The 253,174-nt window shown below is 37.6% G+C and overlaps 1 protein-coding gene across 16 annotated transcripts; it reads left to right on the top strand.

The window, feature by feature from the left end:
- The first annotated feature begins 25,895 nt into the window (after positions 1–25,895).
- TAFA2 (TAFA chemokine like family member 2) lies at positions 25,896–211,717 on the top strand. Of its 16 annotated transcripts, none has more exons than XR_015803950.1 (8): positions 25,908–26,764; positions 162,317–162,423; positions 188,025–188,177; positions 189,150–189,274; positions 202,435–202,504; positions 202,816–203,064; positions 205,412–205,485; positions 209,615–211,717. XR_015803950.1 is itself a non-coding variant. In XM_088165610.1 (6 exons), the coding sequence occupies exons 1-6, from the start codon at positions 26,715–26,717 to the stop codon at positions 209,656–209,658; spliced, it is 549 nt and encodes a 182-aa protein (XP_088021736.1). In that variant the 5' UTR covers positions 25,896–26,714; the 3' UTR covers positions 209,659–211,717. The 16 variants fall into 16 exon arrangements, 3 of the variants coding, with proteins under 3 accessions (XP_088021736.1, XP_088021737.1, XP_014746387.1); XR_015803951.1 differs by lacking the exon at positions 205,412–205,485 and adding an exon at positions 49,128–49,201 and having other exon boundaries at positions 26,714–26,764; XR_015803958.1 differs by lacking the exons at positions 205,412–205,485; positions 209,615–211,717 and adding an exon at positions 201,673–201,775 and having other exon boundaries at positions 25,896–26,764; positions 202,816–202,883.
- Positions 211,718–253,174: the final 41,457 nt, after the last annotated feature.

Genomic DNA, 253,174 nt, shown 5'->3' with positions numbered 1-253,174 from the left:
AATCCAGTCAGTGGTTCAAAGAATGCAAGTTGCTACAATACCAATAGACCCTGAGAAGGCAACAAAATTAAATGCAGTAAATGTATTAAACCTAGTACAAGAGGTACTGACAAAATTTGAAACCAGAACACAAATCAATGGGATAAAAAAAGAGAAGTGAGGAAATTGTGACAATTGATAAAAGATTCGTGTTAATCACAAAAGCATTGGGGTTTGCATAAACCAGAATACTAAGCTCTGAAGTGAAGCATGGACACTAGATAAAGGAAATTATATGATTAAATAATTCTGTTTAAAATCACCTTGTTCTATTATGTTACATTATAATATGTTATGTTTTTCAAATAAGTTGTATCAGCTACCAGCTTGCAAAATCGGACTTCCCAAAAAGCCCTTCCTGCCTTTGTCTAATCAGTACTGCCTATCCCAAAAACCAGACCTCCAGAACTTCCCTGGTGGTCATCTACAAGGACCGGATGGCTATCTGTGACTGATTATCACCCAAAGGCTTTGTGAATTTGTGTACAATGAGAAACCACAGTATAAGAAGAGGCTGCAAACCAAGGTTTGGTGGAGTGTGGAGTGGGAGGTGACCCCTCACGTTCCCCAGCGCGCTGCTTGCTCCTTCTATATCAAATAAAGCAATCTAAATTTTGCTGAATATCGGGACTTTTGTCTCTCATTTATAACATGCAGAAATTATAATTTCATTCAATTTTTTTTTGGAAAATACTTCTCAATCCATTGTGCTGGAAAAAAGTTTCATTGTTCTTCAGGCTGTAGCAGGACCATCAACAGCTTACTTTGCCAGAAGGATCACTTGGAGCCACTCATGTCTCTATGCTTTGTGTTGTATAACTAAAGTTACTCAATGAAAGCTCTATTCCTGAGTTCAGTCTATTTGTGGTACAGAAACAGACACTAGACAGATATTAGGTGCTACAAATAGAGACAGCAAAGCACACAATCTGCCGTTTGAAGCAGAGCTAAGAATTGCCAAGGAGAGACAAGAGTAAGACTCTCTCTGGGGCTACCAGTGCTTCACATGAAACAACTGTTTTTCAAAATGGAACTGTATCCTAAACTTAATTCGCATTCATGGAAAATACATTTTAGTGTTAAATCTGGGTGTTTTTTGAAGCTTTATCAGTGGGCAAGGGATTATTTCCAAATAACTCTGTCCTAGACAGTGCCTGAGGATCTTTAAATTTTAAACCACCTGTGTCTCGGTTTGAAAGACAGGTATTTTGCTAAGGAAAGGCAAGAACCCCTTTCCTGAGATGCAGAGTGCAACCCCCTCCCTTCTAATTATTATAGTTTCAAATCAGAGGCTTTCAGGCAGAAGATATGGGGATAGGAATAACAGTTCTTTAATGATATCTAACAAGGCAAAATAGTAGAAACAACAACAGCTGTGTGATAATTGATAAAAGATTCGTGTTAATCACAAAAGCATTGGGGTTTGCATAAACCAGAATACTAAGCTCTGAAGTGAAGCATGGACACTAGATAAAGGAAATTATATGATTAAATAATTTTGTTTAAAATCACCTTGTTATATTATGTTGTATTATGTTACATTACGTTATATTATGTTTTTCAAGTAAGTTGTATCGGCTACCAGCTTACGAAATCAGACTTCCCAAAAAGCCCTTCCTACCTTTGTCTAATCAATACTGCTTATCTCAAGGACCAGACTTCCAGAACTTCTCTGGTGGTTATCTACAAGGACCAGATGGCTATCTGTGACTGATTATCGCCCGGAGGCTTTGTGAATTTGTGTAAGGATGTTTATTCGACCACCACTGCTTACCTGGCAAAATATGACAGCAAAAAAACCCCAAAATTATTGATTACAACAAGAAACCACACTATAAGAAGAGGCTGCAAACCAAGGTTCGGTGGAGCGTGGAGTGGGCGGTGACCCCTCGCGTTCCCCAGCGCGCTGCTTGCTCTTTCTATATCAAATAAAGCAATCCAAAGTTCTGCTGAGTATCGAGACTTTTGTCTCTCATTTATAACAGCTGTAAAAATTGGCAATGAAACAGAACAGTATAGCTCAGTTCCAGTCCCTTTTGGCCACAGGCTCCCTCTCCCTGCGCTCAGTTCCCGGTGCTGTGGGCAGGGCAGGTCCCGCGCAGTCGAAGAGGGCTGGAGTGATGGCGGCAGCGGCCCAGGGGTGAGAGGGATGGAGGCGCCACTCCCCGCTCACGGTGTCGGTCGTGCTGCTCGGCAGAGTGCCCGGAGGTAGTAGGATGAAGTGGGAGAGCAGCAGAGCAGTGTTCGGAGGCAGGGAGCGTGGCTCCCGGTGCTGGGGTGGCGGGGAAGATGCTGGATCGGAGCACGGGCCGTCCTCCTTTCACTCCACGAACCGAGCGAGAGCCCGTCCCAGATCCCTGTCCCACCTTTCCTTTTCCGGTCTCCCCCTATCCCCCACCCTCTTCGAGAGAAAAGTATTGCTACTAAGATGTAGCCACAAATACTTAGCATAACAATGGGAAAAATTCCACAGAAAGAAAAGGGAGCAATTCAACCCCAACAACCTGGTAAACAGAAACAGCACTGAAGATAGAGATGAATGACCTACCTTATCTAATAAAACCCATGCATTTGTATAAAGATTTATAACTTACTGCTTGTGATAAAAGTTAATGTAGGATATTGTAAAGCCAGCTGAGGTGGCAGGCCTTCCAGCTATCACTGGACCTTCATCCTTGCCTAACTTAATTCCTAATAGATGAATTTTGTAAACATGTTTTTTGTGGTTCTAAACCTTAATCTTAAAAAAGGATGCAATTAATACAGTGTCTAGCAGCACAGACATTCAGCAAGTGGGCTGCAGATAAACTGTGTAAACTGATGATTCTACTGATTCCCAATACAACAAAAAGTTTAAGCTCTCAGTTCTTGTTTTCAAGCCAATTAGTAGACTTGGCTAACAAAGCTTAAAATATTGCTTGCCTTTTGGGGATATGAGAGACTCTGCATCTCAGTAGTAGAAACTTCTGTGCGCAGTTAATTCTGTAAAAATAACTGACAACTGCAAGTCTCACAGGTAATACAGAATAATTAATCGATTCACAACTTTTTGTTTTCTTTCAAGGCCACTGCCGTGCTTTAAGAGTGGTACTTCTAAATTTAGTGCTCTCACTGAGACTCCAAACCACATCCTGCTCGCTTGCTCTCCCTTCCACTCCCCCATCTCTCCTGCAGCATGGCTGGAGAGAAGAACTGGAAGCCCAAAAGGTGAAGATCATAGTTGATATAAGAACAATTTATTGGAAACAGCAATTGAGCTAAGAAAATGGACAGTAACGGCAACAATGTTAATAACAAAAGTGTTCAAAAGAGAAAGAGTGATTCACATCTAAAACTGCTCACTGAAGAGCTGGACCTGACCACAGCCGCATCACCCTAACCAGTCCCTCCAGCCAAGAACCAGCAGCACACCACCGCTCCCTCTGCCTCTCTTAGCTGGCCAGAAGGTACACCTTGTCCCAGGAAGAGGTTCCCTTTCCCCCACCACTGATAAGAATGTGAGGTGGCACAGGGTAAGCCCTGGGTCTTGGCCATGCCTCCTCCCAGCCACTGTAAGAGGAACCCAGTCCTGGTCGGAACTGGGACAACCACATACAGCACATTTATGAATTTGTGGAGGGGGAAAGGAGGGCTTCAGATGCCCCTCCCCAGTGGTCTATGGTGAGCTTACAGCCACTGGTGGCTGTATGAATTTCCTTTTCAGTTTGAACCTACATCCAACACAGAGTTTGACATATTAGAATAGATACGATGAGTGTATTTTCTATGTAGTGTTCAGACATACAGCGAGGAAAACAAATAATTTCACTTTTGGTTGAGGAAGCTGATGGAAACCCTTGTAGAACTATTTTTATTAGCTGAATATGTTTTTGTGAATTCAAATTGGAGCAAAAAGTCAATTACTACTGCCACTACTGCTGGTTTTGTTCCCTATCCTTTTTTTTTACTGTATGGAAGTTGGTAATTTTTAAATAGTCATGGAATTGCAAGCCTCTTTTAAACAGTTCACTTAAAAACCCGAGAAAGAAAAATAACTGTAGACTAAAGTTGACCAAGACAAAGCAGGGCTTCTGTAAGGTAAACATGAAGGGAAGATACAGGAACAGAAATTCAGTATGTAACAAAACTGGGGGAACACAAGAAAGTAGGAGTTGAATGATGGACAGAAACAGATAAGCATATACATTTTTTTTAAAGAGAGAAAATAAATGCAGGTTAAATTTGACAGGCTGAGAGATGGAGAAATAGCATGTAATTAAGATACTAATTTCTGTCCAAGACATAAAAGTATGACTGCACTGTAGGTTTGAATCCTATTCCTAATCCAGTCTGTGCATCATCTACATCATTCACTGAGGCTGAACATAGCCATGTTAAACTCTTGTTTCAGCTAGATGGAATTGAAATAACTAGCTATTATTGCAATAGCACACTTTTGTTGGGATAAGAAAAAAGAAATTTCAAAATGTGTTGGTTTTCTATTCAGCTGATTCAATCAGACTGTTACATTTTTCTACATCTTTAGTAATTAGTATTACCAAAATTATCTTTCATATGAGAGAAAAAGACTCTTGAAAAAGGAATAGATAATTTTTAAATGTGTATAAAGCTACATGCATAGTTTTTCTTTTACCTTCTTGCCTTCATGTACTAAGTCTAGGATCAGGCATCCTGGACAGATTAAGTCAGAAAGATCATAGATGTATATATAGAGGAATGATGATCGAACAAGTTCAGTAAGATTAACAAAGGGTGTCCCAAGAATATTTCTAATTTAATGACAATGGAAGAAAAGCCAGTGTCTTCCATTTTCTCCAATTTTGAATTTTTTAAATATTAGAGACCATTCCTTTTTAATTTTCTGAGAAATGACTTCTAATAACACTATGAAGAGAATGAAAAAAAAAATATTTTAAATATGGTATATAGAAATATTAAAATTATGTTTTACATTAACAAATGTAGTTAATAAATTGTATTCCTATTGATTTATCATGTGTTTAACATACACTTAAATATATGTTAAATTCTAATGGCCTAGGACTTGAAATAAGAATGTCTGAAAAATAAGCTTTTAATGATCTGATCAGATATTAATGTTAACAATAATTATCCATTTTCCACAAGATAAAATTACTTTCCATTTCCTTAATTCAATGTTTTTTCTACACAAAACCATGTCTTATTTTAGATTGCTATGGATTAGTTAGCATTTGTATGTCTTCAAAAATGTTTTTCCTTTAGGAATTTTAAGCATAGAAACTAATTTCAAAGGTATGATGGTTTTAGCTATGATTGTCTATATGTCAAAACTGTTATTAATTCCTGTATTTGATTTGCACATCAGAATGAATCCAAATTTTCTCCTATGTGGTTGCTAAATGAACTGTTTGGTTTTGAAGGCAAAAGATAAAACTAAATGCATTAATTGTGCACAAAGCTTGTTGACATTATAATTCAAGAGCCATGGTTTTAAAACGATGATTCATAATGTAGGCTTTAAGCACTAGGTGTTGGAGATACATGAAATCTAAATACAATGTAGAAGTTAGGTTTTGTAAGATTTGCACAGTGCATGCTAAAAATAGACTGTTATTCAAGAAAAATAATTGGTGCTTAAGTGGAAGGAGATAATGAGATTTATTGCAGGACCTAATGCAGCCAACAGAGAAGTTACAGAACTAAATGTTTTTGGCACAAATAAAATCGTTTCAGCATATTTTTGCTGTTTGGCTATCTAAAGTATGAATAAATTGACATTCAATTCATTAACTAAGTATCACTGAAATCTAGCAGAAAATGCAGCAATATACCAAACGCATAAGAACAACTTCACATTTTACATGCACAAATATGTATGTGTATGAATGACAAACGTTAGGGAAATATCTCATTGAAGGCATATTTTTTTTATACATGGCACATAAAATTACATAAATATATATATTAATATTGTACATTTTAGATATGTGGTTTCTTCTTTCGTTTTCTAAACCTCTTTTATAATAAAACATTACTGTTTCTGTCGAGTTTGGCTAGACTTATTGTAACCTGATATTATAGGAACATGATCTTGTAAAGCAAAGAACTTTCAAAGTAGAGTGTCAGTGCATTTGTAAAAGGAAAAAAATAAAACATTTTGACTGAGAAATAAATATTTTGATAAAAATATCTCAGACACAGAAAAGTTTTAGAAGTTGAAAAATTCTAGAGTTGCTGCTCTGGCATTCCAGAAGAAACTGCAGGAGTTTTTGGTGATTGGAGAATTTTTCACAGAGTAAATGAAAAAGTACATTTGTTTTTATGAATGTCAGTGTTGTCCCTTGCTGTGTGTATGAAGGAGTATAGTGAGGGGAAACAATGGCAAATTGTGGTACCTACATACAGTCCAGTCATCCTGGAACCTGTTGCACAGAAAGCTTCTTTTACCTTCTGCAATGGGATCAAACTGCCTCTGGTAATAGTACATGGGAATGTGATTTCCACTTAAGTACTTCAGGGGATGGCCAGTCAATATAGGTCAGACTCATGCCTTGTTCAGATATTGACAAAATTATTTTACTGTTGACATTTGGAATGACCTTCAACCTATAATGTAATAAAAAAAATCACTGATTGACAGTCAATCCTGTAAAATTTATTTCCTTTTGAATTTGCAAAGATCTCCAAACAAATACATAAAACATCTTGTAATTTTTTTCCTTTTTCTCTTTTTTTCTGTGGTGATGATGAAGCAGAAGTGGTTTCAAAGACCTCTAGGTCAGAGCTGCCACATCCCCCAGGCTCTGGTGTTGTCCCTATCTACCCCACGTCTCCTTGTCTTTCTCACTCCATTTCTCTGCATCTAAATACAAGTGTGCTGGAGCAGGACAGTTGGTGGAGAGGCCTGGCCTTTGCACCAACAGTAGGACCTGTTTTTTTGAAGTGGATGAAAGTCAGAGTCACAACACACTGTTATCACTGTCTTGCAGCTTTTGTGCTCATACTTACGTTTTTTATTTTACATTTAATATTTGCATATGAAGGGACACAGTTTTCTACATTTTAGAGAACTTCCCTTGATTGTATTGCAGTGCAAGAGAGTACTTTGGCTGAAGGGGTTGGCTGTGCACAAGGAGAATGTGCTGGTTTTGCAGGCCACAGGACCCACCAGGGAGATATGAGAGAGAACACTACAGGGAAGTTTTGCTGGATACATTTTTATCTCTAGAAATGTCATTTTCAGTGCATAACCTTGTAGGCCTCACAAAATTCTCACCCTTTTTATGTGGGGTGGTCTGTGTGAATATATTAGGAATATATCTGGTTTAAAAAGGTGCTTGAGGCTAGAAGCAATAAAAGTGAGGATGAGGCTGAGGTTTCTTTAAACTAAATGTGTGTTCAACGTTTTGTCATCCACACTTCTGCATCCTGGTCCTTTCGGTAGGATCCTGTATGGCATTATTTTTTTCTGAGAAAATGGTTAATTTCCATCTCCCCAGCTATGTCTACCTTTTATTGATTCAAGCAGAAATACTGGATCCTCCATGATCTGCCCAGGACACACAGACAGACTTCAATTAGATTTACCTGGATCCAGCAGCCTACAGAATTCCAGTCATTTGCTTGGCATAACTCAGTGTTGTTTATATTAAAGAAAACATCTGAAGGTCTGGATTTCCATACACTAGAAAACCACTGTAACTTGTGTGCTTTCAGTTTGGACTAGATGAGATAGCTTGACTTTTTACATTCCTAGAAGCAGAACCATTTTTCTTGACCGTTTGTTCTTCCCTCCTGACCTGTGACAGCCCAAGAGTCTATAGTTTCAGTTTGTGCTGGAAAGCCTTTCCATCATTTCTTGTCCACCAGTTTCTCTCTTTGAGGGCCTCTTTGAGGGCAAGTGGAAAAGCTGCTTTTACACTCCAGAGACAATTCAAGTAAGCTGGTTTGACTTTTCTTTATAATAAGCAGGATGTGCATTTGAGGACTAGTGCAAATACTTTAAAAATATTGTCTCATGATAAAACTATGACATTAAAATTTCATATATTCTATCAGTGGTTCTCTTGATTCAGATGTCTCCATAAATGGACTCATTGGCCTAAAAAGGTGTAATGAGAGTTTGTGTTGCCCTTGATAATACAAGAGAGGAGTAAAAATGAAGAACAAGCTTGCCATCACAGACAGAACTTGCATTGTGACAGGGATGTCAGAGTGGAGGTGAGCTGAGTAAGCAGAAGCCGTGATAGCGTGCAGAGGGGTGAAGAGAAGACTTTTATTGGCTTGTGTTGATATCACATTATTTTAAAAAGTCACCAAAATCCATAACCCATAACCAACACACCCAAAACTAACTCCAGAAAATTAATGAGGTGTATGGACTTTGGTTTTGAGCAATTGTCATCATCATTCTCAAAGTTGTTTACACTAAGAGTAAATTGGTTTGCACTTACCTGTATGTGCAATTTCCAGGTATCATTAAGATAATTTGCTTGCTATGACTATGACAATTGCATTAGTAATTGTACAGTTGTGTTGCCAGACACTGAAATGGCTCTTAATCTATCTGCTGAGGATGATATTTTAAATGTGAAAGTGATAAAATTTAACGTTTCACTCTTGTCAAAGTTTAGTTTCTTGTTTAGCTACATCCTAAATTTCCACAGAACTGAACCATCTCTGTAAAAATAGCTCAAAAGACATTATTATAGATGAACATAGATGAGTCCACATGACTATTGCTCATGCTTCATAAAAATTCTATTTAATTTTTAAAATCTATTGCTATATGTTTATAATGCAATATAATCTCAGTTCAGAAAAGATAAGTAACCATTATAATGCAACAAGAAACAGCTTCACAATATAAAAGTAGTAACTTAAGGGTCTTAATTTAAACAATACCTAATAAAAACAAACTAATTTTATGTACATATTAAGAGCTAGACTAATCAAAGCTTAAAAATATGATAGATTAATAAAACAAGGCCCATTAATTTGGCTTAGTAAAATATAATATATATAATAAATATAAATGACTATAAAATATAAATAAATATAAATATATAATCAAAAGAACTGGAATAAGCACAAGCTTACACTAAGAGAAAAGTGCTAGGTGTTTAGTCTTATTCTTGCTGAGATCATTGTAGAAATTCAGAGTAACTTCAGCTGGAAGTCACAAGACACCAGCAGAAGGCAAATCTGCTTTCTCTCACTATTATCAATGATGCCTGCTTGGATGTGCTGGAGGGATATGGAAATGATATACAGGATGGCATTTCATGCTACCTACTCCCTGTTCTGGAAAGAAGGGAAAAACAAGGGAGAAGAAGTAACTACTAACATGTGGTCACAGGAACAGGGTTTTAAAGCAAAGATGGATGGTCAATCAGACACATTTATGTATATTCCATAAATTCATAATATGGCAGGAAAATGAGGAATCATCAGAATACTTAATGGAACATTTAAATTGCCAGTAAAATTTCAGGTGTTTAAGTAATTCTAGCAGAGTTATACTATGAAATAAATGACCTCATTAATCTGAGTCTATAGTAGATTAAGCTGTCCTTGCATTTTCTTTTGCTAGGTTTTTCATAGATGAAAGCCTTGTGCATTTTGGAGCCCCATGCGATTTCAACAGAATTTGAGAGATCGGTAGTAGTCTTAAATTTATGCAATTCCATTAAGGATGGATGCTTGGGAAGAAAAGAAAAAAAGCCACAGAAAGATGTTTCAGCATCTCTCTGCAAATCTGTCTCTTGGGATCACCATTACACAAAAAAGCAAAGATTTGAAGTTTCACAGCATAGGAAAAGCTTCAATAAACTATGAGATAAAATCCATAAAAAACCGAGACTTCATTAGTTCCAGAGCTCACAGAACTTGTTATCATTCAGCTTTTTTAGCAACTTCAAATTTTGGATTACTTTTTTTCTTGCATATATGATGTGAAGCTTAACAGGGTATTGGATCTTCTGTATCTGTGTAAGGCTCCAATGTAAACAAAAAAATCCCAAGCCAGTGTTCCCTTAATGATTTTCTTTCTGTATGGTTATGCACATATGTGCCAGGAGAGAAGGAGTGGAGAAGGCAGACAGGGGAAGCATGTAAGGACCAAAATATAATTTTTAGGATTTGGTGAGGTGGTGTGCTATCTGCGTTCTGCCTTCTGACATCTGCTGGCAAAACCTCTCCATTGCAATGCTTGCTCGGAATTTTTCGGAAATCCCTCCCCCAGAACTCTATGGCCTTCTCTGACATTTATGGATGTTTGATGGCAGTGAAAACCAGGGTGCTTGTGGATAAGGAGGTAATTCTGGTGGCTGTCAGGAGCAACAGATATGCCATGAAGCTTAAAGTGGGAGGAAATCAAAGAACATTTATATCATAGGTTTATCACGTTAGCAGCAGCATCTCTCTGCATCTCGGGCTGTGCCTTCTGTGTACAGCAGAGACATCTGAAATACCTCTGAACTGCTTGGAAAAGCAAATGTTTCCACACCAAGCTCTAAGCACTGAACTTGCTTCCAGCATGCCTGCCTGACACTGCAGCTACTATGGACATGTGTCTCCCAACCACAAGTAAAAACGCTAATTTTGCTCATTGTGAATACTGAATTTCAGGACCACAGTGCAAACAGAAAGGACTGGTCTGAAAATTTATTTTTAGAAGAAAACTATACATGATTAATCATTGGTCAGAACGAAAATGTCAAAGTTATTCTCATGACCATACAAGATATTTGCCCAAGGATCTAGAACTCCTTCACTGCTTATCATCCTTAAATTATATTTGGGCTGTGTTTCAGAAAATGAGAATTACACACATCCAAGATCAATCCAAGGTGCTTATGCTATGTTTACCATGCCCTGTGGGTGAGAAAGAAATGGAAATTTGAACTGACTTGCTGTGTGAGACAATCTGGCAGGTGGTGGAGTTCTGCAACTTGGCCAGAAGTGAGGCACTAAGTCTCTCAGGGTAAATGTTTTGGCAGGATGATGAATGCCAGGCAGGGCATGCATGTGCAGGAGTCAAGTGGTGTCATTTATGTCCATCCACAAGTGACTGTTTAGCATGAGTAACAAGAAACTTATTTTGGTCAGGTGAGGGTGGACTTACTTCTAACATTGGAGAGAGGAACACATGAAGACTTCTGAGCACCACCACAGGATCATAGTGCTCTGCCCTCATGCAGTGCAAACACTGAAGGGGCTGTCTACTGCTACCTTCAAAGGAATCTGTCAATGAGAGCCATAAAAGCAGAAAAATTCAAAGGCATACATATTTTAGTTTTCCTGCCATGTGTGTGATGAAGGAGGAAAGGCTTGAGCCAGAAGGCAAAGCTCAGTCTGACTTCCTAGCCTTGTACATAATAAGATCTAAAGAGCTGTAATTCTCTCTAGGTTTATATAATTTTCTGCTGTATTTACACAAGAGAAATTACTTATATTCGGACTATTAACTATGTAATCCATTAGCTCCACATTTGTAATCTTATTGAAAGGTATAGCAACTCTCAATAGATAATGTAATCCTTTATATAATATATATGGACTGGGTTTTTCTGGATTCTGCATTAATCAGAGGCATTTTTTTTGTGCTGAATTGATAGCTGATTTTCTTCAGCTGAGCTTAAATGTTCTTTAGTTCTCTTGTCTGAAAAAAAGAACGGTATTTCCTTTTGGTCATGCATTTGAAAATATCTTGAAATCTGCAATTCACAACATTTAAAAATTATTATATTCTATTCATATTTTGGTCCCATCCTGTTCTCCACTGTCCACTTCCCTCCCTCAGATTAAGTATATTTTGGAATAAATATGGTAATATTCTACATAATACTACTTCTTTTGCTCTTGACTCTTGAAAAGCTCTACTTTGCCCATACTCAGTACACAGAAAGATGATACAAAAATACATCTTGCCTTACTATTAAAACATCATAAAATGCAAAGACTTCAACAACCTTTAGGCCACCTTGTAATGTTTTTTAATGCACATACACAAGCTTGAATGCAATTTTTTTTCCCTTCCTTTATTAAAACAGATGGTTAAAACTTAGAGGAAGAAAGATTTAAAATCAGAGAGAAATACTGGGGAACAGAACAACTTATTCCAATTTAATTATTTAATACACTTTACCTTTCACTAAGCTTACTTTCTGAAATTTGGATGATACTGTTAAAAAGTGATTTGCAACTATTAAATAGAGGAAAAATAACCCTTTATTTATGACCCTTTATTTTTCAGCAAAAAACATATCTGACAATGCCTTAGTTTCTCTCCAGCCTGGATAGAACTGAGTTACTGGGCTAGTTAAGTTTTGACACCTTTTTTTACCAGAAAGTGCAACGCTTGTTTTTAAAACAACACTGCACAGATTAGAAAATGCTGCATCATGAGATAATTAAGGCACCATGAATGTCTGCACTGAAGTCTAATCCTTTTTGTAGATGAGTTCACAAGTCTGTCAACACATGTTGCCCTTGGTAAAGAGGTTTCAGACAAAAATAAGTATGATTTGTTTTGTTAAATCACATTGATCATATTTACCTACTTAACTACTACTGGTCTGCCTAGCCTCCTGTTTTCACAAGGTCTCCTTTTATATAATTTAATTATGTAAACATAACTAATGAAAATAATTCAATAAATTTTTTTGAAAATAATTGTATTTATTTTAAAATTGAATTTAAAATTTCATTAGGTAAGAAGGTCTGCTTTGTTTCCTGTGTTGTCTATAATGTAATCTTTAATGTAAAATTGTAACAAAAATGCTTATAACCAAGGATAAAACATTGTTTCATTTTGGATTTCTTTGTAGCATAACTGCAAGAGTTGGTGCTTTTTGATACACAGGAAAATAGGAACTATCATATAGTATCAGATTAAGAAAAATGCATGTACTAATGACCTCTGAAATATGGTAATCCAAATTTAGGCCAGATGTTTGCAAACACTTTTGATTTTATTTGTTTGCTTGTTTTCCTTTCTCTGGATTCCTGCTTTAGTAGTTGTTTCTATTTCCTGTTTCAAGTCCCACAGATGCAGGTGGAGGGATGTTTTAGAAGAAAACTTGTTGGTTTTTTACAAAGGAAAAAGAAGGGAAAATGGCTGATATTTCCCTCTGGAATATTTCGAGTCTTTTCCCAAACACGTGAATAATACTTACTCTATCTCAAATAAGAAGATGGTGCTACACTTAATATTCTTTTCATTTCCAAATATGCTGTGCAATAAAGCCCCGTAGGGACCCCCAAATATTTGGCCCATGGACTCTTCCTTTTCGTATAAAAAAGCTCAGACCTGTTACTTATGAAATACGTAATATAGGTGAGTCAATAATTGGTTAAAAAGAAATTTTAAGACTAAATGCAAAAGGTGCAAATATTGTTCTAGTTTTGATCTGAATTCTTCTGGTGTTTGTTTTTTTTCCTGCTTTTCACAGGGATTACAGTCTAGATTCAAAAAGAAATGTAGAAGGCATAAAATAAAATAATGCAACTCCTAACATTTTTGTACGTGCTTCACCCAGAGCAAGATTCAGAAGCTATGCCTGGCAGTGTAGGGTCTCAAATGCATAGAGAAAGTAAGGTGCCTTATGATGACACATAAAAGATCTAAAAAGTTCAGTAGTGACTTGTCAGAAGGTAGCAAATGAGAAATGAGGAGTGCAGGTTTTTGAATATTTCCCCTTTAGGGAGCTTAGGTGCTTTACAGAGTATAAGGAAGAAACGTCTTTATATTTCAAAACAGCTACAGTTCTCACAGTCTGGGGGATTTTTACTCTTTTTGATGAAATAGCATAAGACCTGATCATATGCTATTTCATTGAGTAAATCAGACAAACAGTATTCATCTGAGGGTTTCTTTGTAAGTTTGGGGGAGTGAAGTATCACCCCTGCTAGGAGACAATCAATAGGAACCATCTAAGCAAAGTGGACATACAATAGTCTGTGGGACCAGGTGCATCCAAATGCCCTGAGGGAGTGGGCTAATAACATCATTATGAGACCACTCTCTAACATCTGCAAATGATCACGGTGACAGATGAAGGTCCCAAATAATTTTAAAATTGTAAATATGTTCAATTTCAATGAGTCAAGAAGGAGGATGTGGGGAACTACAGGTCATTTTGCAGGAAGATTATGGAGAAAGTTCTCCTAGAAGTCATTTCCACACTCATGTAGGGCAAGGAGGTGATTTGGAATAGCCAATATGGATTTAGTGGAGGCAAATTCTACCTGACCAACATAATTGCCTTCTACAATGAAATGGCTGTCTGTCTGGGGAAGAGCAGGAGGTGTTTATCTTGACTAGTTAGGCTTTTGACAAGGTGTACTGCAACATCCTTATAGTCAAACTGAGCAGACCTGGGCTGGATGGGTAGTTTAAAAAATGGGTGCAGATTTATTGAACTGCAAGGCTGGAAGAGTAGTGGCTGGTCACTAGTGGCATTTCCCCATGTTCAGTACTGGAGCTGAGCTGCTGACAGTTCTCACCAACAACCTGGATGACAGTGGCAAACTCTCCCAGCAGGTGATACCAAAATGCCAGGAGCTGCCAATACACTGGAGGGAGAGGCTGCTGCTCAGAAGGCTGAAAACAGGCTGGAGAATTGAGTTCACAGAAATCTCATGCTCAAAGACAAAATGCAAGTGCAGCACCTGGGACAGAATAACCCCATGCAACACTACTAGCTATCTAGCAAACATTCTTGCAGAAAAATGCCTGGAGATGCTGGTGAACAAGTCTAACAGGAGTCAACCATGTGTCCTAGCATTGGTGAAGGCATGACATATGAGAAAAGTGATAGCTGTGTTTGTTTAGGCTCTTTAAAGAAGAGAAAGGAGACAAATTACTGATGTACGTAACTGCAAATGGATGCTTACACGGAAAATGGAGCCAGAGGCTTCTTGGAAGTACATAGCAAAGAGTTGAGGCAACTGACACAAAAGGCAGAAAAAGAAATTCAGAGAAATTTATTTGAATGTAAGGAAGGAAAATCTTTCCAGTGAGGGAAAGGCTAGAAAAGGGACAAAAAGAGCGGTAAGCACAATCTTTGTCCTTGGAGGTTTCTGAAATCAGTGGCCACAGCTCTAAGCAACTTTGATTTAACTTTGAAGTCAGCCCATGCATGACTGAGATTGGGATCTTCAGCCCAACCAGACTTCCAGAAATCCCTTTCAACCCATTTTCTCCCTGTTTCACATCCTTCTGTCCTCTTGAATGAATGCAATAAAAATCTTGCTCCCCAAATTACCTTGAATATACATGTTTCTGTAGGTTGTTTTTTTTCCTTTTTCTTTGTTTTTGTTGTTATTGTTTTTGTTTTTCCCCATCCTGGAAGATGTCATTACCCTCTAAACAGGATTTATGTTAGCATGCATAAGCATACATATGATTTATGTCTTAGGAGAATGGTTTAAAATTGTAAAAAACCCCTAAATCATAGTGTTAATCTGTATAACTTGCATCTTGTAGAAAAGAAAGATTGGTTATTTCTGTTATTGCTTTGCAGTCAGTTCTTCCATTTTATGTGGAAGCTTTGAAAGATCAATGATGATTCCAGCAGGCTAGTTAAAAACCTTTTTTCCTTCAAAATGCAATAACCAGCATGATGTTAGTAAATGCCTGTGGGAGACTTATTAAGGAACCCCGGAATAACTTTGCTCCATGACATTTTTATTTCCATCAGCTTTTCAGGAGTCAATTACTTTTATTTTGTTATGTGAACATCTGGAATGTAGCAGAGCTTTTAAAGATCTTAAATTTGGGCCAGATTGTCACCTGTAATAAAAACATGATTGTGTTTATGTATCTGTACACACACTGTAAAGGGGACTTGTAGGCACTGTTGGACTGCCTCAGCTCACATAGTGTCAGGATGATAACCACAAATACTTTACAGCAGCTGACATTTGAGATCCTTGCTTCTTCTTCCCCAGTTTTATGGGATGGCAATAAAGGAATGCTGTAGGATGCTGGTGTACATCAGGCTCTACGTCACTATGTATCTCTTTACACTGACATATTCCTGGTGAGCGCTGTGGTCTGAGCTGCTGCTTATTTTAGTATGTGAAGCTCAATATTAATATAGTTGGAAAACCTAACCAAAATCCTAATCTTTAGGTACAAAATGAAAAACCAAGAGCCTAACTCCTAAAATGAAAAGCAGTGCCAAAACTTTCAGCTAGTTTAGATTAGTAGCATGGTGAGTGGTGGGAGGGGAGGAGTCTCTTCCAAAAGATAAAGGAGCAAAACTGTTGGTAGGTGTTAATGAACAGTACTGACATTGGTATCAATTCTTAGAGACGAAATCTATGTGTGGCTATCAAAATATAAATGTTCCTTTTTTCTGTTTAGCAGCTCAGAACATGCATGCTTCTGACTAAAATTAGTGTTTAAAAGATAGACACACCAGATCCAGACATAACTAATCATAAACAAGTTTTCACTTTCCTGATTTTTATGCTGTGCTATTCACCTTGAATTGGAAATGCTGTTGTTCCAAATACTACACCTGTTGCAAATGCTAATGTCCATTTTCATGTTTCGTGCTTGTCTTTTAGCATGTGGAAGAGACCTACAAAGTGATGAAAAGTAAGAAATAGTGACACTAACTCAAAAATGAAACCAGCTGAAGGAATAAATAGAGAACATTCATGTAATAATTGTGGTTCATAACTGCATTGTTTTATAAGGCCACAGTATTCAGCTGGGGATTTTCCAGCCAGAAAGATATAAATACAGGCTGCATAAGACAAAGACTGCCAATCTGATGTTCCCAGAAAATGGTACATTTACCATATTGTACATGTGTAGCATATACAAAGGCACCTTTGGAGATGAGTCAGACTTGCTAAGTAAGCATCTGTACAACCAACTGCACACTATAGGTGCAACAGATCATTTCATTTCTTCCCAGGAGTGTTGACCATACTGTGAAAACAAGCAGAGAAGCTTTCATATGCATGGTGTCACACAAGCTGTGTGTGAATACTGCAGATTTGTTCAGATTTTCAGATGTTGTACAAAGAGATTTGGAACTGCTCATGTGCAGCAGCATCATGACATAAACAGAGACTATATTTTTCAATATTTTCACTGATAAAATTCTTAGGTTTCAAAACATGTCAGCTTACTACTTTGTCTACTACTTTTTCTTTGGTTGTTTGCATAGGACTTGTTTGTTTCAACATGGTAATAAGAGTTCTGTCTCTTCAGATGTGTTTACCAGATTTCTGACACAGCAGGACACCAACATGAAATTACCAAGTATCCTCCGGTCTTACAACATGCAGTCAACTTGAGTGTAATGGTACATACAGGTAAAATAGACATCTGTGCTCCTATAGTAACAAGGTGTTTGCCACATCTAAAGTGCAACAGCCACTGTAGTTGCATTTAACTGCTCTAGTTGTATTTTGGTGTGCTTTCACTGCTTTTAATAGAGTGGCAATACCTGTGGTCCTACACTGAAGCAGGGAGCTGGAAAGATTACCCTTTCCACTATGTATTCAGGACCCCATGTGTCCTAGGGTGATGTTATGGTGTTTCTATCTCCAATCGTGTGTCCTGATTATGTTTGGTATTATGTCCTGTGCTTCCAGGACTGAGTCTGAGAGTGAAGCTTTGTTTTGTCTTGTTATCAGCCGGCTCACCTCCCCCATGGTCTATGTTTAGGAGAGGTTTTAGCTCGGCTTGCTTGCTTGCTTGCTTGCTTGCTTGCTTGCTTGCTTGCTTGCCTGCTTGCTTGCCTGCTTGCTCGCTTCTGCCTTTTTCTTTCCTTCGCTTTGCCCTTGCTTTCTGCTTATTAGTTAGTTCAGCTAGGCAGTCCAACTTTTTCCCTGGACTGTTTTCTCTTCCACCCCGTCCCCTCCCTCTCCTGGATACCATCTGAACGGACGGGGACCTGGGAACCCCAAGAAACACCGGGAGGCTACACTTTGTCACCTGCAGCAGTCATCCCCAGCGCCAGAGACTGATAACTGAGCGACCACTCGCCAGAGAGACTGAGTTTGTCATCCCTTCAGAACGGTGAAAGAGTTTTTTTGTCAGCTGGTGTTGTCTTTTTTCCCTGTGCTGGGGAGTGTCTTGCTTGTTAAATAAACAGGTTTTTTCTCCCACTCTTCTCCAAGGAAATTCTTCCCGAACCCGGTGGGGTGGGGGGGGAGGAGTCGTGGGGTTTGCTGTCTGGGGGCTCCTTCTGGAGGTTTTCCCCCAAATTTGCCCAAAACCAGGACAAATAAATTGGCGCCCAACTCGAGGCTCGAGAAAGTGGGAAAAAACCCTGTTCTAATAATAATAATTTGGTTCAAATTCTTTTGTGTTGGTATAGAGCAGTTATTGGCTATGTTGTTGGAATTCATGTCTTTTGGGGTGGAGGCTTGCATGGGATTTTGGTCCCTAGGGTTTTTTGAAGTCTTAATACCTTTGTGGTCCCTGGGTTTATTTGCTTATCCAGAAATAGCTCCGGTATTGTCCCTAATGCGTAGTTTCTGTAGCAGAGGGGCATTGACCAAAATATCCATCGGGCTGGGCTTGGTTTTAATGGCCTGCAGGAGATTTATAAAGGTGCTGGAATCTGTTCCAGGAATGTATGGTTCTTGGCTGTGGTTGTGCACTCAGTTTGTTAGAGGAGAAGCAGGGGATGAGGCTTTTCAGCCTTTGTTCTCCTTCTTCTCCTCTGAATTTGTTACATCCTTATTAGAGAATGTTCAGTTCCCCCTGAGTGTTAAAGAGACCATCTTTCTGGTGTTTAATATAGTAAGCTTTCTCTATACAGTCTGCAGTTTCTCTAGAATGAGAGCTGAGATTTCTAGAGGGGCTGAGACCCTTGACCCCAGAGTAGAGCCAGGCGTGAGGAATCCTGAATGGTGTGGGAAATGGGAGGATATGGGCCAAATCTTAAAGGAATTTTCTGACCCTACATCCTGGGATTTTCCATGTGAACAAATTCAGAACCCAGCTGAGGTAGCAAAGTACCTGAAAGAGAAGTGCCATGGTAATTCTAAGGAGAAGAAGATCATTGCAGTGAGCTGGGCCCTGGCATATGCTTACCGTACCCTGTTAGATACTGTAGGGCAGCAGACAGAGGAAGGGGGACAGGCAGATAAATCAGCCACTATCCCAGTCACTCAGGCTGCAGCCAACACCCCAGGCTCGAGGCCAACAACTACACCAGACAGTGAGCCTAAGCCAGCAGCTAAACCTGTCAGTAAGCCTCAACCAATGGCTGTTGCTACCAGCACGAGAAGTGGAAAGTGCACAGACAAGACTGATCGACCAGTGGATGATGATGATGATGATGCAGGAGAAGGACCCTCGACGCCTCCTGACATAAAACCAGGAGTCAAAGCAACTGGTAAAAGATCAGAGGCCAATATTGAGTCTTTTTCCCTAAAGGACCTCCGTGGCCTAAGAAAGGATTACACCCGACGACCTGATGAGTCTATAATTAGTTGGTTGGTCCGTCTTTGGGATGCTGCAGGCGAGGCTACAATTCTGGATGGCACTGAAGCCAGGCATTTGGGATCCCTGTCACATGATCCTGTCATCGACCAAGGAATGATGAGAGGGCCTAACCCTCACAGCCTCTGGGCACGGGTCCTGGACAGTGTAGCACAAAGATACCTGTGTGCAGATGATCTTTATATGCAGCAGACCCACTGGAAGACGATAGAACAAGGGATCCAACGCCTGAGAGAAATGGCAGTGGCAGAGATTATCTTCTCAGATGACATAACAACTAGGAATCCGGACTTGGTACCATGTACATCTGTGATGTGGCGAAAACTTGTACGACTTGGGCCCCATGAATATGCTTCTGCTTTAGCAATAATGAAGCGGGACGAGAGGGATGAGACCGTGCTTGATATGGCAAAGAAGCTCCGAGCATATGCAGATGCTGTGCATGGCCCAACACATGCCAGAATTGCAGCTGTGGAAACACGTCTGCAGAAATTAGAAGACAAGATAGAGGAGAATCATAAAAGACTCAGGGAGGAGATTAAAGAGGACCTTCTCCAAATCTCAGCAGTACAAATTAGAGGCCCTGGTATCCAACGCAGACGTTCCCCTGATGGGGAGAGGAGGTACACCCCACGAGCTGAGCTGTGGTTCTTCCTACGTGATTGCGGAGAAAACATGAGGAGATGGGATGGAAAATCTACTGCTGCTCTGGCACAACGGGTGCGTGAATTGAAGGAAGGCAAGACCCAAAGAGGAAGTTCCACCAAAAGGAGAGCAGCTCCAGTTGCCCGTAGCCAAGCTGCCAAGTATGATGATGATGATATATCTGATCCCCTTGAAGGAACCTCTAAGACATATGCCCAAGGAAAGAAGGATAAACAGGCTTAGAGGGGCCCTGCCTCTAGCCAGGGAGAGGCGAGGGAAAATCGTGTCTTCTGGACTGTGTGGATTCGTTGGCCTGGCACATCGGAACCACAAAAGTATAAAGCTTTGGTTGATACTGGTGCCCAATGCACATTAGTCCCATCAAGATATGTGGGGGCAGAATCTGTCTCTATTGCTGGTGTGACAGGTGGATCACAGGACTTTACCTTGGTGGAAGCTGATGTGAGCTTGACTGGACATGAATGGAAAAAACATCCTATTGTGACTGGCCCAGAGGCCCCATGCATTTTGGGCATAGATTACCTCCGAAGGGGGTATTTTAAAGATCCAAAAGGATTCAGGTGGGCATTTGGGATAGCAACTGTGGTGACAGAGGGCATCCAGCAATTGAACACCTTGTCTGGACTGTCTGAGAATCCAAGTACTGTAGGACTTCTGAAAGGAGAAGAGCAAAAGGTACCAATTGCCACTTCCATAGTGCATCGCCGACAATACAGAACAACTCGAGATGCCGTGGTTCCCATCCATAAAATGATCCGTGAGCTGGAGAGCCAAGGGGTGGTCAGCAAAACCCACTCACCCTTCAACAGCCCCATCTGGCCTGTACGTAAATCTGAAGGAGAATGGAGACTGACCGTAGACTATCGTGCATTGAATGAGGTGACTCCACCACTGAGCGCTGCCGTGCCGGACATGTTGGAACTGCAGTACGAGCTGGAGTCCAAGGCAGCAAAGTGGTACGCCACTATCGATATCGCCAATGCATTCTTCTCCATTCCTCTGGCAGCAGAGTGCAGGCCTCAGTTCGCTTTCACATGGAGGGGAGTGCAGTACACCTGGAATCGACTGCCCCAGGGGTGGAAGTACAGTCCTACTATCTGCCATGGACTGATCCAGACTACACTAGAAAAAGGTGAGGCTCCAGAACATTTACAATATATTGATGATATCATTGTGTGGGGGAACACAGCAGCAGAAGTGTTCAAGAAAGGAGAGAGAATCATCCAAATCCTCCTGGAAGCCGGCTTCGCCATCAAGAAGAGTAAAGTTAAGGGACCTGCTCGAGAGATCCAGTTCCTGGGAGTGAAGTGGCAAGATGGACGGCGTCAGATTCCTACTGATGTCATCAACAAAATCACAGCTATGTCCCCACCAACCAACAAGAAGGAGACACAAGCTTTCTTAGGCGCCATAGGTTTTTGGAGGATGCACATTCCTGAGTATAGTCAGATTGTGAGCCCTCTTTACCTGGTCACCCGCAAGAAGAACGATTTCCATTGGGGCCCTGAGCAGCAACAAGCTTTTGCCCAGATAAAGCAGGAAATTGCTCATGCAGTAGCCCTTGGCCCAGTCAGGACGGAACCAGATGTGAAGAACGTGCTCTACTCTGCAGCCGGGAACCATGGTCTGTCCTGGAGCCTGTGGCAGAAGGTGCCTGGTGAGACTCGAGGCCGACCATTAGGATTTTGGAGTCGGAGCTACAGAGGGTCTGAAGCTAACTACACCCCAACAGAGAAGGAGATCTTGGCTGCCTACGAAGGGGTCCAAGCAGCCTCAGAGGTGGTTGGCACAGAAGCACAACTCCTCCTGGCACCCCGACTGCCAGTGCTGGGGTGGATGTTCAGAGGAAAGGTTCCCTCAACCCACCATGCCACCAGTGCTACATGGAGCAAGTGGATTGCCCTCATTACACAGCGCACCCGGATTGGAAAACTGAATCGCCCTGGGATTTTGGAAGTAATTACAAATTGGCCTGAAGGTGAAAGTTTTGGTGTCACAGATGAGGAACAAGAACCAGTGACACGGGCTGAAGAAGCTCCACCATATAACCAACTGCCAGCAGAGGAAACACGCTATGCTCTATTCACCGACGGTTCCTGTCGCATTGTGGGGATGAATCGGAGGTGGAAAGCAGCCGTATGGAGCCCCACGCGACGGGTAGCAGAGGCCACTGAAGGAGAGGGTGGATCCAGTCAACTTGCTGAACTCAAAGCGGTTCAACTGGCCTTAGACATTGCTGAAAGAGAGAAGTGGCCAAAGCTTTACCTTTATACCGATTCATGGATGGTAGCCAATGCTCTGTGGGGATGGTTGGAGAGATGGAAAGAGGCTAACTGGCAGCGTAGAGGAAAACCAATTTGGGCTGCCGAAGAGTGGAAAGATATCGCTACCCGGTTAGAGAAATTACCTGTGAAGGTTCGCCATGTAGATGCCCATGTTCCCAGAAGTAGGGCTAATGAAGAGCAGAAAAACAATCAGCAGGTAGATCAGGCTGCAAAGATAGGGGTGTCGAAGATAGACCTTGATTGGGAACACAAAGGAGAGTTGTTCCTGGCTCGATGGGCCCATGATGCCTCAGGTCATCAGGGCAGAGATGCCACATATAAGTGGGCACGAGACCGAGGGGTGGATCTAACCATGGACAGTATTTCTCAAGTTATCCATGACTGTGAGACGTGCGCTGCCATCAAGCAAGCCAAGCGGGTGAAGCCCCTCTGGTATGGGGGGCGGTGGTCCAAGTACAAGTATGGAGAGGCCTGGCAGATTGACTACATCACACTGCCTCAAACCCGCCAGGGCAAGCGCTATGTACTGACCATGGTGGAAGCCACCACTGGATGGTTGGAGACCTACCCTGTGTCTCACGCTACAGCCCGTAACACCATCCTGGGCCTGGAAAAGCAGGTCCTTTGGAGGCATGGCACCCCTGAGAGGATTGAGTCAGACAATGGGACTCATTTCAAGAATAGCCTTATCAACACTTGGGCTAGGGAACATGGCATTGAGTGGGTGTACCATATCCCCTACCATGCACCAGCTGCAGGGAAGGTGGAAAGGTACAATGGACTGTTAAAAACCACCTTGAGAGCATTGGGTGGGGGATCATTCAAAAACTGGGAGCAGCATTTAGCAAAGGCCACTTGGTTAGTTAACACCCGGGGTTCCACCAACCGAGCGGGCCCTGCCCAGTCTAAGTCCCTGAATATAGTAGATGGAGACAAAGTCCCAGTGGCACATATCAGAGGTTTGTTGGGGAAGGCAGTTTGGATCAATTCTGCCCCGAGTACAGACAAACCCATTCGTGGGATTGTCTTTGCTCAAGGACCAGGTTGTACATGGTGGGTAATGCAGAGAGATGGAACAACACGATGTGTGCCTCAGGGAGATCTGATTGTGGGGTGAGGCAGCATGAGACAGAAGGAAATGTGTCCGAATAAGTGAAAGATGGAAATTTCTACTTGCTGAAGTTTTTACATGCTGTTTAGTATGTTCACGATATGGAGATAAGGGGTGGAATGTCCTAGGGTGATGTTATGGTGTTTCTATCTCCAATCGTGTGTCCTGATTATGTTTGGTATTATGTCCTGTGCTTCCAGGACTGAGTCTGAGAGTGAAGCTTTGTTTTGTCTTGTTATCAGCCGGCTCACCTCCCCCATGGTCTATGTTTAGGAGAGGTTTTAGCTCGGCTTGCTTGCTTGCTTGCTTGCTTGCTTGCTTGCTTGCTTGCCTGCTTGCTTGCCTGCTTGCTCGCTTCTGCCTTTTTCTTTCCTTCGCTTTGCCCTTGCTTTCTGCTTATTAGTTAGTTCAGCTAGGCAGTCCAACTTTTTCCCTGGACTGTTTTCTCTTCCACCCCGTCCCCTCCCTCTCCTGGATACCATCTGAACGGACGGGGACCTGGGAACCCCAAGAAACACCGGGAGGCTACACTTTGTCACCTGCAGCAGTCATCCCCAGCGCCAGAGACTGATAACTGAGCGACCACTCGCCAGAGAGACTGAGTTTGTCATCCCTTCAGAACGGTGAAAGAGTTTTTTTGTCAGCTGGTGTTGTCTTTTTTCCCTGTGCTGGGGAGTGTCTTGCTTGTTAAATAAACAGGTTTTTTCTCCCACTCTTCTCCAAGGAAATTCTTCCCGAACCCGGTGGGGTGGGGGGGGAGGAGTCGTGGGGTTTGCTGTCTGGGGGCTCCTTCTGGAGGTTTTCCCCCAAATTTGCCCAAAACCAGGACACCATGTCATTTGGAATTGGTGGGGCAGGAGTATTCAATCCCTGTGGATTCACTTTAGCCTGGATCTATCTTTTTCCCTGAAATTGTGGTGCCGATAGCAACACAATCTTGGCTTTTTCCAGTTCCCTCTAAATTATTTTTTAGCTGTCTGCAAATCAAGAAACATGGCTACTGAATAGGGAAATCCTGAAGTTATTATATCAGCTTCCAATGAATGAGACAAGACCATATTTGTCTTTACAAAGAGCAGCCTTTTAATTTAGCTGCAGTCAGCATCTGGCATGTATGTGTATTGCAGTGCTTTCTGCAACCGTGCTTGTGACAGTCACATACCAGGCAGGCTACTTTTAAAGTGCCCTTTCAATACCAACCTCTTTGTATTTCATCCTACAGCTGCATCACTGCATGCAGAGCAGTCAATATTAAGCCTTCATTTAACCTTTTTTTTTTTTTTTTGACTGCATGGATCTCTAGGTCTGCTTTGAGAAAAAAAAAATTCAAACATTCTACAGATGCTTAGTTGCATGGAAGAACTCTAGCACGAACAATAACAAGAAGTGAACTGTTTCATTTCCCTCTTCTGTTTCTGACAGAGTTGATTATGAGCATCATGTAAGATATGCTAACAGTTGATGACTGAGAAAAAGGTTCTTTTCTTAAAACTGGCCATTATACTAGCTTGTAGAATTGAATAAAACCCCAACAGATGATCAGGTATATCAGAACTTTTCAATGTTGCATGCATTCATCCCCATTTAATCTAGGAGTGGACCAGAATTACAGGACAAAAGTGAGAACTTCGCTCTGATATCATTGTAACAAACAAGGTTTCTTCTCACCTTTTTGAGTTCTCTCCCGTCACTTCTCTGCACCACCTTTTGAACAGCACAGAACACAGCAAAATAAATTACAAAACTCTGCTTTTAATTTCCTCACTCAGCAACATTTCCTCTTATTAATCAATAGTCATGGCAGACGACCGCAACTCGCCACCCGTCTTTAAAGCTGTCTTATGACAAACAGGAGGCCTTCAGGACCTGACCCGTACTACCTCTCCTCACTGCCTCTCGAGCGCAGGTACATGGACCAAGCTCGCCACCCTACCGCCTAGGGAAGAAGGGCCTGGCCGCCGGAGTTGCCGTGCGTGACTCTCTTCTCCCTCTGGAGGGAGACACAGTCCAGTGTTTGGCTGCCACCGGCGTCGCCGCGGCCCTCCTGCCCCTGCTCCGGCAGCCGCGGCCCTCCTTCCCTGGGGCAGCTGCCTTGCCCTGCCCTTCCCGGCCGATTCCTCCCCGCCCGGCGCCCCAGCCTCCCGCCTCAGCAGCACAGGGGTCCCAGGGGAGCGGCGGTGGGGCCGCCGGGGGTACGCGGGGATCTCCTCGGGCACATGCGCCTGTGCGTAAACTTCGCACCCCCGCCCCGCTGCTCGGAGAAGAGAAGGGAGTGCTGCGCTGCGGAGCGGGAGGCGGAGGGAGGCGGTCCAAGCCCCAGTGTGCGCTGCTGGCTGAGCCCCGCTCCTCCGTCAGACAGAACGGCGGCCGCTGGGACCTGCTCTCTCTTAAGGGCTGGGGAGGAGAGCCGCGAGTGACTGGATAAACACAGGGGAGAAGGGGGTCTCTCCCTCTCTCCACCTCCCTCCACCTCCTCCCTCCCCTGTGCCGCGGAGGACACGCTTGGAACTGCCTCTGGCTGCCCGGGCGCCCGGGGCGTCTTCGCTCCCTTCCGCGGTGCGGTGCGCGCAGGCTGGGCGCGGGAGGCTGCTGGTGCTGAAGGTGAAGCTCTCGCTCTCCAATTACTTTTCCCAAGAGAGCGAAGAAGGCAGCAGGAGGGGGAAGTCGTGCTGTGTGTGGAAGGCACACCAATCAGAGATGCTCTAACGGAGGGACTGCTTGCTGCAGGACACGCTGGATTCTCCTCCTTCCTCTGCCGGCGGCGCTGAATCGCGACTACGCGCAGCTGGCATAGGGGCCGGAACCGTACAAGGCTGCAGGACTTCCTCATCTCCGCTTTTCCAATAGCTCCTTTATCCTCTTTATTATTTTTTTTTAATACTCTGAAATCCTGCACAAGAAACACTTCAAGTCTTCCCTTTATTCGCAGTTACTTCACTCTTTCTTCTAGCATCTCTTAGCTGAATTCCTGGTGTATTCGCAGAGGCCGGGGGAGAGAGCCGGGCCCCGAGGACGGCTGCTGCCCCAACCCGGCCGAGCCGAGGGGAGCCGAGAGGAGCACGGCACGGCGCCGCTCCATGCCCCCGAGCGCTGGCGGGGCGCGGGGCGTGTGCCGGCGATGCCCGGGCGGTAAGGCTGGAGCTCCCCCCGGATGGGAGACGGCCGATCGCTAGGCATTTCTAGCAAGAATCGTGACTGCAGGTAGGTGAGCGGAGCGCTCCAGGGTCTTGTGTCTGTCTGTGCGTCTGTCCGGGCTCTGGTCGGGCCGCTGGGAGATACCCTTCGCGGTTGGCGGAGACCCTGCGGGCGGCGGGCGCAAGCGGCCGCGGCGGGGCCAGGTGTGACATGTGCGGAGCGGTTGCCGCGGGCTGAGCCCTCCTGTTGCCGTAGAGCTGGACGAAGCCGGATGTGAAGAAGAGCTGCTTTGCCGTCCTTCTGCTGGGCACCTGGAGCAGCCGGCTACAGCCTTTCGCCGGGCGATCCTCAAGGCTTTTGTTTTCCCTTTTAATTTTCTTTGATTTTACTTAAAAGAATAGTTCAACAAAGCCAAGAGGGAGGCGGGGGGGAGCAGGGGAACCCATCCCGTTTTCAACTTCTATGGAAAGGGTGGCCGCTAACTCTCAGGACCTTCGGGCACTTGGGGGTTACTCTGCCCGGACGCTTTATCGGCCGTCTTCAAGAGGACAGCTGAAAGAGCGGGTAGTCGTTTTATGCGTCCTCTAAAAACAACACAAAACAAAAACCGATAAAGGGAAGATTCACGGCTTCGTTTCTTTCTATGTGTAGTTCTCTCTAAGTTGCGGATATATAGTATGAAACATACCTTGTCTATCCACATTGCTTACTTGGCATCTCAGTGAGCTTATTTACCTGCTAAATATATTGCAGTTTCTGTATGCCACAGTGAGAGGACTTTTCCCTTATTCCATCCCATGGATAGTTTAGCAAGAGAAAGTTTTAAAATAACCTGCTTTATTCCTGTGGAGCTGTGGGATCGGACACCAGGTTATCAATGCAAACAATAAATAGCAAGAGCTTGTGCTGCCCTGTTAGGAGTTGCCGCGCATGGTTCTTCATTCCTACGGAAGTTAAAATCATTGCTTAAAGCATTTTAAATTATATGTGTAGTTACAGTTCTCTCTTTCCAGCTTTTGCTTAGAGCTTCACAGTATTTTTTTTAAAGTACCTCAGTTCTACCACCCTACCCTCAGTAGACACTGGCTCAGTATTTAAAGAGCCGTGCTTTGACTCCTGCAGAACTGTCAATTTAAATAATAAACATACTCAACTCCTATCTCTGAAAAAGCCATAAAGGATTCCAGGTTGTAGGGTCTTTGCACCGTAGTGGATACATTTAAATTACTATTGACTAAATGATGATTGTTATCCGGTTTCTCTGTCTTACCAACTAGTTTCAGACTTCAGCATTCAGTCTGTTTAATGCTTTAAAGATACTTTATGGGCTAATTTAAGTCAAATTTAGAAATTAAGATTCTTTCTTGTAGTGTTGGGTACCTACTCGAAACACAATAGTTCAGTCATACTAGGAGGATAGCTTAGCTGAAGTTGGGAAAGAGCATACTAAGATATTTTTATCAGAGTGGTAAAGGTTACAAGTTTCATTATACTTTTCCACAGTCATGGGCTGTCGTCTCATACTGATGCCTAAATTGTTTTGTGAGTATATAATTAACAGTATTAAAATAATTACTGTAAATTTCATTACTAATATTTCATTTCACAGATCTGGTGCTGTTCAAGCAGTATTGAAAACCGTGTGGGTTTTGTTTCATATAGTCCAAATTTCCAGTAGTTATTCTTATAAATGTAAACTACCTAAATACCATAATTTCAGTGGAAAGCTTTGCTCAGTTGATATAGCAAATCAGATTTACTACTCAGTGGTTCTGCATATTTTTTCATAGAAGGTCCTTAAAAAATATGGTATTAATTTCAGATACACTGATGGTATTGGGTGACTGAGATAAAATCTTGATTCTGTCTTGCTGTTTTAATCAGAGAATGATGACTAACTTGCCAGTATCTTTAATCTTACTGGACTTGCAGGGCAACTTACCCGTCTCTTGTGGTCTGAGGGATCTCAGCTTTATGTGTAGATGCCTCTAGTGCACTTGATTTTTCTGGTGGGGAATACATGAAAAACTTCTTCCGAATGAAAGTAAATAGATGTGTGTACAGATGGATATTGGAGATTGTTTTACTGGCAGGTTGCAAATGATTCATTGAGCCCTATCTAGATTTACGTAAAGCAAATAATATTTTGCTTTACATTGAATTGTTGTGGCAGAGAAAAATATAGCAGCAAAGAAGTTTCATTATTTCATCACAGGTGATGACAGACTTGATAAGGGACATCTTTACAAATACAGGCAGTATGTTTTTGGTAAAAAAAATATAACCATGAAATTTTTCCACATCTGAGCATCTTCACATCAAAATTTATTGCTGTCTGTGTTGCTACTTACCAACTAGTGTAAAGCCTAAATAATGTACTAGGAAGATGTTGCATTTATTATGTTGTATGTTTTGCTTACTATAAATAAATAATGCAACAGTGCTAACTAGTTATCTCGCTGAAGGAAATCACTGACTTGGAAGACAGAAAATCACAATACCTAATACTCATCTACACAGAAATGTGATCACCATCTTGAAAAATTATTCTGAATGATACAACTATCAGTGAGCAAGAAGTTATATGCCTCTGTTTTATCTTCTGCAGGATTTTATTAGAAATGCTTCATTAAGTCACATTATTCTGCAGCTGTTTGCTCACTGAAAATTAAATAAAAATCAGGAAATTTTTCCAGCAAAGCAGTAATATTTCCTTTGTTAAGTATTGAAAGTTCAAATAAAACAAAATCCTTTAGCAACTGTGTGCCAGAAGCACTGAGTACAACCTATTTTTGTGATGTATGAATGACATTTACAGACGCAATTAATCAATGTATTTATTAGTCAAATCCCATCAAACAAAGAAGATAAATGGCAGTAAACAAAGACTGCATGGTAATACAGAAGCTAAAGCAACAGAAGACCCTACAATCTAATTAATTAATGTTCGGTTTCATATTTCCAGTCTGTATTTAAACATCTCATTTAAATGTCTTTCATCATTTTTCTATTGCATGTCCAAGTAACTCAGGTAGCAATAGCTTTTTATTGGAAAATACATTTTTCATTTACCTTTAGAAATGGTGAATTTTGAAGGGACTGAGGCAAAAGTTTTGTAAGGATAAATATAACAGGAGGGTTCTATACCAGCAGAACTGAATACTGACCTGTCCCTATTCAAGATCATTTTTCTGTTGAGGGATATTCCCAACTGATATATACTTTCATTCCTCCCTAGGCGTAGTTGCATCTCTGACATTTTAAACCAGCTGGAGTATTTGCTCCACTCTCCTTGGATCACTAAATTTAAGAGTGTACTTAAAAGGATTTTTGCTTGTGCTTTTTTTTTTTTTTTTTAAAGCATGAGAAAACAATTGCATAGTATACTCAGCTTCACAGAGTCCATTGTAAGCACGCACTTTCACATTTGAAATATTTTTTAAAAACACAAGTTCACTCTTAGGGCTATTTCAATAGGAAATTTGGCTCAGTGATTTGGTTTTATAAACTGTTAATTTTATTTTGAAACACTTCTCCTCATGACTAAGTTCAGATATATAACATTTATCAGACGTAGAAATGAATGTGGAAACATCAACAGTAATGTTATTCACTTTTCCTGGTGACAGCTACAGAGCTATCTCTTTTTGCTCTTAGTAGAACTTGGGAAGATAGTGGGGTTTACGCTTTCTTTCTTTATATACCCAAGCCAGCCACTCGTTTGCCATATGTAGTGAGTTTTTAATCAAAAGAGATAACAAAATAATAATGGCTACCTAACGTACCTACTAGTGCAGAACAGTCACATTTTTAAGATAAACAATTCAAGGCATCTTCATATAGCTTCTTTCATGTCATGTGTTTTGAAAAACACTTTGGAGATAGAAAAGAGAAAGCAAAGACCTTATGCTTTACTAGTTATAGTAGTTAGCATAGCTACCAGGTATGACATGACACTACATAGTTAGATCAGATGGGATGAAGTCCTGAAAAAAGTTTTTTAGCTTTTTCTTCTGTCTGAATACATCAGTACAGTGATTTGTAGAATGCAATGCAGCTGTAGCTGTTGCTTGAAGTAGCACTGGAAAATGCTTTGTATGGATTTGATCCTTAGTCCTTTAGCAAACACTTATAGGAGAAACTCCTATATGTTTTGTGGTATGGAAGAATTGTTTATATAACTGCATGTGTAAAAAGTTAGAATTTTTTTCCTCATTTTTGAAACTTATCAAACCTCCTAATCTGTACTATGTTCATAGCTTGCATCTTCTAGTTGCCTCATTTCACATCTTGCTGATCTTGTAACATGAAACTTGAACAGAGGTCTCTTGGCACCAGGACAGTGTCATATGCAGCCGCCTCAGCTGTGACCATCTCTTTAACAACGCCAAGGGGAAAGCCACGGTACAGGGTAGCACTCAGGTGAAAGCACACATAGTTGTTTTTGGCTTCTGACGATTTGGTGATCTTCTATGCCTATATCACAAATCAAAGCTAATGCTGCAGAAGGTGCTTTACATTGGCAAACTTCACAAGTAAATAATGAACAATCACAGTTCAACAAACCTATCTGGTTGTACAAATAGCAAAATACTAATAAATTAGTCAGTAAATAACAAACACTTTTAAAATAGATACATTTTAAGTCTTGGCTGTATGCTGGCCTCTCTGTCTGTGGAATATTTCTTGCTTTCTTTGTTACTATATTAAGGTCCAGTATTTGAAGATGAGGTACCAGACTAGACAGACCACTGTCTTCATCCAATAAAGAAAATTCTTTCTTAAAATGCAAGGACGCAGTATTGCAGTACTGCATATTTAACCAAACTGCAATTGCTTAATGTACTGCTTTTGCTTCATTTTTAAAACACTTTTTAAAGCAGGATATAAAAACATTTCTAAAATAAATCTGTCAGTAACATGTAGTCTCACACCAGCTCTTTTAGAGACAGGAGCACAGACCTGACTAGTCTCTCACATTTGCAGTGATACTTTCATATTGGATTTCTTCTACTCCCTCACTGCATTTTTTGCATCACATATTGGTAAGGCAGAGCTGTGGCCTCTGATCCATCTTGCCACAAAGCAGTCAGTTATGTAGCAGGTATTCTCCCTCATATCTGTCTGACAGGTTCTGTTATGGACGGGGTGGAGGGTGTGGCTCAGCCCTTGGGTCATTCAGTGGATTTTCATGCTCAACTGAGCATCTTTATACAGAACAGTCTTCCTGGTTACAGGTTGTCTCTGTCTTCCCCCTCACCATGTGAAACTGTGTGTGAGAGAACCTGTACCAAAGCCTTTGATGTGTAGTCATGCAATCTTAGGATACGTGCTGCCTTTGGCCTTGTGACTGTGCATTTGGGAGAACTCTGAGCAATGCATCCAAACTATGTACTCAAGATCCCCTTTCAGTTGAGACATTCAGTGTTTGTTCCCACTTAAGATATCTATTTGGCCTTTTGAGTTCTAGGCTCAACCATGATTTGTCACTGGCTACTGCAAAGTCACACAGAATGGCTGGATGTCTCTGAGGAAAGTCAATGTGTTTCTGTGCTATTTGTATGTTATAAACAGTTTGAAATGTAGATATTTTCCAGTAAGAGATGAAAATGGGTACGATCTCAAGCTTGTCTCATGGTTTATCTAAGATGAATTAGTAGTCTTAGTTCAGTTTGAACTGTAGAAGTGTCCAAGTCACAAAAAATCATCACTGGGAAAAAATAGGATATGTGCCTGCTGTGTGCAGAGAGGCAAATCTTGAGATCTGATCATGTGAGACATTTCAGCTGGTGTGGCTTCAATGGGACCAATCAAATTTATTATGTGATTCAAGTATTTTCTGAAGTGAGCCTGAATAAACATTGCTAACTGCTTAGAGTGATCTGTGCTGAAGGCATGTTGATGGAGTGCTGTTTTGGCAACTATGTTTGTGTCTGTATTCTGGATATGAATTTAAGACTTTATTTCAGTGGTTTGTGACTTCTACACCTTTTATGAAGCTTCAATCCCATTATATTTAGAAGAGAGACTATATAACAGCAAGCAAATTTCAGAAACATTCTACAGGTATATAGGTACTCCTTATTATAGAGTTAGGGGCTACCTTTACAATAATGTAAATTTTCAAATATGGTGTTGTTGGTGTGGGACCAAAGTAAAATATCACTTCCTGGCTAAGTATATCAGGCTCTGGCATTTGTGCAGAAAATTAGGTCATGTTTAGAGCCTAATTGCAGAAAAAAAATCTGTTTCAGAGCCACTGCAATAGCAGAATTCCCTCTCTAGTGTACATCCTCTCTTCAGACTCTGTTACTTGTGTGAATTTAGTGTAAAAAAAATTCAGTCTATGCATTGCAACAAATAGGCTATTATTAAACAAGATGGGAAGTTTTATCTTACGATCTGGTAACAGCAGCAAATAGAGAGAGATAAGTTCAGTTCTATGGGCTTACTGGAATCAAGACACAAGAAATATTGTATTTATATGTTAACATAACATGCCATAAATTTAGATATGGTATTATCAGCCAGTACACTGACATTTCTCATTATTATGATCCTGCTTTTTTCTGTTCAATCTAGATTCACGAGGGATAAACCTTGTGTTGGAATTAAGGTAATATTTAAAATGCATTACTTCCAAAGTGTCCAAACCTTCATAAGGAAGACATTACGTTGGTATTTGTGCAATGGATGTTCAAATAAAGAAGTGGCCATAAATCCTGGGCGAGCTTCTGATTTAGGAAGTGTTGGAGTTTTTCCCTAATGCAGATTAATTTTTCCTTTATGACAATGAGATTTTATTATTCTGTTTATGGCCATTGTCATTGTAATTGTTCTGGTTTAACCCCAGTAGGCAGCTCAGTCCACTGAACCACTTACTCCCTCCCTCACAGTGAGATGGGGAAGAGAATCGGAGCAGTAGCACTGAGAAAACTTGTGGATTAAGACAGTTTAATAGGTAAGGCAAAAGCTGCACACACAAGCAAAGCAAAACAAGGAATTCATTCAGCACTTCGCATTGGCAGCAGGGGTGCAGCCATCTCCAGAAAAGCGGGGCTACATCACACGTAGCTGTGACTTGTGAAACGTATGCCAATTCCTGCTTCTTCCCTGTAGCTTTATATGCTGAGCATGACTCATGTGATATGAAATATCTCTTTGGCTATTTGGGGTCAGCAGTCCTGCATCTCCAATCTTTTAACTGGTGGAGCAATGTGAAGAACAGTAAAAAGGCCTTGATGCTGTTTAATGCTGTTTGATGCTGATGCTGTTTATTCAGCAGTAACTAAACACATCTCTGTTATCAACATTGTTTTGGTCACAAATGTAAAACACAGCAACTTAGAAGCTACTATGAAGAGTATTAACTCTATTTCACCCAAACCCAGTAAAATCTCTACCACTTATTCTTACAATTTGCCTCACACATATTGTTCATACAGACATTGGACACATGTTGTCCATAACATTAACCTCTCATTAACCACCCCTTTTCCCTTCTCACTCTCTAATATATGCAAGTATCATTCCTTTAGTCTATGGCCAGTGTATAATGTTCATAAAATGCCAATTGAGTTCATCTAGTCCTTGACTTGGATTCTGTTTGTTATGGTGGTCACTCAGGAGAGGAGAGGTGGTTGTTGTGTGGAGTTACTGGGCACAAAAGCCAGCTCAGTGCTGCATTTGCACTAGTAGTTGTAAGGCTTGTCCTGAACTGGTATGGGTGGTTCTTGTTGTAGTGCTTACTGTAACATGTAACTCAAATTATGGGTTATGGCAATTAAATCTATTGCAATCTCCATCCCTGGTCCCTTTTGACCAGGCCATAGAGTTTTACATTGCAGCAAACTTCTTTGCTTGCTGCTGCTCCAGTATGGGTCTATTCATAGACCACAGCCTCTTCAGGGATATATCTGCTGCAGTGTGGATTAATGCACAGTTGTGATCACTCTGAAGTGTGCTCCACTGCTCTGGTGTGGTCTTATCCTTGGACCACAGCCCTTTCAGGGGTGTACCTGCTGTGTTGTGGCCTTATCAATGGCCCCTGTCTCTTCAGGGTCAAAAACGTGAAACACAATGAGCTACTATTAAGAAAGGTAACTCTATTCCAGCTAAAGCCAGTACATTGATAGAAGCATTTTTGGTGACTGTATTCCAGATTTTGTTTTACCGCATAGATCAGCTTGTGACCAAAGCCTAACAACATAAGAGAATGTAACTCTGGGTAAATTTCTTTCCCTTGTATGCTGCTTTTGCATCAGATGTGGTTCTGAGCCCACAGCTTGCAGCTCTTTACACTACCTTTGGCCTTTAGATGACTCTGTGAGGTTTTAGACAGCTTGAGCCCTCCTGTTTGTGCAGGCTGATGTGGTATGCACCTGTTTGTGTACATGCAATGCATAGCTGCTTTCTCCCATTCTGATCATGTCTGTGCCCCCTTGGGTAACTGTTGGCGCCACTGCTTATGGAAAATGTACTAGAAGAAAGTGTAAGCCTAAATCAGTCATTCTGAGCTTCTTTCCCTTTGAGGCTGTGGTATAATGTTTTAGGTTTGAGGATTTTTTAACAGCTTAATTATTTTTAAGTATTTCAAATAGTCTTTGGACTTCCTTTGTTTTGTTGCATTATTACAAAGCTATATTTGACACTGAGTAAATACACGCTTACTATGTCTTTTCATTGGAAGAGAAATTTAAAAATTGCTAATATTCATCAAATGAACCCTTCATAAAAACCCCTCTGTGAGAAAAATGTTGACCCAGCTATTGCTATAGCTGCTTGAATACTCCAGGTCTCTTTAATATGACACCTTGTTCCCATTTCCACTTTAAAAATTGAACACCCCAATAATGACATTCATATTCTCTCTTTCCTCATCATGCCTCAGGTGCTCATAACCTAACTTTTTCTCCTCTGGTTCTCCTTGCCCTTCCTTTTCTCTTTACTCTTCACCTCATCTGCATTGGTGTCATATGATCTTTCTGAATGTCAAGTAAATGCAGACTGCAGTCAGCATTACTAAATTGCTTTCCTGCCAGAAAAGTCTCTTTTCATGTGCATGACCCATCATCTCAAAGTTAGCTGCAAGTCATTCTGATTCTCAAATTTACAATGTATTTTCTATTTAATGAGCTATTGGACATTATGCACTTTTAAACTTAATTTTTTCTCACTAACTGAATTCCTCCTGATAATTATAGCTTTAGAAAGAAACAATTAATTTGAAACCAATTCTGCAACAGAAGTGGCATTATTTAGATAGCATTCCTCCATCTCCATGCACTAAAGATTATCTCATTAGGATTAATTTATATTTGGAAACTCCTGGAGACCACTATATCAGTCCAATATTCACCATGGTGTCATCAATAACATAGACAAGTCTACTGCATATGCTATTTAAAAAAACACAACATGAAAGTAGATACATGGCTGGTTGAATAGTTAGTTTTTGCTTTGTCTAAATGAAAAAAAAATTATATATTTTCTTCACCCAGGAGAATGCTTTGAGTAAACCTGAGCACAAACAAATAATATTCCATATGTATTGCAAAGATTTGTATATTTTTGAATTGGTATGTTATTCTCATATATTCTTTTACTAATGATAACATTGTTAGGATAATTCTTCAAATTAAGTGGTTGTCTAATAATAAGCTGATAAAAATTGCAGCTGACTCAGTTACAATGAAGGAGTGAGTTCAACACTTGTGGCTCACAGGTTCCCTTACATCCGTGTATTTATTAAATCTAATGATATGTACTAATGCAGGCTATAAAATCCTGTTTTTGCTATTGTGGTTAATTATATCTAGTTAATAGATACAAACTAAATGTATATGCAACCTGCCAAAGGATCACCTTGTGGTAAATCTTAACAATCTTTACATGAATTCTAATGCTTTCGTTTTTTTGCTACTTAGAGTTCCACTTAAGCAAAATATGGAAATGATTAATGGAAGGAAAACTTATCCATGACTCTGCCATGGAAGTTGGTAGAAATGTCCCAGATGCTGTAAAACTAAGTCCCTGATAGACTCCCTTCCTTGGCTGCATATCGGAGCTCATAGCTCATTCTCAGAATTACTTTGTGGGAACAATGTTGGAAATGCTCCTGTGAGAAAATTTCCTTTCTCTGAATCCATAGATTCAGAGCAGATCCAAAATGAATACAAGATATATATGATTGAAAAATATGCTGAGAAGTTTGGTATTATGTAGAATCCTTGTTGCTTTCGTAGCTGAAGGCCATGTTGTGTATTCCCTTCTGTCTTGGATACTGTAGGATCACAATTTACCTGTGCCTTATACACCTTTGCACCCATGTTTAAGAAAATAGCTAAGTATTAGAGTAATTAGTCAAGCAGTAGCTTTACTTCTCCCCTCATTTCTCTGGAACTTTTTGGTTCAGCACTGCCTCAGTTCAGTTGCAATCTTTTCAGGTTTCTTATCATAGTAACATGACAGGCCTAGTTCTGTCAGCTGAAATAATAAAATATTTCTCACTAGTGAATGATTCAGATGATTCAAAGCCAGATTTTTAAAGCAAAATATTTTTTAGTCTCCCAAACTTCCTACCCATTAAACAAAGAGATAAAATAGTCCGCATTTACCAAATCCTTCCTAAGGTTTACTCGTTTACTGGAAAAAGTAAGAAGCTATGATTTCATGCTTTGTCCGCAGCTATTCTATGAGCTGCACATTTCAGTCTCTGTGTCTTTTTAGTATCCTCAGCAATTGTTGGTAATTCATGGCCTCCTTCCTAGAGAGACAATTTGTAGTTGTCTGGTTCTTCTAATTTCTCTGTGCATTTTGGTCTTGACCAGAATATTGTATAACTTGTATAACTTTTATCTAACACCTGAAAAGAACATTTTTCCATTTACTGACCAAGCCATTATAACTTAAAATTACTCTCCCTCCTTAGATACAATTATTCTTTTTATTTACAGCTAGTATTTACCTTTGCATGTAAAATACATTTACATCTCTGTAAGTATAACAATCATTAAAACATTACGTACTGACTGTATGAATAGCTATGTGACAGTCAACATTATAAACTGAAACCATGACATAAACATACATAGTTTGCTGTATATAGAATATATTCCTAGATCAGCAGTGGGCTGTGGAGTTCAGACCCACAGTGATGATCATAATAGCAATGAGACATTAGAAAGATTTCAAGGTACATCTTTCTCTGTTCTTCTACTTTTGGGGTTGTTATTTGTTGGCCAATTAACATTTTTAAAATTCTGCTTTGCCAAAGAGTGAATCAGATGTACTGTAATGTTTTTAGGTATTGGACTAAAAGTAGTTTTGGAGGTAGAGGGAAATAGATGATGGAAGTCTCTATATAATGATAAGTTAGTTCCCACAATATGATTGTTTCTGGTAGAAGTTTTACCAGAAAGTGGTAGTGATTGTTTGAAAATCATTGTTTGCTTTAGTTTCTCCTTTCCCCTAAGATCAGGAGAATTCTTGAATTTAAGTCATTGTCATGAAAGAAGTGATTGGCGTCCACTGGAAAATGAAATAGTATAGTGGACAAAAGGTTTCTCTGTTTTGTTTTTATCAGCTGTTGCTGAGGTTCTCCAGTGAGTCTGATCTTAGTAAAGACATTCAGTTTTTATCCATTAGAACTTTTTTGTGAAGCAGAGAAGTTTCTCTCTTCAGGTACTTCAGTAATGGCCAGAGTTGGAGAACAAGTGGGATTACAATCCAACAAAAGAAGGAACTGAGAATGTAAGAAAAGTACTTCTTTGTACTTTGATGAATGCCTTGTTGTATTTTTTCTGCTGGTTAGTGGCAGACACTGTTTCACATAACACTGTTACAGGACAAATGCAAATTTGTCCAGGAGCTGAGTAGTTGTCTCCACTTTGGAAGAAAGAAACTGTACCTGGCCTCCGCCTTTTCTTCTATTTTTATTTTATGCTCTTTTCATATTTTCGGAAGACATTCCCTTAATGTTTCCCAGAAATGTCTAATCATGCATTGTAGAAAAACCTGTCTCCCTATGACTTCCTATGGAAGCCTGTTTTTTAAGGTGTTTTTAACTATTATAAATGCTTTCTAGCATTGAAGAAAACAAATCTATAAGTGGGGAACAGGAGAATATCCATGTCCTTCCTTTTTTTAACTTAAACAATCTTTAACTTAGGTTTCTGCCCAAGAAACACTTCCTTTGAAAAATGAAACCGAATCTATTATTCTGCTAGATTTTTTGGTAGGTTTTATTTTTTTTTTCTAAGAATTGTTATTGAATCAAATAGGAACTTCTCTGTAGCTATAAATACATTCTTCTACAAAAATTCAATCTCTAAATTAAATACCCCTCACTCCAATGAATGAATGCCAATTACATTAAGTAGTGGTGGAATAAAGGAGCACAACTCGCTCATTTTCTTTTTATCAGCATAATAAGTTATAGTAGTAATTTTCTGTGAGAATTTTAATTTTCCAGTATAATATCCAGTTAACTTGTAATGGTTCATGATCTAGGTCTAATTTTTTTTCCCCTTTCTTTGCAATTTGAGGACACTTCCTCATACCTGTGAGCACTTTCAAGCCTCTAGTCCTTTATCTGTCTTTGAGCATAACTAAAACTTTGCCATTCCGCTGACTTTCAACACCAGGCTTCCTTGGTGAGTCTAACTGATTAGTGGTCAGGGTTGAATAAAACAGACAGAAACAGTTTAAATCCAAAGTTATTTTTAATATTAAGAATCAAACATAAAATTGGTTTTAAAATACTGCTCTTTCTGTTTTATGCTTCAGCTTACCTCTTCCGTTTGGTACCCTATGTTTGACTTCTGTAGTTGCTCAAAGATCTGTGTTACATAGTAGCTTTTTCAGAAAAAGCTAGAAGACTTCAGCAACAGACACTACAATCATTAAAACTGTTTTTTCAAACAGCATCGTATTTCTTCATGTTTAGTTTCATGTGTTCAGTTTCTCTTCTAGCATACAATACTATAAAGCTTTCAAACTGAGTACTTCATACCTCCTGTTAAATTTCAGTCTCAGAGGTGATGAAGGAGGTTTAAAACCTGCTCAGATGGCCTAGATCTGTCAGAGAAAAGAGAGTCGAGCCCTTCACATAACCATTGCAGGTACTCTGAAATTCACTCTGAGAATATCATATAATAAAAGCTCTTTGGGTGGCTGATTTTGACTGAAAGGGTAAAGATAGAGCCACTTCTCAGCATTTTCAGCACTCATGGTTGGAATTTACCTTTTCACTGATATTATCATATCTCAAAACTGGATAACAGCTACAATTGTGTTTTACCACCCCCTTGTGTTAGTTGATTGGCCTGAATATCTTTTTCCAGCAATTAAATTTTGTGATTTGGAATGATACAGCTAGATGTAGCAGTCTCAGAGGTCTCACAGTATTATGCTTCCTTGCCTGTTCAAACATATGGTAGTAATTTTATACTGTGAAGTTATTCCTTTTAATCTTGAAGCCTCTGGTCAAAAACCTCCTTATATTTGGAGAAGAGTAATAATAATGGTGCATCATCAGATAAAATTCCTAAGCCAGCATACAGGACCTGAAAAGAGCACCTTTTTAGACATCTCCATCTCTTTTTCAATGACCTCCAAAAACCACAAGCTACACAAGATTAAAAGTAAATATACTTTAAATTGTGATTTATTTTGTTTTCGGACAATGAACCTTTGCAATACTACATTTGAAATGACAGTATCTTATTTTAATGGTAAAAGAAACTCCTTTAGAGACTTCAGTGTTCTGCAAAAAGGTAAAACACTTTATACGACACCTTGTTACTGCTTTGTGAAGTATAAAGAAGAGTCCAGTACTGCTTGGCTTTAGATGTTGGAAAATTGGTCATAACCTACCAAAAAGGGCATTAAAGTCAGGATTCAGCCTAAGATTGAAACATAAAATAGGTGTCCAATTGCAATTGGAGGTAGGTGCTTTAGCTTCACAGTCAAGTGAGATCCAGGATAGGATTCAGATGTACAACATAATTTAAAGCTCTCTAAAGCATCTTCTCTGGCCTCCAAGTGCTACTTCAGATGGTTGTAGAACCCTATCCGAATCAGATACATCACATCTGCTTGCATCACATCTGCTGATCCCTTCTCCTGGGCATTTCAGATGGCTCTGGGTGGTTGTGTTTGGGCACTTGAATCCTGTTGCTTATCAATAGACCTAGACAGTGATTCTTCTTGCTTTAAAATGCCTATCTACTTTGGATCAACTAAATTGTACTTCAAATCACAGCAAATCGGTTAAGTTGAAAAACTTGCCGTAAAGGTAGCATTTTAACTATTTGTAGCAAATATTTTAAATGTGGAGAATATTTAAGATATCTGGATGGATTTATAGCAATGTAGTGTCGCAGTGGGCCCTGGGGTGGTGGTGGAGTGCTGTGACTTCTGGAGAAGCGTGCTGGGGAGGACGTCCTCCAGGCACAGGCACATCCTCCGTGCTCGCTCCTGGGCAGAGAGTGGTTTCAGCTCCTTTAGGAGCTCTCCGCTTCGGCCTATGCAGGAGGAAGAGATGGGAGCTGCATGTGGTGGTCCAAGGCGAAGCTTTGTTCTTCTTCCTTGAAGGGGTCCAGGGATGAACAGGCTTGAGGAGGTTCTGAGGGAGCAGGGTTGATATAGGAAAGCCAGGGTGTGGGGTAGAGCATCTAACGAATCATCTGAGGGCACAGGGGTGGTACAAGGGGGGAAGGGCCAATAAGATGTAAACAATTTACATGAAACAGGGAGGCATGCTGGGAGAAACTTTTTTGTAACCATTATGAGCAGGGAGTGCCTAAGAGCATTACCTCTAGGAGAGACAGGCACATTTTTATGGTGAAAGGCTTTCAGCCTCCACAACTCCCCTTTCTTTATTTATTAAAAAAGCTTTTCCGACAGCCTGTTTTAAAACAACGTATAAAACAAGAAAATATAAGCAACACAACAAAAACAATAACAAAAATCCAAAGAATGCCTTTAACTAAGGAAAGCCCTCATCCCTTGAGTCTTAATTGTCCAAGAAAATTGTTAAAGCCATCTGTGAATATTCCACACAGTCACAAAAACGGCAACGAGGTAGGTGGTCTTCACAGTTGGATTGGGATGGAGCTTTGAGGTAGATGTTGCCAGCAGAATCACTTTATGCAGGGGGGACGCCCGATCTACTGGATTGTATAGTCATGTCTAGTTTTGTGTCTTTTGCCTGGGATCTTGTGGTGGGGCAATTTGGTTGCTGCTGGTTTGTTGTTCTGCAGCGTCTTCTCCTCCAAGCAGCCCACTTTTGGTCTTGTAGTCCTGCTTTGTTAGACCAAGACCACCATCTGGAAGGGCAGGCTTGGTTTGAAGCAATGCGCTTGTTGCGAAGATAGGGCTTCCTGGACTTTCTTGATGGACTTTTGGGTTTCGGATGACGGTCCTGAATGGTCGCTCTTTCAGGACAGTCTTTTAAAAGACAGTAAAAACATTTTTGATTGTCCTTTGTGGTGACCACTACAAAAACTCCTGCCACTCCATCTGCAATTCCCTTTGCTACTGCCTGTGCCACGGTGTTTTCAGTGGAGGCATGTTTTGTGCAGGCTTCAACCACCTGTTTGATGGTGGGCTCTGAGTTTAGGGGTAGAGACCTTAAGATTGCTCTGCACTCGGGGTTGGTGTTTACCATGGCAATTTTGTTTAACACTTCTTTTTGTCCCTCTGAACTCTTGATTTGTTTTTGAGTGCAATTTTCAATCTATCAACAAATTCTGTGAAAGACTCTTTTGCCCCTTGCTTAATATTAGCAAAGTTTTGTGTAGGGAGGGAATTGTCAAGGGTGAGGAGTTAGACTGTTTTTGCCTCAGTGGCAATAACTTGTGGTGTCGTTTCAGGTAGTAACTGAGCTTGGTCAGTGGGCTTTTAGAAGTTCCCCTCTCTGGCTAGTTGTTCTACAGAGAAATTTGGCCTATTGGCATGTTTAGAATATGTGTCAGATAATGTTATTACATGTTTTTTCCAGTGCCTGTCCCATAACATGTACTCAGCCAATGTAAGGAGACAGTGCACTATATTTTTTATGTTGTGTGGAACAAGAATGTGAACCGAGAAGGTGGCTTCCAAAAGGTTTTTAAAGTAATATGAGCTCCGGCCATGCTCCTTGACCACCTTACAGAGATCTTTAAGCTCCCTGTAGGGGAGAGGCTCCTACAGGGCCTATGATGTTGCCCTTCTCCCCTTCTTGCAGATGACTGGGAAGGCTGTGATCTTATCAGCCAGTTCCCAGTCTCCCTCCCGGGTGGCTTTCTTTTGGGTCTTTGCCCAGCAATCCTTCACCTCAGGGTGTGAGTCTGAATTGGAGGAATTGCTACTTTCATCCTCTGAAGAGGATGGAGGACGCTGAATGGTGGGGTGAGACCTTTTTGGGCGTACCGAAGATGCCAGGTGGTGGGTGGCAGTGGAGGCCAAGATGGCTTCCTTCCAGTCCCCATCAGAGGGCGGGATAGAGCATCTAACGAATCATCTAAGGGCACAGGGGTGTTACGAAGGGGGAAGGACCAATAGGATGTAAACAATTTACATGAAACAGGGAGGCATGCCAGGAGAAACTTTTTTGTAACCTTTATGAGCAGGGAGTGCCTAAGGGCATTGCCTCCAGGGGAGAGAGGCAGACTCATTTGCTGAAAGGCTTTTGGCCTCCACAATATAGCAGATCAATAACATGTCAAACATCATGTTTCCCTCTGTACTCACTACTGGTGAAGCTACACCTTGAGGACTGTGTTCAGTTCTGGGTCCCTCACAACAAGAATTATATAGTGTGATGGGCAATGAAACTGGTGCAGGTCTGGAGCACAGGTCATATAAGGAGTAGCTGAGGGAGCTTGAGGTGTTTAACCTGGAGATGAGGAGGTTCAGGGGAGACCTTAGAACTCTTTACAACTGCCTGACAGGAGCCTGTACCTTGGTGGGGTACAGGTGGGCAGGCAACTTGTGACAGGATGAGAAGACAGAGCCTCAAGCTGTGCCAGGGGAGGTTCAGCTTGGAAATTGGGAAAAAATTGTTTATAGAAAGGGTGGTTAAGCATATGGATGGTCTGCCCAGTAAAGTGGTGGAATCAGCATCTCTGGAGGTGTTCAAGAAATGACTGGACGTGACAGTGCTGTGATTTAGTGGACAAAGTGGTGATCAGGCAAAGGTTGGACTTGATCTTGGAGGTCTTTTCAAACCTATGATTTAGTTAACTGAACTGAGTACTTGTATTTCAATCCCTAAATGTAGGTGCCATAATCCTGAACATATTGGTACCTATGTTACCGATAGATAGCAGAAAGAATAGTAGCATCATATACAACAATAATGAAACTAATTAACATTGGAGGCAATTTCTGCTAAAACTTTTATTTTCATTTCATTTTCATCTGTTGTTTAATGATGTAGTCTAATACAAAATCCTAATGTGTGAAAAAACCCTCCACTACCCTTTGGAAGTCTGGATATTAAGCTGAGATCTGAAATATCTCAGAAGTTATGAACCTGTTAGTCAAACTCTTTAAGCTAGATTTAATGTTTCTGATAATTCTAAGATAAATAAATAACAGAGGAATTAAATAATAAATTAATGTTATAATATAATGTAATATTATACATCTAATATATGTATTAATAAGAAAGAAATAATCAGCTTTTAAAAGTAGGTCTGGAAAGGGTGATTCCAGCTTTCCTTCTGGTTTACAAGGAGCATGACATCAACTAAATTTTATTTCTCAGATTAGGTTTTGTTGCTGAGACCATCATCCAGAAGGATAGTTAATTTCAGAACAAGCATTTATTGGACTGTGATGTAACAGGGAAATGAGAGAAGAAGTTTCCACAAGAATGAATTACCGTATACTGAATGTGGTAGAAATCTACTTACAAAGTTTCAGAACAATAACCAGATGCAAAGTCATGAAAAAGGCATATTCTGTATTAAGTATTTTTGTGACACTGACACTTAGCATGACCTTTCAGGACTGAGGTGCTGAACAATGATAAAATATTTTTCTGTCTTTTACTTTGGTTCACTTCCAAGATTGATGCCTGTAAGAAAATCTTTCAATCCTCAGTCCTCACTGCATCTGCCTGTCATTAAGTGTACAGCTAATATAAGCCAAATATTGTTGTAGTGAGGCAGTGGTCCATGTGTCTTGGCCTGTGAAGAGTGGGAAATATATAATTTCTGACATCTTCTAGTGTTTTATCAAGCTACTGTGAATGTTACAAGCTTTTCTTCCAGAGTTTTGATTTTCTAATGAGTAACTTGACTGTGATTCATTAAGCTCCTCTAGTTTTGGCTCTTTGTAGAATATAGGTCTACTGGCATCAGTCCCCAAACTCCCACATTGGATAGTATCAATCTATGGAACTGGAAAAAGCGATCAATGTAAAACAAAGCAACTCTCCTTCCTTTGTCTAATGGGAGTGAGTAATATAAGAAATACACCTGCTTTGCTACTTCTTAGATTCTTAAACTTTTTACTACAGAATTACAGACAATTTTATATAGAAGAAATGCTTTTGTTTATCATTTGTGTGGTGAAGTGATTCTTAGTGTACACAGCAACATTTAAATTCACTTAGTAAATAAATGCTTGGGCCCCAATTCTGACATGATTAGGCAATGTACCCTTTCTCCCCATATTGCCCTTTTGTTTGTCTTCCTCAGAACTACTCTTTTCTCAGTAAATGCAAAGTAATTTTTGACTGCATTTTTATTTGCTGAGATTCTTCAAGGCTCTTATGAAGAACCTGCCTTGATTCCTCCAATAGTTGTATTTGTGAAGTATTTTTTTGCAGGACATTTCTATTAGCAGAACATCAATATCTGATTAATTAGAGACTAAATGCCCAAGCAGTATTTATTAATGCAGTTTTTGAACTTCCTAATTGCAAAACAGGAGAAAATGTTAATTATGGTTGGAAAGACCCTAAATACCATTTTACCATTTTTTATCATTTAATTGCAAGAAATTATGCAAATAACCAAATATATAACATTAAAAAAAAAGTTTCTCATGCTACTTGTAATACAGGCATAAAATGTTTAATAGTAGGTAAAATTGTATGCTCCTGCAGGAATTTGAGGATTAGAATTCTCTCAGTGAATAAACATTATCTTTCTTATGTACTCAGCTGTCCTCCTTTATAAATGTCTCCTTCAAAAATAAAAAGTTTTTTAACATTATTCTTTAGAATGCTTATACAAATTAAAAAATTGTGGTGCATTATTTGTGGTATCCTATGACAACTGTAATTCCAAGCTTCAAACCCAATGACTTAATCTGTCTTAAAACGTTAGAGTGGATAGATATACATATATTGATGGATGCAGTTTAAAACTCTAGGGCCTGTCTATAATAGAAAGAATTAACATCAGCATTTTGTACAGCTGAACTGATGGTGAGTGCTATGTAGGTAAAAATGAGAGAGGGATGAACTTTGTTCGGCCCTGGTTCAAAGCACCATTACATATTGGACCAGGTTTTGACTGAGCCATGAACCTGCATATGGCTAGAATTCCCAAGAGCTGTGTGAGAACAGCTTTGAAACAAGATATCTGATGGTTAGCCTATTCTTAGGCTATTTGTGTGGTGGCTTTTGTAGGAGCCATCTTAATCAGGATACATATATGTTGTGTTTGTAGTGAATATCTGTCAAGAGTCAGTAAGTTCTTTCTCCATAATAAGTAGATTGCATTATTAAGTTGGGGTCATTATTTACATTAAATTATAATACTTACCATTGTTAGCTTTGGGCAGGTTTTTTTTTGATTGTTATATAGGTGTATTTATAGTCAGTCTCCATTCCTATAATAAAATAGGAGGGAGATAACAGAACTTTGCAAGTTCTTCTGAATACTTTCACCTTTCATTTCTTCACAAGTCTCCCCAAATGAGTACAGCAGCATCACTTCCCAGAAGAAATTCTGCTACTCTTACTTAATTCTACATACACTTTTATTTCCTTTTCACAGCAGCACAGAAGAGAGCATCAGAAAAACTCACTAAAATCTTGACTTTCATCCTACTTTTATGCTAAATGTGGACCAGGAGGTCTGCTTTCTGGGGAACTCGCTTTTTTCTTTTTTGTAGTGCCCATCTGACATGCTGGGCTGCCTCAGCAGCACTGCTTAGAGTTCATGGGAATAAAACTTCAACATGAGGAGATAGCAGATTTTACCTTGAGTGATGCAGATGTCTTTCTCAGAGCTAATAAGCCAAATCATTCCCAGTCAAAGCACTTTCTGGACAGCAGGTCCAGCTTTTTCAGCTTATGCCTGTCCATGGTATTTTATGTTAGGGATATAAAGTTCTTAGAGCTTCCCTTGACCTCAGTTATGATTTGCAGTTCTGCAGCCCTATGTGGGAGCTTTCTGTGAACACAAATTAAGATCACATGTGCAAATTGTGAGACAGCCTGCATAACTTACTGTCATTTGCTCATATAAAAAGATTATGTGCATACAATTCAGCCAATATGCTGAAAAAACAACACTGTATTTTAATCAAGTTCCTTAGTTAAATCAAATTTAAACTACTTGCTGATCTATCTGCCCAGAAGAGTCCTGTCTCAGATCTGTATGAAATTCTTCTCTACACTAAGCTGGTGAAAGTTTCGAAAGTTTTCTGGCCATGCAGCTTACTTAAAAGGCTGTCATGAAATCTTGGAAAAAGGAGATGAACATTAGTAAGTTTTATAATCAAGCAGTCTACTCAGAGAAGCTAATTGCCATCTTCAAACAATTTTTGCCTAAATAAAATTTTTGTATGCCTTTACTGTAATGATACCTGAAGTGGGCTTTTTTTCCAAAGACTTGTGCAAAACATTCCCAAGAGAGAAATGTGCTGTTTGCAAGTAGTGTGTTGAATTTCTTTTTTTCCCATTTCATTTAATTGAAATATTTGGCTTCTAGCCAAATGTGATTTAAAACACTTTTAGGCCTCGACCACTAAACAAATTGTTATAAGAACTGCATCCTCATTGCATAGAAGATGGCATTCCTAGTTCAGCTTATTTAGTTCAGTGACTGTAGCTGTTATGTAGTACAGGTGACAAGGTCCTTTGCCTTTGTGCATTAGAAAGCTTAGTTAGCCAGGGGATGCTGTTGTGTCAGCTACAAGGTTAGATTCACTGTGGACTTCTGATGCTTAAGAGAGCTGTTACAGCCTTGAGATAAAAAAATGTGGCTCTTAACTGTAAGGACTGAAATTCAAAGCATTTTGAGTTGTGACATTCACTGTTTCAATCCCTAGTGAAACAACCTTGAAGCAATATTCACTTTTGCTAATCCAAACAGAGTCTGAATCACTTTTCCTGGTCAAGGGAGACAAGGCTATCAGGATAGCTGCATGTTACCCTGAGGACAAAATTTGAGTTTTCTGCAGGTGTTTTTTTTGGTCCATAAATGTATCTGAACTTGGGCTGCAAACAGGAAAAAAATCAGCTGATCGAAGTTCTCAACTTAGTAGTGGTACTCCCCAGTTTAGTGCTCCCACTGGGACTCTCCAAACCATGTGCTGCTCATTTGCTTCTCTCTCCTGCTCCAGTGGTGGGATGGAGAGAAGAATTGGAGGCACAAAAGGTGAAGATTACAGGTTGAGCTAAGACCATTTACTGGAAACAGCAGTGAGATAAAACAAGCAGCAACAGCAACAATGTTAATAGAAGGGGGGGATGGGGTGGTACAAGTAATGAATGATTCACGTAGAAACCCCCTGACAATAAGCAATACCTGGCTACTCCCTTTGCCAAGCTGTGCCAACCCTGAAGATAGTACTTCCCTGCCCCTTCCTCCCACTCCTTCCCAAGAGTGATGTGAGGTAGTATGAAATAATCTCTGGGTCCTAGCTACGCCCCTTCCTGGCTATAGCAAAAATTTGCCCAGTCCTGGAACCAGGTCATCAAACTTTGGGATTTTTCTGTGGTTCAGGACTGAGTGATTTTGATCCTTCATATGTGTTGAATTTTAAAAAATTCTGCAGAGGAATGCTTTTGTGACTTTGCTTGTAATTATTGAAAATGCTATATTTTGACATCATAGTTTGGAGAGCAATTTTCAAAGTTATGGAAAATGAGAACTTGCATACCAGCACAGTTATCTATGGTGACCTGGACAATTTGTATTGACCTGTTTTAATTTTAAAGGAAAAAGTATATCCTTTTATAAATCTTTTCTGTACCTGAATCTGTACCTTTTACACATTCTGTTTGATCTCATGACATTGCTGTATTGTTGATGCCTCTGTATATTGGAAATTTGCAGTATCCCTCTTTTGGGGATATATACTGTGTTTCTCAAAGCAGGTGCACTAGAGCATTATTGAGTGCCAGTGATGACTTATGCAAATTGGAACCCCTCATCTTGTAGGCAGATGATTTACAAGTCAGGTTTTGTATTTTTTTTAGGTCTGGACTGAAGGTACTGATTTTCAACCCTTCAGTTTGGAGCACTGGAATTTCTCCAGAAACAGAGAAGTTGGGTATGAAATGTGTTCTTTGACATGGTTGCTAATTAAGGCTGAAAAGAAACATACTCCATGGGAGATAACATCCCCCATTTGGATGGGGATGCTTGGGGGTAGCCAACTCTTGGAAAAAGCCTTTGAAGTCTTAGTAAACACCTAACACTGATGAGTAGTCCAGCACAGTGTGCAGTTCTTGTGCTCTGCTTGAAGCCGAGTAAATGCTTTCAGAATCTTTATGTAGTCAATTAAATTACCCACTTCAGTTATGATGTGACTTTCGAAGGGCTTAGGAAAGGATGGTGTTCGTGAGATGGCAGTTCTGTGGAGAAAGGTCATCCCCATATTATCAGAAAGTGTTTTATAGTAAACACAGGGGCCAAGCAACTGAACTTGTGCCTCTTTGAAGGGTGCCAGATAGAGGAATGTGACAACATTTAAAAATCGTACAAACAAACATAGTGAACCCACATTGTTTTGCAGTAAAGAGCTCAAGATTTATTTTTAGAAAAAAATCTGCCCTCAATTGTTAACTTGAAAAACAAAACAAAGTCCTGATAACTACAGGCCAGTTAGCCTGACCTCAGTACCTGGTAAGGTAATGGAACAGTTTATACTGAGTATTATCATGCAGCACTTACAGGGTGGCTGGGGGATCAGACCCAGCCAGCATGTGTTTAGGAGGGGTAGGTTGTGTTTGACCAACGTGGTCTCCTTTTATGACCAGGTGACCTGCCTGGTGGATGTGGGAAAGACTGTGGATGTTGTCTATTTGGACTTCAGCAAGGCCTTTGACAGTGCCTCCCACAGCACACTCCTGGAAAAGCTGGCAGTCCATGGCTTCGACAGGAGCACTCTTTCCTGGGTTAAGAACTGGCTGGATGGCCGGGCTCAGAGAGTGGTGGTGAGCGGTGCTGCGTCCAGTGGGGATCAGTCACCAGCGGTGTCCCTCAGGGGCCTGTGCTGGGGCCAGTCCTGTTCAATATTTTATTGATGACATGGATGAGGGTATTGAGTCCTACATTAGTAAATTTGCAGATGACACTAAGCTGGGAGGGTGTGTCAACCTGTTGGAAGGTAGGAGGGCTCTGCAGAGAGACCTGGACCAGTTGGATGGATGGGCAGAGTCCAGTAGGATGAAGTTTAATAAGTCCAAGTGCCAAGTCCTGTATTTTGGCCACAATAAACCCCTGCATTGCTCTAGGCTGGGGATGTGTGGCTGGACAGTGTCCAGGCAGAAAGGGACCTGGGGGTACTGATTGACAGCTGACAGAACATGAGCCAGCAGTGTGCCCTGGTGGCCAAGAGGGCCAATGGCCCCTGGCCTGTATCAGGAATAATGTGGCCAGCAGGAGCAGGGAGGTCATTCTTCCCCTGTACTTGGCACTGGTGAGGTCACACCTTGAGTGCTGTGTCCAGTTCTGGGCCCCTCAGTTTAGGAAGGACCTTGAGACACTTGAGGGTGTCCAGAGGAGGCAATGAGGCTGGTGAGGGGCTTGGAACACAAGCCCTGTGAGGAATGGTTGAGGGAGCTGGGGAAAACTATTTATGGAAAGAGTGATCAAGTACTGGAATGGTCTGCCTGGGGAAGTGGTAGAGTTTAAAAAAAGACTGGATGTGGCACTTGGTGCCATGGTTTAGTTGAGGTGTTAGGGCATGGGTTTGACTCTATGATCTTGAAGGTCTCGTCCAGCCTTGTGATTCTGTGAAAATGTTAAGGATGTTTAAAAAATGTTTCATTTTTTGACCTTTCCCACTTCTCAGCATAACGTTGTTTACAATGTAAATGTGTTTAAGTATTTTAGGAAAAAGAAGCAAGGCTTCATCTTCTGGAAAGAGCAGAAAAATAATGTGAAAGTTATGGCTGGCCTTCAAAAACTTTAAATCCACAAAATCTTAGATCAATGAGCTTACCTCATCCAGACTTCTGAGAGGAAGTGGTATATGTATGGATCTGTGGCCTAAGCATGGATGTTTTCTGAACCATGCCTGTGCAAAATGTATCAAGTACTAGATTTCATAATCTGCTCTTCTTTCATTGTCTGGCGTAGAAGACTGTTCATTAAAGAAACCTTTTTAAAAATTTTTAAAACCTTTTTTTAAAAAAAAAAAATTTCAAAATAAATGGGCTGTGATTACTAGGGAGATTATTGGAATTGAGATGTTTTTGGTAATGTCCTTTAAGAGGAAGTAAGATATTGTGGGGTGGTATTTTTTTTCTTTTTTTGGGGCTATTTTGAGGACTTTTAAATGTAACTATCAAAATAAAAGTAGCGTGCTAATATGAATGATCAATACTAAGCTAATGTTGATTAGATTTTTTTCTTGCTTATTACTGTGGCTCACCTGCTTTAATGTTATGGAAGGGGAAAAAAACTCAGCATCTCTTTTGAGTGTTCTTGGGATATTTATTTACAATTCAGTCTCTATCCAAAATTGCAATTTTAAGGTGTGGGAAAAGTGATTTCTGAAGTGATGGATGGCATTTGTACGCAAAGCCAAACAGATGATGAAGTCCTTTTCATTGCCACATTGAGAACTCAGTGAGAGCTGTTGCAAGGGCAGTATGACAGAAGCAGCTCTGGCACAGTAAGGGCTGCTGGCTGTGTCTAAATTCAGCTGCTGCTACCTGGGATGCCCAGGACTAATGGTTTGTGTAAGTAGTGCCAGCAGCTGGAAGGAACACAAACATTTTCAAAAGAGGGAACCAGAAGGCTACAGGTGGGGTCCAGCAAATCAGTAGTTTTTGCTTGGAAATGTGTTTCAAAGACAATAAAATTTACTAATAAATTGGCCAGAAAAGGGTGGCAGATGACCCAACTTCTGTTATCAGTGATTTTGATCCCAAACATATAAATATGCAAAGCTTTTACTGATATATAGAAAGAAAATAGTCTGAAGTAATAACTGGCTGTACAATTTGGTGCGAATTAGATGTGTGGAGGCAGAGGTGTCTGTGCCTGTTCCTTTTTCCCTCCTATAGACCACTCACGTCAGTGTTATCTGCTTTGCTTGCTCCTCACACAGAGCTGACCTTGTTCTGGCTGGCCTTGTACTTTCTCATTTCTTTGTCTGTGTTAGAGCCAGCTGGTTCTCTCTATGGAAATTCACAGCCAGGACCCTTTTAGCAGATGTCTACATGGATTCTGCAGCTCTTCTCCTCTGCCCTTCTATGGTTTTATTAGACTTATACCCTCACATTACAAAGTGAAAGCTGGGTTACTCAACTTTATTGAAGTGTGTAGCAATTTGAAGGCTATTTATAGTTGAACTTCAGAGCATATGGAGTGAGCATAGCCAGAATATTTATGACCTACCAGAATGCTGCCCTTTCTTCACTCAACCCCCAGATTTACGCAAGACATTGTAGCCTTTTATTTTTGAACCAGAATCTGTCCTGCTGCATTCTACAAGAAGGTTTTCTCCTGAAAACTAGATAAGTTAGGCTGCTTTCCAGCAGCATAACTTTATAGTTTTCACACGGTTTATAACAAGATTATAACTGTGAGAAGGATAATGTTTGTTCAATGTGTAAGGGAGACAGAAGTAAGGTTTGGGAGATGGTATCACTCACAAGACATGTTGAGAAGTCAAATAATAGCATGGTCAAAGGGGTGCAGCAAACAATGTCTTTATCTCTACCAGCTTTGGTATAAATATTTAAGAATATATACTTGCTACACTTGCTATTGCATGAGAATTCTTGCTGCTTTAGCTGAAGGTGGGCTCAATTTGCACCAAACCAGGTGCTGAGACCTCTTTTAGGACAGTGGCTTGTGTCGGTGAGTGAGCAGAAATAAACATGGCTGTTCAGCCTCTGAAAAAGGCTGGTAAACACCTTGTGATGTCTCAGGGAAAACAGTAATATCTGCAGAGATTAATATTTTTCACAGCTCAGATTTTAAAACTGCTTTCTGGAAACTTGCGACATTCTAAAAGACCTCAGACCTATGTTTGAATACTCAGGGCTCAAAGCCTCCATAAAAGTTTTTCTAAATGTGCTGCTTGCAGAAGTGACAAAACTTGGAGAGCTTTGTGCAAATACAAAGCTGAGCCAATGTTTTTTATACCTGTTTTTATTTTCAAATAAAAATTTTGCTTAATATTTTTAAAGTTAGCAAAGATCTTGAAAAAACCTCACGTGAATGTCTTTCTCTGAGTACTTGCATTATTCTGAGGAAAAAATATTTTTAAAAGGACAGTAGAGCTAACTGTTTTTTTTTTTTTTGAATGAGCATTTGATTTTGATGGGCATTTTGTGTGTCTCATTCAGTGTATACCAGAAGATATCTGGGTGAAGGAATTACCTGTTCTCAGGCTTCTAATCCAATCTTGTTTTTCCTGTATAGCAACACATTCTTGAGAGTATTTTTCAAACAGAAAAAGACAAATTGTCCATTGTAATTAGGAGGCATTCCTCTGTAATATAAATTGACTAAGTTTCCCAATGAAAGTTGAAAGAAGAAAAAATAAATTAACCACTACCAGAGAGTATCAACTCTACTTCATTTTCATGCTTTTGGAAAATGTTATTATTCTGATAGGGAACTGAATAGAAACCTTTTCCTTTAAGTTTTCGTCCAAAGACAGAAATCTGTTTTGGAGTTCAACCTGAGGTTTTTGAGAGAAGAGGTATGGTGACTAAGACAGCCTTTTGGTTGTGGAAAGTACTTAATTTTGAGTTCAGTGTATACAGTTACACTGGAATGGGAGGCTGTATAATATTGTCAAAAAGGCCTTGTAGGAGAACTTCTATATTCCCTGGCTAGCTCCTTACCATCTGTCTGCAGTGTTGTGACCATCTCTAGTTAATTATTCCTTCAGGCTCTCAACAGATCGTGTGCCTTCCAAGGTGATGTCCTATGGAGGTTATGGTTTTCTTCAGGCACTTGGCAGAGCATGTTTTCTTAGCTGGGGATCTCACTCAAACTCTGATAATTGAAAATTATATCATGACTCCTAGGTGTTTGTCTTACACACATAGCAATGTGGGTTGAAGGGAATATATTACAACATGCTTCCAGGATTCTTTAGATCTTTTTCAGTGTAATTGATAACAGATTTTTATTCAAGATGGTGCTGTTTATCTTTGTTTATCTGAGCTTGTATCTTAGCTATCTAGGAAACCAGTAAGATGACAAGTGCACCAGGCTGTAAATATTTTTTACCATCCAAATCAGGGGTGGTACTGTGACCTAGTGTTTCCTCACATAACAAAACTAGACAACAAGAATATTAATTACAAAGATGGAGGTCTCTCTTGGGAAGAGCCCTGAAATTTTCTTGATCTCAAGATGAGTATGATAGGCAAGCGGCTTATGTAATTTTGGAGGGTTCAGGCTTTGTAGTAGATCTTCCATGCAGGAGTGATCAGCTGGGAATCAGGAAATTTTGAAGTGCCCTAAGTTGGACAGAGTGATGGAAGAATATGAAAGAAATCCCAGAGTATGTATGCTGGAGGAGAAAGAGGAGAACAATGATGGGTCTTGTAGAGAGGCAGAGGGTATTCTTAGCATGGTTTGTGGTGAAGGCACAGAACTGCTTGCTGCAGGTTGCTGTGGGCTCTAAAAGTGTACTTGGCTCCAGGAATGGTCACTCCCATGAAGAAAATTCCACAAAGTTCTTACAAAAAATAAAAAAATGCCATCTCTGACTCAAGAATTGAGATGCAAATTGTTAGAAGTTGTGAACATGGGGAAATGACCACTGCATGTTTACCCTCTTACAAGCTCTGTATAAACTTTTTACAAGGCTCGTGCTTTTGATGACTGTTAGAAACTATTTAAGGGAGGAGACGTACTTTCAGTCTCATCCTGTACAGCTGTTCTCATGAGCAGGCAGACGGGATTTCGAGAGTGAGGCACCTGTGAAGAGCAGACTGCCCCCTCTGGTAGGGAGACGGACTCTCTTGTGTCTGCTTTCTGTGGATCATGAAGTAAAGTAAAAGTCCTCAGAAAAGATTTGAATTCTGTAGTAGCTCTTCTTAAAGGAGTTGTAAGCTTGCTATTTGGAAAAATACTAGGATAAAAAGAGTTATACTGCTGTACTGGTTTTTCAGTTGATGATTTTCTCTTCTACTAGAAGTTAATCTTGAATTATTTTAAAAGAAACATAACAAATGTTTCTATAAAATGCTGAATTTTAATCACAGTTTAAGATGCTCATTTAGACTGAAAAAACCTTGCTGTTTCTTAACTGTAAATGTGATTGATGTTATTTAGAAATTTTTCAAGTCTTTGCATTGATCCATTTTTCATGGCTTTGTAACTGAGATGAAAACCAACTGAAATGAAAAAGCATCAGTGACAATGGTGGGAAAATCTCACACTCTAGACAGAAGTCCTACTTGAAAATACAAGAAAAAACAATTTTCAACAGATTGATAACTTTTTATTATCTATTCTATCTCAAAAACGGCCTCACAAGCTTACACTGAAGCTTCTGTTCTGCTCAGTCAAACATTGATTGGACAAATTTTCAAAACGCTTACTCTTACTAAGTAAAACTTTGGGTTAAGTTTTGTTCTTTTTTTTTCATTGTGTGAAAAGCTCTTACTTTTGCATTGCATATAGTTTGTCTAAGTACAGATCTAAGATTTCATTATACTTAATAAGATTCAAAAGTAAGCAGTTTTTAAATACTTTGAAAGGATGCATGAGATTTTTATTGCTGTCTCTGTGATTTAACCATACAGCTCTTATGAAAATCTTCCAAGGGACTTTGGAAATCAATACCTCAAGAATGACCAGAGCACGAATGTGTACCTATATGCATTTTTTTATTTATGCATATTATGACAGTCTTACTGGGGTGGAACAACTTTTTCCCATCTCAGTAGGCCAACTGTGAGTTCCCTTCAGAGCTGCATTAGGCTGAGAGTTCTGTCCAGTCCTCTAATATCTTCTCTCGTAAGATTACCAGTGAGGTTCCTCTATAGATGTCATCACAAGAGTTCTACTTACATGAGAGCATTTTGCTAATCTTTTATTGATCATTACACTTGTTTTGACTTTCTCTCTGTAAAATTATTGCAAAAGAGAAAAATACTATTGAGTGTAGGGTTTACATCACTTCTTCCACAGCCTTTACACACAGTCCTTTGGAAAGGGAATGATAGAAAAGGTCACTGAACAACAGTATGAAATAATGCAGCATCAACATTTGGAGATTGTAATTTACACAGGATAACCTTTTTATTTTATATATTCTGAGATACATTTTTACTTGATTTACAGGTTCAGTGATGTGGTACGGAGAGATGAAATGTGAAATGGGTTGTAGTCTGGGAAACAGATTTGGTTGGGAATAAAAAGGGATTTTTTGAAAATACAAAAATATTCTTAGGATTTAAGGGAAATAACCATGTATTCAAGCCTACACAATGTTCTAATGTTTTCATAGAAATGAAATTACTTGAATTTTACTTTGAAATGGCATTTTTCTTTTGAAGTGACCTGTTCTAAAGTGATTGAAAAGCGTGACACCAAAACCATAAAAAATACCCTTTTGAGTCAGACAAAACTTAAAAGTTTAAATAGAATTGTAATTCTTGTTTGCTGAAGAGAAACCCTTTATTTGTTTTATTCTACTTTTTCCTCTCTTTATTGCCTCAGCTACAAACTCCAATGTTTGTACAGATCTGCTGAAGGTAAATTATGTGGGGCTTGGAGTTTTTATAGTAATTTAATCGAATACAATCGGGTTCTTTTTCTGCATGTGTGAAAATAGTGAAAAAATTATTTTTTTGTACTTGTTGGTAGTGATACAGTTGCTTGGAATCTAGCTTATATACTCTGGTGTTGCTTTCTATATGAATTCTCTTCCCAAAGAACTGAGGGGTGAAAAAAGAGGTTTGGGGAACTTCTCTCCTTGCTCCTTTTCATTCATTCTGCAGATGGGTTTGTAACATGTAGTACCTTACAATGCACAGTACAGCATTTCCATCAATGTCCCATTCAACGGTTATTAAAAGTAAATATGTCATAACACTGTACCATGCTGCACAACTATGATCAATCAATCAATCAATCAATCAATCATCTTACCTTCTAAATTCTGTAAAGTTTCTCATACTGTAAGAGTAATGTGAATAGTTGAACCCTGATACACAGAGTTCTGTTAAAAATGCCCCTAATTCAAGTAAGCCAGATTCACCAAATCAAGTCACTTTGTAGAATCTAGATTTTTCTTAACATTGTTTTGGATTAAGAAATGCTCTGAAAATCTTATGAAAAATAATTTTATATAGTAATATTTTTTCTGTGATCAGTGCTATCTGTGATTCCATTAGAAACAGCACCACCAGAATTATTTTAAAAATCATTTAAGAGGTGCTAAACTGATTTTGTCTAATGTATTTTCATTAGTGTTTCAGACAATGCTTCATGTAAGGCCTCACAGATCATGTTGAGTTGGAAGGGACCCATCAGGATGATCAAGTCCAACTTCTGGCTTTGTGAAGGACACCCCAAGAATCACACCATGTGCTTGAGGGCATTGTGGAAACACTTACTGAGCTCAGACAGGTTCAGTGCAGATAGATGTTGGATGTGTAACTTACTTATAGGGTGCTACATCACCTGAATTTGAATCCAGCTTCTGAGAATATATGTCAAATCTAGAAGAAATTTAGTATTATTTAATAGATTGAAACTAATAAAATCTACTTATCAACTGTAAACTTGGTCAAATATCTCTAAATCACTTCCAAGCAGACACACCTTACCATGGAAGCTTATGAGTCCTGTAGATATCATGTACTTTATACAGAATAATGGAGAGATTACAGATCTTTTACTCTTCTATGTGCATTGCTTCAGCCCAACTCATTCCAGCTTAATATGAAATGGCATAATGTACTAAAAAACCGTCATTATTTTTGGTGAGTGGCATGCTAATTTTAAACATGGCTGTAGGCGGGAGTATTTCATATGGTGTGCATTGGCCAACCTGTGTTGCATGTTGCTGTCATCTGCCTGTTTTAGCAAGTGTCTCACCTAAGATTGCTTTGAGCCTGGAAAATTTTATGTCACACTTCTAATTTTCTTAGTATATTGACATCCCCTGACTTTAAACTGAGCTTGCACTAATTATGGTTTGCTCTTGTATTCTGTTTACAGAGAAGATGATCAGGGAACACTTATAAATTATACCTCTTTTAAAGTAAGTATTTAAGTCACCTCAGTGCTTAGAGATTCCTGTGCATTTATTTTCTGACATACTCATGAGTGTATTTGTGAATAGATTTAGAAAAGGCTTCCGCTTGGATACTTATATATACTGAATGACAGAATGAGATGGCCCAGTAGATGAGAGGGGAAACCAGATGTATTCCTCTGCAAATTATTCAAGCTGACAGAACGGTCACTGAAGAGAAAAAACTTATCGCATCCTGTATGATTTAGACTGATATCTATTTGACCCATCTGCACTCATATCTGTATTAAATGATTCATAATACATATAGGCATTCTGTTTCTAACTAATCTGTCTTCAAAGCTTTCTAGTTCCTTGTTACCTAAACTTGAGAAATTCTCTGAATTTTCCTGACATAATCCTAGGCATTTGGAAGAGTCTAAAGCTGTTCATTACCGAAGCTGTATTCCACTGCTCCTTTTGTCTACCTTCATGTTGAGGCATTGCTGCCAAACCCTGAATAAATGTGTTTGTAGTTCAGTACAATAGATGAAAACTATCTGTAGACTAATGTTTTTCTATGACAGTTCTGATATTGTGTTGACTGCTAGGGGGTCCATGGAGATCCAATGCTCCAGACCTAGAAAGGCACCAACCTTCCCAGAGAGAGGGTCCTGCTGAGAAACTGCCTTTTAGGGGGTCTTCGACTGGTGTCCTAGACGCTGGATAAACCTCAGAAAACGTGGCCTGTGGCCACAAGTGATCAGCTTTGATCAGTGATTTCAGCTCAGCAATTCCAGTTCTTCTTGCAAGGCTATCCCAGGCTGACTCAGGGACAGAGAAACAGGAGTATTGTATGGTGATTCCACAGAGATTCCTTTATTATTCAGCAGCTCTGTGAAGGGAGCCAGGAACGACAGCTTCCCTAAAGAATTGGGTGAAAAAGTGGGGTTTTTATGGGAGAAAGCAAGGGTGGTACCAAGGGGGAAAGACCAATGGGTTATAAAGGATTAACATGGGTACTAGGGCATGATGAAATCACTGAAGTCTTTGGGGATAGCTCACCATGATAAGAGAAGATGTGCCAACCTAAGGAGCATCCTTCCAGGAGGGTTGAGATAAATCACAGCCCATTCAAGGGACATCCCTCCAGGGCAAGGCCATGGGCAGGGCCATGGCAGACCCATGGGCCTCCACAATATTGCTGTGTCAGCATTTCTATTCTAGCATGAAAGATAATCTCATTTTTCCTGAAACTTCTCATGTATTAATGAAAGCAAATCAAGACAAAGGAAAATTTATTTACCCTTCAAAAGGCTCTCTCTATCTTATAAGTTCAGTTAAATTTATGAGACAATTTACAAATAAAATAAAATACACATCTGTATAGGCCAGTCAAAGTGTTTCAAATAGTGTTCTTATTTAAAATAGGTCTGCATAGTCTGTGTTCCATTGTTAATGTAACCTGATTGTAGTTTTCCATGAGGGGCACAGTGATTGTTAAAAACTCTTAACATCTGAGGTTGAATTTTGTTATTTAGGGTATGTGTTTAAGATTATTATTTTTTCTCTGTCAGGTTGTTTTTTCACCTTTCTCTCCTTAATTTTTCTGGTTTAGAATGTGGATTTACTGCATAATCTCATGTTTCACAAGAGTATGGAAAGCAATTAAGAATGTTTTTGAACTGGTTTGGGTCAGAAAAGCCTTCCCCTGAGATAATTTCATGCTGAAAGTAAACTCTGATTCTTGGCAGCAGAAAGAATTGAACCTTTTAAAAAGCGGACTCCCAGTAAGCACAATTAAGCTATTCGACCAAGTGAAGGTTGTATTTAGCCTCTCAAATAAACAACTCTGCCAGCTACATCAGTACTGCACTAGTCCCAGATTCCCACATCTTTGATCTGGCATGGCAAATTCATGAAGAGGGAAAGGTGAGATTCTGCATTTATTTAATAGCCTGTCAGATGGAGTACAAGCTGAGGCCCACCTCCACAGTTCTCTGTAGTGTCAGGGGGACTCATGTGGAGGTCATGGAGAGAATAAAGAATTTGTCCCTAAATTTATTTGTATGTATTGTCACCTGGACTCTCTACATCTTGCCAGTCTTCCCGACTTTCGCTTGCTTTGCACTAAGACTCCCATTTTGCACACCTTTGGTGTTGCTTCTACAACCTTTTTCTGGATTAGCTTGTGAAAGTATTACAGGCTGTGCCTGTGTGACACTTCAGAACGAGCAGTGAAATGAGTCACTGAGTCATGGTTTCAGCTTGTGTGCAGACTTAGGAAGCCCAAGCTGACACGATATACATGCTTCTGCTGGTGTTTATTTAGGTTCAGAGGAACAGGAACCTGTGTGACAGTGTCCCTCAGTGCACTCTGAAGCACCAAAAGCAGGCAGAAAAGATGCACTGCTGTGTTGAACTTTCTCATTCTGAATTTTATGGCTTCTAATACTGTGATCAGTCTTTGTGTGGTATTAATAGAAAAAGAATAGTTATGAATGAAATAAGCAGTTTGTGCATTTAGTATTTCTCCTGGCAATTCTCACTAAATAGTCTTCACTCATAATATTGTGTCCAAGTGCCAAAGAATTAAGCAATTCTGAGGCCTGCAAGGCTGCAGAGGAGAGTCTTGGTTCTTTCTTGGTTCCTTTCCTCCTCCATGAGCAGCACTCATTTTGGGCAAGAAACCTCATTTTAATTTCAGCTAAACTAGGAAAAGAAGATATAGAGGGTAGCTAAGAAGATGAGGAAAAGAAATCTTTATTCTGAAATATAATCTTAATAACATTTAGTTACTTTAGTGATTTTATGATTTGGTTCCATGCATGTTTCCCAGAAAAGCTGCCCATTTTTCTTAGGCACAGTGTAATGACAAAGGTCTGAGTGAGCTTTCCACAGAGGGTATGGCAGGTCTAAGCTCCTGTGTACTGAAACACGTCATATATGTTGTGCTTCTAAAATGCTCCTTGAGAGGAACAGAAATTCAGTGGTGTATCGAAGTTACTCAGAACCACAGTGAGAAAGTATGTCAGTGCAGCAGACGACAAATTATTACTGACTACTTCAGAAATCCAAAAATCATTATTTTCTTTAAAAATTTTGATACTATTCCTTTGCTCTGGACACCTATCATAGTCCTCCCATGACTTTTCCTATGTCAATAAGGACCAGCAGACACATCCAGAGGATGTGCAGTTCAGAGCATCCACCTTAGGCACTTTGAGATATCCTGCAGATGATCTGTACCTTTAGCCTTGTTAGTCTTCAAAAGCAAATCTTTCCATTAAAGGGTTCTGCTGAGAATGTCTTAAGTTTTGAAGAGGACTTTTTGTGTCAGCTTTGTGCCACTCTACCATAAAGATTATTTCTCTCTCTCTATGGGGTATGCTCCGTGTTTCATTTTTCTTTTGCACATGTAAGAGGAAACCTGAACCAAATAGTCCAACTTCTGCAGAACAACTCTAAACAATATAACTGTGGATTCAGTGTTTTTCTGTAATTCTATTTTAGAATCAATCCAACTTTGCGTTAAACAATAAAATAAGCTTTGTATCTTTTTGAGCTTTGTGGTTAAGGTTTTAAAAATACATCCAATTAAAACATCTCCCTTTGCATCCTTGTAAGATGCACCAAGTTGCAAGCAGAAAATAGAGGTTATGGTGGCAACTTCATATTTCAGATCTTTCTTGTTAGAACCTGTTATTACACCAGGCCTCTGGGGCTTGTTTTTGTTTTAGTTTGTTTTGTTTTGCTTTGGTTTTGTCTTTTTTTACACTTCCTACCTAGATCAGAAAATGCAACGATAAAAATTTTGGAATTTTTTATTTAAATTTGTAAAAGCAGAAGTTTGTCACATGTAGTAATTTGTAAGTTTTATTTCAAGTATTCTGTGGATGTTTTGTGCAGGATGGAATACAGCAGGCCATCTTCTTCTGATGGGACATGGAAATTCATATTTAGTGGCCTTAACAGAGCCACTGATATTTCCATTTGATTTCTGCAGCCCATAAAAAGAAGCTGACCTCATTCCCTGTTTATCTTCACGGCAGTTTCTTTCTTACGCTCTGAACTGCTGAAATGACTGTTACAGGGATGCTTCAAGGGCACAGGGTAAAACAAGGGAGAGAGATTGGATACTTTTCCACTAAGGACTAGGATTAGGTGAGAGTTTCAGCAAAAGTAGAATTGAAGTAGAAGATCTCTCAGATCCTATGATTAGGTTAATGGACCTCGCTAGCAACTTAAGAAGGACTAAGAGAAATATTATAAATAATCACTTTTTCGTATGGCACCTCTTCATGGCAGCATCAGAGCAGTCCTGTGTACTTGATTTGAAGCATTGACTTGCACATATCGCCTGTTCAGGAATGTGAGAGGATCTCACGTTTAAACAGTGTACCATGATGAGAGAAATGGAAAAAGGTGAGGTTTGAACTCTATTCCCAGAATATATATGGTCCACGTAAAAGTACTTCAAATTGGATTATGTTTGTACTTATATCTTTTGTGTCCAAACATAATTTTATTCTTTGCATTTGTCATGGCTATAAATGATATACATAGAGAAAAGTATCTTCAGTCTACTGGCTTAGACACAGGTTGCAAAGGTAACAGAGCAAGTGTGCTGTAATGTTGGGTGGCCTGTGTTAAAAAGTCAGAATGTTCCAGAGAGTGAGAATAAGATTTGAAGCTTCCAGGATGAGTGAATTGTTTTCTCTCCAGGAATTAGTGAAGATTGTCATAAAGCTTACTGCAGTTTATGTAGAACTAGTTTCTTAATTGCCCATATATGAGATATGTAGTGGGGCATATAATACTAACGTGTTCCAAGAATTCTTGAAAGTTTAGGTTGCTAATAAAATGTCATAGTGAGAAAAACCCCAAGATGATTAATGAAGTAAAATCTGTGGTGACTAATCTTTATGTAAATAATTAAAGAGTAGTTTTGGTCTGATCTTGGAGCAGAATAGATGTGCACCTTGGTAGTACGAGTCTGCATGTGTATTCTTCCTCTTCTCTTAGCTGAGAAGATAACTAATGTCAGCAGAAAAGGACATCAGTTTGTTTGTGGTAAATGAATCGTCAAACTCTGAAATATCCAGATGGTTTTGAGGGTTGTTATTACTGTGTAGCTGAAAAGAGCAATCCATTACCTGCAAGATTGTTTTCAAAACAGCAGCAAAACTTCATTAGGAATATTTGGCAATGCATAAAATGCCAAAATGGAAGTATTTGAACATTGACAGTAAAACCTTATTTGTATTTATTAATGCTAATTTCAACATGGGTAGACATAATTCTCTTTTTAAACTAATTGAAGCTATTTGCTTATAGTTAATTTACCAGCATATATGCTGCATCCTATAGAAAGATAAAAAGAGATAGGATGTCACTTAATCTTAGGGCCATGAGATCACAGGATAATTCAGGGATCTCAAAGTGATGAGAGACCTCAAAGTCCATTTCTGCTCAAAACATGGTCAGATCTGAAGTCAGACTGAATTGTACAGAGCTTTATCTAGTCTCGTCTTGAAAACATCCAAGAGGAAGGGCTGCACAGCCTCTCTGAGCAACCTGGACTCCTGCCTGATGGCCCTTAAGGGTGACATTTTTATCCTTAAATCTATTCTGAACCTTTTGTTTCAGGTTACATCCACTGTCTCTTGTCTTCATCCCATTAAGGTCTTGGCTCCATCTTCTTGTTAACCACCCTGTAGGCTGCTGTTAAATACCCCCAAAGTTTTTTAGGTTAAGCAAGCCCTGATTCTTTCAGTCTTTCATTGTAGGGAAAATGCTTTAGCCTTAGGCATTGCGGGGGCTCTCTGCTGAGCTGCCTCCAGTTTGTTCATGTCTTTCTAGTATTGGACACAGTTCTGGCCCATGCTCAGCTGCCCACCAGGGCAGTTTTTGCAGGACTTCTTCCCAGCCTATCCCTTCCCATCCTGGGCTGCAGCAAGGGGGATCCCTTTTGTAGGGCAGCACTTGGCTTTTCTCCTCGCTGCATTTCTCACAGTTCTTTTCAGCACATTTCTCTAGCCTGCCTTCACCTCTGAAAGATAGCTCTGCCTTCTAGTATATCAATCTCTGTTAGGTGTTAGTCTGCAAACTAGAAGAACTTGCACTCCACCATCTCCTCCAAGCTAGTGATAACAACATTAAGCAGGACAGGTTCCAGGCTAGAATTCTGCAGTACTCTATTTCTTACTTGCTGGAATCTTGCGCCCCACTATGGCATGGTCAGCACAGCCATGGCTGCCACTCACTATCCCATCCCAGGTATCCCCACCCTGTCAGTGAACTGCAGATGCTGGCAAGCATCGCCCTGCCTGGCCCACCCAGTACCTCTAGCACAAAGTTGTCCCTAACACCTCCAGTAATCTCAACTGCTCACAAGCAGTCCTGTTATGATGCCCTTTCAGCAGACATCAGGGAATCTTGGAAATTGTGTAGTGAAAGTTTTCAATCATATCTCTTGAACTACTAAAACATTTTAGGAAGTTTATTTGTCAGTTTTTAAGACAGGAAAATATTAAGAAATGTTATTTATAATTCTGCAATAAATATATGCAGATATTAATATTTTCCTGTTCAATATTTGCTTTTATATGCTGTATAATTATCAACCCCTTGAAATTTTTGCATTAAGAATCATGAAGATGGGAATGATGGAAAACTACTTTCCATGATTGAATGTTATTACTAGTGCTTCTACAGTATGCAAGAAGTTTTTTATATGATTATAGCAATTATGACAGTCTGATGCTCTGTGTAAAGAAATTTATTTCATGAGGTATTCATTTAAATGCCAGTAATAGCAAGGAATAGCAAATAATTTATAAATATAACTTTTCTATGAAAATGAAAAATGAAAAGGAGTTTCATTCAGTGGTATGGTTTAGATCTAAAGCGCTGCTTTTAGAATTTTATTTAATTGAAAGAAATTTTATTAGTTCACAGTCATTACTGACAGGCTGAAATTCTGTAGAGAGCTGGGTATGGATTTTTGGTATGAGAAGCAGAGTGAAGGTGGACTGAGCAGGTGGACTGAGCAGAGCAGGTATGGTGTTTCAGAAATCTTGTTCCAGCAAGTATTGTAGCTTGAGATCGTAATTCACTCCATTTTTGAAACCTTGAGGAATAGAATACATCAATTCCCGCCTCCAATTTAGCAGTGAAGCTAATGTTTATGCTACGTAAACAGTCTTGATAAATTACAGACACCAACAAAATATTGATTCTGTAAGGAATGAATTTCAAATTAATTTTAGTTGTCCTTAAAAAGATGTTTATAGAAGGATTTAAAAATCCAAAATATATTAGGGCTGATAACTAACATCTAAAATAACTAATTGAAGCTTGTGATAATGTAATTGTACATTTGAAGATGCCAGTAATATACATTGGAGAGAAATTGTATGATTCCAATGACATTTCTGCTCAGAATCTCTTAAAACATAGTATTACCCATCATTTGTTATTTGTAAGAGGTTGTCACTATATTCCCCTGTTAACATCTTAACTCTTAATAACCTTTTGAATAACTGTTGGATTCATTGCTATTGCTAATTTTAATAGGAAGTTGTTATTGCTGGCTAGAAAATGTTTGATATTTGGAAATCTGCTTTTTCTGCTATCTTTTCATTAAGTGAAAGGCTGTTTAAAGGAGGTTCTGAAGAGCAGTTTTTCATGGGATGATAGTTACAATATTAGTCTTCCTGAATTAGATAATTAAGGGGACAAGCATTTAACTAGTTTTCAGGATTCTTGGGTGAATATGTATATTGCAGAAAAACAACAGCTGCAGTTAAAGGCAGTAGAAAAATGTTTAGACCATCACATTTTGTGAAAGCAATTGACTTGATTTTGAAGCAACATATTTCAAACAATTAAGTGATTTTTGTAATATCTTCTTTTTCAGTATAAGCAGACTTTTGTAGCTTGACAGAAATTAATCTCTATGTAAGTTGATAGGGTGCAAATTTAATGTTTGTTTTTTTCCTGGGTATGAGGGTGCTTCAGCTTTTGGGCTTTTGTTATTTTTTGAGAGAGAAACATTCAAGACGTCAAGCTGATTACAAGCCAGACTTGTGCATGACACTGTTTTATGTGCTAAATTGTTCCTACAGGTTGAATATTGACTAAATTTGCCCTTCACAAATATGCACTCTGAAGTAGAACAAATTGTCCCATTGCATTAGCACAGGATTCTGTCTTTGAATAAATTCATTTCATGTCAAATAGCTCTTTAGCTCTACAGCAGCAATATAACTAGTATTTATTGTTTAGTAAAACGAGTTGTTGCTGTTTCCCATTAGTCATCTTTCTGCCTTGAGGACTCACTCCAGCTTTTTTTCTGCTTTCCCAAACCATTCACATTCTCCTAAAGATTTTGCAACTAAACGTAACAATTTGCCTTTATGTTCAGTTTTTACTCTTTTTTAGCTATCATGGGTAAGTGGAGTCATACAGGGGAAGCTGGTTCAGGATGTCAGCTGAATACAATTTCTGTCTTTATGTGGACAGGAGCAAGCACTTTTTTTTCTCCATTTACTCTGCTTAGAACAGGAGAAATTTCCTTTTATTGTATTGTTACATGTCATAGAGGAGCTGTGGACACACATATGTTGTTTGTTGTTCCACATGTGTGGCTAGCACACTTGTAGTGCTGTGCCTTGCAATGGCTTCTGGCCTGGTTTGGTGTCTTTACTCCTTAGGTGATGGTTTATGGCATTGATAAATTAATATCCTTTGGAGTAGTACAAGCTTATTTGCTCTACGTAGAGCAATGTGCTTAAAGCTAAGAATATGTTTAGATGAAATGAATAGTTATGAATTTGTTTTGATGCTGGGCAGAGGAATTTGTGTACAGAGACGTTTTCTGCTCTTGTGTCTGTCTGGGGGTGCTGTAAGAAAATATGAGATTCCCGGTGTAATGAATATATTTTACCACTAGATGGCATTGTTATATGAGATTAAGTATCTGCTTTGTACCAGGGGATGCTGAAGGCAATGGGGCTTTTAATGGCTGCTAGTCATGTGGGAGGGTGCCAATGGTGGCTTCTGAGTGAAGGGCAGATGGTCCCAGGAATATGGCTTAGCAGTTAATTAAACTATAATTTAGGATTTTTTTTCACCCTGTAGCTTGTAGGCTTGTTTGAATAATGCAAGTCTTCGTAAGTGAGTAAGCTCAACATGTATTCTGACAGAACACTGGAAATTGGAGAATGTCTTCAGTTGCTGTCATAGTTTTCCATTAAATTTTACATCTTTTCTCCACTAAGGATTTGATTTTCATTAAACATATATCAGGAAATATGGAAAAGGAAGGGGAAGATAGCTGTATGATCGGGAACATAAGAAGACACAACTTTTAGCCTGAGTGAGGCAGTAATACTCATTAAAAACCCACAGAGGAAGTAATGTGAGATGTATTCAACCATTTAGCCAAATTATTATGCATCCCATTACTTAAAGAAAAAGATAACAAGAATTAGAAGCTGTTAATTGTTTGTGTTCTTAGGATGCTTTTTTCTTTGAAGTACCAAGAAAGTCTGCATGAACTGTTTTATTTTGCTGTTGTGTGAAAGGATTATTCACTTAACTCGGGATAGGGAAGCAGATCTGAACACAGCAAAGCAGGCTGCTGCTTTCATTTGAAAAACTCTACATAAAATAAAAACGGAGAAACATTTTGTATTTTTTTATAATGACTTTGACACTTCCTTAAAGCTTTGTTTTCTTAAAGTTTTTGGGAGAAAGAATTTTATAATTCAGCTGATTTGGATTTTAAATTGCTTTTTCATGGCAGGCTTTGTTTGAGAATCTGCTGATTTCCTGTTTGAATCACAGGCAGATGTATTGCAGGATCTCAGTGCTGTGACTGACATTTACCCTGTTCTCATGTTGTTGCTGTGGCAGTGCTACACTGCTGCAGTCTTAGACCAACCCCTATTTACTTGGGAATTGTATGAATCCACAACAAAATAAGGTACCTGCTCCGAAGTTCAACTGCATATTTTTCAGTCATGCTGAGCTTTCACAGAGTCCTCCCCAGACACCAGTAGTTCACGCCACTCTTCGGGGAGACACAAGCACAGAAATCAGTGCTGTATGGGTAAGGTGGAGCTCCTAATGCTTGTTTCTCACTGACACTCTCCGTTCTTATTAGACTTGAAGGTGTAGCATGTTTATAGTGTATGCAAAACTAAAGCCTGCCTTTTCTAAGTGCCTCCCTGGGTGGATGGCAGCAGGCTTGGGAGCAGCCATCTGCAGCATGCAGTTGATCTTTCTCCCTTTCTGGCATATGGTACTGCCTTGAAGATTCTCTCTGCAGCAAGCATCTGCCACTGGGTCAGGCAGGCAAGCCCCTGGCACTTGGCCATGTCACGCCAGCTCTGCTGATGGGACGCTGTAGGCTTCCTCTAATAACAGCCAGGTCTGGTCTCGAGAAGGGCCTCCAGGATGCTCAGGGAAACAAAATCACCTCCTGTTACAAGCAAAGTAAGCAATGATTTAAATGACCGGGTTCCCAGCAAGTATACATCACTCCAGCTCTTATCCCAGTGGACGGCCTGGCAGAAGAAATTTGATATCAAACTCAGAGTGAAGTTGTCAAAGATACCAAACTAGGCTAAGAGGGCCTGCAGACAGCAAAGTCCAAAACAGAAATATTGCATCATGCAATGTTACCAACCAACCTTTAACAGAGAAATGTATTTCATATTAAGAGTCATCAATATTTTAAAAGAACGTGAAAGCTGCTGGGCTTTTAAACTGTAATCATGCTAATTTCCTTTATTAATTTCTTCTTGCATTTTCTTCTTTGTGCATTCTTCCATTGAATGGGTGTTGCTGCTTCTTTTTCCCTGGATTTCATTTTCCTTCTTGTTTCAGTTATCTTCATGATGTTGTTTAAAAACATTTGAGAGGAAAAATGAAATCTGCATTCTTTTTTATTTCTTCTGGTTTTTTGCCAACTTCTGAAATTAGTTGCTGTGTGTGTTCTGTTACAGTTTCCTTGTATGAGCCTTTGGAAACTGGTGAAGAAATTTCTTTTCAGTGAGGGAATTCCACTATTAGAGATTTTCTTCTACTGATGGTGTCAGAGGTAGATTGTATTTGGGGAGGAATGCTTGATCAGAGCCTGTAGCTTTTTATGAATATGTATTTGTTTAAATTTCTTTAAATGAATGACTTTTGGATTGAATTAAAAAAATAATGTGTCTCTGACAAGAAACATAAACAGGTAAATTTTAATCAGAATAATGGCAATATAGTAAGTAGTCTCACTTGTGATAAATATGTTACTATTCAGTTCTATGAAATGACTTTCAGGAATACAGTTATTTTCATTGTATTGTCAAAAGACCCAAACCAAAACACAACAACAACAAAAAACTGCTCAGACACATCTTTCTTTTTCTTTTCAAAATTAAGTTAGTGTCCTGGTTTTGGCCAAGGACAGGGTTAATTTTTTGAGGGCATGTGAGGGATCCTGAAGCCATATGAGTGTGGCCAAGACCCTATTAATGTTATTCAATACCATCTCACTTGTGTAATTGCCAGGGAAAGAGACTCTCTCACTTATGAGGAGGGGATTCCATTGCTGTTTCCAGTAAATTAGGCAACAGGGTAACTCACATATCAGCAATATTATTTTTAAGATATATATTCCAGTCATATACAGCCCTGGTAGTAATTAATTAGACCTTCAGTGACCTGCAGGGGGTTTAACAAAGGCAATAAGAGAAAACCCAGCAATTTCAGTGACTTTCTGTTACCCATACTAGATAAGGGTGGAAAGCACATTGTGACTGAAGAGAAGGTATGCACCTCTTCCTTATTTTTCAATACTTGCTGGCAAATGATGGAGAAAAATATCAAGAAGGACAGAAATTGTTACAAAAGATACCATTTTGTGGAAGGGAAAGTTCACTTATAGCCCGTCAGTCCTGCAGAAGCAGTTATACTCTCATAGAGAGTTCTGGGTATTCTCAATATCAGATTTCTGATTTATCACTCTCTGATGGTGGTAAGGTGTGCATCTACTAAATTTAAATTAAAACTGTTAATAATGATTGAAATAATCTGTCATCTAAAAAATCAGATTGACAGATAGAAGGACCACAGATACTTCCTCTGACTACTACCTTGATTCAAACCTTGCATTTAATGCTAGTATTTCACAGCTCTTTTGCTCAGCCTGCCAAAAAGAAGGTTGCATTTTCCTTTAGTGCATGTACACTGAAAGTGTAGTATTTCCTCTGCAAGCTTAGTTACTGTGTGATACAGTGATGTCAACAGCCTTGATTTATATTCCTTTAGCAATACTACCTAACTTCTTGTTTAGTTTCGTTACTACAACTGGATACTTGGCTAAAGGCTTTAAAGGATTTTTCTGTAATAACTTCCAATCTCTTTTTATGCTGCAGAATCTTTAAGCTGATAGTCTGCCAGTTTGGTTCTTTGTTTCAGGGCTTGTCAGTCCGCATTCATCTACATTTGCTGTTAGCAAGACCAGGGGTCTTTAATAATTGAAATCTTTTCCTCTTCAATTGCTGTTTCCATATGATATTTTGTGGCTTCTCATATAATAACACTTACAAACTTTGAAATCTTCCCCTTTAACACTGTTGTTTGGGTCTTTTAGCAGGAGAAAAAGACAAAGAAATTATAGGCAGAAGAGAATAAGTCATTCAAGGACACATCACTGCCTTTTGCAGCATATTTTTGCTATATTCTTGTTAACCTGTTTATGCCCAAACTTTGACCAAAAACCTTAAAATTAATAGAACCTTATGGATGAAAATGTGAACTTTGTCCAGTAGATTATCCAAGTCTTGTCTTGAGGAAAGCATATCTCTGGTTTAAGTCTTTGGTCCTAATTCAGCATAAGGCGTAAGTCCCTTCCTAAAGGAATAAAATGCTGAAAAAATGTTTAACATTTCTTCAATTATGAGGAGTGAATGGACTTAGTACAAAGCCTGAACATTTGCCAGAGTGTTCCTTTTGATACATCATTTGAAGCGTGTTTAGTTTCCTGGCAGAGAGATGCTGTGACTGCTCCAACTGTGAGGCACTGGATTCTCTGGTCCTTGCAAAATCCTCACAAGGACAGCACCTATGTCCCTGTGCTATGCCCTGGATCTCTCCCACTTGTGGGGACACCTGGCCCACACTGGAGCAGAGGTCTTTGGCTCCACCAGCCTTGGCACCATTCCTCTTCTGTCAAATAGTGAGATTTTGGGGGTATTATAGCACAGTAGGAGGCAGAAGCCAATAGATTAGGGAGCTAAACACCTCTGATTGTCTGAGGAGATATCAGTGCTTGCTAAGGTTCCCAAAACTTGCTTTGGGGATGCAGCTTTTACTGTCAGAGCCAGGCTAAACAGAAATGCAAAAAATGCAGGTTAATTTCTCACTGTTTGGAAGTGTTATCTTTCTTAACATAAGGCTAAAAATGTTTATGGAGTGACATGTCCAGCATTAAGGGTGACACAATAATTAACTCTAGTTTCTGGAAAGGTATTTTAAACACTCAAGAAAAAGAATGGATAGAAACTGTGAAAGATCTCTTGCTAAAAGATATTTCCACTTGAGTCTTTTACAGCCCTTCTGATTTCTGCGCTTTGGCCTCCTTCCAGTTCAGTGCATCTCCTAGTCCAGTACCAGAGAAAGCTTCACACTGTTCCATCAAACTTTTGTCAAATGATTCTCCAGATAAAATGTAACTGACATTTTTTTCTCAGCCTCTTTTTTCACCCTGTCAGAACAGTGATCAAACCATCAAGCCAGTGGTGTGGAAACACGCCATGCTGGTATTTTTGTCATGGCCTAGAACATCCTTTTCTAGGCAGACACATGGAAGAGTGTAGTGAGTTGACCCTGGCTGGATGCCAGACCAAAGACCAAAGCCTCTCTTTACTCCCCTCTGCAGCTGGACTGGGGAGAGAAAATATAATGAAGGGTTCATGGGTAGAAATAAGGATCACTCACCAAATACAGTCACAGGCAAAACAGGCTAAAATTGGAGATGTTAATTGAATTTATTACTAACAATATCAGAGCAGGATAGTGAGAAGTAAAATGAGACCTTAAAAACATCTTCTCTCCACCCTTCCTTCCTTCTCAGCTCCAGCAGCATAGGGAGACAGGGAATGAGGTTTATGGGGTTTATGGTCAGTTGTTTCTCCTATTGCTCAGGGAGAGGAGTAATTCCCCTGCTCCACTGTGGTGTCCCTACCACGGGAAACAGTTTTCCATGATGTACTTCGATCTGAGTCTATCCAGTTGGCTACAGTTCTCCACAGATTGCTCCAATAAGGGTCACTTTTTCATGGGGTGTAGTCCTTCAGGCACAACTTGTTCCAGCATGGGTCCCCTACAGGGTCACAAGTCCTACCAGGAAATCTGCTCCAGGGTGGGCTCTTCTCTCCATGGGTCTGCAAGTCCCTGGCAGGAGCCTGCTCCAGTGTGGGCCTCCCATGGGGTCACAGCCTCCTCTGAGGAATCCACCTGCTCTGGTGTGGGGCTCCTCCATGGGCTGCAAGTGGATCTCTGCATCCCCATGGTCTGATATGCGCTGCAGGGGCACAGCTGCTTCACCATGGTCTGTACCATGGGCTGCTGGGGAATCTCAGCTCTGATTCCTGGAACACCTCCTGCCCCTCCTTCTTCACTGACCTTGGTGTCTGCAGTGTTGTTAATCTCATGTATTCTCACCCCACTCTTCTCTGACTGCAAGTGTATGTGCAATAACCTTTTTTCAAAGTTCTTAGATCTGTTATCACAGAGGCATTTCCAATATTTCTAAATGGTCTAGCCTTGGCCAGCAGCATATCCATCTTGGAGCTGCCTGAGATTGCCTCTGATGGACATGGAAGAAACTTCTGGCAACTTCTAACAGAATCCACCCATCTATCCCATCCACTACCAAAACCTGACCATGGAAACCTGACACAAAGGTAGAGAATCCTTCACATCCCTTCCCAGGGAGATGGGAAGGACATTGAAGGGAGCTGCCTGCAAATTGGATCTCATGTTTCTAGCATGGCCATTGAGTCAGCATGGAAGACCAGACACAGGCTGAACCCCTTCACCAAGTTCATCTTCTCCCACGAGGGACTTCATTGTTCACTTTAGACCATCTGTCAGATCACCTCTTGGGAACAGCTGTTTTCATCAATCCTCAGTGGGAGTGTTAAGCAGAGTGTGGGCAATACCTAATGCCACATTACTATAATTTAGTTTTTCCAGCTCGTGCTGGGCATCAGATAGACATTGTCCATTCTGTTTATTGTTCCACTGCCCAGTTTAATCTCCTGTGTGTCACTCTCTGGTGTCATAGGACCACATGGACAGGACTCCAGAGACTGTGGAAGTGGACATGCCAACAAATCTATGATGAATTCTGTTTTTTTGTCTCATGTTTAGCATTGGCATATTTTCCACTGGATGACTTTCCTTTGTCATAAAAAGATGCCTGCTTCGACTCTCTCTTGCACTTCCAGAGCATAAACTTTATTTTTAAACTAGATTTGAAGATACTGTGCTAAATGGTGGAAAGGCAAGGGGAGAAGGCAGTTAATAACATTTTAACAAACAAGAGAATCAGATAGAGAGGTTTTCTCAAGGTCTCTTGAATCATGTTATCTATCCTGGCCCAAGACAGGATTAACTGAACCTAAAGAATCCTGGATTGTGTTCGTACATGGTCCTCTTTGTTCACAAAAAAACTTGCAGTATTTGGGTTGGGCATCTTAGGTTTTCACTAACCTTTATTATAGAAAATGTTCCTCATGACAACAAAGAGGGGAAGGCAAACAGCAGGGTGACTTTGGGTAGTTTAGACTGGAATCTGAAACTTTCAGGCATGAAGTTAGTATTGAGTTAATTGTTTGATTGAAAAATTATCCCATTATGAATAGAAGCCCAGAGGAGCCCTGGTTGTGGCTGTAGTTCAATCAGCATGAGAATATCTGAGTTGTGGCAGTTGGAAAAATGGTGGGATTCCCCTGATGCCTGCATGCCATGGCCCTGCAAGGCACACTGGGAATGAAGCACCATAGTGTGGTCCCTGACATCTAACATGTTACTGCTACCACTCCAGCCCCTTCAGGTGGTGGTGTGGAGCTTGCTCTTTCTCTTTGGACCTGCCCTTTCCCACCAGCCCCAATTTTAGAAAATTAAAATGGTATAGCTGTGTTATACCGCCTTCCTCTTCCCCCTCTATCTGCTCTGCTTTTCTAGGTGTCTTAGGGGAGGGGTCCTCTAGTGAGCACAGCAAGGGAGAGATTGCCCACCTTGGTGAGGGTGTCACAGTGGTGTCTTGTGTGTGTGTGTTCACAGTGGTGTCTGTGTCTCCAAAGTTGATAGCTGGATGGAAAAGTCCCAGAAAGTGTTACACAGATTTATGCAGCACCAAACTTCTGAATTTTTCAGGAAGGCAGGATAAGGGTAAACAAGCTCTTCTCTTGTAGTCTGTGTTGTCAGTAATTTTTTTATAAAGTTGAGATTTATTCTAGTGTCAGCCTTGGGTGGTTCTGTATAGTGGGAGCAAGATGGAATAGCCTGTTTAAATAAAACTTTTGGCAGCGTTTAAAGCCACCCTTCTTTTTTTAATCCTTAACGATTGTTTTGTCACTTTGTACTGCTCTTTCACTGTTAGCCCCTTTCATGCTGTTCTATCATCAGAGCAATGCTGTGCATGTTAGTTTTTCATAGAGGGAGAGAGTGGGAGACAAATATTTAGTCAGAACTCCCTTTGTTTGGCAATGTACAGAACCAACGTGTCAGTTAAGAGAGAGAAACATTTTAACTACCAGTTCCTTGATAGTTTTTTTTTGTGTGTTTTTGTTTTGTTTTGGTTTGGTTTGGGGTTTTTTTAGGGTATGGTCTTTGCTAGCAGATTGATTTTTTTTTTCCTCAGAAGGCAGCTAGAGAGAAAAGCCCACCCAGCCATTAGGGTGCTCGACATATTCCTTGGCACATGTGGTGGCACCTTCCCCCTCCATCTGACAGCCTGGACTGGAGGCAGCATCAGGCACTGCTGGGGAGGCAGGCAAAGCAAAATGTTAATGTGACATCCCCTGGCCACCAAACAGCAGTGTGTGGCTCCTTATCACTGACAACATGAGGCTGTGCAGGGAGGTTCTGCAAACTGGCAATTATAGAAGTGATTTCTAATGGCGTGCAGCCCTTCTGCTGGTGTACAAGACAGGCTGAGTAAAAACAAGATGCTTAAGAATTACGGCAAGCCACAGTGCAGCACAGAGCTTTCCTTAGTACTTGAAATAATACAAATAAGACAAAATAATACAATAAGACAATAAATAATACAATAAGATGAAAATAACACAATAAGACAAAATGCAAAAAGCAGCCGGAACTGTCCAACTGTAGAATCTTCAAACAAGGAGGGATGTTTGTACATAGTGAAGTCAATCTGCAGTGTCGAATGCAACCAGAGATTTTGAAATGTGTTGCAATGTACTAAGTAAAAATCTGAGATTTTGAAATATTTTCAGTCTAAAGTAGGACTGCTTAAGAGTAGACATACTTTGTTTCTCAGGAGAATTGAAAATTATAGCATTTCTTTATGTTTATTTCAGATTCTCTGCAGAGAACTGCTGTGACAGAAGATAATACATAGTCAACTGAAAGTGGAATTCAGTAAGAAAAATAAAAAACATTGAAAGTAGAAGGGCTTGGTATTTTAGTAAGAAAATCTAAGTACAATACTACCAGAGGCAGATTTTTAAAAGATCTTTAAAAAGAAGAATTTTTCTAAAAAAAGAATTTAAAAGATTTTTTTTAATGCAAAAGAGAAAATAACTCTTTTATTTGATTATTTATTTAACTCTTTTATTTATTTTATTTACATTAAAATCAGTATTGTGCAAGGCAGAATTTCAAGCAAAAAACTGAGGGAAAATACCCTGATCTGTTGAAATCTAAAGGGAAAATCATTAGCATAACTGGCATTACAGTGATCTTTTAAATTATCCATAGGCTTCCATAAACTGAGTTATCAGACATGATGTTAATAAGAAAAAATGGCAAGCTCTGATTAAACTGTGTTGGTGCTTTCTCTCAGCCCTACCACCAGAAAATAATCTAATGGTAGTGTTAGAAGGTATCCTCAGCAAATGTAACCAATTTGTTTCCTTGGTTTTTTTTAATCAGAGGATAAGATCTCATATTATGTGTGTATGCAGTTTGTGTGCTTATATAAAATAACCATTCCTTTTATGTAATATTTTTTTTCTCACACTTTTATAATGTTCACAGCTTTTAGCCCTGGCAAAAATCAGTCTGCCTTGCAGAGTCAGACAGAATAACTGTGTCAAATAAGATTTATTTCAAAGAATATAAATGCAACTGCCTTTGCTCACACAAAAGTAAAGGCTTAAAAAAAAAATAGAAAAGAAGTTTTTGCGAACTCCTTGTGCTTGCTTTCTCACTTGACCAGCTCCAAGCCAGTGAAAGACTCTCAGTGATTGAAGTAGCTACAGAGGCTAAATGAAGTTTTTAGGTGAACGCTTTAAATTGAAGCTGGCTAGGAGGTTCATGAAGTAATTTGAACTGTCAGTGTGTGCATGTGTAGAACAGAGGTAATAGTATTTTCCCCATTATCAGCCAGAGTCTGTCTATGAACAAGGGTCTGTCCACAGCCACAACCACTTTGAGGTGCATCTTGTTCCAGTGTGGCCTTGTATATGGGCTGCAATCCCTTCAGAAATAATAAACCTGCTCCAACATGACTGACCCACAACTGGAGTCCCTCCAGGGGTGTGCCTACTCTGTCATGGGCTTATCTATAGCCATACACTTTGATGAGCTCCAGCATGTCCTTATGCACAGCCACAGGTGATTCAAGGTGTACGTTCTCCAACATGGACTTCCCCTTGGACCAGAGTTCCTTCGGAGGTACATATGCTGTTGCACAGACACAACCATGGGCACAGACCCTTCAAGAAGCACCTTGTCTGGTGTGGACTTGTCTGCAGCCAGACTCTTTGAGAATTCTGCTTCCATGTGGGCTTAGCCGTAGGTCACAGTCCCTCTAGCTCAAGTCCCTCCAGCTCCCTCCTCCTTTCACTGGAATTTCAGCCTGTCCAGTACAGCAGTACAGAAACAGCAATGATGCCTTCCTGGTCTGTCAGTGCATGGGCACTGCTGGGGCAAGAATGTTGTGAGGCACTGTACAGTAAAGTCATAAGCAGTATAGCACTACAAAGAAAGCAGCCACTTACAAGCACTAGACTCTAATTTACAGAGAAGCAAGCAAGCCCCATTGCAAGCACAGGAATCTGCCAATTAATAGATAAGCATCAATAATAGCTATAAATCCAATCTGGCACATTTCAATCGAATCTGTTGTTATATTGAACCTTCTGAGCCCTATTTTGGGTGCCAAAAAGGACTGTTGCGGTGTAACCCCAGCTGGCAGCTCAGCACTACCCAGATGCTTGCTCCATTCCACTATGGGATAGAGGAGAGAATCAAAAAGTTAGAAAAGTTGTGGGTTAAGGTAAAGACAGTTTAATAGGTAAAGAAAAAACCATGTAGGCAAGCAAAGCAAAACAAGGAATTAATCCACCATTTCCCGTGGGCAGATAGGTGTTCAGCCATCTTCAGGAGTGCAGGGCTTTATCAAGCATTACAGTTACTTGGAATGACAAATGCCATGACTCCAAATGTCCTCCAACTTCATCCTTCTTGCCCCAGCTTTTATTGCTGAACAGGACACCATATGGTATGCAATATCCCTTGCGTAATTTAAGTCAGGTGTCCCAGCTGTGTCCCCTAACAACAGCTTGTGCACCCCCAGCCACCTTGCTGACAGGGCAGCGGGAGAGGCCCAAAGATTTGATGCTGTGTCAGCGCTGTTCAGCAGCACCTAAAACATTTCCATGTAACAACACCGTTTTCAGCACAAATCCAAAACATAGATCTATACCAGCTACTGTGGAGAAAAATAACTCTATCCCAGCCAAATCCAGCATATGCGTATTCCTGGATTTTCTCAGCTGTATTCTCTAGATATCTTGGCACATTTTGAATACTTTATTAATGTGCCTCGGATTTAGGGATACCTGGTAACCATAGTCCAGATGCCCCTGCTCCACCTGCTGCACATCAGCATTTCATAGTAGTCTCATCTGAGACTCTGGACATAGGAATGATCTTACTTGAAGCCTCTGAATATGTGTGGTGTGTTGTAGAGCCCTGCATTATAAGTTTTACACTTCTGAAAGGTCTTCCACGTCTCTACTATCCATGATATTTATGTGTGTACAAGGGTTCTGATCACTCTGTGAAGCCAAAAGCATGTGCTTTGCAGTGCACACACATTTCAGCCAGGTAGGTTCTGTACATTTAGGTTGATTTGGTTCCCATGGAGACCTCAGACTTTGTTGTCAAGTTTGAAGGTCATATTCAAGTGTTGTTTTAAACAATACTTGTTTAAAGTTTCAATTACTTTTCAGGAATAAAAATGTGATTTTTTTCAACTTTGTCTTTAATTTAGCGGGGCTTAGCAATCCTGTTAGCTGAACACTCTGGTTAACAGTGGAGTTTTCAAATAAATTGTGTGCAACATAGCTTATACCTTTATGTCTGTAACTGAATCTTCTTTCTGATCAGCCTCTTTCAGACACTTGATCCCTTGTCCTAACATAATACTGACCTTTCTTTTATGGTAATAAAAAGCATTATCTTTCCCCTTCTTAGCCTGCCCTAAGTAACCTGTGATTTTCTTGACCTCGAAAGAAAATACTGAAATAAATATATAATTTAACTATGAGTTAATGTGCTGTAGATTCACTACTATTTTTGCAGAAGCTATTCTCATTTCATTAGCTTGCTCTCCCCTTACACCCATTTTTATAAGAATTACTATGAAGCCAGAATTTGATTAGTCTTACCTTTTTCAATTCAAGTTATTAATGATTAGTTCATTCTCTCAAGAAATCTATTTTTACTGTGTCAGTATTCATTTTAAGCCATTGAATCTCATGTCTAAACATTTTAGTACATACTTTTCAATTATGTAGTTACAGTAGAGTAAAAAAAATATTGAATACTTCCTTAAAGGTGACTTGTGAAGCAGGAATGATTTATGTCTGATTTTCACAGCTCTAAAAATAGTGCATAATGTTACACAGTGTATATGATGCAACTTGCGAGCAAAACTATTCTTATATTCTAGTCTTAGCTTTGAATGTCACTTCTGTAGAGGAACAGAAACAAGTGACATCTTACTTAAAAAGAAGCTAATTATTTCTTCACTAGTGAAGGATGTGCAAAGCTATTAAGGTGATTTTCTTGTTGATAATCTAAGTCTTGTCAACATTTTCTCACCTCTTCATAGTGTTTGAAGAGACCTTTTCCTTCCAAAATTAGCAGATAAGAGTACCAATTGTATGTCTAGAATGACCTGACCTGGTACATAAAAATAAATGTTCTATTCTAAAAATGATTGGAAATATAAATATAAAGCCATGGGTACATGATGTAGGACAAAGAAAATGGGACAATTGCTGGTTGGGTTGTCTTTTTCTTGCATCTTTTTGGAACTACAGTAAGTAAGAATAAACAAGTAGTGTGTGCTTTTTGGAAGTTTTAGACTGCCCTATTTGCACTTTTTATACTCTGTGTAGATGTTGGGAAGAGAGAAAAATAGAGTTTCCTACAGAATGTGCATGAGGATACGCATCAGGTCTCCAGGGAGTGTTTGTATGGCCATACAAACAAACTGCGTGTTCTGCAGAGGGGCTGTGACTCATGTCTGAGGGGAACATTTTCTTACTAAGCCTTTTCAGTGCAGCACAGAAATTGCAGGAGTGTCTCATGAGGATACTGTGCAGATGAGAGCAGTTGGAAGTGCCTGTGCTCGCCGCATTAGGGCAGCCACCTGCCAGCCCTTTGAGAGAAGGTACAGTTGCATGGGAAGTATAATGAGGTCTGTGAAAGTCTGCAGAAGACCCACTACCTCTTAGACAGCCCAATTGAGTAAAAGATGTGGAGACAGAGCTCATGATGCCCCTAAAGCACCATCCTCTGCCGTTTCTCTGATGGCTTTGAAATCTCACCAGAGCTGAAAGCTCCAACTAGGACTCTAGAGACATTGTTTAAGAACGCACAGCTCTTGAGCTCCCTCAGTTGGCTCCGTGCCTTTTTAAAAAAAATCTCACACAAACAAATTAAATAAGTAATTAAGTGCATATTTTTAGTTGCTGACTTGCAGGATCAGATCATGAAAGGCTGCATGTTGTTTTAGGAGATTGTCTGATTGCTGGTATTGTTAAAAATACTTGTTTTCCACAAGTTTTCCAGGGCTTCTCACATCCATTCCAGCAGTTGTATGCTCACAATTCCACCTCATAATTTTACATGAATTAAGATTATAGATTATTAAGATTATTATACTCAAGATGATATTGCTGAGAAGATTTGCTGGTCTGGTGAGGAGTGAATTTGTAAGTGCTCTCCAGACACAGAGAGTATCAGTACTCCACGGGCTCAGAGGCTGGTAGTATTTCCACTGCTTGTGGACTTTGATGTCAGATTTTTGTAGCTAAATTAACACATTTCCCTTCTTGCCACAGTCGTACTCCGAATTCTTATCTAATTTTCTGCACTGAGTTTTTTGCATGTTTTTTGCTATTGTACTGGTTTGAAAGCAAAGCCAGTGAGAGTCTCTGAGTCAGTAATACAATTTAATAGGAAAAAAAGTGAAAAAAATAAAATACATGCAATAATACAAAAGAAAACCACTGACAGAGTCAGAAAACAACCTGACACCCTGTCAGTCAGGGTGTTGGTAGCAGTCCCATTAAATGGTGGCTGCAGTCGTCCTGGATGACAGATGTGGTTCAGGTGAAGCAGTGCTCCTGTAGAAGGTGCAGTTTTCCTCTGAAGGTTCAGCGATGATGTGGAAAAGGTCCGACTTTCCTCTGGGATCCAGTGGAAAGGGTTGCCTTGCCGTCCCAAACCCCAGTTTTTTATCTAGGTAGGAAAGGCTTGGCTCCTGCCCCTGGCTGGAGCATCTCCCAATGGGATGATGTAATCTTATCAGTCACACAATAGGACTTAATGGCCCATTGACAGAATATATCTTCTGGAGGAAGGATGGGTTGTGAAAAGATAACGATGATCATCCCCCTGATTTTATCAGATGGCACATCAGCAGAGGATATCTCCCACAGAGATAAAGATCACCACCCCTCCCACATTTCAACAGATGGTGATAGAATACACATTTTTGCATTGTACCCCAGGACAGCTATTCACATGCAGTGTATCTAGTATGACATTTCTTTCATTTTGTTATATTAAACACTAGTTTGTTAGCCTGCTAGATTTCCTGTACAAGTAGTACTTTTGGTGGAATATTTGTTATAGGATAGTGGTGAGATATTTTTAAATTTTGGTGTTTCTTTTTTAAATCCATTAACTACATCTAGGCAAACGTACATTGTGTTGTCACTTTTTGACAGCATGGTGCTAAAACCACTGAAGGTGGATTGATTGTTTTTGAAGAGTGGCTCCATTATTTAACTGGGCTCTGGAGATTAGATACACTGAATGGCATTTTTGTTCTTAATTAATTTCTGTTTCATAGTTAAATAGACTATGTGCTATTGAATGAATTCAGATTTTCTAAATATTCACAATATGCTTTTTATCAATAGCTATGTTCTATAAAGTTATCACTGCTTTTTAACTGCTTCATCACTTTCTTCCTGGTTATTAGTTTGGATAAAGTGGTTCCATATTCAGGATTTTTCTTGATTCTGTCTCCTTTGTTTTTCCTCTAATCATATATTTAAAAAAAATTTCTTCTTCCCCTTTCTTAAGGATTAACTAATTTGATTTTAGTTCTCTCAGTTCATTTCTCTTGTGGTTATTTCACAACTGTGCAAATCATTGTATATAAATCACCAGTTCTTATTTTTAGCAAAGTTTCTTTTTATCTACAAACCTCCAATCAATCCCTCTGAAACTGAACTGGCTTTCTTGTTGAGCTCTTATAAAATAAAATCCTGCCTCAATTGAATTCAATGGGAGTTTTGTCATTCATGTTGATGACTTCAATGCTTCACTCACAGTTAACATACATTAGGTTTTAATTATAATGCTTTTTAGGCACCTCCAGCCTTCTTCCTGCTTTATGGCTTTCAATTAGTTCCCAATGAGCACACTATTTACTCCTCCTAATTCCAGTCAGCTTGCTTTTTCTTTTTCGAAGCTTTTGTTTTTCCTCGTTGCTTGTCAATACATGGGAGAAGGATGACACCTTAGGAAAATAAAAATATAGGCAAAAAGGAATTAAAGTAAATGTTAAGTATTAATCATTCTTTAAAGGCAAAATAGTTTATGGGCTTCATTGTAAGCATGGACTTCTGCATGCCATCCAGTGAAGGAGACTCACAGTATATGATTATCACATCTCAAGCACAAAGTGGTAATGTGTTTAAGAGTAAAGGAAGGAAAAAAACCTAATTGTCTGTGACACACTTTGTTGTCCTCTGATAAGGAATTTGTAAGATTTTTTTCCCTAGAGATTGCATTAAAAAATTATTGACAGTGATTACATATCAGAGTAAGACGTATTGAATTTATGGTCTTCTGCTTATCTGTTTATCTATTTGTTGATAACAATATCATGTATGCTGAAGTACTATGGCTTTCTAGTCCTTAGTGGCTTGCTTCTTTTTAACATTTTGAATACTGGGTAGGAATTTTGCTAAGTGCATTTGTATAAAAGTGTCCCATGTCCAAAGAATTAATGATCACATAAACTCAATGAAATAAACATGAATCACTCTGTTCTTTGTGAATTTTTCTCATAGCTGGTCTACAGATCTGATGTTGCAGATTTATTAAGTTACTAAAATAAACAAAGATGATTTTCCATGTTTACCTGTGCATCTCTTGATCATATACAGCTTTTTTCTTACAAGGGACGGTATCTATTATTTGCTTCAGGTTTGTGTAACACAACTGGTTTCTGTATGCTCTGACCTTCAAAGCTCCTCCCTCTTTACATGAGCCAGTACTCTGTTGGGTCATGAAAAGGACAGTAGTAATGGTGCTAAATTTCTTTGGGCAAGATATTCTACAAATAAATGGAACTACTGGAAAGCGCAACTCAGTACCATTACTTACAGCTTTTTGATATGTCTTGGAAAATACAACTGGTAAGTAGTATCTGGGGAGAAGCTCTACGTGCACCTGCAGGCTGCTGAAGGGGAGATAATTTTACTGGTCTACATAAGTGCATGAGTTTCATGTTGGAAGCACATGAAATGAAATACCACATCATCGATCAAGTATTGAATATGTAAGTCCTAAAGTGCCAGAGTATTTCTCCAGGAATAGCATTAAATAAATCTCCTAAGAGCAGAAGAGGAGAATATATTGCCTTTAAATGTCTAAGCAGGAGTAAATGGAATTGTCTTATAGTCAGATAATAGGTATAATAGTCCAGTGTGGTGATGTTCTTGTTAGAGAACTGATCAGTTTCAAAAGGTTTTGTCAGGATCAATCCCAAAGAAATTAGGTGCTATCTAAAACAAGCATGTATTTTTCAGACTTCTGAATACAGCAAAGTAATTCTTGAAAAAAGGATTCTTGTGTAATGGTGAAAGAAACTATCGTCCTTTAGAATTATTTTTTCTCTCTGAAGTATTGCTGATTACTAGAATCCCACAGTATGCAGCCATTCCATTGTCACGCCTATCCTGTCACTGTCCTGGCTGCACAGTGGAAATAGAGAAGAAATTACTCTGATCATTCAGTCTAAAAATAGTTTTGACACCAAAGAGGTGAAGACAGCTAGCTTAGTAGTGGGCAGGGCAAGAGTGCATTCTCGTTTGTTTCTTACCGAGGCTGATACTCCCATGGCAATTCATTTTTTTAACAAAACAAATCCCCCTTTTGTTTACAGAATTTTGATTTTGACAGTCTTGAGCCATCCATCAATCACTTTGCCTCTTAAGTATTAAAACATCAATATCGATATTCTGAACATTCTGCTTTCTCTTTGATGTCTTTTCTGATTGGTAACACTGTCTGAGTCCTCTCAGTTGAATAGAATTAGGTCATTGAAGAATTTGTAGATGGTGTTACTTTTCTGACAATTAAATAACATTATGTATTTTTTTACCATAATATTGGTAACAGCAACTCAACCTTGTCATCCTTCTTTTCAAAACCTAGGAAAGACAACCGTAGTTTGCTTGAGGTCTGTTTCCTGGTACTGACACCCTTGCAAAGAAGTTTGAGCAAAATATAGTAACAAGGAGAATAATCATGGGAATAGATAATGGGAATTGATGCTGCTCTTTGAAAGAGGTCCAAACCTTTTCTGATGACAGAACAGGCTGCTACTAGCACTGGCTCTTTCATAAGAGTTGTAGTGACACTGGAGGTGGACAGACATTCTTAAAGTAGACGCTTTTGGTAATGGTAAGAGCATTTCATTGAGCAGTTGCCATATCCCTGCCTCTTACATTCTGTCTGGACTTTTTGCCATCCACACCAGAAGAGTCAAGAGAAGCTTTGACTGTGCTGCTGTGACCAGAACTTACTGCTGCTCTCTGTTTTTTTGTGGAAAGGACGCTCTTTTCCATCATGATGCCAGCATGGAGAATGGGACAAACTCATAAAAGTCTTGTTTGCTTTGAATCTGTTGTTTTTTTCTGAAGTGTTTCTCATGCACCTTCTCTCTAATGGGCAAAAATATCTTGTAAAGTAAAGAATCCCCCCCCAAAATAGCCACTAACTCAGCCAAACTCTATCCTGGCAGAAAATAGTAATGTACTTCCTATGTACTTAGCTAGAGCTAGTGCTGACTACTTTGGGAAACCAATTCTGTAGCTTTCAAATTCCTGTGTTTGCTTCGGTGATCTTTCAGTTATCTGCCATTGCTGTGTGTGGTAAGGCAAGCTGCAGATGTACTGTCCTGAAAAGATGTGTTAGGGCTTAGGAGAAATAGGAGAAAACTTAGAGCCTTTGGATGTTGTTCTTTGCTTTAAAGAAATCATCTCGTCCTCCATCACCAGGTGGTAGGGACTGTGTTTGCATAGGGGTAGCAAGGGGGAGATTCTAGAGTGGTAACTTGTTATTCACAGGTTTTGTATGTACTTTCTAGCGTTGAGGCTAACTGATTTCTTTATTTCTTTCTCAGACCTGAGGATTTCAGAATACTTTATAATTAATGAATTGGCTAGAAATAGTTTTTAAGAATGGGGAAAAAGTATTTATCAGTTGCAAAGAAGGAATTTTTTACACAGACGTGAGATAGGGCAGGTATAAAAACTAACTCTGTCATTAAGTCTAAACCCCTGTAATCACTGTGAATTATTACAATTATTACAACAGATGTCTTGTTCAGGGGTTCACATGAGAGCTGTCTCATAGAATCTGATGTTTAGAGAACATCTGCTGCATAGATAGTCACATATCATCCATTACAAAGTCATTCCTACTGCTCCGTGACAAATGCTAAGACAAGACAAAAGTAGTGAAAGGGGAAAACACACAATGTCACAGTAAAGTAAATAAGAGAGATTGAGAGACATGTGCATGTTTTATTTATCCAGCTACTCCTGAATAATCTCAACCAGCAATCAAAAGTCTTCATTGAGTCTTCTGAAAGAGAAATTGAAATTCATTCTGATGTGAAACTGGAGAGTCATTTGAAGTTCCAGTGGAACAGTAGCATCCATGGTACTGGATCTTCTCTTTCTTGCTTTACCAGTGGGGGCAAATTCAAATGCTTTAGAGAAAAAAAACCCTGTGTAAATTAAGCTGTCTGTTAAAATGAGTTTGAAGCCTTAGTCACACAAGAGAAGGACCCTTCATATGCAGAGTTTTAACTTACCACCATATCTCTGCTAATATAGCATCCATCTTCATTAGTGTGAGCTATCCGTGGTTGAAAGCTGTCAGAGTAACCTAGCAGCAGAATTTCACTTGAGATATTGTAGGTGTAGAGGAAGGGATTACAGGTGACCTTGCCCCTGATAAGTCACAGTTGTACTAATTACTAAAGAAGAGGAATTGCCTTGCCCTTAATGGGTTGCAGCTGTGACTCATAAACATAAGTGTGATAAAAGGAGTGGGTTGGCTGGTCAGGGGTTCTTGAAGGAAGAGGACCTTGAGGAGGTAAAGGAGGCCTGAGGATGAAAGAATGATCTAGAGAAAGAAAAATGAAACAAGGAAGAGAGTTGCTGCAGTAAAAGATCTGCTATGTGGTCAGTCTGCATCTGATGGAGTTGGAACCTGCAGTTGTAGCTGAGCTGGATGAAAGCTGTGTTCGCAGTCTGCAAACCAATACTTGCAATCATAGTCCAGCAGGAAATAGCCAGTAGACAGAGTCTGTAGTTGGACCTTACAGTAGGAGCTTGCTGTAGTCAGATTCAGGATGGCAGAGCTGTAAAGAATAAACCAGGACCCTTTTCATGTTGTTGAATGAGAGTCTGTGTCTTGGCTCATTTCTACCCCTAATAAGAGGTGTGCTATCACAAGAAATTACTAGTATCAACTCTTTATACTATTGTTCCAAGTCTACATCTTTGTTAATGAAAGGAGAAAATTGTTGGTAAGGTCAGTACTTCAATTTGCTTATAACTTGTTTGCATTTTTTCCTGAAGTTTGTGAAGCTATGTGCACCAAATTCTGCTTGTAGTAATGTATTTTCAAAAAATGACCCAGAAGAGTATTTTGAGGGAAAGAGTCCAATCTACCCTTATTTCTTGGCCTGATGAGATGGGACACTATTGCCTACATATAAGTCTAAGTATTACACTCCATTTAACGTAATTCTTGGTTCAGTATCCAGGTTTTCTTTTGCATAGTGTCACAGTTTAGCAATGCTGTTCCCACTGAGGTTCTCCACAACACGTGCCTCCTGCTCGCTCTCCCTTTCCCTTCTCCTGTTGGGCTGGAGAGGAGAGTTGGAGGCACTAAAGGCGAAGATCAGGTGTTGGGGTAAGAACAACTTACTGGAAACAGTAATGAGGTAAAAAACCAAACAGCAATTCCAACAATACTAATGGCAAAGGGTGCAAGAAAGAGCTGAACAACTCACACAGAAATTCTTATAGGAACAGACAATACCTGACTGTGCCCTCTGCCATGTTATGTGGACCTGAAAGAGCCCTTCTCCATGGAAGACACTCCCTTCCTCCTACCATTGTCAATAGCATAGTAGTCTAGAATAACATCTGGGTCCTAGCCATACCCTCTCTGGGCTACTGTGAAAGTTAACTGATTCCTCACCAGAACTAATGTACCTGGAGACAAAATAATATATTAAAAGACATTGGTCCTATTTTATCCATTAAGATCCTGAAAAATTAAATGCATTGGGAATGATTTCTTGTAAATCATATACTGGGGAGCGTATTTAAAATTAAAATAGGCAGTTTTATGGCCAGATGCAGACCTCTGTACAATTCTGTTTCCTTTATAAAAACTAATAAATCCTAAACATGTGTTCAGAATCTAGGATTTATTTCTGTTTGTGAAATTAGCAAAATAAAGTTTCCATGTTGATTGCAAATCATAGAACCATAGAATAGAATCATTAAGATTGGAAAATTCTAGCATTGAGTCCTGCTTTTGACCAATTAGAACCTTGTCAAATAGATCATAGCACTAAGTGCCATGTCCAGTCATGTCTTGAACACTACCAGGGATGATGAGTCCAGCACCTCCTGGTGCTCAACAATCTTTTCCTTGAAGAAATTCTTCCTGATGTCCAATCTGAGCCTCCCCTGTGGCCATTTCCTCCTATCCCATCACTAGTTGTCTGGAAGAAGAGGTCAAGCCCCACCTCACTACAGGTTCCTTTCAGGTAGTTGTTAAGAGTAATATGGTCTCCCCTGACCCTCCCTTTTCCAAAGATAAACAATCCCAGCCATTTGTCATAGGACTCACTCTCTAGACCCTTCACCAGCCTTGCTGCCCTTCTTTGAACATGCTCCAGCACCTCATTGTCTTTCTTGAGATGAGGAGTGCAGAAGTGGATGCAGCACTTGAGGTGCAGCCTCACCAGTGCCAGTGAGGTGGGATCATGCTGTAGTGAGGTGGTAACTTCTTCCTATGCTGTACTTAGAAATGACAGCTGAGATGATTAAAAATTGAAGGCAAGTGTTTGTTCAGGTCCTCAGATGATGCTCTGGTATAGGAATAGGAGTTGCACTGATGTAAGGTCTCTTATAAGACCTAGGAATAGCTATAATTAGTAAGACTAATTAATTATCTGGTTCCTTTTTCAGTAATGGGAGTTAATCAGGTGTTTTGTGTGTGTTTTTTAATATTTGTGATCTTGTTTCTTGTCATATTAATGCCACTCTCCAGTAGGAAGCAAACATTAATTAGTGCATAACTTATAGGAGGCAAAGCAGAGGCTTGGGTTGTTAATTTTAGCAGAGGATTTTATCTAGAGCTGTTTGTGGGATTTCCCATTAAAGAATCTCTGTTTACTCTCAGCTGATGCTATATTAAAAGTGTCCATGAAGAATTATTCTGATGCATTTAGAGGTCTGACCCAAGGAGCATGGGAGTGCACAGAAGCTTTAAGAACAGTTAATGCCAAATTTACAGAGACCTTACTATTGTCCAGCTCCAGATGAATAAGTTATACACCTCAGTGATTTTATGTTCCCCAAAGAAATGATGTTGCCTAGCATACTAAAAAATTACTTAGGAAAATGTTTTGTTTCAGATTTTTAGGAAGTACCTGGGATTTTCTTTGTTTTTCCCTCTTAAAGCATGATTCTATAACTAGCCCATCAGTCATACTGACAAGGCTGTTGCAGGAAAGATGGTCCCAGGTGCCACTGTTTCATCTATGAACATGAGTGAGAAGTGCTCCGGGTTCCTGTCTGTGTGATGAGTTGTACAACCTGGGGCTGTGGTGGGCAAGTAGGAATGGACCAGCCATGTGCCTTGGCAGCAGGGACAGCTAGGAGCCTCCTGGACTGTGTAAGCAGGGGTACACACAGCAGGTTAAGGGAAGGGGTTATCTGATTCTTTTCAGCACTGCATCTAGATACTGCATCCAGTTTTGGGCCATCCAGTGGGAGAAGACACTGATGAATTGCAGTGAGATCAGTGGAGTTCCAGGAAGCTAATCAGGGCCTAGGGCATTTTTCCTGTGAGAAGATTGGGAGCTGGGGCTGTTCAGCCTGGAAAAAAGATGATTTCAAGGGGACTTCACAGAAGTCCTCCTCACCACACACCTACGACGATGTCAACTGGAGACAGGCATTTTGCAGTGTTGCATGGTGGGAGGAAAAGTAAATGCTTGGCATAAGTTACACCATGAAGTGTTGAGACTGGATTTGAGGAAAGGCTGTTCCTGAGAAAACCATCAGGCAGGTTGCCTGGACAGGCTGTGCAGTCTCCATACTTCTTTACTCTCAGTGAAGTCACTGAAAGGCAATCTGTGGTTTGTTTTTTCACCTGTTGAACACTGCCCGTGGCTTTGCTCCCTGAGAAATCTGTAGGGCTGTTTCTTTTGCTTGGGGAACAGAATGTCACCATTTAAAGAGAAGTGAAAGGTGGAAATGGTTTCATTAAAGGGTGTTAAATTTTATAGTTCCTTCATCACATGTGTCAGATTAATAGGGAGAAAGTGTTTTAAATGGTTGACTTTAATCAGAAGAATGGAGAAGTCTGCCAACAATAATCCATTTTTGGTGACCAGGTGTTTAAATCATTTAGAAGCTATTCCATTTATTGTTAATTATGTTCTCATTTATAGAAGTGTAGTCTATTTGGAAAAATACCAGTGCTAATGCTATACAGAGTACAAATTATCGTGAATAATATTAAAAAAATAATTTTTTTCCTCTAGTTTTTCCCTTTTGCTATTACATTCTGTAATGCTTTTAGCATCATTAGATACACCTGGTCATAAAGTGTCACATTGCTCTTAGTTTTACCATTTGGTGAGTATTTACGTCTGTTACAAAGGCTCCTTTTTACAATCTTGATATCATTGCTGAGCTGAGACCTTCATCAGCATAAAGCTACAGAAATGCCAATTAATGCTTTTTTTATCTCAAGGGCTGATTACTGTAATTCACTCTTTTAGGGACTTTCAGCCCATACTGTTAGGAAATTGCAGCTGACTCATTATGCTGCCATGAGGATTCTCTTCAAAATGAGATTATATGAATGTATTATTAAATTTAAAAAATACAGTTTTTAGAAAAATTCATATTATTATATTACATTGGAACAGGCTGCCCAAGGAAGTGTGTGAATCACCATTCCTGGAGACATTTAAAAGATGTAAATGTGGCACTTAGGGATGCAGTTTAGTGGTGGAGTTGGCAATATTGGTTAATGGTTGGATATAATGATCTTAAAGGTCTTTTCCAATACAAATGAGTCTATGATTCTATGTATTTGGGAGATCTTAGACCATTACTATTATAAGCCTGTCATGTGAGTAATCATTTTATAGTTTCTCTATATCACCCAATTTACTGAGCTGTCTTGTGGAAGTCTATTAAGATTTGTACATCATCAAGACAGTAAATTATTCATGGATATTCTCCAAGCTGAATTTGTGTTGCTTTTCAATCAACATGGAAATGTTTTGTATTTACTTGAATATCTGAATTGCAGGTTTTTCTACTCCTGTTTTTAATTGGCAAGTATAAAACATGAGCTTGGATGAGTCTTCTAGAAAGCTAATTAATCACAGATATTGAAATTGACCAAATGACAGTCCAGATTTCATGATAGTTTTGAATATTAGCGCATAGGATGTAAAAAGTGTTTTAACAATTTTTCTCAGCTATTTTAAATTTTGACAGAAAAAAGAGAAATAATTCTCTTTCTATTAAGTGATTCTATTTTTCAGTATTATAAAGGTGACAAAAAGATGGTTTTTAACTTTCTTAAGCAGCATAATCAGAGTGATTTTATCAGTATGGGTAATAGTGCTAATCTGTTTATGCATGCCAGTCAGTTCTGTCTCATTAGCAACCTTATGTTAGTAAAGTCATTTTCCCTCTAAGAGAAAGCCTGAACCTCTAAAAAGTAATTTTGAAAGGTTTGTTTCAAAAGAAAAGCAGCTTATGCCTTATATTACAAAGCTGAAATGAAAGCTTTCCATTCTAATAGACTCTTGGGTACCTATTTTTCGGTCTATACCAACACACAGACTTTGGAAAAGCTAAAAATTTCACTCCAGCGAGTCCATGACATCAAATGTATTTCTGAGAGTTCAGATTTTAGACTGGGATATAGTATTTAATTTCAGTCTACTATGCATATTGGAAAGCATCTTTCCAATGCATTATTTTCCTATTTGAAACATATGATACTCTTGAACAAAAAGAAGAATGCACAGGCAGATGGTCTCCAGAATATAGGAGCTGAGACTTGGTTTGTGTTGAATAACTGTTATCTAGCCTTTTGTTCACCAGCCCCAGACTGTATAAAATGAGGAACTAATAGAAAATGTTAGCTGTTTATCAAGTCTGTTGTCTGCTGGAGAGAGAATAGTGTAGGAGCATGTCAGGTCAGTGTGCTGTACAGCCTGCTCTCTGAGTTAAAGCTCTGGGACAAGCTAAAGGATTTTCTACATGAGATGCCAAAGTAGTCAAGAAGGACTCTAGAATATTTCCTTTTAGCAGTTTGATTTCTAACCTTGTAATGTATTGCCTTGCTAAAATAAACATGTTCTATTTTGCAAAGCATTAAGAGTCTTTTTTAGTCTGGTGAGATGGGATATATTCTTTCTCTGGGAGTAATTACTTTAGGTAAGCAGAATATATCGGCTTTTTCATATATATGGATGTATGCTGCAGGGAGTTTGCATCCCCTTGCTGAGCACCATGAGGCTGGGGCATCTGAGCCTGACTGCAGGGCAGAGCCAGGTCTATTACTGTTTGTCCTGCGAGAAGCTGGCAGCAGAGACAAACCCTGAAACACCACTGTGAGAAAGTCAAAATAACTTACTTTTAACTGGATAATCCTCCCAACATAACAGAAGGATTTTCTTCTTTTTCTATAAGATTTAAAACTTACTGCAGAAAGCAAAAAGGCTTCTTGGGGGGCCCTTTGCCTGCGTGATTGGTACTCAGTGATAGCCTGCATTTATGTTTTTGGGCTGTAAATTCTTTAGGGTGGAGATCATATGACTTACATTTAGTTGAGTGCTGTGTGCTTTTCCTGCAGTTTAATCATATTCGCAAGAAATCATCTCTTCACTAGGGAAACAATCTATTTTTCAGCCAAGTTAATGTGGAGTTTGGCCTATATAAGAGCAGTGGGATTTGAGCTGAGGACATCATATTTTAGTGAATGTCAAGATTTGTTATCATGGATTTATAATATGCAATATTGATTTCAGATCCACATTTGTCATTACCTCTTTTGGGAGGTTAGTGCTTTTTAATATGCTTGGTTTATATTTTCTCATTTAATAGTATTAGAAATCACAAGAGTAGAAGTAAACAAGTTCCTACATGCCAACATTTTGGAAACCCTGCCTCTTTTTTCCATTTAAACAACCGTTATAAAGGGCAGATTTGAAATGAAAGGAGTTTCTGCACTATAAAGTTATTTTGCTTTACATTATAAGCTTGGAAAGAAACAGCCTCAAGTCCTCAGTAAACCTGTCAGTTTTTAAAGCATTTATATTGCTGAAATCTGTTAATGCTCTTTGAAAATTTTGGAAAAATTGATATGATTCTAAATATCTGACATAATTTTTATTACTAAATATATCTTATTTTTCTTCCTTTATTCTATAAATGTAAGAAAAGTAACTTTTTAGCTGAAGTTCTGTGGTAATTCTTTTTGAGAAGGTTTGGGGAATTTTCCCCACATGAAAAGTTTAAACACTTTAGAATAAAGAATTACTGTATGTATATATACAAGACAATAATTGTGGAACTAGTTGAAACTTGTCTCCTTAAACAGACAATTTGAAGGTCTGTTTAAATAAAATCTTCTTTCAAGTCATTCTTTGCTCTGCTGGCTGACTTGCTAAGCTTCTTAAGCTCTGCTTCAGTTCATTAGGCAGCAATGTGTGTTTGCAGTGACAAAAGCTGTAGGCTTGACTCCTGCTGTCAGTGGTGGGGTACCAGGATGTGCCATTGCTGCTGCTTACGTAAGCAAGGCAGCCACAGAGGATTGTGGCCATTAACCATTCTTTAGCATATCTAACTGTATACTGTTTAGTCTTGGTAGAGCTCTGGAGGTGGGACCTTGCTTTGATATGCTGAATCTCACTCTAAATATTGGAAAAAATACATAAGGAATTACAGTGACAAAACATGTATGCTTGCAGCTGCGTAACTTCAGTAAAATTCCTCTTCTTCAGTTTACACAGCATCTGTGGTGCTGACAAAGTTTTGTACTAAAAAAGATGATGTTTCCCAGTGGGAAAAAGGTAGTGTAGTAGATAATGTGCGACTGCCCCTTGTTGTGGAGATCCCCATTGACGAGGGGTGGTTCTCTAAACTGAGGGACCAAATGTGGCCTATTTTCTTTTCCACAGTCCTCTGTTTCACTAAGAGATTGTTCTTTCATTCTCTTGATACAGAATAATTTTTGTGTAGTCGTGGGTGCCTTTGTAGATCTGATAGGAGTCTGTCGTGGCAGGCCCTGGGGCGGTGGTAGAGTGCTGCAACCTTCCAGAGAAGCGTCCTTGGAGGACCACTCTGGGGCACTGCCACGTCCTCCGGCTTGCTCCTGGGCTGTGAGTGATTTAGCTCTTTTGTAAGCGCTCTGCTTCGGCCAGCACAGGAGAGAAGAGACAGGAGCTGTGTGTGGGGTTCCAAGGCAAAGATTTCTTTTTCTATCCTCGAAGGGGTCCAGGGTCAACTGGCTCCCAGGGTAGGAGTGAGCAGGGTGGATATAGGATAGCCAGAGGGGTGGGGTAGAGCAACAGTGAATGGTCTGAGGGCTCAGGGGTGGTACAAAAGGGGAAGGGCCAATGGGGTACAACAAATTAACATGTAACAGAAAGGCATGCTGGGATCAAAACTATAGTTCACATAAAAAAGAGGGAGTGCCTAAGGGCATAACCATCTAGGGGAGAGAAGCAGATTATTTTGCTGAGAGGCTTTCAGCCTCCACAGGAGTCTGTTGTGTTTTACTCAGTGTTGAGATTAATTTAGAATATATTCAGACATGTAGAAAGGTGTAGCATGCAGCTACTTAAAGAGAGGCATTTCTAGCATATATTATATGAGACTGTTTGATGATATTCAGCTATTAGGTCTCTGTGTGACACAGCATTTTATTTTAAATAATTGGTTTTTTAATCCTTGTAAAATAGTAGGTCACCTATTAGGGACTGGCAAAAGGAGACAAGCTGGATATCTCCTTGTTCCAGTGTTGGAATACCATTCTTTAAGAAAGGGCTCTGACCTTTTCCACTTGAAGCTGTTGAGTTTTGGGGTATGCAGGGTAGTATAGCTGCTTTTGCAGGTATATTAAGGGCAGAACGTGACAGGAACAGTCCATGTTTCTGTGATAGCATGATTTATTATATTTATTTTGGCTTGGATTTGGGCGAATAGTGCTGTACTATTCTGTTTATTGCAATGTTATATTCTAATTGATATAAAGCACCTTTTAATAGTAAATAGTTACTGTTTCTCTAATGCTCTCCAAATATTGCTGTATCAAGCCTATACAGCTTTGTGATAGCTTCAAATTTAAACATAACATTTCATTGCTATTGAAGTATGAAATAAAAGCTACTAAAGTGTATAAAAACTTAAAAAAAATCACACAAAAAAACTCTACTGAACTGTCATTTTTACATCAAAAAAATCCATGCAAAAAAACTCTACCGAACTGTCGTTTTTACATTAAAAAAATGTAAAAAAGCTCCACCGAACTGTCATTTTTGCATATAAAAAAAAAAAACCACAAAAAAACTCTACCGAACTGTCGTTTTTACATCAAAAAACCCGACATGAACAAACTCTACTGAACTGTCGTTTTTGCATCAAAAAAAACCGCACGAACAAACTCTACCCAACTGTCATTTTTGCATCAAAGAAACTGCACAAAAAAAACCTCTACCGAACTATCATTTTTGCGTCAAAAAAAAGACACGTACAAACTCTACCGAACTGTCATTTTTACATCCAAAAAAACCCACAAAAAAACTCTACCGAACTGTCTTTTTTACATCAAAAAAAAAGACAAGAACAAACTCTACCGAACTGTCATTTTTACATCAAAAAAAACCAACACAAAAACTCTACCAAACTGTCGTTTTTACATCAAAAAAGACACATGAACAAACTTTACTGAACTGTCATTTTTACATCAAAAAACCCACAAAAAAACCCCCTCTACTGAACTGTCGTTTTTCCATCAAAAAAACTGACACGAACAAACTCTACTGAACTGTCATTTTTGCATCAAAAAAAAAAACCAGCACAAAAAACCCCTCTACCGAACTGTCATTTTTACATAAAAAAACCCACAAAAAACCTCTCCCTAACTGTCATTTTTGCATCAAAAAAAAAACCAAACCCACAAAAAAGACTCTACCGAGCTATCATTTTTACATCAAAAAAACCACCACACAGATAAACTCTACCGAACTATCATTTTTACATCAATCAAAGCAATGCATTTTTGCATCCATCTGTTATAAATTAGGATCTGCAGTTGAACCATGGTAGCCTGAGGGCTATGATGTTGTTGGGCATTATACATGAGGCAATGAGGGTAGGCAGCCTGGAACTTTATCGAGGTTTTAAAATTTTTTTTAGTATAAAGAAAAACCCCTTTGCTATGTAAGAATAGGATTATGATGAAGAGCTAATAATGAAAATTAACATAAAACATTCCTATGCTAAAGTCCCAGTGGTACAGGGACGTGGCTGTATCATGGCTCTTTTTCTAGGACCAGAGCTTCAGAAATTTCTCACATGCCTTTTCTAAGATGATCCTAGTACTATCAGATGTCTTTATTTATCTATTTTAAAAGTTTATTTTAGAAGATGTAGACAGGAGTATCTCTGAGAGTGTTCTTGGAGGAAATGATAAACTAATAAGCTAGTTATAAGCTAATAATTATCAGCTAATTATAAGCTAATATTTTGGGGTGTAGATCAGACATAATGTCAGAACCTCCTGTTAGGTTTTCTTTCTATAAAAGACTTTGAATACTTGTGTCTCAGTTCATTTATCTATAAGAAAGCATTTTGGAACACAGGAGGGTTAATACTTCTATCGGTTTTCTTGGATTCACTAGCACTCTGCTTTTTAAAATAAGTGCTTATAAAAAGTGACTTGTACATCATCTATTCTAACTGTTCAGTAATGCATTGATTAGTCATATGACAGCTGTCAAACTGGAATGTGCAAAATATTGGGAGGTCAAAGAGTTTGAGTTTTGTCCATTATTAGCAGTTGTACTAGTTGTACATTCATGATGATGTTTCTATAAATACCTTAAAAATGGATGAAGGGAATTGAAACAGGTTTTAAACAGAGCAACATAGCATACTGCTGCTTGAACAGAGGAAAAAATTCCAAGACAAGGAAGACAGATAAGCCTTACCACTAATTTAATAAGACTTTGGATCATATCCAATGAGAGTTCTGAAACTGTTTCTGTAGAAATCACTCTAAATCATATTGCGGATGTGAAATCACTCCCAGCTTTTCATTTGGACTGGCAGCATCCAGGGACTTAATTTTGTTGGAAATATGCTTGGGATTGCAGCTATAACTTGTGTATAGTTGTTAAATCTTATGTCATTAAATATTTGATGCCCCATGGAAGTCTAGAGATCTAATGATTAGAAAAGTTCTGCTATTAAAAAAAAAAAAACTGTTCAAAATATTTGTTGGAAAGAATCCATGAAAATTATCTTCTAAGTACTTAGCACTTTGTGAAGCAAATAACTGTAATCAAACAGATAAATTAAATTTTCCAAGTGGGTACTAAAATATGCATGGAATATGCACAATATGAGAAAATTTCAGGATTGCATTATTTGTTTGTGATTTTATTTTCTAAGGGAGTCATGTACTACTCATTTGGCAATCTGAATTCTATGTTTGGAGTCATATCTTTGTAACCCCTGAAATCCTTCATTTGCCGTATCTTTCTGTGTGAGTGTGAGGCTCATGAGGAAGAATTTCTAACTTATTAGCAAAGTTGTCATCTGAGCAGAAGTTATAGAAGTGGTCACAGTGTGTTGGTGGTATTTACTAAGTGGCTAGCTTATATGTAGCTTTCTCGTATAGAATAATAATTGTGTTCCAAATACAGTTCTGACTGACCTTTAGCAATTTAGAATTCTTAGCACTTGTCTTGGCACACTTAAATATTTGGCTAAATATATCTGTGGAATTGGGTCATCTTAAGGGGAATGCCTGATTTCCCTGTTCTTTGACTAGTCAGCTGTAAAACAGGAACATTCTCCTTCTTTACCAGAAGAAGGGATGTGAGAGCACACCATTATTAATTACAGCATAATGCTTAACAAAAAAAGTGATGGAATCAGACTAATCAGCAAATTAGTAAGACCTGTCCATTAAAGCTAAGTTCAAACATTTCAAACACACAATCCCATGTGTGACTGTCACAGCTCTGCTCTCTGTGCCTTGTACTGAGCTATGGGATTTGGGTGGTCATTTTAAATTCATCCGTAGTGCTGCTTTATATGAGATCAGTTGCACTGGTCAGTTCAGCCTGGGCTTCCTTGGTAAATGGAAATCTGTGGAACTGCAGGAAACAGGACAGATTTTCAGACGCCCTGCCTGCTTGGTATCACCCCTTCAGCTCTGTGCATTTGGGAACTTTTAGAATCAGAGGTTGCATCTTTGTGTGGGATAGACAGTGATGGTTTCCTTGCATGAGCTCATCTAATTGAACCCATATAAACTTTAGATACTAATGTATCCTGTGACAGTGATTGCTATGTTATCTGTCCAAACATTTATATTTGTTTTTAACTTTGATTTCATCTCATACTTATTAAGTAGCATTCATTATTTATTATGAAAAACCTATGGAAAATAATTTCCTCTTCACTTTTCCATGCTACTGCAAGCCCATCATTCTTATATTCTTTTGGTTATTTTTCATTAAATAATACATTTAATTCCAACTTTCCATTTCTCTGGAGAGAACAAAATGTGCAGGAACTATAGAATACTGTCCTGTTAAGCTGCACAACTTTTTTGACAGAACAGAGGAAAACGTAATTTTAATATTTCAGTAGCTGAAAGGAGATAGTTCAAAGAGAGTAGGCAAACAATGATGAGAATGTGTTGACAGTGCATGAAATCTTTGATGTGGATTCTTTTATAAAATAAAATTACTTTCTGGGGCTGCAAAGATGGCTGTTAAAAACTCCAGTTATAGGCCCTCATGAGAAAGTAAGGGAGTCTTTTTGGTTTTAACATTGCTCCTCAGCTGAAAGAATGAGTGATGATTTTTAAAGAACATCTTGTAGTGCAAAGGACCATAACAGAGACTATCTCAATGCTGGTAATCAGTACTGTGTTTTTCTGTTTATTCACTCTTTGTAGGAAATTAAAATAGATTAATGGAAGGGTTTTTTGTTTTTAGAAGGGAGTAGAATTCAGCAAACAGAACTGTCAAAACTGATATTTGCATGACATGGTTGTGTAATGTTTGTCAAAGAAGAAGAGTATTACAACCTTTTTCTGTGCCCCACTAAAGAATGTTTATCTGTATAGTGCAAGCAATGGACTTCTTATTTGTTACACACACCTGAGGCACAAAGAAGGAATGAAAGCATTCAGTTTGATTCCATCTTAATGACACAGTTCTGCTCAGGCTCAATTGTTCTATGTGCTGTAAGAACACAAGAAAATACTCTGCCTTGAAAAAGTTGAGGCTAAGTATTCTGCAATTCATGAGAGAGGAACAGAGGCACTGAAATCTGCCTGCTGCTCACTGAAGCCCTGGATGAGGTGTTCCTCTCTCATGTGGAGATCATGGCCTGTGTAGAACTTTCCTAGTAGGCTTTGAAGGGACAGTTAAGTGACTTCCTGTCTTCCTAGATACTCATGCTGAGAAGACATGCTTTATTCGGATGAGCAAATGTTTTCTGTAAATAATCTTAAAAATCCTCTTGTCATTTGGCTGGGGGTCATGGTAAAGAGAGAATCAAGTAAATCTCCATCCCAATTAGATTATTTCTGGCACTTAAGAATTGATGGACATTTGTGCTTTCTTTCACAGACAGTGAAGTGCTCAAATAATGAGCTCTTCTTTACTAAAATAAATAGGCCAGATACTTGAAAGTTCTTTTATGAAAAAGAAATATTTTTTATTAAAATAGCTGGTAGATGATTGCAGTCTTTGACTTGAGATTATATTTACATTTATTCTCTAGATGGAGAACTATGCTTAATGACTTTCTAATCCTCTGGGAACATCTCTGTAGAAACAAAAGCAAGATGTGGGGGTGGACAGATCTGTGTAAAGGATCTGATATTCTGGATGGAACTTGTGAGAAGCCTCCTTGAAATATGGTCACACACAGGACTTCACAGTGTAGCAGCCAACAAAATCATGTCTCACCACTTCCAATTCCAAACAGGAAATAACTGCCTGAGAAATAATCACGACTGTTAAGAAAGTGCTCTTGGGAAAAATAGCACCAGTTTCATTTTGCTTAAAGGTAGGTACCCACCAGGAGTGTGTAAGAATGGTACTACATGCGTTAGTTTGATATTTGAGTGGTAGTCTCTTTTAAATAGTAGAAGGACTTGGTCCCCAAAAATTAACTTAAAATCTTTGGAATTTAACTAAGATGATTTTACATAATCATCATTTTTTTGGCACCTACTTGGTTTTTGCCTCTGAATATTACTTAACATCTCTAGGATATGGCTGATGAAAATGATGAGAAATTTTTGTACAGTGTCAAGCATAGACGAGCTCTGAGCAAGGTACTGCCCAGTATGCTGTCCTTGTTTGCTTGAGTTCTTTAGACAATGTTAGGCCTTCAGCAAATATCTCAGAACAAACACAAGTACTGCAGGGAACCTAGCTTCTGATATTTCTAATGTTAAATACAAGCACATATACCATTTTTATGGCATGGCAATCTACTTTGTAGCAGACTTAATTTCCCTCTATAAATGAGTTTGATTTTCTTTTCTTGGTTTCTTAATAAATTTACAGTGCATCACATTTGTATCATAACACAGTTGGAAGATTATGTATTGATGGTAGGTATGTGATCCACCTTTGTTAACATCATATTTGAGTGTTTAAAAATTTTACTTTATACTGTAAGGTGATTACTTGTCTTACTATGCCTTCCAGTTTTATGCATGCAGTCTCTGTATACAACTGACTGGGTTCCCTACGGTCCTGTAGGCAACCTGTAGAAGTTTAGAGAAAGGAGGCAGGCACTTCTAAATTTGGAGCTGTTGGCCCAATCACTGGACTCCCATTTCTTACTGTCTGATTTCTTCGATGCTTTAGACAAAGGAAACATAGCTGTTCCAGACTACTCTGCTTGCTGTACTGAAATTAACTTACAGGGAAGGGTTCATAATATATAATACAAATGATTTCTGTATCTCTTGTTCACAAGGATGCAAATATTTTTGCTTTTGATAAAAAACTTCAGAGACACAAATACAGAACTATTTCTTTTGAAGCATGCAAACAAATATTAGGTATCCAGTACTTCTGAAAATACTTATAAAGTGAATTATCTGAAGGAGAAGAACATTTCAGAAGCTGACAATCCAAGTAGCTGGAACTGGATCTCAGAAATCTCTTGCTGAAGAGGTACTGAGCAATCCTTGGATAGAGGAAATGGAAATTCTTTGCAAGATCTGTATTTCTGTGAAAACTAGTGATTAGAAGGAGGTAGTGCCCTTCATATAATGCTTTCACTGCAAAGATGGAGAGTCTGGGAAAAGTGTGTATGCAGTAAAGTGTGACAGAGAGAGACAGATTGTTACGTGTAGCAGTACACTAAAATAAAACATCACAGCTGTTCTGTAAGATATGACTAAATTATATAATACCTATTTAGAAGAAAGTTTATGGCTCTTAAGATCATAGAGTCACAGGTAATTCAGGTTGGAGGAGTCCTTAGGTGATCAGCTTCCCCAGCCTGGGTGGCTGCAAGGATTCTTCTTTCCCAGAAAAAGTGCTTTGATTTCTCCTCATTGAATATGAAGAAGATCCTTGGAACTCCTGTCAGCCAATTTCTCCAGCCCACCTGGGTCTCACTGAATGGCAGGCCTACCCTCAGCACGTCAGCTGACCCTGCACCTTGGTGTCATCTGTAGACTTAAAGAGAGTCCATGTCAGTACCTTCTTCAAGTCCCTGATAAAGGTACTCAGCAGGACAAGTCCAAGGAGCCTCCTGCAACCTCACTTCTTACTGGCCTGCAAAGTATGACCCACTCACTATTGCTCTGAGGCTGATCATCTCAGCAATCTTTTACACCTCTGGCTGTCCACCCCTCCAGAGTGTAATGTACTAATATTTATAAAGGAACACTGTGGAAAACAGTGTTGAAGGCCTTCCTAACTAAGGTTGACGTAAATGACATCCACTGCTCTCCCAGCAGATATTTTTCTTTAGTTGTATTTTCTTCATTCTCAATGGAACTGTAATTGGAAAATAAAACTATGATGGAGTTAACATGCACAGCTGGACAGAGAGAGGCCAGAAGCAGAGAGAACACAGTGAAGGGCAGCTCCTTTTGCCAACAGTCCAGTGAGTTCTGTTGCCTGGCTGCTTCAGTTCAGCTGCAGAAACAATGTGGGGGTAACAGCACTTCCATATGTAGTTAACTGTTGTGCAGCATTAAAAAGATAAGCTTAAGGGTTGTGCAAATATTGACTCATTCTACTCAGTCTTGTTAGCCTTTTGAAGCCAATATTAATGTTAGGAATGGCCAAAGAATAATGTTTAGTGTGTGTATGTACATAAGATCCAGTAGTAACACTGCAACTTTTAAAAGCTGTGAATCACATTGTAACACTACCAAAGTGGGTAGAATAGAGAGAACACACATTTAGGAGACTGATTTGCTACAAGAGTACAGGTATCATCATAAAATAGATATAACCTACAGCTGAGGAATTGATTAACTTGTCTGTAGCTGGTTTGATCTTTTAGTAGCAATTGATATCAAGTCAATTCTCCTGGCATATGCTTGAGGAGACAACTTGCAAGAGTAATCCTAACTTTAAAAAAAAGTTATTATATTAAAACCAAGCAAAATAATATTTTTCCTGGATTATTGCACTGCTATAAAATAATATAGAAAAAATTTAACTAGAACAGGGATTTATTTTAAATAAAAAAGTAGTCATTGTATAGCATTGTCTGTGACACAGTATATTGGGATTTCAAAGATGACTTTTGTTCTGTACCAAGAATTTTCTTACCAGAAAAAGTGAACCCTTGAACACTTCCTTAAAACATTAAATCCTTCCAAAACAAGATCTATTCAAAATGCATTCATCTGACTCCAAATGATATAATTTTTAAACTATGCAGATTCTTAAAAATAACATGAAAGGGAAACTAATGGAAAGAATTGTGGCTGATATCACCTAGGTTTGACTGAAAGAAGTAAGGAATGACTTCTCTTTTTGCCCTTCTATTTGAGGAATGAAAATGGATGATGCTTACAAGAATTGGAACAGGTTAAGAAGAGAAAAGTGACTTGTTGAAAGGGGTCTGGTTTATAGCATTGTAACTGGGAGACCTCTGCTTAGTGACCAGCAGTGCTGCCTTCGTGTCATCATCACTTCATGCTACCTAGGGAAAATTTTTGAGATTTCCTCAAAATTGTGTGCATTCCTCTATTATTAGCCATCATTTTTATTTTTCTCTGTACTGTTTTTGTCACATGATGCTGATTTCCTGGCTTAAGATTCAAAAGATCAGTTTTGTTATATATAAATGCTCTCCCTAAGTGCTGTCAGGTAATTGTTAAAAAGCAGTAGCTCTGGTTGGAGAACATGGTCTTTGCCACACTTTGCTAAATACTTGATTCTTGTGTTACTTTTCAGAGGTGACTGTGCATTGTTACGTGTAATGATACCTTCATTTTATCACAGGTAATGTGATTTGAAAGGGAAAATGAAACAAAAAATTATATTCCTGCTTAGTTAACCCGCTGTAAAATTCTGGCCCGCTGATACGGAGACATATTAAGCGTGGGATTAAAATGTATATCCTCTGAGTAATGTGTGATGGTGGCATTTGGAAACTCGTATGCTAGAAGGGTTAATGCTTACTAAATGGAAATGTTCTGTATGTCCTGCTGAAAGTGAAAATACTGAAGTAGTGAGTAGGTTTCTTTTCATTGTGACTAAAATAAAGAACGTTAAGAAAAAAAATAATGCAGTTTAATGTACGTGTAGAAAACATCATTAATTGTCTTGGTAGCGTGCAGGCAGTACTTTACAGTAATTGTAGTACAACTAGTATTACAACTAATTATTAGTATTGCAACTAGTTGTAATTACAACTAGTATTGCTAGTATTACAACTAATATTAATGCATGCTGCTTTCACTTGGTATCAGTCATTGTGATTTAAATATAGTTTGCATAATACTTTGCATATCAGTAACATACTACTCATTAGATTTTATACTGCTAGGATGGTGGATTAACAAAACGATTGTAGCAGCATTACTCCAATGAAAGGGATCAACTTCTGTGTTTCTCATTTTTCTTGCTATTTTCCAAATAGTTTATAACAATGTTTTTATAATATTAATATTATTTTTATTGGGATTAGTAATAAATCTTGTGTGGACCATGTTAATACTAGCTATCAGTTCCGTGTTATCATCTCATTTGTGTTTATTTTTCTTTATTTAAACTTCTCATGACAGTTTTATTTGTAATAAAAGCTGTGTGCTTTCACTATTACTTTTAAAATGTTTAGCATATTTAACTGTGACATCAGAGAGCTTAAATACAGTAGTTGAAACCTAAAGCTAGACATAAAAACTATTGATTTGATATAAATAGTTAAAAGTATTTGAAAAATATTGCAGTACAGATGTATTAAAAAATGTTATGAAAACTTGTGACTTGGTTGGTTGCCATCATCGCTATCAGAGGAGGCTTCCAGGATAAAACGATTGTCCAGTGAGTGTCTACAGTGATTCAAAATGTGTAGGATTTGGATCAGAGGCAAAAACAAACAGAGAACTTGTCAAATAAGGTGAGTTATTTTTGACCAGCAAGAAAACTTGCTGTCTGTATGCATTTCCCAGACAACTTATTGCAGTTCCAGTGCACTATTGGAACATGAGTTCATTTGGTGTGTAGTACTCTGATTTGACCACATGCATTTACATCTTTTACATTGGAGGTAGACACTGTATAAAAATCCAGAATGGCTACTAATCTCTTTCACCTTCGGTGTGAGGTAAAAGTATCACTACCAGAGTTTCTTCCTAACTGCAAATGAATTTAATGTACAATAAATGTGAATTCCACTGGCCCATAGTAAAATTCCTGGTTCTGCTAGGAAACTATCAAGTTCATAGAACATATATGCTCTATGTTCTGAAATATTAATTTCTTTTTAGTTGAAAAGTTACATACATTTGCATTGATATGGCATGGTTTCAGTTAATGTAAGTGCCGCTGTAATGTCAGTAATCCTTTTTTTCTCTATTTATTTATAGATTGCAAAGGAACTTTTACAATTCTCCGTAGAGCTGTCTCCTAGAGTTCCATTGACATGCAAACAGTTTGTTGTTAATCAATCTCACTCACAGCCAACCTGTGACATCACGAGAATTCCCAAAGAGCCTTTTTGCTTTCAATGGAAGATGCACATTTATTTTTCAAACATTGACTTTTTAAATCAAAATTTTCATTGTTGTTTAAAGAAATAATTTTTCACATATACCAAAAGATTTCTCCTCAGACAATATCTCTTTGTACTTCTTTGGACTCTTGAAAGAGATCTGTAACATTGAACTTGCTTTGCATTACTTAATAATAGGCATTTTACAGTGTAGCCAGTTATTTTTTGTGCCTGGTAATAAAGGTTCTGTTAGTAGGCCCCTTGTGCTACTGTTGCCTTTATCTTAACTGCTCTCAGTTATTTGAGGACTTGTCAGCCTCTCACTTGTTTCACAATTTCCATAACTATTACTGACATTAAAAAATTCTGTGGGGAAAAGAAGTAGATAGAATCCCTGTGTATATGTATGAAATACATTAGAATTGTACATAGAATTATATGAATTCAAATAGCCACTGTCTAAGCAGAACTTGCATGAGTATTGAATGGTAAAATGTTTCCTAGATGGATTTAATTTAGATTGCAAGTCTCCAATAAAGTTATGTTACGTATTTGTATAAAACTGTCTGATCTTTGAATGATGGTTCATCTCAGAACCATTAGTATAATTAAGGACTTATATATGTAAATCACAGAAATTAAAGATTGAATTTCAGTGTGAATTCTAAAATTCTGAGAATTTTAAGGGAAAATCTATCTTAGATCTCGGTTAATATACCTCCCCATATAGTTATAACACATGCGTGAAAATTAGTTCAAAATAAGTATCTTTCACCTCTTTCAAACCTCTGGAAAGGATGTACTCTGGGTACTATAATTTTCAGATGTGTATGCAAGGGGTGGATGTAAAAATACTTCTCACCGCCTGTTTAGCCCTTCCAGATACCAACTTCCATTTCTGGTGTTGCAGCTGTTACTTTTAGGGAGTTAAGGGCTTCTATGAAGGGAATGAGATCTGGTGCACACAGTGGATGTGACACTTGTGCATTCAGAAAATACTAAAATAGTATTTCTTAGTATTAAACAAAAAATTCTGTGTCTTACAAGATAACTGAACAAAAGTCTTCAGTCTGCTCCTAAAGGATTCATTCCTAAACCTTAGCAATTTTTTGTCCTATTTTGAAATATTAGAAATACTACAAGACTTTTGCTTTAGAAGTTCAGAAGAACGATAAATATAAGAAAAATGACATAGTATGTGATTTTAGATGTAAACATGCTTTTTAAAATAAAAAATTTAAAACGAATCAGTCTATATTTGTGTAAAGATGCATTTTTTAATTCAAACACTGATAAATGGTTTTAAAATAGAATTCTGAATACTGTCGTTGTAGAGATTAGGGGAATATAAAATTACAATTTTTAATGTAACATTTCACAGAATTCATACAATGTATTTGCAGAGCTCTACTTTATTGACATACTTAGCTGTAATTCAGAGTCAGTATTAACCTGAACCAAAAGTTATTAACAGCACTTTAGAACATGAATGCTATTTTAATAACGAATGACAAATTCATTTAACTCAGCATGGTCATCCTCTTTGCTGAATTTTATCATTTGCTTTCAGTGTGTAGAGTCTCATGGCACAAATCAGGAATAGGTCATGCACGGTTGCTTAGTGGTTTCTTAATTAGTATTATAACCCATTTGCTTTGTTAATAGCTTTGCATTTGCAAATATCATAGCTCATTTTTGCTGAGGAATCATCACTGCACCTAGTCTAGAGTAGGCCTGTTAAGGAAGCAGTAGAAATCAAATCCTGTATAATCCTGCAAAACATGTTTGTCATGTTCTGTGATGCAAGTGACTGTTCTTTGTTGTAGCTTTCTTTTATATGGTTTTGTGAAAACCTGGGATGACATGTGACCTGACTGCAAGACTATGGCTTTAAGGGTGGTCCTATCATTCACTGTGATTTTAGCTAAACATGTTAAATGCAAAACTTTATGATACATGTAGGCCAAATTTGTAATCTCTGCCTTTTTTCTTTTCTCTCTCATTTCTACTAAAAAGGGAAACCGTGTTATCAGAAAGCAAACGTCTGTAGAGTGGAGATGTTGCTGCATTGCTTTAAAAGCTTTCTTAAAATTTTGCATTGAATTGCTGAGAAGTGCAGCTGTTGATCTAGATCTTGTTTGCTAATGACAAGCTAGAAGCTGCAATGCGCTAATTTGTGGACAAATGTTTGCTGTGGCTTCATGATGTGCAATGGGGCTGGAAAAATGGGGTGAGAGGAACTGCAGAGCTGAGCTTGGTGTCAAGGAAAGAAAGTTCTGAGTGTCCCTTTGCCTGCTACTCCTGAGCACTGGATACTGGGTACTATGAAGAAAATCAACTCTACTGCAGGAAAAACCCAGCACAATGGTGACAACTATCTGCTGCTGAAAATGACAGCAAACTACACAGAGGACACAGTGACAAGGGCTTTAGTGTGTTTAGGATGAAATCTTATTTTTACATTAAAAAATACCAGTATTTTTAAATAGAAAAAAAATTAATTTCTTCTTTTCTTACAACAGAGAAATGGTCATATTCTATGATTTGACCTAATGTTGGTCTTGTTTAATAATTATTCAGTAGCTCATGAAAGAGGCTACAGAGTATAACAAAGCCAGAAAAAGTTCGCTCAGCACATTGTTGGAGGTTTATTTTCAGTTCATTCTGCACAGATGGGTAATAGTTCGAAAGTGCAGACAGAATTTAAGGAACAGCAAGTTCAGTGGAGAAACTGCTGTATTGAAAAGAGGGAGAGAACTCAACGAATGAACAGCTTGAGAGAAAAATATTGAGAGCGATCCAGCTGGTTATTGCACAAATTTTTTCAGCCTCTCCTAATGTATAAACTGTGAGGACAAACAGCAAATATTTTATGGGAATTGACTGTTTCCTCATTATTCTCTTAGACAAGAAGTACCTCTCAAACCTAATTAAAATAGAAGTTTTTTTTTTGTTTTGCATTGAATGATGGTGTATTGTGAGTTAGTAAAGGAAAGAGGCAATGGTCTATCTAAACAGTAATACAAAGCTAGAGAAAACGAATAGAGCAAAGTGACTGGAGATTTTAACCCCAGGATTTGTTAATCCAAAGAGAGGCATAAAAATCCAGTTTGGTAAGATGGACAACCTGCCAAGTCTGCAAGTCCTGCTAGTGTTGAGTGCCTGCTTCTTGGCAGACTATGTTTCTAAGTCCTTCAACAGCATTTTCCTTGTGCACCCTCTTCAGAAAGGCAGGGCACAGAGAAAGCCTTGCTACTCTGTTCTGGAAAGAGTAAAGGGATGAATACTCCCAGCAAGGTTTCACCCACCTGCTTCTTGCCCTGAACTATGTCCACTTGTCACACCTTTTGTATTTACCTACTTCCCACCAATGCCACAATTAGGTTGTGTTTGCAGAGATTTGATCTAATAACCAGTGTGTTGTAGACTTCAGCTTTTGAATTTTTTTTTTTAATCTGGGGATCTGTTTACTCGAAATTTTTCAGTTCTAGGTCAATTGAGTCTTTCATCATAATAAAGTAATTGGGCTACTCTATAATTTCAGATTTTCACATCAGATTTTTTGGAAAAGTTTCATTCAATAAGTAAGATCTGATAAGAAAAAATGTAAAATATTATGAAAACTCATTTTTACAGAACATTTACATATTTTATATTATTCTCTCCATTACCCAATTTTCTAATATTTCAATAATAAGTATAAGGAAGATATTTTTAGCTAAGTTATAAAGCAAATAAAATTATTTTTAAGTACTAAATTACGTATATATGTAATTCTGAGAAAAATGCGAAATCATTCATTCAGAACAGGAAAAGAAGCTTTGGCAATAAATTCATTCCTTCAAGCACTTATATAAAAAGAGAGAGAAAGAGAAGAATAAAATTATATAATCAGATGAGTTAAGACTACAATTTACTGCTGTGCTCTGATTTATCTCCTGCTGCTAGAGATTGTCTCATAAGTGAAGCCAGTATGGCTGAGCATTTAAATTCAATTTTTTTTGGACCTGACTGGTTTTTTTAATCAAAGTTGCATGTTTCCATATATTTAAATTCTAGCTTATTTAAAAACTCAACCTAACCCTGACAATTTGCAAGGTTATTTGCTGTGTATAACTAATTTTTTAAAAAGAGATACATAAGAATTGTAAAAGCCCCAAAGAAATAATTCTGGATCATAGTGTGGTATTTATTTAAAATAAACCATCCTCATGACAGTGTTTCTGTGGAATTCTTCTGTAGGAGTTGAGAGTCTTTCATCATAAGTAAGAGGAAAATATCTAGGAAATTATTAATGTTTTTTGTTCTGTTATTCGATTAAATACTCAGGAAAAAAATACACTTCTTTTTTCTCTTTTTCCATGAACTGGGCTGTTTCTTCCAGAAGCATATTGAGATTTACTCTTCTAGCTTGTCATTCTTCTGTTTCTTGAATTTTATCAACAATGTTTGTTGTTTTTTTTCCAATATTGAAGTCATACCACTTTGTAGGTTCTCTCTTTTAGTAACATCAGTGTCTTAATTGATCTTTGATTAAAAAAACCCCAAATTTTTAACACTTTTGAAAAGGAGCCTTTCTTTCTTTTTCTGGTCTGTGGAGAATTTTTTTCATGGAGCTTCTACTTCCTGTCAGACAATAAAGAAAGTGAAGGTCTTGTTTTTGGAGGAAGCATTGATGCAACAGGAATAGAGACGTTTCTTTTTGAAGGAATCACAGCATGGGATTGTATCTTCCAGGTAAGAGTTTATGATTGAAAATAATTGGAGAGGACCTTGTAAGGTCATCTTGAAGGATTTAGTAGGGGAAGATCCAAGCATTTATATAGAGGATCTGTTGATTCATTTTCTGGACATAAGATAAATAGCAGTGTTTTCAACCCTCACAGATGAGGAGTCTTCTGAAATTCTAGCAGGAGTCTGAAAATGAGAATAAAGTGCTAGTGCTGTTCAGAGAAAGAATATTAATTCTCCAAGCTAGCAAGTTTTAAAGTCATGTCTGTCTATAAAGCAGTGATCACCATGTGATCACAGCAAACATACAGCCCATCCAACCATCTTTACTGAGAAGTTGGGTATAACTACTCACGGAGTACTCATGCCAAAGGAATTATGTCCCTTCTAGTAACTAGGCTAGTTTTGTCCACACTAATCTGAGCATCTCTGTGTGGAACTGCTCACATCTGTACAGACATATGTTTGATTAGTAGAGATGGCTTTATTGGATGCAGAGAAACATTAGAGCTGTCTGGAGCTAAACCTGGACAGCACTAAACCCCACTGCCTTCTACTCCCTCTAAGTGTGTCTGTGGAAAACTTCCTTCTAGTAATGGTCCAAGCTGGACTCACTGGATTTTCAGTAGTTTTGGTTGTACTTCAAAAGAAAACAGATGCTGGATTGTAGTATGAGGATTCTGATGACTCAAAGGAAAAGTGATTTTGTGAAAAACATCACTCCTTGCAGAGTATGTACGGAGGTACCACAGCATGAAATTACATCAGCCTGGCTGTTAGAGAACAGAGACACAAATAGCAGAAATTCTTTAGCAGAAATTGACAGACATATTCTCATTACTGTCAATAGGTAGTATCTCCATTTATCAATTATCATTTATCTATTTCAGTCATTGGTTTATAAGGAAATACAAAGAAATTTCTGACTATGAGACAGTGACTGACGTTGTGCTTTGACAATGACTGGATCAGAAGCTTTATAGAGTAACTAGTCTACTAGTCTCCATAGCCCTCTGCTATATCCTGCAGATATAGCCTTTGTACCTGACTTTGCAAAGGAGATTGGGTTGAATGAAGTTAAAACTGAATGCAAGTATGTTGCTGTGCTTTTGACACGTCCAGCTCCATGTATAGCAGGTGAGCAGAGCAGTTTATGAAGTGAGTGGAAAGCACTGATGGTCAGAGTCATCAGCCTTCATTCCTTGATGCCAAGGACTACAAAGAGCCAACCATTGCTTTTGATCACGAAACTCTGTTAAGGAGCACAGGAACCTGATACTGGATGGCATGGATGGACACAGCTGTTCCTGTCTGACGTGCTATGAATACAGTAATGCCTTGTTCTGTAGGAATATCGGTCAACCAGCAAAGGTTAGTGGTTCTTTCTGTAAACCGCACAGCCTCCCTGACTTGTGTGGTTATTTATGAATTTTATTTCTTTGTTATGAAGAAGAGAATGATACCAAGCAGTTTCTATCCTATTTCTGGCTTTTCACTTCAGATTTTAGATGTCCTCTTATATTTCCACAGTCTTTAGTAATAATGGAAGTCTGACAGAAAAAAAATGGATATGTGTAAAATACAGAGATACATCCTTTGACCATGTCCTCTCAGTGGTACTATACATCCTAGTTTAATTTCTAAAGTCCTGCTTTTTCCTTGCTGTCTCAATCCACAAAAAGAAAATAATCTGTGCTTTCAACAGAGGTTTGATGTCCCCTCAAGTTTTATTACTTTAGAGAAACTCAATTTAAAATGGCATAATTCTTATTAATTTCTTTAAGCATCCAAAGAAAAGTCCCAGACTGAATGAACTAACAGTAAACACGGCACGTGAGAAGCCTAGATGTTGACTTCTCCTTGCCTTTTCATCCTAAGGAGCAGTTTCTAACTCCATTCTATTCAGACCTGGGACTATGAAAGGGAGAGACCTTCACTGGAGGGCACAGCAGGGCTCCCGATTTTAAGGCCCATTGCAAACAATGTTGAAATGCTGTGACTGGAGTATTTTTGACTTTGTTCATGTCCGTCATGAGCAACAAGTCCTCTGGAAGGAGACTTCTCTGTAGGTTGTTATATTTTTGCCCTTTCCCTCTGTGTTTTTCAAAGGGATAACAAGGAAATACTGTGTATCTTCTTCAGTCAAAACTATTTTTATTATTTAGACTGAACTGTTCAAAAATTTCACTATTTTAATCATTCTTTGATTTTCCTTTCTGACAAAGAAGTAAGTGCGTCCCAAGTAAGTGGATCCACTTGAGCTATGCAGTGTCAAACTTCTGTCAAGCCACAGAGAAAAAGATTAAAAGTAAAAGGGCCAACTTTTGGTCCTCATATCTCTGATGCAAGTGCCAACCTTTTCCTCAGTCAAAATTTTTAATGAAGTGTTTTAAAAAGAAGAATATGCTTTGAAGTTGTTGGATAAATCAAGGAGGATGAGGATTCAATGGGTCTTAAGCATAAGCCTTGAGTAAATTATTAGGGATTTTTATGAAGGTAGAGTTAGAGTGCAAACAGTGGATGGTGAATTTGAAAGGGGTTATACAAAGATATCTATATGCTGGATCTCTCTGGAAGTAAGATTTTAAAAAATATATTGGAGACAAAATGATAAAATGTGAAAATCACAGCAAAGAATAAAGTATTTTAATAAGATCACCATAGATAATTATATATTAAAAAAAAAGTAAAATGTGTTAAAAGGCAGGTTACCTGTTCTTTTAAGTCTGAACTCAAATCAACACTTAGCAATGCAAATTCATTCTTCTCTCTGAATTTATGGTGTCCCTAGGGTAGTGCTGTTTTCTTACTGTAATGCTTGAAGTTTCTATAATATTCTGTTCAAGAGACTGCATAAAGAATCTTCGAAATAATTTTGTTTGATTTCCCAAGGAGCAATATGTAGATAGATTACTCTCGTGCATTCTGCTCTCTTTAAAAAAAAACCAAAAAACCAAAAAAACCCATGTAAATATTTTTGCCACTAAAGCTACAAAAGTTTTAAGATATTCTTTCTTATTTTGTTGACCTTTATGGTGTTTCTGAGCATCAAATAATTATAGTGCTTACTGGCATCGTATCATTTAAATTCTCTTGTCTGCAGGGACTTTGATGAAACAGAGTCATTTTAGTGGTAAATCCTTAAAAAATTCCTTCTTTCTATAATAGTAGAGATAATTCAGAGACTAATGGGAGACAGCTCGGTTTTTTATTGTTTATGGCAGAAAATTTTGGTCTCTTCTAAACAAACCTCACTACTGATATGGTAGACATGTCATAGCTAGAAGTATTGCACCATCCAGGTTCCCTGAAGAAAAATATGGCCTAAGTAGAGTTTGACCATTTTTGCCACTATTTTGTTATGGTTTGCTGTTCTTTAATAATCCCAGAAGCTGTAAGAAACTATGCAAAATGAAATGTACAACATAATTGATAAACTAAAGACTGCTATTACATTGATTTATATGATGGCTCTGCCAGGTTCTGATATGCCATAGCAAAGGTTGGATTCAAGGGATTGTAAAGCTTTGCACTGCCTTTCTCTCTACGGTGCAAGGCACTGTATCTCTCTATACTGAGACCCAGGAAAACTCTGTTAGGTGCCAAATACTTCCCCACATACCAAATTAAACAGGCTTGTACAACTAGTGTTTTATTTCCTAGAGAGAAAAAGGAAATAAAGTAATATTGTCTTGTGAACCTCCAAAAGATAAAGTGAATTCTCCACTGAGGTATATGCACTCCTCTGTAATGGGGTGGCTGCTGCCTTGCTGAACAAGCATCTTGCTGCTCAGCAGCCCTGGGCTTGGGAGAGTCCAGCTTTTAGTTTTTAAAGCTAGTCTAAACTAGTAATCTGAGCCGACCTTTTTTCAGTGGTGAAAAATGGGGATGTCCAGAGAATGGTTAGTCATCTGGCCATTTTTTAAAGTATTTTTTTCTCCTGACTTGGCAATTTTTCTCCGTTAACTGTATTAGCTGGTTGTATCTTGATTACATCTGCTGTCCATTTTTTACCTTTTTCTCTCTCCCATCTTTTGAGTATTTACCTAAGTCTTCTTTTCCAGGGACCAGAATTCAGCGAGTAGCCTAGCAATGAAACCCACCTGAGTAGAGGCAAGGTCAGATCAGTGGACTGTCAGACTAATAAAGTTTACATGTACAACTATGCTGAATAATATGCACTAAAAGCTGACACTGGAACACGGAATTTGTACTGACTCATCATTTACTCACTAAGGGATGGGCAGGAGCTTGGATTCAGGGATTTTGTAAGTGACCCATTTTTTCTAAGTTGATTAAATGGTGCCTAAGTCCTATTGTTGACATGGCTAACAGCCTTGCTGGGAGATTCAAACAGGCATTTTCCTGCCAGCTGTCTACATTTTTAGGTGATTAATCTTCTTAAAATCTTATGTGCCTATGTTACAATTCATAAGGAATTTATTATGTGATACAGTTTTTTCTGATCAAGTAGCGGATGCATATTCAAAAGACATTTTCCAAAACAAGATTAAGCTACATATACCTATTTTTCTACAAACATCTTCTGACAGGTGCAATAAAAGTTGCAACTCCACCCTCTAATCATTGACTTGATCTTACAACAGGAGGACTGTGTGTCCAAACATGACATCTCAAAGTAAGCCAGCCTGCATTTAAGCCAGCCTGCATTTCTGGAAATAAATTATTTTGGTGCCTACAAAAATGTTCTGGTTATCTTTCGAAGTACCCAGGGCACCTTTATACTTGTTGAGGTCAGTAACTCCTAACATCAAAACAAAATATATTTATCTTCAGTCACAACTGAATTCTGTTACTCCATCTTTTAATTGTTCATTTTTAGTGAACCCATTTTAATTACAAAAATAAGATCCTTATGAACTTTTCTGGGGCCATTGTTTATAAAGTACTGTGAACAAGATTAATTTTTTTAAATCACAACTGAGTAAAATGTTTTGAAAGAATTTCTGGGAACATTAGTATTTTGTAAAAATGAGGAAAATAATAAGTTTTGTGTAGACTCATTTATTTATAGTTAGCAACAGTTTTGCCAAATCTAACAGCAGATTTACTTCTGATTGCTTTTTAAGTATGTTTATGATGTGCAAAATATGTTAAAGGCGATAATGAACTATCTGGCCTCCTAATCTTATGGCACAAGAAAACTAGTCAGAAATTAAGAGGATGTAACTTAACAGTTGGAGACATGAGAAGTCCAGTCGTTGTTATACAGATTTCTTTCTGCAAGCAAAAGAAAATGGCCACATTTCTCACACTTGTTTGAAGTACCACAAAATCCAAATGTTTTGTAAACTCTGTGAACTGATAGCAGCTTAGTTTTTACTAATGAATATAAACCATCTCTCATATTTCTGAGTTACTTATTCATTCTATGCCACATAAAAATAATTGTAGCAGAAGCTGTTCCTAAAAATATTTTTACTGTTGTTGTAGGACTTTTTTCAGCATCTTGAAATTACTTTGGACAGGACATTAGGCATGACTTAAGAGGAAGAGATCTAAAGCACGATGACTTGTGTTATGCAAATGTGAAATTGGAATGACCAGAATACTTTGAAGACCCTTAGTAAGGGTAGTTTTTATCAGCAAAATGGTAATTCTTGCATGCTAATAATGTCTTCCTACACATTTTGAAGCTGTGTCAGGAGCAGTTTAGGTTGGATATTAGTAAATTATTCTTCACCTAGAGGCTGGTTGGGCACTGGAACAGGCTCCCCAGTGAAGTCACAAAACCAGCCTGACAGAGTTCAAGAAATGTTTGGACAAGTCCTGTGCAGGGCCAGGATTTGGACTTGATGATCCTTATGGGTCCCTTCCAGCTCAGCATATTCTGTGATTTGAGAGCAGTTCTCAGATCAGTTAATTGTTTGTCTCATTCTTTTGGAGGTGTAGTAGCGATAGTTTCAATGTGGTATCTTGTCATCCCAGAGAAGCAAACTTTAAAAAAATGTGCTTGGTACTAGAGTGGGATTACTGCTTTGGTCTGCTGAAAAAGAATTGCTCAGAAGCAGTAATTATGCAGAGTGCATAATTATACAGTGTATAATTATATATTAAACACTTTGTCTTGAGTTATTTATTTCTGTTGACTTATTATACAGAAGCAAATTCAAGTTAGAATTCCTTGAAAATATAAAATACTGATAAAATAGTTTTAAATCATTGTTGAAGTATGACTAAGATACAGATATATCATAATCCATTTGGTGAATATGCTGTGTAATTCAATATTCAGTATCTCTTCTGTTTAACTCTGCACCATGACCTTTGTTTAAATAAATGGTTGTCTTTTGTCTGTGGATGTTGCTAGACACTTTTGAAGCACTCTATATGCTTTTGCACCCCAACTGTTTGAAATACCTTTTCCAGAGCTGGAAAAAGAGGCATCTGACAAATCTTTCCCCTCAAAAGGTTAGAAACCTATATTCATGCAATTTTCTTAGCATGCCTTGTCCTGGATTGTGCAAATGGTTCTTACCAGCTCCAGGGTGCCAGTGACAAAAAAATATACCTAGACTTAATATTTTTTCTTATTATGGAACAGTTATAGCTATTGTACAGTTAAGTTTGAAGTTTACTTCTATTGCAAGCCTGATCTACAAGTCCCATCAACCACTTATCCCCAAAACTAGCCATTACCTGTGCAATTTCGCATCACATCTCATGCAGAGTTGTATATTTCCATGAAGGCTAAATAAAGACTACAGAAAAGGACTTTTAAAGTTGCAAAGCTTGATTCTCTGCTGCCATGAACTAGTTTTAGTCATAATAAACAATGAATGTGTCACACAATGTGTATGTCTATATTTTACTGGAGGGATTGCTACCCCTGCCTATTGTCAAAATCTCTAATAAGTCCTGTCATAAGGCCCCATTTTCACTTTCTTATAACTTTGATAGATGTTTACTGTCTTGAGATTTTATTTCCGCTTGATGCTTGTGTTTATACATGAAGGTATGTGTAAAATATCAGCCAGCTCAATGCAGTTATTGAGAAGCAAGACAATTGCACAACAGATCACTCCTTTCTTTCTGTAAACTCTATGTTGTAGCTTATTAAATGAAATATGAAAATGCTTAAAAAAATCCAGAATGATATACCAACTACTGGTTTAGCAGAGGACAAGAAAATTTCTGGATAACACCCTGCCAGTTGGCACTGACAGACAGTAAACATTGTGTTGTACTTGGTGAAACTGAGGGCAGATTTAAAAAATCCCAAATACATACCTGAACTTAAACTAGCTTCAATAAATATCCAAATTATTCAAAACAATAGTAGTTTTCTGTTTAATCTCACAGTTTCATGGTATGATAATAAGTTGCAGAAAGGTATATGTGCTACTCCCTCTCTCCCCATATTATGCACTAGCATTGTTAAACTGCATTTTCTATTATTTGATCAAATTATTCTCTTAATTTGATACGGAATCAATTTAAATTTGGCCAATTAAAAAATCTAGTCCAATGTAAAAAAAATCATCCTTGAAATTCATGCTTTTTCTTATCAAATATTTTGATTTTGAAGAATAATCAAGAGTTATATCTTCAATTAAAAGATTCAATATCCATTTTAATAAGCTTTGCTTTTTTATAATGACAGGATCTAAATATAGAAAGGGCAGAAACCTTTTAATTCTTGTCAAATTTAAAACAGAATATGAAAAAAGTGTTCACTTGATCGTAGGTGCCTTACAACATTTTTTACTTCCTTTTGTAACTCATTAGACAGACCCTATTTGCATTTGAGAGGTGTTTTTTGTATAAGAGTTTCATCACGTAACTGTCATTTTTTCACTGGAATAACCTTCTTTTATTTCACTAAATATCTGTAGAACAGGCTATCAGTTGCAACAAATTGATATTTTCTTCTGAAGCTCACTGACTTCCTTTGGATTAGGTGTATGAGAACAGTAAATCTCATTTTCAGTCCTGACTTAAACTCAGTGCCAAAGAGCTTTTGCACTTAACCCTCTGTATCACCTATCTTCTCATGAACAACTTTTCCATGGTGAACATATGAATAAAACTCTTAATTTTATTATTTAAAATCTATTCCATGTTAAATTAGCAGAGATACCAACTTTTAGCTATTTAAGAATGATGAAATATCTAAAATCATCATACTTTTAGTAACACATGTAATTATTTTGCACTAAAGACTGAAATAAATTGTATGTTATCTTGCAGTACTAATGAAAACAAACAGCAGAAGCTATGTTGTCTGTTGTGCTTGGAATGGATATGCTGCGAAAATTATCTACAACAAGTCACAATATGCACCAAATAGAGTTTTTTATATAACTCAATATATGGTTATGCTGCAGAAATCTAATTACTGTGATTGATAATAGTCACCATTTATTGCGTGTCTTAGAGCATCTGTACAATGGCTTGTGCTTGAATTTTGGTTGACCATATTAATTATTAAGTAGACTCCTCACTGATTCCTTTGCACTGTTTTACTTTAAAACTGATGGTGTTAAAGGAGATGATCTTACCTAAACTGAGATAAAATGAGGTTCATAACTTTTTTAAAAACCATAAGGTGTACATCACAGACTGTGATCTTCTTGGGATGAGACCTCTCTCAAATAAATGTCGAACTGTAGTTCCTTGCCTGGAAAATTAAGAGACTTGACTGATTCTTCATTAACTTTACTATTCATGTAGATTAGAATGGTATGGTATGTCTTTTTTGTTGTCGTTGTTGTTAAATTTTAAGTCTTTACATTTATTTAACTGAGTTATATCTTAAGAAATATTTTACTGTGAAACTTTCTTATTCCACTATTAAGCCACACTGTGAGGATATGATAAAAGGTGTGTGGGAGTATGGATCTTGATTTCTTTCAGTGCATTCAGAGATCAATGTGTCTTTTTCAAGTTTTAAACATTTAAAATTAATTCAGTATTTTCTTGTAAACTGTAATTTTGGATAATTTACTATCCTGCATTTTCATTGCTATTTGTAGCAGATAGTCCAGTTGAAGCCGATTGGTGTCTGACATGGACACGTAAACATTCAACAATAATTTATTAATTTATTTCACAGCATCTTCAGATAATCTATACATTTCCTTTAACATTATGCATAACTTCAATGGCAGAGCTGCGAAAGCCTCTTGGGCAAAGGATTAATTTGCAACATGGTACCAAAAAAAAGCCTCTGTGTGTGTGTATGTCAAGGCCATGCAGCTCTTTTGTTAACTGGGAAATTTTTGCTGCAGTATCTGTCTGCAGCAGTTGACTTGCAAATCTGTTCTGCAGTGAAGGTACAGTCCTCTCCTTTGAGTACAGATTTGAAGGATTTGAAGGATTTTTTTCAGACACTCCAGGATGTGATGAAGAGGAGTTTTAAAAATATCTTTCTAAAACAGAACTCAGGATGTTTGGGGAATATCTCATAGTCTTGGTAATGTCTTTGATAAGACATTTTATCGAAGGGAGGCTGAAAAAGAAGGAGCTGATGTAGAGTCATAGAAGAATGACATAAATTCAACTGGTTCCCTCTTTGGGCAGGGAGAACATCTAGTGACGTTCTATTCTGGTCTTTTCTGTGAAAAATTGAACATTTCCCAGTGGGATCTGGATCAAGATTTGTGTTTGTAATGGCTGAAGTTTTGACTCTGGTGTTTAGACAAGAATATTTCAATAGTGTTTTTTAAAGGAAAAATACAAACAAGGCTGTAATTGGTGTTGGTGTAGAGTAAGCTGTAGTCACTGGTTTGAGAGCTATCCAAATGAATAATCTTAATGGGACTATATAGAAAAATAGTTTAAAGGGTAAAGCGTAAATTAAAAAATATTGCTTTACATGTAGGATTTTTTTCCATATCTATAAAGCTGGACACACCATATGAACTGATTCTTAAGTTCCTGAAAACATAAAATAGAGAGAATATATATGTATAGACATATATAAGAATATATACATAGGTATGTATGTACACAGATGTTTGAAAATCTGTGAATATGGATTAATGTTAGCATCTCAATTCTTATTCTTATCCTTTTTCTATGATTCTATTTTATTGCAGCATAAAAGTTTTTCATACATATTTAACAAAAAGTACTTTTAAATTAATTAATATAGCAGAGTTCAGGCACTCAGTGCCAGAGGATATTGGTCCCAAAATTTGATCCCAAAATAATGAGGGCTAGATTTAGTTGCCCTTTTGCTGCTTTTTCTCTTTTCTCCCAGGTACATGAAGAAATGTAAATGCTGACTTAGTTTTGCCACACTTGAAAAATAAAAGACAACTTCTATTAGTCAGTTTCATAATGCTATGCACAAGAATGCACTAGAAATTGCTGCTTGATCCATCTCTGAAACATTACCTCTGTCACACTAAAGGATCATGCAAATACTCTGATGAAGAGGAACATAGTGCCACAAATGGATTGCAAATATACCCTCCAAAGATCTCTTGGTGTTTTGGTCCTCGAATATTTTTGTTTGACAAAAACAGTGATGAGAAGAAGTTCCCAAGCTGGGACAAGTCGAGTGACAGCAATATACAAAACCAAAGTAACAAATTATGAGGACTAGGAAAAACACAATCAGAATTTTTGTAATATACTTAGTTAAAGTACTTGAAATAGCATTACAAGGGAAACAGTTTAAAAATGAGTATGTATGACTTAGGAAAGATGACATCAGGGATGACATTATTTCAGAAACATTGTTACCTAATAACATTATTTTAATGTAATTTTCCCAAATCCACATCTTCTGTGCTGCTTAATATGGGTTTTAAATGGATGGCTGTCAAAATGAAGTATTTGGAAAAGAAAATCCAGGGTAGTACAACTTTTTATTTTTTTGTTGTTATTTAAAAATATTTGTGTGGTATCAATCTGGAAAAAAAAGTGTGGCAATTGCCTAGTGATGCATTTCGCTGTCTGCCCACTCCCGATGGGCAACCCAGCTAGCTCTGGGTGAACCTGAGCCAAGTGTGCCTTCCCTTCAGGATCTTTGGGTAGAACTCAAAGTGGAAGTATAGGTCCATGCTATAGCTTGGAAATCCATCTGGAGGTGAATAAAGAGTGCAATAGAGTCCTTTTATGGTCCATGGGAAAGGTTTATTGGATGGGGTTAGGATAGACAACTGGAGTTGTCTATCCTAAAAGGCAGGGAGAACTGCCTGACATGCATTTAATTAGGGGACCTCCCCCATGGGAGGGTACAATCAACGAACCAATGAACACAATCAGGAGGCGTGACAATGGGTTGGGCTTCATACATAACTAGCCAATTGGAGGGAACATGGGCGGGGAAATCGAGGTACAACCAATGAGACACTTAGGAAAAGATGACAAGCAGGGAACATTTGGGAATAAAGGGAGGAGCTGCGGAGGATTGACAAGGTTCTGGGAGGAGACTGGGGAGACAGGCAGGGAAGACTCTGGAAGGTGGGTTGGGATTAGGGTTGATGGACAAGGGTCAAGGCGGGAAGGGAGCAAACCATCATGTAAAGAACTAGGGGGTATAACATAGGGATGAACCATTTCAAGGGAGGAAATAACAAAGTCTTAACAACAGAAAACAACGTACCACAACAGCCTAGTTTGTGATAAAATTAATTCTAAGTGAAGTAAGAGATTTTCAGATCTGAGCTTCATATCCAAAACCAGGCATTTTTTAGTTTTCTTTTGTTGTGTCTACATTCTGTTGTTAAAAAGATTTATATCACACTTCAAATTGATCAAGGAAAAGCCATTTGTTGTTAAAAACATATTTCTGTATTCCCAATATATGTAATATATTCCCAATATATGTAATATATATGTGTAATATATGTAATGTGATAACAGTAGTATCCCATTCACAAGCACACATAGATACCACTGAAATTCACTTGTTTTCTCTAGGGCTTCTTCATCCTCCCTTTTAAAATGGCATCAGTTTATGCTAATATGTATCCTATCCTATCTTAATGTCTTCCAGGACATTATCCTAATAAATATCTCCTAAATATTCTGGGTAGGTAGTTATTTATAAATAAAAGCAATTTATTTATATGTAAATTTTGCTTAACTGGTTTGAGAATGCTGATATCTCTCCAAGTAGTATTAAAAGTTGTGGAAGAAAATTGAAAAGTGCAGCTTCTGCAAACACACAGTGGCACCATCGCATGTGCTCAGCTGCTGGGGGTCTCGGGCTGAGAGGGAGGAAAGCTGCCCTGCTGCTGTTTCCATGACCCTGCAGAGCAATTGGTTTTGTCATGACCTAAAGAACCAGAGAGGAACAAACTGGAAGCTGGAAAGGCTGTTAATTCTGAGCTCCTACATGACCACTGCTGCTGGCAGCGCACAAATGTTTATTGCTACAGCTGAGGTTTGAAAATGCAAATTATCTGTAATTATTATTTATATTGATAAGTAAAAGTGCCTTACTGCATAACAGTGACATGTTCAATTTGATATGACATTCTAGTTCTGGAATTATTTTGCAATATTTTAACGTTTCTTTTAAAAAAATTAACTAATAATGATTTTAAAATATTATGTACAGACTATAAAGAGAAAGAGTAACTTGAATCTTTTTTTACACGGCATACAAATTATTCAGTGCTCCCTGCCTTTGATTGGATGGCTGTGGTTCCTTGTGCTTATCAAAGCAGAAGGTTTTTAACAAATAAGTAAAGAGATGGTGCCTAATTTATACTATGCAGAGAATGGGGAATTGCTCGAGGTGTGTTCTTGATTGTCCAGGGCTACTGAAAATATAAAATATGTTGGACGATGTGGGTTTTAGCTAGAACTTAGACACTATTGTGTTTTGAATCAAAAGGAAATACTTTGATTTTGAATATTTTAAACTTAAGAAGTTTTTTTAAAATTTAAGTAGTCTTTAAAAATTAAAAATTGTAGCAGATATTTGTTTAAAATATTTTGATTTATTCAAGGTGAATTCATGAGTTGGTTGGGATTTTGCTTATGGAGTTCCCTGCAAAAAACCCCCAAACAACATTCCTGTGAAGTTTCATGGAGCTGCAGTTCTGCTACAGCCCATTTTTTATCCTGTGTACAGCACATATAGCTGTCACATTCCAAAGCTCATGGTAAGGATAGACTCAGTCTAAATAAAGTGATGAGGTTTTTATAGCTGCCATTAATTTTTGTGAACTCTTTTTGCTGTTGAATGGCCAAATATTTATTTCTGTATTGACATGTGCAGACAATCTTAACAAGCTGACCAGTACAGGATAGTAAAGGATGTGTGACAATGTGTTCTTCAGTCTAGATTGTGTTATCGCCTTGGTTTATACAACTCCCCAGGGTCCTTAAGGTGAGAGATTGTTCAGTAACACACTAACAGGATTTGAAGTGTTTCACCTCTAGGACACTCATTTATGTCCCAGGCTAGGTTGGCACTGTCTAAGTGTAGTTATCACCTGAGAGCTTTTGTTTAGCCACTGTGAAATGAAAAGCTCAAATTTCATAGTGGACAGGTTCAAATAACAAAATTACCCTCTTGTTTTGTAATAATTATGGCCTTTCACATTTCAATAAAGAGACAAGGATTAAGTCGACATTACAACTTCCCTCGTATCCCTGGTGAGTAATCTTTATTAAGGCACTTTGTCAGGTTATCCTTGACAGTCAGCTGCTGCTGTCACCATGCCAAATACCCATTTAATCAGTAATGAAAAAGTCTTCAAGAAGAGAAAAGCTCCAACATGACCTTAAAAAACCCATAGAAAAGGTTCAGGATGAGAATTTCTACTGTTTAGAAAACTGCTATTCCTCAAAGACTTGGGGTTTAGCAATCTCAAACTCACAATCGTCTGAAATAGCTGATTATCATGTGTCTGATTTCAGTGAAGAAACAGTGAAAATCTGCATGCACGAATCACATTTCTACTTTTATATCTGCTGCACTGCAGACTGATGCAGAATAGAATGTTCACTGAATAGAAGCAATTTATGCTGAAATATGGGAAAGTTCTACTCTTAATTGGCCAAGCATAATATTAAATACAAGAATAGTACCTGCCTGCTGAAGAAGTGTGAGTCCTATACTAGCTAGTTCATAAGTTAGTGGAAGGAATATTAAAACTTTATTCTGGATTTGTTGTGGATGAGCAAGGCTGGGGAGAAATTTGAGGTTAGATAGGAGATTTTATTTTGTTGTACTTTTTCCCCCAGAAGTTTAGTCAAACCGTGCAACAGGTACCTGAGCAATGGGTGATTTCAAATGCTGGGACATTCCCGAACAAAAGGATAATGATCCCTAAAGACCAGCTACTACAAGAGTAGGAAGGACCCAGGTCCCTTGGAGGTGCAGCTTGAGGATATCCAAAAGAGAATATCTCCATGGGAGAACATAGTTCAGATCTTGTATCTACGGGCTTAGGAATGACTAACATATTTTCCAGGGACAATAATTAGTCAGGAAGATCCCTTGAAATACATTAAGTCAGAGAGGAGACTCCTTGATTTTGGATTCTTAAAGCATCATCTAACAAACCCAAAGTACTATAGATAATTAAAAGCTAATAATTTTTAATTTAATTTAATTTAATTTAATTTTGTTTTGAGATCATGGCTGCTCTAGTCATTCCTTAACACTTGCTGGTAAACTACATGCCAGCCTGCAGCCATGTAACTGCATGGTCCACTTCACTGACAGTGGAAAATTAGTAAGACTAAGTGTGAGATCCCATGGAAGAAGAAGATGGGTTTATTCCAAACAACAATTTAATTCATGGAATCACAGAGTGTTATGCATTAGAAGGGATCTTCAATATATTATTTCAGTTCAGGGCACATCAATTTTGTCAGGCAAAAAGGTAAAATAGAGGGAAAAAATGAAAAATTCAGAGTTTTAATAGGTCTAACTTGAAATTTTATATGAGCCTGTTGTATGTGGAGAGGAATTCTTACACTATGAAGAAGAATAGTGAGCATTTACTGAGTACATTATCTGGGTCAAAAAACTTAGAACTCTGCAAGGTGAATTGATTACATATTTGGGACTTGACAGACTTTAAGTACACATTGGTGATGTTTTGTCAGTAGAATGGAGGCAGAAGAGCAACAATATTTTGCATTACACCAGTAAGGAGACCTTATCCGTAAACCTTCAAAGTCCTGGAATTTTTACAGTCATTATAGTTGATTCATTCCACCAATTAAATCTTCTAGATGAAGCTACACTATATTTGTATCACCATCTCTTTTTACTATGTAAGCTGATGATTGATTCTTTGAAAGCAACTGTTTATTATCTCATTTGTGTACTTTTTCTTCATCTTTTTGATTTTCCAAGTCAACAAATTACCTCATTTTTATGAAAGTCAGCTTTTACCATAGGTTGGTTTGTTGGTATCAGTAAATAAAGGACATTAATGATTGCTGCAGTTGTAGGGAGTTATGCAATGTAGTTTCAACCTTCAGTGAGTAAAACTTACACATATGCAAAATTTTTCTATTGTAATCTGTTACTAACTTTTTCAGCTGGCACAGCAATATATAGAAAGAAAATAAACTAATTCTTCTGGAATAGTATGGTGATAAAGCACATGGCATTTTCTTTTGGAGAAAAAAAAAAAAACTCAAAGGGAAATGTGCTGTGGTTCGTGTTGCCCTTGGTTTTCTTTTCCTTTCTGGTTTCTTCCAGGTTCAATGTGGAATGCTCAAGTGGTTGTTCCTTGAAAAATGTCTTTAGGATCTTCTTTGGCTTTATAGTTTGTATAGATCTAAATGGACTTTTCCCCCCATAGATCAGATTTCTATAGGAGCTTTTCTCTTCCTATCCTCCCCTACCAAGAAATCTCTTTTTAGAAGCAATGGAGGAGGTGGCAAGGCCAAGTGGGGCCAGAAAAATGGTTGCTGCAGCAACAAAATAAATTTGGCCAGGCATCTGGAGCTGCTGTAAATTGTGTTTCAGAGGCAGCTGGGCTGGGTGAGTTCCCCAGGGCCCTGGTTTGCAGACGAGTGAAACAGCTCCTTGGGCTCAGTGCTGCTGCCACCCTTGTGCAGTTGCCTCATTATGGGGCTGTGTCCTTACTGCCACTCACTGTCTGGGCTGCCCTGGAATGTGCTGGGAGGGAGCAGTGGAGTAAGGGAAATTTCAGGACTGCAGCCCTATGGCTAAATAAAAGCAGGAGGGTTCTGCTGCCTATCTGCTGCTTGTTGAGCAGACACAAACTGCTCTTTGTGTGTATGTGAAGCGTGTAACACTAGATCTGAACCAAGAGATCCTTTCTTCATAGGGCAAGTTAGGAGATTTATCACTAGAACAACTCCAACCACAGCTTCTGGCTACAGAGCCAGTATAGAGCATGAGCAGGGCCAACTCTTGCCTGCTTGCAAAACAGGTGCTTTCTTTACTGAGCTTATTGAAGACAGACTCACCTATTTTTCAGGCAAAGAAAAGACCTTAGTCTCCTTCTAGAGCTGTTATCAGAGCATTTCCTGATTACACAGGGGTACCTTAGAATAACTGTTAAATCATGTTCAGCTCTCAGGATGGGCTCTGTGCTGCTTTTGTCAGATTAAGGGCTTACACGATGATTACTTTTTCCCTGAACAGCTCATTGAGACTGCAACTGTCACTTCATTTGATATCCTTAAGCAAGCCTTTGAGTTGCTGTCTGTACCCATCTTTGGTTTCCATCTTTCCATCTTTGGTTTTTGGGCCAGCAGGCGTAGGGATGGTGATTGGACATCATTCTGGGGCAGGTGCTGCTATGACTGCAACAGGGCCAGTGATACTCTGACAGGCACAGCGACTGCTCCTGCTGCTCTGGTCCTGTTCAGGCTGAAAATGAGTGGTTTTGTTGGGCAGACAATTACTGTAAGATTCTTCAGTTTCTTCTCTTGCTGGTAGTCTCAGTTATCCATTTCAGTAAAGTGTTTGGACCTGTATTTAATTCAAGGAGGAGAAATGCCATCACTGGCCCAGGAAAGGAGGCCCCTCTGCAGCAACTCAGGCTGTGGGATTGTTCCTGGCTGGGGAGCAGCAGCTCTGGGGCTCTGGTGGGCAGCTGAGCATGGGCAACCCTGTGCCCTGGCCCCAAGGATGGCCAGTGGGCTTCTGGGCTGCGCAAATAGGGGCACAAATGGTAGATTGAAAGAAGGGATCATCCTCCCTTATTCAGCACTCATTAGACCTTGTCTCACTGTGCTCAGTTTTGGTCCCCCAAAAGAAAGACAAAAACTGGAGCATGTGCAGCAGAGGGCTCAAGATTTCAGCATTTGCCCTGTAAGGGGAGTCTGAACGACTTACTGCCTCCTGGGGTCCTGACTACAGTTTATTGATGCTTATGTTGTGGTTAATGAGGAGATGGAGATGTGCTCTTTGGGAGACTGAGAAATAATGAGTGTAAGCTGAAAGAGAAGAGGTACAGACTGAACAGAAGGAGAACTTTTTTTTAACCATATGACTGTCCAGGACAGTTGTGCTCTCTATCCTTGGGGGTTTATAAGACTCAATAGGATAAGGCCCTGAGCAGCCTGGTCAGAGCTCAAAAGTGACCCTGCTTGAGCAGGTAGCTGCGGTAGAGACCTCCTGCTTCCTGATGTTACTTCCAGACTTGCCTGTCTAAAATAACCTTTCCTTTGCTGGTGGAAAAGAAGTGAATAAAGGAAGATGAAGAGAGAAACTATCCTTGTATATCCCATTTTTTTTGGTGTTGACCACCAAGTATGGCTCTGACATAGTATTGCTATTGCTTCTGGCTTGTCCTATTCTGTAGTCTGCCAGACCAATGCATTTCTGAGGGATTAAACCTGTGACTGGTTTTGTGAAAGTCCATTTCTCAGAGGATTATTGACAAGCCAGAGGAAACCAGGCACTAATGGACAAATATAAAACATGACGTGATTTTTTTTCTTCTGCTCTTTACCAGTGTGCAACACTCAGGTCAAACAGCATGTCTGGCAGAGGCTGGTTATTCTCATGCCTGGGACTGACAGTCTCTGCAGCTTTGAAACCACCAAAAAATGTGGCAGTTTACCTGTGCAAGAATTTGCCTCCAAATCAGACTATGCTCTTGTTTTGTTATTACCTGAATATACTGTATTCTATACTTTATAAGAAACATTTTTGTTCTCCAATATGTTCTTTTGTAGGTCTCCTTTTACCTGATCAAATACTTAGCAGTTCCCTTAATGCTTATGGGTCACGGAAGATTAGGCACCAAATAAGTGCTGTATCTAATAGCGCAGAATGAATGGTCCTCCTGCTGCAAGGCCTCACTTATCACTGTCACAAAAGAAGGAAAACAATAGCACAGTAGGCACTGGTTTTTGCCACTTAAAGAAATCAGTAGGGCACTTGAGGAGATCTTTGCAGCTGTGTCAGGTGTTAAGGACTATGTGAACAACTGCAGCTCTTTCTGCAGGGAAATGTAAGTACAAGGCTTTAGTACCTGTACCCTTATGAAACCTCAGCTGCTGTTGCTAAAGGCCAGGATAAAAACCAAGAGGCTAGGAAAGGAGCTGGCTTTATTCTGAATTTGTCTGCTCAGGAGCCTTTTGGTTCTAATAAAAGGAAAGCTCATCACATGTAGATTGCAATTCTGAAATTTGGAATACAAAGTAATAGGTTAAATTTATTTGGGAGGGCTTTTAATTTAGTAATGTTTTTCAACAATCCTAATCCGGGTTATGCTGTCACATGGATTTGCACTAGAGGATGCAGAGTTTATTTGCTCGTGTTTCAGATGTCTAGCCTGTATACAACATTCTCTAATTTTAACACTCAACATACAGAGCAGAGGACAAAACCAGTTAAAATGGTATCTCAGTGTTCATTGAACCTAGTGAAGAGACTGATGCTATTTTTTAGTGATCAATTGACCGGATTAACTCATAAGCAACCAGCAATATCTAACTATGTACTGTAGCTATATTTCCTTCAGATTGCTTTCATACTGTTTGAAATTAACTTAATTTGAAAAGGTTTTTGTCAATACACGTCAAGCTAAGTGCAAGTGGCTCTGCATACTTATCATATTTTAATGAATTTAAGTAAATTTTATTTATATGAAAGGTTGCATCATTTTGTATATATGTTGGTGAATTTTTAATCTCTCCCTTCAATTAAAGATAAACTAGTCTGTTTTTAATGTGAGAAAACCTGGGATTCATGATATAAACCAACAACCATATTCCCTTATCTCAGCAGAAATACTATTTTTAATTAAATGAAATTTCAGCAATGAAAGGGTTTGTTGGAATTGCTGTTGGCTTAGTCAGAAAGATTTTTCACTGTTATTTACTGTGCTTACAGTTTATATATTTTATATATATATATATTCAGTTTCTATATTCTGCCCAGACTCTTTTGAAAGTTTTTACAATCTGAAGATGTGATATCGAATGGTCTTGTCTTTCTGAATTGTCTGTATTTGAAGTTTGATCCCTTTGTAGGATTTGATTTTCAGAACAGAAGTTATAAAGCTTCATTTTAATTTATGTCTCAGTTCTCCAAAGTACCAGAGTTAACCTGTCAAGCTTTCACCAAACCTGGGATATAATAAAGAATGAATATTTTACTGTTTCTCAGAAGTTTTTTAAGTATAGAGCTCACAGTTTTTATGTAAGAAGTAAGGCTTGAAAATGTTGGAACTATTTGAACATCACCTGATCTTGGTGGAATTATGCAATGAGAAATCTAATATAAGGTCCACATTGTGTAGTAATGCATTTTTAATATAATGTTTTGATATAAAGTTTTTAGAACAACCAAACTGAGAAAATTACTTAGAAAAAACTACTTATCAATACAGCATCAATAATATACTAGATAGACTAGATAAAAGTAACTTTTATTAAACCATTTTTAGTTGGAAAAGATTGACAGAACTGAACTTAAACTGCTTGTGGAAGATAATTTTTGGTTATTTTCCTGTCTTAAAATAATTTTGAAAAAATTTTCAAGTTGTGGAAACAACACACTTTCCCATTTTCCAACTGAAGATTTTAGGTTTTCTTAATTTAAACAATTGTTCTGAAGCATGTATTTGCTTTATATTAATATCAGAAATGGAATGGAAATTTTAAACTAAATATCTTCTGTTGACATTCTCAAGTTGCAAAGGTTTGACAAATTTGGCCTTTGTTTTCCTCTCAGTGGGAAAGCAAAGCAGTTGAACTCATGAATATTTTTGTGTGGCAGGAAGTTGCTGTTCTGTTGAGATCTGTCACAGTACATGGAAAGGGATAGCATGTGTCTACCCTAAGGAATCCAGTGAGGACAGAGGAGTAGATCTTGCGGAATGTCAGTCAAGAGAGATAGCCTTCCCACACCATTTGAGCCTTCCTGTGTTTATGTTCCTAAACTATCTTTTGAGCAAGCATAAAGTGAATAGTCAACTGATGATGGGTAACAACTAAGGGAAAGAAAAAGAAAGGTTTAGAGGGCCAAAGGCTCAAAAATTGATTGAGTTGAGGAAAAGGGCATAGAGCAGACCATGTCTAAGGGAGCCTGTTGCTTTCAGAAACATCTGGTGGTGATTTGCTCAGAGAGGTGAGCCAATGAAGGATGCTTGCCATTATTTTCTTTCTTCTCCTGGTGTTGATGCCCAGAAAGCCAGATCCAGGACGATTATAGGGCCTCAGAGAGAATATAAGTGGAAGAGGTGAGGAAAACTATACATCGAGAGTATCAGCAAGAGAATCTGGAGGACCTGAAAAGGGAATGGTGACCTGGAGCTCTCAGGGTGCACAGGTTCTGTTCACTATCGAAGGCACATGAGTCAGGAATTGATGAACTGCATCACAAATAACGTCTCTGCCCACTGCTTTCAGAAGATTTGCCAGATGATGACCTGCTATGGGAAATGGTTTGACTGTAGGCTAGCACTTCCAGGGAATAACAAGTATTCTAATAATACAGAGGAAAACAAAATATGAACTTGTGATAAATAAATATAGTTAGGGCGATAGGAAGGGACAGGAATGCAGAAAGCTAGGAATCACTAAGTGGAGTAAGCTAGAGGATATGCCAGGAGACAAATGTATTGCATATAAAAGTAAAGAACATAAAGAAGATGAGGACACTATAGCAGTGAAGAAAAACAAGAAATGCAAAACACAGGTATTGCAGGTAGGGTAGAAGTCTCTACTTACTTAAGTACAGAATAACTGCAAATAAGGATCAAAAGAAGCCTCCTAATCCAAACCCCAGCTCCAGTGAAAGGTCTCTACTTAACCATGCATACTTTATTTCTGGTAGGTTTTCATGACAATCATTCAGCATCATTTTAACAAGTATGCTATTGCCTCAGGGATCTTTCTCCTTAGAGAAGCATGAAATAACTACCTTCAGACACTGGCTTTTTCTTGTCTTGCAGCAGCCTCCTAAATTATCTCTCCAAGTGAAAGTGAAATTAAATCAAACAGATATCAAATTTCTTCACTGAAAATCTTGTGAAAAAATACTTGTTCAATACAATACCTAGAGAATTTAAGCTAAGTGATCTGAGAGAATAACTGAGAGAGCAGAGGATTATAATACCACAATGTAAGCGTAAGCACCTAATCTGTTAAGAATGGTTTCTGCTTGGGCAGAATATTACTGTTTGTAATTACTTTTGAAGAAAAAACTTTTTATTCTTTGTGCTTTTTATTTTCTTTTGTGTATTTCCACTTTCTAGATCTGATCTTTGTCAAATGAATTATTATAGACTTTATAAAGAAATAGAAAGTATCAAGTTGCGTTGTTATATGTACCAGAGAGATGGAGCAATGGTTATTACAATTTCCAGATTTATTTGCATTCTTCCACTGACTTGGTCTTTGGACGAACAGCAGATTAGCCCTTGATAACTCGGGGGTGAACGAATTCACAGTAAATAATTTATCAGGCAAATGACTTATAACTTAGAATAATTTATTTCCCTAAATGAGTTTACTTGAAGTTGTACAGGCCTTTTAGGTGAACAGTTTTTATTCTATAGACTATTCATAATTGGTTATGCAATTTCCATAATAACATAAATTTGTATACTGAAAACAAGATAATAGATCTCAGTCTCTTTACCCTGCCACAGATACCCTGCTATGGTAGATGATTAGCAAAATTGAAAATCTGCAAGGATCTGTAGGAACTGCAATTTGGGGCTAAATGACACATTTTTCGTTGAATTCTTGCTATTCCAGGTATGTATTTTTGCTAGCAAACATGGCTTGTATCTATGCAGCATGAAAAAATGGCTTTTGCGACTCTGAAACTCTCTGTGTGATGCATTTGCTGATCATCTGCAGATGCTTCAAATACTGCCAGTATTGAACAGATTTTCCAGTAGTTTTGGCAGCTGCTTGTAGGGGGTGAAGCAGCAGGAGAGTGTTGGAGAGCATGGACAGCATGAGGAAGAGGAGTACACGGAACAATATCTGAAATACCGTCTTTTATATGACTTTTATTCAAGACAAAAATGTATGGAGGTGAGCCCAGACTGATGATTGACAATAATGGTCTAGATCTGGAATGATCAGCAGTCTACAAATGAGATTTATAGATCTCATAATGAAGTGAGATGCCACTATGAGTATCCTTAAACTAATTAGTTTCTACTTAGTATGTGCAAACGCTGTCTGGAATTGCTGCTGTGTGTAGGTAGCAGCTAAAGTACAGGTAGATAGACTTAAAGCTCCTGGAATGGATATATGTATTCTAATAGAGAAACTAGCAATCGGCCACTGTCTCAGGAATTTGGAGATCTGAGAATGTGGGAGTGCAGAATTATAGTAGGTGCTGATAAAATTAATATTTTAGACTCCAAGTGAATGACATTGAATCCTTAAAACTGTGGCCATTAAATCAAGCTCTGGCTTTGATACCATTAATGAAGAAATAATGTTTTGAGTTCACACAGAATCACTAGGTTGGAAGAGACTTTCAAGATCATCGAGTCTAACCCATGCCTTAAAACCTCAACTAAACTATGGCACCAAAGGCTACATCCAGTTTTTTTTAAACATATCCAGGGATGGTGACTCCACCACCTCCCCAGGCAGACCATTCCAGAACTGGACACAGCACTCAAGGTGTGGCCTCACCAGTGCCGAGTACAGGGGAAGAATGACCTTCATGCTCCTGCTAGCCATACAATTCCTGATACAGGCCAGGATGTTTCTGCCCTAGACATCTGAGTTTGCTAACACAAAGAAATAATTTTCCATTGGACTACAAAGTCCAGCTGATCACAGCAGAAGACTGAATGGTCTGATTTTTTTTCTTCCTTTTTTGTTTGTTTGACTGTTTTTTAAGGAATTCAGTTCTCTGCTTTGTGGATATTGAAGTTGTGTGATTAGTGTTGCTATCCTGGGAGACTCAGTTGATCTTTCATTATCTTAATGAGTGGCTTTATTGTTACATAGTTGATTGAGGAAGAGTCTTTTACCTATTACCTGCATTCGGGGCAACTGTACACTTTGGAGACTCGAAGGGAAATGATGCTGACTCTTGACAAAGAAAGCATTTACTGAACAATATTTCTTGGAATTATGGCTGTCTGATGTTTGCTGAAAGCAAACAGTTTGCAGAGAAAGCCTTACTGCAGTTTGAAAAATTGTATTTGGAGACTTTCCAAGTTGCAAGTGGCCAATGAGATACTGATCCAAACTTACAGTCTCCAGGGATATCTCATCAGACATATTTTGCATTAATTTTTGAAAAAAAAAAAGATTATTTTAAAAATTAAGTAAAATTTATTTTATTTATATTTCTGATTATTGAAAAAAAAAAGAATGAGTTCATGAGTGTTTCCTGGACTATATAGTAAAATTATAATACACGTAAATAGTTGCAGTTGACTTATGTAATCACTAGATGCCATTCCTTGATGTCATCCAAATATGATTGCAATGTGCTACAAAGCCAAATCTTTATTTTCTTTCCTTTAATAGACTATAACTTTTATTCAAAATTAATACAGTGAAGACTAAGTATAAATAAAATAGAGTCTGCATGGTAGGGTTACAACAACATTAACAGTGAAAAATCATTACTATTTTTAAAATTACATCTTGAAATCAATTGAATAAAATATTTTGTAATTTGATAGATATAAAGCTGTGTTAAGTATTTGTGCTTTAGGGCAAAATAAACCCACAAAATTCTTAAGGAAAGCTCAAAATAATTTTTTTCTTCGTAAAGAGGAATTCAAAGTTTCTTTTGCTGTTATGCACAATACGACGATTTAAAGCCTAAAGGATTTTTTCCCTAAATCACCTATTCAAAATTGTAAGATGCAAACATATTTAAATATAAAATTTTTAACCTTGCTTTTCATTTGAATACTTTTTCAGGAAAGCAAGTGTCTCATTAGTCCTTTTCACCATTCCACTATACTGCTCTGCAAGTAGAAGAGAATCATCACATTACCTTTCTTTTTAAAAAAAATTAATTATACCTACTCAGTTTTTAAACCCAATACACTCCTCATCACGTGTATTGGGATTTGTCCATTCTGTGGCTGGACTCTGTGATCTTAAATGTCTTTTCCAACATAAAGGATGCTATGATTTTTTGAAAATATTCAATTTTCAGTGAAATATTTAAGCTACAGCACAATGATAGAATGGGAGATGGCACAGTTGACACTTGGCTGTATTAATACAATTTTCTTTACCCTTTCCAGGAGCTGAGAAAGAACCAAAGATGATCATGCCATGTTGCACAGTTTGGGATAAGAAAGCATCTTCCTACTTGAAACTTTGTTTATTTTTAGAATGTTTTGTAAAATTTTCTTATTTTACTCATAAACATTAAATGAAAATAATCAAGAGAGATTTCATATATCTTTAAATAATTTTAAATGAAAATTATTTTATGTGGGATTTTATTTTCCTTGCTGGGGACTTTTAATGACACTTTAAACAGACTTTATGAGTGTTTTACTAGATTTTTATTCTTTAAATTCAAATTAAAACCAAAAGTAAAAATGAAAATTCTTTATCACCTTAGAAACCTATGAAAATATACTGCCTTAGAATAGGAAGAAAAACAATGTGACAAGAGAGTTACAATTTAAATAGCAAATACCTACTAAAAAGTTTGAAATTAGCAGTCAGACACTCAGAGGCAGAATTGAACATACAGGGCTGAAGATTTTCAGCTAACAGCAATGTGCTGTCATATGTTCCATACTTGACAGCCCCTGGAAAAACTGAATATCCAAAATGCATTTATGTTGAGTTGTTGCTTATGCTGGTGCATGTTGCTTGGAGGGGTCTGCACAGGTTACTGACTACATTTTAGAAAGTTCCCTGCGTTCAGCAGTGCAGGACCTGAAAGCAGTACTGGCACAAAGCAGAACACTGAAATACAGTCATATAGTTTCCTTCAATCCATGACAAAGCTTTCTGAATTTTCCTTCCTGCATTACCTCCTTTTGCTTCCTTGTCCCCCCACGCTTGCATCTCTGTGCTTCAGTGTAGTCTCACCTGGGTATTTGAGGAGTTCTTCTATTTTCATTCCTTGTTTTTCTCTTTCTTTCCTAAAACGGGCCAGATACCTGGAGTTCTGGCTTACTTTGCTGCAATTCTTGTGGAAAACAAGAGAAATAGGAAGGAAACAAGTCTCCTCTCTGTTCCCTGTCACCAGAAATATTTCCCTCCTTCATTTTTTGAGTGTACACCCTCAGTCTCCAACGTCTACATAATTTTGGATGTTGCTCATGTGAGTTACTACCTTCTCTTTCTGAACAAAAGTACCCTGAGGGGCATGTTTCATTTTTGTATTGAGAAAATGGAACAATTAGGTTAATTGCTGATTTGAAAGGTTTGGTTTATATTTTGGACAACGCATAGCTTCTGTGATCTGAAAGCAGCAAAGAAGGCTGCAAAGAAGGAAAGCAAAACAAAGCTTGGACATTGATGTTAAACAGAGCAGTTCTTCTTGATTCCCTTTTTAGTTGGAAAGACTGTCTGGACTGAGTGAAAGGTTAGTTTGCCCTGTAGTTGTTCAAGCACTGCAGAATAATTTCTATTGTGATAACTCCTGAATTTACTGTGTAGGAACTACCTTGTAGGAATTGCTGAAGTTAGATATTTGTCTCATCATGAAGAGTGCAATAGAGCAAGCTAACTGAGCTGAATTTGCATATTGATTAGGATTATAAAGGCTGTGACCAAGCAGAGATATAAAGTTGTACTTCCAATTGATCTTTCTTTTGCAGTACTTCAGTGACTGAAACAGAGAAATCTTTGCATCTCGTTTTACAAATCATATTGATATCTTGCTAATGAAAAGTAGCACTATCGTTTCTAGCCTTCTTCAGCTGCTTATCTGGAAAGTAAAAGCACAAAGAAGTTTACCATTCACAGATCATCTGTGGTTACTGTGCTAAACAGAGAGAGAAAGGACAGCAACACACACGGACTTCTTTAGGGAAAAAAGGCTAACTTTATTTTATGGACAGCCTGTATTTAAAGTATGTTACATGCAGTTAGGACAGGACGATAGCTTATTGGACAATTGGGAAAAACATCTTTGGGACAGTACTTCGGGATGTATCCCACGGGAAAGACACCAGGTGTTAATCTTTATTATGAATTCCACTCTGGTTTTCATCATATTATCACCCTGGGAGACTCCCTAACTGAAGCTGTAGTCAGCTTATCAGCCTGGGAATGGACCTGAGAGTCAGGAGAAATCTGGGCCTGAAAAAGAATTTCTAAGCTCTATTTCCCTAGCTCTCTAAATGTGTGTGTCCACAATCATCCATATTTGGTATCTGCTTGGCAATTACTTTTTGAAGCTCTTAATTGAATAGAACCGCTTACATAAAGTTAACAGCTAAGGTCCTTGCCTAATGAAGACCATTGTGCCACAAGGCACAGAACTGTAACAGAAATTCATTCTGAGGTGGCAAACAAAAATAAAGCAGAAATGGAAGTTATTAAAAACATGTTTAGTCAACAACGTATGTACTTTTATGGAAAATTAATTTGGTGAAAAATCAGAAAATTAGAAATAATCTGTTTTCATAAAAATAACAGAAAATATTTGCAAATTATTTTTCACTTGCATTCTGAAGAGAGGTTTCTAGAAGATTGTTCATCAAAACTAGTGACAAATTAAGCTGCAATGAGACATGAGGGAAGTTCTTCTCTTAGATTAATAAATAGTTAAATGTTAGGAAAAATATAATAGTTCTTTTTTTTCAGTAGGAAAAAATTAGTGGAGTCCAGAAGAAACTCTGATACCCCTATCTATTGAACATGTTTATAAATGCTTTATTTTATATTGAGTTATGTAAATTTTATATTGAGTTATATGAATGTTTGGTCTGACATCCTGCTTCTCCTTTTGTTCTGCCTTGTTCCTGTAGAGAGAAACAAGATGAAATACTTTCTTATGATTTCATGTTCACTTGTCAACTCATAGTAGACTAGAATTTCAGGACTGAAGAAAAATTATAGACCTTTCTGTCTGTCTGTCTTATATGTCTGCACAAGTATGACATGGTAATATCACATACTAGGAACTGAAAGCCAATGAAGTGCGTATATAATTTTATATTTTACTCAATTTCTGGAAGATGGTTTGAAATGATCGATTGTTTAGGTTGGAAAAAAATTCTAAGAACTTCAAGCCTGACATTAACCCAGCACTACCAAGTCCTCCACTAAACCACATCCCTAAGTGCCACATCTGCCCTTCCATTTTATTTGCCTTTCATTTTACTGTTGTATATTCAGTTTGAATACTTCACACTTATCTTTGCAATTAGCATTTGATATTTCCATTCAATGGGAAGATTAAAAACAAATTATTATTGCAGAATTTGAATTGTGAAGAGAAGTAAGACTTAATTTTTTGAAAGTACACAGTGGTCCATTTTAGCATTGATAGAGAGCCATATGAAGTGAACAAAATGGTGTTTATTTTGTAAAAATTTTTAGAGAAAAGTAAGACCAACTGTCATTAAATATGACTTAAGAAAATGAACAATGCAGTTGATGACAGATTTCTGAAAAGTTATTTGCAGTAGAGTGTTCTGATTAATATTATATATGTGTACACACACTTTTGGAAATAAACTGTTTTATAATAAGTCTTTCTTGTTTTAGAATGAGAAGATCCACACATGGAATTAATATGACATAGTATCTTTTAAATAAACACATTTTCCTAGTTAATGTTTGTTTCTAGCTTTTGGAGTAACCGTTAAATAATCCTGCACTTAACTCGATTACCCTCAATACAGTGATATTCCATATAACTCCCTGTGTATGTCTTCCATGTCTACCTCCATCTCACAGTTCAAGTTTAAAATCCAAATTAAGAAATGAAAATGGCTAGCTTTTAATTTTATTGGTATAAAAGGCCTCTCTAGAGTAATATGGAGAGAAGATAATGAGGGAGACATACATTGGTAGAGTGGAAAGTAAATAGAAATTAGACGCTAAGACACACTGGTGATTGGTGGGAATAATTAGTCATATATAGTATCTGTTAAAATAAATCACAGATTTTTATGGGTGTTGCCATGGCATGCCAAAATAGGTAAATGTTTATTATACTGTCTTATTGAACACCTAGCCTAAATCTGACAATGAATGTCATAGTCCAAAGAAATATTGGATGAAAAGTATCTTTCCATTGCTTGTTGTCAAGTTTCTATTTTACAATTTCACATAGATACCTGCAATTCCTTTACTGAAAGATATAATAAATGAAGATTCCCCAGACGAATAACCAGAGACTAGAGCAGAAAACACAATAACGTATAGATATTTCCATTGCCTCCAGATAGAAACCTAAAAGAGGTTTTTAGGTTTCTAAAGAAACCTAAAAAGCTCCAGTGTATGTTTTAACACTAAAAAAGTAGAATGTGAGAAAGATGAAGCCTAAAGAAAGTAATTGAAAGAAGCAGCTATATGGATAAAAATGCTTGCAGGTAAATTTGATATATTTAAATAAATTCTAAACTTAAGGGCTAATTATAAAACACGTTCAAAATACTGAAAACATATTAAATAAGAATCAGAGAAACTGTCAGAACTCACAGAATAACATTTCAATGAGGAATAAATACAAACTCGGCAGCTCAAATGTAAAATTGCAATGAAATGATACACAAACATTTTGCATGACAGCCTCCTGAGGGAAATCTACAATTAACAGACACCTCTCCACACCCCCAATAGAAATGGGAAATTTGGAAGCAAATGCTGAAAACAGGGAGATAATCGAAGCCATTGAATGTAATAAGGCCATTTTGCAGAAAATCCGATTAGTTGTGTGCATTTATGTATTATGCAGAGAAGGGTAACACAGCTAGGAAAATACCTTCTTCAGAGTCATTGTTTATGGATGCCATATTAGAGGAATTTTCTCAAATTAAAGTGTCAATAAAAGACTTTTTTTAACAGGTCAATAAAATTAATAGTAATAGTTCATCATAATCTGATAGTTTTCATCCAAATGTTCTAAGGAACTTAAATATAAAGCTGGTGGCCTGGTAATAGTAATAAGCAACCTACAATTTTGAATAAGTAGGAGGTGGAAAATATTATACTAGTGTTTAAAATGGGGATTCTCAGGATGAGAATTACATACCAGTAAATTTGAAGTTTGCATCAAACAATTTGATATACATTATTATAAAGAGCAAAATTGGTGGATGCATAGATATATAGATGCAGTAAGCTCTAATATGGCTTAGAAAGTAGAGGGATGTCATAAATCAAAAATCTAGTTCTTTGAATGTGTCAGTAAATATTGGCTAAAGATGATAAAGATGATATAATCTAGTTAGAACTGTGAAAGAGAGTATAACAAATTCCTGTAAAAAGACCCATTTTGTCACTTTATTAAATGATTGCTAGATAGAAATCAATGGTTTGTTCTTATAATGGAGTGCAGTTACAAATTAAGTCCTGCAGAAGTCTGTGCTGAGCCCCGGCTGTTCAACATGTTCATAAATTTGAACATCACGGAATCATTAATGATTCAGAAAATGAGATGAACATTACAGCAACAAAGTTTGCAGACAAAACAAAGTAATACCTAGTATTTAAAACAGTCTGTGATGAGATTCTAATGGTACAATGCTGAGTTACTGGGTAATAAAATGGCAAATGAAACTCAATGTCAATAGATACCAAGTGAAGCATGCAAACTGTTATAACTGCACATACAGAATAACAACCTCAAAAATTCCACTGTTTTTATCATTTAGCAATAATATAATCACAGCAGGTATTTCATACAGAACGTCTCCTCTATGGTAAAGACTGGAAAATAACTGGGTGTTGAAAATGTAAAGGTAAAGCTTTGAGAACAAACACTGGAACTTCATTAAACTAATACAATTACATGCTGCACAGTTTTTTTGAATACTATATTCAAGATTAACTCATTCTATCACAGAGAGGTGTAGAAGAACTAGGAAGGGTACAGGGAATTTAACTGGATATGAACCAGAGGCATGGAGCACCTGTGCTATTAGGAAAGACAGTGTTAACTAGGACTCTTTCCTTTGAAAAACAGCCAGCTGCAATGAAATGTGAAAATATGTAGAAAATCATAATGATCATTCTTTCTTGTTGTACTATAACTAAGGATCTTAAGCACCTTTGTGGTTACCTTTGTGCGCTGCAAAGAGAGAGAAAAGACAGTAACACACACGGACCTCTTTTGGGGAAAAAAGGCCAACTTTATTGTACGGACAACCCGTATTTAAAGTGTGTTACGTGCAGTTAGGACAGGACAGTAGTTCACTGGACAATTGGGACAAACATCTCTTGGGACAGCATGTCCGGATGTCCCAGGGGAAAGACACCGGGTGTCAATCTTTATTATGACTTCCTTTCTGTTTTTCACCAAGTTATCACTCTGGGAGACTGCCTCCCTTAACTGAAGCTGTAGTCAGCTTGTCAGCCTGGGAATGGACCTGAGAGACAGGAGAAATCCAGGCCTGAAAGGAATTGCAAAGCTGTAATTTCCTAGCTCTCTAAATGTGTATGTCCACACACCTTAAGCAGTTTATGACAAATAAATGGAAGTGCTTCTTCCTACAACTGAAAAGGAAATTCTAAAATTTATCGCTATAGGATATTTTGAAAGGCAAACACAGAGCAAGTTTCTGAAAGCGGTGAAACCAAATGATGGAAAATAAGGCATTCATAATTATTATTTCATTAGTCTTTGTACAGCATAAGACCCATGAGTCCATGCACTGCTGACTGCTCTATGAGGAGTCATGTTTGAACTCTGTCCTGGGTTGGTGATTTTCAAATGGAGGACAGAGGTCAGACCAAGCAGTTCTAAAACTGACTTGTCTCAAAGTTCACAAATGACCATGGAAGACCTCATTCTAAACAGCCTTTTGCATCCCTCCCTGTGCAATCATCAGCACTTAGGCAGAGAACATCTAATATAGTGCTCCTATTCCTTGGAAATGTTTTTTTCTTTATGCCTCACTGTGAAAATGAGGATGTTTTAGGTGCTGTTGAACAGCACTATCACAGAATCAAGGCTTTGGGCCTTTCCTGCTGCTCTGTCAATGAGTTGGCTGAGGATGAAGAAGAAGCTGAGAGGTGGCACAGACAACTGACCCCAGCTGACCAAAGGGAGAATTCAGACCAGTGTTGTGTTCAACAACAAAACTGGAGGAAAGAAAGAAAGAACAGGGGGGAGCGTTCAGAGTGATGGCATTTGTCCTCCCAAGTCACCATTATATGATGGAGTTCTGCTTGCCTGAAGATGGCTAAACACCTGCCTGACCAAGAGAAGTACTGAATTAGTTCCTTGTTTTGATTTGCTTGAGTGTATGGCTTTTCCTTTACCTATTAAACTCATTTTATCTCAGCCCATGAGTTTTCTCCCTTTTAGCCATCTGATTCTCTTATCCATCCTTCTGGAGGGAGAGAGTGACCTCGGTGATGCTGAGCTGCTGGCTGGGGTTAAGCCATCATAGGAAGTTTTACAGATGTTTTCAGACTGCAGCCTTGTGTCCAGTATCTTCTATTGTGTGACAATTCATGTATTTAGACACTCTGTTTGCTGTATAGGAATCCCTGCAATAATGAACACTTCTCGCATTGTGCAAATTATTTTTTAATGGTTGATTGTACTGAAGAGCAAACAAATTCATTTTAATAAAAAAAAAAATCTGACAGTATAGTATGGTTCCTGATTCAGCATGCAATTTGGAATTTTACTCCAGTGAACAGCACATGTACAAGGTAATGCTTTCTTGCCTATTGCAGAGATATCATGTACGTATTGTTTACTTATAGAGTAATATTAATACTTAATTATGTGTGAAGCAGTGACAAAGCTGGGTAATTATGCTGAAGCGACAATGCTATTATCCAGGCTCAGCCCTCTTCTCCCTTTGAGGAAAGGAATGAAATAGAAAAATTGGAAAGTTTATAGGATGTACTTTATCTGCAAGGAATTTCCCCTGTGCTTTAAAGCTATTAAGGGACTTGGCCTTCAGTCTTGCTTGTGCAATGCTGAGGTACTTAATCTGGTAAATGAACTAACTAGAGTAACAGAAACAATCCAGCTGCAGTGGCATGAAGCTGTATTTAGGCTGGCTGTTCCATTACCTACAGTGTACAGGTCTATAACAAGTACTGGAATTTTTAGTTTCAGGTATAAGAGTAAGACAACAGGAAAGGTAATTCCTGAATGCTTCTTCAGCTAGGCTTTCATTATGTTACTTTTTAATTCGAGGAATGAAGACCAAAATATATATTTGAATAAAATGGCATTTAAAAGAGAAATATTATATTTAAAACAAATTTTATTTTAAAAAAGTATTTACCTATTTTATCCTTACATATGTCCAAAGCATTGGCATTCTAGAGCTCTCCTCTAAGGATATCTAAACTTGCAGAAGTGCTTCGGGTCATCACCACTATGTGGTGTTCTGTCCAATAGAAGTCAAATATGCTGTCTATATCTATGTGCAGATAGTTAGAATAATTTGAATAGAAAATTTGTAAGGAAGATTATATGAAAAAGACTTTCCTGAATATTATTTAGAATTACCCTTTTGTCCTGTTACTGCATGCACTTTTATTTTTGAGGGCATATAGTGATAGAACAAGGGGGAATGGCTTTAAAATTACAGAGAATAGACATAGATTAGATATTAGGAAGAAATTCTTTACTCTGAAGGTGATGAGACTATGGAATAGGTTGTCCAGAGAAGTGCTTTTAGTGCCCCTATAAGGGTTCAAGGTCAGGTTGGATGGGGCTTGGAGCAAACTGATGCATGGAAAGTATCCCTGTTTGGATTTACTGGCCAGACATAGGATTGGTCCACATCCATTAAAGTTCCATTGCAGGGTTACTGTGGTACCTAAAGAACTAGACTAAAATGAGAATGCAATTTATCCTGTAAGACCAAAATATTGTCGTATGAGTTCTCAGAACTGTAAACTGAAGTTTGACGTAATAGACAAATTTCTATGTTGTGTCTCATGGACAGCTTTGATTTCTTTGTAACTAAAGTCTAGGTAGAAGTTATATTTTTGTTTACTTTTCAGGCTTCAAAGGTAAACATTTCCCATTTTGTACTGGAGATGGTGTGTTCTGGTCCAGTATCAACCTATATGCATTTCTTTGCACTTAATTATTTAGGTGCTGCCTTTGATTATTTTTCCTTCTAATTTTAATGTTGATATTTCACCCAGATTTCACTGAGTTTGATACTTGCCTTCTTGATACTAATTCTTAATTTTGACTATTTCATTCCTAAGGCAGAAGCAGTGAATTAAATTATATATTAAAACCAAGGATATTTACTTTTTTTGAAGTAACTATCAAAAGCGTTTTTCTGTGAAACCTTTCATTTTTTATAATTTCTTGTTGGTTACAATTTTTGAGCCAGAAGTCCAAAGTACCATTCTAGGCACACAGAAAGGAGCCAAGACATTCCTTTGACTAATTTGTTCTGCCTTTTTTTATAATGGCCAAACTTTAGGCATCTGCTTAACTTTGTGCCCAGTGAATACCTTTAGTGAAGCTTCTAGGAATAGGTTATTTAAATCTATCTCATAGGTTGAAAGTTTTACGACAGTTCCCTTAAATGCAGAAGAAACCATCTTCTGGCATTGCTCCACTGAAATGCTGATAGATCATGTCACAAACGTTGCCAACTTCTGCTGCCCAAATGGAGCAGGTACCATTTATATGGAAGTTTGAGAAATACTAGATGTTGATGAAGTTTGACTTTGTAGATAATGAGATCATACTGTTCTGTGGTTAATAGATGGATGAAAGTACATACCACTTCACTGAAAATCCATACCTGTCAGTCTTGAAAACTGCAAGTCTTTTTCAGGCAAATTATTTTGATATCCTATTCCCTCTGGATGTCCATATGTAAAGGCATGCCTTAGCTATGATGGACTTTTTCTCTGGACCTAGAGGTTATGGCCATATTCTGGCCTTCATCAGGTCTTTGACAGGTTTATGCATGGCTGTTTGTACTTACAGGACCTAATGCATTCTGGATGTGTAATTGGCTGTGAGGATATTCTATATTATTTTGTATACAGCTTTCAGTTTGAAAGAATATTACTATTGTAACTGCAAGGGAAAAACTAGCCTGTAATAGCAGATGCTGTTACCAGGCAGTTAATTTGCAAAAGGCCAAGAATTAACAGTTTTGCTATTTACGTGGCAAACGAATTTTTCTGCAAAGGAAATCCACATTGATGAATAATTTAAATCCCAGTCTCCCTGTGAGTCTATAATCACGTGCCCTACAGAGACTGGAGTACATTCTGCTGTGAGCATTGTGTAAAAGATTAGTAGCTCCGTGGTGGCAGTGATGCTGTAACAGTATGAATTGCACTTTTAATTTGTCTTCCCATATGACAGAACATCTCATTATACTTACAAAATTTATTTTAAATTATACTTTTTAAATTCTCAGTTGAAGGATATTTACATAAAAAAGGTGAAGATTAAATAAATTGTTTTAAGTCATATCAGCAAATAATTTTAATGAGAACATTAGTTCTTCTTGCCTTTGGAAGAGAATGTGTGTTTTATTCCCACTATGTTTATTTCCAGTCCGTCAAACCCAGCAATGACTGGATACAATTTTTTACATTGCAGTCTAGATGTGAAATGTATAATAAGCCCTACTTTGTGTCATAAAATTATGCAGGCTCTCTAATAGCTAACTTGTTAGCTATCTTGAGCTGAGGAGTATTTTATACAAAAGCTTATATAAGATGAAAATTTGATTTTTTTCCCCGTAAGTAGTACTGAGCTGAAAATTATTACATTGTGTTAATCTGATTAAATTGTGAGAGTATACACATAAAGTCCTTAGGCACACATTTTTAATAACAACATTACATTTATTTCACTTCTTCTTTTTGCCCTATTTGCTCTTCCTTAACTACATTATTGAAATCTAGGAAGCATAATAGCTGATCTATTTAATGGCACATCATTATCTTCCCACAGCATAATGCGTACTATTCATTCTCTCATATTATTCATTAATGCATTATATTTATTCTATCCTAGTCTTTGAGTAATAATGTAAGGAATCAGACTTTCACTGTACAAATGAATAATATTTTTCAGTATTCAAAGGTCCCAATTAGTATCAGTGACCTACTAATTTGATGGTTCAGTTGTTGATAGGATTTCATGTTAGTTGGACACTATTTGTTGTAGCTCCTGTTTATTTTATCTTCTGCTGGAGTTAAGACTGTCCTGAGCATGGTGCAAAAGCTGCGGGCATTTATGTGTGGCTTCAGCATGACTAGGATTGTACATATGTGAAACAATTGTAGTTAATGCTTTCCCCTATAAAATATATGGGCCAGGTTCTTTGAAGTAAAGGAAGGTTTAGGAGACTGTTGGCAGTGCACTTTGCTTCTGGCAGGTGTTTTCCAGCAGAGCACAGTTCATGGGCTGTGGCTGCTGCTGCAGCTGTGGCCAAGGGTGGCCACAACTGAGTGGGGGGCAGGAGCTCCCCTTGCTGAGGACAAAACTCTGAGGTGACGTCAGGGAGACAGACTGCTCCAACTCATGTCCCTGCTGTATTCCTGTGTTATGTGAGGGTTGTCAAGAGGTGGTTTTATTACTTTTTGGTTTTATTTTTTTTCTTATGAGAACACAAGTTATTCTCAAATATTACAGTTATTAATGATTGGTGAGGTATGGGCTTTGGGTTCAGATCCAGATTTGAACTTCAAAGGCTGCTGGGAGATATTAGGACATTTCTGACTAATGTTACCTACTGTTTTTCATAATTTTTACTTGCCAAGAAGAGTTCATGTAAACTCTTCATTTTTATACCATTGTTCTAGATAATTTTTGATTTTGCAGCACCTATAGATTTAGCTTGTACGTTAAAGTAGAATTCGTTTAAAAATTACTCTTTATTATATGCTTATTTGACTTGTACAGCTGTAAAATGCCCACATTTAAAACTAATAAAAGAGTAGATATATAATGAAAGGGTAAATAATGTCCAAAATGAACACTAGTGCTTATTTAAGATCTTGTGTCTCCCAGGAGCTGAAGGTGTAACCCCAGTTCCACAGAAACTGGAACATGTGCTGAGTTGTAAATACAAGAAGCTTTCCTAGTGCAGAGTTCCAGGCTAGAGAGCTAAACACCTTGCATACTTGGCCTCTAACTGTGTACACACTCATGAGCTGATATTCCATGTGCATACCAAACAGCAATTAGACTTCATAAAGCTATGCAAGCTTTGGAAAACAAGTCTCACTACAGTTTTAAAATCAACTTCCACCACCTGTTTGGGAATAGCAGTGGGTTAATTTCTTGTGAACTTGGCAATTAAATATGCTAAAATATAGTAGTGGCAGAATACAATATTTGCCATACCTATTAAGAACAAAAGCTAAAATCCAGCTAAGTAACACCAAACCTCAGACCAAGAGTCGCCATCTGGCTACAAGGTTAATCAAAACTCTTCATACTCGTCAAACACTCTCATTTGGAATACACTTTTAGAGATGAATTTTAAAGCAACAGGAGTTGAATTCTGATTAGAAAAACAAAGTTATTGTTCCAAGGGTTTAAAACATGTAAGTCTGTATATTATGGGGTCTTATATTAAGATTATTTTTCTGGTTTTTGTTTTCAGATTTTTAAAAATTATTTTTGAGGACAGTAAAAAATGCAGAAATTTTAGCAGTTCTCTAATATTGGAGAGATTAAGGCCAGCACAAGAACATATGTTTCTGGCCTTCTGATGTTGACATATTCATGTTATACTTTCTCACACACTCTTTCTGTTAAACAGAATTGTTTTTCATTCCTCTTTGGAGGAAGCGAGCATTGAAGGACAGGTGATGAGGCCAGTGGAGTCAGGAGGTCTTATCATCACTGTCCAATCTGTGCTCATTATTAGATGTCTTTAAATAGACATTTCATATAAATAAAGTTCTCTTTTCCTGTTCATCCACCTTGGGGTCTGTGTCTGTCTCCCTCTCTTTTCTGTGTGTGTCACAACAGACCACAGACTATTGTTCAATTTTTTTAAATAATGAAATCACAACTTTTTCTGGGTGAAATTTAATTCCTGCTCTTTCCAGTAATAAAGAAAGCTAACAAACACAGAATACCTTTTAAGGGTATGTCAGGACTTCAGATATTCTGGAAAATTATTTTGAAGAATAGACTTGTTTGGGTGTTCAATTTCCAGAATGAGTGCCCTGGAGTATTCTATGAACAATAATTTGAGTGGAGAACGCTGCATGGCAGAAGATTAGAATGAACAAAATGCTCTCAGACAAACACACTTCAGTATCTATCAAAAGTGTGCTATTGGTGCTTCTCCTACGAGGAGAAAATAGTTGTCATAATTGTGCGAAAAGAGGAAATTGCAGCTGTTTAATATACTCTTGCTGGATAAGTAAAGGACTCCACTTAGTGGGCTTCATCTAATCCATCCCTACTTTTCATATTATTAATTCATATATACCAATTGGTATCACCCAAGCAATAATCAACCAGCATTTTCATTTTTAATTAGTATTTGACATATATCATACTTTGAGGAACAGGCCACAGTAGAAAAAAATCTTATGGTGAGGTTCAAAGATTAACTTTCTTTTTCTTTTACTGCCTGTAGATGAGTATTTCTGAATTACAGCCATCAAGAGAAATGTCCCATTTATCTTTTACCTCATGTGAAAGATTTTCATTGTAGTTGAGCAAAGAATTGGTATTTGATGAGCTTAATCTGATTTACAGTGCACTGGAAATATATAACGGTTTATATTTGCAGGAACAATACATATTGGGTGAGTTGCTTTCTCACTTCATTCCGTTGCTTGTTCATGTAAATACTTTGCACATCTTGCAGTTAATGAGATGACAAATAGTTTGAGATGACTGCTAAACTTTGGTTTAGCATAGGTCATGACATACAGTTTAGGTTCATCAGCCCTATGCTATCTTAGGTGAAATAAAATGGAAACATAGGATTGGAAAAGAACACTGCTCTCAGTGTGCAGAGAAGTGTCCTCTCTACACTTCCTTTCAACTGGATTTTAGTCCTCCTTTTCCTGTTGAAGAAACATGAATTGCCACCATCAAATAAAATATGTTAGACAGGAGCAAGCCAGCCACTGGAAATACCTGAAGACAACATCTTTACAGATTCATGGCTCTTCTTGCTTGCAGATTTATTTCTGAGATGTGAATTCATCCTCATTCCTGCCATTCACAGGAGATTTATCAACATCTGGGTTAGACAGTGAAAACCATATGTGCATTACTGTGATACCAGTAAAAGAGGAAGGTGCACATACTATTACATATTAAAAGAAAGAGAAAAAAAATCCAAAACAGAAGGATCAATCTTAATTAGTAGACTTTTACTTCCATTTATCTTAGCAACTTTTTGTTAAATATATGCATTTCTGTGTAAGTAATTTTCATCATTTAGGTAGCATTTTCTAAACCACTAACACACCTTGACCTTGAAATTTCAATTTTATTGTCCTCTGAAATTTCAAAGCTTACATAAAGAAATTACAGGAAAATTCCCCTTTCCAGAATTTGTGACTTATTTTATGCAAATTGCATATATTCCTGGTTCAGCATTTATGTTAATTAAACACGAACAATAGCAATATAAGTGAATTTATTATACTTAATATAGCTATCCAGAATAAATTTCCATACAGCAGCTGTAGATAATTTGGAAAGGAAGCATAAAATAAATATGTGGCTCCACTGACTATTTCCAAACGAAAAATTTGTGAATACTTGCCATGTCTGATTGTCTGGAAATTTAGATTCATCTTTTTCAAGTTCTTAAGGCTTTAATACATGAAAACAGATCCTTTTGTTTCATTGCCTTTAGAAATCCCATTTTCTGTGAAACTGCAAAGGATAATTATAATTGAAGTTCTTGTCTTATTGCTGGACTTTGGGAGCTTTCAGAGAAGTGCTAAATATCAATGAATCAAGAGAAACACTGGGGAAACTCTGCTTCCTTCACTGTACGACTGAAATGGTGGCCCATTGTTGGCAGCAGCAACTCCAAATTATGCAAGGACCAACATAAATCCAGAGAACGTCCTTTTTTCAATAAGTGTTGTAAGAAGAGCTTTCACCTTTAACTGGCAAAGATTTTGGGAAGTGCGAGGCAGATAGCTCTTAAAATGAAATAAAAATAACTGATGCAGAAGGAAATACACTTTGTGTTAGATTGCATTTTGTTTCTCTTTAAATTTTGAAAGCTGTGGTGATTTTCCAAAATTAGAAGAATATATTATGAACTGCTGATCTCAGTATCACACCTATAGTCTCCTGTAAGTCTGGCAAACTCATAATCATTTCCTATAATGGTGGTGGCACTGCAATAGCTATATTTGTGACTGAAATGATAGGAAAATATTATTATACTATTCTTTTCTTAGTAAGTAATATATGAACGGTATTATATCTGTGCTCTTGCAAAATATAACGTTCTCTTATTAAAAGTCAGTCATCATTTCACTGAAACAGCATTCTAAACCTTTCTATCTCACTATTTATCTTTAGAAGTTTTGGTAATTCTCTGATGTCTTTCATTTATGGCCATTCCTATGTCCTACTAGCTAAATTCTATTTCTTACCTAAAGACCCTTTTCAGGTCTTGTGCACTTAGAGTAATGCTCTCCTATTAATGGACTCCCATAAAATGTCTTTTTAAGACAGCACTAAAAGAATCCTAGTTTACTGTACTGCTCTTGTATGTTACCAAATTTAGATTATTACTGGCAGCAAATTAGACATTACTTGGTTGAGTTCCTATACAGTTCCAATTAATTATTATAAAATGAAGAATGAAAAGGAAAAAACCAATCCTCTCTTTAATCATGAATACTACAAACACTGACTGTAACCTCTTATTTAGAAATATGTTGCATAAAATTCTGCATATCCTTGTCTCTAATACTGGCGCTGCTAATATAATTGTTATGAAAGTGTAGTGACAGAGCTGTCTTTAATAACAATATGCAAATAAGAGTAAATAGGTTTTTTTTGTTCCACTAAGCATGCATAAGAACACAAATACAGAATTTGTTAGAAACTTTTAAACCTGTTGAAAATATGGTAATATCTGAGTATTTTCTGGGCCAAGTCTGTATTAGGAAGAAAAATCATCTTTATTCAAATTTAGTTCACTCTTATAAACTTCTGAGTCAAGGACACTTCACATTGCCAGGCTGGAATAAGAGGATTTTGATCTAATTATGAATAATGACCTTAATATTTTATTGATAAAGTCAACTGAAGTGTACTTAGGCTCAGTCCTTTACCGTCTGCCAGGGCAGCATGAAGCCACCGCCTTCCCTCTGGGATGGAGGATGTAGGTGGTAAGCAGGGCAGATCCTTGCTGGCCACTGTCCCACTTGCTGGACACTTGCTGGTCTGTCCCACTACCAGTCAGTAATTTCTTAGGCTTCCCATTTTAGCATGTCATTTTCTGAATACTATTTACCTAAATAGGTCAACCTACTCATCCTAGCAGTGTTGCTACTGGTAGCTTGGCTACCAGACTCAGGGAAAAACTGTCAATAATCTGATGGCTGAAAATGGCAGGTATGGAGCCAGTAAAGCATCCAGCTTGGCAGTTTTACAATGAATTGTGCTTTTCTTAACAGTAGAGTCACTTGTAAGTTAAGTAATACTCCCCGTGAAAAAAAAAAAGACACAAAGGGTCTTGTCGTTAATTGCATTAAAAGATAAGGGTTTTGCTGTTTCACAAAAGGGAACAATTCACTGGGTAATTTGAAGTAATTTATTCTGTATTCTATGCTCTAAATTAGGGGGATGTACTGAAGGCAACTTTTCCCTGACTTTGGTACCCAAGCAGTCTTTTCAATTTGCTATGGTGTCACAGTAGGAATAATTGCCCTAAAATGCAGATCAGAACTTGTTTGAGGGCCTCCTGAGTGACAGGTCCCTTTCAAAATGCCATTGAGGTTTTCTGAGGATATGAAAAGGCTTTTCAGATTAATCACAACCAAACGGGTATCTCATCCAAGTATAAAATAATTATAATAATTATCTCCTTCCCCATGAGATTATAGGGTTGCATCTACATTAGCAAACAGTTTATCCCTACAGAAGTGATTTTGTAGACCCAAACTATTGTTGCTGAGGGCATGATGTCCACATTGTATTAATTTAGTGGAGGAGGTTGGTTTTGGCTAGCCCTTGTGTCCTGACCGGAACACCCCTAAAGTGTAGGAAGGCATTACGTGCACTCTTGGGCTCATCTTTTGCATAATTTTCATCTAAAAGGGATTAATTTGCTGTGAATCATCCCAGAATCATTCCATGATGTGATCCAGACCATAGTAAAAGGAGAAAGTTTGAAAAGTTTTTTGAAAATTGAAGTCCCGTTCCAAATTGAAATGCTGACATAAGTGTACCTTGTAAGAGTTCAAGGAACTAGAGGGGCAAAACACTGTTTATGGATTTTTTTTGTCATTCGTTCTGCTGCTCAAACTACATATCATGCAGCAGGAAGCTGGGTACAGAACTTTTAAGAAGTGCTGATTATGACTGGTTATTTAATGAGCTTGTGGCTCATGAGCTTAAAATGCCATTGCAAGGCAGGCACAGTACATGCCAAAGAGTGCCTTATTTCCTGAGGTAGACTCACTTGAATGAAAATCAGGGTTGAAGCTCCATATGACTCTTATATAGCTGCTGTTACCCTTCAAAAGGGGATATTTGAAAAGGGGATGGGAAATTGATTTGATTTTTCAAGGAAAACTCGGTGCCATTTAGATATTTCAGCTATCATTAAGAAATGACCTGGCTAGAATTAATTCCTAGCAAGCCATCACAAGAACACTCTGAATTTTCTGTTTTCAGTTTGAGCTGGTGTTAAAAATATCTTATTGTTTTAGAATACTGGCAAGGAAGTAGAGAATGAGAGTCAAAATTTTCTAGCATATTGGCTGATTCTAAAGATAGGGTTAGTTATTATAGTCTATGCCACAGACTTGATAAAGTGCCAGGGCCAAAACTCCACTAATATTTGATAAAGCCCTGTGCAGAGAGAAAAAAGTTATTTTTGTTTCAATGAGTAGAAAATATGTATTTTCTTCAATGTGGACATACTTCTGCTGAGTACAAGACACTGTACCTGGATTACCTGCTGGACTTTATGTTCTACTTCCCAGCTTGTAGCTGAAGGCTGTTTGTGCAGCCTGGATGCCTTTCTTCAGCATCTCTCAGAGTAAAAAACGTATTTTTCTATGCATATGCTCAAGAATAGAGGTTTGCATTGGGTACCAGATCGATATTTTGGAAGGGTTTGAAAAAAGACTTTGATATTACTTTTTTTTCCTCTGAAAGTGGTGCCTGTGGTGGCTGTGACAAATGAACATGTGTTAGGACTTAACATGTTCCAACTGCGTTTCAACTAGGTTTACTCCCAGTTGACAATTCTCCTGTCTGCTTAGTGTGTTATGCCAGCTGTTAAAGATATCTTGGTCATTGCACAAGCAAGCTTCATATTTTTCTGTGATTTGAGCAACCTTTCATTTTTATTTGCACTTGAACCCTTACTTTCAAGTGTGGCCCAAAATGTGTAAGAGTCAGGTATAAAACACAGATTAGGCTCAGACCTGCTATTATTTGTCAGAAGTGCTACTATGCCTATTGACAGGTATAATTGTCATGAAAATGGCAGAGGACAATTTAGTCTGGATCCTGCTTCCCTGTTCATCTACAGAGGTCTGTCATAGTGTTATTTGCCAGAAGAATTCTCTGGAAAAACAAATTTAACTTTCAGTTGGATATTCATGCAATAGAATCTGAACATACACATTTCAGGTCTGGCAGGATTGAGTAATATAATGATGGCCTTCATCCTTACTTATACCTATGTAAGAATCCCAGAATTAGTCCTCCACTATTGATTGAAAGACATTATGTTTAACATATTAGTCACTTGAAATAGATCCAATAAGAATATTTTTAAATTCCTGTATCCACACTTTCAAAATACTTCTAATGTTATACTTTCTTCTGTTATCTGAAAATACATAATTTTTAGATTCTACATCTCTGCATTTTTCTACATATTTTCTAGATTTTCGTTGTTCCTTGTTCCTCATTGTTTCGTTCCTTGCTCTTGCAGGACACAAGACTTCTTCATATTTTGACAATTGTTATGCTTGCCAGTTTTACATTTCCATTTTGTCATTGTTAAAAACAGGCTGACAATATGAAGATTTTAAATTTAAAGAATAAGTGATAGTAAAGAAATTGAGTTCTAAATAAAGTGAGGTACTCTTAATATAGAATAGTCACCCATGCTCAACAGTTTGACTCTAACTCAATGAAGTTTGTGCAAAAGCAGTTTGGGTACTGGATAATCCACCAGAATAGTACTGTGACTCTTTGGGTCACCTTAAATTTTATGACACAGAGATGGTAATTATGCCTTGAATATGTTAAAACAATAAGAAGGAGTATTCCTCTTAATCAAATGTTCATCAGTATGGTTAGTTTTTGGATGGAGCACAATGTAGGTTCAGGTAATTAATGAGATCACAGGTTTTTTTAACTGTGAAATGCTGTTACTTTAGGAGTTTTTCTGGGGAGAATGGCATGATGTGGAAGAAATCACTAATCAACTTACTTATAGTTTTCTACCTGAAAAAATTTTTTCTTGTGCTCCTGTACTAGAGTACAAAAAAGGAATCATGGTGTTCATATAGAGACAAGATTCCAGAATCACTGAGCTAAGTGTCCCAATCCTGTCTGCTGGCAAGATATCATCTAATGCATTTCTTATAGACATCTTTTTTGCCTGCACTATGTTTATTTCCTTTTGATTTCTCTGTTTCCCTTCAGCCTTTCCTTTGCTTCACAAGCCAAGCTCTTTAAAACTCTTCCTGTGGTAGACACTTTATTCCTCTGACTAGAAGACTGTCCCCATATTTTCTGTGGGCTCAGTTTCACTTTCATAAAGATGACTGATCAGAATTGTATAGATTATTCTGAATAATAGTTTAAGAAATTTCATAATTGTCCTTCTATATCTTTATTAGAAATATATAATTTAATAATTCATAGGATTTGCCTTTTTCACATCTTGTGTCCATCTTGTGTCGTACTGATACTGATGTGCTCTTGGTGATCAGCTTAAATAAATGAAATGTTTTTACATATGTTGTTTCAGATGATGAGTTCCCAACTTGTAGCAGAAATGCTCTTAATCCCTGATATTCCCTTTCAGAACTACATGCTGTTATTGCACCTGGATTCACCTTTCAATTCTTGTAATTGACAGCGTCTTCAGCTTAATGTAGAAGTTCTGTAGTGACACTGTATAAAATGCTTTATCTAAAACCAGACAACCAGACAAATCATATCTACTTAATTTCTTTGTCTGGAAAATGAGTTATCAAAAAGAGCTGTCAAGTTAGTCTGGCATGATCTACCTTTGGTAACTGCTTCATTTTATTCTATGTTCTATTTACTTCCCTGTCTTTAATTTATCTTTTTCTTCAAAGCTTTCAAAGCTCTTGCAAACTGAAGAGGTCAGACTAATAGGCTTACACTTGCCCAGATAATTTTTGTCCCTGCTTTTAAATATGGGCATTTCAGTTCCCATTCTCCACTAATATTTGATGCTTTCTCTGCCTTCACATATTTGGAGGCTTATCTCTGCCACTACAATGGCCTTTATGAAATCACAGTACACCTAATGATTCAGATCTTAATGAGACATTTTGTTCAAAGCTCATTGCACAGTTATTTTTTTCTTTTTTTTTTCCCTGTTAAGCTTTTGATTGGTTAATGAGATATGAATAAAGAGCATTTAAATAACTATCTGAAGGAGGATCACATGTAACATATAAGCAAATATTGCGGCCTTGATGATTAAGTGAATAGCTAGGATCCCCTGCAACTTAAAGATCCTGTAAGCATAGAAACTGGGAGAGAAATAGTTTAAAGTGGCATGATAATATCAGAGAAAATTTTGAGAATTGCAGCCTAAGTACCATCTAATACTGAACACTTCATGGTCAGAAATTATTTCACAAAGGTGTTGGACATTGTTGGGCAGCTTAAAGATATTTTAATACCTGTATGTTTAAATAGTCCATAATGTTTTATGCTAGCACTTAAAACTCAGTGAATGGAAAGTGTAGGTTTAATGCTAGATTATTATTTTTAGTTTTATGTTTTCATAAATATGTAGAAGTATAGAACTTAACCTCCCAAAAATTCATGGCATTTTATTTCTCCATACTGAGTAATATGTCAGCCTTAACGTTCATTAGGTGAACATCCTGTTGCTGGTCCTCATGACATGATCAAGAAAGACATTTAGTCGGCTAAATACATCTGTATTATTGGAGTTTGAGATGGCTAGAAGGGCTGTGAATTCTTGTTTATAATTTCTTTACTTTCTTTATTGCTTTCAATTAGGTGTTGTATTGGAAAATTAATGAAGATGAAAATTACTATCAACTGTGTGTACAGAGAACTGGGGTTAGTCTGGAAACGGGACATTAACATTGATAGCAGTTTAGCGGGAAGACCATTGAACACAACTATACATATGCTTTTGGAAGAAATAAGTTCTTTCCATCATCTCTCAGTGTTTCTAGCTGGGAGATGGAATGCAGCGAGGTGGCTAAAGCATTTTACACCTCTGGCAATTTGAGAATTCATTCTTATCAGATTTTGGAAACAATAATATATATGTAAATTTCACATTCAAGTGCTATGAGACTGCTGGCAAATGTAATTACCTGTATGTGCATCTGTCTACAGTTTCCCTCTGCTGGGAAACTAATTGAAATATGCAAAGAAGAAATTTATTTTTGTTTTGTTTTATTTATTGCATGTTTTCATATATTCCATAAATTTTTATTTTTCAGATATTTGAGACATTTTATTTTCTTGAAACTCTCTCTTCTTATACAAGCTCACTCGCTAATCTTTTTCCAAGAACTCATGTTGTGTATGTACATTTCTGTATGTGCTTAAATTTAAGTATGTGCTTAAGTTACACTGATTTAAATAAAAGACAAATATGGGCATTGATATGGATTGATATGTATATCAATCATATGTTAAAGGACTTTTGCCAAGATTTAATTTTCCTCAGAGTCCTAAGTTTCAGCACAGTAGCCTTTCAAAAGCCCTCTTTATGGCATTAAAGCCTCAAAATCTTCCATTTGCTTCCATTGCTACACTTCACAAAGTAACAGTGACAGCACCAGTCTATCAGTCTGCCTGGAATGCTTTAACTATTTCAGAATACTTCTTATTAATGGGACTAAGCGCTCTATGACTACTTTTACTGGCTATGGAAATATCCACACTGTCAAACAACTTGAATTAAAAACAACCCAACAAACAACAAACCCACCCCTTTTGCTTTGTACGCGGGGATTTCCTGCATCTCCCATGCGAGACTAGCATGCACTGCTAGACCAAATGCCTATTCTCTTTCTTTCATTGCCCACCTAGATCAAAGAAAGTAGTTTGTGAGAACATGTCTATATTTGTCCTCCACTGCCTTTTGGAATCAGAGTCCACTTTGTGTCTGTTAAAGGCTGTGATGTATGAAGCAGAAGGAAGATTGATTTTCACAAGCTACTTTGTACCTGGAGTACTGAGAGTGGCAAATTACTTATTCCCTAAGCAAACATGACAGGAATGTCATAGAAGGTGTAGCTGTTAGGTTAGAATATTAACTTTTGCGGCAGAAATAAGACACAGCTACATAGTCCCTCTCAGGACAGGAAAGAGACTTTATTCTAAAAAACACTGCTTAAGTACACTCTCCCGAAACTCAAAAGACAGGATAAAGCTGATTGGTGCAGAGAGAAGACGCCTCTTTCCCAGGCCTGGTCACGCACTGAAACAGGTGTCTATCTTGTTATTAATTCCTCTCTATTTTGACTAAGTTATCATCCTGGGAGAAAATCTCGCTGGCTGAAGCTGAGCCAGCTTATCAGCCTGAAAATGGAGCTGAGAAGCTCCCGCCTGGAAGATTTTCCAGACTGTTTTTTTCCTAGCTCACTTAAGTGTGTGTACACAGAGGGAATTTATATATATGAAGATGCACAGGGGTCACATTGGTGTTATTTTTACAAAGCGACCTTGTTCACCAGGGGGGCATTTTTAAATCTGCATTAGTCTACACAGGAAAGGCTGAATAAAACTGCAAATACCTGCATTGTGTGGGATGTAACAACTAACACAACTAACAAATAATGTACGATTTAACGAAGTAGAGAAGATAATTTAAATGGCAGCATTATTTCTGTACAAGAGACTTGGGGTCTCAAGTGTTTTCTACTACTCATTTAGGCTTTCTCTGAAGTAGCAAATAAAATATTTGTCATAAAAAGAAAACTAAGAGGATGTGGGACTCATTTTCCATTAGATTTTTCTCTCTTAAGCATTTTTTCATGATTCAGTAGAGAAATAGTCTTATGTATCTCTTTGCGAGAACTGGCATTCACAGGGTCTGTGTATTTGCAAAAGACAAATGGACCTTACTGACAGTGAAACTTCCCACATATGAACAGCAGAAACAAATGAATTTTGAACAACTTCCGAGAATCTGTTGTTTGTAAAGAAAAGAAAAACAAGGGGCAACAGAGAAAAATGCTGTTACTCCCAGGAAACAGATGAGAATTTTATTTGTGTATAAGCTTTTAAAGGAAGAATAAAAACTATTTTTTCCTTACATTTTTTTTTTCTTCAACAACAACCATGACATGAGTTTGTACTTCACTGAGAATCAGAAAGCAAGGCAGTTTAGCACTGGTCAGTACAGCACATAATATAAGGTCATTCCCATGTGATTCTTCTTTAATTCTGAACTGTTGGCGCAAAAGCTTATGGGTGCTACCTTGAAAATACACATCTTTACATGGCATTTTCAGTACAGCTGAATGGACCCCATCTGCTGTTGAAAGTGGGTTGACAGTGAGGTGGAGCAGTGACTAGGAGAGCCTGTGCAACACTGGAGTGTATTCACAGTTTGCTGTTATTGAGCCACAGAGGTCAGGCAGAGGGATTTCTGCTGACGTGGCAGCTTGTGAAACTCTGCAGCATCAGATATGGTTTCTCCCTGAGAAAAAAGTCTTGCAGTTTTTTGTCACAAATCACCAAAACAGTCTATTCTTGAGTTCATGATACTGGACTGGTGTTGGTCTCATGGAGTGTGCTTCAGGCAAAATAAATCTTTGGGAGCAAAAGTAACAAATCCTATGAATGTATTCCTAGTGTTATGGTGTCAGTGAAGAGCTGGGCACAACAGAGCCATCTCACACTCTGCCACTGCCTGTTTGAATCATGTGGGTGACATATTTTTGTTATATTTTGAATGTGTACCTGGACCATAAAAGGAGCTATCTTTCTTTTTTCTTGCCTCAAAGCACGTAGAAAAATGAACTCAAACACAGCAGACTTTCATGTCCTTCTTTGTGTGAAAGCACAGAGAATTTCTTGGGCTTATTTCCAATATGTTGAGTTAGAAATGGAAGGAAATTTTTTGTTACGCATAAAGCTCGTGTAAAATTGATTTTCAGATGTGGGTGTTTTCTCTAGCATAGCTGGTCTCTGTTTTGATCAGCTTTGGCTTATGTGGCATTATTGAAGGCTGGAAGGATCACAGTGAGAGAGAGGTTCCGCAGAAAAGAAAGTAAATAAAAGAATAAATGTCTCAAAAAGAAAACTGTTCAAGTTAATATCTATAGTTTGTCTGTGGAGTTTTGCATCACCTCTAGTAAAAGCAGACATCATTTCAGAGCTTATTTGTCCTGCTTAACACGGTCAGTTATGTTAGTGTAATAACAGTACTGAAATAAACTCAATTTTATTTCCTGGATGTGCTTACTCAACATAGATCAGGGTTGCAAGAGGCTAATAGCTGTTTCAGAGCTGATGTCAAATGCTATCTAGTCCTAGTGTCTTCTCAGTGCTTTATCATGGGCTGTTTTGCAAATCCATGACAAAATAACCAGCATCAGGGCTTCAGAGCCCATGTGATAATGCACGAAGTGAGATACTGAGCATATCTCATGGCTTCTCTGTCCTCTCCTTCTTTTCTAGCTCTTGACTCACTTTGTCAATGATGTGCATCCATCCCAACCTCTCAGCTTCTTGGACTACAACCTCTTTGTTTTTTGTTTCTAGGGCTGTATTGCTGCAGTGTGGTCCTTGTGTGTAGCAGGACTGCTCGGAGCAGAGAGGTTCACATCTTGTTTGTGCTTATGCAGCCTCTTGTCTGTCCTTGGACTGACCACTGTGAGTGACAATGCACAAAACCACAGATCTGGGTCTAGGGTTATATAGCATAATTTCTTTGAGGCTAACATCATCTTCCAGTTTCTTCTATTTGAGCAGCTGTATGTTATTAATGCTTTAACTTCATCAGGTTTTTCCCACAGTTTTTCTGGTGGCCTCTGAACTATTAGTCTCAAACTAGAACTGCTCCTTGCACTGATTTTTCTGTTAATTATGTCTATTATGGGACTACTATTAGACACAGTTCAGATTTTTGTCCTTCTAAAGGCAAATCCCACAAATAACTAGTGCAGAATTATGTAATAGCATTGTGGTGCAGAAAACGGTGCATAGTTTTTCTCATGATTGTGAAACCTGGTAATGGCAATGAGCCCAGATTTTCTGTGTCAAAGCTGAAACCCTTCCCTGACTTTGCAGAAAACAATCTAACTCAGTGCTAGCTTACTCCTTTTTGGTGTGCTCAGCTAGCTGTGTGCAAGGGTTTCTGTCTTCACTCTGCCATGCATCCTGAGGGCTGCTGCTTTCTCAGGCAGAGGGGTTGGTTTTCTCTCCCCTGCCACAACTGTTTTTCCTGATGCATTTGCATTTTCTGATGTGCATTTGCTGCCAGTCTTGCAGCACAGTGAGAGAATCTGGCATCAGCAGAATACAGGCAGAAACTGTATTAGATTCAGCTTTGCTTTAATGGTGCAAGTCCCACTGGGTTTTGAGCAGTTATGTAGGTGAGAAAGAAAGATTTGATTTTAATGAGAGATGACTTCGCACCAGCAGAATAACAGGTGCAGTATGAGAATCTAGAGTGAAAGAGTTAATTCATATTCTTTTCACAGAGATAACCGTGAAAGAGCATATGCTGAATGTGCATTCCAGTCTCATTTTTTTGTTAGTATTTACTGTGACAAATAATGTATTTCCCTTTAGCTTTGAGTGGTTCATAAAACTGGAGTTGATGATGAAATGCATTTTACACTCCAAAGGCACTGGAATCAGTGCAAGAAGGCAGACCTTAGAATGGTTCACAGCACACTGTGATCTCTGCTGTGAGTATTAGTCAGGCTTTCAGGGGCACATGCACCATCCTGGCTACAGCACTTGCTTACTCCTCTCTCCTTTTGCCTGATAAATATGATATCTAAACCTCTGGGAAACACATAATGAATGTGTGAATTCTGTAAAAGAATGCTGAGTTCTGTTTGCTCTGAATTCATGTTTAAAAGGATTTGGTGCACTCTTCAGTGGGTTGTTAGTTTCAGTCATGTTTTCTTACACACAGTCTGCTCATCAATCTCCTGGAGGGCAAGATTGGCAGTTCTGGGGGAAATGGTCTGTTTTCAAGTCTGGAAGTCATAAGTAGAGTTGTGGGGTGTGTTGCCTAATCAGTGTGTGGTGTTATATTTGAAAGAAATTTGCTGAAAAGAGAGGAATTGTTTTGAGGAAGTGGAAAATTATTTGGGACTTTGAACATATAGCAGTATTAGAGCAGTCTGCATTTCAGAGTTGTGGTTGCTCAAGATAGCAGCGTACACAAGCAGAGGAAAAGAAATGCACTTGAATTCCTTTGGGTTTCTTATGAACATAATAGGAGACAAATATGCGACCATAATGAAGCAATGCATTTTTTCCTGCTCAGAAAAACCACCTAAAAACTGTTCCAGGCATTACAATACTTCAGCAATTTTGTTCAAGTGATCAAATTTTCAGCTTTTCTAGTATAAACGGTTTGAAATAGTTATCATTGTTCTATTGACCTATCAGCAGAAACATGACCATTATGTAGAGCTGTTTCATAGCCAGCTCCCTAGGAAGAACCCACAGGGAAGAAGTGAGAGAAGGACTCAATATTGTACCTCTTGCCACCCTCTGCACGATTGTAATCCTTAAGTACTAGACCTACATGTATGAACTTGTCTTTTTGGCAGGTGGAGGGGTATTTTGTCTTTGGAGGAGGTTACTGAGAAATAAGTCATATGTTATCTCGTGCTTGAACCAGGCTGGTGGCTTGCTGCCAAAGTGAAAACATCACTGAGTGAGACGAAGGGAGCTCTGTGCAATTTCCCTTGGTGCAGTAAATCAAATCTTTTCATTACCCAAGGGTAGACAGAAGAGAAGGTAGTGAATCTGCCCTGCTCTACTTCATGTTTCCAAACCACTCAGGTCTTCCTAACAGGATTTCTCTGCAGGAGGATTGGTACAAGAGGTGAAGGTCTGTTCAAATCTTCTATTGCCTTAGGACTCCTGGGCACAATCCAAAAAGAGCTGCAATCCCAAAAGTTAAAAACACCACTGTATGATCAGAGACAGCTGCACTACCATGACTGGCTGCAGACTCAGTAGTGGAACTGCTTAAAACCTGTTTTTCAAGACCAAGTTTTCCAAAACCTGCTCAGAGATGCATGGGTTCATCCTGCTTACCAGCTTTGGAGTCTGCCGTGGTTATGAACATTGTTCATGTCCTGAGAGAAATGATGATGGGTGTTGAATTTTCCTGGTACTGACTAGGGTGGAGGAATGCTGTCAGACCAGGGAGAGAGGTTATGTTGCTGCTCTATGCTCATTTAGAGCTAAGCAGAGGACTTTAAGACTTTAGGATTGTGAGCTGGACACTTAAAAACTTAGTAAATTCTCCTTAAATTAAGAAAAAATATGTCTTTTTAAGAAATCCTGAGATAAATATTTATTTTTGTGTATTTTTCTTTTCAGGATGAATAAGAGATACTTACAGAAAGCAACAAAAGGAAAACTGCTAATAATAATAGTTGTTGTAACTCTGTGGGGGAAATTAGCATCTGGGGCAAATCATCATAAAGGTAAGATATTGTATTCTGTTCTATCATACTGTTTTATCTGTGGCCTCCATCAACAAATTCAGAGGGGTCTGGTCTATGCGACCTTTTATCCTCGTGTATATTTGTGTCTCCTGATACTTGTTCACTAATCAGTATCAAAGAGTGAGAGTTTTCAATTGATAGACTTATACTAATTTATTGAAAGTTTAAGTAATTTTGTAGTGATGGTATAGCTGAAAAAAATGCTAAAAAATGTGGTAAAATAAAAAAGATAATGAATACTTTTTGTCTCATAAAAATAGTTATATCAGCAGATATATATGATGCAAATGAATTCCTGGAATGAACCCTAGAAAGAAATAATATCTAATAACTTATATGATGCTTCTGTGTGCAGTTATCTACCAAGATTAACTTCATGGGTAATGTGTATTGAATGAGATTGCTGCATCATCAAAAAAGACTGCTGCTTTGCAGAATTGACTGATTTCTATGCTTTGCTCCTAACACCTGATCAGGAACTGTTTGTGACAATGTGGTATTTGTTTCCTCTTGGTCGTTCCAGCCCTTAATGTGTATGTATACATACCAGCACAAGCTGTGATAGATTATTTAATATTGTAAAAAAGTCTTTCTTTTGCATGTGTGTTTCTGTTAACATTAACATAAGGAACAAGCTCTCCAGATTCACAAACTAATACCTTCTCATAGGGTAATATAACTGGGAATGTGATCTGCAGTATAACAGGATTTTGAACTCCATTTCTCATTGTCATATAGTGTCTGTTGGCTATTTATCAGATTAAACAAGATCAGAATCAGCTCTGACAACCTGGTAAAGCAAGGGTGAGACATGAACATTATCACAATCTAAGGAGTTAAACCCAGAGGAAGGATTAAAAAAAACTCAGTTAGTTTATTTCTCTGGTTCCATGTACATTTTATAATGTTCACTCTGATGATAGGATTATTATAGGAGCAGGTATTTTTCTATATCAAGCTGCTAGATATTTTTCTGTTGTGTGAAGATACCTTTCTTCAAAATGCCCCATTTATTAAAGATTTCAGGATGCAGAGACACTTTCTGCAAAGTCTTATACCAGTTGCAATTTGACTGCAGACAAAACAGAATCTGATGTGGTCCTGCAGGCCAACAAGTGGGCATCATGCCAGACAAGAACTGTTCCAATACCCTTTGCTCAGCCTCGTTCCCTTTCCAAACCAGAATACTGATTTCTGCTGTGGCTTCCCTGTTTAGTTGTCTGCTGGAAAAGAACCAAGATATCCTAGCCTTTATTCAAAATTCTTTTGCTTTGATTATTTCTCTTTAAACACCCAAAAATCCTATATCCAGACCATTTTGATTCCATATGCAAGGGCTGGTCAAGCTGTGTTTGCTTCTATAGAATTTAAACTTTGCCAAAGTATGCTTGCTATGCTTTTCATAAAACTGATGAGTAAAACCTATCACCATGTATTTCACAGAAACAAATTATAACCATAAGGACTATTTTGGGATTTAGTGCTTCATAATTGAGAATAAAAACATCCACCACCAATTGTAGCTTTTCTGTGCAAGTGAAACCCTAGCAGAACTACACCATTGATTATTTGGACAGTGTTTATTGTTTGAGCCTCAGCCTTAGAGCAGAGATAATTGAAGGGGTACTTAATTTAATTTTTTTTTAGATAAAAAAGAATAGTGCATGGGCCCCCCTTAAAAATCAGATTATTAGCTGTAGGGACTTCTTTAAATTCCTGCAAGCTAACAGAAACGTCCTTTTTCTTTAACTTGTATCTTTTCATGCCTTTAAGAAAATATATGAAGAAGTCTTGCAGGAAAAAATAATAATGAGAAGTATGACTTGAGTGTTTAATTTGGAAAAGCAGCTACTTTACCTGTTAAATTTCTTTTGGAAAGAAAAAATATTCAGAAAGATTTTGGCTTGTGAATTTAGTAAATCAGCTACACTCACAATATTGGGGTTTTTTTTAAAAAGCAAAAATCAGAGTTATGCAGCTCAATTACTATTGATTTCCAAAGATACTGGGAGTTTAAATTCCCATTGTGTCATAGAAAATCTTCCCCCTGCTCTCATGGCAAAAATGAGCTAAGGTATATTGAAGGAGAATGTTTGCACTGTTTGACACTGTTCACATTTGCATGGAGTTTCCAAATACTGAGAAACATGTGAGATTTTTCAGCACTAATTATTCCTAGCATCATTAATCTTCATTTATAGAAGTCCTTACTAACATATTCACATGACAAACCCTAATGAGTTTGAAGGAGCCCCTACAATTCCAAAAATCAATAATCTGCATTAAAAAAAAATCTTTACTTTCCTGTTGACTTACTCATATTATTCACTAGTTGCACTAACTTTCAAACCTATCTCTTTTTCAGAAAGCTATTCTTAAAGAAAAGAAAAAGTACAAGAAGAAAAGGATCATCAGTGTGTGAAAAATTGTTTAATGAGCATTCTGCTCTCCAGGCAGACTTCAGAAGGAATATAAACAAATTATTCTGACAGACTATCTAGGCTTGTTGCATTTATTTCAGGGATATGGCACAAATGAAAACTCACAAGTCAGCAACAAGAAAAATAGAGGCTAAGACAGGGCATGGGAAACCAGGCTCTGAGGACCAATTAAGCAACAGGGTTACAAGATGGGATTTCAGATTGTATCTTTTCAGTGTGATGTGTGTGGGTGCCAAATCCATCCTTCTTTCTCTTGAGAGGTCTGGTTTGAAGATACTTCTGCTCCCATTATCTTGACTGATGGTTGAAGTTTCATCATTCTGTACAGTAAGTCCAAGAGCTAAGAATGTTAAACAGTGTTTAAAACAATACAAATCTTGCTCTTTTCTTCCCAGCACACAGAATTACGAGTTCTTCAGCGTGATTCCTTGCTGTGCACATACTTATATTCCATTTATCCTGTCTTCTGGAAAAAAAAACAAACCAGTAAATCTGCTTTTTTTTTTTTTTTCTTTTTCATTTTGCTATGGATCCTGATACCATGGTGGCGGGTGTTTCACTCAATCATGTGCACCTGAGAATCAGCTTGCAGTACCAGAATTATTTGTGCTGCAGTAGCTACATATGAGGAGAGAGGCATGTCAATCTCCAAAAGGATATTTTCAAGTGTACAAGTCAAAAAACAGATAAAGATTAATCCTGATCCTCCTACACATTGCTAGCCCTTGGAAAACAAACAAACCCGTACAAACATATAGTGTTTGCTGGCAGATATGGCAGGCAGACATCAGTTCAGCATCACTGCCTTTTTGCTATTTCTGTCATAGACAGCATGAATTGATTTGATGACCGTTGTATCACAGCCCATGTTTAAGGTGTCAAATGTGGAACTGGTCCTTTTGAGAAAAAATGTGCTGATACCCCTTTACAAGCCCTCCTTTCTAGAGAAGAGGCTACTGTTACACAAAACTTCTACTCTAAAATGAAAAACTCTTTCAAAAGAAATTAATCTGTGAACTTTTTAATTACTATGTTTTTTTTACACTGATAATGCAATAAAATATTCTATTTAAATGAAGACTGCTTTTGAATCTAAACATAGTTTAATATTTCTCAAAATACAAAACAGCAAGTTCAACTTTAATTTTAAATCCTGGAGAAAAAATGTAATTTAAAAATATGGCTAATGATGAATGCATGCATGCCAGAAGGAATTTGTTATGGAACCACAAAACACTCTAGGTAGATAAATAATTGCATATTTTTGACTTGTTATGAAAAGTCATGATAATTTATTTTCATTTTAAAAAAGTCCCTCAGAAGCTGAACTTATTCATCTGATGCCTATCATATAGGTAAATTAAACTATCATATGTGATGCAGAATTGCTGCTCCTACTTGTCTGTGATTTCAAACTACATTAGAAGTCTGAAGGAATGTCTTTCTGTTCTTAAGGAGATAATTAATTTTGGTTTCTCCTTGCAGAGGAGGAGCTGTTATGAAATCCAGCTGAATGATGGAGCCACCGAGCCTTTAAAGCTGGTGGTTAGGTCACACTTGTTGGATAAGTCTGCCTTCTTCAGCTGCCTTGCTGAGGCAGGAACACTGCTGGCACCAGTGTTGTGATGTAGCCTGTGCCATACATGCCCAGAGTTTAGGAATGGGTATGACAATGAGAAGCAAGACACTATATAACTAATGTTTAGAGACTCTGTCTAGATAAGAATAGAGAATAGTCCTAATGGTTACATTGGAGATCTCTGAAGTATTAAATCTTTCTGTAGAAATACCTTCATCATGAGGTTATAGTGGTTTAGTATTGATTTATATTTGTCCCTTCTGTTGAGGATTTTACACTATGTAGAATACAGAATTCATAATGAAGAAATAGAAGGTGTTTGTATTCAATTTTAAAAACATAAAGTAACCTCAGTGTAGAGGACAGAAATCAGATACAAGAAATCTCGTTTCATTTCACCAAAGTAATCACTAAATAACTGCATGCTCCTTGTTTTCCTTCGAGTGAGCTGAGTGAGTCTGATTGGAGGCAATGCCATTCTTTGGGGACATAAGATATGTGGTTTGAACTGTGAGCTAAAGAGGGCACTAAATTCAGGTCTCCCAGTTCCCCTATGGGGGCTGTAATATAAAGGGTAAGCTGATGCAGTACTGTTTTTTCCTCAATTTGCACTTTTTTGAAATATCTGTACTGTAACATTTGTTGAGGGATCTGAACCTGTGCATAAATCCACCTTCTGGTTGTGTGGACCTGTCAAAGGACAGAAGTGTTGTTCTGCATATTCCTAGCTTCTTTACTGGAATAAGGAAAAAAAAAATGTTTAATATTTAAATGAGGGAATTTTCAGGCATGCAGAGGAATGTGTGTGGATGTCTTAGGAGTTGCCAGGTGAGTCTGGAAACTATGAGAAGGGTCTGTCAAAATATTAGATGGATGCATCCACTAATGTATTATTTTTCTGTAACTCCTGCTTCATTCAAATACTCTTGTCATATTTGCTGTCTCAAACATGGACCATCTTATCTTTTGTGGAAATTTGGCCCAGAGAGACTCTTTTAAATGAGAATACTTTGTGTGCAGCTTTCACTAACTTAATTTTATGTGTAATTAACATTTAAATATAGAAACAAAGGAAGATGATAGCTATTTTAGCAGGCATGGGGAATAAAGAAATTAGATGCTCTTATCTAGCTTGAGCATGATTTGAGTTTCAGTCATCAGGATCAGAACCTAATCCAAAAATTTGTCATTTGCTTGAAGATAAAATAGAACAGTCAGTAAAACACTTTTGTATCAGTATCTGTCACTGCAATCTAAAAGGTTAATACCATGTCTGTTAGAATTCAGGAGATAACATTCCTTGGCCTTCTGCCAGGGTCTAAAGGGAAAAAGGATCTCTTATTGCCAAGGTGCCAGTAGTTCTGATGGTTCACTAGGAAATGGGTGTAGATATCATGGCAATAGCAGAGTTGTGCCTATTTCTTCCCTATGCTGCCAGCTCCATCACAGCAGATGGCTGCCTTTATTTTTACCCCATTCCCACTGTCACCTTGGCTGTGAATCTTCTCTGTCCTTGAAGCAGCCACGGAGGGATAAGTTTCAGAGTTGCAATGATATATCATGAATTTTCCCTTATACTGATCACTTAAAAATATTTCAGTTTATATTTGGCAAGTAGTATGGCTTCTTGAGGTTTTTGTAAGAAAAGGAAAATGGTGGGGCTGTTTTTTTGTATCTTGGATTCCTTGTGCCAAATTTTTATTAACTTTCCACAAGTAAGTACTCAGTAATTTTCTTAAATACATTCAGATTTTATGTTGTGGAGGAAAGAAGATGATTGCAAAAATATTTATTTTAGTAAAAATTATAAAGTTGATTTTACAGTTGCAAATTCCAAACCTCTTAATATTTGCATTTACAGTAATGTTATCTTCCTTTAGATAACTGTCCCACCAATCAACTGTCTCTTTGGCCAATTTCTTTTTCAGAAGAAAAGCTTTCCTATACTTCCTTGTTAGGAAAATACTGCAAGATATTAGGACTGAACAAAACACTGATAGTATGCTTATCCTTCTCTTATTTCTTCCTATCATGAGTAAATGTTGATGTTTCCCTAATACTGGAATCAGACCTAATTTTCTAGTTTTATATTCTTGGTTTCCAGTTCCTTCAGTAGAGTTGTTATGTATACTGAGTAATCCATTCTACTACATTTCTTTATCTGTATGCCTAGGAAAACAGAAGGATTACATTTGCATGCCACAGCTTTTATTAAAATTATATAAATAGTATGAAATAAATAGTTATACAATATATTCCTTTGGATTCTGTTGATCAGAGTTTTCCTTTTTTGTTAACTTTTTAAGTGCTCAATTAATGCAGCACATAGCAATACATATTTTTATTAGCATTTCCATACATAAATTATTATTTTCTGGGCTTGCATTTTTATTCTGAATTTTTCATTTGCCTAAATGTATATAATGACATAGAGAATGTCTTAAATAAACTTTTCCTTGGAGTTGAACAGGAAAACAATAGATGTTAGATGCAGCTATGGTCAGGAAGGAAGAGAAGGACTGCTTAGTGACCTGGAGACTCCTGTCATACATCATGGAGCAGGATGCTGTGCCACAGCAAGCCAGTGGCATTGCTGCAGTTGCCTGTGCCCACTCCCCAGAATCTTCCCGCTTTCTGAAAACATTTTTACCCATTGAGTGTACCAGCTATACTGTCTTTAAAGAGGATCCTTCCAGTAAAGACATGTAATATAGGAGTTGTAAACAGGAAAATTATTACAAAATTTTAAAGGTAGATATCAAACGAGTTTACACAAGTAAAACTTCTCAGGAAATGTCATTTTCTGTCTCTATAAAAATACTTAATGCTGGTAACAAGAGTCTGCTGAGTAACTCTGAGAATGTGAATCCTTATGTTCAGGAAAGCTCTGCATGTACCTCATAATTGAAGTTTCCAGCCTTGGAATTTTGCATGAAATATAGAAAAGGCTGTGTTTGGGTCTTCTGATGGCTTTGGAGCCAATGCTTGGATTATCTTGATATATATTGGACAGTCATGATAAGCTAATATCCAAGACCCTGAAATCAGCTTTCCGTGGTGGCAAAACCAAACAGATTTTTCTCCACTAGTATGACAATTTCATTTTTTCGTGTCTTTTTTCCTTGGAGAAATCCATCTGGGACTGGAAATACATGGAAATACATCAAACAAGAATGTAATTGAAAAGAAAATATGAATAGTTTACAGTTTCCTTAACATTATATTTTCTCAAAATGTAAGATTTTAAGATCATATAATTTTATAAGTCAAATACGAGTTAATATCGTGTTATAATTACAGTCTGATCCTTTAACAGTATGTGTGTGGAACTAGATGATCTTTAAGGTCCCTTACACCACAAACTGTTCTATCTAGAAGTGTAAAATTACTGTAATGGCAGGATTAGGACCAATTCTATCTTCAAAGTCAACATCTGCTTTCCTGCATGGAGGGCATATATTGTAGTGCCAGTACTAAGATTTTTGCAATGTCCCTTAGACTTTCTGATACACATTCCATACAATCAACAATGGCTGCCCCATATATGTGCTGGTATCTACTGCATACTGACTCAAAGGTTTCACATATGCAGATTGTTTGGTTTGTGCCCGAAAAAGCACATCCCATGTAGAGATTATTTCTATGACATTCAGGGCATATGTTAATCTAATTTTCATCTGTATTAATTTTCTGCTGCTGATGTATAAAGACTGTGCCCTTCTCTCTTGACGCTCTTCACTGAATTTACTCTACAACAGTGTTAGTAATTGCTTATACAATGTCATATTTAGAACAGCTGTTCTTTAGTCATACAGGTAGGTGCCAGGGAAACATTCAGAAGCAGTCAGCTGTTCTAGGAAGTATGCATAGAAAAATATTTTCTTTGTTTTGGTTTGCGGTTTATAAAGATTTTTTCTGAACAAAAAATTGAGTTCTGGTCACTGGGGGGGCTGAGGGAATTTACTGTTTTAAGGCTTACTGAGGCAGTCTTCTTCGGCCATAGAGAATTAGAATTATAGAATGATAGAATTATTTAGGTGGGAAAAGGCCTTTGAGGTCGTGAGTCCAGCCATAAAAGACTCAATGCAAATTTGAAAAATTTGTAATTGTTTAGAAGACAATGTATATATGTATGCATATGTGTGTAAGAGGTACGAGAGACTTGGATGAAAGAGGAAAATGCAAGGTCATCACAGTTGAAATAGCTTACATGGACCATTTTAGTGTTTTTTAACTGCTTATAATTTATTTATGGGTGTTTCACAAAATAGTTGTGATTTTCCAAACTAACTGAAAACTCAGGGAATTTTCCACAGTTTTAGTTTTTAGGCATCTCTTCTAGGTTCTCTGAAACACCCTTCAGAGCTCATTCCTTTCAAAAAGTGAGAACTCAAGCTTTAAGTGTAAGTGTGAATACTTCCCTGAATTTCTATATAAAATAATTTACAACCTATTGGACAGCTTCTGGAACTTTTGGAAAGTCTCTTATCAGGAGGACTCGGTTTGGATGTTGCTTTCTTATCTGCCTAAAAGCTCTTCTCATGTATCAGGGTCATAAAGTGTGAATAAAATTCTAAAGGTCTTATTTTATTTCTAATTTTCAAATAGACTCTCATTTTGCAGTTCAGAAGCCAGTGAAATCTGATCTGTGACAGATTTATTTATATCTGTATATCATTCTGCAAATGTCATTCTGTTGTGTTAAAAAAGGTTTAGCTGTTAAACCTGGATTTTACATTTGTTCCATTTCTTCTTGTTGAGCTAAAATACACAGAATCAGAGAATTGTTGGTGTGGGAAGGGACTTCTGGGGATCATCTAGGTTCATCTGGAGCAAGTTACACAGGATGGTGTCCAGGCAGGTCTTGGATATCTCCCGAGAAGGAGGCTCCACAACCTCTCTGCATAACCTGTTCCAATGGTCTGTTACCCTGTTATGATCTAATTAAAATTTTTAGAGAGATGCTTCTGCCTGAATTAAGGTGCAAATGAGACCATACATTGAAGACAACAGTAAGGATTTGATTTAATAGTAAATATGAGGTAGAGACAGAGAGACAGAAAGAAATAGAAAAAGGTATGAGGGGGGTGGCAAGAGAGAAAAATAGTGACAGACAGATTAAGTAGATAATGGTACCTGATGGTGTCGCATTGATCCTCTTCTGGTCTTCTTGGTGGTGAGCATTCAATAAAACAGAGTTCAATGGATTAATGCAAGTTCAGACAAGGTGGGAACCCCCCAGGTTCCTCCCCTGAGGGAGACAAGTTTGACACTGTCTCTTGCAGCAGACTCTGCATCTGTTGTGTTACTTGGATCATGTGTAGTCCCCTGGTGCAAGGCCTCAGGAATCAGCCTGGGGGAGATTTGGGAGTCTTTGATGGATGATGACACCCCCTCAGCTGTCCCTCACATGAATTTCCCATGGATGTGGCCTTTCCGGGGTGGGGAGGTTTTACAACGGAGCCAGTTTGTATGAGGGAGGATGGATGTTCACTCCCTCTAACCAGAGGTTACTCCACACACCCAAAACTCTCCTCCTTCCCTTGATTGAGGGGAAGTGTTTGCAAACCTGGTCTCAGCAGATGAGCCTGTGAGCTATGGCCTCCCCCACCCTGAACCCAGGCAGAGATTATTTTCAGGACAGCTGCTGGGTTTGGCCTCCTTGTGTATACTTTCTTCTTCCTCAGCCTTGTTTACTTCTCCCTAGACCTGAGATAATTGAATATAGTGTCACCTTTGTCTTATCGCAAGTTCCCTTAGGGGGCTTAACTCAGATTCCAAAGTTCTAGTCAGGAGGCATATTCAGGGAGGGATGGGCTTCAGTGGTTGAAGGTTCTTTGTACAGTTTTGCCATACTGGGAAAAAAATTCTTCATAACAATGTTTAGGCCATTAACTGTAACATTTCAGTCTTTCACACACTCTCACAGGAACACAGTTTTTCATCACATTCAGGCTGAATTTCCTGTTTCAGTTTCTGTTTGTTGCCCCTTGTCCTGTCACTGGGTACCACTGAACAGTATGGCCCCATCCTCTTGGCACCAGCCCTTAAGATATTTGTGTGCATGCAAAGTCTGGAAGAACTGTTAGATTTGCAAAGAAATAGTAGTGAAATTCTGACCTTCCCTTTGGGAGTGCAAAAGTACCATTTAACTATGGCCAGGGAAAACCCACTTCTTTACTTAGATGGGAGCAAAGCCATGGCATATTTACTGAAGGAAGGGAGCTGGCTTGGGGGTTCAGATGACAGAAAGCAGGGAAATCATAAAAGAGCACTCTGCCTTGTGCAGGTCTCTTTCACCAGGCTGAACAAGAATTCTGTCTTAATGATGAGGAGGCTGAGGCAGGAGCTGCCAAGTCTGTCTTGTTCTTTTTTTCCCCATAGATTTGTGTAACTCTTGTACTCATATTGTTCTCAAGTAAATGCAGTAGACTTAGAATTCTTTCTGCAAAAAACTTCTGGCTTCAATATCAGGTGCCCTTGAATGACTGAAGTATAAATCTGAATGTGTGGTTTATTTTGGATGAATGTAGAGCTGCAGAAAGTACATACACAATAGAACTATCCTGTTAAGACCAACACAAATCTTGGGTACATTGTGCCATTGTATTTTTAGATGGAAGTTATTAGAATTGCTTCAGCTGAGTTTATGCTCCAGAGATGTGTATGAGAGGAAGATATCTGAATTATTGAAAAGGTCAGAATTTTTCTGGAACCAGGTTTTGAACCCAAGGCTATGTATGTATCTGTAGCCTGTAGTTCAATCTCAGTGAATAGAACTGATCACAGAAAAGACCAAAACCATAATTAGATTCCTTCAGTGAGCTGAGAGACTGAGGAAAACCAAAGTTTAGTTTTAAAAATCAGACAGATAGCAGAAAGTATTGTACCCGTGCAAAACACAATGAGGATATTTCTAAACTAAAATACTTATTTAAAACTTCATTCAATTTTGTTATATTATGTAGATATGCTACTGATAGAAAAAAATATTATTGATGCTAAATTTTCATCTAAGATGCATTGGCATGTGTCAGATTAACTGTGGAAATTTTGTGAAATGGAACCCAGAAGGTGTGCTAATTGCTACACACCTGAGTGGAAAGTAAATATGTATCCAGTGAGAGAATATTGAGAAAAGAAGCATCTAGAAGAAACGGGAATTTTGGATTCTTAATTGCCTCATTCACCCCAGAACATCTGCCAGAGATATTAGGACCAAAAATGGCTATATCTGAGAGAAAAGTTTAAATAAAGAAGGAGAAAGAGTAATTTTGTGCCATTTTGTCACACTGCTGCATACTGTGCATATGAAATCTATGTAAATCTCTTTTTTCCCTCCTACTTTTGGTTAAAAATTGTCTTAGGAGAGTTAAAATACTGTTTCCTATGTCTATGCTTATGTTTTAAAAAAACTGAGAAAATCCAGAAAATCTCAATTATGAAAAGTAAATGGTCCATATTTTGTCATTCATAGTAACAAAACATTGTATGCTAGAAAGGTGTGTTGCAGAAGACAAAGGACATCCTGCAGAGGTTGCGCCCCAGAAACATCTGAGAAAAGACTTAACCTTTCATCCTCCTTAGGCCACTCCTGTTCATAGTATTGTTTAGATGATCATCAGTCCTGGAAGTGTCTTCTGGAGGACTGCAGGAATGAAGTGCACTCAGGCACTCTGCCTAATATTAGGAAAGAAGATGAGATTGGATAGAGATAGATAAAAGGTAGGGAATTAGGAGGAGCCCCATTACACAGGGATCAGTGATCTTATCTCATGACTTTCATGACTTTTTAGTTTTTGCCCTGCAAATTGCAAGATGCATTTTCTGCAAAGAGATTTATGGACAGAACACATTTTCCACCCTTCTTCTGTTAGAACATTACTGTCATTAGGTTTTCCTGGGTTTACTCTGAAAAACAGCTTGTAAAGAGGAACACGACTGAAGAAAAGAGTATGGTCACCAGTGGGGGTAGGTATATTCTACTTCACAAATGTGCAATAAAGTAAATTGTTCAGTACTTTTCTCCAAGTGCTAGAGAAAAAGAAAGAATTTTAAAACTGATGTAATTTTAAATTTTCTTTCAAAAAAACCTAAAAAAGCAAACTAAAAGGAGCACTATATATTGTTGTCACATTCTAGATCAGCTATTTTGTAGCTGTAGAAGTATTAAAAAATGTTTAGAATCAGTCAGCTATTTTTGGAAATAGCAAAGCAGAAAAATATTTTAATTAGTTTGGACTAAGACCTCCAGTGATAGGATATAAACAATTTTTGTGTTAAAGGCCTTTAGAACGTAAGATTTTCGTACTTTGTTCTGAAAGTGAGAAAGTGAGTAAATAAAAATACTATGAATGGCATATTGAAATCATACTCTTATTTTTGCAGTACATGTGGTTTATTTCATCACAGGCAATATTTTAGCTTCATTATTTTTTATCTTTCTGAAATAAACAATGCTACTCTTTTCAGACAATAGGACACTATTAACAGTAGTTACTGAAAATATTTTTTAAAATCATGATTTTGCTGAAGGAAATATATTTTTCAACTCTAGTTCTTGTTTCTATTTTTCTGAATTAGCCTTATGAACATTTTTAACCTAAATATGTAATAAACCCTGTGAAGAGCTCCCATTTAAAACTGTCATACTAATTAATAGCGTATGGGGATAAAAAAAGTAAAATGTCCCACTAATCAGACTATTATCAGATTATTTTTGGCTGCCAGAAAAGCTCTCCTAAAAATCTGTCTTTAGAACAGATCTGTAGGAGTGTTTATACTCTAATTTGCTTTTCTGCTGGTTGCTAGGAATGCAGCAGTCTACACTTAAGCAGCATTATGACTTACATGAAAAATGTAGAAAAATTCTGAATTATGGGTTATCCTAATAGAGTCACTGTAAGAGAGAGGAGTTAAACTATAAAATATCACTCAATTTTTCATAACGATAATCATTAGAGGGTAACAATTTCAATAGTTTTCAATGAACTTTTTATGTTTCTTTGGCATTTATTTTTTGCTTTATTTTTGGAAAAGTCTCCTAGGTTTATGCATAGCAATTATGAACAATTAAAGAGAAGATAGGAAAATGAGATTTCCTTCTTACAAACAACCAGGAGAAAAATATAGAAATGTTACTTTATGGCTATAGAGTGGGATTTAAAAACTCCCGATTTTGTGTATTTTTGTGTCCCTTTATTAATACAATGAAGAAATAAATTGGTGATGTATTTTAAATCCAGGATGTCTCTTTTTTTTTTCTTTGAAGGAGAAAGTCCACTGTTTAAAGAGAACTTCGAAAATCAGTCTTGATATGTTACTACCGTAACTAGCAAAGTTTTAAAAGCTCCTGGGGAGTGTTTTTCTTCCTCTGACTCGAGTGTTCTATTTGGACCTGCCTGTGACTCCTCTGCTGGGTCCTGGCAAATGTAATAGATCTTAAAATCCAACTTTACAAATGACAATAAATCAGTGGATCTATTTTAGCTTAGTTTAGCTATACATATATATTATGATTCTTGGAGCAGACACGTTCATTACAGAGCATTGATCTCTGTTAGGCCTGTTTCAGTATTGTGGCAATGTCAGATTCCAATAAGGGCAGTCTCACAGATGATATGACTAACCAGGGATCAAGTAATATCTTTCCTGATGTAGCTGTTTCCCTTAAGGAGGGATTTAATCTTGCACACTTAAAATTTAGGTAATACCTTCTGGAGGTGCATCTTTCTCTAGCTGCATTGATTATACAGGGATGTCCTGTAGATTAGGCACTCTAGACATCCAGTGTATGGTGATGTGTCTTTGGTTTTGTAGAGAACAGTTGAAACCCCGCTCTCATTTTTGTAATAATAATATAGTCAATGATGCTATAATATTCAGAAAGTGAATAAAAATGTCAAGATGCATTGCTATGTTAAAAAATTGGATTCTTCTGTCTGGAGACACTTGTATGTCCTTGATTGTGTATGTGTTTATGTTGGTATGTACAGTACCTGAGAAAAAATATCAGGGACAAAATTTTAGCAATATTTCCAGTTTGCAGGTTTGGACACTGATGTGCACTGCTTATGGGGCTCTGAACCATGCATGAACTGCTGAAATTTGACTTCTGTTCTATCAGATGGCAATATATTAATGTAATCATAATACATGTGTTGCTAGACTTTAGAAACAACTGTATGAGAAAGGAAAGGTGGAATAACATGTGCCTCCCTTGGAGAGATGAGGCAAAGGATCAGTAATAATCAGATTACATCTGTGTTATGCAGCCCGTTCATTAAAGCAAAAATCCAAGTGAAGAAAAAAACAAATATCAGAGTGGTTGTGTGTGAAATAAAAGGAGATTCACAGTACCCATGTTTACTTTTTTATTGTGGGTCTAATTCCTTAGAAATTATAGGTGCCCAGTCAACATAGAATTCCTAGACAAGGCAGCACTTCCACATAAAGAATTGAGTGTTAAAGCAAGGCTGTCCCACTGAAGTTGGGAAATGCTGGCTCCTTCTGCTGCCAGTTTCTGATTTCCTCATCTTTTTAGTTTTACAATGATCTACTAACTACAGCTGCACCTGAAGGATGTGTGCTAGGATAATTCTGAAGATTTCCCTGACTTGTGAACCCTGTAAAGATAAAACTCCTGCTAGATTTGTGTATGTGATTAGACAAGATGTCTCATGAATGGCATTTTGTCAAATCCTCTGGTGTGTCCCCTCACTGTTCAGCTTTTAAGGTGGGGGATTGAAGGGGAAAGCAATTTTTTTTCGGGTTTTGTGACAGTCTTCCACAGGCTAAAGAAGATTACACTTGGCTCTCTTCACAGCATATCAGTGCTGTGGACCTGGACAGTTATTTAACAGTCATGTATTTTTTCTGGTGCGATTTTTAGAACTAAAGCAGTAAAAATATTTCGTTGTGAGGCAGTGTAGATATTTGTAGGGAATTGTGGGTAGTCAGTTATTTCCCCATTACAATTTCAGCTAACCTTGGAAAGAGGCACATTCCTGTGGATATTTATAAATAGTCTGCTGTCATTTTTTGCACATCTTTAGACACTGGCAGACAAATAAAGTGCACTACAACGTATTGTATGTGGCATTCAGCTTTGCACTTGGGACTTTGAAAGAATCAAAATAGCCCACAGATAACAACTGCTACCGAATCTCTCAATTATTTAATTAAAAACCACACTTCAGTGCAATGTGTGGTCTGAGGTTTTGAGGTTCTAATGTTCACCTCTGTGAGGAAAATCCTACATTAAAGTAGCAAAAAGATAAAAAAATGTGCAGTCATAAAAATGTATGCAGTCAGTAGAGAATGCTATAATTTTATGTGCAGTAGGTTTTTGTCTATTTGTCTTCCTTGCTAGTTCCTATTGGCAAGTGTTGCATTAAAATTCAAACATTAACTTATTTTTTCTTTTAGATATCATATCTCCCAGAGAGCCAACCACTCTCCTTTTCCTCCTTTGCAATTTCACAATGGTGAGAAAGTTGTGAATGCTGTGGATGCCTCTTTGGACTCTCCTTTTGGCATGACCAGTCTCTGGCACTGACATAACATCTTGGACACTGCCTCATTCCTGGCACCTGCAGAAGCATTGCTGTGGCTCTTGTGGGAGAATGATGGATCTGGGTGTTGGGTAACATGGCAGAGGAGGAGCTGTGGGAGCTGGACCTATTTACCTATTTGGAAGCTTGCCTTGAGCATGGCCCCTTCACTAGCCCTTTCAGTAGGAACAACACAGCACCATAGGCTGTATGTATAGTACCTCTCTGCTCCACGGCAGGAGGCAGACTTGCTTGGCTGGTCTGTGAGTCTCATATTCAATGCAGGAAGCTTGACTTCTGTAAGGTAATAGAAAATTAGTTTACTGATAATTTGCTTTTATTTTGCTTCAGGTGTACAGTCCCAGAAAACTCTGTCCAAGAGCTGCCCAGCAAGCTCTGCTGTGCTCTGTACTTGTGTCCCAGCAGTGGTCTAGCTCCACAGGGTGCCTGGCTTATTTTGTGAATAGGCAGGAAAAAAGGATCCTGACCTGGCCTGGCATGGCCTCTTACATCCCTGTATGCAATGTATGAGCTTCCATAGAGATACAGATTAAGATGCTAAACACAAAGCCAAATCTTCATTGTCTGAAAATGTCCCTGGATAATTATGATTTTTTTTGGTCCATATTGTTGTTTTTAATAGGTTTTTTTTAAGGTGTGAATTACTTCAGCTGCTTTTGTTACAAGATAGTTGCTAAAAAGCACACTACTTGTGTTCTGGGTTCTATGATATTTTTGCAGCTTTTGACTTTGGGTAGCTATGAGGGTGGTCTGTGGTTTCCTATTAACAGCCTCTGTTAACCAGAGTTCCTTCAGAAACAAATGCCAGGGAGTCTGCTAGGAGCATCTTAAAATGTACCTTTTCAGCAAGAAGACATATCTGAAAGTCTTATCTACTGGGAATCCTTGGGCAAAAATATTCTTCATTGCATTACTCTGAATGGCTCTTCTGGCAGTTTCTCCTCTTTTACTTGGCTTGTTGGAATGTGCTTTCTTTTCCTCTGTCTTGAAGTATAGCCAGCCTCTTCCCAGACCATCCAGTTTCAATTCATAGACTCTGTCTAGATCCTTATTGATTCATCACACCCATGGCTCAGACACTTGCTATTTATATAGAATCAACAATGTAAAGGGAAGGTTGTAGCAGCGGAGATCAGTCCAAAAGAAGGCATTTCACAGTACTAGACATGTGCCTTGTTAGAAATTGTTTTCTAAAGGCCTGAGTTGTTTCTCTTCTGACTCTGCACTTCAAAGAGCTTGCCCGGGGCTCTAAAGAAGCAAGCTGAAACTTAAAATTAAGATCTTTCTTTCAGATGGTGAACTGTGTACTGGGACATCCTATGGAGTTTTCTTAACCCAGGTGGAAGAGTCTGAAGGATGGTGGGGAAGTACTAGAAGGTGGGGGTTTAAAAAAGGAAAAATGAAAAAAAAGCAGTCATTTGGGTCAGCTAGAAAGAAAAGAAAATTAATAATGAGAGTCACCTAGGGGAACAGGAAATATGTTCCCCATAATTGTGTGAACTACAGTCTTCTGACACTCTGGGACTGAGGAGAAATTGTGGGGGTTTTTGTATTCTGCCAAAGGCTGAAGGCTGTGCTGAAACATGTGCTACTGCTTCTTGCTGAGTTGAGATATTTGGCAGAAGGTCCAAAGAGAGAGTACGAGAGAAAAAAAAGTCCTTGTGCCAAATGTTCCTTTGAGTGCCTGAAAGCTGGATTAGTCTTTTTTCTCTGTGAAATCATATAATTAGTAATCTCAATCATCAGCCTAGTAATTTGCAAAATGTCTGCACACTTTAATATATCGTTTGTTTGACGTGTTTGATAACAACCTCAGAGATACTGGGGCTTTTGACTTGTAGTCAAAACTGCACCTCGCCCTGAGTATTTTTCTACCAGTTCTACACAAACTTTCTCAAGGATTGTGTCAGCTCACAGCTGCTAGAGAAGAAATGTGGGAAACATCTCATCTACAAAAAAGCAAAGTGGCGCCATTTCAGTCCCATAAGGAAACATGCAGCCTTTGTTGCTGTTATCATCTTCTCATCCACTCCACTGCCTGGCAAGTGGGGTGGCTGTGCCAGAGCAGCTCCTCTCTGGGCTCCGGCAGTGGGAGGTGGGGTAAGACCTGGCAAGCAGGCTGCAGTCAGGGAGCCCAGCTTGAGATGAGGACTGGGAAAATGTGCAGAAGCATCTTCTGCCCCTCTTCCAGTGAGTGGACATATAAAGAGCTGGAAACACCCAGAATGACTGCTGCTTGTGATCTTGTCTCTGAATGCTTTGTGGTTTTGTGAACCTAGAGATTACCTGACTTCAAAATTAGAAAATCAGACCTAGGGAGGACAACACTCTAGGCTGAGTGGGTCATATGGAGAAGAGGAAATTATCCTTCAGGCTACCTGAAAATTAGTTGTGTTTTGTGTTCCTGTTTCTTTGGCTAAAAATTTGGTATGAAGTAATAATTTGCAGCCATTGCCATAAAAAGGCACTAACTTTTCTGAGAGAGGAGGTAAGCTTATTTGAGTAAGACTGGCTTACTCCTGCCAGAGGACTGAATGAATACAATTAGCCTCAGTAAGGCTGGGAGGTGACTGAGGGCTCTCCAGGTCCAAGAGATCCTACATGAAGGGCTCCATCTGTAGTTTTTGTTTGTGAGAGCAGCTGGGACTATGCCAACTTGCTACTTTATTCCAGTAAGTCTTTTCTTCTATAGTGGAGATAACTCAGCAGTTCGTTTCAGTGCATAGATTTTGCTATGGGAATATCTGAGGCTAGATCTCACATATTCATTAGCGAGCTCTTCTCAGGGGAATGCTTATATTGTAGTTTTTCTTTGATTTTTTCCAAAAGGGAAGTGTCTTCCCATACAGATGGCTGTAAATAGCAGCTGGCAGACAAACTGATGGATGAGATTTTTCTTTGGCATCGTGCAGAAGATTATGCTTGGCAATGTGACTGTGGCAATCCATTCATTAGTTCAGGTTTTAAAGGCTACCAGAGATGCTGTGTGCATAGCATTGTCATATGAATTCTGCTCATCCTTCACCCAAGTGGACTAATTTGGTTAATTGAGGGATAGAGGACCTGGGCTAGCATCTGGAGAATAAACACTTATCAAGAATGACTGTTATTATTTTAAAATGAACCTCTCAGGAGAGAAAACATCGTGTTGAATCCAAGAAGCCTGGGAGGAGCTGAAGTTAGCAGTATTTTCTCTGTGTGTGTTACCTACATGTGGCACTGCCAAATATTCCAAGCAGTCAGTTTTTTTAGACATTCACCTGAGAACTTATCCTGAGATGCAAGAGACATCAGAGTAAAAGACAAATGAAAAATAATGCTGTACTTTTAATCTAAATTGGTTCTTCACTGGTATAAGTAGAGCATACTCTATCTGAAATTTTCAGTGCCCAAAGTGAACAAGTGTAGCTGAGGTTCAAAGATGGGATGTGAAAGTAGTAAGTATGACCTGTCAATAAGGTGTATTTGTAGGATTTTCAGAAATAATTGTATGGGAATATGTAATATATACACTGATGAGAATTGCCTCTCAGCTGCCTCTTCTTAGTGCTGAACAGGCCCAGCTCTTTCAGCTTTTCCCTGTAAGAGAGATGCTCCAGTCCCTTAATCAACTTTGTATGACCCACTTCAGGAGCTCTTGCACTGAGGAACCCAGAACTGGACACAGCACTCCAGATGTGCTTCACTGGGGTGGAATAGAGGGGCAGGATTGGCTCACTCAGCCTGGAAATGCACCCCAGGATACCACTGGCCTTCTTGGCCACAAGGAAACACTGCTGGCTCCTGATAGCTTATATATATAGAATGTATATAAGTATCTGAAGGGAGTCTGCCAAGAGGACAGAGCCCCTCTCTGGTCCTTTCCAACCTTACCCATTCTATGATTCTGTGATAGTGTAGAATAGGATGGCAAAAAATTAGCATTTTTGTCCTGCTGTTACTATATTACAACCCCATGTGTCGTCTGAAAATGAAGCAACATGAGTGCCTTTCCTGAGATTCAGCACAACTGTGTCTTGCCTCGTTGTCACCACTGAGGACACAGGAATTACTGCTGTGTCTATAATTGATTTTTCAGTTCACTGGTCAAACAAGGAAAAAAAACAACAAAGAAAAAGAAGAATACCAATTAAGTTTTTAAAAAATAAAAAACACTTTGTTTCTGATAATTTTGCCATTTTAAAAAATATCAGGTTTTTCAAACCAATTAAAATATGTACAAAATAAAATTTAAAAAAGGCCTTGTGGATGCAGTTCTATTGTTTTTATTTTATTTAAGAATCTTAATTCACCATAATTTTCACATGTCTAGACTCTATATCATCATTTGCTCAATCACTGTAAGAGTTGCTGCGTATTGAATAATCAGAATAAATATCTCAGTTGCACATCCAGATGTTACCTTCATTGAAAAAAAAAATAAAATTACTCTGTCATTGACATCCTGATCCAAAAACCACCTATCAAACCAAAAATATTGAGTTCAACGGGTTTTGAATTTGATCTTTAAAGGTAATGTTCACTAAGGTTGCTGTTGATGTATATGTACCAGTGCTGCTTTTGGAGCTAGGCATCTTTTCCTGCTGTCTGTGCTGCCAGTTCTCACTTCGGCCCATGGAGTTGAAACGGAGTTGTGCTTCGTTTTGTGTTCACGAAAGCAAATGGAAGCTTGTGTTCCCAAAATCTTGGCTGCTTTTTTTCCCAATTGCACTAATGACTGGTCAAAGCGAAGGTTTCATCCTTAACAAAAAGCTTCACATTGCTTAAATCACTTAAATTCACTTAAATCGCAGAACTGCAGTAATATCAGAACCATTGCTGGCAGAGTAAAAATAAACTATGTTCAAGTTTTTCCTGAATAGCTGTTACATGGATATTATAAAAAATATTGAAGAATGTTAAAATTAATTGAATGAAGAAATTGGATAGTATATTTGTTTTCATATATCTTAGTCTGATATTTAAAGAGAAAGCTTAGATGGAAATCCTGACTTGGCTGTGGTTATACAAGATTTTGATTGCTTAGAAATAGCAGCTACTAACACATTAAAATATTGAAAAAATGCAATAATATTGCATGGGAGTGTGTGTTTTGTGTGTGTGAGGGAGATTTTGCAAGTTTGTGTCTTTCCTCTCTACAGTGACACATTGAGACTGATATGACACACTGAAATTGTTGAAGTGTAGCAGAAAAATAATCTACATTTATTTTCCTTGACAATCAGTATGAACAAAGCAAATAAACTATGTGAACAAGAAAACTCTCCTTTTTTTTCCCTGATCATTTAAGGGTAGAACAGTGATCTAAAGCCCGTTCTGGGAAAATGTTATATTACAACCATTAATTTTATTTATTTTACCAATGACACCCAATTATACACTTGTCTGAATATTGTGGTATAGAATAGTGACTAATCACTTAAGGAAGTGGATGAAGGAAGTTGACAATGTCCTGAAATGCTTTCTATTCTTCCTTACAGATAATTATTTAAAAGAGTAATTTCATTATAATCATTAATGTGGATATGCTTTAAGTGAATAAAAAATGCGTATGCAACTACTTTGAAAGACTGGGTTGCTGTCTGTTACTGATATGGGACATCTTCCCGATCATACCCAAGATGACAAAAAGTCTAATGTGTATAAAATATTAGATGCAATGTGGAATTGAGACTCATGGCTAAGTGTAATTTCCATTCTCCTATTTATTGTTGATGCTTCTTTTTCAACTATAACATAGACTCAAACAAACAAAGCTTTGCAGATTTTAAATAGTCTCTGTGACCTCAGAAAAATTACTTGAAATAGAATATATTAAGATAAATTTATTTCATGTAGGAGTATAGAGCTGCAGTTCCTGCAAGCTGATAGAGGAACTGGTTTCTGCAGGAGTTAATCAGGTATCTGTGGCTGCCAGCTCCTTCCTTTTCCTTTTGGCTGAAAATGCTTCTCACTGGTTTCTGCACCCAGTTGTAGGAGCTAAACTGCTAGAGAACTAACCCTAAAAAAAAGGGGAAATTTTTTTTAAGTCCAAATTCCTGGCTTACTATCTTCACTATCAAATGACAGTGTTCATACAAGCAAGGGATGAAAGAATGCTGGACAAGAGACAAGGGATATTCTTTTGCTTCCAGTAGCTCTTAGTCATTAGATGAATTTAACTCTACCACCCAGTTGTGCCAGTGTCTTTGCAGAGAGCATATACTAGAGCCTTTTTGATATTTTTTCCCTGCTGTTTATATGTGGCTTCTGCAATGATGGGGATCCCGAAGACAGAAACAGACTGTGAATTTATTTTGTTTAGTTCTTGGCAACACGATTTCTTCCTCTTTGTTAATGGCCAGTGTATGTGTTGTTGCATGATCTGTGCAACTTTCAGGAAAGAAAAGATTCAAATGACTCAGCAGATGCATGAAAGAATTGAACATCAATGTTTAAGTGTTGAGGCTAGGAAAAGGTGATCATGAGGAACAATGGTATTCAGAAGATTTTCTTGATTTAATGCAAGATTTGCATTCCTACAGTAAATACCTTATATTCATATTTGTGAGTTGAATTGCAAAACAATAATCTTGAATAGTAACTTCCATTCTTCCCTGAAGCAATCTTCCCACAAAAGTAGAGGAATAAGGGTCATAACTTCATGCCAGATGCACCTTGCAAATGTGACTGAAATTTGATTCACCTGAAGGAAAGAAATATAAAGCTACCATGAAGGAACAAGAAAAAGTCTACCTAAAATGAAGACTAGTAATTTTCTAGTTTTATATTTTCCAGGAACATGATACTGATCACTAAGTTTCTGGTTCTGATTTATGAGATAGGTATTGATGATTTTGCTACATGAAAAAAAGCTATAAAAGTGGCAGGTTAATTACAGAATGTGCCATTAAGGGGTGAGATATGGGTATACCTGTTTTCCAAGTTCCACTCTCCTGATACAGTGCTAGATCTTCTAGAATTTAATTTATACATATGTTATGTACAATCGTCAGGAAAACTTTGCAATCTGTACATATAGAAATCTCTGAGTCTTTCTTCAGGCCCTCTTCCACACTGATGGCAAGAAGGGCTACTTGCATAAGCAGCATATGAAACACTGTTTGCAGTGGTTTTGAATAACTAATTTCTGTAGGATTGCATTTCTGCAGAGCAAGCAGCCTACTTTGAAGTCTGTACTAGGAGGAAAAGAAACAAAACCAAAATGTGAATCTACCAAAGTATTTTCCTCCTTTTGTGTAATGACCTAGTGGCTTAATGAGTTTAATTTGTTTTAGGTTGTGGGGAATCCTTTATCCTTTAGTTACTGCAATGGAACTTAATTATTTGATAACATAAGGACCTGAAATCCCTACATTTCCTCTCAAGGAATTTTCATGGCATTTTATAGATGGCAAATAGAAACTAGAGGATGGTTATCGTAGATTCCTCAATGTTTGAAATATCTTTGTATGTTTTTCTAGGATATTTTTGTTTTATACCCAGAAAATTTCAAAGCATCTTTATTAAAGATACTCCAAATACTATTGATATAGTATGTGGTTATTTTTTGTTCTCTTCCATTTTTCATATGTCTTTTCACCCTTTAAAATGCTTTTCTGTGTTGTAGATGAATATAACCATTTCATTGCACTCTTTTTTTTCCAAAAAAGTCTTACAATGCCTGATTTTCTCCTCCTGATTACTACAAAGGAGGATTTCAAGATTTTTGTTTCAGTGTGAAAACTTCCCTCACGGAATTTTACAATAGCTCTTTTAATTGGCTTCCGTTTATGATGTCTACTGGTGTATCTTGTACTTATGTGTTCCCTTAGAGCTTAGCAGTTATATTATGACATTTCTGTACACACAGTAAAGCAGTGTAAAGTTATATGAAAAGAGAGTGAGGACACAAAATTTCAGGATCAGTGATAAACAGAATACAAATTAAAGCTAATATAGTGAAAAAGTAAGTGGTTTGAAGTTCTCATTTTACCACTAAATTTGCTTTCTTTTGTAGATTCAATGTCCAGGGTTTTTTATGTACCTTTCATAAAATATAATTTAGTGAGTTTGTGTTAGGAGGAGTAGGTATAAGGTATGTAATTGCCTATCAAAATTAATGTGTATCTGCAAAGGCAGGATGTGTTTATTCTACTACATTTTATATGTATATATGTACCAAATATATCCTGGAATAATTTTTTCCCTGTTCACAAATAAAGAACTTTACAAGTGTTTTATTAAGAAAAAAATGAATATATTTATTTAAATTGTTTGATTGGAATGTATACCAGTGGAATTATTTGGAAAAGAATTAAGAGTAAATTTTTGGGGTAGCCTGTGCTAGTAGCTGTAAAAATATTTGCTCAATGTCATCAAAGGTACAAAATAAGAGAGATTGCAAAATTCAGGCAGATAGTATGAATTGCTTTCCTCATCCTCTATTAAATGAAAAATCAGCGTTAGAAAGTGAAGAAAGTCAATGTTTGTGCATAACGAGACTTTTTTCCTCCTAGATTTTTTATTTAAATGGAACATTTCAGCCTAATAAATATGACGGATCATGAGTTAATTGCTTGAGTTTTATTATATCATTTCAGCTGTAGCACAGCATAATGTGGTGGAGTGTAATCAAACTTGACGTAGTACAAGACATTGAGTGATGACAAAGACCACGGACTATTCACTGGAATTTGCTATACTGAAGAATACATAATTCCCCAATGAAATGTTTAGCAGTTTATGCTTTGTTGATGAAGACCTAGAGTCTAATTGCTATCTGTGGCTTTTGCCTCTAGGAAATTTTTGGGGTCCATAGCCTACATCAAATTTTGCTGCTTCCTCAGGCCTTTTAGGAGCCTACACTGTGAAATAACGATGGAGTGAATCCAGACATCAGTCTTGGACTCCTGTTCTCAAGACTTTCTCCTTGTAGAAGTTCTTGTTTATTGTTTGACATTAGGGATATTAAAGGTAGATGAAGCATTCAGTACACATGCCTTGCATAAAGCACACCAAAAGTTAAATTGTAGCAGAACTAAGGGACACATACTGCTTCACATAATTAGTATTCCTGCCCATAAAAGACTGTAGATCAATATCAGCTAAAGTTCAGATTTTTTTATCTCCTTCTTCTGATTGTAATGAGCTACCCCCAGGAATATCTGCTCTTGTATAAGCAACTGCTGAAAGTTCAGTTAAAACCTTTTCTGAACCCCAGATCTTTTGGTATATTTTGGTAGCTCTCCTCTTATCAAATTGGTCCTCTCATTGGACTCCAGCAGTATGATTCTGGTAATCAGTTGGAGCAGCATGAATAGGAGTGATAGGTGCAGATATGGAATAATTAAGATTGTCCTGCTGTCTCCCTTGTTTGAAAGATTTGGTTTCCTGTGTTCCCAGACTTACTTTGCAGCGCAAGGCAGAAAAATTTAAAGTGTAATTCCTTAGTAGATTTTATTTCTGGGTTTCATTTGAGGGTTTTCCCCTGTATCCTGCCAATTGTTTTCTGTCTGCCTGTAGGAAGGTTTTGGAATACTATGTCAAAGTCTCTTCTGAGCATAATGTCTGGAGACATGGATGATGAAAACATATGCATATACGGGTATTTTAGCATTGATATACTTTCCTTTTGCAATTTCTCCCATAGGGAAAAAGAAAAGAAATATTGGCAGAGGCACATAGTTATTTATGGGAGTCCAGAAATTAATGTGGTTTCTAGGTTAGTTTAATGTTTCTGCTTCCCATTTCACTGGAACGGGCCCATATACAGCCTTGTCCAACTGCTCTTTAGCCAGTGTTTTCTGCTTGAGACAGTTACACTACATTTGGAAAAGAGATCAACTCTCCATTCTAGTGTTAATACCATTGCAATTCTCATTTCATGTGTGGCAGATTGCCTTACAGAGCCAAATTTAATGCATTTTTAATTTAAAAAAATCCAAATGAAACAATATGATGTTACTTATCAAAGTTATCAAACTGTACATCTCCTTATTTTCACAGCTCACCATGTTAAAACTGGGACCTGTGAAGTGGTGGCGCTTCACAGATGCTGCAATAAGAATAAGATAGAAGAAAGATCACAGACAGTGAAGTGTTCCTGCTTCCCTGGGCAGGTAGCAGGTACCACCCGGGCAGCTCCTTCTTGTGTTGATGGTGCGACTCCTTCTATTACTTCCTTTCTTTGTGCTCCTAGGAGTTTTTGCTGGCTTAATGTCATTAATGATACTCCATTACTCCAATACTAATTAACTTCATTACAGTTAATTTTTAAAAATAAGAGCAGGAAATCTGCATTTTGAAGGGGGTGTCCAAGATGAATGTGAGGAAGATAGAAAAGTTAATTATTTGCTATTGCTCTCTGGAAATGCTAAACCAAATTATTAGGTACCAGTGAAAGAGGCTTCTTGAGAGGCGAAATTTGATCTAACTAAAAGAGGATTCTTGTGGTTGTATGATATTCACTTAATTAAAAGTATTTATGCAAAACCTACATAAGCATATAATTTTCATGTGCTACAGTCTTACATCTAATTTATTTATTTATCTCACTGGAAACAAACAAACAAACAAACAAACAGAACACAGTTCTGTCTGGTTTTTAATCTTTTTAGACCTATACTATTCACAGTGCAATATTAGTGTCTTAACAATTTTGGTGTAGACTCATCCGTTTTATTTGGGAAAATACTAGCAGAATTTCACATCTCTTTCTCTAAACATGATCCCTTTACACGATCTCTTTAATGCTGATATGTTGTTGGTTGTCAGAGAAGCAGTAAATATGTCATCATGGGGAATAAATTTAATCAAGCTATGCTAGGCTATATTATAGACCTAGCAAAAGAAGAGATTCCACTTAAAACTTTGAAATCTGGCTGAGCAAGATAAAAATGAGGTTGGAAAGAAATGCTGTGAACAGATTGACTTCGAAACACATAGCACCTTTTGCAAATTGGAAACCAAATATTTTATGAAGGTTCTGAGGTGTCTGAAAATCACAGACCAGCTGCCAGTCAACATATTTTTCATATTTTCCTGGAAAAGAAAATAAATGGTGCAATGTAATGACATCTTAAAGTGTCTATTTCAACAAAATAAAAATACATTTGTTTTCTTCTCTTGTAGCTTCAATAGTGGAGCAGAAATGGTGGTGCCACATGCAACCATGTCTTGAAGGGGAGGAATGTAAAGTTCTTCCAGATCGTAAGGGATGGAGCTGTTCCTCTGGGAATAAAGTGAAAACAACTAGGGTAGGTATGATGCAAACCTGACATGTTACCAACAAGCAAAAAAAAATAAAAGTTCACAGGAAATTGGATGCACAAAGAAGACCTAAGTTGAGAAGCATGGGAAGTCAGTTGTACTGGGATTGGACTCCTGGTCCTTCACACTTTTCTCAGCACACTTTTCAATTGTTTTAACATAGTAAGCTGTGTGCCAGACTTTCTCAGGTAAGCACTAGGGATAGCAGAGTTGATCCCTTCAACTAACAGCAATGATCAAATGCATTATAATTTAATATGTATTTCTCTCTAAAATCAGTTGCACAAAGTCTGTACACTTTGCTAAGCTCTTCATTTAAAGGATAGCAAAGAAATATTTTTATCAGTTACACGGAATTACCATGTTTCTACACAGAAAACACTGAGTATGGTAAGCATTTGATGTGTCATTACAGTATGATCTGGTTCTTTCCATCTTGTATAACTGTGATTTACTAAAAAATTTTGACAGAGTTTCAGGGAGTTCCTTTCCTCCATTTGAAACTTTTCATATTATTGGTTCAAATTTATGTTAACATAAATATATTTAAAGGTCATCATATACAATGCCTGACAACACAGTAAATATGCTGTCATGTTTGCATTTCAGTGTCTAAGAGAAACAGGAGAAAAACAAATTATTCAGATAAGCATTAAACTAAATTAAATTAAACTTCCTAAAACTACAGCATTGTATCTTGTCAGAGTCAACACAATTCTTCATTGACATACAAAAGATGAAAATATACTCTGAAGACACATATGCATGTGTTTAAGTATAAACATCTTCCCCCCTGCAACCCAGCACACTCGTACTCATGACTGACTTTTCTTTTATGTATTTAATAGTTTGTAGTGTCAGGCTGTAATATGCTAGATTGGTATTTATACAGGTGTTTGAGTATCTATGTAATTTTATTGAAATATTCTTTACATTGGCACTAAATTTCTGGTACACATTGGTTGTGGTGAAACGTAGCATGCACTGACCTAATTATATTCCTTCTGTTCCACAGAGAGCTCTATGTCTCAGTTTCTGTATTTATAAGTCTCCAAAATATTTTTACATTCTTTGAAGGAAGGTTACTTCCTAAATGTTTGTTTTACAGTTCCCTTCCTGAATCCACTTTCAGATGTGTTTCTTCTGAAGACAACCTTGCTGGAATGCTTCCCACACTTAATTTTGTACATGCCAATGCAAATCTTATTATATGCACGTAAAATGTATGTGCATATATAATATAATCAAAAGGAACAAGATAGATATTTAATAATAATAGAAATAGAAGAAATAGAATTGCATGTGTTTTGAAATTTTTCCTGGTTACTACTACATGACACTAGTAGTGTTACAGAATACTTGCCATTTTATATGTATTGAGAGAGTTTAACAAATGGTAAGTAAAAATGCAGACCTGGAATTATATGTCTGCAGGAAAAAAGTGGTCACAAAAGGGGAAAAATCAATTATGATTGCTTTTATGACATTTCTTCTTAAAAGTTTGTTTGAATGTAGGTTTCTCTGCATGGGTTGAGGTTATGAAATTTTTTCCTCTGTTAGAGATCTAAAGAAGCCCAAAGCTCCTGTCCTCAGGAGCTTATGCCTTTGTTGTTATTAGACTTTTAGGTCTGTCTCTTTGCAGCAGCTGGAATTATCTTGTTCTCCATGGTGGAGGCAATCCTCAGGACTCATTTCATACCTCTTCAGTAATGATGCTTTGGAAAAGCCAGTCCTTTTCTAAATTTGCTGTCATAAACACTGATTCAGTACAACAGCTGTCATAACCTGACACAGACCTAGCACCACTGAAAGAAAACTACTAGTCACCTTAAATCCCCAATATTTGTTCTGCCTTCTAGATTTTCCAGATATTTTATGTTTTCCTCCTTTTTCCTTCATTTCCCACAGAGCAGCAAGGCTATTCTGAGACAATAGCAAATTTCAATTCAAAATTCTGACTGGAAGTTGACTTAAGTCTTTGAAATCAGGTCTGTCACAAGTGAATGATGGTCTCTGTCTTTCAGATACTGCTACCTGTGATTTTAAAAGACATAATTCTGATGCCCAATAAAATATATATTGCTATTGGTAATATGAGTGGTTATTTGCGTTAACAGAGTAGCTTATTATCAAAGGGCAAGTACTTTTCCCTAATATGCCATCACTACCATATTTTTGTAGCTCGTCTTTCTGCCCCCCATAGTTTATAGAAATAAAAGGAAAAATTCTAAATTACTCTTCTTTTTTTTTTAACCCCCCATCTTTTTGAGAAAAATAAAAGTAGCTGTACAGAAAGCCAGTATTAAGAAGTTATGAACAATAAGATTCTGATTGTTAAATGAAATAACCCATATGTGATTATTATGTATTACATAAAAGCATAAAGAAACAAAGGGAAATAAACAGCTTGAGTGATTTATGTAGATAACAGAAAAACCTTCTCAAGACTTTCCTGAAAGGCTGAAAAGAAGTTTATCTTCACGTCCAAACATTTTCTGTAAGTTTGCCTTCTTCCTTTGCCAAAATCCTAACCAGTCACCCACTAAATATCTTCTACAGGATACCAAGTTCAAAAATAGCACCTACATTTCTACATCTTAAGCTGTTAATAGTTAACCTTTATTTTAGATATAAAAACAGTGGAGAAAGGAGGTATTTTGCTTGTCCATCTCTATTTACATGTCTCACTATTGTAAAAAATTATGGTACTGACTTCCTAATGGTTATGGTATTAGCCACTATGATGCTGCTGTCTGAGCTGCACTCGCTTTGCCACTATGGTCCCGTGCCTAGAGTGGGTCACACTCCGGGAGCAGGAGGCCTTAGATGTGGCTCGAGATATGGCTCCATGGCCTTTTGGCTGTCAGATTGCATTCGAAGGAGGCAAAGAGGAGGGGGAGGTCTTTTGCATAGGGTAAAAAGAATTTATTACTTTGGGGAATCTGCGGGGCAAAACAAAAATGGTGAAGGTGAAACAACTTAAATATGGGGGACGTTCAAGGGGAAGGTACAAATTCTTAGCAAATTGGAGAAATTCTGAGGAGAGATAAAGGGTAGAGTTTACAAAGTCATTGTCTAATGAAAGAGGCAGGGGGAAACCTGGGTCACATGGACTAATGAGACCTCCTGTTCTAGGGGATTTCCAAAGAGGAATTCCAAGCAGGAGGCTGGCACAAAGCAGGATTGACAGGTAGTTTAGGATAGATTGACAAGGTGGGAGGGTATAATTTTGGACTAAACCATTAGCTTAGGCAATAACAGAACATACCATTAACAAGAAACACACTGCAACATCACTAAGCGAAAAAGGCCATATGAAAAATGGCAGAAAACGAATTGATTTTTAAAATTGTGGTTTACCTAAGATTTTGTATTTTGTTCAATTATATAGGTCTAATAAGGTCATACGTGAATAATAGATTAGAAATACTCAGAATTCAAATGTTAAGAAATCGAATTTGGAAATTGTTTACCTTTAGAATACAAAACCAGGTATTGTTTTCCTAATTTATTTGCATAGTAATTGGAAAAGGCTAATATAATGAATTAACCATAGAAAAAAAGCTGAATATGGGGAAAACGTGTATGAATAAGAAGAGTACTGGTTGTGCTGATTTAGAATTGACTACTTTGGGTCTATGTAGCCTGCAGGAGAGGAATGGGGGAAAAGCCAATGACAACTTAGGTAATTCAGTAAATTGTTTTACTTCATATAAAGAAAGATGGGCTTTTGTTCCTGGGCATAATGCAGCAACAAAAGAGAATGTTCATGAATACATTAGGAGAATTATGAAATTATTATGAGCATTGCTGAGATTTTGCCAGACATGCTTGGGCATTTTCCTCCAGGCTGAGAAACTTTTGTGAAAAGAAAACAATTGCATTTTTTCCCCTCATGGCTAGCCTCAATTTTTAATACATAAACACAAAAATTTTGTCACTTTGCCCTCTTTAAATGATGAGAAAACTGTTTCAAGATAGTGGAAAATCTAATTTTTCCTTCTTTACATTTGAAATCCTCTTTTTTCTACAGCTTCTTTCTAATATAATTATTCTAGTTCCAGAAGTTCTCCTTCATATTTTCTTTCTTTTATGTGTTTCCTTTCTGTTCTTGCAATACCAAAAAGGGTCTGTATAATAAAAGTAATACTCCCATCAGTTGAAAAATATATCATTACTATGTATACAACTGAGAATGACAATTTTAAAAGTCTCTGAGTTGATATCAAATAAATGAGCCCTTCACAAAGACTGAAAACTAACATTTTGCAGTCAGATAAGAGCTGAAGAGAAATAATTAAATATTTCTCTTAGTTATGGGGTGTATTCCACTTCAGAGGTCTCTCTCTGAATAGGGCTTTTCCCTGGGCAGATCTAGATGCCAGGCTTTACCTGTATTTCTAAGAGCAGTACATTGCCTGCTATTCTTATGATACAGGCAGGCTTAACATAAGAGCACGAGAAGATGTATGTAATCTGTATGAAAGTGCACGTTGCAGTGCTTCCTGGGGTCCCAGTTCTCCAGGCATCCACTCTGGAGCTAGCTTGGAACATATCATGGCTCCTGGGCAGCTCATAAACCTTTGTGTCTTTCCTGCAGAACTTAGAGAAAAAGAACAAGGGAAAGTGGTGTATCCTGCGTCTCATCTCGAGATTCTAGAGGTGGAACACGACTAAAGAAGTGTATACTTGCTCCAGGCAATGAGACAGTGTTCCTGAGCTGACATTTTATTAACATATAGAGAAATATGCCTTGGTATTTTTCATGAGAAAAAGTATAGAATAAAATCGGCTATTTCAGTTAAAAGGGACCTACACTGATCATCTCATCTGGTGATCTGACCAGTTCAGGGCTGACCAAATTAAAACATGTAAAATAACAACATTGTCTAAATGTCTCCTAAGCACTGATAGGCTTGGACACATCTCTAGGAAGCCTTTTCCAATGTTTGACCATCATCTTGGTAAAGAAAAGATTCCTAGTGTTCTGTCTAAGCCTTCCCTGGTGCAGCTTTGAACCATTGCACAGTAATTAAATGGTACCTTTTCCTCAGGCTTTTAGTTTGATTTGATACAACTGCCTGTAGAATGAGGCATAGTTTAACATTAAATTGTGGTTAAATTATTTAGGGCAGAATTTATCGGACTTTACTTGGGTTAGGATTCTCTAGAGTGAGCTAACTAGCCCAAGCTCTGGACTGTCTTTTTAGTTTTAGATACAATTGTTCAGTTCCAGAGGAGAATCGATTTTGTTCTAAGATAAGTCAGATGAATTGTCTTCTGGAGGTGACGTTTCTCAAATAATCTAGAGGAAAACTACCCTAACTAACTTAGCCCCTAATGTTTAGAAACCTAATGTTGAATAGGAAGCAGCTGTCTTAGATAATTTAGTCACTTTGATGTGGTCTTTATCAAGTAGATGACCATAAAAGCACATTCATTATTTCTCAGCTTGGGAAGCTTTGGATTTTGACCACTATCAAATGCAATATAATATAATGAGTTTAAAAAATGCTCATATTCTGAAGATACACAGCTATGAGCTAAATCAATGACTCATACTATGATGAGCAACATGGCCAGTATTTACTACTCACTAAAAATTGGCAACAGTGCTTTTTCTTTTAGAATTGTTGGTGTAATACTAATACTAATAATATAAATTAACAACAAGAACAAAAATCAGATACATAGCAGATGTTGATTATTAACCCCTGAAAATCTCTAGAAAACGAAAGTGAGTAATGTTTTCGTATAAACAAGGGAAAGAATTATTCTCAGCCAGGTTATAAAGGGCCATCATTTGGAAATGAGCATTCAGCTTCTGGAATAGCTGAGCACCTACACTTTTAAGATGGGCTGAAGGAATTGCCATTGTTTCTCTGAAAACTGGCTCAGATTTTTTAACGTATAGAGGAAAGTACACTGCAGAACAGAAATAAATCAATACTTAGTATATTACTATGTAACTGCATGCCAAACCAATTATCAGAAATAGAGTACTGCAATAAAGTAAAATAAATATTGCAAGGACTGAGAGAAATATTACAGGGCCAAAACCAAATCCATATAATTAAGTATATTTACCTACATTCCAAATCCAAATCTGCATTCCAAATCAATACTAGAGAGAGATGACTAAAGTGAAAAGAACAGAGATATTGCCAGGATGGTGAGAAATCCATAGTGAGAGTGTCTATACATTCAAAAACAATATAGGAAAGAGCTTGAACTCAGTTATTTTTAATATTCTAACTTATCTAATTTTACATTATGGCTTCTAGAATTTAAAGGAAACTCAAAATTAAATAACATCCTTGGAAAAAGAGCACTGTCCACACACACCAATTGGCTTAATGTGAAGCAAACTATTTTCAGTGTGTGCATTCCACTGCTCTCAGTCAATGAAGTTTTGTTGCTATCTATAAATACTGCTTACATTTTTACTCTATCTCCTCTTTTTCACTTGCAGATTTTGGGTTGTTTCTAAATTAACTACAGCTGATGAAAGGAGAGACAGTAATTTTACTCATGTTTCAGTTTATAAAATATGCTGTTCATAACCCTTTTAGCATGAGTAATGAAAGGATTGCTGCTTGCTACCTTTACATTTTGGTGGGCTACTCAGATTCCCAGTATCAAGAGGTAGCCTAAACTCAACTACTACCAGTGCTGTCATAGCTGCTGCTTGAGTAAGACAACACAATACAAGAGAGTTAAAATGTGTCCCTAGATATGAAAGGAAAATGTAATTTTTCTTGTAACTGAGCCTTACCTAGTGTTAGCAGTGCAGCAATGATGTTGGTCTGTACTTCTCCACACAAGCAGCAGATCCATAGGCTCTTTGTTTTTTCTGCCAAAGGTAAATATGAGGTAGTTTCTTCCCTCATGTCTGTGTTCCTCTTCCAGGTTTTTCAGAAACAGCAGTAATAATGATATGGAATTAGAAAAAGCAGAAATTCATAATCTAAATACAATGTATAGGTTATTCCAGGATGTTTCTGGTTGGCAGGATGTATGGTACTTGTGGTCAGTGAGTGCTAAGAGAGCAGTATGTTTCTCACATGACATTGTACATGTACATGACATTTTACAGTGTAAAACAGCTACTAACTTACATGACACTAAAAAATTTGCTTTTTGTTTTGACCACTGAGAAATGTGAAATAATTGCAGGATGGATAAATGATCTGCCATGTGTCAGGTACAGGAAGCGCTTTTCCTAATTGTGTAACGGGTTATATAATTGAACTAATTAAAACTACTTTGTTCCCCTGCCTCACTTTAGAGACCCTGTATAGACTCCTCAGCTTCTACTTTAATTTCAAATGAAGATTTATAGGAATAATGTGCATATATACACATATATACAGTGACCAGCAATACCTGGTGGCTCATAAAAATGATCTGATTACAATATAAGTGAGTGAACAGACTGTAGCAAAATATTACCCATGGAAAAGAGTGATTGCACTTGTGACAGCCTCTTTGTTGCTATGGGATCTCTTTCCATGCCTTTGTCCAATCTGTCACTAGGAGAAATTTACAGCTATCTCAGCGTGTTTCTCATTGGTAACTCAGAGACCACTATATCTAATCTGTCATTAAAATAGCAGTAAGAGGTATGCACATATTTTCTAAGAATAAATACAAGTTTTAGGAGACAGATAAGGTGGAAATATTATGACATTTTCTAGGGCCAAGATGGACTTTTGCATTAATCAGTAAGTATTGTTTTCATCTAGCACCACAGTTCTTTCATTTTGAAGTTTTGTATTTTTTTTAGGGCATCTAATCACTAATCTTTTGGGATGCTTGGACATTTTGATGGTCACAGAAATCTACACCTCATGGTCCTTTCCCCAAAAGAAAATGGACCCTGAAAGAGTACTAGTTATGGAATAAAGGATTAAAGGAAGAAGTGTTGTGGTGTGAAATGCTATAAGTAAAGTCACAGACTGAAAGGTCAGCAAAATTTGTTGGGCAGGTGAGGATTATCCAAGCATTCGAATCCGAAGACATTTTCAGTTTCAAATTTTGTTTAATTCTGTGCTGACTTTGAGTCCTATGGATACTGAAATCAAGAATGAAAGTGACATTAAAAGAGAGAATGGATTAAAGGCAACATTCACAAGTACAGGCCTTTTGAAAAGAGGGATCCTGATTATACATTACTTCACTATAGGTCCCTGTGAATACATGGAGTGTGGTACCAAGCTATTCAGAAGGGGCAATATAATTTTTTTATGAGTAGACACACTGTAAAAATCATGAGAAATGTAATCTTTTGTAATCCCTTCATCACACTCATAGCATAGTAATATATGATGTAGTTTATGCATTTTTGTCAGGAAATAGTTTTTCTGAAGGTAAGAGTGCAGCTAGGATGCATTGTAAAGCACCATTTTAGCTTCTTCAGAACCTAAACATTGACAGAATTACACTGCAAAGTGTAATCGTTTCAAAGGAAACTATCTCTACAATTTAAAGAAAAATGCAAATAGATTTCAGTTGCATGTCATTAATTACTAAACAATGCTTTTTGCAACCATTTCTTTCTTCCATATGCAAATCCTCCAATTCATCTGTCCAGCCAAGTGTTTTCTGCCTTTGTCCCAAATGATTCAACTTGTGATTTACATTTTTTATTCTTCTGCCTTGTCCTTTGCTGGCATGTTTGTGGTATTGACCTCCTATCTGAAGAATAATTTTCTGCCTCTGTGATGGAAAATAAGAACAAGTTCTTAAGGCTGTTTGTTAATGACTGGTTGTCTTCACTTCCCCATGAATTTCCACTTCTCCAACGTCCTGACATCAAAATCAAAGTTGTTTCTACTTCCATTTGCAGCTTCATTCTGCCAGTCTCTTTGCTAGTCACAGCTGTGCAAGAAGGACTCTTTGAATATCTAGTAGTCTTTTTACATTTTCTTGGAAATTTTTTGTCAGTTTCTAATATCTCAGACATTACCGTACAAGATGATATTCAAATGCCAATATCATGTGAGTCATCTGGGCATGCTCTAAAACTAGTGCTTCTTCCTTGTCTCACCCTAATTTTCAGCCTGCAGGGGCTTCTTTGGATCATTTCTGCAAGTCAGAAATTATGCATTTCCGGTCAGAGAGACCAGGGTATTCTGAAACCTCATGTTATCTGCTGCCTAAATAGCTGCAGGCAGAATTCTTTCCTCTTTCCCTGGATATTTGGCACAGGCTTCACAGATTCTGCATTTCTGCTTAGTTGCAGAAATGTATGAGGGAGCCCTCATTTGTTCAAGAGGTGATGCTTTCAATTCTTCAAAACAACAACATTTTCTTGAGTTATTTCCTTACTCATTAGGACTGATGATAGAAAACATCAGAAACACCTCCTTGGAGCAGCTTTGCTTTTCTGCCTTCTTACAGGGAAGGAAATGAATAATAATCACTATGAAGTGGAGAGTCAGACATACAGAGCATTCTGAGCCTACACAGTCACTGTTGGAGGAGTGAATAAATCTCAAACCAGTTTAAATCAGATATTCTGTTGCATAGCAAATTGAGTATGGTTGTAAATATCTTAACTATTTCTCCCTAAGAATAATAAAGATACTCCCATCCTTTGTGAAAATTCTAAATGAAAAAAATTTTCAGGCAGGAATAAGTGAAAGATTGCTGTCTATGACTAAATTAATAAAGAAGACAACTAACATAGAGTTAACTTCCATGAGAATTTCAAAATTACTAATTTTTTTCATGACTTAGTTTTACTCCTTCTACCACCTGGTGAACACCAAGTCAATTTCAGGCAAGACACTACTTCCATGTATAGAGAGAAGACTCCAAATGACTTTTCATGTTCTATAAAATGGACTCAGATCTTTCTTCTACTGCATTATTAGAATACACAGATGATCCCTTCTTAGATCTTACAGTCCTGATTATCATCCATCACTTTCCATATCTGCAGTGATAAATGCCATGGAACTCTGAAGTGCAGATTTTGGGTGAAGCTACAAAATATCCAGTCCACCTGGGCTTATTTGTATGATGAAACCTGTAAAATTATGTTGGCAAGACTGAATAAAAGTTTATCTCTGTTTTCTGAAGATCAATGGGTTCTCAAAGAACAATGGATTGTCTCTAATCAACATGTAATAACAAAGTAGTAATAGATCCAAGAATTTTAATAGAGCAGCAGTTTTGTCTCTTCAGGTTGAAGAATGTTAGAAGATAAATTACTGACAGCAGCCAGAAGAACTTGTTTCTTCATCCTCAATTGAAGCTTTGTGGCTTAGGAACATCTTCCTGCCAAAGGAAGACCAAAGGACTTTATCTCTGCTCATGCTGTTTCTAGTTCAGGCAAATGCAGTCCAAATCAGATTAGTTGTTCTAGAAATTAGAGACCTGTCTATCTATCCTGATTTCTTGTCACCTTTTCAGAGTGATCTTGGAAAATGCAAATTTCTCATCTTCAAGGCATTATTCCAATTCCAGTTGCTAATAATTATTGTTCATCTATTGTTCTATTCTTCTAGAATGCAACTTGACAAATTTGAAGCTTATTACTTTGAAAGCCAATTATTTTTTTGAAGGTCATGCAGGAAATTGCCAGAGTCCTTTTCCTTTCTCACAGTCTTAAAGCACATCATTGGTACTTACATTTCTGAAATTTGAAGGCAGCAACCTCTTCTGAGCCTTTTGGTCTTTCCCTCATTTATTGAGATTTTAGAATTCCAGAGTCTAATTGCAATTAGATACTTTGATTCATTCATACTTACTTTGTCTTAGATCATATTCTATTTAGAAGATGCATATATGAAGACAACTGGACAGGTTCTATAAGAAAGACAAATTAGATTGAATACCACAGTAGGTTCTGAGTTAAAACGCCTAGCATTCATTTTTAGCTTTGACAGAATACTTCTTTTCTGTGTACTGTGAAGTTCAAAAATAATATCCAGATGACCCTGAGTACAGAGGTCTTATAAGGTGTTGCAACTTTCACCTGGATATCTCCATAATGCTCAAGCAAGAAAATATTTACTTATTAAACTGACAGTACTTATTGTTCTTTTCATCTTTTACTGAGATGACTACAACTATCGGGAATCAGAAACCAGAATCTTGACTATTTCTTAGAGAAAGAGACTTTATATGTTTCCCTGGGCAATAAGAAATCCTTCTTATTGTTCATCTATGACAGCTTCTGAGTGAAAAGCCTTCAGGTCTTCCTTTTTTACAGTTCTATTAGGACTTGAGAAAAGATCTCAGGGATTTTTCTGAAATCCTCCAAATCTGCCACCTTTCTTCTCTTTCTTATCTGTATTGGAGTGATGGAATGATGGGTACTTGTACAGGAGAAGGTTAAAATTAGATTTCCTGAAAATAATTTTATAATCTCTGAATGAATACCCACTACTCTGACATTACCCATTTTTAAGCCAAAATTCCTCCAAGCACAGAAAAGTCTTTTCTTCATGTGGAAATTCTAAGTGGATGAAAAGAGAGAGGAAAATGATCAAAGGGATTCCAGTTGATGACTGATTCATTGTTTTAAAATATTTTTTCCTTCCTGGATATTGGTTCTGCTGTTTTCTAACTTGTTTTTTAGTTGTCTTATATTCCCTCAGCTATGGCAGTATTCCTGGAGCCAAATGTGAGTGCACTTCCTCAAAATGCCAGCAGTGGAAGCTGGTAAGCAAGTGGGGAAAAATCACCAGAGGATTCTCTGAAGCTTGGGACAAAGGCAGAAAACACATCAGTACTGCACTAACAGAACAGCAGGTACTCTCATAGAGAAGATAAAATTACAGGTAAGGAAATAATTTACATTTCTATTTTGAACTTGTACAAATGGCTTTTTACTCTCCATTCAAAATACCAGGAAAAACCCTGCAGCATAAAATTTGAAGAAGAAAAAGAGCTCAAATTTTATTAACTTAGACTACCTGATATTTTTTAGTGGGGATAATTGGAAGTTCAGTCTGACCCTTTTTCTGGAAAAATATATTAAAAGATGAAAATCCTTTATGCCTAACTTAAAACTTCAGTCTAATTTTAAAACAAGGCTGAGTTTAGTTTTTAAAAATTTGTTTTGCTTTTTCATATTTCGAATGTAAACACAGGAAACTGCTTGTTACAGGTTTTCCTTTCCAATCAAAAACAAGTGTAGCCTGTTCTATAGGTAAGTGAAGTCAGGTAGAGCCAAAGACATAAACATTCTGTGGCCATCTCTCCATTTCCACTTGTTTCCTGACAGTTGAAAGGGTAACATGACTATTTACCTTCAGTTTCCTCACACGTTCAGAGGAAAGACATTGATTTTATCTCCCAATTGGTATGATTAGGTGGGATAAGTGGTGTAGAAGAGAAAAACATTACATTTATGTAATTAATTGCCTTGCAGTCTTTTATGCCGCCATGCTGCAGTCCCACCATGGACTTCTGATCACTATAAAAACCTCAAGAGGATATATCCTTGTCTGAATTGCTGCAGAAAGTAAAATAAGGTTTATGTTTAAATCTTCACTTAATATGAAACTGTTGTCTGTAAATGAAACATAAACTCAGTTTTCTACCGAGTTACAGAAACATTGAGAAAATTAGGTTATGTTCAATACAATGGCATAACCTTTGGGAAGACAGTAATAATGAGTACATAGGAAGGACAAATGAATTGGATTTAGCCTTGATGTAACTCATATGTCTTCATCAGCTACTCACTATCATAATTGTCCCAGTGAGTTGTACCAATTAATTTTATTTTGTAAACTATCCAGTTCAAGGAAATATGATCACAGGACCATATTAATTGGTTTCATAGTATTCAAAGATGTAGAGATTTTATTTAAGTAAGAGATTATTGATGTTTTGAGTTTAATTGTATATTTTCAATGATCTGCAGCATGATATTTAAGTTAAAAGGGTTAAGAAAATAAAAGAAGAAAACTTAAAGAAATTTTGGTGATCTTTTGAGATGCTGTGAATCACTTTTCAGAAGCAATCATTATTGGCAGGTCCAAAATCTATCTCAAATATATAAATAAAGAACTATCCTTGAATTGAATATTGTCTTTTGAAATGTGTAATGTATTATCTGTTTTTTTATTATGTTATTAACCTTCTAATTTTTATTTTTTTTATTTTTTTTACTTTAAACATATATTAGGAGAACACACTCAAATCTTTCATTTTGAAGGAATTGTCTTCTGACTTCATGGCTCCTTTCTGTACCACAGGTCTATGCATGGACTTATTCTCAAAGAACTTTTCAATTACTGTTTTGTCATACTGAAATGCTGCTGATATACTTTCAGAAATGAGTGTAATCTATCAGTTTCTATTGCTTTTTGGCTTGAATTTGGGTATGTTTGGATATTTTGAAGACGATGCACTTTTCCTAAGAGAATCTTCTCTGATTCTGAAATTTGTTTTTTCCTGTCATTTTGTGTTTTCCTTGTAAGTTTTAAAAAGATTCCAACTATATCAGTTTTGTTTTCTGTAATCAATTTCATAACAGTGTAGTACTTGACACGTGTTTGTTTCTTAGGCAAACGTGTAAAACTCCTCAAGTCCGAATGGAGAAGTAGAGAAAAGAGGTTTCTGCTGTGCCTGATGACAGTTTTTTTTCCCCACACATTCCCAAAAATATTCTGGCTCCATGTTGGAGTACTAGTTGTGGTGAATCCTAGTCTTGGTTCGATTCTAAGGAAGGGCCAGAACGTTCGTTGAGGAATAAAGAGTCAAACCACTCCAGAAAATGTGTTCCAGCCCCGGTTTATTATTCACAAAGCAGCAGGTGTGTACAAATACAGGTTTACATAGTATTAACAGGAATTGTTGTACGTTACTCGTCACTGTAGTTGCTTAGTTTGCTGCAGACTTTAAAAACTTGTGGCTCATTTGGGCAGAGTTTATGGAGGATGATTGAAGAAACCCTTACGGTGCTCCTAAGCAGCCTCAGAGTGGTGCTTAGATGCTTCTTAGAGCCCTAAAATGTCTTCACACACCTGACTTTCAAAGATAGACCCAGTTGGTAAGCACAAGTTACTCTCTCTCATGGGGAAACGAGATGCTATGGAGAACAGGCTAGGAATTGAAGTCCATCTTAATACATTCAGTCTGGTGTGGCATCTGTAGTTGAAAGCTCAGTATCTGATACTGAATTACTTAAATTTCAGAAAAAACTAAGAAATGGGTATTTCCATTATATTCCTAAGATAGGCTAGAAGTTGTCCACCTACCTTAAAGCTATGTTAAAGACGAGGACCTTTATCATTTATAGGAACATATACCATGCTCTGAGGTATTTTTCTTTTACCTACTTCTCTAGTCTAACCTTTCAGACTATTTGAAGTAGTTGGAAAGCTCACTTTACATGTGAAAAGTTTCCAAAGCCTTTTAGTTTCAATTACAATTTTAAACACTGATTGTCTAGGTCTTCCACTTTACCACCAAAATTTTCCTGCTGAAGTCCTTAAGAGCAGTGGGAAATAAAGGAGTATAGTGTTATATTTCAAATGACATTGCATGAAATGAGTTTTTAAAATGTTTGTCTCTCTATAATGGAAGCCCTAAGTACAGGAACTATCACAACTGCAGTTCCGATTAGTCATTATACAATAAAATATGAAAGAATTAAAAGGTTTTAGAGTCTCATGGTTATCAAAGACCTGGGAACATTTTGAGTCATGTCCTGGGAAATACTCTTTTTAATTAATAAATGAGTTAGTCATAGCTCCTGAAGGACAAGCAGGAGGATCTAGAGTTCTAAGTAGCTTAACAGGCTTGGGAACATGTTTAGATTAATAATTTTCTGCTGCAGTGCTTAAAATAAAAGTAAGGGAACAATTTAAAGCTCTTGAGTCCTTAAATAAAGTTAGGTAGACTCAAAATTTTATAAACAGGAATGAAACATTTGATAATTTGACAAAGTGTCTTCCAATACGTAACCTTCTCTGAAGGTCATTGAATCTGTGTAGTTATCATTAAATATCTGTTTTTCAGACTGCTACCAAGTGCCTCAAATTCTGCCTTTTGTAATTAGCCCATGTCAAACAGCTGTCTGCAATATTAATATACTAAAATACTAAAATACTAAAATACTAAAATACTGTGTCCTAATTAATGGTTCTCTCTTGCAGTTCCCTTGAAATATGCTTGAGTCACCTTCATTTCTCAGGCTTTTGAAATGGTTCCTCCTGCCTCCCGAAACTTAGTTATTTAGCAATAAAGACTGAAGTCCTTACCTACCTACTGTAAAGGGCCAATTCATATAGGAGCCCTATTCCAGAAAGGTCCTTAACATCTTTTTGTCCCCTTTCCCCAGTTCATTGGAACATTAATGACAGGATTAATAATCCGTGAGGAAATTGTGAACCTGCCTTTTGTTAACATTCGGAAAGAATTTTGGATTATCACTGGTACAAGATACTAGTACTAGAACAGAAGCATTTTGCAAGTTTACAAGTTGAACTGTTTCAGTGAATGAACATGCACAAGTGGCAATGCAAACTGCCATTTGTTTTCACAAGCCATGTATGAATGATAGTGCATGACAAATACACTGTATGGATTTTAAAGTTCCAGGAAACAGTGTGCTTTCATCTGTTCAAAAGATTCATTTCCAACCTCAACCTCATTCTTGGAGGTTATGAGTGGAAAAAATGCACTGGCAGACGTTTTTTTCTAGTGACATGGGCCTTTCTGTTTCTACACTTTAATATTTATATTAAGTTCTTACTACTACAACAAAATTATTTATGCTATAGGAAAAAAAAGACTGATATAGCCCTCCCAAGTTCATTCGTTTTTAGGAAAGGTTTGCTAAAGAATCACTTTGTTCATAATTTTATTATTTTTTTTGGTGGTATTTTGCATACAGTATAAGAAAGAATACCACAATAAGGACAAAAACTGGACAGAAATATACTGCATACTGCATGGGCTGTTTTGGCTGTTTTGGTATGAGATCTCTATCTTTTTTCCATGACTTGGAGGACAATCCATTGTAGGCATTTCTTCAAGCCATTCCTTATGGCTTTTGTCATTCCCTGTATTTAGCTGATGTCATGTTGGTTGCAAAATAAATTTGTGAGACCTCTTGTTTTTGTTTGAAATCCCCATATCATTTTTGCTTCCCACAGGCTTTTAATGTTTTAGAGAAAAATGGAAGGGGTGCCAAGATGACTTTGTCTCATGAAATTCCACTTAGCTCAGGGTGAGCTATTAATTGCTTTCACAAAAAATAATTTCCTTCCTGCATCTTATGTATCACAAGAAAAAAAGAAAAGAAAAAGCCTGAGTATGCTTAGATGACATAACTTATGACCACACACAATCATATATGGTTGATGGAAGAGTTCTAATTAAAAAGAAAAATCTTCTATTAAGTACTTTCTGTTTCTTTGGAAAAAATCTAAAACAGAGGGTCCATCCATGTGGAATCATCTGTCAAGGCAAGAAATATTGGCTTAAAAATTTTACCTTTTCTGCATTTGCATTGATACATAGTCCTGTCTTCCCTCCAACTATCCTCATGCACTAAAGTCTCTTCTTTGCTGTGCATGATGGAAAAAAGCGAGAATTAAATTGCAAGGAGACATATAAAAAGACAAGTTGCTAACTTTCAAGTGCTTGACTTTGCAAACTTGAGTCAGTTTTCAATATGGATTTCGTGTATGGTTTACGATAAACACAAAAAAAATTTAAAAAGCTGCCAGTCAAAAAATAGTAATGTACAGGTTGTGTTATGAAACTTTCCAGACACACTTAATTTCAATATACCATATATTGTTATGTATTTTATTCCAACATTATATAATAATTATGTGCCTAATTTTGAACATAGACGCTATTCCATATTGTCCATAGAAGCCATTCCATAAGCTAGTGATTTGCGATATATTTGTTTCTCTGAAGAAACAGAAGACTTTTACTATACTTAATTGTGGTTCTCTAACTTTGATGCTCAGGTGCCTGAATTAAAGGAGAAGTGCTTCCCTATACATGGCATATTCTCTCAGCCATTCTTTTCATCATATAGTCTTGATTTTTCTTCATTCATCTTCTAAGGCAGAAGAAAGTCCTGAGTAAAAGTATCGGGCTTGGTTCTTACTGAGAATCTATTCTAACGAAATAAATAATATTATCTGCTGTATTCATCCACTGTGTGGATTTCACAAGTGAGAATATTTCCTACCCATTGTGAGCAGCACTGGAATGCAGGTTGTCTAGAAAAATCTCTTGAGGCTGGTAGCTCGTTTAATGTGATGTCATGAGATCTTTTCATGTCTGATCCATTCTGCATTACACTGGCAAAAAAATGTTTTACCCAAAGACTGAGTTTTTTCTGAACATTTAGTGAGCAGAATAATGTGGAAATCTTTAGGTGCATTTAATTATATATTGTTGTGTTAAAGTAAAACAAGTGAGTCCACACAATTATAGCCAATTTACAGCAGCCCCTCACCAATTTAAATTCAAAAGTCTGCAACTGCAGAGTAATTATGCTTTAATTGCATATTTAGGACAAGAAAATGAAAAGAATCTAATGCGGTGTACTTATGATATAACAACATTATGAAAAAATTTATTAGTATAAAGAAAGTAATTGCATTTCAAGAATGAACAAATTAATTCAAATCAGCACCTAAGATGCTAAATGTTTAATGTACTTTTAAAATTTTATTGTTAATTTTCCATCTGTATTAATTATTAACTGAAAACTTGATTTGCACCTATTCAGGATGTTACTGTTCTCCAAGGATCTTAAAGATCAGACACATATTGTTATTGGTCCCTCTTTTTCTATGAAGGCCTTTGGCACAATACCTTAATACTTTACTTCCCAGACGCTTACTCAAATAGCATTTACTCTATCCAAAATCAAGCATTTCTGGGAATACCATCGCTACATATTACTTAAAATTTCATAGCTTCTTTATGAAACTGTCTTTAATAATCAAGAAGTTTATTCACTCTGTGATATGTATAGTATGTAGATATATAACTTCCATTAATATTGATGTGCAGTCTATGCTTGAACATAGAAGTATTGACATCATACACAGAAGCATATATGTGTATATATATATGTGGGTAGGTGAGTGACCTGATACAGAGAAATTTGAAAGACTATCTGCTTTTGTTTTTCTTATTTTTTTCACTTATATAATTTATGTGACAGTGTATGTTGCTTTCATAGGGATATTTTCACCACAGGGTTGTAGTGCTAGTTGTGGGGAGCAGATAGTAGATTATGATTTTACTGAGTTTTCTTGTGACTGAAAATACATTTGCACTCCCAAACAGCCATGTAACTGAGCAGTCATGTATGTGCAAAAATTCCATTTTTATCATCTGAAGTTTACCTCCTTAGTCCATGTGTGGTAGTTCTGGGTGTAATAGAATGATACATCACATATTAGGGTTATACATCACATAGGATTAGGGTTAGGGTTAGGATAGTTAAGGTTGGAAGGCAACTCTGGAAGTGCCACCCCCTGGCTCAAGCAGTGCCATCTAAAGCCAGTTAGGACCAGCTTTTGAATACCTTCAAGAATGAAGCAACATTCTCCCTGGGCAATATGTGCTAGCACTCAGTCACCCTCACAGTAAAAACTTTTTCCTGAGATAGTACGTCCTGTGTTTGCTTGTGTTTACTTTCTTGTCCTGCTGCTGGACATCACTTGAAAAGTGTCTGGCTCCATTTCCTTGGCACCCTTTCTTCAGATATTTGCACATATTGATGACATCCCCCCGAGCCTTCTCTTCTCCAGGTTGAGGAGTTCCAGTGTCCTCAGCCTTTCCTCATATGATTTGCTTCTGTGTCTTATTTGCCTTGGTGGCTCTTTACTATATAGATACATAGACATAGATAAATATAGATCAGATATAGATATAGAAATAGATATAGATACATGTATCACATCTGAAGCTAATAAAATTCCAACTGCAGGTAGTATCAAAAGATGTGTATTTTTCATTGTGTAGCTCAGTGTTACCTGGTTCCATGAGTAGAATTTCAGTTTGCTACAATAAAGTAGCAAACTAAATAACAATAAGATGGTGCATCAGCCTTTTGAGCTTTGGTGCAGGGCAGAGAAATATGTTGCCTGACTTTTAAATTAATTCTTTATTATTTTTTCAGGCAATCTTCCACTTTAGAAGGGGCCACATGAGGCTGTTTCTAACAGCAAGAGACCAAAGCAAAATAAAAGCAGTGTAATAAATAAGCTTGTGTATCATAAAAATCACAAAGCACAATTTTATTATTGCCTCAAGTGCAGTTCCTCAAAACAATTCTGTGGAGAAGGGAAGCTGAAGTAATGAGCTCCTTGAACAGTCTGTTTAATATTCTGTTTGTTCTACGTTTATGCTCTGCAGAGCTGACAAGAACTGTATGCAAACATTTTTGCTGGGGGCAAAAGAATGTTTCATCATTAAGGATCATGACCCTTCTCTCTGTGATCAAAATGAAGAGCATATGCCCCTTGATGTCATAAAGTGTTGTGGCCATTCCAATGAGTTGTTCCTCAAGCCTTGGGACATTTCCCCCTGACACAGTTTGATATTAAAAGGTTACATGATGATTAATTGTATCCACTGACACAGCAGAAATATTCCTCTAAGTTATGTTTCTTTGATGTGACAGAATTTTTCTTGTAAAATTTAAAATCCAAATCACTTAGAGGAAAAGTCCAATTATTGTGAAATGCTTTGTCCTCCACTCTTTCTCAGTGGTCCTTCTGTTTCCCTCTTGTTTCATGCTAGGCTGGGTGAAACCACTCTAAATTAAATCCTTGGTAATTTTTTTACTTTATGAATAACAGGATCTCTGTCTCTTGCTAACTTATGTATGAGTTTTGTCCTGTTTCTCCACTAAGTGATTATTGCCTTTTCCAAGCTAAATGATTCTATGATGTTATGATTGTTTTGCAAAGATGCTTACAAAGAATGGAATAATACAGCACCAGTATGAATCACTGTATACTCAATGGCTAAGATTTAAAAAATATATCTGTTACCATACAGAATTTTTAACAACAAAAAAAAGAATAACAGAAATCAGAAATTTGTGGGTTGGCAATTCATTATTTTATTATATTTTTTAGGCATAGTCACATTTCAATTTCTCCTTGTCAAATCCTATTCCCACAAAGCAATTAAACACAGTTTAAACTGGGGAGCAATGCCATCTAATACCATCTGGGTTTATTCCCTTATTGAAAAACAATCGAAAGTGCTTTGCTGAACAGAGATCTTACACGTCAGTCTCAGTTTCCAGTGTTTTGGAAGTAGATTCACTATGCCCAGTTTTGATTTTCTGATTTTCTTTTTCTTTACAGGTTACCCGATAGCTAAAGACAAATCAAGCCAGTCTCAAGACTGATAACATTAAATAAAACACAAAGGAATTTCATTCCTCCAGTCAATCCGTGAAGTGAAATTTTATACTACTTAGGTGTATCCTTCAGAATCAATTGTTTCAATGAGAACCTGGCTTGTAATCAGCAACAGCCTTGAGATCAAAACGACTGGAAAGTTATTTTGAACTTATGTGTCACAAATATTTCAACGGATTGAACTGTGTACACTTGTAAAATTGCACTTGCTGAGGAATTTGCAGCTGTAATCACAAGCTAATATTCTAAAGGTGCAGAAAACCAGCAAACTTTTGGGCTCTCCGTTGCAGATCAGTGGTTTTTCATCTTGAAGAAGTCAACCTCTGAAATGTATTGGATCCTTCATTCTAAAATGATCTTTTGTCCACTGTTCAGATTGCTGGTGGGACTGCACACTGCTTTAATTAAATTTCTGTTGCAGAAATTGTCCTCTGGCATGGTGCAGTTTTAGACATTTTTATTTGTGTTCTAATCTTGCAGCTATCAAAGGTACATATTTCAACATCTTGAAGTTGCTTTGTTATAGGAATGGAATTATATATCCATTGTTAATAACTATTGTTGATAAGTAATATTTATCTGAATACATCAGTCATATTAGAATGTATAGTCAGGTTGACATGTTTCCCTAAGGCTAACCAACTACTGCAGCTTCACAGTTAAAGAAAGTAGTGGTCAAAACTCAATTACCACTTCCATAATAAAGCATTTTATATCTTTAATATATACATTTCCATTTAGTTTGAAGGAAATGGTTGATTCCAATATGTACTTTACTTTCCTAACCTTTAATTCATTTAAATTGATGGTAAGCAGTCAATTACGCTATTTCATCCCTTTTTTACAAAGGTAGACAGGAATGTAATTGAATATTGCAATTATGATATTGGAGGGTAATCATTCAGAATTTTTGTCTTTTATTAAAAAATAAAATCTCTTGCTTGAACCTAGGTACTAATAGATGCTTATGTAGATGTCTGCTCGGTCTGTTTGCCATAAAGGAAAGAAGTCCTAGTGCTCTTCCAGTTTTGCACTTCATGGGTTTTTTGCTTGCTTACAGTCATCCTATTCAGATCTGTTTTTTTTGTTTCTAACTTTGTGACTTAACTTTGTGTTGCTACATGAAAAAAATCCTCAATATTTAAAGGCCTTAAGCATCTTTGAGCTTTTTCCTAAGTTATTACAGAATGTATAACTTTATACTCCATTTAATGTATATTGTACCATGTGTAATGTTGATACAAAAGAAATTTGGCAATTCCTTTTAGTGACACTGCATAAACATACTGACTAGAGGGAGTTCTGACTTTATGCTTTGGTGAATTCAAATGAAAGCCACGCATAGTTAATGGCAGCCAAAAAATACACAGAGGTAAGCTTGTTTAAGTCCTATGTGGTTACCAAACACAGCAAACAAAAAACTGAAAAGAAAAAAAAGAAAAAAAAAGGAATAGAAGGAAATGGTTTAATCATTACAAGCCATTGTCATGACTAGTTTAGTTATATATTAAGTTCTATGATGGATGAACACCCTGGCGTGCTCTGCTTGTCACTGTAGCCCCTGCTGTTCCAAAACCATTTCATTACCTCTGCTGTATTATTGCACAGGAGAGCTTACATAAAATAAATGGTGGTTGGGAATAAAATTGACAAGTATATTCTATCATTATTTCATGGGAAATAATAAAAAAAATATATAGACAGGAAAAGATCTTATTTTCTGATTATAATTCAATTAGAATAAACCGTTTGTAGCAAAAAATAGGTCTCTCAGTATTTTAGGATGTATTACATGGATTTGTGCTAAGAGGTTCTGATGGAAGGTAGCATCTTAAAGAGGTTGTCTGGGACAGTGCATAGTGTAAATGTGCTGTTTTGTAAAATCTGAATATGATCTCTATTTGGTTGAAAATCTATATCACGCTTCTCAATACTTGTTTTCTTTGTTTACTTGTTCTTAAACAGCGCTGAAAATACTGTATTATATACAAGTGTAGCACATGCATACCAATAAATGAAAATAAATGGATTTTCAAATATACTGAATAGATTCTCTGCAGTAGACTAATGTTGTGACTATTCATAGCAAGTGAATTAAATTGTAATATAAAATAGAGCTCCCTGTATAGATGTGTGCATTGGAGATCTGTTTAGTCATGGAACAAAATAATATTTTAGCGAATAAGAATCTCAAAGGTTATATTAACTTTATATTTCCTCAGTAGAGCAGAGAACATTTCAAGGGATTTTGAAATGTCCTTTCTGAAAGGAACTGATACCTATGGGAAACTCTGGTGGTGTACTGTCTTTTCAGGTCAGTTTGAATAAATTTTTTTCCTTCACAAAATGTGAATCCTGAAAAATTATCATTTAGATATTTTAAGTAGCAACAAGACATGGTAGACAATCCTGAAAAAGTAATGTTTATAGTATGGTTTCATCACCAGAGATCTAGGGTCTGAGGAAGTCGATCCAGCATGTGAGCACAGGGATACAGCCAGCACCCTGAACCTGTGGTTGTGGGGGTGACAGTAGGACCTTAAACCCGCTATCTGGGTTGTAGGAAAGGTCTGTCTTGTGTCTCTGGGATTTTCTCCAAAGCCAGATGACAGACATAGCAAGGCACCTTGGTGATTTAAGTGTGGTTGTATAAGGCAGTCAGATGCAGATGAATGTTTAGCATTTTGTTCAGAAAATTCTGATTGAGCAAATTCATTAAAGTTCACATATCCCTATTCAGGTTAATGGTTAAAGAACCTATTCTCTATTTTCACTCTTTCCTTGCAAGCATAAAGGTTGATCTGTGTAACAACTGGAAGCGAAATCCAGTCATTCCTTGATAATAGATTCTCTTGACTAAATATCACTAATCACGTCAGTATTAGCCATGACTGAAAGACTTGAAATAAGTCTGACTTTCAGTTCTGAAAACCAGTTTATTTCCCAACTAAATTAAATAAATAGTTTGCGTAATAGAAATATTATTGCTTATATGTAATCCTAACAGTAAAACTTCTATATTAGGTCTTCAAGTCTTTTTTATATTCATAACTGTAAAATGCAAAATTTGGTTAGATCCTGTATAACAGTAGGGACATTCTTCTTTCTGCTAAATCAGTGGGGTAACTTAGGGACACTGTAGTTTGGGATTTATGGCTTTCACTGCTTCAACTGCACAGCTGGGAAAACAACACATAAAAATACTTGTTATTCACATTGCTGAGACATTTTTCTTGACATTTTTCATGAGAAATGTGTAGAGTTGCAAGTTTACTCCATATGAGGATATTGGTTGAATCTCTTGAACTCTTTCCTCCTTATTGTCATCACAAACATGACAGAAACAGTACTTGAATCTCCAGCCTTATGTCTTAGTATTTAAATCAGAACTTACAAACTGCACAATACTTTAGTCACTATGTCTCCATACAAAGTAGGTTTTTTTAAGTCTGTTTCCTCCTTATAATTAATTACTGATGCCATGTCATATTTGGGCACAGAGATATAATCCTTACTATTACTTATTTAGAGTTCGTGCATCGTTTTTTTGTTCTTCTTTTTATTTTTCTTTGGTCATTTTCTTGTGTCCTGCAATCCAGTAAATTCTTTCAAAATTCCAGTAATGATGAGGAAAGTTTTTAATGACTAGTGGCCTGGAACTGAACACGGGAGGGAAGAGAGAGAGAGAGATGATGTGTTTCTATAATTTTATCTTAATTTCCAGTTTAAACTATTCTTTCTAAAGAGAAGCATTTTTTTCTAATTATAAATGGACTCTGTTTCAATATGCTCTCTGATCATAAAGTTGATGAAACGGTCCTTTCTTTATGTCAGATTACTTCAGCAGAATTTACAAATGGAAGATGATGATTTTATTAATGTCCATGGGCAGGTAGACATAATTTGGTCCCAGATGCTCTGCCTAATGTTCATGGCAAAAGTGACTCAAAAACAATGCCTCCATATGCCATAATTGCTGGAATTATTTCTCAGGCATATTCCCTTGTCATCCCTCATATGTAGAACTCATTAGATTCCTAGTGGGAGAACATATGGAGAAGAGAGTTGATGGAAAACATTAAAAAACAGATTGTGTATTTAAATTTATATTATAAAAGACCTCTGTGCACAAGCAAACTAAGCAGAGAAAGCTCAAACTCTTTCTTTCTACTTCATAAGGCGATTGACATTTATGGAGCTGTTATCTCAGTGCATTCAAATCCACTTCTATATGGTGCGTTAAAACCTGTCTTTAGGGATAATAGTGGGAATTTTTCTGCTAACTGGAGGTCAATTTTGTATTTCCTACATTTTTCCAAATATTTACTTAAACCATAATTAAGATTTTTTTCACTAGTAAGAATGACCAGAATTTCCACCCAAACTAGTCTGTTGGCAGGATCAGGCCTTCGGTTATGGGTTTGTGATTTCAGTGTCAACATAATGTCTCTGATGAATACCATGTTTCTGTTTCACAAAAAAGTTGTTAATATTTCTTTTATCCATCTCATCTGACTAATGGATGGGGATCATATCTAGTGCAGAGATGTTTTAATGACTGCTGACTACTATTAATTAATTATTTATTATCTATAGCAGTTGAATACCGCAATTAAAAAAAAGCTAATCGTACATTAATTCAAAGTATTATACATGGACATTTGTGATGCCTTTTTTGGTTACACTTAGGACTCTTTCATTTTTTAAGGTAATTTATTTTCTGGTTTTTTACTCAAGACTGACTGTGAAACTAGTTTTAATAGGGAGCATTGGGGACGCTATAAAGTGTCCCTGTAGTAGAGGTGGGCGCTAGCAGGAGGGCATTAGACAGGTGGGAGGTGGCTAGACTGATGTCTATGACCACTGCCATAGCTGGTAAAATATGGCCTATTGCCTAGAGAAAGCATAGAAAGTGTTTCTAGAAAAATATGTCTGCCCAACTCCTACAGGAAGAATTCTGACAGGGTGTTTTTTATTACATGGAGCCGAATCAAATATTATACCTAAATCAATAGACAAGGACATAGAGAACCTGAAGGGCATCTATTGTAGTGTGGCTCTTTAGGCCTTAAAAATGTCTGATATGTCCACAGGATGTCCATCTAGGTTACTGCCTTTTTAAAAGAAGACAAAACACAGCTGTTTAAATAGTACCTGCGGTAGAGTTGTGTGTGTATTTGCTGGCCAATATGCCTTCCTAAAGCCAAGATTTGGTGTCTTATTGTAATAGAGGGCCTCTAGAAGTTCAGATCCAACCCTCCTCCTTTGCTGCTGGAAACGGACTGTGTTATTATACAGTTCTTCTAAGCCAGAGTCACACTGCTGAGAAGCTGCACCTCTTGCCCTGCACCTTTCAGGGCAAAATAATTACTCTGACAAGCCTCAGCAGGAAGCAAAATGTGCATTACCATGTATGCTTTGTCTTAATACTGAAAATCTTGATTGTTCTCTATGTTTGGATTTTTTTTCCTGACAGCCACAGGAAAAATGTTTATTATTAGGTGGAAAAGTAACTTTTTAATTTTGCACCAATTTGAACGTCACACTTAAAAGATATATTTTGCAGTTTCTTATATGTTTATCCTATTGTGAATTTATTAATTTGTGATATGTATGGATTAGTTTCTCTGTCAGCTGCTGGTGGCACCTTTTAAAATAGTATCATCCATTAGTGATTTTTTTTTAATCACTGCAGGAAAATGGTAATTGGGTGGTAAGTCTTTCATCAGCATGTTGTGGTTTTTCCATTCTCTCAGTATGTGCATGAGAAACTAGATGGTGAAGTAGTAAAAGAACCTTGAAGATGTACTGATTTAATTAAGCTCAGGCAAATAGACCTTGATTAGTGAAGGAAGTTATAGCTTTTCTGTGTAAGATTGTGTTCCATCATTCAGAATATCCAGCCCTTTCCTTTGATTTGAATTTGATTATAAGAAATGTAGGCAGTGGTAATATCGATATAAAAGATTAATAGCAACTTGAAAAATGGATCCTTAAGTATTGATGTATGTGATCAAGTATTCAGCACATTTCAAATCCTGGGCTTTATCTAATGCTCCTAATGTATAAGGAAAGTAGCAAGTATTTTCCACATTTTTATGTCCTTCGAAGGAAACACAGACATACTAGAAGACTGGCAGCTGAAGTACTCACTGTACTTCAGTTAATGATGTGTTTATTGCTCAAGTCCATATAGCTTGGATCTTACCTCACCTTTTGTTAAAGCATGTAACATAAGCACCTTAAACTGATCGATTTCTGCAATTAGCAGTTCTGAAAGGAAGCACAAAAGCAAGTTCAAAGCTGTTTATGCCTGGGTTAAATCCACTGTCTTTAGTGAAGCTATTCTCCTGCTGAATCTAGTCTTAACATTCTAGATAAATAGTTCAGAAAATTAAGCTGCAGTTAATTTGAAGATCTACATTAAAGGTCACGTGAAACTTCAAGGAATTGGGTAAGAATAAAATAAAGGTGACAGAAAATTAAGGTTTCTTTTACTGTTTCATCGGATACCATATTGTTATATAATTGTGGGAATTATGGTTCTGATCCCACTTCTAACAGAAATATGTGAAATTCAGTCCTGATCTTATTCCTGCCATAAAATACATACCAAAGGCAGTTCATGAATGTCATTTGGCATGAAACTTTTCTTCTCAAGACCCCAATGTAAGGTGTCTGTTCCATGCCTGTGCACCTTAAATCCTGAAAATAGAGCTTTCTGGGAACTTTGCTGATGACTAAATCTTCTTATGGACTTCTGCTGAGGTTTACATTTCATTCTGACTACCTGTGCCAGCTGTTCCAAAAACTGTGTCATTGGTTCAAACCCCTGTGTCTCCTCACTTTTTTGTTGATCAATATAGTAAAAAGTATGCTTTAAAAATAGTCTTTAAATTTGATGGATCTGATAATTTGCAGCAATTCCAAAATGGTATTTCTTACTTTATTTCAAACTTGTAAATGATTCAAATATCACAAACAGTAATAAACTCAGTCAACTCATTCACAATAAAGAAATGTGATGCCTTAAGCTACATTTTGCCAGTCAGAATATTGCGAAGGTGACCTTTCATGCTCTTCAATTGCATAGTCTTGCCATCATTTAACTATTAGAATGATGGAAAGCTTGCACTTTGCGATTTGAGTGGTAACATTTCTAGACATAGGGACCTGAAGAAATGGAACCATTGAGAGGCTATAATTAATGTGCCACATTAAGGAGTTAAGGATAAGCAGCCAAAGAAAGACTAAACCTGGTGGAGCAAAGCAGCTGCAGTCTAGTCTTGAAAACTAAAAATCCATTTGCAATGCTTTCTAGAATCCTAGTAAGTGCTGCTGGTCAAGTAATTAATGATAAGTCATTTTTCCTGCACTGTGTCTCGACCATCCATTGCTGTAATGTAAATGAAAAATGCAACTTCTGGATTGCTATTAAAACTCAAATTTAAATATTAATGAGATAAATGCCATTTTACATTGTTAACTTCTATTTTAAAAGGAGAAAATTAATTTCTGTCTGTTTTAAAATTTTTACATATATATTTGTACAAATAGAAGTAACTAGAAAAAATAATGATAGTAAAAATCTGTCCATTACAATGTTAAAATGTAATTGTTCCATGACTTTATGATTAGATGTATTTTGTCTACATGAAGCTTGACTCATGTTGACAGAAAGCAAAATCATCAGAAAGATGTGACTGTTGAAAAACCTTTTGTCTTCACAATGCTAATGGAGGAGGATGAGCATCACAGACTGTGGGAATTGTGTGAAAAGCAGAACAGAAAAAGGTTTCTTTTTCCATCAGTGGTTAGGTGATTTATATACATGACTCTCATTAACATTAATGGAAGTTATCTGCCTCATTTTTTATGAGCCTGATGTGAAGTTAATGGCAGTCTTCCCATTGTCTCTAGTGGGCTGTGGATCAACCAGTAAGTGCACAAATGGGTTTGGCTGAAACATTGGTGCTTGTAGAATGGTGCTTGCTTAGAATTTCAACATGCTTCATTCACAGTTACAACAAAAAATGCCTAAGTATCGATCTGAGGAGTTTAATGGTGCAGAGCATGCTAATCTGTGGCACTGTGGGGTATCCACATGGCAGACTGAAGAGATGTCTGAGCCAGCTTGCAATGAGCTGGTGTGAGCAGGAGTAATAATCTGCCCAGCAGCATGAACTCTCTCACTTTTCAGAGAGTTGAACTGTAGTAGATGTAATGGGGCTTGTGGTCCAGACTACAGGATGAGGGAGTTGCAGTACCATGAGATGCTGTACTTCTATCAATAAGATGGTAATGTGCAATCCCACTTTTTTGAAATCCAGCCTGAGATCTGCCTCTGTGTTGAGTTCTCTGCTTTTGATTGTTTTTGTTGTGTTTTGTTTTGGGTTTTTAATTACTTTTTTTTTAACAGATGAATCATATTTTCATTGCAGTAAACCTTTCACTGACTTATGAATGCTTTGCACTTTTAACAAATCTAGACTGCTGCATTTTCTTCTGTGAGGAAGGGAAGGAGACCTGATGTTACCAGCAGAATTTGAAGGACATCTGTTCATGTCTGTCCTGGGATAGAGTTAATTTTCTTCTTAGTAGCCGATACAGTACTGTGTTTTGTATTTAGTATGAGAATAATATTGAAAACGCACTGGTATTTTGCTTGTGGTTTGTAAGTCAAGGACTTTTCAGTGTCCCATGCTCTGCTAGTGAGGAGCTGGGAGGGAGCGTGGCCAGGACAGCTGACCCTAACTGGCCAAAGGATTTATTCCACACCACAGAACATCAAGCCCAGTATATAAACTAGGGGGAATTGGCTGGGAGTGGTGACCACTGTGATGAGCACTGGCAAGTAGGTGGTGAGCAATTGTATTTTGGGCCACTGATTTCTCTTGGGTTTTATCTACCTTTCTCTCTTCTTAATTTTTTTTTAATTACTATTCTTGTACTTATTATAATTATCATCATTATCATCACCTAAATTTGTTTCAACTATTAAACTGTTCTTATCACCTTATTTTGACTCTCATCCCAATTCATTGGGGAGGTAAGTGAGCAGCTGCATGGAACTTAGCTGCTGGCTGGGGTTGAATCACAGCAGCATGTATTTTCCTTATTATGAGCCAATCCCTCAGGGACAGGTGACCAGCCTTTCTATTAGTGAAGAATATTTCTCACCACACAAAGACAAGCCAGTACATAATAGCTTTCCTGTGTATTGGGAACTTCTCTTATAGAAAATCAAGTTCATGCTAAAGTATTCCTATCTGCACCAGGTTTCTCCTTACCACAATGTCACATTGGTGTATATATATAAAACACTGCCCCCCTGAAGAACTCGTATGTTGAAGCCAAGCTGCTAGTAAGAATAGGGATCCTAGCTAGATCCTGATGGCATTAACACACAAGAGGTTTCTGCTCCTAGTCTGCCAGACATGGCCACTGATGGTCTCAATCTCAGTCTGTATCAAGCCTGGCTGTGTACTTTAAAGATATAAATGTACACACAATGCAAACCAGACCAACACAGTTGAGAGACTGGCACAGTTACCTGAACCCACGTAAGCACACAAAGCTTGCACGGGGCCATGAGCAACACGGACCGTACAATCACATCCCCTCCTCCAGCTGCTCAGGATTAATACCTGTGCACCAACACAGTTTGCTGCAGCTGAAATGTGCAACAAAATGCAGCTAACTTCAGCTTCACACTGAGATTCTGCTGTGGTTTTTTTCTTTGCATGACATCATGAAATGCAGATGCATTGGATTTTCCTCAGCTCTGGGTTCCTCACAGTTTCAAAATATGAAAGAGAAGTAGGCATATTGGCAATCCATCAGGTAGGGAACAAGTGAGTACCCAAATGTGGGATTTACTAGTTACAATCAGATTTTAGGGAATACACAGCTGGAGTAATTGTAGGAAGAACTTACTTGTTCAGCTATGCTATGGCTCTACATCATGCATAACAGAAAAGGTAGGTGTAGGAAAGAAAATAGATATTAGTGTCATTCAGTTTGCGTGTAGAATGTTTTACAGTATTATTTACAAGCTGTAGTTGGGTACTTTAGTTTTAATTAACTTTTCTTTTCTTTTCTTTTCTTTTCTTTTCTTTTCTTTTCTTTTCTTTTCTTTTCTTTTCTTTTCTTTTCTTTTCTTTTCTTTTCTTTTCTTTTCTTTTCTTTTCTTTTCTATTGTTTGATAATTAAAAAAAATTACTTTCATACCTTATTAGCAATCACAAGGTGGACTGCACTCCTCTGTAATTGTTTTATTGCATATAAATCTAAGTCTAATAAAGTTTTGCATTTTTATTAAGGACTTGTTTTCTGCTTAATTGTAAGAAAATGAGAAACCACAGCAATGCCAAAGGGTTTTATTGAAGTATCAAAACCTAGCAAGTAATACACAGAAGCCAATTAAATAGCACTCTATTTTCCTAAAGTAGAAGGCATAGAGGCTTGCATTAAATGGATATGTTCTTTGACAAAGAAATTAACCCTTTTAGAGTCAAACTCGTAAAATTTATCAGATGCAATATACTAAATGCAGGTTAGCTGTCCTTTTACCACAGAAATAAAAAAAAAAAATAAACCCATGATTCTTTAAAAACCTGATATAAATACTTCAGGTTTTAGGCTATTTCTGTTAAAATAAATGGATTTGCAATCAGTGATTAAATCCACGTGTGCCATAGATATCAGTGTCTGGATGAGTGCCAGAGTTTTCTTGCCTGCATTCATGCTAGGACTGTACTGCTTCTAGGATTTGTTTTAGGGGTTGTGAAGGTGCTGTGTAGTACACTGAATTACATGAAACCCACTCCACAAAGAAAAATTGCTATCCTTGGTGATGCAGGTACTTCTTTGGTGCCTAAGAACAGGTGCAGATCCTCTGAAAGGTGTTTGGATATAATTAACACTGGAGCTTACAGAAAGTTCTTCCTCCTTTGGATCCTGCTTTTGACAGCAGAGACACAGAACCGATGAGTGTGGTTAGCCAACAAAAATCCTCATCACACTAACAGGAGTCCTTCCCCATTGTGTAACTATGCTTCATACAGTTCCATAAATTGTTGGCAAATGTGAGATGGTTCTGAAGGCATTCCTGCACAAGATTCTTGTGAGAATCAGGAGGGATATTGGGATGCAGATACTCTTACGGGTTTTTTTAGATGAATTTATGAGGAGGAGGTAGAAATATTTTGCTCACTGTGTGTGTTCCGGACACAGTTGCCATAAGCCTTTCCTGGGCCAGAGAAAATCCCAACATAGAGCTAATAATCTAGACAAATTAATTCCTTGCAGTTTGGCACTGAAAGAGGAAGTGGTTTCCATTTCAGGGGGATTTTTTCCCAGTGGATCCTACAAATCTGTTCAGTCTTTCACTCATTTCTATTGGATAAGTGTTTGTATTTCAAAGTCATCATCAATAAACATGTTGTGTAGGCAGCTTTATCAAAAAGGATAAGGGTAGAATGATCACAAGGTATTCAATCTTCACTTTCAAGATGACCTGTTATTGCGGGACAGAAGCATGCAGCATAATCTGTGGATACTATTTTTCAAGCATTAAATTTCACTTAGCTCCTTAGTGAATTGGGAGACCTTTTTAGATTCCAGAACAGTTAATAATCAGCTATATAACTAAAAGCATGAAGGCAGAATTGCTTAAAATATTCAGCAAACAAATGAATTTTTTTTATGGTTACATAACCACATGGTGATGGTTCATCTATCCTTCATGGAACCATAAGAAATGAGACTCAAGGTGGGTTCATTTGCCCCTACAATGTTTAATCTCCTTAGTCTACAAGATGAAATTAAGCTATGTAATCTAATATATGCTAGAAATGGAAAATACTAGTGAAAGGTATTAGTAATTAGCACATCTGAGCAAAAAGCAAAATACGTGCCATTATTTGATCTACTTTTATTAAAAACAAATTTTGCATTAACTGAAGATTAGCTTCCAGAAAGATGAGAAGTTGTTTAACTTCACATTATTTGAGACACATGCAGCACATTGTAACTGGATGTTAGCATACAAAGTCCAGAAAACAGTGCAGAAAATAGACTCATGGTCAACATCCACCTGTATTTAGTGTTCAATGTGTGTGTGTTCTAATATTTTTAGATCTCTATCCTGTATTTGTTTTTGAAAACCAAATTGTAGTAATCGATGACATGTAGAAATATATAATATGCTCAGAGGAAGGGAAATAAGAACCATTGGTATAAAAACATGAGTGTTTATACTATAATAACATTCCATACCATGATGAGAAAATTCTTTACTACTCTCACTGTCTTGCTGAGATGGCAACTAAGATTACAAGGAAGAGTTTATGTAAATTTTCATATGACTTTTCAAGTAAGGTAGTATATTTAGCTTTTCTTGGTTCATGCATGTCTGCCATACAGTAAAAAATGTTTCATAGTTCTTAATCGCCATGGGTATAACTTAGATGGAAAAAACAAACTAGTTCTCAGGACAAATCTCCTATGCCCATGAAAGCCTGCTTAACACTATTTCACTTTGAACATGTTTACTCTTCAATAGTTTCCTGCCCTCACAGAGTGAGCATGACATTTGAACATCCCATCAGTTGCTGCATGTTCAGCATAGTGAGAATTTCCCCCAGTGAATGACCGCTTCTAAAGGGCACCAGCCCTTTAGAAATTTGGAAATCAAAATCTTGTTCACAGTTAAACTTTCTTGTTCATGTCAACACTTTAACACTCAAATTATGGAAGGGACATCCATTCTTTTCAGTACTTTGTGTAATTTCTCCCAATTCCTGCATTATTTTGTATCTTTTGCATTCTCTTCCGTATTCACAGAAAATTCTAAGGTAGGAATTTGGTATGAAAGTATGAATCACTCACAGAGACTTAACCAAATTAAACAGTGACAATGTGATGAGAGTTTAAACTACATTTGAGCTTTATTCAGGTGCAATGAGATGTTTACAACTTTTAATTTTTGTGTTCTGCTGCTGGATTGGTTCTGTGCTTCCAAGCACATCTCCAGTTGGTATTTATCAGCTGACTTTACACACTGTTTCAGAAGCATTATTGTGAACTTTTTTTTCTATCTGTTAAATGAAACAGGGCACCATGAGGGGTGACATGTTGTGATTTGTCATTTTTCCTCATTATGGCCTTGTTTCCCCTTTCGTTAAAATGGTTAGTCCCAAAGTTGTATCTCCCTGTTTGGTTTGTTCCAAGTTGCCCTTCTTCCCACCAAGACTCCGTCAATTACCCCTAAGCTCCTCCCCTTCTTCCAGATCCTTCCCTGCCCGTCTCTTCAAACCCAACCCTCCATGTTTCAATCTCCCCTGGCCACACCTGTTATTCTAGAAAGTTCACTGTCAATTGTAAGTTATATGATACGTGATTGGACCTTGCTTGTTGAACCCCTCCTCCATTCCCCCTTATTGGTTTGCTGTGACGGTAGTCCCTCCCTATGTCACTCCCCTAAGTTTCCCCGATTGGTTTCTGTACTGTACTCTTCCATGGGGGAGGGCCCTTATTTAAGTTCATGTATAGCTGTTCTGACCTTTCTCGGTATCCACCCCTTGGCTCCAGTTGTCCCCTACCCATTCTTCCAATAAACCCTTGGAACCCTGAAAGGACCCTCTTGACTCTTTATTTCTTCCCGACGCTGACAATTGCTACCAAGTCTCGGTGCCTTACCCTCACCCTGGGCTCTGAGAGACTCTGGGAGAGGGCCACTCTTGGTGCTTCCCCCGCCTCACCAGCTAGTCGGGTGGACAAAGTGCAAGTGGACCGAGGCAGGCGGCATCAGTGACAGTTCCACCTTCACATCTTTCTGCAAATGTAAAGCTCCTTGGCAGAGGCATAATTCTCATCAGTTATCAATTATACCCTTCATGCTGCTAGAATGTGGGTAAGTGGGTTTTGCTGACAGAAAAATCCATCTCAGAAAGTCAGAATTAATAAAAAAAAAAAAAAAAAAATGCAGACATCATATTGCAGCAACTCTGTTATGGCAGCCTAGAAAAACCAAGCATAGTAAGAGTCTGCTTAGAGACAATTGTCAAGATAAAAGCTATTGGTACATGTCCAAGATCTGCTGTCTCATCCCTGCAGGCTAAAGAGGCTGACAGCTCCTCTGAGTGGATGACTCTTCCCTGAAGCTCACTCTCTTCCTGTGTCATAGTTTGATGATATTTATACTGACAGATGTCACAAAATGACTTTGTAAGATGATTTGGGCTCAAGCTCGAAGGTTTGGATTGAACTCAAGAGTTTTTGAGGTAAAACCACCCCATACTTCTGTGCCATGCATTTATCTGTGGTTGAAACTGATAGCCTGAAGAAAGAGACATCTGCAGATATCTCATGTCTACAAACTTATCAGAACATGTCCACCACCTTGACTGCTTACAGATACGCAGATGAAATTTTTGGTATGCAAAGTTTCTTAGGATTGCAGAATCACAGAACAATTCAGGCTGAAAGAAACTTCAGGAGGTGTCTAGTTCAACCTCTGACACAAAGCAAGGCTGTCTCTTAGATCAGACCAGGTTATTCAGGGCTTCATCTAGATTAGTTTAAAAATCTCCAAGGATGGAGACCTCACAATTTTTTAAATAAAGATTTCAGTGGTGTTTTCATAAGGAATCTAATTAGAAAAGAAGGGGTATCTTAGTGCAGGGAAGATTAGTATTGGGAAAGTGTATGACAAAATGGACTTGACATCTTTTCCCTATTCTGTTGTTCAAAACGTCCATTTCTATTACTCCTTCCTTTTGTTTGTCTTCCTCTTGTGCAGACTTCTCATCCATTGCATACAAAATTCTATGAAGGGCCATGGCATGAGGCATGCATAAATTGGCAAACATCTGTCAGGCTTTCTTTGTTATGAACTATAGGACATCTCCACTGTTGTACAGATATCACAGCCTTTTGGTTTCCTTGCAAGTAATGTTTGAAAAATTTTATTTTACCTAAAGTTATTTTGCCAATCCAAATCAAATATATGATGAGTAAGTGACACTCCCAAACACTAGTTTGAGCTTCTGCCCACTATGTGTTTAGGCAATGTTTTATTAGATATTCTTTTAGATTTGAGGAAGAAAATCTTTACTATGGGGGTGGTGAGACATGGGAACAGATTTCCCAGAGAGTCTGTGGATGTTCCATCCCTGGAAGTTCAAGGCTTTGTTGGAATGGACTTAGAACCACCTGGTCTAGTGGAACATATCTCTGCCCATGGCAGTGGAGTTGGAATTAGTTGACCTTTCTTTTCTATGAGTCTATAACTGTTCTCTGTGAGATATGCTTTTCAGAACCAAACCAAGTCCCTAAATATTCATCTGTTTTCTTACTGTGTTATTGAAGAGCCCTCTCTCACAATTTCAGAATTTGCCTCAATTTTCTGTAGTTTTCCTCCTTACAATCCTGAATGGGCTTCTCTCCTGCCTAATTAACTACCTTCTTCCCATCTCATTATATTACATGGAATATAATTTCCAGTCACTGACTGCCTTTTCCTTGCTAAGCTGTGTGGTTGAAGATGGTCTACACAGCCAAAAGGAAGATAGAGGGGTCACAGCACAGCAGGGTTAGCTGCAAGGGACCATGAGCGGCAAGAATCTATCTCTCCCTCTCTCTTTCTGTCAGAGATAGAGAGATATATGTATATTTTCACTGTTGGTATGCCATTCTGCTCAGTCAGAGGAGAGAGCAGAAGAGGCTTTTGTGCTGCATGTGTTTATGTGAGTGTGGTGTATGTTTTCTGAATGGTCAGTTACAAACATTTCATAATATGTACAATGCACACACCTGCTCTGTATATGCCTGCTAAGAACTGATGCTCAGCTTCATTACTGGCTGAACCTGGATTTTGCTCATGCAGCATCCTCACAGCTCTTGATCTGCTAAATCTGGCCTGTTTTCTCCTGACATTCTGCCTTTTACTCTGGGCTTAACTTGGAAGCTGATAACTGCATTTTTCTGAGAACTTTCCCATTCCTTCATTGTGATGTGTTTGAAATTCTTTAAAATGTGTGTCTTTCTCTATTGGTAACTCTAAATAGAACAAGCCCTGATATAAGAGAAGAAACTGTCTGATTAGGAACATTTATAATCTCTGCCTTCTCTGCCCCCACTCCCACCCCCTCCATTAGAAGCAATTATATTACTGCTTTCTCTCTCTATTTATGAATCCATCTATCTGTGAATCCTTAGCAAGTAATTAAAACCTTGTGCTGTCATGTCAGATCGCAGCCCAAAGTAGAGAAAAAAGAGTAGAAAAGATAAATTCACTGCTAAAACTCCTAAGAAACAGTCTAGTTCTTATTAATGAGTTTTAGTGAGTCATCACTCTGTCCTACTCAGGTGTTAGAAGAAAATATTTGAAAAAAAAATTAAAAAGTAGAAATAATACTTGTCTGCAATGGAAATGTGCTGTGAAATGTGGAAATGCTGTCTCCAACAATGGAAAACCAAAATGGAAGAAGAAATACAAGCTTACCCTAAAGTCTCTGAAAACAAACACTTTTATCTGACTGAACAGCCAGCTTTGCAAGTTGCCTATATCTGGTGGGGTTTGGTCTGAAAATTTTCCAACATTTATTTGATTCTTACCTGAAAAAGAAATTGACATTCTTTTGACGTTCTCTGCACTCAAATAAAGGTTCAATGCTTCATATAGTGCATGGCATACAAGGTGATGTGATGGATACCATTCCTCCAGCTTCATCTTCCGATGTAAACAAGGGTGTATGAACCTTTTGCTGAAATTCTCTACTTACTGAGCCAGCTGATAAAATCTAAGTGTTATTGCCATCTACCTGAAGTCTTGTAAGAAACTTCACTCTACTCAAGTGCCACAAATTAGCTGTTTCTTCTGTGAGAACACATCCCTTGTTTATAGTACTGTGGGAGCGAGGTAGCATTAAAAAAGCAGAAATAAGCTGAGAAGTATGATTTCAACTGATATGGTTTTGGAGCTGATTTAGAATAGCTTCCTGATAACAGACTCTATTTTTGTCTGTATTTTGCATATTTTAAGAATTATGCATATTATCAAGTATCTGCACCTAAAAGTGACAGATCAATTTATGCTCATAAATATATCAATGAATAAATCATGCATTGAGCTAAGTCTAGTCAGTAATGTCTAGCTGTGCTTTTTCAAAGGCAGATTAATTTACATACTACAGTCACAGAATTATTAAGAAAAGCTGTAAGAAATCAGGATTTAGGTGGAGAAGTAGGCCTTTTCAGTGTTAGTTTCCCCAGCTATTAGTTTGCTAGTAATATAAAATAATTTAGTCTAGATATTTTTTTTAAAAACAGCTGTCAAGGAAAAGACTGACTCAGGACGAGTCAGCTGAGGCATGAAGATTGTGACAGACCATGGAGTAGCAATGACAGATTAGATCTTGATTTCCCTTTTGATTTTTTCAACTTAAAAATACTCTATTCTTTTATTTACTTATGTCTTTCTGAGTGTTTGCTGCTGAAAACTGGACTCCAGTGCCTGCCATTCTAGTGCCTTGGATAGCAGGATGGTTGCCTCCTATTTTTTATATGCCAAACTCTTAATAATATAATCTTTCTTTGCAAGGGCAGCACACTATTGACTTGTATCCAGTTTTACAGCCTTTATATACTTGAGATCCTTTTTTACAGCGTAGCTATCTAGTTGCTTGTTTGCCTTGTTATATGTATGCACTTAAATAGCCAGCAATACTTCATAGGTGTTATTGAATTTTGTTGTACCAATCTGAGCCCATTTCACCAATTTATCAAAATTATTTTGAATTTTAAACCTACATTCCAAAGTGTTTGCACACCTCTCATCTCAATTATCTACAAATATAATAAGGAGCTTTTCCACTATTAATATTGTTCATTATCAGAATTATGATCATCAGAATTTATGTGTAGTGCAGCCTTACCTTGTTCCCAACAAATATGATCTTATATTGTGATGCAGCCTAATGATAATAATTTTAAAACTGGCTCTTTTACAGCTGCAAGGCAGCTGTATTCAGCCAGAACCAAAATACCAGACACAACTTTTTCTCCTAAGAGTGACTGTGCCAAAAACATTTCCCAGTTTCATCCCAGTTCAGCCTGTGCTTCTACTGTTTATTGAGGGAGACACAGCCAGTAAAGACAAGTAAGTTGGTCATTGAAAAGCTTTTGTTTCAAGAAATGGATAGTGGATGCTTAAATCTACTTCATTGCTTTTAGGAGCTTATAAATTGATTATTTAATCATTTACATCAGTATCATTTTGCAATTATAAAGTTATGTTTACCGAGCTCTAATTCTCAGGTGTTTATTTTTCCTTTTCTTAAAATTAAGATCAATATTTATCCTTCTCCATCCCTTTCAGGTTTCGTCTATTCTCCATGAAGCCTAGAAGATAATCACTAACAATTCAAAGATTGATTTGCTCTACAGTAAATTTTCTCAAGCCTTGTGACTTGAATATATATAACTTTCCTGAATACCTAAATATTCTCTGATTTATTTTTATTCTAGTCTGGCCTATGTTCACATCCTTTTGTTGTTAACAGCAATTTTATGAATTATCTGATCACTATTAACCTTGTCACGAAAAAGGAAGTGAAAATTCTAGGACATTTCTGCCTCTGATATGTTTGACCTGTTATCTGTTAATATTGCATTTTCTCTATGAGGCTCAAGACATTTTACTTCATTTTGCCATGTATGCCCTCTAAAGCTTTTGTATATTGTGCCGATCTTATTTTCTCTTTTTTTTTTAATTGTTTTTTGCTATCATTTGCAAGCTTATTACTCATTGCTGAATTTTACACATTTACATTTGTCATTACTTGCTTTGTCTGTTTGTACTGTTTGTCTGTTTGTACTGCTTTCTCAATCATCCTAAGCAATTTTCCCTCATTTATACTTTTGGACAATCTTTATTTGATTCTGAAATACTCAGAAAGTTCCATGCAAGCCCAGATTAGTCTTACCACATTTCCTATGCAGAATTGTTTAACTTCAATATTGTTTGTTTTTACACTGGTTACAGTACGAAAATAGTTTTCCCCATTAGTCCCTTGCCCAGGATTTTCCCAAATACTGATTTTGTCTGTTTTTGTTTTAGGCTCATCAAGAATAATTTCCTACTCTTATTCTTGTCCACTGAGAAATCGTGAACTCTAAAGAAAACTAAAGTTCCTGTTGCAGGAACTATGGTTTTGAAAAAGCTGAGGTATCTTTGCTTTCATGTTTGTGCTGGTGCATCATGCTGCTGAACAGGACTAATCTGCCATGGTATTTTGTGATACCAAATATAAAAGAGAAAGAGGATATTTCACAATGTGATAGTCTGTAGGAAAAGTACTGATTTTGCATTATAAAGAATGGACTGGAAAAGAGCTAGTAATAAAAATGGCATTGTATATATATATGCTAGGGGTTTTTCGGCATATGTATTAGGAAGAATGTTATTTCAATTTCTATTGAAATGCAGCCCTTCCAGTGCAGGCAGAAGACAACAATACTATGTATTATAAGACTGAAAGCAGTAGAGCCATTAAGAGGAATGATGAAATCCTTTTTGTGAAAAAGCATTATTTGAAATTCACAGATTGTTATCTTTGAAACTGACCAGGAGTTCAGTTGCTCTTTCTGAAAATGGATATTATTCATATTAGATATTCATATTAGAAAATTAGTTTTGCATTCTTATGTTCCAAAATTATTACATATTGAAAGTAGTGTTACTTCCTCTAAATATAGTGGAAGCATTCATCACTGACTCCATAAATAGGGTATTATTGCTGGATGGGAATGTATGAGCTCCTGGAGAACTTATAGTGCTTCACTCTGGTACATGGGAAAGGCCCATGTGCCTTATTGCAGCCTGTGTGCTTTAGGATCTGACAAAGCTTTGTGTCTCATTATGCTCAAAATTCAGTTATGAGCAAATAATGTCATATATATGGAGATAAGAATTTATTGCTAGCCCAGGTAATGTTTTAACAGGCTGATAACTCAAAGTAACACAGAACATCTTCATCAGTAGTATTAATATTTTTATACTAAACCTTCCTAATATTTCTCCCTTGCTCAGTGGTGTTTTCCTCACCCTTTCACAGTATCCTTCTGAGTCCAAGACTGACCCTTCAATACTTCTCAAGCAGAATGGAAAAGGGAACTATAAAAAGTCATCAGACTCCTGAGGTTTTTTTTCTGATGGAGCATGACATTCATGACACGGGTTCTTCAGTCTTGCATCTGCTTGGATTTACTTTTGCATGTTTTCTTCACACAAATTTTCTATATGCTACTTATTTTAATAGTTTTCAGATTATTCAGCTTTTCTGTTTGCTTTTTCCTTTACAACTAATGCCACATTACTCATGAGGCTGAACTTGTATAGTGACCACTTGTTGGATGCTTGTTGATTGTCATTTTCAGTCTAGTACCTCAGATAAACCTTTCAATTTTTGCTCTAAAGTTCTAGATTATTTAACCCACTTGTTGTTATAATCTAAGAATAAGATGAAGAAATTTATGAAAATAGTTGCCTCACTTCTAGACAATTGATATCATGGCTACGTCATGCCAAGACAATCCCTGGTAAGTTCTCAGACCCTCACACTGTAAGGGCAATATGAAGCCTTTTGTTAATAACAGCAAAAATGTCTTTCCTGGGCTGCTCTCTATCTCAAAAAAGGGAGTGTGGTATGACTACACTCTTAGCTTGACCCAGTTTAATGCAGCTAAATTAATCTGTGTCACCATCTCTGTTTTTTATAGCTTCAATGTGATTCACAATTTATGTTTTGTTTAATAACATTTCTATTCCTCAATTTCCTCAGTTTAAAATGCAAATAATGTTATTTCCCGGACTGTCATATGTAAAGTAATTTAATAGCCCTTGAGGATGTGCGTCTCATTAGCTACTAATATTTCCAAATTGTTAGTATAGGGAAGGTCCTAAAATAAGTTTGTTACTTCCGTTTTTGACAACTTAATTATTTGGTACAGTATTTAGAGACATTAATATAACCTTTTCCTTTCCAGCAGTTACTCATGTTTAAGGTACCAAACAACTAATGGAGCTCTGGGAAGCACAGCATACATTGCAGCTGACTGATTTTATTTGGGAGTTCTGAAACAGGTAATAATAACAGAAAAAGTCTGTTGAATCACTTTGTGATACTGTATTAATTTATTTTAGGTAATGGAACTGCAGATTGTGGTACGTGCTCTAATTTTTTGGCAGCTATAAAATTCGTTTTATCTAAATATTCAGCAAAGAAAAGATGAGAAACCTTAAATCCTCATCTACTGTAGAATTAGTTATTACTTCTCATCTTGCCTTTGGCCATGAAAATCAGCCAAAAGTCCGATAAGCAATGTTATATTGCTGCAGCATATATTTCTGATAAAATATTTTTTATAGCTTCCAATGGTGCCATGTGAACAGTTATGCAGGTATGCTACTGCCAAACAAAGGGTTGGTGAGCTGTGATGAGATCAAGGAGTTCTACCTCAACATGGAGGTAGAAAGCATGAAAATCAGACTTAAAGGAAAGAAAAGGAAAGAAGAAGAAATGAGCAAGTGTAAAGTGGGAGGGCCAAGGCTCATGGAGAGTCTGCTGTGCCTAGGGAGAGCTGTGTACAACTCTCTCTGTGGTGAATTTTCTTGTAAGCTTCTGCAGATAGAGGAGGGGTTCTGTCTTGGGTGGAAAATTACACCAGAGAATATCACAGAATTATAGAATAAATTTGGGTTTGAAGGGACTTTAATATCATCTGGTTCTAACCCCTCTGCTGTGGGCAGGGAAAACTTTCACTAGATCAGTTTGTTCAAAGCCTCATCCAGCCTGGCCTTGAACATTTCCAGGGATGGCATGTCCACGACTTCTCTAGTCAACCTGTTCTGATGCCTCACCACTCTCACCTTCTTCCTAACATCTAATCTAACCTGCCCTCCATTTGTTTTAAGCTATTTCTCCTTGTCCTATCACTGTATGTCCTTGTAATGGCTAAGAGACAAGAATTTCCAAGGGAAGAATGTTTCACTTTGTGCTTATTTCTGCATGTTTTTCCTTCTGATCGCTGAAAAACCCAGAAAGGAAGGACTACCATGTCAATAGCTAGAAGGCTATTTCCAATGGTAAGGGTAGAGGACTTTCCAGAGTCTACAGGCTCACTTCTGGGTGAAGTTCAAGCCTTTTTATTCTTTTAGATCTTCAGGAGAGGAAATGCAAAGAGCCATGATACAATTTAGAGTTAGTAAGCAATTGGACTGGGAGCAAAAAATGACTGATTTTATTTATTAAAGCAATCACATGAAATACTTTCATATTCTCTGTAGAAACAAATGGGTTTTTGTTGGGGACTTCTAAGGTTCCAAATTAGAGTCTGGCTTAGTTATATTAGTTATATTGTTGTACATACTTATATATTGTTTCCTATACACATGTTTACGAGCTATACTAGTTTTTCATTGTATCTGTAGTACTATACAACTTCTAAATGATTGCATGGAGTAATCCTCTTCAATATGGCACTTACACAAGTACAGTAATCTTTCTGAGAGTGAACATCAACATTTTTAATAAAAGAAGCGACCTAAAAAGGGCACATGAAGGCATTTAAAAACATGCTTGAAATCAGATATGAATAAAAAATCCACCTCTGTAACAATAAATGCTGGCTGAAACATGATGTGATCTTGCTTCAGTTCCTAGAGCCCCTGATTATGAAGGCAGTGATATTCATAAAAGAGAAGGACTTAGCTTTTAGTTTCACAGTGGTAGTTTGTTAAAAAGAAGGGCTCAGCTATACGAGTATTTAATGAGCTGATATGTCTATAATCAGAGAAGAGAAAGGTACCAAATGTACCTGTAATGTCACATGAGTGAGTTATTTGCCATTTTTAACATGGTGTTGGTACATCAGAGTAGAATCAAGGAGATGACATGCATTTAGCAGGAGGGCATTTATATGAAAAGCAATCCTGAAATATAATTGGTAATAAAAAAAATCTATCAATGCCTTATAATATGTTAACAGGATCTTAACACCAAGTTGCTGAATAATGTAAGGAAAAGGTAATAATTAAGAAGTTAGAGGTTAGAATGTTATTAGCAGCTATATGCATATGCTATATGGAAACCCCCCAAAAAGTCTGACTGCTTGCCACTGACCTACATACGCTGACTCAGAGTGAGAGGTAAATATTGTGCCATGTCGTGGGCAGTTTTTAAGGATATTTTCTATTTTATTCTCTACTTTCTGCAGCAATTGAGCTGGAAATTTTAGCTCATGCTGCAGATTTTGGTGGCAGAAAAATAAATTTCTGAAATATTCACTAAACAGAATATGATGAGAAACCCTGAATTCTAATTTACTGAGGAGTTTCTCATGACTTCTCATTTTGCCTTTGGCCATGAAAATCATCCAAGAATAAGATGGCTACTTTGCCGTCTCTTATTCTATATATTTCTGCTATAATTCTTTCACAAATGAATTGTATCCCATGCCAGGTCATGCAAAGCTAGGCACATGTCTACCACATGCTCCCTCAGGAGAGCAAAATATATGGCATTACAGCTTCAGCATTACCATCATGTAGGAAATCTTCCTGTACAAGAGACTAAGAATCAGGAAGACTTACAGTGTAAATCCGGAAAATGTGCTGTAACATTTTTTAAAAGTGTAACCGATTTAGAAACTGCTTTTTATTTTCCTCCTTCCTTGTGAAACTCCAAGTACTGTGCTTCTTTGAGAAGAAGCATAAACCTGAACTCCCTCTGCTGCCAGTATACAGCAGTCTTTTGTTTTTCCATTGACTGACATATTAATAAACTATTTAAAGTTCTCCAAAGGCAGTAACAAATGATTTCTTGGTGTACACCTATCATTTGTTTGAGTATATTCCTCTGTGAATGTCAGCATTTTATATCACTTAAATAGTTGCAAATTCAAGTAGTAGGTTTTTGCTGCATCAGTCCACATCAGACACTTTAATGCTTTTTGGTTCTTTCATGTGGAAAAAACATTTTTGTTTGAATGAAGCTTAAACTTTGTCAGTTTGTGTAAGTGAACAGACCATATTACATGTTGCTATGCTCAAAAATGTCATGGAAAGATATCATGCTGTCATTCTTCTGCACTGTTCTAAAAATGTAAATAGAATAGCTTGACTAAATTACAAGAAAGAATAAATTCTGTAACTATTTGCTCTAACAGAATAAAATACATTTCTATTTGAAATGGAAAACACTAATAATTAACAGCAAGAAATTTTATCCTTTAATATATTACTAGACAGTTTTTTTTCATTCTTGCTTTTCTCTTTGAGTTTACTAAAATGAACACAAATATTACAGGCACTCCTGTGCAAGTATCAATATCAGGAAAGTGTACTGTAAATAACACACTCCACTAGAAGGAAACAAAACTTACCTTACAGCCAACCTTAATACCAGTTTTTCCAGACTGCTGGTTTTTCAGTTACATTAATTAGTGGCTTGTTAGTTTTATGTTACCTAACACTGAATTAAGTTATGGGTTTAATCTTCCTAAGGGCTATCACAGGTCAGATGAAGAACACGATTGGGAAAAGCCAGCATGTATTCATAAAGGGCAAATCATACTTGACAAACATGATCATCTAGGAGAAATAACCTGCTCAACTGATATTGGGTGAGGATGGACACTGTCTACCTGGATTTCTCCAAGGCTTTCAATACAGGAACCATAATTCTGGAGTGAAGCACAGACTGGGATCTAACTGACTAGGGAGCAGCTCTGTGGGAAGGGACCTAGGGGCCCTTGTGGACAACAAGCTGGATATGAGTGAATAATGTCCTCTGCAGCAGAGAAACCGAATATGATGCTGGGTTACATTAATAAGGATATCACCAAGAGATAAATATGTTATCCTACCCAGCAACTATCAGGCCACACAGTGTTTAGTTTTGGTCTCTGCTATGCTAAAAAGGTGTGGACTGGCTGGAGAGGATTCAGGCAAGGGCCACAAACTTGATCAATGGACTAGAAACCTGTCATGAGGAAAAGCTGGGAAAATAGGGTGTGTTCAGCCTGAGAAAAGAAGCTTAAGGGGAGAGCTTATCACCATATTCCAGTGTTTAAAGGACGTCCATAAAGAAGATGGAGACTCATGTGGAGTCACAGGGAAAAGAGGAAGAGTAAGGGGCACAATTTAATATTATCTAGAACATGATTTTTACCAAGAAAAATTGGACCAGAAAATATTTGAGGTCCATTCCAACCTGGGAGTATATGATTCTATGAATGGTAATATTGACATAATGTTTAATGAAAATATGACGACTTTGATTAGAAAGTACTTTGTTATTATTCATGTAAGTTTGTTGTGCCATTTAGCCATTTTGCCTTTAGAATAATTTACTATTTTCACTTTATGTTTTATGCTATAAAAACATTCTGTGCAAACTGGCCAAATGATTTATGCTTTCAAATCCTGATTTTTAAAAATAGATAGTATTTTATATGGCTTCCAAAAGTGTGAATATATTTATATTGATTACAGGTGATGAGACTGGTCAAGTACTTTCTGGATTACATTAAACTAGAATTTCCTTGGACAGCCTTCTCTACTGGTTATAACTTTGTCTTGCTTCTGCTTGAGAAAGACCAGGGGTATTTCCCTCTCTTTCCATCCACAAAACATCCTCCTCTGGGATGTTTCCTTCCCCCTTTCTCTCTTTTTTTAGCATCTAGATCTCTGATCCCCATTGTAGGAAATACTACTTGTCAGACTTCACAGGCACCAGCCTATGCTCATAATTTCTCAGGAAAAAAAAAGCATCTTTTAGCAGAGCTTTGGTTTGGTTGGTAGTCCTGCTAGGAAAGTCTCCCAAATGCAATGCAGCACCAAATCTCTAGTGTTCTACAAGAATCAGATACTGAGTGAAACATTGTTGTGCCTTAGTTCCAAACATGGAATATCAGCATGTGATAGGACAATGTAAGTGTGAACAACTGCACTTATCACAGAAGTGTGAGACTTGATATGCCTGTAACACACTCCAGAAAACAGAAAATATTAGTGATGTTTGCAAATCAACACTTTGACCTCTGTGCTTATGTGGTTTCCCACACCTTCTACTCTCTGTACCAGTGTATTTTGCATGAACTAGAAGATCTTTTAGGGAGGACTTCACTTGATCTTTGTTTCTAAAAATCTTCGGCATAATATCATTGTTCTCTAATGATAATAATTAACAAAATGAATATTAATGTAGTAATAGCATGAATGTTCTGACTGCCCTGAATTTATCTTATAATGCCTTTGTTTCCTAATTCTGTCATGCATGACCATCATCATTAACTACTGATCTCTTTCTTAATCTAGTTGAATGCCATCATGCTGCTTAATTATCTTGAAATTCTACCATTGAAAATGTGGAAAAACCCCTAAATTTTAGTACTGCAGCCGTGTCTCCCTTGTCAGACTCCCAAAATTTTAGCTATATGAAAAGCTCATTTGACTGAAAATCCTCAGTATCTCATTCACCAACATATGGCTCTTCTCGAGACACAAAAAGGATAGCCAAGACATCTACCCACAAGAATCAAATTAGAACAAATACATATTTGTAGAAATGTTGTCACTAGAAATGCAATCATGTTGCCTAATTTAGGCAGTCATATATGGATCTCCCAAACAATGCCATTCAAGACTTAAAAATAATACACAAACAGTTTAATTTTCTTTTCTTTTCTAGGAGAGTGGATACTCCCTTGAGGTTATCTGATCAAGGACTTTTTCAATACAAAAGGTGATAATAAGAAAATGAAGAAGCTATAAAAAAGACCTGAGACAAACCTGAGTGATGAAAATAAGGGAGGCAAAGAGCAAAACACACCTCCTTAGACACAGTAATTGATCGACCATTATAGTTATCCTTTCTTTACTATCTCTCTGTGTCATCTCGTTCTCTACTCCATGTGTCTTGCAAAGAACAGGTGCCAATTGCTGAGGGGGGTCACTGTGAGCAGATTTGGCGTCAGACTGAGAGTGTGCGTGCCCCACAATCTGTGGTGTCAGCTACTGGAGCAAGTGGGATCTCAGTGTCAGCTGCCTCAGTGGGTGGGGCGCCTCTGCCTCTCTCCATTAGGTGTGTGTTCCAAAGAAACCCAGCTACTGTGGGTCGCAGTCTAAATGAGGTCACTGAGAGGCTCAGTGCTGGCAGCTAGAGAGGGACAGCCCATGTGCCTCATGCCAACTTTAGGGGAGCCAGTGTCTTCGTCAGCCCCAGATTGGGATGGGTGTGGTGTGCCAGCAAACCTCAGGCTGGAGCAGCCAGCAATCATAGGGGCCTGGGTTTAGGCGGGGGATCAGGCTGCTGCTGCGGGTCTCTGCAGGTGTTCAGGAGATCTGAAAATCTGTGCATGTGTGTAACTCCAGAGAGTGCCCTGTGTGTGCACTTGTGTGTGGGTGGGTCTGTGCATGTGCCTAGGGTATGTGCTCACCTTCACTACCTGTTGAACCTGAAAACCTGGGTGGAAACCCTGGGTCCACAGGCATACAAGGTGGGGGTCCAATGGTCAAGCAGGGCTCTCACTGGTCCACAGCTGCTGAAAGGAACTGATGGTCCTATTCCTTTTTAAGAACCACAAAGAAAGCTTCTAAATAGTGGGAAAATATAGGACAATTCCAACTTGCAAAAGGTATATTGTGGAGGATTGTAAACCCATGCATGGTTTAGAGAAAGTGAATGGGAGCTGAATAACTTCATCATAGAATAAACAAGGAGCTTGGTGAAGTCAGGTGTCTGTTTTTACTTCTTTCATATAATACAGGATGAAATTATTGCATTTGTTGCATTTGTTGTCACAAGAATCTGTGGAGGCCAGAGTAAAAATTGATTCAAAGACAGGTTAGACAAGCTCATGGAAGTCAGTTCCCCTGGTAGCTATTAAATGTGATGCCAGATGCAATGTCCAGCTCATGAAATCCCTAAACACACGTTGCTGGAAGCTGTGAGGCTATGCTTGGATACTGTTCTTACTCTTCCTGATACAATCTTTCGCAAAGCATCTATAAGCAAACTACTATTGGAAGAAAAACTGATCTAGTTCGGCAATTTTTATGCCCTTATGTTACTAAGGCCTGAGCATTAATCTTGACTTGCCCTGAGTACTGCTATAAAAATCTTCAAATACAGTCCTTCACCACTGAACACAGATGTGTCCTCCAGGTCTTTTGCGAGGGAATCATGTTTATCTGGCTTATGACATCTTGTATTTAAACATCTTCCTTCACCATGTGCTGTATGTAATGTTGAATACAATGCTTTAAAGGTAATGATTTAGGAGAAGAGAGGAAGGCTGCCTTTTTGCTTTGTCAGGTGGAGTCCTTTCAAGGCAGAAGACAAGAGCCTTTATCTGGGCAGATGGGTATGGAGGAGAACAGAGGGAGCTGGCAGAGAGAAAGGCATACTCTGCAGGATGCTTCAGTGACAGCCAGACTGGAAGGTTACTGAAAAGCAAGGTAGACTGAAGCACAGGCAAAGCTGTGATGGAAAGTAGCTTTTTTTCCCATGGACCAGAATATCATAGAATCGTAGAATGTTTTGGTTTGGAAGGGACCTATAAGGGTAACCTAGTCCAAACCTCTGCAATGAATAGGGACATCTTCAGCTAAAACAGGTTGCTCAGAGCCCTCTCCAGCCTGGTCTTGAATTCTACCAGAGATGGAGAAATGTATTGTAGTAAGCTTTTGCTGGACTGAGAACAAAACTGATCTAGGAACTGATCACAAGTCTAAAGGGATTTAGTGGTGGTGGTTTGGATTTTTTGGTTGGTTTGTTTTTTTTTTTCCCCTCGCTTAGTGAAAGGATTAGGGCAATTATAGCCAGGAGTGGAGATCCCTGGGTCTCTTGAAGGAAACCTTGGATTCAGAACGAGGAAAGACTGTGAAAATGTTGTTGCTGCAGTTTTTCATTAAAGTAACAAAGAAGAATACTGTTGCCAGGATCTTTCTAAAGGTAAAGGCACCATCTGTAGAGGTCCAGGCACTGGCTTGCCTGGGGTTTCTGATTTGATGCAGGAAAGGATGGGTAGAATTCAGTGACATATATTATGCAGGTCAGATTATGTTAGCCCATTAATACCTGTTGGCTTTAATACCCTTGAATATATAGAACTTTTTGCACTACAGTAGATAACAATGCTGACATTTTAAATTGTCATCTTCAGATTTCAGAGCTGGAAAAAATGGGGCAGTTCATCCGTATGTTTGCTGTTTTCTTAACAAGCATGAAGGTCAGAAACTTTTCTTCTCAAATATAAAATCGTTGTATAGCAAAAGGTCTTTGTTCTAGGAGGGGGGAGGAATTCCCATCCTGGTATTGTTAAGTCTGATACGATGTAAAAATTTACCTTTTTTTTTGGTGGTAAAAGACTTTTTTGAGAGTATTGCTTATCAGTTGTACAAAAGTGAATTAAGCCTGTGGTGAATCTCGTCTATTAGTGTTTTGTAGCGAGCTAACTCTATCTTGGAATGCTATATGCTGTTGAATGTGGCTCCAAATTGGTAAAGGACCTGTGCAACTATGGGGCTCCTATCCAAAAAACATGTGGCCCTGGGCAGTAGTAATACCCTTACCTTTGATGAATCATTGGAAGGAAATAGACACACCAGTTGGAGATCAAATCATTCCAGTCAACCTAATTGTGAACATATCTAATGAGGGCTTGGTAGCTAGAAACAGACAGGAGCACTCCAATATGTCAGTCCTTTATGTATTGAGAGCAACAGAAGCCAGCCCAGAGTGCCTTAGCCAGGCCAGCAAGGTGGGCTGGGTAAGGCTGTGCTTCTCCAATACAAAGCAGAGGAAGCATAGAATTAAATTTTAAAAAGGAACATGAACTTCAGTTGATTCCCCATTGGAAAACCCCCTCATACACTTCAGTTTAAATCAACTAAACTACATATCTTTTCAAAATTATGGAGCATTTATATTACCCTAAAAATACTATATAATATGCCTTCTCTTGTGCCTCTTCATACAGATATGAAAATCATTGTGCTTGTTTTGGAGATCTTGTCTCCATTTAAACGTAGTTGACCATGACTGAAGGTGATTGAATTAGTGTGGCTTAATGAGTCACCTGAGCCTATACAGCTGATGGTGGGTCTGGTGTTACAGGTACCTGCTGGGCTTCTATAAAAAAGCTGCTAAGTTTAGACATCTTTTTGGTGATGAGGACTCAAGACAAAGGAAGGATTGAAATGTGCTTAACTTTTCAGAAATTTGTTTGACTTTGGCATTTTACAGCATGCATTTTCCTTGAATATTTACTTATTTAGGGTATGAATGTTTAGTTGTTATGGTATAACAAACTCCTGTGAACTTAGTTTGCATCCTAAACTGCAATGAAAATTTTAAGGGACTCAACCATGCAGTTTATTTGGTGTGTCTCAATTTTGTCTTGAAGGTTTTCAGAAAAATGTGATTTTGCTTGTTTCTAAACATAAAACATCTTAATTTACATTGAGTTACAAATGCAATGATTGCACAATACTAATAATTCTCTTAGAACACATAATAAAATGCATATTTTATTATTTTAAATTACCTAAACAGTATCTTCTTATCTGAAACTCTTGCCTATTGCAGTAGACACGGAATAGTTTTATTATTCAAAGTACCATTTCTGACATAGTATGAGAAATGGAAACAATGTAACAAAAGCACATTCTGTAAGCTTAAAAATTACAAATTATTATGAAAAACTGAATTAACAGGGAATTGCTGGAATTGAGCCCATAGATGAGCCTATGGATTATTTAAAAAAAAACCAAAAAAAAAAAAAAAAAAGAAAGTTTTTTTTTTCTGCTGAAAGATCAATCTTGGATCAGCATGATGAGTTTGGCATCTTTTTGTCAAGTCAGTCTGTAGTATGGGAGTCTGCACTTTAATGTAGAATAGTGTTGCAAAAAAGTGATGAAAGAGGTGAAGTTTCATATTTAAAGAAAAAAGCCAATGCAGCTTTTTAGGGTAATAATTTTCAAGATACATATAAGGAGACAAAGAATCAGGCTGTGTAAATTACTTTTTAGAGCAAGTAAGCTGAAGACCTTTGAACTCAATGGGCATAACGAGATATTTGCAAATCTAGTACTTTTGCTAGACATTCAGTTACTTCCACATCTTTCCCTCAGGATTTTCTGCTTGGCTGCCTTTTCTTGGTTTTGGGGTTTTTTTTGAAGGCTATGAAGAAATTACTCAGTGTCAGTTGATTTAGATATGAGGTAACAGGCAATTAACATCTTGGCAAAGGTAAGATACTCTCCAACAATTTATTTTCTGAACTTCAGAAAGGGGTTTCTAACAAAACACAACTTGAAAGATCTCATTCATTCCAAAAACTCCTTTTAACACTTGCAACCCAACCTACTTATTTTGCTTAGTTTGACCCCAATGAGTTCTCAACTCATTTAACTTATTTAGGTATTTTTTCTTAATCAATCTATAGGTATTTCATGCTCTAAGTCTTTTCTGTTAAATTGTCCTCTCCACACACTTTTATTGCCTTCATGCTTTTGGTTCCTTCAGCTTTTCAATGTCTATTGAGCTGTGCTTAGAATTGAATACATTTGTCTAAATACTACTAATGTTGTAGAATGAAATATTTTTTCTTTCCTATAATTCAAGGTAGTTCTGTATGTGCTGCTCAAAGTCACACTGTCCTTTCTGGGCAATATGCTATTGTGTAATTCACGCTTTACTGTACTGAAGTAATATTGGTGGTCCAATTTCTTTTCTCATAGTTTGAAAAACAACTTCATCTAGTTTCTTCATCTTCTACATATTTAGTAGAATCCAAGGCAATTTTATACTGCATTTCTATGCCTTTTCTGTAGTAAGGTTATTTACTATGCTTCCTAATTTATTATCATCTGCTAATTTAATTATTGTGCTGTTTAACCTCTTCCTGATTGCTAATGAAGATGAATGTATGACGATTTTTCCATTTTTAATGCTGGTGAAAAATGGTATGTTAAAAGAGCACAAATCAAACACTTACAGATCTTGCAAAAAAGCCCTCTAGTTCATTTTACTGCTATTTATTATTATACTATTACGTTTTTGGTTGTGTTTTCTTATTTTGGTTTTTCTGATGATTACCTGTTTATTTTCAGGACAGATTAGTTGAACATTTACAGATAGCCCAAAACTTTGTAAAATTGAAAATTGCCTGCATGTGTTTGTATTCCCATAACATACTAATTCCATCCAATGTAATAAACTTTTAATAAACAAGAGTTTATTAAGTTCAGTTAATATCTGGAACACAGGCAATTTTTAGGTTCTCTACTTCATTTTTTTAACATTCACTGAAGTTTGCTAGGCAATAAATGTTGGGTTCATGTGCATATTTTTGAACACTGGTTTTCCTTTAACTGTATCTCAGATTACTCAGCACCTGCACTTTTCTACACCTGTCCTCCAATACCTGCTAGTAGGGTAGGGTATTCATTTGCTAACTGGGTAACTCATGGATTTGCTAATTGACCACCTTTCTATTATCTTGCATTCCTGTTTCTTATTTTGCTGTTATCAATTTTCTCTTAATAAATAAGTCAAGGAGGATACTTAGAAGATATTTCAGCTTTTCTGTTGCAAAGCTTAGTTTTTTATTCCCCCACCATTACAGTGCCTCTAGAGTATTTTTGTGATGTCAGTCTGTGGCACTGTGAGTTCTCTTGCAGTAAGAAACCACTGCTCTAGGATGTTTCCCTCACATCTTTATCCTCTTTCCTGTGAAGCTTCTCCTGTGCAGATTTCTTTCACAAGAAAACTAGTGTAAATATATGTCCAAAAAAGATGAGAAACAGCTAGCCTAAATTCTCTAAATTGCATGTAGACTATGAGAAATTGGAAGACTCTCCTCCTAAGCAGCCTGCTGCACACAGTGAACCTAGAGAGGAAGGGTAAATGCCAAGAGTTTGCTGTCTTTCTGAAAATCAGAGATAATAGAAGCTGATAAATGCTTTGAAGCCACGCTTTTCCAAATTCATCTGGCCTCTGCTGAGATTTGAGATGATGCCCATTTCCTGCAGGTACTTAGTAGTCAAGGTTCCTGAGCTGAATGCTTGTTGTTCCTGTTTTTGTTATTGTGAAGGGATGTGGCTCATTACATATATTGTCTAGATTTCTGTGTCTACCCTAGGCATTTTTAGTCTTAGGACAGAAAATCAAACAGGTTTTTCACAGTGCTGTTCAAAACTGAGCCCTATCTAAGATGTTATCTTTAAAAAGCTCATTTTGTTTTATAATGGGCATAAAGTCTAGCAGCTGTAGTAAACGGTGTGGGCATTGCATATACTTCTAGTAAACACTGCATTTTACAATATACCTAGACACAGTAAATTAATGAGATTTAAAAAATACAATATAAGATTAGGTCTCAGATTCAGTGTCATAAGCAGATTCAGCTTATGAAAAAGTATGAGCATTAACTAACTGTGAGAAGGCTTTAAGTTAAAGTAATCCAGAGAGCAGAAAATGGTAGTTGAATCTACAAATGGATTCACATCAGAAACAATGTGATTAAGTTCTTAACACTGAAAAATCCAGTAACTTCAAAGATAAAACCCAGAAGAATTGGTTTAATCAAATGTTGCGTTGATGCTGACTATAAGATTGTTATTGAAATGCCTTACAGAGCTTCATCTATGAGGATAAAAGTTACAGAAGATCAGTGAAATCAAATGTTAAAATTTAAAATGTTAAAATTGTGTATGCTGCAGGTTTTTCATGGGCATCTCCACTCTTATTAGTACATTTGCTTTGGTGAAATTTTATATGGACTATGGGAAGTTAGAGTGCCACTAAGTGAGAACAGTATCTGTTATGTGAGGTTAATGAATCATTAGGTTTTTGAAGTGAAGTTTGGTCGATTGACACCTAAGACATATATAAGGATGATAGTCCTGCATATGTTTCTGAACCTAAATAGAAAATCACCACTCTATAGTAGGAGGACGCTGTACCGTTTTCAGGTCTTGTCTATTAATTCAACTGCAATGTTGCGGAGATTAGGGAGTAAAGTTATGGCAGCATAAATTTTCAAAATGTATACTTCTATTTAGAGGATTTAACAGAAGCATCATCTGTTTTCCAAAAGCATGCTCAACATCAGCTTTTGCAAGTATAGAAGCGTTTAATAGAATATGAAAAGCAGGTATTACTTAGACATTAGAGAAATGCCAATTACACTTCTGTTTAGAATAGCGGGTAAGGATTAAGAGCAGATTTTTGCAAATGCTAAGGTGGGATTGAAAACACAACCTGATAGTCTATTGAAAGAAATTAGGTCATTTTGAGGAACCATCAAGTGCCACAGAAACTACGTGACTGACTGTTCTGTTAAAGCTTCCCCTTCAAACAGCTCACAAGATATGCCTTTTGAACAGACTTGTATATGCTAAAAGCATTTCAGCTTAAAAGTGTTGTCAGCAGTTTTAAAATATTCCCAATTCAATTCATTAAAATGGCTTCCTAAGATTTAGTGGCATGCTTGGGAGCATCTGTCACAAAGCTTTTCCACAAAGGATCACATAATGTGGTAGCTTATTCTCTATGTCAAGTGATAAAGAAATAAGTAGTATGAGGTGGGTTGATTTCCCATTCATTTCTGCTGCTGAACACGTCTTCCTACAGAAACAGTTACTCTGGTATTCAGCAACAGAAAGTAATGGTCCAGCTCCCCAGCTGCTGTAAATTTGCAGAGATTCACTGACTGCAAATTAATTCGAAGTCCAGTGTAGTTCATAGAGTCCTAAATTTGTGACGCAGTAAGAGGGTCCAAACAGTGAAACATATTCAGAGCTTATTTTTAAGCTTTTCCTGTAGTACTGTTGATCACAATATCTAACCTTACATTCACTGCTTTCAATAGGTAACCAAAGTAATACTTCAGTTTTCAAAAATTTTTGGAATTATATGAAAAGGGGAAGTGCAATTTACCCTTCTCTGCTCACAGGCTCAGATTTAAATCTGGAATGTAATTACTTTTCAAAGTTTGTTCAGTCATTTCAAATTGTAATGAAAGAATATAAGTACTGTAGGAATAGTAAAAATACTCATAAAAGGATATAGGAGAAAAATATTTTTCTTCCTGTCCTTTGAACTTCAGGATTGTTTAAAGTGACTTTTAACCATTCCACGTTTATTTGGAAATGGGGTAGTGATGTCAAGAACTGTAAAGTAATTAACTTAATATTTCTAGAAGCCTGCTAATTGATCATAGACACTATAAAGTGAGCTGGATGAAAGACAACTGAATGTGGGATCAGAAGTTATGTGTACTTTAATAATCAGACATCAGAGTAAGTAAAGACTAGTTGTCCTCTGCTGGGCTGAAGCTTTGGAAAGGTGGTACCAGTTTGATGGTTAATGACACCCTGGTGTAGAGTAGTCTAAAAATAGAGTGTAGCTGGTGAACAGTAAAAGAAATGAGAGAGTGAAAAGCAAATCACTCCTATTCCAGTGTGGGAATCCCCTCTCCACACGGGGGAGAGAGAACATGTATTTCTGTCCTTCATCTCTAACCCCCACAGCTAGTGCACTGTGCCTGTCTGTGATGGCGTCAAATTTCTTCATACAGTGCTGGTTTGGATCTGTGATTAAAACCACCTGGTGTTTGGCTGCTGCTGAACAGTATCTGCAGAACATTGGAGGCTTTTTCTTTTTTCCTCTTTATTCCCTCCCGCCCCAGTGAATATCTGGAGTTAGGAAGAAAATACGAGACACAGCTGGAAGAGATGGTCCCAACTAGTGAGCACTCTTTAGCATACTCCTTACCACAGTGTTGGTTAATATACTGGTGCTCAGGGCACCATTTGTTGGGTTGTGGTTATTTTTTTAAAGTGCCGAGCAGTTATTAGTTGTTATAAAGTTGTTTATTGTAAAGGTACATTAGTTTTCAAAGGCAAAGAGTTACAAGCATTAAAGCTTGTTAAAGTTTTGGTATAGAGATTTAAATAGAAGCAGAAGCTGCTCTTGAAGGTCCCAGGAGGGCTGATGTTGTTGCAGCAGCTTTTATTTTTTTTTTTTTTTAGGTGATGATAGTGGTGAAGAGATAAGTGAGAGAGCAAGAACAAAAGCTAAAGGCAAAAAGTAAAGGTGAATTTCTTTCTAATGCATAGATATTTATATACAACCTTTCTAACAAGCTAAACACATGAACTATTTTTTCTTAACTTATTAGAGTTCTAGTTTTTTAACACGCCAAGTTATGTATAAACTGCGCATATGGTCTATTTTGTTCTACTTTAAAAATGTAAGCAATATTCTTACTGTAGTTTTATTATGTCTAAAACTGTGTTCTTGGAGCCTCTATGAAATCACCAGTATTTAGAACTATGTCTTTTAATTTTCACTAGAACTCGTGCTTTTACTTTAGTATTTGAAACCTTTATCTCTAAAAGCACTTAAAACTTATTTTTACTTACTTACTTACTTGGTTACTTATTTTAAAACTTAAACTTACACTTCTACTTTGTGTGAGTGGCTTAATATACTTCAGTTTATCCAAAGGCTTTGATTTAATTTTTGCACTCTGATTTCTCTCTGAAAAATTCAGAGAGACTTTTGATTACAAACTCTAACACCACAGGTTTTCATGCTCAACAGTAAAATGGGTAGGAAGAAAAATCATGGACTTTATTAAAAATCTTGTGCAGAAACTGCCTGGACATTGATCTGCTTGTGGGTTGTGGAGAGTTGCCTTTGCATTACTTGTTTTTTTCCCTACTTTCTTCACTTATTAAATGATCTTTGTTTCAACTAATAAATTTCCTTACTCTTGTCCTTCCTATTCTCTCCTGGTCTTGCTGGGGGCAGGAAGTGAATGAACAGCTGAGAGCCTGCTTAGCTGCTACTTGGGGTCAAACCACAACAGAAAGCAAGCTGCTATAATATCCAAAACGGCATTCTGAGCTAGTTCCTAATAATGCTGCTAAATGGGAAATGGCTAAAGAAACATGCTAGGGTCCCTCCTGCCTCACCAACAGGTCTCAAACTATTCCACCTTCTATTCATACTCTTTGTCTCTGCTTTTTCCAGCACAGATCTAGTTCTGAAAACTGCAATGATTCCTTTCATTTGTCTGAGCTCTGTTGAAATCAATATGTGTAAAAATACTGATCTTGAATTTAGATATTTTCATGAACTTCCTTTGGTGCTGGTGACAACAGACTTGTGAATGGTCCCTACTGGTCTCAGCACAGGAAAATTTGGCTTTTACTCTCCTGGTGTCACTAGTCTGCATTGACCACGTGTAAGATATTTTCACCTCAGATATCAAACACTGTGTGAGGTGCAGGACTGAAGGGCATGTTACTTTACATGGTCTAAAAAACCATTATCTTGAAGTTTAGACTGGTGCCTCTGCATTGTGAATGGATTTTTTTATTTTGTTTTTAGGGGAAGAACAGACATGGAGGGGAGGGTAGTAACAGAATTGAGATGTCTGATAAAGATATTTAGATAGGAGCAATGATAAGGGGATCCTTTGGTTCAAATGGCCTAAATCCAGTCAGGTATGAACTAAAAGACATAACTGATTTTCTTCGTAGAGCAAGCGATACCTTTATGAACTCTGTTGCGTAGAGAAGGCACAAGTTGTGTTTGTTGTGCTGTCAATGTCAAAACAAGAGGATGTAATAAGCACGGAAAACCAAAATTCTCAGCTTTCTTTTATAATAGAGCTCTCTATGTTTCACAAGTAGTTCCATTTCTGCCTAAACAATACTTGCTAAGTAATTAGTATCTACTGTTATATAACACAAAGAGTCTTCTGTGGCTTGTTAAAAAGCCCCTTTTATTCCAGCCAATGTGTGATGGGTTGACTTGGGAAGAAGACACTCAGAGGGAAGTTCTCTCTAAGGGAGCTTCCTCTGTGGGGGTTGGGACACCTTCAACAGCCAATGGGAGAAAGTTAGCTCACTCAGTGAACACACATTTTGAAGGAGGTAATCCAGAACTGAGGCTCTTTGTCTTTCTGGTGGCTGAGCAGGTAACACCAACCCGAGCTTCCCCTGCCCCATGTGGGGGGAGGCTCGGGAGGCCGCTTGGGCCCCATTTGCAAACGAGGAGACCTGATGGCCAGGAGGAGGAGAGGCTCGTTGATAAGACTTTCACGGCTTCCTCCTCCACGGGCCTGTGGCTCTGGGGTAGGGGGCCCGGTTCCCGCTGCTGTCAGAAGGGCCAGGCCTGCCCAGCCCCCACACGGCCTGGGGGAGGCAGCCAGGCCCCGTTTGGGAAGCAGGGGTGGCCATGAGCAGTGTGGGGCTGCAGCCCCAGAAAGGCTGATTGACACCTCAGCCGCCCCCCACCAGCGCAATCTGGGCCTGGCCCGACTCTTGTAGTTGTGTTAAACTTTAACTCTCTAGTGCTCAGATAAGATTTGAAAAACCTCCAGCCTTCCTTTGAATATGAAAGGGAATAAGAAGATTTCTGAAGTCAGTGAAGCAAGAGCTAAGTGTTTTTAGATGGAAAGAGAATGAGGAGATGCTGTCAAGATGGCTGAAAATCCTTCTGTAAGATTGTAGGGATGAACTGATGTACTGAATATTCCTATAAACCATGAAGAAAGACATGGGGGATTGGAGATGTTCCATTTGATGGATGATTTGACCAAAAAGCACCTGTGTTGAGAATCTTTTACCCTGAGGAAAGAAGGGGATCTCGGTTTTTTGAGGATGAAGCATGAACAGAGAGAAAAGAAATGAAGAGAACCTTTGCTGTGAAACATTTCATTCTTAAAAGTAATACCCCATGAGACAGACATGGCCCACATCTACAGCTTTGGGAAGGCTGTGGAGTTGGGAGCAGTGTCATGGTTCCTGGGCGGATGCAAATCGTGAAAATGAAACCACGAGAGGACTGTTTTCTTCCTTCTTGTGGAAAAAATCCCTACAGCTTCAACAAGAGGAGGCTTCTCTCTCTGGAAGTGAACTGAAAAAGACTAAATTGGGAACTGACCGAAGTAGTTGTTGCACGTTTGTTTTGTTGTCATGAAGGTTGGGAGAGGGAAGGAAGGAGTGGTCTCAAAATCTTATTCTGAATTTGTTTTTTTCTTCCTTTGTTTGTGTAGTTAATAAATTTCTTTTTTTTTTATACTCTCTTAAGTTTTAGGCCTGCCTTGCTTTTTTTGCTCCTGGTTCTGTCTCACAACAGAAAAGTGAGTATATTTAAATTGGCAAATCAAAACTAAGACATTTGGTGCATTGGCTGGGAGACAAAATTAAATCAAGACATTTTTTGAAGAAATTAAATTAAACCAAGACACAATGATACTCTTCTCTGCTACAGAAACCCCTTGGGGAAGCTGTGTCATGTAAGAATGTATTTATTCAATCTACAAATTCAGCAAAATACTTTTACATTTGGTTAGGTCTTTTTGGATTGATTGTCTACATTTACACTTCTGTTTAGAGCATCCTCAATTTGTCCTTGGGGTAAAACAGCTAATCATATGCTGACAGCATCAGTCTTGAGATCTGTGATGGGGTGCTCCTGTTTGTCTTCTGAAATGGGATCCGAGGTGCATCCACATCTGCCATGAGAAGAGCTGCAGCAGCTGCTGTGCAGGCTGCAGATGACAGCACTGACACATCTGCCTGCATCTGCCACAAGATGCATTGGGACATTCAGGCTGTAGGATCTAAACTGAGTAATATCTGCTTGTGCTAGGGCTGGATCAATCTTGGGAGCAGCATGAGCACAGGTGACTTATATTGGAAAGAGAGTTTAGACTTTGAGATTATTTTTTGGTTATTGGATAAGTCAATTATTACTATCCCCTCTTGGCAGCTGAATAATTGCAGTCTATGTGTCTGGTGTATTCTCCAATGTCACTGTTTAAATTAAAGTTTTGTAAACTTGTTTCTGGGCAGTTTTCATTGTCCTCAAATAGGAAATACTGTTTCTGTAACTGTATAAACTACAGTAGCACTTCAAATATAGAGATATTAGCAAAATCCTGATAATTGCTGATTAATCTTAGATAGCTCTCTGTCTTTGCAAACTTAACAGATCAACAACTCTAAGACACAATGAACAGTAAACCCGGAAGTCAGCAAGGTCAGACTGGGGTAGAACACTATAATGAGTTCCACAGGTAGCTGCTGATGAAAACTGAGCAAAAACTGCATGGCCAGATTGCCCAAATGCATCTGTGATAAAATATTTTAAAAAGGGGAAGAAAACCCCAACTAAACCAAATTATTCTGCATACACATTTGCAGCCAGGTAAGAGAGGAGTGAGGATTTGTGAGAGAAACAACTCTACAGACACCAAATGAAGAAAGAGGGGGAGGAGATGCTCCATATACTGGAGCTGAGATTCCCCTGTAGCCCATGATGAGGCAGCTGTGCCTCTGCAGCCCCTTGAGGGCCATGGGGAAGTAGATATCCACCTGCTGGTTGTGGAGGAGCCCCATTCTGGAGCAGGTCGTTGCCTGACAGGCGTCTGTGACATTGTGGGAAGCCTGCAGTGACGCACACTCCTGTCAGGGACCCGTGGACCCACAGAGCCCACACTGCAGCAGGCTTGTTGATAAGACTTGTGACCATGTGGAGATCTACACTGGAGCAGCCTGTTCCTGAAGGACTGGAAAGGGACCCACCCTGAAATATCTGCAGCATGTGGGAGCAACTTACATCTAAGAAGTTTGTGGAAAATTGTCTCCTGTGACAGAGGCCCCATGCTGGAACAGGAGGACTCCTCTCTCTGAAGAGGAAGCAGGAGTAGAAACAATGTGTGATGAACTAACTGCAATGCCCATTCCATATCTCTCTGCACTAGTGGGGTGGGGAAGATAGTGAATTGGGAATAAAATTAAACCCAGGAAGGAGGGAAGGGTGTAGTGAAGGTGTTTTTAGCATTTGTTTTGCTTCTCACTATTCTGTTCTGATTTAAATTAGTAATAAATTCAACCAGTTTCCTTAGGTCCCTAGGTGGACACTGTTTTGCCCCGATGGTAATTGATGAGTGTTCTCTCCCTGTCCTTAATTCACTAAACTTTTGTTGTAATTCCCCTCCCCTGCTCAGTTGAGGAGGGGAATGGGTAGAGTAGCTTTGATGGGTACCTGGCATCCAGCCAGGGTCAAACTCCCATAAGAGGTACTTGGTGTTAAAGGGAGTGTAGAGGGGGGAAAAGGTAAACCAGATATAGATTATTCATGTGGGAAACTTTTTTAAAAATCAGATTGTAAAGCACATGCCCAAGTGTCATGTTGCCCAGTCCAAAGATTGGTCTGAAGAGTTATTTATAGACATGTTACATGAAGGCTTTGCTTGTTTACTTTGCAGTCTTTTAGGGATTTGGATTTAGACTTCCAAAGATGGACTTTTCATTGCAAATGGTGCATACCAGAAAGTAAATTTTATTTTTTAAAATTTAGCAGTAGTTTTCATTGGCAGAGTCACTCATATGTCCCATTAAAATGTGGATTTATTATTCTTAGGTACTTCTTGTGAGAGGATTTATTTCATCTTTTTTGGGAACTCAGAATATCTGAGCAGGTACATTAGAATGTGATACAGAAGCAGCTGAAGTTCTTTCAAATATGTGATTTCTGTTTCTCTCTTTCCCTCTGTCTCTTTCTGCTCTTACCCGCTCCTGTAGCTCAAACTCTAATTTTTTTGCTCATCTTGAACAGTGTTTGGCACTCTGCTTGATGTTGGCCTGCTCAAGGTTCAGGCCTTCATCGTGAGCTGAGTTCTCATATTAGTTTCCTCTGTGTTGCAAGAGAGATTTTATTTATAAGGTTTTTGTGGGTTTTTTTGTTTTTTTGGTTTTTTTTAGTAGAGTAACAGGTATAATCTATATATGAGACGTGCTAAAAATAGTATTTCTCTTCTTTCTCAGAATGAGGTTTGTGTAATAAAGTAAGTGGAACATTTGAAAGTGCTGACCTTTAATATGAAACATATTCCAGCTGTAACAGAGGACTAGTGTGCCCTTCAACATGAATCTTTGTCACCACCATGTAGACCTATCTTTCTGTGAACACCAAATTCATATATACAAGCTGACCTTGAAATGCCTTTGCTCTCGAGTTTGGTTCTGCAAACTGCCCTGTGATTTCTGAGACATTGCCTGAACCTTAATCTGCTTATTTCTGCTTTATGCAAACTGTTTATAACTAACCCTGATTATTTTAATTTTCTGTAACTTCTTCCATCCTAATGAACTGAGAATAGAAATCCACATGTTCTTAACTGGACTGAGAAACAGTTCAGGTTCTGGTCAACCTTAGATATGGATCATGTGGGTTCCTAACTTCTAAAGCAGTAGGAGAGACCTGCATCTATGTGAAAAGGTGCTTTCAACTGGAAGAATTAGAATTACTTCTCTGAAGGGACAAGGGGTTAATCACTGGTCTGAGATTAAAATTAGAGGTTAAGACACTTAAAATGATGGGTATACAGGTCAGTGAGGTCCACACTTCTGCTATGGCAAACAAATTTGCAGTCAAGCCAACCAGTGGAGTCTAGAGAGATAATTAGACCACCATATGCTAAATAAGAACTTTATGATGGGCTGAAGTGTTCCACTTTTTGTATCCATTAAAGTGGGAGTTTAGACATTAAATTTGTAGAGATTAATATATATATCTTTTAAGTTGGAGTTATTTCAGCATATAGATATGTTGCCTACATATAGAGGCTTAATGTCATTAGACAGCTCTGTCATGTCACTGTTCCCACGTTCACTGCCTGCTACACTACACTGCATGTCTCTTCCCCTACACAGCTGGACAGTGAGTAATATTTAGTTTCCAATGGGATTTTCTTTTTTTCTGTTTGTTTTGTATTCCCTCTGAATTAGAGCAAATAAGAAAAAAATTCAAACTCCTCTAAATCTTTGAAGTTCTCTTCTGGGAAACTGAAAGTATTATTCAGTATGAAGGCCAATGTTTTGTTCATGTTTTCTCAGGAAAGTTTGGTGGTCTGAGGAAATTCTGGTGCACTTTGCATATTTTGAAATTTTTTGATTTTTTTGACAAAGTCATATAGGAGGTATTAGAGCTTTCTGGCATGGAACATATTTGACAGAGCATGTATTTACCAAGCTAAAGTTTTGAGGCTTTTTCTGTATTATTACTTTCTTTATGACAGGGTCAGGAAGCCACCACTTCCACATTACTGGGCTTTGTAGCACATGGAGGATAAATAGAGACAATGTTGCCTTGAAACCTTACCTTTAGTGCAATCAAAATTACTTGTCACCAAGACATTTACGAAAACAAATTCTGGGCTTGATGGACACAATATTTGTATAAAATTATTATCCTTTGAAGTTCCCAGACACCTCTATTTCCACAGTAAGATAAATTTTCTCTATTATAATACTCGGTTGACTGTAATTTTAAGAAAAAATCTAACTTTTGGTTATTACAGTCGAAAACAGTCATTACAGTGGAAGGAAATTTTAACAGACATGTA

The sequence above is a fragment of the Sturnus vulgaris genome, chromosome 5, assembly GCF_052056855.1.
Source record: "Sturnus vulgaris isolate bStuVul1 chromosome 5, bStuVul1.hap1, whole genome shotgun sequence".
In the NCBI taxonomy this organism is placed as follows: Eukaryota; Metazoa; Chordata; class Aves; order Passeriformes; family Sturnidae; genus Sturnus; species Sturnus vulgaris.
The sequence above is the reverse complement of the archived record's forward strand: the minus strand, read 5'-3'. Positions and strand labels throughout refer to the sequence as shown.

Coding starts and splice junctions, on each gene's coding strand:
- TAFA2 (XM_088165610.1), top strand. CDS start 26,715: ATGGGAGACGGCCGATCGCTAGGCATTTCTAGCAAGAATCGTGACTGC. Junction 26,765..162,316: donor AGCAAGAATCGTGACTGCAG/GTAGGTGAGCGG, acceptor TTTTCTTTTCAG/GATGAATAAGAGATACTTAC. Junction 202,505..209,614: donor GGCTCCTTTCTGTACCACAG/GTCTATGCATGG, acceptor TTTTCTTTACAG/GTTACCCGATAGCTAAAGAC.